This window comes from Oryx dammah, unplaced genomic scaffold, assembly GCF_014754425.2.
Source record: "Oryx dammah isolate SB20612 unplaced genomic scaffold, SCBI_Odam_1.1 HiC_scaffold_9, whole genome shotgun sequence".
In the NCBI taxonomy this organism is placed as follows: Eukaryota; Metazoa; Chordata; class Mammalia; order Artiodactyla; family Bovidae; genus Oryx; species Oryx dammah.
In genome coordinates this window covers 12,615,139-12,842,252 of record NW_024070193.1, presented here as the reverse complement: position 1 = coordinate 12,842,252, position 227,114 = coordinate 12,615,139, and the positions used below count along the sequence as shown (strand labels likewise).

General features: G+C 47.3%; 4 protein-coding genes, 2 long non-coding RNA genes and 1 pseudogene across 13 annotated transcripts in view; 3 read left to right on the top strand and 4 right to left on the bottom strand.

Annotated features, from left to right (window-relative positions):
* The first annotated feature begins 33,721 nt into the window (after positions 1-33,721).
* On the top strand, positions 33,722-75,651 carry DCP1A (decapping mRNA 1A). The gene is made up of 10 exons (XM_040247196.1): positions 33,722-33,876; positions 36,481-36,521; positions 38,811-38,938; positions 54,330-54,396; positions 59,233-59,371; positions 61,262-61,375; positions 66,649-67,398; positions 69,325-69,390; positions 71,146-71,364; positions 71,670-75,651. The coding sequence occupies exons 1-10, from the start codon at positions 33,742-33,744 to the stop codon at positions 71,748-71,750; spliced, it is 1,740 nt and encodes a 579-aa protein (XP_040103130.1). The 5' UTR covers positions 33,722-33,741; the 3' UTR covers positions 71,751-75,651.
* A 10,870-nt stretch (positions 75,652-86,521) lies between these two features.
* TKT (transketolase) lies at positions 86,522-110,501 on the top strand. Of its 3 annotated transcripts, XM_040247194.1 has the most exons (15): positions 86,767-86,801; positions 95,361-95,401; positions 96,429-96,546; positions 97,318-97,431; positions 98,114-98,211; positions 102,280-102,471; positions 103,971-104,089; positions 105,434-105,627; positions 105,928-106,092; positions 107,263-107,419; positions 107,540-107,670; positions 108,249-108,332; positions 108,441-108,534; positions 109,132-109,254; positions 110,211-110,491. In XM_040247194.1, the coding sequence occupies exons 3-15, from the start codon at positions 96,463-96,465 to the stop codon at positions 110,384-110,386; spliced, it is 1,731 nt and encodes a 576-aa protein (XP_040103128.1). In that variant the 5' UTR covers positions 86,767-86,801; positions 95,361-95,401; positions 96,429-96,462; the 3' UTR covers positions 110,387-110,491. The 3 variants fall into 3 exon arrangements, with proteins under 3 accessions (XP_040103127.1, XP_040103128.1, XP_040103129.1); XM_040247193.1 differs by lacking the exon at positions 95,361-95,401 and having other exon boundaries at positions 86,522-86,801; positions 110,211-110,501; XM_040247195.1 differs by lacking the exons at positions 86,767-86,801; positions 95,361-95,401 and adding an exon at positions 96,173-96,190.
* LOC120868390 lies at positions 102,380-109,132 on the bottom strand. Its single transcript, XR_005722210.1, has 2 exons — positions 108,772-109,132; positions 102,380-105,427 (listed from the first exon to the last, which is right to left on the bottom strand). It is a non-coding gene; the product is annotated as an uncharacterized LOC120868390 (long non-coding RNA).
* A 1,263-nt stretch (positions 110,502-111,764) lies between the features above and the next one.
* On the bottom strand, positions 111,765-114,184 carry LOC120868387. Its single transcript, XR_005722209.1, has 3 exons — positions 113,992-114,184; positions 113,307-113,537; positions 111,765-112,407 (listed from the first exon to the last, which is right to left on the bottom strand). It is a non-coding gene; the product is annotated as an uncharacterized LOC120868387 (long non-coding RNA).
* Positions 114,185-123,678: 9,494 nt separating this feature from the next.
* Positions 123,679-125,194, bottom strand: LOC120868386 (annotated as a pseudogene).
* Positions 125,195-126,383: 1,189 nt separating this feature from the next.
* PRKCD (protein kinase C delta) lies at positions 126,384-160,611 on the bottom strand. 2 transcript variants are annotated; one of them, XM_040247192.1, is made up of 19 exons: positions 160,387-160,611; positions 156,834-156,946; positions 142,429-142,562; positions 141,094-141,293; positions 139,749-139,809; positions 139,420-139,582; positions 139,289-139,320; positions 138,088-138,173; positions 137,629-137,758; positions 136,955-137,046; positions 136,182-136,275; positions 135,897-135,994; positions 135,559-135,732; positions 135,168-135,259; positions 134,532-134,594; positions 133,638-133,776; positions 133,299-133,487; positions 132,570-132,698; positions 126,384-130,140 (listed from the first exon to the last, which is right to left on the bottom strand). In XM_040247192.1, exons 3-19 carry the CDS (start codon positions 142,541-142,543, stop codon positions 129,982-129,984), a joined length of 2,016 nt encoding a protein of 671 aa, XP_040103126.1. In that variant the 5' UTR covers positions 142,544-142,562; positions 156,834-156,946; positions 160,387-160,611; the 3' UTR covers positions 126,384-129,981. The 2 variants fall into 2 exon arrangements, with proteins under 2 accessions (XP_040103126.1, XP_040103125.1); XM_040247191.1 differs by having other exon boundaries at positions 136,946-137,046; positions 160,387-160,592.
* A 31,178-nt stretch (positions 160,612-191,789) lies between these two features.
* The window catches only part of RFT1 (RFT1 homolog), a 47,136-nt gene continuing 11,811 nt past the window's right edge, over positions 191,790-227,114 (top strand). For 3 of the 5 annotated variants that reach the window (XR_005722208.1, XR_005722207.1, XR_005722206.1), the window contains exons 1-11: positions 191,790-191,907; positions 195,505-195,590; positions 197,299-197,415; positions 198,557-198,746; positions 199,752-199,853; positions 203,524-203,661; positions 210,420-210,498; positions 214,987-215,037; positions 215,925-216,055; positions 217,161-217,305; positions 223,066-223,171. Coding sequence is in view for 2 of the 5 variants with exons in the window: in XM_040247189.1 (XP_040103123.1) it covers positions 191,845-191,907; positions 195,505-195,590; positions 197,299-197,415; positions 198,557-198,746; positions 199,752-199,853; positions 203,524-203,661; positions 210,420-210,498; positions 214,987-215,037; positions 215,925-216,055; positions 217,161-217,305; positions 223,066-223,171 (1,208 nt within the window). In the remaining 3 variants the exon portion in view is untranslated. Of the gene's footprint in view, positions 191,908-195,504; positions 195,591-195,677; positions 195,904-197,298; positions 197,416-198,556; positions 198,747-199,751; positions 199,854-203,523; positions 203,662-210,419; positions 210,499-214,986; positions 215,038-215,924; positions 216,056-217,160; positions 217,306-223,065; positions 223,172-227,114 lie in introns of those variants that run through there. The other 2 variants (XM_040247189.1, XM_040247190.1) reach the window with 2 other exon arrangements.

Below are 227,114 nucleotides of genomic sequence, written 5' to 3'. Positions count from 1 at the left end.
TGTATATTGTATACAATATATATGTTACACTATACTATATATATATACATATATACTATATATAATATAGTATATTAGATATATTAGATATATAGATAGACATATAGACAGACATATATATAGCATATATATAGCTATATATATAAAATATACAGTAAATGTAGTGTACATATATATATACACACACCATATATTGTGTATATATATACACATATATATGTTACACTATACTATATATAATATAGTATACTAGATGTATAGATAGCTATAGGTAGACATACATAGACTTATAGATATATAGAGATAGACTTTCATGTCGAAAGAGAAGGTAGAGATCCCCAGAGAAGTTCCGTGTCATCGGGTTTTAAAATGTAACGCAAGGCGCAGAGCATCTTAAACGCCTGTGGCTCTTCTGCATCGGCAGGCGGGTTCGGGAAGGGCTCGAGCGCTCTGCTATATTTGATGCGTAACCAACAAGGACCCACTGTGGAGCACAGGGAGGTCTGCTCAGTGTTGGGTGGCATCCCGGATGGGAGGGGGTGGAGACTGGATGCATGTAAACACATGGCTGAGTCCCTTAGCTGTTCGCCTGAAACCACCCCAACACTCTTAATCGACTATACTCCAACACAAAATAAAAAGGTTTTTTTTACAATGTCTGTGGATCTTCACCTTTTGGGGGCACCCCTTTTGAGAATCTGATGAAGGCCACCCATTCGGTCCTGAGACAAAAGCACAGACACACGAACATTGCTTTTAATCCCGGAGAGGCCACAGAATTTCTAACGGCCCTCCGCAGGCCCAGGTTAAAAACCACTGCAATCATGATTCCGCCTTCCGAGTCTTCTACAGCCAGGCATGTCTACGTTTTAATGTGTCACAATATGCTTTTAATTCACTCTAACTTTAAACGTATCAGCCAAACCGTCTCAGCCTTCTGTATATTTATAGATATCTCAGTATAAACTCATCTATCTCAGGCAACCAGAACACTCTAAAATATTTCGTTTCAAATGTTTTAAAAAGTACAGAATTAAATTATAATTTCCATTGAAATATTCAACAATGAAAAAAGCTATTCAAATTAATGTCTGACCTAGATTATACAGTGATACCTTGATGCTCAGTCCTTACACTGAAAACCAAACCAAACAAAAATCTAGGCTTTAATTATGGTAGGGAGGGAAGGGGAATAGAATTCACCACCACATCAACTAATCAGTAACTTCAGAAATAAAATGACCCTCGGGGGCAGAGAAAGTTTACTCTGTTGGCTTTGGGGTAGTAAAAACCACCCCCTGAAGAAAATCCTCCTTCTATCGCCTTTCAAATCCTCCGCTCTAGTTAACTGGGTCCCTCTTCTGAGGGGTCCTAGGACGTCACCCTTCAAAGGCTCAGATTTCTATCAGATGGAATCTGTATATAGCACCATCAATAAATAACGATGAAGAACTGGACCTACGTTTTCTTCACACAGTTAAAAGTACCGGTAATTTTCCTTTTCCACAGCGACCATCCAACTTTCCGGTCTGTAGGCCTCCCCGAACAAGAGCTGTCAACTGCCTAGAGTGTGAAAAGGCTATTTTCAAGCATTCCAAAAACTGACCCTTTTTGCACTGTTTATAAGGCGAGAAAAAGAGGGAAAGAGGGTAGTAACAATAACATCATTTTCTCACCTCTAAGAGCTTCTCTAAGACCCTGACCCAGCACCAACCCCAACTTCATCTCCCACAGAATAAACACTTTCTTAAACACAACTCCAGTCCCTCTTGACTGACTCTCTGAGTGTTCAGGGGAAAAAACAGCACAGAGGCCCCTGCAGACGTGGAAGGCGGTGGCCGAGCTGAGCCAGACTGGCTGCCCGGTAGAAGCAATTCCTCGGAGCCCCACAAAAGGGGCCCCCTTCCCGTGTTAGCAGCAAATGTTAAAACAGGTTGGTTTTACCTTCTGAGGTTTTCAGGGGGTTTGGACTTGGAACCGTTTCTCTGACTGGCAGTATTTTGTCATCTGTGGTTATTGTTCTTATTAATTAAACAGAACCCCTAGAGCTTAAGGACACAGGGCTTATCAGTATGATCCTGATTCAATCTGAAATCACACTTGGCTTTCAAAGGGAAGCTATGTAGCTTGCTAGGGGCTTTCCTGGTGCCTCAGCTGGTAAAGAATCCAACTGCAATGCAGGAGACCTGGGTTTGATCCCTGGGTTGGGGAAATCCCCTGGAGAAGGGCATGACTACCCACTCTAGTATTCTGGCCTGGACATTCCATGGCCTGTATAGTATAAGGGGTCGCAAAGAGCCAGACACGACCGAGTGACCTTCACTTCACGGGGGACCTATGATAATGCAACCCCCTCACCTTTCTTCAATTTCTAAACTTAGAACGAGCTCCCTAACCAGATTCTCCCCTCAAAAGCGACTTTCCCAGTAAGAAGAAACCATTTTTCCCTATTCCGTCTGCCAGCAGAGAGCCAGTTTAACCAGCATGTCTGCCACATCTGACTGCATTACCATTGGATTTTAGAAGGCCATCCAGAAAAATATATGCAAGAAAAATGACTGTAGCTCTGTGCTGGGCTAGCTCCCTGGGAAACTTCTGATTACCTAGCAATATGCACTTGTCCTTGGTTAACAAATGTCTTCGCTTAACACATGTGCCTGGCCTCAGCACTTTTCAGTCCTGAACTCTGCCGCCCCTTAATCCTCTTGACAGCGTGCATGTGTTCCGGGGCTCAGGAGGCATGTGGACGGCAATGTACTGGGAATTGCGACCCCCAGGGTCCCCATTCATTCTCCAAACAGGGAAGAGGGTCTGTGGGCAGCCACCAGTGAGAGGTCAGGCTTAGGTTTCCGAGAAAGCTGTCCATGATTCCAGAGACCAGCACTTTGGCGGAGGTACCCCCTCGTTCACGTGCTGTCAGGAGCCACGCTGCATGTCCCCAACTCAAAAAATAAGCCCATCGTTTGTGGCCTATGAAGCGGGAAGAGAACCCAGTCATTGACTGAGCCCTTCCTATGTCGTAGGCACTATCTTAATTAAATTGCCAACATTTTCTCAATGTGGGCAAATTTCTCAATCTCTACAAGCCTGGGTGGTGGAAAGCATTAACCCTGTTTTTTCAGATGAGAAAACAGACCCAAAGAAGTTCAATGACTTCTCCAGGTGGTGGAGCAAAGCTGGAGTTCTTGTTTGACTTTCTGACTTCAAATGCTCAGATGCGGGGTGTCTTACAGCTACTGGTGAGATACTGCTTTAGTCCAGCAAGCAGGAGAACAGAAGAACATTCTTCCTAAGAGCGGTCCAAGAAATACAACTCAAGAATGTAGCCCCTGCTGACCCCCTGAAACTATCACAACATTGTTACTCAGCTATTACTCCAGTATAAAAGTTAAAAAAAAAAAAGCAACTCCAAAGAGAATTCATATGGTTTTCTATGGAACAAAACACAGAAAAACAAGGGACTTGCCATCCTCTCCCCTCCTCTCAGCCTGTCCTAACCTGCCCACCGCCAGGGCGCAGGCCTGGCCCGCCTCCTCCATCCACCTGGAACACAGCCCTGGGGAGCAGGCCCACTCAGTTGGTGCTTAACCACATCCAGCTTTATGCTGCTACTTTCTTTTAACTATCCCTCTGAACTCCTAGTTGTCTTGGTAAGTAGAGAAATACTAAGAAAAAAAAGTAAGTATATATTGGTGGATGAACGAATAAAGAAAATATGGTATGTATATATACATAAATATAGTAGATTATACACAAATACCCATACAATAGAGTATTTTTCAGCCAGAAGAAAGAAGAACATCTTGCCGTTGGAGACGTGTCTGGAACTTGAGGGCACTACACAAAGTGAAATATCAGACACAGAAAGACAAATATTGTATGATCTCGCTATATGTGGTATCTAAAAAAAATTAAAAGCAAACTTATGGATACAGAAGACAGATTGATGGTTGCCAGAGGCAAGGTGTGCAGGGTGAGATGAGGTGAAGAGCGTCAAAGAGTACAAACTTCCAGTTTTGGGTAGTTTCTCCAGGGGATCTTCCCAACCCAGGGATCAAACCCAGGTCTCCTGCACTGTAGGCAGACGCTTTACCGTCTGAGCCACCACCAGGGAAGCCCACATTCTACTGTGGAAAACTAATAAGAACCTGCTGTATAACAAGGGAAGCTGTAGTCAGTACTCTGTATTGACCTATATGGGGAAAGAACCTAAAACAGAGTGGATACGGGAATTCCCTGGTGGTCCAGTGGGTAGGACTCTGTGCTTTCACTGCTGAGGGCGCAGGCTCAACCCCTGGTCAGTGAACTAATGATTGTGCAAACTGCACAGCACGGCCAGGAGAAAAAGAAAGAAAAGGAAAAAGAGCGGAGATTCGTTCATTTTGCTGCATAGCAGAAAATAGCACAGCATTGTAAATCAACTATACTCCAATAAAAATTAATTTTAAAAACACTCAGGTTTCATTAACCATTTCTTTGGGTCTGCATTTCATTACTGTTCTCTTGTGTCACGTAACAAATAAATGTGCGTGCTTTTCTCCCATCAATCTTCAGCAGTTTAATCTTCAGACCCAGCCCTGGACCCTACAAAGGTTGAGGAAAACTTCTTCCTCCCCTACGGCAAGGAGCCTATTAAAAGATCAAAGTACCAGAACGCGATGCTTTGTCATCATGGCAGAGTTCGGATGTGGTTTATCAGTGTTCTCATCCCGGAACTGTCAGATCAAGATTGTTTGGTCAATTAGTTCTAAACAAAAACAAACTGCTTATTTATTGGAAGAATGCTACTGAGTCCTTACCAGTTTGTTGCTTATATTTTTGGCTTAAAGTTAAAAGTCAAGGGCCTTCCCAGGCAATCCAGTGGTTAAGACTCAGTGTTTCCACTGAAGGGGGTGAGGGTTCGATTCCTGGTCAGGGAATGAAGATCCCACGTGCCATATGGTGTGGCCAAAAAAAAAAATTTTTTTTTCAACAAAAAACAAAGTCAAAAGTCAAGTATTTTAGTGTACATACATCTGATGGCGGTGGTTTTCAAAAAAACTGGATTTGAAAGCTGGATAGAAGATCTGTGTTTTTCCCTCAGCTTTCAAAATGCTCTTTCACCCCATCCGTACCTTGGAGGACAACTGACCCTCCAGCAGAAGGCCTGGCTGCACCACGAGACCGCACGACGAGCAGCTGGCTTCGTTCTGCTCAGGCCTGTGAAATACATGCGTCTCGTACATGAGCGCCTAACTCATACTTCATAAAAGGTCAGTTCTCGTCTGTTTCACGATGTGACTACATTTACCCTCTGCCAGTCGTAAGGATGACATAAACTCTTGGCTTTGCCTCTGAAACCTCTTTGGCATTACCCATCTCCAGTCTGAAGGACAAAAATCCCAAGACTGCTCTTTTTACTTAACGTCAATGATACATTTTCAAAAGACCTTTGCAGCTCACACTAGGAAAGATCTCTGCTATTCCAAACACTTTAAAAATTAGTCAGCTTCTTTTGGGGGAAGAAAAGACTCCTTGCTTATTCTGAGAAGGCATGCCAAAATATGACATTGAGATTATCTGTCAGTTCGGTTCAGCTGATGTATTTCTATCGATTGCAAACTACACGGCTCATTTCTCTGATGCGATATGCCTTTCATCAGATCTCTTGGCGGCTTTCTATAGAAGATGTACCTCAATCCTCAGGGACTCACTAACTAAAAAAAATGGAGATTTTTATTCACACATATTCTATTATAGTATAAACTGTAGATGGGCATTTTTTCCCTCCCAAGCCCTTGTTTTCTGTAGATTTCTTTAAATGCAGGAATCTGTGGAAAGCAGAAAGTGTCTGCACAGTAATGTTTTACCCAATTCATCATATTTCCACTGCCTTTGCTAAACCATGAGGCAGTTTAGCTCAGAATCTATGGAATGGTTGAAAACTGTGAATGTTCTCATGGGTTTCATTTTGAAAAATAAAGGGCCATCAGAGGAAAATAAAGATAGGGGGAAAATATCTCTGAGTAACAAAAACACTTTCTATATGAAAACATCCATCAATGAGAAATAAATGACTTTAAAATATTTACAAATAAAATGCCCCAACTTTCCCCCAAGTCCCTTAAAATTAAGTTACTTCTGTGATGAAGCAGGTCCACCTATATTATTTTCCAGTATTAAATATTATACAAATGCACGTGCTAAAATACTCTTTAAAAGCAACAACAAAGACTTAGAAATGTCTGAAACGTTAAAGGACCATTAATAAATTACTTCTCCAAACTATATATAGCTCTTTTAAGAAGTAACTTTGCCAGCTTTTACTCTGAAAGATTTTACATAAAAATAACAATACAGTATTTTTTGTAGCCAGAAGGATATTTATACTATATGATATTTCTAATATCACTCTTTACTTCACTTCCATTATTTTTTTTTGGCTTCTACTTATCAGCAATCTAAAATAAAAACACAAATATACAGAGTTTACACAAAATGAGATACTATTTGATGATCATATTTTAACATTACCTTTCTACACCATTTGCCTCTGGATTTCCCATAAAAAATCTTTTGCTTTGAAAATCTTCATCTTTGCCAAAACACAGTTTCTAGAGTTTTGAGAAGCTGTCACGCTAATACAATCGCGAAATGAAATGGCACGGAGAAGCTGGGAGATACAGGAGAGTAGGCGTTTTGTTACGCTTCAGGACCAGATCATTGTTTCTAGGAGGTAATCCATAAATTTTTAATTCTTTCAGTGTTCTTGAGCAATGTAAAAAGAACCATTCCTAACCCAGTTCAACCTCTTGTCATAGGTGTAGCAATAATTTTACTGTGCAAGAGAAACTGGTTACCCTGTTATCTTTTGGGTTAATGCTTATTGAACGGCGGAGTATAATTTATGTCTTTCTCTTTGATAATGAACACCGAGTTCCCTTCATGGCTCAGAACAGGTAATATCCCTTAAATTCAAGGCTGTAGACAACATACAGACGAGTGAATGGCTTTTCATCCTGTGACAGTTAATCTTCATTAAATTATAGTGTTTCAGTAATTCAGAGTGATTTTAATGATCCTGTTTGACATCAATGCCTATGTTACAAGTGCACTTCAATGGGAAAAGAATTTCCTAAAACTTCAGCCTTCAGGCTAAATGAGTTCAGGTTTAGAAAAATCATACATGGATCATGTTTATTCTTCCACAAGTCACATAATGAGCAGTATCCACAAGAAAGGTTCTCAATAAATCATATGGCATTTTTGTCTAAGGTAGAACACATTTCAAAAACCCAAAGTGAATTAATATATAAACAGAAAAACTAGAGCATTGAACCCTTAAAGTATGTAACACTATGGTTTTACCTCAAAGTAGGAGTTTATAATGAATATAAGTAATTAATTCCTAAACCTATTTCTGTGCAAATACAAACCATAGAAGTTCAACAAATTTCAGAAAGGAGGGAGCTAAAATTCATAAAGTAAATTAAATTCAGTGTATAAATGATCATATTAAAAGTGCTAAAAAATAAATATTAATGAAATAATAGTAAAACTAAAACAAAAACAAAAACAAGCCTGTAAGAAACCCCAGAAAAGGGTAACAGAAGAGAAGAAATAGAATCTATAAGTTCTATTATCACTGCTTTATACATTTTCATAACTATTTAGAGGGTCAAGAAAAAAACCTTTTACCTTTCAGACTTGACATAGCAATATAGGATTTACTGAAACTTTTCTTACAGCGTTGGCTAAAGAAATAATTCCATTTTCAGGGCAGAAGACCTAATAGTGTTTTGTCCAGAGAAGACATACATATCCAACAGGCACATGAAAATATGCTCAACATTGCTCATTATAAGACCCGTGCAGATCACAGCTACAAAAAAGAATGACTTCACACCAGACCCGATGGGCACAATCAAAAAGTTTAGAAACAATAAATGCTGGATAGAACATGGAGAAAAGGGAACCTACACAAACTCTTGGGTGTCTGAGCGTGTGCATGCGCGATAAGTCTCTCCAGCGCTGTCCGCCTCTTTGGAAACACGTGGGCTGAAGCTTGCCAGGCTCCGCTGTCCACGAGATTTTCCAGGCAAGAATACTGAAGGGGGATGTCACGCCCTCCTTCAGCTCATCCTCTGGGCCAAGGGGTCAAACCCGCATCTCTCATGTCTTCTTCATTGGTAGATAGGTTCTTTATCACTATCGCCACCTGGGAAGGCCCTGTTTAAGCAGCTTCCACGCTTATTCACAAACCCAGAATGCCACTTTCCCTCAGGCTGCCTTTGCCTAGCAAACTGAGTTGTGTCTGAAGCACTGCTGCCGCCGTGTGGACAGATTTTGTAACAACACCTTGAGACCCCTGCCTAAGGGTACTTCACGCAAGCCAGTCGCCCAGGGCTGCAGATGAAATCTACCCTTAGAAATGCTCTGGGGTGAGATTTTCCGGTGATCCACTACTTAGAATCTGCCTGCCAAAGTTGGGAACATGGGTTCGATCCCTTCCCGAGGAGGATCCCTCACGCCTCGGGATGAAAAAGCCCTTAGGCCACAACTACTGATCCCTCAATCTGCAGGAGTTTAAGACCGCCAGCTCGGAGCCAGGGTTAGCCAGCAAAAGAAACCGCTGCAAAGAAAAGCCCAAAGGACCATAGCTCCGCTCTGCGCATCTAGAGAAGGCCGGCGAGCAACAATAAAAACCCATGACCATTACGAATAAAAATAAACAAAAGATCTTCACTAAAAGACTAAAGGACCTGGGATAGTCGTTCACAACAGGAATCAAATCAGGGCCGCCCCTCCACAAGTCAGTTTCAATCGGGACGTATTTTTCCCACCCTGTATGAAAGGAACATAACCAGGAGAAACTGCTTCATGTGGCTGTATGCCGGCAAAGCCATCCTCACATACACCCAGGAATCACTGCACACCACTCCCAACGGCGCGCGTCGGGAAGGCTGCGCACCAGAAATCCTGGAGAGATCTCAAAGGAGAAAAAGAACCTCCGACAATTCCAGAGGGAATGTAAACTACCGCCGCCAGCTTTTCTTTAGAATCACCCCCAGCTTCCTGGGACACCGCTGTCTGCATGGAGGTTTGGCTGGAGTTCAAGTGACTCTTGTGGGTGGAGGGTCACGTGGAAGTGCCAGTGACAAACTTCTGGTGTCTCTGTAAGCACATGCCACCCCTGGGAACACGCCTGGCCCTCAGACTCACGGTGCCTAGGGAGCCTGCCTTGGGATTGGAGAAGTGCTGCCGCCTTGTGGGCACATTCTGTAACTACAACTAGAAACCCTCGCCTAAGGGCACTTCAAAGTGGCTAGTCCCACGGAGCCACAGATAAAATCCACTCTTTTGAAACGGCCTGGAGTGGCCTTTTCCCGGTGATCCACGACTTAAAATCTTCCCGACAAACTTGACGTCCCTTCCCCAGGAGGAACCCACCCACCTTGGGGCAAGAGAGCCCCTGAACCACGACTACGCATCCCTCGCTCCACAACAGCTGAAGCCCGCTGCCAGCCGAGAGCTGGAACTCCGCAGCAAAAGCTGCTGCTGCAATACCAAAGCCCAGAAGGACTGTAGCCCTCTCTGAGCATCTTGAGAAGGGCGGTGTGCACCAAAAAGACCGGGGACAACCAGGAGGAAAAATAAAGAAATCAACTAGAAATCTTTACTAAAAGAAGGACAGCCCTAGGGCAGTCATTCACAACAGGATTCAAAAAAAGGGCCGCCCCTCCACAAGCCAGTTACACTCAGGACATTTCCCCCACCCTCTATGCAAAGGAACGTAACCTGGAAAAACTGCTTCATGAGCCTATATGAGAGCAATGCCATGCACACACACACCCGCCCCAGGAATCAGCACATCACTGCCAGTGGCGCACAGCAGCACGGCTTCACACCAGAATTCCTCGAGAGATCTGCTAGAAAACAGAACCTCCGACACATCTGGGGGGAACGTAAACTACCACAGCGGGATGGAGAACACCATAGACACTTCTCAAACACAGAAGAGTTGAGGGACCAGACAATCAAGCAACCCCACTCCTGCACCAGCATCGGCAGGAAACGATCGTTCAAAAGGCCTCAAGCATTTTGATGCTCACTGCAGCACCCTTCAAAAGAGCCGAGCTGAGGAGGCCACCTAACGTCCATCCAAAGACGAATGAAGAAAGCAGACATGGTACAAAACAGTGAAATAGTGCTCGGGTTTTAAAACAAAAAGATCTCATGACACGCAGAAATAAGGACAGACTCACGGATGGTCCAAAGAGGTGAAGTCAGACAAGACAAGGCTAAAAGGCATCTGCCAGCACCTACCTGGCAAGTCTAAAGTGGACACAAAGGAACCGACAGAATGCCACCCACAGGAAAACACCACTGCTGAGCGAAGGGAAAGGTGCTGCCCACGGCAAAGACAGAGGATGCTATATGCATACAGACGCACCTTAATATGTACATAAACGGGTATATGTACACACTGTCTGCCTGCATATAGGCACAGATATAAAAGCATATAGATACACATGTATCTGTGAAACAGATACTTAACGCCCACTCTTGCTGCTGCTGCTGCTCCTCAGTCACCAGTTCTGTGCACCCTTTCACCGACTCCATGGACTATGGGCCCCCAGGCTCCACTGACCATAAGACGCCCCAGGCAAGAATACCGCTGTGGCTCACCACTTCCCTCAACCGAAGATGTTTCACCCCAGGGATGGAACCCGAATCTCCTGCCTTGCAGATGGATTCTTTACCAAGAGCCACCAGGGAACACTCTGAAATAACCTGTACGGGAGAAGAATTGATGTGTACGTCAGGTGAATGGATTCATGTTGCCGGATGCTGAAAGCAAGCACAACGAACACAGTAAATCATCTATACTCCCAGAGCAATGAAAATCGAATTTTAAAACATGCGGAGAAAATGCCTATTCTACTTTTCAGACCTCAGGACCTCAGCTCTTTTCACATCATGGCAGTCTGATCCGGCTGGATCCCAAGGCTGGACTGTCCTGGGGCTGGTGGAGCTAAGAGATTGCGGCAGCAGTGGGGAACCCCCTAGGACCAGCAGTGCCTCCTGCCCCTGGAAGGCACCCCCATCACCGTGTCCATGCGGGCTGACTTATGGCCAAACTGAGCTCCCTGCACAAGGAGCAGTCGACTGTCTCGACTTAAGGACCCGGGAAAATTGGCCTGGTGTCCAGATTGCCTGGGTTGTGGTTCCTACTTGACGGCTTTTCTTTAGAGTTGCCCCAGTTTCCTGGGGCACCCCTCACGACATGGAGGTTTGGCTGGAGTTCAACTGGCTCTTGCGGGTGGAGGGTCACGTGGAAGTGGCAGTGACAAAATTCTGGTGTCTCTGTAAGCACATGCCACCTGGGAACAGACTCAGTGCCCAGCGAACGTGCCTTGGCAATGGGCAGGTGCTGCCTCCTTGTGGACACGTTCTGTAACTACAACTAGAAACCCCCTGCCTAAGGGCACGGGGAAACAGTGTCAGACTTTATTTTGGGGGGCCCCAAATCACTGCAGATGGTGATGGCAGCCATGAAATTAAAAGACACTTACTCCTTGGAAGGAAAGTTATGACCAACCTACACAGCATATTCAAAAGTAGAGACATTACTTTGCCAACAAAGGTCCATCTAGTCAAGGCTGTGGTTTTTCCAGTAGTCATGTATGGATGTGAGAGTTGGACTGTGAAGAAAGCTGAGCGCCAAAGAATTGATGCTTTTGAACTGTGGTGTTGGAGAAGACTCTTGAGAGTCCCTTGGACTGCAAGGAGATCCAACCAGTCCATTCTAAAGGAAATCAGTCCTGGCTGTTTTTTCGAAGGAATGATGCTAAAGCTGAAAGTCTAATACTTTGGCCACCTCATGCAAAGAGTTGACTCATTGGAAAAGACTCTGATGCTGGGAGGGATTGGGGGCAGGAGGAGAAGGGGATGACAGAGGATGAGATAGCTGGATGGCATCACCGACTCGGTGGACATGGGTTTGGGTGAACTCCTGGAGTTGGTGATGGACAGGGAGGCCTCGTGTGCTGCGATTCTTGGGGTCACAAAGAGTCGGACATGACTGAGCGACTGAACTGAAGGGCACTTCAGACTCGTCAGTCCTACAGGGCCACAGATAAAATCCACTCTTTAGAAACGCCCTGGGGTGGCCTTTTCCCAGTGATCCACTGCTTAGAATCTGCCTGCCAGTAGGAGACACGGGTTCTATTCCTTCTCCAGGAGGATCCCCATGCCTCAAGGCAAGAAGCCCTGGGGCCTCAACTACTGATGCCTCTCTCCCCAGCAGCTGAAGCCCGCTAGCTGAGAGCCAGGACTCAGCAAAAGAAGCCACCGCAATACAAAGCTCAAAAGGACTGTAGCCCAGCTCTGAGCATCTAGAGAAGGGCGGCGTGCACCAAAAAGACCTGGGACAACCAGGAGGAAAAATAAAGAAATCAACTAAAAATCTTTACTAAAAGAAGAAGAGCCCTGGGGTAATCATTCACAACAAGATTCAAAAAAGAGCCACCCCTCCACAAGCCAGTTACAATCAGGGCATTTTCCCCCCACCCTCTATGCAAAGGAGCAAAACTGGAAAAACTGCTTCACGTGGCTGTGTGACAGGAATGCCATCCACACAGACACCCAGGAATCCCTGCACGCCACTGCTAGTGGTGTGTGTCAAGACGGCTACACACCAGAAATCCTGGAGAGGTCTTGGAGAACAAAGAACCTCCGACACATCTCGGGGGAAATGGACACTACCACGCCAGGATGGACAAGACCTCGGACATTTCCTAAACAGAGTATAGATGAAGGCTGCTGTATATGGATACAAGCCGCTATATACACATAGAAAATGTTACAGGCCACACTTTCTTGTTAACTCTAAAATGGACACAAATGTATCAAGGTACCCTACTCAAACAGACTTGCCCCCATACAAAGAAACACTACTGCCTACCAGAGGTAAAGTTTGCGTCCAAAGTAAAGAAGGAGAGTGCTATTTCTAAATACACACTAGTATGTATATATGCAGGAGAAGGCAATGGCACCCCACTCCAGTACTCTTGCCTGGAGAATCCCAGGGATGGGGGAGCCTGGTGGGCTGTTGTCTATGGGGTCGCAGAGAGTCAGACACAACTGAAGTGACTTAGCAGCAGCAGCATATATATATATATATATATATGCATGTTTACGTACATATATTTCTATGTGAGGTATGTGGTAGACGGGCTCCAGGTTGAACATTTACAGTCAGCCAGGCTCCTCTTTGGCTTCCCTAGTGGCCCAGATGGTATAGTATCTGCCCTCAAAGGGGGAGACCTGGGTGTGATCCCTGGGTTGAGAAGATCCCCTGGAGATCCTGGCATGACAACCCACTCCAGTATTCTTGCCTGGAGAATCCCCTTGGACAGAGGAGTCTGGCAGCCACAGTTCCTAAGACCATGAAGTGTCCAACACAACTGAACAGCTAAGCACACACAGCAAGGGCTCCTCTTTGCATTTCCTGAGGCTAGAGATAGGCGGGCTCCTGGTTCTAAATTCACTATCAACCAGCCTCCTCCCAGAAGCCACCACTTCAAGATCCATCTTGGCTCAGGGGTGCATGGGCACACCAGGGGAGGGTCCCAGGTCAGACCAAGTGTGGTAACAGAAACCAGACCACTGGCCTGAAGGGAGACAAAGACCTGGAAGTACTGAGCTATAGAAATGACTCAACAGCCTCTTTACTGAGCTCCTCCTCACTGGTGGGACACACACACACACACATTCTCCACGCATATGCATCTTTGCGTTGCTTCCATCTCAACTAAACAAACTCTTTCTCTATGCGGTCTCCCACTTGTTGTTGGGCTATATCTGTAATGATAAACTTTTTGTACTTGCCTTTACAGCTTTTGTCTCCATGATAAATGCATTTTTAACTGGTGGTAAAGATCGGGGCGGGGGGGGGGGCGGGGGAAGATCCAGGGAAAATTAGCTCCTAGCCTCTAGCCCTTGATGGTTTGGTGGCTAGGATTCCTGGTTTTCATCCAGACTACCCAGATTCTTCCTGGGCATGGAATTAAGATCTCATTTCATGCCTCTGCTCACTGCTACCTGGCCGAGATCATATGTATATATCGATCAGACACACACTCATATATATAAGCATATAAAAATATATGTACCTTTTAAACAGATATTTAAACAAGACCTATTGTTGTCGGTGAGGTTGGTGTTGTTCTTGTTTAGTTACCAAGTCCTGTGGACTCTTCACGACTCCATGGATTTAGCCCCCCAGGCCCCACTGACCATAAGATTTCCCAGGCAAGAATACTGGAGTGGGTTGCCATTTCCCTTGTCAGGGGACATTTCCATTCAAGGATCGAACCAGAATCTCCTGCCTTGCAGATGGATTCTTTACCACTGAGCCACCAAGAAGCTAGTCTAGAACACACTTAATTTGAAATAACACTCTGAAATAACCCGTATGAGAAAGGAAGCTGAGAAGGAACAGATGTATGTATCAGTTTAACAGATTCACGTTGACATACACCAAGAACAAACACAGCACTGTAAATCATCTACACTCTCATACAATATATAAATCAAATTAAAAAATAATGAATGAAATGCCTACTATACTCTTTTCAACCCTCAGGGACCTTGGCTCTTTTCACATCACAGCAGTCTTCAGTCTGAGCAGGCTGGATCCCAAGGCTGGACTGTCCTGGGGCCGGTGGAGCTAAGCGATTGCAGCAGCAGTGGTGAACCCCCTGGGACCAGGAGTGTCTCCTGCCCCTGGAAGCCACCCCCATCACCATGTCCATGCGGGCTTACTTGTGGCCATACTGAGCCCCCTGCGCAAGAGTTGGTGGACTTTCTTGGCTTAGAGAACCTGGAAAACCCATTCCCCGGGTACCAGGTCTCCTGCGGTTGAGATCCCCACATTCAGCTTGCCTTTATAGGAGTCACCCCAGCTACCTGAGACAGCACTCTCTGCATGGAGGTTTGGCTAGAGTTCAAATTACTCTTGCGGGTGAAGGGCAAGTGGGAAGTGGTATAGAGAGACAAACTTCTGGGGTCTTTTCCAGCACATTCCACCCTTGTCTACAACGCCAGAAGACATCCTTCGCTCAGGCTCCTGGTGCCTAGGGAACCTGATACACCGTTGGAGAAGTGCTGCCCCCTTGAGGACATATCCTGTAACTACAACTTGAAACCTCTGCCTAAGGACACTGCGTACTCTGCAGGCCGCCAAAGCAGCAAATAAAACCTACCCAACAGAAATGCCCTTGGTGGGCTTTACTGGTGGTCTAGTGTTTACAGTCTGCTTGCCAATGTAGGAGACACGAGTTCGATCCTTCCCCCAGGACAATTCCACATGCCTGGGGGCAAGTAAGCTCTTGAGCCACAACTACTGATCCCTGGGTCAGCAACAACTGAAGACACCAGCCTAGAGCTGGGGCTTCACAGCAAGAGAAACCACCTCAATGACAAGCCCAAAAGGACCTCAGTCCCTTCTCCACATCTAGAGTAGGTCAGCATGCATCAATGAAGACCAAGGACAACCAGTAATATAAATAAATAAATAAATCTTTAATAAAAGCAAAAGACTCTTCCTCTGTCCATGGAATTCTCCAGGCCAGAATAGTGCAGCGGGTAGCTGTTCTCTTCTCCAGGGGATCTTCCTGACCCAGGATTCAAACCGGGATCTCCTGCATTGCAGGCAGATTCTTTACCAGCTGAGCTACCAGGGAAGCCCAAATAAATAAACAAATCTTTATGAAAAGCAGAAGAGTCCTGGGATAGTCAGTCACAACAGGATTCAAACCAGGGCCAACCCTCCAGAAGCCAGTTTCAATTGGTACATTTTACTCATGCTTTATAAAAAGGAAAGTAACCAGAAAAATCTCCTTGACATCGCTATATCAGAGCAATGCCATCCACGAATACACCTAAAGAATCACTTCACACCAGCCCCAGTGGCCAGCATCAAGAGGGCTATACACCATAAATCTGGAAGAGAACTTGGAGGACGAAGAACCACCCACACATCTGGAGGAGATGTAAATTGCCACAGCCAGGATGGAGAACACCTTGGAGGTTCCTTAAAAACTGAAAAGTTCAGATGCTTCAGCAGCCCCACTCCTAGACTAGCATGGGCAGGAAACGGTCATTCAAAAAGCCTCACGCACCATTCCAGTCACTGCAGCACCCTTCAAAAGAGCCTAGGTGAGGAGGCCACCTAAGGTCCATCCAAAGATGAATGGAGAACGCAGATGTGGTACCGGACCGTAGTGAAATAGAGCTCAGGTTTTAAAGAACAAGGTCTCATGACACACACAGAAAAAAGGATGGACCTACACACAGTCCGAAGAAGTGAAGTCAGACAAGACAAGGCTAAATGTCATCTGCCAGCACCTAACTCGCAAGTCTAAAGAAAGAAAGTCAAGTCACTCAGTCATGTCCGACCCTTTGCGACCCCGTGGACTGTAGCCTACCAGGCTCCTCCACCCATGGAATTCTCCAGGCAAGAATACTAGAGTGGGTTGCCATTTCCTTCTCCAGGGGATCTTTCCAACCCAGGGATCAAACCTGGGTTTTCCACATTGCAGGCAGACGCTTTACCCTCTGAGCCACCAGGGAAGCCCCAGGCAAGTCTAAAATGCACACAAATGAACCAACAGACTGGCACCCATAGAAAAACCATCACTGCTGACCAAAGGGAAAGGTGGTGTCCAGAGTAAAGACAGAAGATGATATGTACAGATACACCCTAATATTTACATAACCCTAATATTTACAATACCCTAATATTTACATAAACGTGTATATGTACACAATGTCCACAAAGATATAAACACAGGTATAAAAACATATAGATATGCATGTATCTATGAAACAGATATTTCACTTCTGCTGTTGTTGGTGATGTTGTTGTTGTTGCCGTTGTCTAGTTACCCAGTTCTGTGCACTCTTTTACTGACTCCATGGACTATAGCCCCCAGGCTCCACCGAACATACACTTCTCAGGATAGAATGTTGCTGTGGGTCGCTGTTTCCCTCAACAGAAGATTTTCATCCTCAGGGATCAAACCTGAATCTCCTGTCTTGCAGATGGATTCTTTACCAAGAATCAGCACAGAACTACTGTGGATTACACTGAATTTAAAATAACACTCTGAAACAACCTATAAGGAAAAAGATTCTGAGAAGAAACGGACGTGGGTATCAGTTGAATAGATTGATGTTGCTGGTCGCCGAAAGCAAACTACTGTAAATCATCTGCACTCCCATAGGAATGAAAATCAAAGTTGAAAAAAAGAAACAAAATGCGGACTAAAATGCCTGCTATCCTCTTTTCAGACCTCGGGATCTCGGCTCTTTTCACATTACAGGCAGCCTGATCCGGCTGGATCCCAAGACTGGACTGGGGCTGGCTGATGGAGCTAAGAGGACGCAGCCGCAGTGGGAACCCACTAGGACGAGGAGTGTCTCCTGCCCCTGGAAGGCACCCCCATCACCATCTCCACGCGGGCTTACCTATGTCTAAACCAAGCCCACTGCAAAAGGAGGGCTCGACTCTCTCGGCTTAAACAGCCAGGAAAATTCCCCTGCTGTCCTGAGTGGTGGTTCCCACTTGCCAGCTTTTCTTTAGAGTTGCCCCACTTTCCTAGGACACCCCTGTCTGCATGGAGGCTTGGCTGGAGTTCAAATTACACTCCCGGGTGAATGGTCAGAAGGAAGTAGTCACGAGAAACTTTTGGTGTCTCTAAGCACATGCTACCACCCTGGAACGGGCCTTGCCCTGTCTCCAAGTGCCTAAGGAACTGGACTCGGGAATGGTGCAGTGCTGCCCTCTTGTGGACATATTCTGAAACTACAACTTGAATACCCAGCCAAGTTCAGTTCAGTTCAGTTCAGTCGCTCAGTCGTGTCCGACTCTTTGCGATCCCATGAATCAGAGCACGCCAGGCCTCCCTGTCCATCACCAACTCCAGGAGTTCACTCAAACTCATGTCCATCGAGTCGGTGATGCCATCCAGCCATCTCATCCTCTGTTGTCCCCTTCTCCTCCTGCCCCCAAATCCCTCCCAGCATCAGAGTCTTTTCCAATGAGTCAACTCTTCGCATGAGGTGGCCAAAGTACTGTAGTTTCAGCTTTAGCATCATTCCTTCCAAAGAACAGCCAGGACTGATCTCCTTTAGAATGGACTGGTTGGATCTCCTTGCAGTCCAAGGGACTCTCAAGAGTCTTCTCCAACACCACAGTTCAAAAGCATCAATTCTTCGGCGCTCAGCTTTCTTCACAGTCCGACTCTCACATCCATACATGATCACAGGAAAAACAATAGCCTTGACTAGACAGACTTTTGTTGGCAAAGTAAAGTCTCTGCTTTTGAATATGCTATCTAGGTTGGTCATAACTTTCCTTCCAAGGAGTAAGTGTCTTTTAATTTCATGGCTGCCATCACCATCTGCAGTGATTTTGGAGCCCCAAAAATAAAGTCTGACACTGTTTCCACTGTTTCCCCATCTATTTCCCATGAAGTGATGGGACCAGATGCCATGATCTTCATTTTCTGAATGTTGAGCTTTAAGCCAGCTTTTTCACTCTCCTCTTTCACTTTCATCAAGAGGCTTTTTAGTTCCTCTTCACTTTCTGCCATTCCAGCCTGTGCTTCTTCCAGCCCAGCGTTTCTCATGATGTACTCTGCGTATAAGTTAAATAAGCAGGGTGACAATATACAGCCTTGATGTACTCCTTTTCCTATTTGGATCCAGTCTGTTGTTCCATGTCCAGTTCTAACTGTTGCTTCCTGACCTGCATAGAGGTTTCTCAAGAGGCAGGTCAGGTGCTCTGGTATTCCCATTTCTTTCAGAATTTTCCACAGTTTGTTGTGATCCACACAGTCAAAGGCTTTGGCATAGTCAATAAAGCAGAAATAGATGTTTTTCTGAAATTCTCTTGCTTTTTCGATGATCCAGCGGATGTTGGCAATTTGATCTCTGGTTCCTCTGCCTTTTCTAAAACCAGCTTGAACATCTGGACGTTCACGGTTCACGTATTGCTGAAGTCTGGCTTGGAGAATTTTGAGCATGACTTTACTAGCGTGTCAGATGAATGCAATTGTGCGGTAGTGGCCCTTCAAACCCAGAGCTACAGAAAAAATCCACCCTTCAGAAACGCCCTGGGGTGACCTTTTCCCAGTGATCCACGACTTAAAATCTGCCTGCCAAAGTAGGAGACAGGGGCTCGATCCCTTCTCCAGAAGGATCCCACACACCTCGAGGCAAGAAGCCCTTGAGCCTCAACTACTAATGCCTCATTCCCCAGCAGCTGAAACCCACCAGCCAAGAGCTAGAACTCTGCAGCAAAAGAAGCCGCTCCACAGCAAAAAGTCAAGCCCCAAAGGACTGTACCCTGGATCTGAGCATCTAGAGAAGGCCAGAGTGCAGCAATGAAGACCCAGGACAACTATGAGGAAAAATAAACAAATAAACTAAAAATCTTTACTAAAAGAAGAAGAGCTCTGGGGTAGATTCAAAACAGGGCCGCCCTCCACAAGCCAGTTGCAATCGGTACAGTTTTTCCCCACCCTGTATGCAAAGCAACGTAACCAGGAAAAACTGCTTCACGTGCCTGTATGACAGCAATGCCATCTGCACACCCACCCAGGAATCACTGCACACCACTCCCAGCGGCACACAGCAAGATGGATTCACCCCAGGATTCCTTGAGAGATCTCGGAGAACAAAGAACCTCCCACACCTCTGGGGGGCGAGTAAACTCCCACAGCCAGGATGGACATCACCACGGACGCTTCTTAAATACAGCAGAGTTGAGGGACCAATCAAGCAACCCCACTCCTGCACCAGCATCGGCAGGAAACGATCATTCAAAAGGCCTCAAGCATTTTGATGCTCACTGCAGCACCCTTCAAAAGAGCAGAGCTGAGGAGGCCACCTTGTCGGGAGCCACGTTAGGCATTAACGACAAATTAGAGGCGTGGCCCTAAACCCCCTCCCTTTGTTCCATAGGCACAGACCCGGAAGGAAGGAGTTAGGCTTTGTGATTCTGACTTGTTTTTTTCCTTTCCTCGGCTGAGTTGACTGAAGAGAATATTAAGGTGCTTATTGTTTTTGAGAGGAGCATGAGAAGGCATAAAGCCTTCTGCAGCTGTGCTCAAAGAATAATTCATAAAGTTAATCACTGACATTTGTTCAAGGACTTTTACAAAAGAGTGTTCCAGGGTGAGCACAGAGGCTGAAGCTTGAGACCATGGGAGGGATTCCTATCTGAGGCCCATTTGTTTATGAGAAAGTGTTTATGGCAAAGAAGTTTGCTGAATTTAGGGCTTAGGAGTAATTAAAATAGAAGCTAAAGATTTAAGGACTGCTGTAATGTTACAATATTCTACTATAGCTTATAGAAATTAGGGACTTTAGAGATATTATTAGCTAGAAGCCCTTTCTAAGACATAGTGAGCTTAGGATACAGGGGCAAACAGGACTTAGAAAGATAAGAAATAAACTGAGGAATGTGGTTTGCAGCCCAGACATTAGCATGAGTTACAGTGTATTCACAAGGACACAGGAGAAGAAGTAGATAAGAGAATCACTGAGGAAGGAACTCCTTTTGAGGGGCTTTGTGATTCTGACTTGTTTTTTTCCTTTCCTCGGCTGAGTTGACTGAAGAGAATATTGATTCTGAAGAGAACAATGATTTTTGGAGAAAAATAAATCTGGGTCAATGGGAACGAAAAATATCAAACCTCTGACCTAATGCTTTTGGAAAAGTATAAAAGAGAATCATAAGCTTGAAATAAACAGGCAGTCCAAGAAAACTGAGAGGCTGCCTCAGTTTCTCTCGCTGACACTGCCCACCCCTTCAGGTTGAATCCCTGGCTGCTGGAGCTGGACTCCGGCACCACCTAAAGTTCATCCAAAGATGAATGGAGAAAGCAGATGTGGCACCAAAACATAGTAAAAATAGTGCTCGGGCTTTAAAAAAGATCTCAGGACACACACAGAAACACGGCTGGACCTACAGATGGTCCAAAGACGCGAAGTCAGACAGACGAGGAAAAATGTTTTCTGACTGCACTTACACATACGTGGCAAATGTAAAATGGAATCCAACGAGTCAAGGTACCACCCCCAAACAGAATCGCACCCACAGAAAAAACACCGTGCTCTGCTGTCCTGTGCTGAGTCACTTCGGTCGTGTCTGACTCTTTGGGACCCGTGGACTGGAGCCCTCCAGGTTCCCCTGTCCATGATATTTTCCAGGCAAGAACACTAAACACTACTCCTTACCAAAGGGAAAGGCGGGGTCAGGATTTAAAGGAGGAGGTTGCTAAGTACAATCTAATATGTACAGGTATATGTATATTACATATATGTCTAAGTATATATACAGATATATATATAAGCATACAGGTATATATGTATCTACAAAACAGCTATTTAACCAAGACCTAATGTTGTTGGTGAGGTGGTGGTGGTGGTTGTTTAGTCACCAAGTCCTGAGGACTCTTTTTGCAGCTCCATGGGTGATAGCCCCCCAGGCTCCTCTGGCTAAAATACTGGAGTAGGTTGCCATTTCCCTCAAAAAGGGATCTTCCCACCCAGGAATCTAACCCACATCTCCTGCCTTGCAGGTGGATTCTTGACCCTGAGCCACCAGAGTACTTCTATAGATCACACTGAATTTGAAATAACACCCTGAAATAACCTATGTGGGCAAAGAATTTGAGAAGGAACAAATGATGTGTCGGTTCAACAGATTCATGTCTGTACACCGAAAACAAACACAGCACTGTAAATCAACTACACTCCCATACGAAAGGCAAATAGAATTCAAATAACAACAGCCAGAAAGAAATGCCTACTATACTCTTTCCAGCCCTTGTGAATCTCGGCCATTTCCACATCACGGCAGCCTGATCGGGCTGGATCCCAAGGCAGGGCTCTCCTGGGGCTGGCTGAGGGAGCTAAGGGGGTACGCCAGCAGCGGGGAACCCCCTAGGACCAGGAGTGCCTCCTGCCCCTGGAAGGCACCCACAGCTCCACGTCCACGCGGGCTTACTTACAGCTAAGTCAAACCCCATTCACAAGGGAGTCGGGGTGGACTCCCTGAGCTTTAAGAGCCTCAAAAAGTTCCCTGGTGTCCGATTCTCCTGGGGTCGTGGTTTCCACTTGCCGACTTTTCCTTAGAGTCACCCCACCTACGTGAGACAACGCTCTCTGCGTGGAGGTTTGGCTGGAGTTCAAATTACACTTGCGGGTGAAGGGTAACGGGGAAGTAGTAATGAGAAACACACTTTTCCTGTCTCTTAGACCACATTCCACCCCGATTTACAACGCCTGGAACACGCCTTACCCTAAGCATAGCGGGTCTAGGGGATCTGAGCTGCTGTTGGAGATGTGCTGCCGCCTTGTGGACACAGCCTCTAACTACAACTTGAAACCCCTGCCTGCTGGCACTTGACACCAGTCCGGCAGGACTGCAAACAAAATCTACCCTCTAGAAATGCCCTGGTTCCAAATTGGGAAAGGAGTACGTCAAGGCTGTATATTGTCACCCTGCTTATTTAACTTATATCCAGAGTACATCATGAGAAACGCTGGGCTGGAAGAAGCACCAGCTGGAATCAAGATTGCCGGGAGAAATATCAATAACCTCAGATATGCAGATGACACCATCCTTATGGCAGAAAGCGAAGAACTAAATAACCTCTTGATAAAAGTGAAAGAGGAGAGTGAAAAAGCTGGCTTAAAACTCGATCTTCAAAAAACTAAGATCATGGCATCTGGTCCCATCACTTCATGGCAAATAGATGGGAAAACAGTAGAAACAGTGAGAGACTTTATTTTGGGGGGCTTCAAAATCACTGCAGATGGTGACTGAAGCCATGAAATTAAAAGACGCTTGCTCCTTGGAAGAAAAGCTATGACAAACCTAGACAGCATATTAAAATGGGGACATAACTTTGCTGACAAAGGTCCATCTAGTCAAGGCTATGGTTTTTCCAATAGTCACGTATGCATGTGAGAGTTGGACCATAAATAAAGCTGAGTGCCAAAGAATTGATGCTTTTGAACTGTGATGTTGGAGAAGACTCCTGAGAGTCCCCTGGACTGCAAGGAGATCCAACCAGTCCATCCTAAAGGAAATTAAGTCCTGGGTGTTCATTGGAAGGACTGATGCTGAAGCTGAAGCTCCAATACTTTGGCCACCTGATGAAAAGAACTGACTCCTTAGAGAAGACCCTGATGCTGGGAAAGATTGAGGGCAGGAGGAGAAGGGGATGACAGAGGATGAGATGGTTGGATGGCATCACCAACTCAATGGACATGAATTTGAGCAAGCTCTGGGAGTTGGCGATGGACAGGGAAGTCTGGTGTGCTGGAGTCCATGGGGTCGCGAAGAGTCGGACACGACTGAATGACTGAACTGAGAATTGCCCTGGGATGGGCTTTAGTGGGAGACCAGTACTTAGAATCTGCCTGCCAATGCAGGAGATTTGGGTGCACCCTCTTCCCCAGGAGGATCCTACATGCCTGGGGGCCAGTAATTCCTTGCCACAACTACTGATCCAGCAACCTAGAGAAAGTGATCACAACTACTGAGCCCTGTCCTGCAGCTACTGAAGCCTGCGTGCCTAGAGCCCATACTCCACAATTAAAGACGCGTCTGCGACGAGAACCCCGCCAGGAAGCGTAACCCCACTCTTGGCAACTAGAGAAAGCCCTAGTGCATCAGGGAAGACCCAGAATCATAAATAAAAATTAATTAATCTTTAAATATTATAGGGAAAAATGGACATATTCTGGGGTAATCACAACAGAATTCAAAAGAAGGTTGCTTTCAAGAAGCCAGTCAATATGTACTTTTTACCCATTCTGTTTACAAAGGAAAGAAACAAAGAAACTGCTCATCCTGACCCCATTAGAGAAATGGAAACCACCACTACTCCCAGGAATAATTTCGCACCAATCCCAATGGCCAGCATCAAAAAGGCTACAAACGATTAATCTGAGAGAGAATCTGGAGAAAAGCGAATCTCCTTTGCATTTGAGGAACATGTAAATTACTACAGTCAGTATGGATAACACGTTGGAGGTTTTTCAAAAAACAAAAAGTAGAGCAACCAGACAACTTCATTTCCGGGCAAGTATCTGCAGAAAATCATATTTGAACGTACACATGCATGTTGACGTTCACTGCAGCACTCTTTTTCACTGCAGCCCTGTATACAACAGCCCAGCCTCTGAGGCATGTACAACGTTCGTAGACAGATGTATGGATACAGAAATTGTTGTACATATATACAATGGCATATTCCTCAGCCCAGAAATGAATGAAATGTGCCATTGCAGCAACATTGGTGGACCCAGAGAAAATCATACAAAGTGAAGTAAGTCAGACACAGAAAGTCAAATATCACGTCATTCACTCTTACATGAAATCTAAAAATGGATACAAATGACACAATTTACTAAATGGAAATAGATTCAGAGACTTCAAAAACAAAGTTATGGGTACCAAGAGAAAGTTTGTGATCTGTAAAAGGCAAAATTTTTAAATTGGGATTGACATATTCACACTATTACTTTTAAAATAGATAAGGAACAAAAACCTATTGTATACCATAGGAAACTACTTTATTAATCTAGTTTATTACATCGTAATCTAAATGGAAAAATCATTTAAAAAAGAATATATGTATAGCTGAATTACTTTGTTGTAATCCTGAAACTGACACAGTATTATAAATCAACTGTGGTCTAATTTTAAATAAAAATTTCTGAAAACCCAAATTCAAATTATAAACAGAAAATAAGAAACAGTTTCCTTTTAGTATGTCAGGTGCAAAAAGACCAAACAGAAACCTAAGAGCTTCCATGGAAACAGCCACAAAGTCAGTGTACCGTTCGTCTTCCAGAGTTTCTCATGACGCAATTACAAATTGTTTGCTTATGGTATAGGGAACATTATTTTTGGTCTTAGCCACTTTGTGACTTTGCAAATTTGTTGCTTATCATCAACTGTAAATGCAGAGCTTTGACTGGAATTCTTTTATAATTTGGGCTTATTTTCAAAGCGTTAAGCCGAGTTCTGGTCAGTCATATGCTTCATTTTAATTTTACTTCAGAAGATTGAACTGTCATTTGTGACTTGTGACTTTCTAAACAACCTGGAGCAGTAATAGAGTTGGGATAGGCTGGACTGGGGTAAGTAAAACTCCTCAAATAACATAATCCCTCCAACCAAACAGAGCCTACTTCTCATTCCTTATAATAGTCTCTCAAGGGCACCCTGGCTGGTGGCCAGCTCTCCTTTGTGTGGCAGTTAGCTTGGCTCCCTTCATCCCGTGTCGCTGCCATCCCTCCTGGCCTCACTGTGACAGCACCCAGTCAGCAGCAGGTGTCAAACAACGGAAAGGGCAAGGTGCTCCTGAGAGCCTTGGCCTGCAGCAGGCACACAGCGCTTCTGCTAATGTTCTTCTGGCCTGAGCTTGGTCATGGAGACAAAGGGAACCCAGAGGAGCTTGGGAAGTGAAGCCTGGCTGCGCCTCCGTCAACGGAAAGGGATAAAGGGATTGTTGATGAACAATCTCTGCCAGAGACAAGTCAACTCATCTTGTGCCTCTGGCTCTTTCATGTGCAAATGAGTAACGATTTGCATCCATATACCAATCTCGAGGGCTTGCGAACGTGTACTGTCGAACCCAAAGGAAAAAAAAGGTGGCAAATATAAAAACAACTTATTCGAGATCTGAGAATGCTGGAGACGCAGACTTGGATAAAACCAAAAGTGTGTTCCTTGGGAAAGAATCAGGCGCTTCTGAAGACAAACGTCATCACATTGTTACCGTTGCCTGGCAAGGACTGTGACTGACTCTGACACAAGTCAGGAAATCTGTCCTTAAGGAAGAATGGATTATTTTAGGGTAAGAGGTGATAAATATCTTGAGTTTCTGGCAGATGCTCTGGATGCTTGCATTAGGACACTAACTGGTCAGAAGTTCAGATTCCATACAGGCTGAGACATGCGTCACTCACACTTCTTCAGCGTCCTGCCTGTTCTGTTTCAGAGAGCTCCCTTAGCAACACTGACTCCATTTTTATTTTCCTTCCACAGTCTACCTAAGAAGCACTTTGATCCAAGGATAAGCACAGTAGCAGTTGATATACTGCCATTGTTTATGACATTCCTATGCTATTGGTAATTTGAAACATAACATTTGGTAAAGTAACAGTAAACAACAGTCCTTCCTACCAAAGAACATTGTCAAGAACACCATGTTAAGTACAATCTTTCCTGGAAATAGAGGGATGAACTATTAATAAATGTTGTTCTAATCCCATGTTGTTTTATTCTCCCTACATTACTCTACATGGGACAGCTATTTTTTTCTTCCTGGTTGAAAATATTATTATTTCTGGTCCAGAACTGATAGACTAAACTAGTGCAACATATCAGAAGTGTAATTATAGAAAGCATCTGTGCGTGTGTGCTCACTCATCTCTGACTCTTGGACTGTGCCTCTAGGCTCCTCTGTCCATGGGATTCTCCAGGCAAGAATACTGGAGTGGGTTGCTATTCCCTTCTCCAGGTAATATTCCCGACCCAGGGACTGAACCTGCGTCTCCTGTATTGCCAGGCAGATTCTTTACCACCGGGCCACCTGAGTACACCACTTAAAATACTTTCATAGGGTAACATTTTAAAATACAGAGGTCTGAGACCTTTCTAGAGAAACTGAAGGAAAGAACTACCGTCCTAATCATCTGGCAAGGGTAATTTAATGAGTGTTATGCTTAATAGTAAGTCCAAAATGTTTCGGATATCAATCATGTAAAATAAATCTCCGTAGTGAAACAGCAACACAAGAAAAGTAAGTTTCATTCATGAGTAAACAGTATAATTTAAAAGTGTGGCTTCAAGTTGATGTGTCTAATGTCTTGATTTACCATGTTTTTGTTTGAATAACTCATTTTTTAATGTAATAACAGTTCAGTTGTTCTTTCTCTTTTTCTTCACTTGATATTGTTTTATTATGTGTCATTATCTCATAGATAGTATTTTCCTTCATTAATAAACCTCACTAATTTATATTTATAAAAAAAAAGTATGCCTGGCAGAAGAGTAGCAAGATGCATGATCCACCTGGAAACCAAGGCTCAGTTCAGTTCAGTTGCTCAATCATGTCTGACTCTTTGCAACCCCAAGGACTGCAGCACACCAGGCTTTCCTGTCCATCACCAACTCCCGGAGCTTTCTCAAACTCATCTACATCAAGTCAGTGATGCCATCCAACCACCTCATCCTCTGTCATCCCCTTCTCCTCCTGCCTTCAATCTTTCCCAGTATCAGGGTCTTTTCTATTGAGTTAGTTCTTCACATCAGCCGGCCAAAGTCTAGAAGATGCTAATTTCAGCTCAGCAAATGAAACATTATATGACCCTGGGAAAATTAGTTAGCTTGGTTTCTCTCCCTAAAAAGGCAAAACAGTAATAAGCATATACTTTGAGAATATTTTTTTAAAATCTGAGGGAGAAGGGGAGAAAGAAAGGAAAAGAGGGAGGCTTAGAGATGGAGAGAAAATGGATAGGGAGAAAGTTGCAAGAGTGAAAAGATGCCAAATGTTTGTCCCGGGCTATAGTAAAAGCAATAGCATAGAGCCTAAGAATCAAAATATATCAGTAGAAGTAAATCAGGCATGATGATTTGTTTAGCACGTACGACAAATATTTTGTTGGATGTAGAGATGAAACAACCATCCCTTCTCTCAGCTCTGTGTGAAAGAAATCATCTTAACAGTCTTAACATTTATGAGGTCTGGCCTCTGTGTCAAAATGTGATAGTAAATAAGGCAGACATGTTTCCTGCTTCACTGAGCTGATGAGACAGACGAAACATACGTGAACAAAATAATTACAACTCAAAGATAAATGCTATGAAGAAAGCTAGGAAACGAGCTATCACAGGGCTATCAGCAAGAAGAATGCTCCAGAAAGTGAGAACAAGGGCAAAGGTCCTGAGGCAGGACTCATTTAGCACCTGCAGGTCAATGAACTGGGATGGAAAAATTGAAAGAGCAATTCACAGGAGATGGAGATAGAATGAAAGCAAGAGAGCAGGCCCAGCGGAGAAAGGCGAAGCCTGGGACTAACAAAGCTACATGACTAGCAGATTTGGAACTAAATCACTGATCTTATGACTTGTACTTTAGTGCTCTTTATCTTAGACTCCATGGTTTATGTTTGATTCTTATGTTTTACTTATTTATTTTGGTTGCACGGGTCTTCCTTTCTGCTAGCAGGCTTTCTCTGGCTGCAGAGAGTGGGGGTTCCTCTCTAGTTGTGGCACATCGGCTGCTCACTGCAGTGGCTTTTCCTGTTGCAGAGCATGAGCTCTAGGCTTGTGAGTTTCAGTAGATGTGGGCTATGGACTCAGTACTTGCAGCTCTCAGGCTGTAGGGCCTGAGCTCAGCAGCCGTGGTGCACAGGCTCAGTTGCTCCATGGCATGAAGAATCTTCCCACAGCAGGGATCGAACCTGTGTCCCCTGCCTTGGCAGCCAGATGCTTATCCACTGCACCACCAGGGAAGTCCTATTTTATTTTTTAAAATGAAAAAAGGTTTATTCAGGGAGATATACACTCCACAGAGTTTGGGCCATCCCAGAAGGTGAAAGGCCCTGAAACAAGGCGTGGTTAGTTTTCATAGGCTGGGTAATTTCATAGGCCAGTGAGTGGGAGGATTACTCCAACTATTTTGGGAAAGAGGTGGAGATTTCCAGGAATTGGGCCACGGCCCACTTATTGGCCTTTTCTGGTCGACCTTGGCCTGTTGTGGTGCCTGTCATGGGTATACTGAGGCTCAAGGTCTAGTGGAAGTCAACACCTCTGCCGACCTAAAGCCCATGATTTAAATGCCAAGTTTTATTTATTTTACCACAAAAACACTCAGAGTGGAAGAGACATGGGTTTTAGGTTTTCATATTTAAAATTAGTTCTATTATAAAAAATTGTTGGAACTTCCTGGTGGTCCAGTGCCTAAGACTCTGAGCTCCCCGTGCAGATGGCCCTTGTTCGATCCCTGGTCTGGAAGGTAGATCCCACATGCCGCAACTAAGACCTGGCACAGTCAAATAAATAAATATAAAATGTGTTCCGTTCATGGAACACAACGCAAAACTAACCAAAGGTTTTCCAGTGCAGAGTGAGACTCCTTTTCACCTCCCCATCCCTCCCACTAGTCTCTTCCATGACCATAAGGGAGCTGGGTTTTAAGACAACATACACTGTATTTATTCCAAGTCTACTCTTTGCCAGGGGCTGTGTTAGGTACTAGAGACCTAATAGCCTAAGGTGTAACCTCTGACCTCTCAAAGCCTATTGCCTGAAACACACAGGAAAGGTCTTCCTGTTTGATTCACAAATGTAAGGTAATGTCAGGCCTCAAAGTAAGCGAGAAAGATTTTCAATTCCAAAATACTCACATTCTCTTTAATATATCTTAATAGCTGTATGGGGCATCAAAGTCAATTAATATAATTGGGGCCATGCAAACATGCATGCATTTTGAAGCAATTTTCTATTCTGAATATGAAAACTCCCTATAATAATTAGGTGTTCTTCACTTGTCTAGTCCTCTTCAATCAAAAATAAAGTTAATAATTAAAAAAGGAAATGTCTTAGATTATTTCAGGAAATCTATGTAAGAAGAAAACTCATTAAGGAGGAATTAGAATGTAATATATAGCATGGTGACTACTATGATTTTGCATTACATATTTAAAAGTAGCTAAGAGAGTGGACCTTGAAAGTGGTTATTAAAAGAAAAAAATGTGTAACTATGAGTGGTGATAGATGTTAACTAGACTATTGTGGTGATTACTGTAATATATACAAATATCAACTCATTATCTTGTAAACCTGAAACTAATATGTCAAATGTATCTAAGTTAAAAAATAAGAATTAAAAAACCTAAATTGTTTCAGGTGTGTCTTTGAATTTTGTACCAAGGGAATGTGTTATTTATTCCAAAATTATGGTTAAAAATTAGGGTACTGATTGTTTAAATGCTCCCTTGACAGTAGGTGGATGGGAAGGGATAGTTAGGGAGTTTGGGATTGACGGGTACACACTGCCATATTTAAAATGGATAACCAACAAGGACCTACTGTATAGCACTACGCTCAATATTCTGTTACAACCTAAATGGGAAAACAATTTGAAAAAGAATAAATGGGCTTCCCTGGTGGCTCAGTGGTAAAGAATTCTCCTGCGAGTTCAGAAGACATGGGTTCAGTCCCTGATCCCAGAATATCTCACGTGCCACGGAACAAGAAGCCCGTGTGTCACAACTACCGAGCCAAGAGGCTGCATCTACTGAAGCTCACACGCCTGGAGCCTGTGCTCCGCAGCAAGAGAAGCCACCGCAACTAGAGAGTAGCTCCCACTCATCGCAACCAGAGAAAGCCCACTTGCAGCATCGAAGACCCAGCACAACCACAATAAATAAATGCTTTGAAAAGAAAAAGGATAGATACATGTATGGGTATAGCTGAATCACTTTGTTGTACACGTTGTTGTCCTGTTGAAACTAACAGGACATTGGTTTTTGTTGGTTTATTTTTTTTTATTTAACTTAAATTTAAATTTTTGGCTGCTCTGGGTCTCTGCTGCAGCGCGTGGGCTTTCTCTAGTTGCAGTGTGCAGGCTTAGTTGCCTGGAGGCATGTGGGATCTTATTTCTGGACAAGGAGTCAAACCTGCATCCCCTGCATTGGAAGGTGGATTTCTAACCACTGAGCAACCAGGGAAGTCCCCTAACACAACACTGTTAATCAACTATACTCCAATATAAAATAAAAAGTTAAGGAAAAGAAAGAAAGAAGGTAGCAGGAGATGCAGGGCTCTCTCTCCAATACGAAGAAAGGCAGGCATAGCATGGAGAAAAGGACCCTGGCGCGGCCTAGTCCCTGGACTCTAACTCCAGATCCCCTGACTAGTGTGGAACAACGAGCCAGTGACGTCTCCACCCAGCTTCAATTAAACAACCATCAAATGAGGATGAGCACATCACTACCATTTAGACTGTGATATGAATGGGTGTCTTTTCCTGTCCTTCCTGATGAACTCATACTTATTCCTGAAACACTAATTCAAACATCATCTCCTCCATCAAGCCTTCCAATACTCTTCTGACAGATGAAGTTACTGGCTCCATCCCCTGGGTGTCAAGTGAGATATCTCTAGCGTTGCCCCTACTTCTTTAAGTTTCTCCCAGAACCAGAAAATTGTCTTAGACTTTGAAGCTTCCCAAGGGACTCAGTGCAGTTCAGTCACTCAGTTGTATCTGACTTTTTGCAACCTCATGGACTGCAGCACCCCAGGCTTCCTTGACCATCACGAACTCCCTAGAGATTACTTAAACTCATGTTCATGGAGTTGGTGATGCCATCCAACCATCTCATCCTCTCATCTCATCCCCTTCTCCTCCTGCCTTCAATCTTTCCCAGGATCAGGGTCTTTTCCAATGAGTCAGTTCTTTGTATCCTAAGCGGATACCTGTTCAAAGCAGGAGGTCAATAAATATTTGCTATGGAGAAGGGCAACCTGACTTCCCTCTTAAGAAATCAGTATGCAGGTCAGGAAGCAACAGTTAGAACTGGACATGGAACAGACTGGTTCCAAATAGGAAAAGGAGTACGTCAAGGCTGTATATTGGCACCCTGTTTGTTTAACTTATATGCAGAGTACATCATGAGAAACACTGGGCTGGAGGAATCACAAGCTGGAACCAAGATTGCCGGGAGACATATCAATAACCTCATATATGCAGATGACACCACCCTTATGGCAGAAAGTGAAGAACTAAGAAGCCTCTTGATGAAAGTGAAAGAGGAGAGGGAAAAAGTTGGCTTAAAGCTCAACATTCAGAAAATGGCATCTGGTCCCATCACTTCATGGCAAATAGATGGGGAAACGGTGGCTGACTTTATTTTTCTGGGCTCCAAAAATCACTGTAGATGATGATTGCAGCCATGAAATTTAAAAATGCTTACTCCTTGGAAGGAAAGTTATGACCAAACTAGACAGCATATTAAAAAGCAGAGACATTCCTTTGTCAGCAAAGGTCTGTCTAGTCAAGGCTATGGTTTTTCCAGTAGTCATGCATCAACGTGAGAGTCGAACTATAAAGAAAGATGAGTGCCGAGGAATTGATACTTTTGAAATGAGAAGTCTCTTGAGAGTCCCTTGGACTACAAGGAGATCCAACCAGTCCATCCTCAAGTAGATCAGCCCTGGGTGTTCATTGGAAGGACTGATGTTGAAGCTGAAACTCCAACACTTTGGCCACCTGTTGCGAAGAGCTGACTCATTTGAAAAGACCCTGACGCTGGAAAAGACTGAGGGCAGGAGGAGAAGGGGAGGACAGAGGATGAAATGGTTGGATGGCATCACGGACTCAATGGACATGAGTTTGGGTAAACTCTGGGAGCTGGTGATGGACAGGGAGGCCTGGCGTGCTGCTGTTCACGGGCGCAGAGTCAGACACGACTGAGCGACTGAACTGACCTGATGGAGAAGGGAATGGCAATCCACTCCAGTATTCTTGCCTGGAGAATGCCATGGACAGATGAGCCTGGTGGGCTACAGTCCATGGGACTGCCAAGAGTCAGACACGGCTGAGCAACTAACAAAAATACTTGCTAAAGAAACAGTAAATGAATATGTTTCCTTGTCTGCATTTGTACACGTAACAAATGATTCTGCCAACAATGGAAAACATGAAGTATCTTTCTGATAACGACCTCGGGATGTAAAATCATAAACAATACAACTATTACAGTCAATAGTTTTTTTCAGTCAAAAAAAATTCAACCTACACCCCGTGCACTGGAAGGGTGGAGTCAACCCCTGGGCCGCCACAGACACCTAGAAAAGGTTTTTTATAACAAATCGGGGGAGGGGAGGGGGAAGGGGCAGGGCTCCCTTTATCTTCCACGCTTTGTTTTACTCTTTAGCTAGTAACTGGCTCTTTTAAAATGCCTTAAAATATTAAGCAGATGTTTGTTAAAAGGATGAGTTACCGTTTTAAAGCTTTAAATGATGCACGGCAAACAAGTTTTCACGGGTTCTTTCCAAAACTGGATAAAGATTTTCGTGGGATTCAGAGGAAGAAAATAAGTTGACAATAAAAGACATTTCTGTGTAATTACAGACAGGGTAGTCTGGCTTTTTCAAAACTTCCTTTATGAAAACACTAATAGATCTGAGATCTGGGGTACTTTCTCCGAGGTTCCCCACCCCCACCCCGTTTCTCCCCGCTTTTCTGTTTTCTAAATCGCCCGTGGAGCCCTGCCTTGACGCAGCTAGGTTTCCAGTCTGCGGCCGCGGGAAACTAATCCGGCAGGAACGGTGATAAAGCTCCAGAGCAGCCTTGTTCCGAGCGCCGGTACCTTTCAGCCCGCGGAAAAGAAGAACCTGCGCCCAGGCCTTTCTGCTCCGCCACGCGGCGGCGGACGCCACCTCGAACCTTAGTCCACTGGGACCTGACGACATCGGAACCCGGCGCCGCGGGCGTGGGTTCAGCGGAGCATAATAGCTGCCGTACCGCCCGGCCGCGAGGCCCGGTGGAGAGGCGGAAATTGAGGGCGCTGACGCAGCTGGGGGAACTTTGCCTCCATGGCACCTTCCTGTCCTCGACTCCGCCCCGCCAGAGAGGCTCGGCTCCGGAATTCAAGATGGAGTCGCTGAGTCGAGCTGGGCAAGAGATGAGCCTAGCGGCCCTGAAGCAACACGACCCCTACATCACCAGCATCGCAGACCTCACGGGCCAGGTCGCACTGTACACCTTCTGCCCCAAGGCCAACCAGTGGGTGAGTGCAGCCAGGCGGCCGAAGTCGCTCTCCCGGCCGCCGCCTCTTAAAGGGGCCGCGCCGACCGACCTGGGTAGGGGGCGATGCGGGAGGCCAGGGTGGCGGAGGCGAGGCCAGGGACTGGAGGAGAGCCTGGCCGGCGCCTGAGAGGTGTCGGCGCCGCTGGGGATTGGGTGAGAGGAGAGAGGGAATTAGGTCCAAACATCCGGGGGGAAAGCTGATAGAGGGGATGGTTGAAGAAGGATTAGTTCCCAGGGGTCCAGTTCGAGGATGTGGGCGACCTGCCTTCTTTGCAGGTGTGTTGGAGGATATGAGACCGATGGAGTCAGAAAGACGCCTGTAAGATTGTCTGAAGCTTTGAGAGTTGTTAGATAAATTATGTATACATAATCTATGAAGTAAACACTCCTCTCCCCCCAACAGATAGATAAAATCAGAACCCCCTTCGCAGAGGTTATTAGGATTGAAAGCTTGAAATCCAGTTAGTTTCAGTTCTTGGAAAGGCGAGAGGGTGGGGATACGTCCCGCATTTATCAAACTACACTGTGTTTCCAGAGTTTGGAAAAGATTTCAAGGCACTTAGGAAAGGGGCTTGCATGTTAATTTTGTTACCTTGAAACCTTTGGACAAGAGACCTCGTGTTTGTTTCAGCTATGCTGCTGGCGATGTCACCTCTGAATACGCGCATCAGACTAAGTACTTTTTGCCTTTTTTTGCACGAGAGAGGTTGCGAAAAGTTACATTAAGTTAGTTCACTGATTTGTTAGCCGGTTTGAAGCTTCGGTTGTTGTTTACATGTCAAAATTTCGAGACTTCCCTGGCGGTCCAGTGGTTAGGACTCCCCGCTTCTACTGCAGGGGGCAAGAGTTCGATCCTTAGTCGGAGAATTAAGATCTAACAAGCCACGCAAGTGGCTAAATAAAATATAAATAAACGTAACATCATTTCCCTTAAAAATATGAATCTTCTTAACTCATTTAGCTATATAGGCTTTATTTTAAAAATAATCTGTAAATGTTTGTTGGATTGAATTAATAAGTGATTCACATTCACGTTTCAATAAGAACTGAAGTCTTTGTACTAATAAAACGGAAAGACTATCATCATAATATATTCTTTACAACATAATGCAGATACATGGGTTATATTTAATCATTAATTTTGTGAAAAATCATTTCGCATTTATAAACAGTTAAATCAGATGCAGAGAGTTTTCAAAGTCATCTTGCTTTACTTTGTATCGTCTTTCCTTCACCTCCTGGAATAGAAGGAGGTATGGCAAGCCACACAGAACAAAATTATAGATTTTTTTTTTTAAGTGTGACTGTTTTATTAGATATTGCTTTAGTTTAAATTGTTTTGGACCATTTTTCTTTTCTTGCTGTACATATACATTTTTGGAGTGTGGATTGCAGACAAATGGTGAATATTTGGGGCATGGGCTTATTACTGACAAGCTTTTATTTCTAGTTTGTCACAGACTTCCAATATTTTGGAATTTTAATTGTGTCATTCTTCTTTAAATACAAGCTGAATGAAATACAAGCTGAAATAACCTGAATTGAAAACTAAGCTGCCATTATTCATTTGTATCATGGCAGTGATTTGTAACGTTACACAATTGTTTATTTGGGTAAATTTTCTTTCATTGTGAAGCAATTGATTACCAATTTATTATATTAATGAAAGTTTGAAAGGCAAGAAATACATAAGGAAAAATTCCGTGATGATGTTTAAGTTGAAATCAAGATGGTAAATATCTTTTAAAGTTCTTTTTTCATCCCACCAAATTCAATTCTATATGACTAACATTTAAGTTTGCTAATAGTTTGCTGATTGCATTAAACTATTTAGATCCTATCTGGGCTGTAAATTGTAGACTAATTTTTTTTTCTTTTTTTAAAAAAACATTTTAACTGTTTAAAACCTAAATACACTCTTGTCACAGCAAATGAAAGATGATGAATTGTACTTTCTTAATCAAAACGTTTAAGCTAAAAAAAAGTTCTAAATTATTTGTAAGAACTATACAAATTATACTAAGTATAATTTCAGTACTCATGATTCTTCAACAAAGTTCTAAGAGTAACAAACTAATTGTGTTTGACGGTAGTTCTTAACTAACTGCAAAATTTGCTACTCATGAAAATATGCCAGAATCTCCCAAATGATGAAACAGTGTCCTGTAAGATAAAATTTCTTTTTTTTCTCCTACTAACTTTGAAAAACTTTAAAGGTGAAGTAATGACTGTATACAGACTTTGGCTTTAAAATTAAGAAATTTGGCTAAAACATTTTAGTTTTAAAAAATGAAAGCTAATTCTAGATTTTTTTCTCCTTTAAATTTTAAAAAAGAAAAGGAAAGTTACTGTAGATACAGGCATGTTGCTGGATAGAACATTGCATATCAATTAACATGCATCAATAGACTAAAAAGGATACAAAAGAAATTCGTAACAGTAGCTTGTGGAGACAGGCTTGACCTGTTCAGAGTAATTAATTTAAAATAAATAAGTTGATCTTAAACATGAAGTACTTCTCCACTGGGACAACTTGGGGTGAGATTATAGGGGAAAAAACTAATTGACTCATTGTCTGTTACAGGAGAAGACCGATATAGAAGGGACCTTATTTGTATATCGAAGGTAAGCTTTTTAAAAATTTATTATTTTTTTAATTTGATGGTGAACATTGTCATGTAGAGTGATTCAGCCCTATTGTATTGTCTTTGGAACTTCCTGCTTGACCCTTCCAAGTATTCATCCATCTCTTGCTGTGAAATCTTAACCAAGTATGTCCCTTCTTTGATAGTTTCTGTGATTCAGAATCAAACAGAACTTATTTAGGAACCTAGCAAATTAGAAAACATTTTGTAGTAATGTAGTAATGTTTCTCCCCATATTAGGAAAACAGAGATATGTAACTGAGAAAAATATAATACAGGAACTAACTATTCTGTGATTACTGAACTAAAAGGTTATCTTCTAAGACTGGTTCTTTCCCCATTCCAGCTACCCAAAAGTTTTGAGTTGTGCACAGTGTCTAGTAATAGGTATTTTTAGTCTGAGAGTCCTTTAGAAAGCCTGGACTACTCTAACTGCACATTTTTAACTTTCAACTTTTCTGAGAATTAATTGTCGTAAACATGATTGGTTTGTGAATTGCAGGTTTGGTTTTGTTTGGCAACTTTCTTGGCCTAAAGGCAATTGACAAGGGTATGTTAGTCATTGGAGTTTCTTGTTTTCCTGGATCCCTCTTAACTCTCGCTCTGATTGAGATAGATCCCTTTTCTTGGTTTTTAAAACTTAGGAAACTCAGCAGGATTACTGATACCTGGTTCTTTTCGTGTGTGTGCGTGTGTGTGTATGTGTGGTAAATTATTTATGGATTGCAACAAGAATTTGTCAAATATTCTTCTAAATTGTCTTGTGTACCTTTGAGATCTTGTCTAAAAAACACTGAGTTTTTTCTTCCTTTTAAGTGCTTTAATGTTACTCTTTCTTTTTGACATTTTGTTCCCTGTTACTCATCTTTCTCCTTTTTTAAAAAAAAGACCTTTACCTTTTACCTGGTAATATTCATTACCAATATAAATCTCTAGAAGCTCTTCAACTGTTATTAGAACCTTGGTACTTGGGAAGCACTTTCCTGGCCTTATTGTAACAGTGTGGATTCATCAATTACAGAAAATGAAAATTAGTTTAGTGACTGACTTGATTTAATAAAATTTATGGAAGCTTCCACTTGTATTGATTCCAATAAAAAGAGACCAGAGAGACTCTATTCGGGAAATGTGAGAACATGTTACGGATGAAATGGATAAATATATACCAGATGTCAGAATGTCCCTTTGGAGAGACCTTAGCATAGGAGAAGCATGGATTTGGAATCAGAAAACCTAAAAGCTGAATCCTGGTTATTATTTGTGTGACTTTGGGTGCAGGCCTGAATCATCCTAAGCTTGTTTCCCAATCTGTAGAATAGAATTCTAAAACCTCTCCCATGTACACAGAGAAATATTTCATATACAAATGAGAAGTACCTAAAGGATTGTGTGCTGGATCACTCTGACATGGGAAACAAAGATGTTTCTTGTAGGATTCGAAACATTTTCTTACTAGCTCAAGTCTTTCCATAGCTCTTCCATTTGATATAAGCAAAATCATTGTGATGGTGGGCAATAATTATTGTAACCAGTCCTGTACCATATTTAAAATAAACAATATTTTTATTGAGCATATATTCACTAAATATCTACTATATGTCTCTCTTGGTACTTACCTGAAAAAAATACAAGAATCCTATTTGCATGGTACAGTTTAGTGGAGAAGGATGATAAATACAAAAAATTGTGATATGGAAAAAGAGAGAGAAGGGTTAGAGTTATTGAGCTTGGTAGCATTAAAAAGGGTAGTTGTATAGCAGGCCTCAGTGAGAATGGGACATTTGATCAGAGGCCTGCGGGAAATGAGATAACTGTAGATTCTGGGCAAGTAGCCCAGACAGAGGTCTTTAGGTAGAAACATACCTAGGTAAGGAGTCCAATGTGGCTGGAGCAGGAAGAACAGGGAAGAGGCACAGGAGTTGAAGTCGGGGGCACATATCACTTAAGGCCTTGGGTGGGTGGCCTTAGTTAGGACCTTGGCCTTTACTCTGAGGGACAGTCCTTGAAAGCTCCTGAGAGGGGGAGGGGTATGATCTGACTTAAATTTTTTGTTTATGATTTTAAGTGCTAATAATATTATATAATGCAATATTCCATTCATTCTTTAAAATGGAACTAAAGTTGGTGATGGACAGGGAGGCCTGGCGTGCTGCGATTCATGGGGTCGCAAAGAGTCGGACACGACTGAGCAACTGAACTGAACTGAAAGAGTAGATAATATTTCAGCAAATTTAATGACTTCTTTTTTTTTTCTTCTATTAAATCTAAGGTCAGCTTCACCTTACCATGGTTTCACCATTGTGAATCGACTGAATATGCACAATCTAGTTGAACCAGTGAATAAAGATTTGGAATTTCAGCTCCATGAACCATTTCTTCTGTATAGAAATGCAAGTTGTGAGTATTTATCTGTTAATTATAGTTTATGTGTTTGCTGCTTAATTGAGTGACTTTAGTTTCTGTCAGCACAGTATGCTTGGAAATTCAGGGTACAATAAAAACTATGGTCTATATTCTTGTGGTTGTAAGTGAGTCTCTTGCTAAGATCAGTGCTTTTGAATTGAACTTCTAAAATTGAAACACTCTTTGTATACAGTAACTTATTATTTTAGTAATAGTTAACTATATTATTGTATATAATTATATTACATTATATTCCTACTATTTGTTATATGAAAATAAATTTCACCCTTTGTTTTTGTTGTAATATGTGTTATTGGCTGCCCATGCCTGGCGTGCTTCGATTCAAGGGGTCGCAAAGTGTCGCACACGGCTGAGGACTGAACTGATGCCACTGAGCAAAAGAACTTAAAGACAGATACTAATATTTCTGTGCACAAAAAAGGACTGTCTTTGCCCTGATTGTGTTATTTTTCAGTCTGTTTATTTAGTTGAGTGCTGGGTACAAGTGCTGGGCCAAGAGCTATTGTACTTTAACGTCAATAGCATAATAACTTTAAGGGTAGACAGGCCATTAAGTCAGCTGAGACTCAGGTGAATGGCGGTTGCTCGGTTGGAGAGAGAGGATTGTAACCCTTTTTGCTGCTTCCTAGTCCAGGGTCCTTTCAGGCATTTTAAGACACGAAAAATGGTTGGGTGTAGTCAGCAAAGCCAGAGTGGCCTTTTTAAGAAGTAAATACTAAAAAGTACACCTGGTTCTTGTATTTCAACATGGGAATGGAGGTATGAGTGTTTGGGAACAGAAGACAGACGATTCGTCTGGCCTTGCTGGTAGCAATGTCAGCCCTGGTTATGCTGGTAAGGGGACTATGCTGCAGCCATCATCTGAGGAGACTGCTAGAGAGGCTTGGCTTCTACCTTAAAACCTAAAAGTATGAATTTCAATTGAGTGCGAGGTAACTAGTATTGGGGGAATGTCTTCAATATAAAATGTTTTTTAAAGAAACTACTAGAAAGTATGCATCTTTTCATTCCCTGAATGAGAAGTGACAAGTCTTTGTTGAAACTAAAAGCCCCAAATTCTTCTCCCTAGCTCACTTTTAAGCAAAATAAAATCTATCTCTTGACTTTTCAGTAAACGATTTGTCCAGATAATTCTCTCTCTTAGTTTAAATGGATGGATTTATTTAAACTATTATTAACAATAAGAATTACTTCAAATAGCTGTTTTCTTTATGCTGACAATTCTGTTAAAAGGGAAAGTCTGCAAAGCAGCACAGGTCCAATTTTTTATTTAAGGAAAATTGGGTTAATTCTGCTTTTTATTACCTGAAAACTTAATCTAGCTATTGCCTCTAATATAAGTTTGATTAATAAAGTAGTCTGCTACTGCTGCTGCCAAGTCGCTTCAGTCATGTCTGACTCTGTGCGACCCCAGAGATGGCAGCCCACCAGGCTCCCCCATCCCTGGGATTCTCCAGGCAAGAACACTGCAGTGGGTTGCCATTTCCTTCTCCAGTGCATGAAAGTGAAAAGTGAAAGTCAAGTTGCTCAGTCGTGTCTCACTCTCAGCGACCCCATGGACTGCAGCCTCCCAGACTCCTCCATCCATGGGATTTTCCAGGCAAGAGTACTGGAGTGGGATGCCATTGCCCTCTCTGAGTAATGTAGAAGGGGAAATTATCAGAGGCCCATGGACTTAATTACCATTTAGCATAAGCCTGAAATGAATTGTATTGAACAAGTAAAGTTACCTATGAAGTTGAAGTATAAGAAAACACAAATAAAAGTAAACCATGATAAACCAAAAAGTTTTTTAAATTAATTTTTATTGGAGTGTAGTTGATTTCTAGTGTTGATTAACCAAAATGTAACCAATCAGAGCCTAAAATATCTGTAAATATTTCTATAGTCCGTGTATGGAAGAAATGAAAGCAAGTTGTAAAGAAAAAAGGCTAATGTTTTATTTTGTGAAAATCTAGCAAATTTCTCATGTGTTACTTGGGATCAGTACTATAAGTTTTACCACACTATAGTGTCATAGATTGATTTGCTGTAATGATAAGACCTTAAATCATCAGAAGTGTTTCTTATGTTAATTAGAATATTCATGAGGGGGACAGTGCTCTAACGCTTTTTATTGTAGAAAGATTTTCAACAAAAGGTTGAAACAAAGGTTTCCTTAGTTAAACCTAAGACTCACTTAACCTAGATCATTCCGCTTCTCCATTAATTGAGGCACTGAATTATTTCTTAAGGGCCTAACAGTTTCTGGTATTGCTAATTAGATATTCAAGAGCACATCAGTTTGTTTTTAGGCCAGAGAAAAGCCTGAAAAGGTCAAGAACAATACTGTGGATATATTAGAAATAAGTCTAGAAGAAGAGCTTGGGGAAAGTATTTAGAGGCCTTTCTGTACTGGGGAGAAGTGACGGGGCAGCATAAGTGGTTCTGAGAGTGTTAAAGCCTCTGCTGAGTATGTTTTATCTCCCTAGTCTTAAAAGTATCAAGTAGTCTTGTCAGGTCAGCAAGCTACTGAATTGTTCAGGGATTTGCTCTTTAAATAAAAAGTTAATTAGTGTCTGATGTGTATACAGGTAATTATACAGCTTCTGTAGCTGTTCTGTCATTTCTCGTGGGAAATACCACCAAGACACCTGACCCATTGCATTCCAGCTACACCCTCAGATCCAGCTTCTTCCTCTTAAATCAGTTTTTAGAATTGATAGAGTATTGAGCTATAACTTTTTCCAGTTCTTACTTTTTTCAGGGGGAGGGGGGCATGCACTGAGTGGCTTATAGGATCTTAGTTCTCCAGTCAAGGACGAAATTCAGACCCACAGCAGTGAGATCACAGGGTCCTAACCACTGGACTGCCAGGAATTCCCTAGTTTTTCTTTAACATCCCACCCCACCATCCCAGGAGAAAGCTGAAAGCTTACAAAGGAAATGCTTGCACCTGCCAGAAGTTTAGCTTTGGTGATTCTCTTGCACCTTTTGGAAATAGTTTATTTTTATACCTTTTGCCAGCCACAAGACCCCAGTAAGGGTTGAGGAGACTGCAGATTCTGTAGTTACTAAGCGAAAATTATATTCCCAGCACCTTATTTCTGATTCCCCACTTAAAGATGAAGAAACAAGCATCCCAGAGAAGTTAAGAAACTTGCTCAAGAGTCAACAAAGTTTATAAGTAACAGGCAGAAGTCAAATCTAGGTCTCTTGAGCTTCAAAACAAATGTTCTTTCTACTTTGCTACAATAGTAAAATAACTTATTTCATCAGTCTGCTCTCTAGAACAGAACTCTGTGATAATGGAAATGCTCTGTATCGATGCTGTCCCGTATAGCAGTCACCAGTCAGCCACATGTGACTGTGGAACACTTAAAATGTGGCTGGTGCAGCCAAGAAAAAACAGATTTTTAAAGTTTATTTAATCAATTTGCATTTAAATAGCCATATGAGACTAGTGGCTACCATATTGGGCATCAGAGTTCTGAAGCATAGATCCATGCAGAAACATACTTGGGCAGCTTTAGATTTGTCTGCCTCTCATTTAATCATTTCTTTTTAAAATTTACAAATGATTTCTAGATGCAAGGGCTGCAGAAGATATCCCTGAGGGTGGGTTTGCCATGGTAACACTCTTTGCTGTGGAATTTAATTTGCAGAGAAGAATTCTATTCTAGGCTTTGCCATTTTCCCAACTGTAACTTTGGATAAATCACTTAAACCACTGATCTGACCTGCTTATCTTAAGAAAGCATCATATATGTAAAGGTAATTTATCAGGCACTTACAAATTAAAATATTACAGACTATTAAGTCTATCTTGGACTTAAACCAAGTGGTCTTATTAGTGAAAGATCTTAAAGACTTTATTATCCAGGTCCCCTAATGAGTTATATATTAGTAGAAGATATCAGCCCATCAACCTAGGGAGATGACAGGCAAGCTTATCTACCTCAGTCTGTGCTATGAACTAGAGGGAAGATTTCCCCCCTAAAAATGGTAGCCAGAGGCCTCTCTCATATTTCAGATTTGAGATTCAAGTTATAATATTCATTTGGTGTAATTTCTTACCCAGGCCAAAAAATTTACATAAAATTGATTCTCACCTATTGAATGCTCTAGAACACTTGGCAAAAGCAAATGCAAAACTCTTTTGGAGAGAATATTCTTAATCAAAATTGCCCCAGGATCTTACTGGTAAGCCTCATGGTCCAAAAATTATAATATATACAAAGACATAACTCACAATCGGTAAAGCATATGGTAAAACAAACAGCCAGCCCTTCCCAGAAATTTTGGTTAATGATATGATCAGTTAGAGACTTTAATGAATAGGAATATCAGATATAGATTATAAAATAAAGTGACAAGTAGATTTAAAAAATAGCTAAGTAAAACTTTTGGGAAATTAAAATTTTAGTTGTTGAAGTAAACTCTCTACCTGATTTAACAGTTAATTTATAAAGACTGCAAAGAGAATTGGGTACCTGGAAGAGACATCTGAGGAAATTATCCAGGATGCAGTCCAAAAAGGGGAAAAATGGAAAATTTGACAGAGAGCAAAGGGTTGGAAAGTCTTAGAAAGTTTAACATATGACAGAGAAGAATTTCAGAATGATAAAATATGTAGAGGGGGAATTTTTTTTTAAGAGGGAGTATTTGAGGAGATTATAACAGAATTTTCCAGAATGCATGAAAGATAAGTCTCGGATTTAGACAATAAAATAAGGCCCAAGCAAAATAAATAGAAATAAACACAGACTTGGACACATGCAAAATAAATACAGACCTGGGTCAAAGGCAAAGACGTAAGCAGCCAAAGCTTCTTGAGATTTATTATTTAGGAAGAGCGTCAGTTAGACTGACAGCATATTTAATTGCAGCTACTGAGTTTGGAAGACAAAGGAATTTTATTTTCAAGTACTAAAGGAAAAAACAATTAACCATCAATTTAGTAATTCAAGAGAGTAAACTAAGACATTTTTCAACAAAAACAGAAGATAACTCCAGCAGACCTTTGTCCTATGCCCTTCCAAAGCAGTACTGTATGGTAGCTATTGAGTCCTTGAATGTGCCTAGTACAACTATGTTTTTAACTAAATAAGTTCCTAATTTAGTTTAGTTAATTCATTTCTACCAGTGCAGCTCTAAAGGCTATAGTTCAGAAAGAAGAAAATTGAACACAGAAGTAATTAGGTTTAAGCAACAGTAAAACAAAATAAGCATTGACTGTATAGAGAAATAAAATGCCTGGCTTGAGTAGAGGTATTAGAAAGGTAAAACAAAAATACCAGACAGCAATAATATAAGATAAAAACTTTCCAAACCAAAAAATTACAAAGACTGAGGTGGGTAAATAAATTGATGACCAGTAGACTTGTAAGTCAAGCTATGTTTTGATCAAAAGATTCAGGGTAATTACTGCAGAACAGAAATAGGATGTCTTAATTTTAAACCAGTACAAATTGAGATAGGAGAAAAGTAAATAGAAACTATGGGAAATAGCCCAGTTCTAATAAAATGGCAGAAATAAATAAACCAGTAACTAAAACAAATGTTAAGTGAACTATACTTGACAGTTAAAAGAGATTCTGAGATTGGATAAAGATACAGAATTTACCAATAATGCTGCTTTCAAAAAGCTTAAAACTCCAAAGCCAGGAAAAGTTGAAAGTAAAAGAATAGGATGATATATGTCAGGTAACTATTAGCCAAACAAGACTGATGTATCTGTGTTGATCACATGTCATAGAATCTGAGGTAGGAAACATCAGGAATAAAAGTTATCCCACAATGACAAAAGAAGTAAATCACCTACAAGAAAAAACAATTCTAAACTGATACGTACCTTGTATTTATCAGCATTACACATCAAATGTTTAAAATCCATAGTTATAGTGGGAAATAGAAACAGACCACCTCAGTAATTGACAGATAAGGCAGATAATTTAGTAAGGCTATGGGATATTTAACCCATACAGTTAAATACCGTTAGACTTGGTCTAATGAACAAAGGAAAAAACCCTGCTTCTAGCACTTCAAGATTTTGCATTTTTTTCAAGTATGTATAGAATTTTTATTAAAATTATCATACATAGGTAGGAATTGCAATAGAGCAGATCAACAAAACAAAAACTCTCCCCTATGACCTGATTGATCCCTATCCTTAGTTGCTATATATATATATATATATACACACACACATATATATATATATAGCAACTACGGATAGGGAATAAGAAACCACTGTAAAGAACTTTCTGCATAGAAGTTTAAAATTTGGATTATATAGATAATTTCCTGGAAGAAAACAGTGTAACAAAACTTAGGAGTAAATGGATTCAATGAAATAATTGGGTCAGTAGTTTTAAAATCTCTTCCATCTCATCTAAAAAGAATGCTGAAAAGAATGTTTTCTCCAGTTCAGTAAGTGGTACTAAAGTAGTCGTCCATATAGCAATGGGCCTCTGAAAAAGTAACTATAGGATCTTCACATTTCTGATCTTACCACAGGAACACTTATCGCCATAGAAAGGAAATGGTGCTTCATATTATCCACTATTTCTTCAAGCATTTGGTGAGCACTGGCTACAAACAACAAAACCTCACTACGTATGTTTCTCTTAGAAGGTGCTTTCCCCCAAGAACAGTGTCGGGTACTTTCATTTTCATTTCTGTGGGTATCTTTCAGGGTTAACATGGTGACCTGGAATTTGTTGTATATATATGTATATGTACTTGCGACTTAATTACGAGATGTCAAGTCTAACATGCACACAGAGTAAAATGATCACTTCTCTTTTGGCTAAAACCACCATCACACATTTGTCTAAGGACAGAATAAAGTTTAATGTGAGGAGAGAGGGGACCTAAAGGCATAGACACCCTGTAACCAGCTTAACAGCAACAGCAGATCACCACACCAGGAACAATTGGAAAAAAAAATCTTATTACAGTTTAATAATTTGAAAGAACTTACCTCCAAAAATCTGTGTGAAGTAGCCCTTTGTTTCTGCTTCACTTGTCACTTTTCCTTTATATCGAGCATCAGTCTCTTGATATAGAGCATTTTTAATTAAAATTAGATCACTAGAAAAAGCAGGGAGATTCATTTCCATGGCGTTGAAAATGTAACTGCCAAATGGTAAGTTTTAGTAGAAGAAATACTGTAGTGTGTACATGTGTTTTCCTTGGTCTCTGCTTGGCCTTTCTCAGTTCAAGGGCAAGAGCAGTAGAGATGCTAGGTGGCTATTGGCATTTGGTGCAAATCTTCAAACTTAAAGCACAATACAGGCAATTTCCTTGCAAGAGTAGTTTTACAGTTTGGCAACTCAAAAACTGTAAGTTCTGCCACCAGGCTAAAAGAAGACTTTATAAACAGTTTCTAAAGTCCACAGCCCATACTTTGTGATCTTTGAATCCAGTGCACACTGCTCCTTACGTAGCCTGAAGAGAGGCAGGCAGTCTTCCCCCATCAGCAGCAGCTGCTGCGGCTGGTATGATTCTGCAATCAGCGTAAGAGGAAGAAATCTTTGGCGCTGCATTCGTCTGGCCTTCTGAACCAAGATAAAGAAAGAGCCTTGCTGTTGTCACATAACGTAGACCGAAGAGGTAAAACACCATGAAAACAGTGACTTGGACTCCAAGGTTGATCTGGTGACGCTGTTGGGTCAGACATATCAAAAATCTTCAATGCTTCCTAGCTGTTGTAGGTCGCTACTTACTGTTCCAGTAGAGCCTCCATCAGGTACCTTCTTGTCGAGTCCGTGAACAGTTGAGACTTTCCAAAGCAGATTCTTTTTATTATGCCCAATTACTGGCTTCCCCCCCAGTAGTGTTTTCAGGTGAAAACAATTTTTATCATTTATTATTATCTTAATTGTAAAGATTTTAATAGTTGACCATGTGTGCTCTATTCATGGCAAGTGCTATGCGGCTATAGTGACGATAAATCCTAAAAGCAGAAGTGGAATCCTAGTGTGACTCACTGTTTTATTCAGGGTTACCCATCATTACAGAGTAAAAAGCTTATAAATAGGAATCATCACTTGTGATATTCTTGGGTTTATTTTCCTAGTCCCCCAAAAAGTTTAGTGGTCATTTCATATGTCTGAATCCTATACTGAAATTACAGTTAAAAGGAACTGTGGAAGCAGTGTTGCTGGCAAATATTTTCGGACTTGATTTAGAGAACGGTACCAAACTTAAAAATAAACTAAAGAGCTTGCAGAATAGCATTTTTAATTTCCTGGAAGAAGTCTTTTAATCGATGTTTACTAAATAGACATAATTTAAATTTTAGAAAATGGGCTATTTTTCTGCCGGGTTAGTGTTCAGTGGTGTTTAAGTCTGTCTACTCTTTGGCCCCCAAAAGTTAAGCTGCTGATCCAACCCAGGTACACTTAGCAGCCTTACTTATAGATTCACACCATTTCCTCACCTGCCTGTTTGCCACCTCCCACACTGTTGTGTTATAATCCCAGGTCCAGCAGTCTTTGGCTCTGTAACTTTTCACTTGTATGTGTGTATTCTAACCTCCACCCCAGAGACTTTCTCTTCTGTCTCTTTCCCAGCCTTAATTGCTGTGGAGCCACCAGGCTTATTCTTATCTTAAAGGAAATGATCTGTCAAAGCATTTGTTTTTTCACTTGTCAGGGCATGCTTATGTATATGTCATCTATTCTATTCTTACAGTCCTTTTGTAATCAGAAGAGTCTTCCTTATTCCAGGGTAAATATTTCTGGTTATGTTCAAAGTACATTTTGTTGTGTTTTTTTCCTGGTCTAGAGGATCTTTGTTGGTGCCATCTTCAGAAATGTTACAGGTCATAAGACCATTGCCAAAAGCTTTATCAAACCCCCTTTTCAGCTTGGCAGCATACTGAGAAAATCTCCAGCCTCCTCAGATCCTTTTAGAAAGTAGGTCAGATCTTACTAATAAATGAATCAAAAAAAAAAACACGTGCATGAAAGTGGTCGCCAGCTCTGTTTTAGTGACATTTTACCAGATTGCTAGAAGTCTCAAGGGATTTTGTAAAGGCTCCAAATTAATTTGGGTTTTCTTGACCTCGTGTGTGTCATACACCACTCCTGATGAGAAGCAGAATGAGGTATAACACCAGATCATAATTGGCTGCTGAATCTTCAAACAGGACTCTCCAGGGAAACAGATGACTTGCCCTTCAGCTTTTGAAAATTTCTCAGCATTAAATAATCCAACAACTTTGATCTTTGTCAGTTGTACTTTTCATATGTTCAGAAGAAGAGGACTGTCATTTGAGAAGCAAGGGAAACAGTTTTGAATATGGTTTTCTGTATTTTGATATTTTTTATGGAAGTACAGTGTAAAGGTATTTAAATGTCCTGTCACACCCCCTAACTCTTCAGGGACAGCGAAACTAACAGCCACCATACGTGGTTGGTGTCCAGTAACTGAGTAGTTTGCTTTCATCTTCAGAAAAGCCACTTAGAAAACACGATGCCATTATTATTTACTATAGCAAAATTATACTGTATTGCCAAATGTCTAAATCCTCTGGGGTATAATTAATCAAGGAAAATTATTTCAGGATGTTTTAGCAAGCAGATGGTTGGCAGAATATGTTGGGCCTTAGAGTATAAGTTCCCTTGAGGGAAGAGTACTTAGCTTTGGTGTGGAGACAAGGTCTTCCATGGTTTTAGCTATCTGGTGAACTTGTCTGTCTTTGCTCACAGTGACGGTGACAGGCTCAGTGGCAGCTCCCGGGGCCTCCTTGCCAGTTGCATGCACTGAGCATCTGATATGTTGGCAGACAGAGCTGATTCCTGGATGCGTGTCTGAACCTCCGCATGTCTGCTTTTGGCAGAATTGAGTGCGACTCTTATCCTTTACCCATTAAGCTATCATTATGGCTTCCTTATCTCTGTTTCTTCTGCAGCATGCCTTTGAAAGTGTTTGACTCTTTTTTGGCAGTTTATTTGATAATGCACAAATGTGGGAAATGTTCATCTTATTTCTAATATAGTGTATTTCTTCAAAGGAAAGAGAGTGGGACTTTAGGTAAAGATTTGTCAGAGTAAGTCGACAGCTCTGGTGGACTTATTTTGATTATTGATATGGAATTCTTTCCTAAGAGTTTGGTTTACAAACCCCTCTGTGAACCTTAAATGCCTCTGCTTAGCCCCCTCAAAATGGTGTGTGTTCCTCTCTGAGCCTGATGTACTGCATATCATCCTTGTGTCCATTAGAGAAAAATTGGTGTCTTTTGTATTTGGTCTCTTGGGTTTTGTGTGTTCTTTAGCCAGGTCAGAAGAGGCATATTAGAGAAAGATGATTGTGTGTAATTGCCATAAATGGAGTCTTTTCAGAGCCCCAATCCAATTTACTAGGGGTCAGCAAAGAGTTTTTAGACTTGAAATCCACAGAAGGCATAACTCATAAATTGGACTTTATCAGAATTAAAACTTGTGCTCTAGAAGGGTCTTATGAAGAGGATGGGGGGAAAAAAGCTATTGACAAAATATTTCCAAACGACATCTGACAAAGAATTGGTTTCTTGAATATATGAAGAATTCTCAACTGAACGGTTTAGAAAACAATCCATTGAGGCAAAAGATATGAATAGACATTGGCTTAAAGAGGATGTATAGATGACAAGCACATGAAAAGACATTCTGTATTATTAGCCATTAGGGAAATGTAAATTAAAACCACCATGAGACACCACTACACACCTGTCAGAATGTGTAAAATTAAAAATAGAACAGCAAATGCTGGCAAGGACGCAGAAAGACTAGATGGCTCATCCATTGTTGGCAGGAGTATAAAACTGGAAAACAGTGTAACAGTTTTTTTTTTTTTTAAACATGCAACTACTATGACTCAGTAACTACTTTTGGACGTTTAACCCAGAAAAATGAAAACTTAGGTTCACAAAAACCTATACACAAACATATGCATAATAGCCCCAAAGTGGAAACCCTGCAGATGACCTTCAGTGGATAAATGGTTAAATAAACTGGTACATCCAGACCAAGAAATACTACTCAGCAAAAAATAGGAGCAAACTTTTGATGCAAGTCACAACTGTAGATGAATATCCAGAGAGTTACATTGAGTCAGAAAAGTCAGTCTCAAGAAGTTGCATCCTCTGTGATTCCATTTGTAATATATTTCTCAAAAAGGCAACATTATACTATGGAAATAAAGAGATCAGTGTTTGCCAGGGGTCAGAGATGGGGGAGGGGTGCCAAGGGGTGTGGCCATAAAAGGGCAACAGGGATCTCTATGGCAATAGAAATGTTCTGTATCTTGATTGTATCCATGTCAATAGTTTGGCTGTAATATGTTGCAGTTTTACAAAATGTTACTATTGGAAAAAATAAACGGCACATAGTGTCTCTGTTTCTTTTTTACAGTATGTATGAAGTTACAATTGTTTCAAAACTGAAAGTTTAATTAAAAAAAAATACAAGCATACCTACCCTTCTTGTGCCAGAGTCATATAAAATGGAATGCAGCCTGGGATAGGGATGAGCCATGCCTGTCCATGTGTTTACTTGGATGTTTTCAGTGTTTCTAGTGTCAGTTCAGTTCAGTCACTCAGTTATGTCCGACTCTTTGTGACCCCATAGACTGCAACATGCCAGGCCTCCCTGTCCATCACCAACTTCCAGAGTTTATTCAAATTCATGTCCATTGAGTTGGTGATGCCATCCAGCCATCTCATCTTCTGTCATCCAGTTCTTCTCCTGCCAATCTTTCCCAGCATCAGGGTCTTTTCCATTGAGTCAGATCTTCGCATCAGGTGACCAAAGTATTGCAGTTTCAGCTTCAACATCAGTCCCTCCAATGAACACTCAGGACTGATCTCCTTTCGAATGGACTTGTTGAATCTCCTTGCAGACCAAGGGACTCTCAAGAGTCTTTTCCAACACCACAGTTCAAAAGCATCGATTCTTTGGCGCTCAGCCTTCTTTATAGTCCAACTCTCACATCCATACACGACTACTGGAAAAACCATAGCCTTGACTAGACAAACCTTTGTTGGCAGAGTAATGTCTCTGCTTTTTAATATGCTGTCTAGGTTGGTTGTAACTTTCCTTCCAAGGAGTAAGCAAGTGTCTTTTAATTTCATGGCTGCAGTCACCATCTGCAGTGATTTTGGAGGCCCCCCAAAATAAAGTCTGCCACTGTTTCCACTGTTTCCCCATCTTTCTGCCGTGAAGTGTTGGGACTGGATGCCGTGATCTAGTTTTCTAAATGTTGAGCTTTAAGCCAACTTTTTCACTCTCCTCTTTCACTTTCATCAAGAGGCTCTTTAAAAAAAAAAGAGGCTCTTTAGTTCTTCTTCACTTTCTGCCATTAGGGTGGTATCATCTGCATAGCTGAGGTTATTGATATTTCTCCTGGCAATCTTGATTCCAGCTTGTGCTTCATCCAGCCTAGCGTTTCTCGTGATGTACTCTGCATATGAGTTAAATAAGCAGGGTGACAGTGTATAGCCTTGACATACTCCTTTTCCTATTTGGAACCAGTCTGTTGTTCCATGTCCAATTCTGACTGTTGCTTCCTGACCTGCATACAGATTTCTCAAGAGGCAGGTCAGGTGGTCTGGTATTCCCATCTCTTTCAGAATTTTCCACAGTTTCAGGTGATCCACACAGTCAAAGGCTTTGGCATAGTCAATAAAGCAGAAATAGATGTTTTTCTGGAACTCTCTTGCTTTTTTGATGATCCATCAGATGTTGGCAATTTGATCTCTGGTTCCTCTGCCTTTTCTAAAACCAGCTTGAACATCTGGAAATTCACAGTTCACGTATTGCTGAAGCCTGGCTTGGAGAATTTTGAGCATTACTTTGCTAGCGTGTGAGATGAGTGCAATTGTGCGGTAGTTTGAGCATTCTTTGGCATTGCCTTTCTTTGGGATTGGAATGAAGACTGACCTTTTCCAGTCCTGTGGCCATTGCTGAGTTTTCCAGATCTGCTGACATACTGAGTGCAGCACTTTCACAGCATCATCTTCTAGGATTTGAAATAGCTCAATTGGAATTCTGTCACCTCACTTGTTCATAGTGATGCAGTCTAAGGCCCACTTGACTTCACATTCCAGGATGTCTGGCTCGAGGTGAGTGATCATACCATCGTGATTATCTTGGTCGTGAAGATCTTTTTGTACAGTTCTTCTGTGTATTCTTGCCACCTCTTCTTAATCTTCTGCTTCTGTTAGGTGCATACCATTTCTGTCCTTTATTGAGCCCATCTTTGCATGAAATATTGCCTTGGTGACTCTGATTTTCTTGAAGAGATCTCTTGTCTTTCCCATTCTGTTGTGTTCCTTTTACTTCTTTGCGCTGATCACTGAGGAAGGCTTTCTTATCTCTCCTTGCTGTTCTTTGGAACTCTGCATTCAAATGGGTATATCTTTCCTTTTCTCCTTTGCTTTTTGCTTCTCATCTTTTCACGGCTATTTGTAAGGCCTCTTCAGAAAGCCATTTTGCTTTTTTGCATTTCTTTTTCTTGGGAATGGTCTTGATCCCTGTCTCCTGTACAATGTCACGAACCTCCATCCATAGTTCATCAGCACTCTGTCTATCAGATCTAGTCCCTTAAATCTCTTTCTCACTTCCACTGTATAAGGGATTTGATTTCGGTTCAGCTTAAGTCTGAATTTGGCAAGAAGGGTCCTCCTTATGCAAGAAGTATTTATATGTAAAACACAGGCTATATAGCCAAAATTGTAGTAACTGTAAATGGAAAGTAACCTTTAAAATTGTATAAAAAAGTAAAAATATATTTGAGAAGTATTTACAGCAGTTTTATATTCTTTATAATAAAGTTCCATCTATCCATCCACCAGGTTTTTCTCTATATTTTTATTGAAGTATACTTGATTTACAGTGTTGTATTAATTTCTGCCATTTGGCAAAGTGAGTCAGTTATACGCATATATGCATTCTTTTCTATATTCTTTTTATATATCCTATTGTTTTTAATATATCCTGGCTTATCTCAGGATATTGAATATAGTGCTATACAATAGGACCTTGTTGTTTATTATTCACCACTATTTTGGGGAGCTTTCTTAGCTGTGATCACCATATTGGGAATAAAAGATTGGAAAAGAAGGAGCTCAGCCTGGTCACATCCATTTCACGTGTGAGTAGAGTTGATCGTAGAAAGTTCTAGGGTGAGTGTTTGTTTTTAAAGCTTCGTTTTACCATAACATGGCATTAATTTTATATTTTTAAATTTTAAGAGACTCAAAGGTTCTGGTGTTTGGTTTTGGAATGTGGTTTAATGCAGTTTTCACTAATTTTTCTCTCCACATTTGACTGTCAATTTGGAAGGCATTTTGCAGTTAGTTATCAAGTGAAGAAAAATAAAACCTAAAAGTTGTAGGTTAAATTTTATTCAGAGACTTTTCTGAGAACTAAGGCCTAGGGGATAGCCTCAGATAACTCTGAAGAATGCTGTGCAGAGATGAGGGAGGAGCCAGGGCATATAGGAGTTTTTGCTGAAAACATGTAGTCACACTTTGAAATATTACTGCTATTCTGTGTGGGAAGATGACTGGGCTCATTGAAATTATTCCTTAGGTAGGCATCTTAGATGGCGGAGCCTGGTGGGCTGCCATCTGTGGAGTCGCCCAGAATCGGACACGACTGAAGCGACTTAGCAGCAGCAGCAGCAGCAGGGCCATAGTATCCAGAGCGCATAGTTTCCTGTCTGTCTGCATCCTGAATTTCTCTTAGCACTCACCGTGGGGGCGCTGCTGACGGCTTGCCAGCAAGGAAGGACAGCGTCCCTTAGTACTGGAATGGTAGACACTGTTCCCTTTCCACATGGTCATTGTTGTTCCTTAGTTTGTCTTGTGTGTCTTAGTCGCAGAGTCGTGTCCGACTCTTCGCGACCCTACGGACTAGCCTGCCAGGCTCCTCTGTCTGTGGAATTTTCCAGGCAGAAATACTGGAATGGGTTGCCATTTCCTATTCCAGGCAGGGAATCTTCCTGACCCAGGGATCGAACACTAGTCTCTTGTGTGTCCTGCACTGCAGGCAGTCTTTACTAATGTGCCACCTGGAAACTCCTAGTTTAATTGGCAGCATTTTTCCCTTGCTAATACATAAAATAATAATGCATCTTATAGTTTAGTGTCATCTTAAGCTCAGTGAGATCTGATAATGATGTCTGAAACCAACTATCTGTATACTTTACCTGGCCCAACTTTATTAATTTATTATTAAACATTTTGTGGGGAGGCTTTTTTTTTTTTTTAGAGGAACTGTTAACAGTTTGAGGGTCTGATGGTAAATTCTGTGACATTTTATGGCAATAATATATTACTGCCATATACTCAAGTACTGAAACCTCATTTCTGCTTATCTTTTTTTTTTTCAAGTGTCAATATACAGTATCTGGTTTTATGACAAGAATGACTGTCACCGCATAGCCAAACTCATGGCCGAGTAAGTATTTATGTCACACCATAGATTTTAATTAGATATATGGCAGATGAAAAAGTAATGTTTCCCCCTTCTCTTTGTTACCAGAGTCCACTAACTCATATATTTTCCCTGATTTCCTTTTATTGTCAAAGTTTTGAAAAAGGCAGAAAAGCTTAAAGAAATCTCAAATTATCAATAATCCTACTACCACCAGTCTCTTTTTACGTGTACCTTGGGTTGATGTGTGTGATTGTTTTTTATTCATTTTTTTATGTTCACTGAAAGAAAAATGCAAAACAAAAAAAGTTATGAGCTAATTTTTATTAAGTGACTATATTAAGGCCTATAGCCTGGGAGGTAGCCTCATCTAATTATTTAAGAGATACTACCTCCAAGAGGAGACTGTCTAGGAGAAATATTTACATAATTGGAATCATCTGAAGACTGCTTTGTTACCAAATTAATCAAACAAAAAAATGGTATTTAGTGTAGTCATATCAGAAAAAAAGAATTTAAAATATGATCCTCAGCAGTAGTAACAAGAATTTTAAAATACTTCTGGAAAAAAAATAAAAGCAAAGACAAGGGAGCTAGAGAAGAGTATGCCAATAAAATGAGGATATGGAAACTTTTTTGCTGAGAAAAACATATAGTCAAGTATCAAAAGATTACTCCTAGTAATAGACATCTCATGATGAAGATTTTAGTGCTTTCCTATATGTGGAAAGATGCAAGAATCTGGGGTCAGTGAAATTATTCCTTGGATATGCATCTTAATTATCTATGGGCCAGTATATCCAGAGCCCAGAATGTTTCCTGTTTTTCTCCATCCTGAGCTCCTCTCACTGCACATTCTGTGGGTAACTGCAGTGACCCATAGGTGTGATCCTTCTTGAACTGGAATGGCAGGCAACACTTTTGTTCTTTACATTTCCAGAAGTAAGATTACATTGTACATCGGCCTTTTCACGTCCACAGCATTTTTCCAGGACATTAAACAGTCTTCTGTAGTATTTATGTCTGCTTTGTATTCTGTTCTGCAGACAGATCATAATTTAACCACAGCCTTGCTGTTAAACATGTGGTTAGAACCGTCCAGCTGCCTCGCTCCAGAGGGTATTCTCTGTGTCCAGACACAGCCTCACCACCGTTTGCAGTGCATCTGACTTCGGTTCTCTCCAGATCTCCACTGTAGCAGGCGGCGCTGTGTTCAGAAACTGATACAGAACTCACACATGCATCCATGGCTACTTCCTTTAAGAGGACTTATTTTTGACACAGATTCCAGGTTTAGAATCCCCAGTCCTCTACTGGGTTATGTCCCAGGAGAGCTCTTATAAATCAGAATCTTGGAATTTGGAAACTAATTTTCATTGAATTGATGTTCTGAGGGATGGTCGTTGTCCTTTCTCAGACTGGCCCACAGAAGCCATCCCTCTGTATTGCTGGTACTGCCATTCTGGTTTCTGGGAATCTAAGACACAGGTGTTAGAGGGCCTGAGGCACTACCACGCCCTGGACAGAGTGCTGCAGTGGGCAGCGAGTTCTGGTGGATTTAAGTTTTCTGTTCAGTTTCTGCCTGCATTTCCTCAGAAATGCTGGCCTCTCTTCCCCCTCCATCAAATAAGAATTCCCTTTGCTCTTCTGCAAAATTTTTACCTACATGTTTGGGAGAAAACAGTTTTTTTCTTTTTCTTTTGTCTAATATTAAACTAAATCCTGTTAAACTATAAATAAATAATTAGGCCCACATCCCATTTCCAGGTATATTTGCATTTTAAAAGAAGTGCGCATGGCTAAGGCTGCATTTTCGTCCAGGACTGCTAACATGTCTCAGTTGGGTTTTTATCTGCTTCCCGCTTTGTTTGCTATAGGTGTGACCCCAAGGACATTGTTCCATGTGAACCTGAGTCATTCATTTGAGAATGCATTAGCTTTCCACAACCAGACTTTTCTTTTTAGAACTTTTCTCTTAAAAAAAAAAGATAAAAGTTACTTTTTTACAAAACCGTTTATTTAACGACCACTATCTGTAGTTTTGAAAGGAACAGCAGAGGCAGTTTTTGGTAACTTTGAAGACAGATTTGTTGATTTTTGGTTATCCTGAAATTGACAGTATTTTTCTTAAATATCTATATTTTGTAGTATGTTAATACATAGACTTTCTCCTGCAGATTGAGAGCTTTGGGGCCCAAATTGAGAGACCCTGGCTCTTTCAGCTCTGACAGTTATTTGCAGGAAACCATTTTGAACTGTATTCTCTATCAGTAGGCGGTATCCATAAAGCAAGACTTCAGATCATAGATAAAGCAGAAGATAAAGCAAGGCTTATCTGAAAATACTGTAGTGAACATAAAAATAGGATGAGGAAGTAGAAACAGGAAGCAGAAAGGGAAAAGAAGGGCATTCAGGTTTCCTTCACTAGAGATGCCCAAAAGAGGGGCATTTGCTTAAACTTTCAGCTTGTTTTACTAGAAGCAGTGGTATTGAAAGTGATTAGCAAATGCCTGCATGAAACTGTTGATAGAGTTTTCAAGTGTCAGGCCTGTTTATGGCTGAAGAGAATACCAAATATGTTCACATTAACTTTGTGATAAATGGCGTTCTGGTCACCAAAGATAAAAAGGTTATCTTTGTCTTTCTTTGCTCAGACTTTACCTGCATACAGCCTCTTTTCGCTACATATTTCAGAATATCATCTCTGTTAGCCAGAGATACAGGTAAAATTCTTTGGGACATATTGTGCATCTAAATAAAAGTGCCTGCCACTGCCCATTCTGTTAAATATAGTTCTTTCTGCCACTGTTTCTGTAGCTGCAGTATAATAATTCTTGAAGTAAAACATTGATTTATTCCAAAAGGTTGTTAATAAGAATTGAGAAGATATATAGGAGAACAAGTAAACTTCTAGACCTGTTCTATAAATAAATCTGGAAATTCTCTTTGATCAGTAGCAAAATTGAAAATTCACTATACTTGGAAAATGTCGCCTCTCCTAAAGAGGAAATTCAGTCTGCCAGAAAGTGTTTTTAACAAAACCTAGTCTGAATGCTTGCCCATACATAGACTATAAAATTTGGAGAACTCATAGAAGTGAGCCCTATTCCCGATCTTACAAATAGTCTTGGGGCATACTTGGGGGTTTGAGAGGAAGGGAGAGGGGCAGGGCTGTTCTTCCCAGAGTGTGATTGGAAGAGGCCTTGGAGTCTAGAGCTGGGTGTGCCTTCCATGCCGCCAGCCAGTTTCTGCTCTCAGCAGTTTTATAAGGTAGTCCTTTGGGTGGATGAACAGTGGTGATTATTAGAAATGTTTTTCTTTTGAATGAAGATCACAAATCCAGTCCAGGTCAGAGAGAGGTGAATACTAGCATGGGTAAGCCAGACAGTGTAGCAGGTGATGGGTAGAAACGGGCTGTGTGACCAGTCCTTGATGGTTGGCGTGGCCTACAACTGAGTATTAAATAATAAGCATTTTTTTGTTTTTGGCTGCATCACTAAGTTTGTGGGATCTTAGTTCCCCCACCAGTGATTGAACCCCAGGCCCTTGGCAGTGAAAGTGTGAGGTTCTAACTACTGGACCACCAGGGACTTCCCAGTTTGGGGAAAGCTTTAAACCCATCCTTGGAGAAGCATAATACATTGTAGCTTGTTAAAAACTCAGAATAATGTTGCTGTTTTTTAAAAAAAAATCTGTGTTTAATATTGTTTAATCCGATGTTTTCAGATAAAAGAACCATCCCACACACACTAATAGGAATTCCTAGGCAGGCTGTTTTAAAGCAGTAAACTGACATTGGGTACCCTGTTCTATGCCTCTTAGTCCATAAAAAAAAAAAAGCCTTTTACTACTGAATTGTTTTATTGCCTGTCATCATCACTGTCTGAGAGTTTTCAAATTAATTCAATTATCAAGTTGTGACTGTGCCTATACTATCCCATGGCAAGTAGGCCTGTTCATTACAGTTGGACTTGAAACCTGAATGGATGTTTAAAAGAAAAAAGATTCGTTATCTTATTCAAATTTGTTACATTAATTTCAAGCTTTAAGAAAAATATAAGAAGCAGTAAAACATTCATGTGCTCACCTGGTAACTTTTAGTTTCTCACATTTTGCTTCAGACTTTAAGATGTGGCAGGGAGAGAGCATGTTCCTAAGAAATTAAACCCCTCAGATAGATTTGCAGACCACAGCCCTTGACTTAGACCTTGACTTTCATGCTTTTTTTAATATATATTTTCAAGTGCAAAATTAGCTTAAGTAACCCTAGTCAAGATAAAGAACATTGCCACAATCACCCTGACCTTAGTTACCCACTTAGTGATTTTTTAAGGAGACAACAAGGAAAATCTTTTGTTTGCTTGTAGAGTTATTGCTGATTCACCAAGATCTTCATTTTCAAGATGCTAAGCTTTTTCCTTGCTGCCCATTATTAATATACCCTCTCCATAGGAGTGGTTCACCTGAACAGCCTTCCTTTGTTTTGGTCGCATTGTCCATTTTCAGATTTACTTTACCAGGTAGTTTGACTGATCCTGAGATAATGTAGGAAAGAGAGAGAAATAAGGTATAATTTAGTAGATTTTAAAAGTATCTACTTCTACCAAATCTGGAAAGGAATTCTGTATTTTTGGCCTTCTAATGGTGAACTGTATTGGTTGGTACTGTTGTGAGTGAGATGGTGAAAGTAGTCAGTCATGTCTTACTGGGATGAGGTAGCTGAGGCTCTGTGTTCTGCATTGTGAGGAAGGTGTTGTTACCATGAGGCAGTCTTCCAGTATCCTTGGAAGATGGACGCCAAAATCTTGGGTCATATTGTGTCAAAAAAGGTCTTTCTAAAACTTGGTTCTTTCCCTCCAGCGTGGTAGAAGAGGAGACACGGCGGTCCCAGCAAGCAGCTCGGGATAAGCAGAGTCCCAGCCAGGCCAACGGCTGCAGTGACCACAGGCCCATCGACATCCTGGAGATGCTAAGCAGAGCCAAGGATGAGTACGAGAGGGTGAGGCTGTGCGCTGAGCAGGAGAACCAGAGCAGGGAGGAGGCCCATGGCGGGTCTGGTGGACTGGGGAGGTCACCTCCAGGGCCAGCGGGAATAAGTAGTTCGGAAAGAAGACCTGTCTTATAGATAGGGAAGGGGATGTTCTTACCTCTGAAAATTCAGAGTGTTCTTTTTCTGTTCCTTAAAAATTACTGTGGGAGAAAAGGATTTTGGAAAATAAAAGGTCCCACTTCCTGGGTAAAGAAATGTATATTAGAACCCATGAGATGTTTAAAGTTATGAAGAATTTACGGATCTGTGAAAATTAATATAGAAAAGGCAATCTCTATAATGAATTCATTGATTCTTAGGAAACTGGATGAAATAAATAAATTTCAAGAACCATTTCTGAGCTTTTAAGTTACCATGTATTACCATAAATTCCCTCCCATACCCTTAATGAGATATGGGTTATCTACATAGATGCCTTCTTCTGTTTTTATAGAGACCTTTCTGTGTTGTGGTAACAGCTAATAAGTTGAGAGCTCTGTGACCCGTTCCCAGTGAGGACGAGATCAAGGTGCCACATAGGACAGAAAGTGCAGCTGCTGCACACTAGAGCAGACACCCCAGGAGGTGGCCCGCCTTCCTCCTCAGGCTGGGAAGCAAGTCCTCTCCAGAGGAAAGAAAGAACTGAAGCCTTGTTCCTGTGTGCAGAGCTGCAAAGGAACTCTAGGTCACATGAGCAGTATAAAAATCAGACATGATTTCTGGTTAATGCACATTGCAAAGGTAGAAAATATGGACAGTGCAGTAATTACTGTTGTAAAGAAAATTCTTCTGGTATGGTATGAAGTAAATAAAATTTATGTGGTTGGATTAAGACTAAACCTTTGGGGATTTAATTAAATCTTTGATATTTCCTTCATAATGTGTTCTTTCTATTTTTGAAGCCATCCATAAATAGGTGGCACTTCCTTAAACAGGAGTATTGTTGCTTGTCAACAGTCGCCTGTCATTTAATCATATGGTGTTAGTCTTAGCAGCGGCCCATGAATTCACTTCTTAGTGTTTGGATGAGCTCTCCTCTGCCTCAGATGGTTCCAGATAGACCCTTTATCTTTAGGTAGAGACTTGGGAGATTGCCAGATTCATCTATGCAACAACTTGGATGACTCTCAAAGGCATTATGCTAAGTTAAGGAAGCCAGCATTCCATTAGATGACAATCTCAAAAAGATGGAACTAGTGCCAGAGAAGAGTCACTGGTTGCCAGGAGTGGAAGAAGGGCACGACTGCATTGGGATAGCACAAGGGAGTTTGGGGAGGTCGGATATCCTGGTTTTGGTAATAGGTACACAAAACTATACATTTCAAAAGTTAATTTTGAAAGTGAAAGAAATGGTAGCCCTCCAGGCTCCTCTGTCCATGGAATTCTCCAGGCAAGAATACTAGAGTGGATTGCCATTTCCTTCTCCAGGGGATATTCCCAACCCAGGGATCCAACCAGGGTCTCCTGCATTACAGGCAGATTCTTTACAATGTGAGCCACCAGGGAAGTCTGGTGATACATTTCAAAAGTTAATTTTACCATATATTAACTTAAAAAAAAGGAAAAAAATATATAATAAAGTGATGCTGTTTTCTTGTCCTTAAAGGGGTTATAAAAATAACAGTTATTATGAACACTATTGTCTAAAATCATGTGCTTAGCTTTCTAGAAATTTTATTGTCCAATTAGTTTCCATATTTACATGCAGGTCCAAAGCAAACATTTGGCATTTGGCGAGGGGGGGGGGGGGGTTATCCTTGACTTTTAAAATGATATTTCTGTTAACAGTAACCTTGAATGCTGTTTTGTAAACCAAATGATAGCAAGTTTTTTCACATGTACTTTTCCTTTTAATTTAAGAATCAGATGGGTGACTCAAATATCTCCAGCCCTGGGCTGCAGCCAAGTACTCAGATCTCCAATCTGGGAAGCACTGAGACGCTAGAAGAGACACCATCTGGGTTGCAAGATAAGGTTTGTACAGCTCAAGCCCTAGCTTTGTCCAAAGTAACCTAACACAGAGTCAGCATTTTGTAAGGGTTTTGATGCGGTACAAGCTTGATCCGTTGATCATCTGTCAGAGCATGTGCGTACAGGCAGGAGCGTGATGTCATCCTCTCATGTCATTTCCCCTGGTCCGGGTAACTGTCTTTCATCCGGGTTTTGCAGTAGCCTCCTATCTGGTTTCCCAGCTTTTGCCCTAGCCACTCCCTCTCCTCTTCTTGACCCAGGGGTCAAAGTAATCCTGGTTAAACCTAAGTTAGACCGTGGCTTTCCTCCAATGGTGTCTCATCTCACTCAAATAAAAGCCAGGGTCACGGCAATAACGCCTAAGGCCCTATCTGATCTGGCCCCCCTACCCCTGGCCTCATCTTCCATCTTTCTGCCTTGTTCCCAGCCTCATAGACTTTTCTACCTTTTCACGGATGTGTCAGACCTGCCCCTGCCTCAGGACAGGCCTTTGCAGTTATAGTCCCCTTTGCAGTTATAGTCCCTACAGCCTGGAAGACTTGCTTCTAGAAGTACCTTGCTCCCATTCTAGTGTCTTCCGTGTAGGTGAGGGCCTTTCACACCATCCTATTTTAAATAACAATCCTTCCCTCCCCCTGTTCTGCTGTGCTTTATTTTCTTGCAGCTATCAGGGTTTGTGGTTTTTTTAACTTTTTTGATTGTCTCCTCCCCACTAGAATCCGAGTATCATAGTGGGCAGGCAGTTTTGCCTGCCTTGTTTGCTGCAGTATCCTTAGCACCCAGCACTATAAATATTTGTTCAATGGAATTGTTCTCTTTGTTTTTATTTCTTTTTATTTTATTATTTATATTTTTATGAAGTAATTCTCTTTAAAACTGATGACTTGGTAAGTGAACAGATATCAAGTAAAAGCCATAGTTTTTTAAGCTTTTTATTTTAAGATAATTACAGATTCATATACAGTTATAAGAAATAATACAGAAAGATCCATGTCCCTTTTGCCTGTTTACTCCATTGATAACAGCTTGAAAACTATAGTACAATAGCACAACCAGAATATTAGCCCAGTATACCCATCTCGTTCACATTTCCTCAGTTGTTTTACTCACAGTCGTTTCTGTGGGTATATGCACGTGTGTGTTTGCGTGCATGCTAAGTTGCTTCAGTCGTATCCAACTCTGTGCAGGCCTATGGACTGTAGCCCTCCAGGCTCCTGTGTCCTTGGGGTTCTCCAGGCAGTGCCCTTCTCCAGGGGACCCTCCCGACCCAGTGATCGAACCCATGTCTCTCATGTCTCCTGCACTGGCAGGCGGGTTCTTTACCACTAGCAGCACCTGGGAAGCCTCATTTGTGTGTGTTTAGTTCCATGCAATTTTATCTCATGTAGAGCTCTGTGTCAAGATAGAAGACTTCATCACCACAAGAATCCTTTGTATTGCCCATTATATATCACACCCTCCTAGCCTTCCTCTGGCATCCCTAACCCCAGCAGTGACTAATATGTCTCCAGCTTTATAACACTGTCATTTCAAGAATTTTCTATAAATGGAATCACACAATATATAACCTTTTGGGAGTATGTTTCTTCACTGAGCATAACTCATTGAAGAGATTCATTGAAATTGTTATGTATATTATAGTTCCGAATCTCACTGCTGAGTAGAATTAACATTTTTAACCATCCACCCGTTAAAGGACGGATGTGTTGTTATCAGTTTGGGGCTGTTGTGAATGACATTTCCATGAATATTTGTATACAGATTTTTGTACACACATTGCCTTTGTTGTTCCTTTGTCCTTTCCGTTACTAAATCGTGTTTGACTCTTTCCAACCCTATGGACTGTAGCCTGCTAGCTCCCCTGTCCATGCAATTTCCCAGGCAAGAATACTAGAGTGGGTTTCCATTTCCTTCTCCAGGGTATCTTCCCGACCTAGGGACTGAACCTGTGTCTCCTGCATTGGAAGGCAGATTCGTTACTGCTGAGACACCAGGGAAGCCCTAAATTTCCTTTACTCTGGGTTAAATGCCCAAGAGTACAAATGTTGGGTAATTTCATAACTGCAAGTTTTAGTTTAGAAATTGCCCTACCATACTGTTTTCCAAGAGGCTATATCATTTTACATTCCTAAGCAATGTATGTATAATGTTTCTAGGGACGCAGGGGGTAAATTACTTAAACCAGATTTTGTATACTACATTTCTTTGCTCCATTTTTACTGTATTTGAATTTAAGATCCTGAAGATCAAACGTATATTAAAAGAGAAAGTGTTATATAAAATTTAATTTTTAAAGAATATGTGTTAAGACAAGTAGCAAGTAGAGGAGCAAATTCCTTCTAGTCTGGCTTATCAGCCATGAATGTCCAGTGAGCTAGTCACTTTCCCTTTCATTTCTGAATCATGGGATTAAGGATTCTGGCAGTACCTGACTCACAGATTTACTGTGAAACCCAAGTGAAAAAATGAACTCAAAAAGACTCCATTTTATAGGCCGAAGTGACAGCATTTTGTAAAATACTGAGAACTGGATATTGTTGAGCCACGTGATTGTCTGAAATTAGCTCAGATCCATAACCAGCCCTGTACACAGAGTAGTACATTGGTTTAGTAACATTGCCATCTAGTGCTGAGGAGCAAATAATGCTGTCAAGCCTTAATATTAATAGTATTAAATTTTATTTCATTTTATTTCAGTTTCATTATTCACTTACTAAAATTTCCTTGGGACAGTTTCCCTAGTTTGTTTTGTTTTTGTGTTTTTTGTTCCTGTGGTTAAGAATAATCACACCTTCTAGTGTGCCCAGGGCACTAATGAGTAGGAAATCTGACATGGACACAGTAAATTCAAACAGAAATATGAAATTCTGTAAACAGCAAGAGCTGTGGGGTAAGAGAAGAACAATGGAAAACCTGATATAGTTTCTTAAAAAAAATTTTTTTTCAGTCCCATACATACTGTCACTCACTGAATTCCATTTCACAAGGGAATGGTCAGATTAAAATTTGATTTAAGTGAGGCATTACTGAACTCAGAATCCAGACTGTAAGTATATTCAGACATGAGTAAAGAATAAAATTTCACCTTTTCTGTGGATGATGGAAGATGAATCCATGAATAAAGCCCAACAACTAAAGGAATGCAGCCAGTTTTTCTTGTCAGAGGCAGAGAAGAATGGAATGGGTCCTGTCCAAACCAGCTCAGAGACAATAAAGCTTTGGGGAGTTTGTGTAAAGACACATGCTCTGCCCCCTCAGCCCCTAGTGACTAATTCAGCCAGTTACATGTTTCCAAAAGTTGGTACAGTCTGACCAGTCACCCGCTCTTAGTTACTCAGGTCTTACTTGCACCTCTCTTTTCCGAAGGATCATATCACCATTCAGTTGATTAGATAACCTGTCATTTGCACGGTGGACATAATGGTGCAGTGGCATAATGGTTAAGAATATGGATTGTCTTGTTAGAACTAGGTTGGCATCTGGTTCTGTTGTACTTGGGCATCATCCATAAATGGCAGTAATAATAGTACTGCCCTCACCGATTAATAGAGGAATGCATGCAAAGTGTAGTACAGGGCCTCCTGTACAGTGAGCGTTCTGTCTTTGATCATTCTTACTGCCTTGTAACCTCATTTCTTCTGCCTTACGTGAGGTACCTCTGAAACCTAATGCTTTACCACACAGCCTATTCCATAAAGTCTAATAATCTGTCTCTGGCCTGGCAGATGTTGCAGGGAGGCAGCGTGGAGAAATTGGAAACTGGCTGCTGCTTTTGCACACTACCAGATGACTTCGTTTTTTAATATGAAGTAGATTTTAAATGAGCAGACGTACCTGTTCTTAAGTTCAAGTATAGAAACATTTCACATGTAAATGTGGATAATTTTAGTTTTTTAAGAGTTTGTTTTTGCTCCACTAGATAGATAAAAATTGCTACCTGGATCATTTTCGAAGCCTAAGGTATATTTCATGGTGAGGTTTCTCCATGTCTGGTTTTTGATTGTTCCTTTTCTTATAACATAGTATTCTTCACTGGAAAAGACTTTTAAATTTCTACAAGATCATTCCAATATGATCTGTGTTTTCTAAAGTAGGTATATCTAAATGTTGGTGTGTGTGTGTACCCATACATATGTATATGTAGAAGAATATGGTGGTTAAGAGCTACGTAATTGGGATTTCCCTGAGGGTCTAGCGGTTGGGAAGGACTCTGCACTTCCACCGCAGAGAGTACTGGTTCAATCCGTGATTGGGAAACTAAGACCCTGCAAGCCGTACAGTGCAGCCAGAAAATAAAATAGATGAAAGGAGTCCTTTGGGCCCAGGTCAGAGCAGGGCCTGGCACCCTCTGCATACCCAGCAAATAAAGGTTAAATGAATTCAGCAATACTGCTTGAAGGGAGGGTGCAAGAAAGCTCACAAGTGGGAACTATGAACATAGCTCCTCTGAATCATTGGAGTGGTATCAGTAAACAAGATCACTAAAATATAAGTAAGTTTAACGCTTTCAGGCTTAAATGCTTTCCTTTTCCTTCAGCATCTGTGATTTGGGAATTGGAAGGTTGCTATTTAAAAACTGGTTAAATTGGGAGGGGCAGTATAGGGGTAGAGAATTAAATGGTACAAACTTATTATGTATAAAATAAATAGGATACAACAATAAATTGTACAGCACAGGGAATATAGCCAATATTTTATAGTAACTTTAAATGAAGTACAGTCTATAAAAATATTGAATCACTATGTTGTATACCTGAAACTAATATAATGTTATATCACCTATATTTTAATTTTTTTTAATAGTTAAATTTATTTTCTGGTATTTGAGGCCTAGTCCTTAAGGTACAATGCCTGCCTTTTAATAAAACAAATATGAACATAAAGGTAGGATTGCTTGATCATCATTTGGTCCTCATATCCTCTTGAATGTGATTTCCCTACCATATGTGACTGGCATGGGGCAAATTAACTTTGAGCAAAGTAATTGCCCCTTTACCTTACATCTGTTTGCGAAGCAAAAAAGGTGAATTCTAAACGATCACCTGAGTCCCTAAAATTTGATTTTTATTACAAATGTAGATATCTCTTCACCACCTTGGGGATACCAGGTGCATTCTTGGCCTTAATCCTGAGGACATCTTCAGCTTGTTCCATTTCCTATTTTCAGACTCCACCTATCCTTGCTTCTGCAAACTGATTTGGTTGATGGAAAAGAAATTTAGTTATGCTGGTTTGCAAGAGTTTTCTCTCATTGGGTGGTTTGATTTGTTTCTCAGTCTGCTCCATCTGGACACAAACATCTGACGGTGGAAGAATTATTTGGAACCTCTTTGTCAAAGGAACAGCCAACAGTTGTGGGTCTGGATTCAGAAGAAGTGGAGAAGCTGCCAGGAGATGCCTCCCAGAAAGAGCCCAACTCATTCCTACCATTTTCCTTTGAGCCTGGAGGGGCCCCCCAGTCGGAAAACCTGGGTGTCCATCCTGCTGCCCACCCCTCAGTCCAGCCCGAAGTCACCCCCCCGGTGCTAATCACTCCTGCTTCCATCACTCAGTCCAGTGAAAAGCAGGCCCCCAGCTATGCCATCCCATTGCACTCTGTGCTGAGTCCTAGTCTACCAGCAGAAGCTTCCACTGGACAGGCTCCCCCCAGCCTACCCCGAAAAACCACCATGATGCAAACAGTGAAGACCACACCTAGGCAGAGGTCTCCACTCCTGAGTCAGCCTGTCCCCGAGCTGAGCCACGCCAGCCTGACTGCCAGCCAGAGCCCATTCAGGGCCCCGCTGAGCGTGACAAACACAACCAGTCCATCTCTCCCAAGTGTTGATCTTCTCCAGAAACTCAGGTTGACCCCGCAGCATGACCAAATACAGACACAGTCACTTGGGAAAGGTGCAGCAGCACCCAGCTTTTCTCCAGCAGCTGGCCAGCTGGCCACCCCTGAGAGCTTCATAGAGCCTTCCCCTAAAGCGACAGCAGCGAGAGCCTCAACCTCCCTGAGCAACATGGTGCTTGCTCCCCTTCAGGTACTGGCAGGGCAGGAGATTGGGTGGCTGTAACCTAGTGGGATGAAACTGGATTTTGATTGAGAGGAGACAGAGTTGTTTAAAGAGACAACCGTTGAGTGTGTAAGGGGCTAGAAGAAAGGAGAGGTGAGAAGCCCTGCAGTGATCAACCAAACCATCAGTAACTGGTGGTATAACTCAGTTCCACTTCCCAAAATAATTTCAGCTGATAAAAGCTGAGAAATTGTATTTTCCTTCCTGGGTGTGCATTTTAGCATGTTTTTTTGTTTGTTTATTTTTGCCTGACACGTCTAGGAGTCCTTATTTGACTCAAGACCATGGATCCAGATTATCCCAAACTTTGCTCCATCCCCTGCTCCCTCAGTACTCTGAGTGCCCGCCTTGTGCCGGGTGCATTAGGGGTGCCGTAAGAGCACCCCACATCTGGAGGTCTGAGGTCAAAGAAAGCTTCCTCGGGAAACTGCCCGTCAGCTGAGATCTGAAGACTCAGTAGAAATTAGCCCCACCTAGAGGTAGGAAGGATGTGTGAAGGCAAGGAAAATAGCAGGTGCAGAAGCCTAGACACGAGAGGGCATTTGTTGAACTTGAGCTGTGGTGTCTGGATCTGTGTGTAAAGAAACATGGGGGAGCAGGTATTGGTGATGAGTAAAACTTTGTAAATAGTGTCAAGGAGTTAGAGGTTTGTTCTGAGGGTCCTGGAGAGTCTTTTAAGTGCATGAGCCAAGGGTGGCATGCTGGGCAAGGAGATGACGGAAGGACGACGACCCATCAGAACGGAGGTCGGGGCAGTCACCTAGGCTTGAGCGGGTGGGGGCCTGTACTGGGCGTGTGGACATGTGGCTTTATTAAGAAGGAGGATGAGTGGGCCTTGGTGGGGTTTGGTTATAGGGGTGAAGAAGGTTTGTCCCTCAGTAACTTAGAAGGTTGGTGAGTTTACAAATGAGGAAATCAGGTCACAGTTGAAGTGACTTGTACAAGATCACAGAACTGAAAGGGGGTAGAGCCTTTCAGAGTTTTAGTCTCATGCCCTTTAATTATTACAATCCCAAGCTCTTGAACATTTTACCAAATAATATTATACTGGCTCTTCTGTATAATAATATTTCTTAGTTAATGGAGTGTTTTTTCATTCCGTTAAAATTCTGTACAGAAAAAGAAACCTAGTGTCCTGGTTACATGATTAAATTGTCATATTTGCTGTTTCTGTCTGCAGTATAGGAGCAGCGAGAATGTTCTGTTTGATAAAACATCCCTGAAATGTGTCTGCTGCCACTATTCCTGTTGTTCTAGAAGTACAACCAGCAGTCGTGAATACCACCCCTCTAGATTTGGCCTCTGGGACAGCACCCTGCTCTCCAGCATGCCTCCTGGCAGAGGAAGCTTACAAACATGTTCTTTCTCATTTATGTGCCATATCGAATTTCAGGACCTGGGACTGCACTGAGTCCTAATGTATTTGCTCTGCTACAGGAAATTCTGTGTCTCCCAGGGAATAGGTGTAGCATTTACTGGAAGTGTGTGGCTCTGTGTGAGACTGTTTAGTGCCACCTGTCAGAGTGTGAACCGCCCTATCAGGAGGCTTCATGCTGTCAGGATCTTGCGTCTCTACAGTCTCAACAGCAAAATATGCTTGGTCTGTCCCCGCTCTTATAAGAGGCCCAGGTTTCAGCTTTTTCTGTAGAGACGTTTTCAAGGCTTTGCACACCCCTTTTCTCTGGTGGAACTGAAGGGGGTTGGGGGCTGTCCTGAAGCTCCTATCCTGCATTGTGACAAATTCTGGTCAGCCACTTCCCTCAGGAATCTAGGAACCAAGTCATGCTTGAACTCCTCCTTACAGCTGCTAACCTAGATTTTTTCCCCAGTAACTAAAAAATCTTTAATGAAAAGTTGCTACATCTGTTCATCTTTTCTGTTTAAACATTGCAGTCTATGCAGCAAAACCAGGATCCTGAAGTTTTTGCCCAGCCTAAGGTGTTATCCAGTGCCATCCCGGTAAGGATCCCCTTTTTCTAAAGAGCATAGTATGTCTTAAGTTCTTCTGCTGAGTGTGAAGTGAAACGTTTCAGCTTTCAAACCCTGGCCCCTCTTAAATGTCCCCTCCCGCTCCCGCAGGCAGAGCTCATTGCTGTGGCCTCTGCAGTCCTCAAGTCATCCGTCCTCAGTGATGTCTTCCCTGAGTGTGTGTATGGGAGGGCAAGGTCGGCCACGGCAGGGGCACTGACTCACTCCCTCTGTGTTGTGAACGGGTGGCTGCTGAGAGCAAGTCAGCCCTGTCCCTACGGATAGGAGACAGTCTTTGCCCTGGGAGAACTGTGGTGTCCCAGTAAACGAGGAAGTGTCACCACCCTGCTCGACGGCTTCCCATTGCCCTGTTGACAGAACCTCCCAGGCCTGCGTGCTCCGCGCCTTGCTGCTTCTCCCCTGCCTCATTTTTTAGAACTTGTCCTCATCCTCCGTTCCCTACCAGCTTTGACAGGCACACTCATCTTTTTCAGTTCCTAAACTTTTAGGTTCCATTTGCCTTTGAGCCTTAACACCTCTCCTGAAACCTAAGATTTTAAACGAAAGCCACCTTCTGACTGCTCTTAGCAGGTCTTCTTTGTAGCTTGTCCTGCTGTGTGGTGATCGGCTTACCACTTCTTGGTGATCTCTCAGCCCGGTGTTGCACCAAAAATAACCACAGATGGCTCAGAACCCAGAAACTGCACTCTCAAAACTACAGACAGCTTTGGTTCTTTGTAAATGAGGAGGGTGACAGATAGGAGGGGAAAATACATATAGTTTTCTTGTTGAGTGTATCAAAATATGAGAATTAGTAAAAAAAAAAAAAAAAAAATGGGCTTCCCTCATAGCTCAGTTGGTAAAGAATCCGCCTACAGTGCGGGAGACCTGGGTTCGATCCCTGGGTTAGAAAGATCCCCTGGAGAGCGAAAGGCTACCCACTCCAGTATTCTGGCCTGGAGAATTCCATGGACTATACAAGTCCGTGGGGTCAAAAAGAGTCGGACATGACTGAGCAACTTTCACTTTCAAAAAAAAAATATTATTACTCTTTTGTGTATTCTGCTGGTTAGCCATTGTTAGCCCAGAAGTATATCTAAATGAAAGAAGGAGGTAAATGTTAGTTTTATGTTTTTAAAATTGTGTCTTTGATGACTATGGTGGCATAATAAATACATTGAACACGACTAAAGAAACTAATGCTTCATATAATTTCATATAACTGATGCTTCATATAATTCTTTTTATTGAATTAAAATTTATGTATAATAAAATACAGATTTCTTAAATTGAGTTTTAATACACGTATATCTCTTGGGTAGTGAGAAGTTATGTAACACTTCCATCACCTCAGAAAGTTCCTTCACACCCTCCTCCAAGCATTTCTGTGTCCCTCATGGAAAAACTTTACATATTCAACTTATCTCAGGACTGTTCTTACTGTGCCTACCCTGCTGTTAGTTATCAGATTCCCCTTCTGTAGTGATGGGGCTTGGCTTCTCATAACAGCTCTAGGCCACCCTTATCATGTAAATGGGCTCCTCATCCTTCAGCTAACAAGCTTCCTAACCAGACATTAAATGCTTAGATGCCACTTCTGACCCTTTATCTTGAACTCTGAATAGTCAGCATTGGGCTCTGCGTCCCAGTCTCCTGCTGCCTGTGCTTGTTATCAGCGCCCCTCCTCTGGGCCTGGCTGCTGGCTCCCACACTCTTCGTTGCAAAATGGCCATTGTTCCCCTGCAGGTGACAGGCCCCCCTCTGGCTCCAGCAACAACCTCGGCAGCGCCCTCAGTCCTGCTGTCCCCCAGTGTTTTCCAGCAGACAGTTACAAGGTCCTCAGACCTTGAGAGGAAAGCCAGCTCCCCTTCTCCTCTCACCGTTGGGATGACAGAAAATCAGAGAAAGCCTTCCATTATCCTCAGCAAGTCTCAGCTCCAGGATACATTAATACATCTAATCAAGGTATGTAAAATATTAGTTTAGTCTTTGGATTTTCATTCTGTAAAAAAATAATTGTATGATTCTTTAAAAAGTCAATTCATAAAATCCAAGGCCAGCTAAGACCAGTGTTTCTCTCTCCCTGTGGGAAAATTCTCGAAGTGGAAAGATAGATCTTTGTGAATTCCAGAATATCCCTCATGATTGTCTCTGGGTGGTGGGATTCTTGGCATAATTAGTTATACAGAGCATGTATATAACTTCTTCCTAAGCTGTTATCATGACAGTAAGCTCTAAGGAGGTAACTGTGACCTGACCATCTGTTCCAGAATGATCCCAGCTTCCTCAGCACACTTCATGAAGTCTACTTACAGGTTCTGACCAAGAACAGAGACAGCCACAACCTATGACTAGAGCAGAGTAATCCTGAAGGCAGGATGTCGACCTCAGAAACAAGCAGGCCTCATCATGGAAACTTCTAAACGGAACATTGAGCTTTGAGAATTCTAAAATTGAGCCTATGAGAAGGAGACTCATTGCTTAAGAATGTTTTCCAAGTGACGTTCTCAGTGATAATGGAGGTTTCACTGTGAAGCATCACCAGCAGACCTTTGTTTTGGGGGGAAAAAAAAAAAGACCATTGTGTTCAGTTGTGTGGGTGTTTTCATCAGCTCTAAACAAGTTTGTGAAATAAGGAATCTGATTTTCAGCTCACTTTCCTATTCAAGGTCTTAGGGAAAAGAGGTCACCAGCCCTGCGGCAGTCAGCCCAGCCCATACCCCTAATTCCCCTCCCGCACTCCCATCTAAAAACTTGAGCCTTGGGCTGGAAGTCAAGTTCTGAACAGAGCAGAAGTCAGCTCTGTGCAAAGTAGCTTCGCGTTTTAAGGGTCAGAGGTTAAGCTGGCAGATGAGGACTGGTTTGTTCAAGTGAAGTGTATTTTATACGAATGCCCCTTTTGGGCCTTAAAAGCTCTGAAGTTTATTAATCTGTTCTGTTTTTAAGTGTGCCCGGTGATGCCACGCAGAGGGCTTCCACTGTGAGGATGTGTTTGAATAGGGCCCTGCCGGCCCTGTGCTGAGGTGGGAGCAGGCGTGGCACACCTTTGAAGTAAAGGCTGGGACTGGTAAGACCCAAATTCTATCAGAAATCTTCACTTTCAGTTAAACTCTCCAGTGGTTTTGAAAATGTTAAGCTTGTGTGTGAATCATAGCCTTATTTTCCTTTTCTGTCTAAACACAGTGAGAAGTCATTGTTAATTGTTTCCCTTAACACTTTGACAAAAGGACCAGTGGACCAATCTGACAAAGCCATTCTGGTTCCATTCCTCAAGTCTACTGAGAATAGTTTTAAAGCTATGCAGAAAAGGGAACTGTTATTCACACTGCCCTTACTTTATTATAGAATATGGAATTAAAAACCAAGTGTGATATTCGGAACTTTACCAATGTATTCTTAGGCTGTGAGTACTTCTGCAGCCCAAAGTCTGAAAATATGTAAAGATGCTTTGTTATGCTGCTATTGATCTGCCATGATTTATATTTATTCTTTTATGGCATGTAATGGTGATTAGTAATATTTTAATGTAGATTTGATTTATTTCAGCAATAGTAATTTTAAGATATTCTTTGAATGAAAGTGTCTTCGTTTCTATGATACAGGTCATTTTGTAGTATTTAACCAATTAAAATGCACTGCTTACTTTTCTGAGCACTATTTAATGATGGGGTAAAAACCCAATTGGCTCAACCAGCTAGCTTAAGGATTAGCTGTGAATAATGCTGACAGATATGATGGTTCCTTGGGAACAATCATTTAAGCTTTAATGGTAACTCAATCATAAATCCATAGGTTTTTTTTCTTTTAGCTGAGATTTTAGAAAATTAATTGTGAATTACATACTTGTTTTAGTTTGCGCTTGTTTTCTGTTCTTTGGTTTTTTTAACATAAAGAATACCTTGATTGGCTTTTGTTAATCTAAACGTGCTTCCTGGGCAACTTTTCTGCTTCCAAATTTAGTGTCTTCTATTATGTCTAAGTATTATTTGTGAATTGTGCAGAAGTCAAGGAAGCTTCTAAGTTCTCATACTCAATTAGGAATTAGGAATAGTTTGTTTTCAAAGATAGTGTGTAAATTCAGCAACCAAAAATTAATTGCTTGCGCATCACCCAGGAAAGAGAAAGTTACAGTAAGGTGTGAAATGTCGCTAACCCCAGGAAATGTTGTCCAGGGCGCAGCCGTGACTGTTCTCCGAAGACAGTTGCCCTGGCAGGCTAGCACGCATCCCAGGTGTAAGTCTCTGTGGGCTTTGGAAAGCGGAAGAATCGAGGGGTTCTTGTTATGATAGACATTTGAGTTGAAATGATGCTTTGAGTAGGGTCAATATTACATGACAGTTGAGAGACAGTCCTGAAGAGGGTCTGTAATCAAATCTGTTCATTTTCACCCTTTAATTCAAGGAATGAATAGGATAGACAGTAGAGAATCTGGGATGAGGTTTCCTTAGTGTGAAAGTAAACTTTTAAGTGCCCAAGTGGTGGAGACTTGAAAAGGGTAAGCCTGTTTCAACTCCCAAATTTATGTATTCAAAGCATTTTGAAAATTCAGAAGCCAGAGGTTCACTGTCATGAGAACCAGGAAGTTCAGGCCAGAATGAGTCAGTAGAGAAGTCGGGCCAAGCCTGAACAGTGGCAGTGGATGACCCTGGGCTGAAAGTCACAGTTCAGTTGCCTTACCCCTCATTCAGACTTCTGTCCAGAACCTCATGCTAGTTTAGGTTGCATGTTTACATTGCTGCAGTAACTTTACTGGAATCTTAAGTTTTAAACCTTAGTTGAGTCCAAATGGACACCAAAACAGAGACGCTTCTTGCTAGGTTTGCAGAACTCCAGGTGCCCTGCACTTAGGTCACTGTGTCTGTCTGTAGAGCCCCTCACCCGAGTGGGCGGCCCTGCTCTTCTTTTCTTGCAGTTACTGTGGTGTCTTTGAGTGGACTCCCACCTCCCCAACAGCCTCGTTCCTTTAAGGCAGAAGCTCCTCCTCATTGTGCGTCTCCCCCCAGGTTGGTAAGGTGTGACTTGGAATCCCATGTTGTCCAGTGACTGTCAGCTCCAGGAGAAGCATTCATGACATCTGCATGTGAATGTGAATGTCCATGGCTTACTTAGGAAGGCTTTTGGGAGCTGGGTTTTGTTAAGAGCCCAAGTTGACCTGGGTACTTCTCTGCCAGAGGAGGCACAGGCTTAGGTGAGAATAGGACCCGATTTTGCATGTCAAGAATTGTTCTTTTTCCACCTGTGTGTTCTTGTAAAAAATCTTAAACCCCATCAGATCTACTAGGTAAATATTTTTAAACCATGCAGCTTTATTACTCTCCTCCCCAAAGAATGTAGTTTGACATTTTTCTCATTTTGGTAGTAGAGGCCGTAACTGCCATTGTATTACTAATAATGCAACATGAAATTGAAGGTGCCTAACTGCTTAAAAAAACAAAATCAGCCATCATACTGTAACTCTGAGCAAAATGAAACACAGAGGAATGAGAGGCGGCACAGGCACGGGTAGGCTCAGTCCGTGTGAGTGAAAACAAGGAGTCACAGGGACGTGTGTCCTGCATTCTTGCTGCACGTTTGCTGCTGCTGAGCACATGTTTCTTTCGTACCTGTCTTTGGTTTTCTTCAGTTGTATTCAAAGGGTCTGCTGGAACCAGTAGCGCCCTGCGTTTTCAGGTGTCTAAAATGTTAAGATCTGAAAGAAGTAAAGCAACTTACACTGAGCTCTTTAGAAGCTGTGCTTGAGAACATTTCCCTGCGTGGGCCGGGGCCTCCAGGAGCCTGTTTTTTTTTCAGCAAGAGAGACATGTGCAATGTTTCACTTGGCTTTGTGTGTGACATCTTCATTTGAAATGCTCTGATGCAATACCGTTCACTTTGAAAGGGGGAAATGCAGAGCTGTGTTTCCCTTTTATCTGTGTGATTCCTTCAGAAACGTGTTTTTAAAATATATGTTCTCAGTGGGTTTTTATTCTGTATTCCTGCCCTGGCCATGTGGCTCTCATGACCTTCAGTGTACCAGAGGTTCATTGCCCTGAATGTGGCCGTGAGAAGCTCTGGGACTGTGGCAAGATTTTTGTTCCATGAGCGCAATGCAGCAGCAGCAACAGTTTTAATGGTATGAATTTTATACCATCTGTGTATGTTTGCAAATATTAAGTTATTACCTGTTTTCAGATGAGCATTTTTCATCCTAAATTTTATATGTTTGCAAATATATTTTTTTAATAAAAGTTCAAAACCAAGTTTTAGCACCTACTCAATTTTAATTGTGTTTTTATTGAACTTAAAGACATAGGAACTTTTGGATGAGTTGCTACACTGTGCTAGAGCTTCCTACTGCTGAGAGGGAGTGGGGTGAGAGAACAAAACAAATGCATTTATTCCTAGAAGGTGTCCCCAGATAGAGGGAACAGGTCTAATCAGGACAAGAAATAGTCTTTTATAGGGGACTTTTATCTTCTGAGTCACTTCTCAGATTCACTCAATTCATGTGCCTGGTGTGTAGGTTGATAAAGAAGGAAAGGGGGAGAGAAGAAAATAAACTGTGATTGTTATGGGAAATAGGGAAAAGGGTAGAAAAGTGTTAATCATGTAAGTCCCTGATAACTGTTCACATTAAGTATTGGGTTGGCCAAAAAGTTCATTTGTGTTTTTCCATAACACCTTACAGAAAAAACCTGAATAAACGTTTTGGCCAACCCAGTACGTTTCCAAATGAAATTCTCCCTAAAATGTTTGCTTTACCTGCCTGCTTTCATAGAGCAGAGCATATGCTTAAACCTTGCTTTATGACTTTTAAACACACACTCAGGCACCATTAATGCATGCTCATTCAACACATAAACATTGCGACTATTTTCTTGATCTTCACAATAACCCATTTTAGAGAGAAGGGAGTTGAAGCCAAGAGTGACAAGGATGTGCCAAAGGCTGCTGCTTATTAAGCCAGCACTGAGTTAAGGACCTGAAGCCATGCAGACTGGAGGGCTGGTCTAGAATTCCTTTCTTGATTCCATTGCCTCCATGATAAATTATTCTAGATTGCTCTTGCTGGGGCTTTTATGTTTGTCAGAGCTACAGGAAGCAGCCTGTCTCTCCTGGATGAGCAGCTGGAAATCCAGCCATGGGGTTTCCTCTAAGGATGAAGCAGGGTTCTTGGAAAGCAGAAGGGAAGAGCAGCAGGAAACAGTCACTAAATCAAGCAAACCCTGGAGCCCAGCCTGCATTCCCTCTTTCAGACAGTGCATTTGAGGGTCTCTGTTATCTGTAATGGGAAGAAGTCAACAGGTTTCTAAAGGGCTTAAATCCATTCAAGATCCTCAACCTCCTAGAGTTTGCTGCCATACTCAACGCAAATAGAGCTCATGACATAAGCCTCCCACCTGGCTGGAGGATGGGGTTTCCACACATCACTTCAGGCAAATAAATACGGATGGCTGCTAAGAGATATGTTATGCCCAACTGGTAGAATGGCTCAGAAGGAGGTGATAATGAAAGCAACATGACAGTCACATCATGTTTCACAAACATTTCTTTCAGTTAAGTTGGAATAAATTTGAAATACACTCCCGTGAGTAATCATAACCAACATTTGTTGTGTGCTGTGTGATTGTGTGCATTATTTGTTAATCTTCCCCACATCCCTGGGAGGAGGAGGCCATTCAAAGTGCAGCCTCCAGAAAGGGCTCAAAACACACCAGCTTCTGTCATCCTGAGAAGGGGAAGAAAGGGTACAGGCTCTGGTTAGACTGATGTCAGCCCGTGCATCTGAACAGAGCTCCAAAACGTGGAGCCGAGAAGGCAGCCACACTCCATAGGAACTGGTGTCTTTGTACCCAGGTCCCTGCCACTCCAAAAAGATGAGACTGGCACTGCTTGAGCCCTGCCAGAGCTCTAGAGACAAGCCACACGCCATTTTCTGTGGAGTTTCTCACAGTGTTGGTAATGGGGCCCTGGCTTCTGAAGCAAGTACAAAATCTGGATCCCTACACATTTTGTGACCCAAACCCCTTTTATTGTTTCTGTATCTGGCATCTGAGTTGATGCTTTCGTTTTGTGGTGCTGGAGAAGACGAGAGTCCCTTGGACTGCAAGGAGATCAGAGCAGTCAATTCTAAAGGAAATCAACCCTGAATATTAATTGCAAGGACTTGATGCTGAAGCTGAAGCTCCAATACTTTGGCCACCTGATGGGAAGAGCCGACTCATTGGAAAAGACCCTGATGCTGGGAAAGATTGAGGCAGGAAGAGAAGGGGACGACAGAGGATGAGATGGTTGGATGGCATCACCGACTGGATGGACATGAGTTTGAGAGATGGTGATCCGGGAGATGGTGAAAGACAGGAAAGCCTGGCATTCTGCAGTCCATGGGGTCACAAAGACTCAGACATGACTGAGCAACTGAACAACAATATCTGAGGTGTCCCTACCCCCAGAGGTTAGCCCTCCAGCCTCTCAGGCTAACATCCTCTCTTGTCCTGCTGACACCCAGAGGCTTCCTTGACTTCCACTTGACCCCTTACCCTGACAGGCCCCCGATGGGAAAGGGGGCTCCAGGAATGGTGCTGGCAACGCCAGTTACCTTGTGGTTTGCACCACGGGCTGCGTGCACCCCAGCAGGCACCTCACCCTATTTTAAATATTTTGTCATTTCACCTTTACCATTTTTAAAAAGTATTTGTTTGCTTAATTTGTTTCTTTGACTGTGCCAGGTCTTGGTTGTGGCATGTGGGATCCAGCTCCCTGACTGGGGATCAAACCCAGGCCCCTTGCTTTGGGAGCACAGATTCCCAGCCACCAGACCACCAGGGAAGTCCCTCACCTTTATACCATTTTGACCCAGAATTCACAGAGAATGTAACCCAGGCCTACATAATTTTTAAATTAATATCTTAATTGTAATACAAAGGAGAAGTTTTAAAGTGATTTGTAATCAGATGTTCTATATTAAATACGTAAATGCTCGGGCATGACTACGCAAATTCTCAGGATGCCCCCAGAAATCGGAGCCCTGGCCTTCATTCTGACACTTCCCCTCCCCCACAAAAGACAGTGGCTCTCCCATAGCGGGCCTGCCCAAGGCCGACACACCTGGGAGCCTTCTCCGCCACCCCTCCACTGCCCGCTCTGTCTCCCTGGGCTCCTGCCCAAAAGGAGACTGAGGAGCTGTTTGCGCTTCAGCCCAAGATGGTGAGGTTATTAACGCCTCCCAGGGACTTTAGCACCCTTAAACTGATGGACCAGTGCAATGGCTGGTGGCTCAACCTCAGAGGAAGTTAAGAGGGAAGATGGGAGAGACACACACATACACACACACAGACCCTATTTATTGGTCCCCATCTGCCCCTCGGGGCTGCAGGTAAGAGCTATTCTGTCTCAAACGCAGTGCTGGACACCACATGCACACACGGCTGTCCTGTCCCCTTAGACTGTGGCTCCGTAGGAAACTGCGAACTGGGGAGCCTCTCTGTACCCACAGTGTGGCACAGAGCAGGGATGCCGGGCGCTGTGGGACAGAGTGACTTTCACCCTCCTGACCACCTGGGGGACGCAGATGAGGGAACTGGCCATTGAGTGATCGGCCAAACACCATCCATCCAAGTTCACCCAGCTAGAGGGCAGCAGAGGCAAGAATTGAAGTAGACTTAGGCCCACCACCTCTCTCTGGGTTTGTGGACCATGGAGAGAGGCTTCGGGTCCCCGGAGAATTTTGGAGCACATTTGGAAGTGACAGCAGCCTTGCTCCCAGTCCCCTTCTGTTATTCCTCACTCACTGGTTTAGTTCTCAGAGGGCTTTCTCAGCCCTAAGCCAGAGAGGGTGAGAAAGTGGGAGAGTGGATTAGAGGCATCCTGCCAAGACACCGGCCAAGCAGGAAAGTCAAGGCCCAGATCTGCAATGATTTTGTTGTCTCAATCCCCATCACCCATGCCAGCTTGACAGGTACAGTTTGGGGCAAATTGGCTGTCGGTGGTCACCTCCCACTTAGAGCCTTCCCTGATCTGCAGCCTCAGGAGGCAATTCTTTGTGTAGATCACAGGGACAGAGCTGCATGGCCCCCACTGACCTATGACCTGTGAGCTGAGAACTGATACAGGATTGTCTTCTCCAAATATCTAGCACAATACCTGCACACAGGCCTTGGCAAATGCAACAAACAAATAAATTCATGAGTGAATCAAAATGTCATTTGAGGCCTCATCAAAGAAGGGAATGGCAACCCACTCCAGTATTCTTGCCTGGAGAATCCCATGGTCAGAGGATCCTGGTAGGCTACAGTCCACGGGGTTGCAAAGAGTGGGACACTACTGAGCGACTTCACTTTCACTTTCTTTCAAAGTCACCAGAAGGAAGGCTGACTAGATGTCGTTGCTAATTCTGAGGGTGGGGTGGGGAGAAAAAAACCATTATGTTGTAATCTGAGTGGTGGAGCCTGGGCACCTCCCCTGGGTGAGGAGCAGCCAACTCGGGCATGGGACTTCCTATAACTGCTGACTGCTCTTCCCAGCCAAGCACTCCTACGGCTTAATGTTTCCTAGGAGGAGCTGTGTGGCTCTGAACAGGGAAATGATCCCTCTCCATGCCTTTCTCCAGAGTCCTCACCTAAAAAACTACCACTTCAGCTATTCAATAACTGCCCAGGAGGAAATCCACTTAATCTCACCACAACAAAACAAAAACGGTCATCTGTAATATCCACTGGTACAAAAGCCACCCCTGCTGCCCAGCTTGCTCAGGCAAACAGGAGCAATGAGAACAAGGCACAAGGTGACATCTCTCCCCACTCCATGCTTCAGGCCAGGCCAGCTGCCCCAGAAGTGCCCCGATTGTCAATAGCACTATCGGAGCCCAGCCTGGCACGGTGCCCCCAGACAGGAGCTGATGGGGGTTGACACCTTGCTCCCAACGCAGGGGAGGTGCCCAGGCTCCGCTACTCAGATTACAAGCTGCAGTGACTAGGCACTTTTCTTTTGTGTGCAAGAAAAGCGGGCCTGGCTTGGCCGGGCTCCAGCCTGGTGCTCACCTGTTAGGAATGGCAGGTGCCTTCAGCCCTGGCCTTTGGTGGTGACTCAGAGGGTCAGCCACCCAATCTTGTCCTGAGATTGGCCAAGGACACACAGTTAAAACCAGAAAAAAAAAAGCCCTCTCTCCTGGAAGCTAGTGCTGCTGCTAAGTCGCTTCAGTTGTGTCTGACTCTGTGCGACCCCGTGGACTGCAGCCTACCAGGCTCCTCCGTCCATGGGATTTTCCAGGCTAGGTGTTCTGAAAGCACACATATTGTTTGTTACAGTGCAAATGCCAAAGCAGTGTCCAACCAAGGGGGGCCAGTGGATAACCTTCCTCTGCCCAGTGATAATCCTGGGGGTGAAAAGCACGTGGACTCTGGAAAAGAATTTAAGATGCACAGTGATGTAAACCAGAGGGGTCATGACCTTGTTTGAAATATTTATATTCATGGAGAAAAAGAAAAAAGACTGGAAGGAAATAACCAAAATGTCGTCCTTGGTAACCTTGGATGGTGGGATTACGGGGGATGAAGTTTTCCTCTTTGTGTATCAGAGTTCAAGCAGAGAAGCAGAAACTGTCTATATTAAGAGATTTGGTACAAGGAATTGAATTGCTCTATGCCAGGGAGGGTGGGGGTGGCTGATCAGGTAAGTCACATATTGCAGGGCAACCTGTCAGGAAGTGCTGGCTAGACCCTTGGGCTCAGGTGGAACTGCCATTGAAGGAGTTTTTCTTCTTCAGCCTTTCAACCAACTGAATCAGATAACCCAAGTTATCTAGAAGAATCTCTTTTACTTAAAATCAACTGACTATGGAATTTAATCACATCTATAAGATATCTTCAGAGCAGCATTTAGGTTAGTGTTTAATTGAATAATTGGGGACTACAGCATAGCTGAATGACATAAAACAGACCGTCGCAATATTTTGGTTATATTCTCCAATTTTCTGCAAGGGACATGTGTCGTTACTTGTATAATTTTTTTAAAAAAAGCAGTAAATGACAAAACCACCATTCGATACCACTTTGCACCTACAAGGCTGATTAAAATAAAAAAGACAAGATAATAACAAGGATTGACAAGAATGTGCAGAAATCAGAACTGGCAGCCATTGCTGGTGAAATTATATAATGGTGCAATCACTTTGGAAAACAGTGTGTTCTGCAGTGTATACCCAAGGATATATATATACCTGGTTCCCTTTCCCCACCACTACCTTCCTATCACGGAGAAGGCAACGGCACCCCACTCCAGTACTCTTGCCTGGAACATCCCATGGACAGAGGAGCCTGGTAGGCTGCAGTCCATGGGGTCGCTGAGGGTCGGGCACGACTGAGCGACTTCACTTTCACTTTTCACTTTCATGCACTGGAAAAGGAAATGGCAACACACTCCAGTGTTCTTGCCTGGAGACTCCCAGGGACCGGGGGAGCCTGGTGAGCTGCCGTCTATGGGGTCTCACAGAGTCGGACACGACTGAAGTGACTTAGCAGCAGCAGCAGCCTTCCTATCATGGGGCGCCCGCCCAGTGCCCACGTCCCAGAGTTTGCATGTGTCCTGGAGAAAACCATCTACAAAAGTCATCTCAGACTTCTCTTGGAGGGTACAGTCTCCAGTCACTCCTACTGCCTACATACCACTACCAGAGAGAGCTTACAGTCCTGTTAAAATGAAGGCAGGTTCCCACCCTTGAATGTGCTTCCCCTAGGCACAGAAAGGGAAAACAAGAATACACCTTTGTTGTAAGAATGAGCCCATTTTACAGATGTGAGGGATCCATCCAAGGCTATGGGGGCCTTGGATTCCCTCCCTCCACCCTCTCCCCCAGGCACAGTCTAAGGCGGATGTACTAAGAGGCAGAAGTACCAGAGTCACAGAACCAGACTTGCTGGGAGCTCTTTGCCAAATATGTATCAAGGGCTTTAGAATGGTTTCCACCCTCTGACTTAGAAGTTTCCTTGTTGAGAACTCCCAGTTCAGAGCTAAGCTGCCAGGACAAGGATTTAGGTACCACATGTTAACTGCAGGGTAATATATCCTGGTGAAAACCTGGAAGCACTCCAAATACCCATCACTAAGGGATGGTTCACAGCTAATCAATATGATGTCTTTGAAGCATTTGAGAATGCTAATGGGAGAATGTAAAAGAAAATGGTAAGTTTTATATGATCTTGACAATATTAAAAAAAAAATAGTAAACACCTATTGAAGGGATGCCCAATTCTACTCTCCAGCCCCTCTCCCTAACCCTTGACCCTCTTCTACGTAACAACTGTAATAAATCAATATTTGTCAAATGAGTGACCAGTGGTTAGGACTCCGAGCGTCCACTGCAGAGGACACGGGTTCGATTCCTGGTTGAGGAACTAAGATCCTACATGCATCATGATGTGGCAAAAAAAAAAATCTCAAATGAACAAATGACTTAACAATTGTCCTCTTTGAGTGGAATTATGTGCAATTTTAGTTTACTTTTAAATTTTCTATACCTTCCAGGTTTTTACAATGAGCATGCTTTCCTTTGTAGGGGGGAAACGTGTTTTAAAAAACAAGAAAAATAACAAAAGTCAAATCAGAAAAGTCAGAGGTTCTGTGAGTTAACTGTGTGAGAGCTCACATTCCTGGGGGCATCATTATCAAAAGAAGCATTTCACCAAAAATGCCTCTGGAAGGAAATCTGGGGCTAAGAGGAGAGATGTGGACTTCCCTGGTGGTCCATTGGCTAAGACTCTTGAGTTCCCAGTGCAGGGGGCCCAGGTTCGATCCCTGGTAGGGAGCTAGATCCACATGCTACAGCTAAGACCCAGAGCAGCCAAATAAATAAATAAAATATATATATATATAAAAGAGGAGAGATGGATTTATTAAAGCTTGGTTCTTCATCAACCTACACTCCTGTTAGAGAGTGTCCGAGAATGGGTCCTCTGCAGGGCGTTAGGGAACACCAGGCTGGATTCACAAACACACACTCACACAGTAATCACCTCAGGCCCCCACGGGCCTTCAGTCCTGGATGTGAATCAAAGTGTCCTGAAGACCCGGACTGGCTTGTTGGCTCCACTGCAAGCTCAGTGCTGGCTTGGGCCCCCAGTGCCAGCCCAGGCCTGCCCCAGGAGCATGCACATAGACCAGAGCTGCCAAAGTGATGCCCAGTGCTGTCACTCAGGAACACAGCTGCTCAGGGCCCGTTCACGCCTCAGTGGTGTCCACTCAGGGGGCATGCAGGAGCACGTCAGGATAGCTCTGCCCTGCCTTTCATGCAGACAGCTGGGCAAGGGCAGGAGGGGCCCCCACTGCTGAGCACCCCCACTGCCTGGAGGTTTGCTCCCAACTCAAAAACATCCAGGGCAATGGCCTGGCTTATGAAACCCAGAAGCAGCTTTACATAATCAGAAGAAATGATGAGAAAAAGCACATTCATAAAAGTGCATCTCCCAGTTGGTAGTTTTTTCAAGACAGAATTTCGTTTTGCTGGATGGGTTTTTTTTTTTTTTTTTTTTTTTGAAGGGGGCCAGATTATAAAAGTCAACAGTGTTCACTAAGTTCCAACCAAAGAAAAATTCATAGAAACCAAATACTCTTGTTGAAGTGAGAAAAATTAACCAGTGGGTTTTTCTGGTACATTTATGGCTGCAGGATAATTATCCAGCTTCCACGGGTGGAAATTATAGCTTTTACCATAAGGTCCCAATTCCTCCAAAGTCCCCTGTGACTTGGAGTGCATCCTCGCAGCCTCTGCTTTGCCCAGGCACACTTATGAACATGCATGTGCATGAGAACACATGCATGCGTGTGCACGCTTTCGTTTATTTTTGACAAAAATAGGATCACACTCTACAGGCTGTTCTGTACCTTGCTTTACTCCATTTACAACATGGCACAGACATCTCCCCACCATCGCTGGTGTTTCAGTGCTTCACTCAGACCCATGGGGCAACCAGCAAGGCACTGGACTCAGGTCTCCCTGGTGTTTTCCTTTGGAGAGTTCGCAGAACACCGAAACAGAACTGCCTGAGGGTCTTCATAGAAATGCAGAGTCCTAGGCCCTGCCCCATAGGGCTTCCCTGGTGGCTCAGTGGTGTTTCAGTCCCTGGGTTGGGAAGATCCCCTGGAGGAGGAAATGCAACCAACCCCAGTATACTGGCCTGGGAAATCCCATGGACAGAGGAACCTGGTGGGCTGGTCCATGGTGTCGTAAAGAGTCAGACTCAACTTAGTGACTAAACAACAGCAAGCAATCCTTCGCCAGAGATTCTGATTCCGAAGGTTAGATATGACCAGGGATTTGTATGTAGAATGACTGCCTCAGGAAGGCACAGAGCATACAAAGGTTTCAAAGCTATGTCCTTTCTTATCAGACTGAGAGCAGAGGCACATGTCTGGTCTCTGATGTGGCATACCCTTGGAACTATCTCACTCTGATCTAGCCTGCAACCCCTGCCAGCTTTGGGGCCAACCTTGGGTGGGCAGGCCTCCGTGGTTTGGGCCAGCAGGAACCAAGGGCCATGGGATGCACTGGGCTTAGGGTCTGGCTCGGCATCTGGGCACCAGGCCAGCAGAGGAACGGCCGAGGAGCAACTGAGGTGGGGTGCAGGACTCACTCACACTCAATCCATTGTCCCTCATGACCCAGAGCTCTGAGTGTGGGTCATACAAAAGACAAGAGGGCACACAGGTGAGCAAGGCCTGGCCTCTTGCCTCCCACAGATCTGATACAGCCTCCTTCTCGGCCACTGATTTAAAGGGATCCCTCTCTCTGTCCTTGATAATGTAAAATGGAGCTTCTTCCTGTACAAGACATAGTAAAGAGTATCCACCTCATGGGCCAAGTGAGGTGGGTGGACTCCACCGACAGAATCTGTGATAACTGTCCCCTTCCTACTCCCACGCTGGGGACCCTCATCCCCCTGGGGCTCAGGGGACCTGGTAAAAGCAGAGGTGAGTGCTCCTGTCCCTACACCCTGTAGGTGCTGAGATCAAACCCAATGATCTCCCTCAGAGTCAGCCGTGTTATCAGGTCCTAATAACTTGTGAGGGGCTTGCCTCTAGTAATTTCTCAGTTAACACTGCTGCTGCTGCTAAGTCACTTCAGTCGTGTCCGACTTTGTGTGACCCCATAGACGGCAGCCCACCAGGCTCCCCCGTCCCTGGGATTCTCCAGGCAAGAACACTGGAGTGGGGTGCCACTTCCTTCTCCAATGCATGAAAGGGAAAAGTGAAAGGGAAGTCACTCAGTCGTGTCTGACTCTTCACGACCCCATGGACTGCAGCCCACCAGGCTCCTCCGTCCATGGGATTTTCCAGGCAAGAGTACTGGAGTGGGGTGCCATTAACACCAGCTGATATTATTATTACTAGTGCTAAGTCACTTCAGTTGTGTCCGACTCTTTGTGACCCAGTGGACAGCAGCCCGCCAGACTCCTCTGTCCATGGGATTCTCCAGGCAAGAATACTGGAGTGGATTGCCATTTCCTGCTTCAAGGGATCTGCCCGACCCAGGTATCGAACCAGCGACATTTTCGTCTTCTGCATTGTCAGGCGGGTACTTTACCCCTAGCCATTACCACTATTATGTAATCTCATTTTCATAGTCCTCATCCCCCTCGAGGCTCAAGCCCTGGGCTCTCTCTCTGGGGCTAGGGCTTGAGGATGGGGCACGTTTGCTAGTACTGAGCCCAGCACCCAACAGCCCTGTGATTTTAATTGACCTTGCCAGTTTCAATTTGCTCATTTTTAAAACGGGATTACCAGTGAAGCCTCCCCTGTCAGTTTCGCTCAGGGCTATGTACGGGGAGGGAGGAGAGCTGTCTGCAGGGAGGGTTCGAATCCACAGGAGAATTCTGGACCGGGCCGAGAACCTGGAGTTATGATCACATTTTTTGTGTGTGTGGTTAATCCCAGCAGGGCAGTGCCGCTTGGCTCAGGAGCCTGGCAGCTCGAAGCGGCCCCGCAGATTTCGGGGGGAAGGAAAGAGGAACCGAGAGGCGAGGCGGGTGGACCGCATCGGGTCGGGTCGCAAAACGCCCAGGCTCGCGGCGGCCTCAGTTTCCCTATCAGCGCTGGAGGGCTGGGGCGGAGCTGCCTGCATGGGTCCGGGGGCGGGGCGGGGCGCCGGGGCGGGGCAACCTGGGGTGATGCCGGCGCCCCGCCCCGCGGGCGGCTCCCGGGACTCTTAACGCGCCCGCGTGCGGCCTCAGGCCTCGGCCGCTGCTTGCAGCTCCGCAGCCGTGCGTCTTAGCTTTCCCGTCTGCGTCCTCTGCCTCGCCACCAGCTCGTTCGCCTGGCCGCGCCATGGAGGCCTACCATAAGCCTGATCAGCAGAAGCTGCAGGCCCTGAAGGACACGGCCAACCGCCTGCGTATCAGCTCCATCCAAGCCACCACGGCGGCCGGATCGGGGTGAGTTGGGACGCTGGGCGGCGGCGCCGGGGTGCGGGCACGTCGGCTCCGTGTGGCGCTGCACAGTGCCACCACGGAGGAGGTGCCGGGGCTGGGGTTGGGGGGCGCGGTCTCACGGTGGAGTGCGCGCCCCGGAGGTTCTGACCGGAGGATCCTACCGGAGGATCCTACCGGAGGATCCGAGCGGAGGATCCTTCCGCCGCGCCGGTCCTCAGCCCGGCTTCCGTCCCCTGGGTCCCGGCTCTCTGCGCGCCTTAGGCCGGCTCGGCCCCTCCTTCCCCTCCGCTCTAAGGCGCAAGAGACGCGGCTCGGCACTGCGGAAACCTCTCGGCCGCGGTGCGCAGAGAGCCACCATTAGCGCGAGAACCAGGCCCTGTGCTTGGGATCGGCACACTCGGCCCCTGGACCCTTTACCCCCTGGTAATTGATAACCTTCCACCCACACGCGAGGAAACCGAGGCTCCGAGTTTGTCAATTGGCCGGTATCGGGCGCAGAGAGAGCTGGAATTTGAACTGGCTCTGCCCGAGACGAGAGCGCCTGTTTTAAGCCCTCATCTTGCTGGGAAGCCTGGGGCCCTGGCCTTGTCCCTACCTCAAACTACCCGTCCTTGTCGCCACCTCACATTCCTGTTAAGAATCAAATTCCTGCCACTTTGCGTTTGGAGCAAGAGTGCTGCCTCTCCTGGGGAGTAAGGGTGAGGAGGGAGGTGGCCACGTGGATGCAGAGCCGTTGCACACCTTGTAAACTGAAGGTCTAAGTGAGATCTCCTCTGGGGCGGGGACAGGAGGAGGGGATGGGGTGGAGGAAGGGAAGTTTGAAAGGCTAAGAGAACCAAGAACCAAGTCTCAGGGCCTTGCGGTGAACATGCAGGGCCAGCCTCCACATGCACTTTCCCCAAGACAGGCCCATCCCCCAACGCTCTTTCCCGCCAGCCCTTGTGGCTCGGAGGCGGAGAAAGGTTGCTGTCCATCTCAGGGAGCATTCTCTGAAGGTGGCCAGTTGCAGGGACAGTAATGATAATCGGTCACTGTGCAGCTGGAGGTGTCCGCTGGGGTACTTAAGAAAGTCAGGCAGTGAGTCACTTCAGAGCCTGTTTCCGCTCCGTAAAATGGGAACAATAGTAGCTCCTACACAACTTGGTGGTTTCCAGGATTCCCGCCATTTAGGGCTTGGGACCAGGCTGCCCAGACAGCATTTCATGATTGGTTCATGAAATAATTTTGAAGTCTGGGTGGGGGATGGTTTCCAGGGACCTTCCCAGATTAAGTCTGTAGAACAAAGACAAGATTCTACCTTCTGGCTAATTTCATACAGGATATATATATATTTTTTAATTGAAGGATAATTGCTTTACAAAATTTTGTTCTCTGTCAAACCTCAACATGAATCAGCCATCAGTTCAGTTGCTCAGTTGTGTCCGACTCTCTGTGACCCCATTACCGTAGCACACCAGGCCTCCCTGTCCATCACTCCTCCCGGAGTCCACCCAAACCCATGTCCATTGAGTCTGTGATGCCATCCAACCATCTCATCCTCTGTCATCCCCTTCTCCCACCCTCAATCCTTCCCAGCATCAGGGTCTTTTCAAATGAGTCAGCCCTTTGCATCAGGTGGCCAAAGTATTAGAGTTTCAGCTTTAACATCAGTCCTTCCAATGAACACCCAGGACTGATCTTCTTTAGGATGGACTGGTTGGATCTCCTTGCAATCCAAAGGACTCTCAAGAGTCTTCTCCAACACCACAGTTCAAAAGCATCAATTCTTTGGTGCTCAGCTTTCTTTATAATCCAACTCTCACATCCATACATGACCACTGGAAAAACCATAGCCTTGACTAGACGGACCTTTGTTGACAAAGCAATGTCTCTGCTTTTTAATCTGCTGTCTAGGTTGGTCATAACTTTCCTTCCAAGGAGTAAGCGTCTTTTAATTTCATGGCTGCAGTCACCATCTGCAGTGCTTTTGGAGCCCAGAAAAATAAAGTCAGCCACTGTTTCCACTGTTTCCCCATCTATTTGCATTGAAGTGATGGGACCAGATGCCATAGGTATACATATATCCCTTCCGGTTTGAATCTCTCTCCCATCTGCCTTCCCATCCCACCTCTCTAGGTTGATACAGAGCCCCTGTTTGAGTTTCCTGAGCTATATAGCAAATTCCCGTTGGCTATCTATTTTACATGTGGTAATGTAAGTTTCCATGTTACTCTTTCCATACATCTCACCCTCTCCTAGGATATGTTTTTAATGAGTAAATCCTAAGCTCCAGTGAGGGGTTCATGTTACCAGGAAGGGACAGGTGGGAAGCACCAGGCCAGAGAATGGAGAGAAACTGGAAAGGGGGAGACCAGGCTCAGTGATGGGCATCTCAGGCAGTTTGAAGCCACTTGGAGAAAAATGAAACAAATATTTACAACTTGAGATGGGGGGCTCCCAAAGGAGAGGCTGTCTAGTGGGACTCCGGCCTGGGTCTTTGTTAGATAGTTAAACTCTGATTTCTACAAGGAAAAGATACTGGATTTGGCAACTGAGTCACAGGCAGGTTTATATTGTAATGCCTGAAGAAGGAACTCACCTAACTCAAAGTGTCCATTTACAAAAAAGAAAACCTGAAAGATACAGTGATTCCTGTGAGTTGTGAACAAGACTAAAAGATTCAGGAAATAAATACTTAGAAAAACATGCCTCAAGACCAAAAAAAAAGGAAGAAATACTTAGAAAACTGAATTTTCAGAAGGAAGTAACATTACTATGTAACCTCTGTCAAAAGAGATTTTGAAAGCCATGTGCCAAGGGTTCTGTGTGAAAAAAAAAAAAAAAAACTAATAAAGGAAGCCTTGAACAGACCTCCAAGATGTTTGTTTTGAGGCAGTTCCTCCTGACAGTGGAAGAGCTCTGCAAAGTGAAGGCGCAGCTTTGAGGCCTTAACGCTGTGCAATCATGGTCAAGGTGACCATCCTGCCAGGCTATCTCCTTCCTAGGGGAGTTTACATCCCCAGTGAGGCAAAGAGCACTTTGACCAAAAGTCTTTGCATGGTCATTGCACGTGCTGGATTGATAGTGGGTCAGTGAGGACCATGGGGTCCTGATATCTTGGTAGCTTTCCCCTTTCTCTGCCATCACTGGGCAAGTGACAGTGAACCTCCCCAGCCTTGGGAAGTGAGGACACTGGCCTCTGTGTCGTGGAGCTGAGGGACGGCCTGCACAGAGGGCTCATTGTGCAGGAGCCAAGGCTGCTCCAGGTCACCTCGCCCTCCCTCCGCATGCCACAGGAGCTGTGGCAGCCGTGGCAAGGGTCCAACTCACCCAGTCTTTAAAAGACGATACTCAGGAACTTCCCTGGTGGTCTAGTGGATAAGACAGAGCTCCCAACGCATGGAACCTGGGCTTGATCCCTTGTCAGGGAACTAGATATCACATGCTGCAAAAAAGACCTGGTGCAGCTCCCCGCACCACCCCCCCTCCCCCGCCAAAAAAAAGAAAGATGACACTCAGTGGCCTTGTCAGAGGGGCCCTGACTGCTAAGGCTCTTGGTGGAGATTTCGTAGTTCTTACCAACCACACTAGACTCACAGTATCCAAACAGTGCTAAGTGTTATCTGAGGACTCCATCGGAGTCAGACCTGAATCTGGAGGCTCAGGCTGAGCTTAGAGGTCCCCAGGGCTCTGACCCACAGTGTTGGGATGGGTACTCAGGAACAGAAGGTCTGGCCAAGCCTGGCTGGTGGGCACAGAGAGACAATCTCACCGTAGCTGTGTGCCGAGTGTCTGTGCCTTTGTTGAAAAGACTGTGTTCCATCTGAGGCCTCAGTTTCCCCATCTCTAAAGAAGTTCATAGCTAGGTGGTTTTCTTTCTTTTTTTTTTTTCCTTTAGCCATAGACTTTATTGTTTGAATATTTGCAATTATTATTCTATACACAAACATTAATTTCTAGAAAACTGTGTATTCCATATTGCTACGTCACTTCACTCTTCATTTTATGTCACATTTCCATCAAGAACTATTTCCCCAAATCACAATCTGCCTGATTGTGTGTTGTTGTTGTTCAGTTGCTAAGTTGTGTACGACTCTGCGATGCCATAGACTAGCCCACCAGGCTTATCTGTCCATGAGATTTTCCAGGCAAGAATGCTGGAGTGGGCTGTAGGTGGTTTTCAAACTGGGTTTCTTGAGAGCGGGGCTGGGGGACCAGAATGAGTGAGCTCTGGGCTCCTGCCACCACCTCTTGTGGGTTTCTTGTCCTGGGGAGAGTCCCTGTGACCCTAAAGTGGCTGAGGGTACATCCTTGCCGCCCAGCTCTGGTGATTAGGGACTTGGTGTGCTCAGAGGGCCCCTGTGGGCCCAGCCTATCTGGGCAGAGAACTGCTGCCCAGGCCTTCTCCGTTTGGTCTGTCTTCACCCCAGTTCAGCCCTGACTGAGGCAAGAACAAGCCTGTTGGGATTACCCCAGCAGCAAGCAGCATGTCCCAACTCCCTGTGAAGACACCTGGCTGGCGTGCAACGACTGTTCTCTGCCTCTGAGCTCAGCAGGGCTGGTGGGAAGTGCTTCCTGAAGCTGAGAACCCGGTGCACCTGGGTAGGGTCTCCTGGCTTCCTGTGAGCTGATGCCACTGTGGCCCCTGGGCCATCTCTCTCTGGCCCCTCCCTGGACGTGGCCTCTGTAGGTAGGTCTGTTCTCACTAGAGCCCAGTCCCACAACATCAGCAACTTCCTTATTGTGCGCATGACCCAGCTGCTTGCCCTGGATGCTGGATCCTTCTGCCGACTCTTCTGCAGTGCTTTTTCCCTGAACAGTGAGGTTAAGTCCACTCCATGAGGTGGGCTTGCAGGAGCTGGTAGCTCGCCCAGCATGTGGGTCTGGCTGACGGGAGCCTGCATTGTTTGACCTTCTTGCTCAGAAGTCAGTTGCACCCATGGCCTGGCTGTAATCTCTAAGGACTGCACAACTGGGTAAGGGAGTGTGGCCTCTCAAGAACTTCCTCATCTGGGCCCTGAGCACCTTCTTCCTTTTAAACACCATCCTTTTACAGCTCTAGTGAGGTATAATTTTCATATCATGGCATTCTTAGTGTGCGATTCAGTGGCTTCTAGTCGATTTAATGTATTGACAGTTATTAATGCAGTAAGTTTTAGTGAACTTACCTCTTCCCATTTTAACTCTTCTGGATATTTCATATAAATGGAGTCGAGTCTGGCTTTTTTCACTTAGCACAATGTTTGGAAGGTCTTTATGTTGTAGCAGGTAGTGAAGGTACTTTGTTTTTATTGCTGGATAGTCAGGTGTTTGGATAAACTACATTTTGTTTATCTATTCATTCTTCACTTACTCTTAGCATTTTGCTTTTCTCCTGGCTCTTCTGATGGTAGATTGCAACCTTGGGCAAGGCACTTACTTCCTTTCTGTGGACCTCAGTGGTCTTATCCTCAAATGAGGAGGTTAGATTTCATATCTGATATTTTTAGAGCTAGGATTTTACTGAGTAGTTGCCATTTTTTATGCACTGTGTCAGGCTCTTTACACACAAAAACCGCCTCATTCAGATTCTGCTATATCTCCATTTTACACGGAGGAAACTGAGGCTCAGAGTTCACACCCCTGGGGTCTTAGAGCCTTGGCACATCATTTATTTGTGCACTGTTTGTGCCAGATGCTCTTCAGGCCCGAGGCTACAACAGTGAAGAGGCTCAATCTGAGGCGTGGAGGCAGTCTTCTCAGGCAAGAGCCACCCCTCATGGTTCCTGGAACAGGAAGAACAAGGATGGCTTCTGAGGTTTGCTTCTGCCTTGGCATCCTAGGATTCTCTCCTGAGTTTTTTTTTTTTTTTTTAACATATGCCTAAAAAAAGAATATAACTGATGTACATATTATAAATAATGAACCTGGTAGTATAGCTTCCACTAGGCCTAAGAACAAGGATATTACAGGGCTTTAGAACCTACTGGGTGTCTTTCCCTCCTCATAGAAGGAGGGTTTCCCCAAGAAAGAGCTATACCCTGAGTTTTGCATTTTATTATTTTCCTTATCGTATAAGTTCATAAACTTTATGGTCTTCCCTGGTAGAGATCTGTCTGCAGTGAGCTTTGTTCACGTGTCATATTTGTGAGATTTTTTATTGAGATTGCTGCATAGTATTCCAGAAATATGTTGTCATGAAATATCTTCTCGATAGACATGAAGGTAGCTTTCAGATCTGATCATTGCACGTTTCGCTGTGAATCTGGTCTTAGAAGTGGAGATGCCGGGCCTTAGGGAATGTGCATTTATAGCTGTTGATTTGGTCTTTTTAACAGTTAAAAGATTACTTAGATTTTCTCTCTCTTCCCGAGTCAGTTTTGGTAAATCATTTTTTCCTAGACATTTTCCTGTTTCCAAATTTATGTGTATCAGGTTGTTTGGAGTATTTTATTATCTGTTCTTATGCCCATCCCTCCACTTCTAATAGTGCCCTTTCCTTTTTCTGGATCCTGCCTTAACAGAAGTTAGCTAAGCCTTTCATCTTTTTTTCTTTTCCGAAGAGCTAACTGTTGGCTTTGATTTTTAAAAATCATACATTTGCTTCGTATTTCATAAATTTCTGTTTTTATCTTTTTACTCTCCTTGAGCTCAGTGCATTTTTTAACTTTTTAGTTTGGATCTTCACTGTTGGGTTTTCAACTCACATTTCTTACTTTTTCCTTCAGGAACTTAGTTTTTTATTCATAACAGATTATTTTTCTTCCTGTTTTGAGCCATGAGAGAGGCTGTGGCCGTGCTCACCTCCCTGGTTTGTTCATTTTTTGAGGTCTGTGTAGGTCAGGGAGAAGGGCCATCATGGCAGCTGGCAGTATTATCTCTTGATAATGGAGCGGAGCCTGGCCAGAGGGATGAGGGATCTTCTCTGCACTTTTTCTGTAGGAAAACCTGTGAGCAGGCGGAAAGTGCTGAATGGAAGGGGGAAGAGAGAAGGGAACATCTGGAAAGTGTGTCTTCCCCTGGGGTGGGTGGAGGGCTTTGAGAGACTTACTTAGGCCCAGCTCCCTCAGCATCACCTTCGTAGACTGAACTAATTGGGAATAAGTAGACAGGTTTTAGAGAAGGCAATGGCAACCCACTCCAGTATTCCTGCCTGGAGAATCCCAGGGACAGGAGAGTTGGGTGGGCTGCTGTCTATGGGGTCGCACAGAGTTAGACACGACTGAAGCGAATTAGCAGCAGCAGCAGACAGGTTTTAGAACAACCTTGTAACTCCCATGCATCACAAAGAGTTGCTTAGCAGATAAAGTTCCCTGCAGCTGCCCACCCTGTCCTTCCCATATCTAGCCAGGACATAGATGTGTCCCGAGCAGTATGGGAGGTAGGGACCCCCCCCAACCACAATTGTCCCCCCAGGGCAGGCTGGAGTTGCTGGGGAAACACAGGTCTTGGGGCCCCAGAGTCTGTACACTGGAGCTCCTCTAGTAAGTTGAGCCTAAAAGTAACTGTCTCCCATGAGTTCGGCAGAGCCCCATCTCAGCCCGCAGCTTGCTTCCCTCCTGCCTGCCCCGTGGTCAGCAGGGGGCCTCAGTCCCAGCCTGCTGATGAGTCGGGGTGCTGTTGAAGACCAGAGTGTGACCTCTGGTCTTCCAGCAGATGGTGGTGGCTGATCGTGACCTGGGCACTTTGAGTTCACTGTCTTAGTTTCTTGACCATGGATGTCCCCACATAGCATCCCATTTACAAGCGAGGAAGCTGAGCCACAGGGGGCTGAAGCACAAGCTGAAGCCACACAGCCGCAGTGGCCCATATCCCCACCGTGGGACACATCTCGGGGAATTCCCTGAAAGCTCTGGGGTAGGGGGGTGGGCAGACGCCTGGACCCTAAGCACCCCTTACTCTGTATGTTTTTATTTGGCAGATATGAAGGTAGGGCCAGCAGTGTGTCCATCATGCAGGCTTTCTTCTTTGCAATCCCATGGACTTAACCTGCCAGGCTCCTCTGTCCATGGAATTCTCCAGGCAAGAGTACTGGAGTGGGTTGCCATTTCCTTCTCCAGGGGATCTTCCTGACCTAGGGATTGAACCCAGGTCTGCTGCATTGTAGGCAGATTCTTTACCAACTGAGCTACTAGGGTAGCCTGGTTAAAATTAAGTACTCTTCAGTTCTGGTTTGTCTTCATGGATGACCTCCCTCCCTCCACATCAGCTTTGCCCAGGCGGGCATGCCTTTGCCATGCCCAGAAGGTGCTTTTGCCAGGCCTTTATCCCTGGAGCCCCTTCCTGGAAACCACTGATGGGCAAGAGGGGCTGAGCCCCGTCCCGTGCCTGCCTTCCATCTCTTGGAGCAGTTTGGCCTGCTGTCCACCCACATCCTTCCCCAACTGTTCTCCTCACAGGATCTTGACTTTTGAAACAGGGTTCCTCGGGGACGAGGCTGCCCTCGGAGGGCGGGGAAGGCAGGTCAGCCTGGCCGGTGTTGACTGGGGTGTCTGTCCATCCCCCCGTGCCCCGCTGAATTCTGTGCTAGGGACAAGGGAAGCTGGGTTCCTGCCAGGCGGGGAAGAGGTTTCTCGTTCACGTTTCCTCACCTCCCTCTTTCAGGTCTAGTGTCTTTCCCCATGACCCAGGAGTTCGTAGACATGGTTAAGTATAAGACAGCTGTGTGCTGGGGATGTGGCTACTAAACCAGCATGGGCAGTTCTGGGTTTCTCTACTAATGTGTCTGCTCTGGGAGTGACTCACCCCTAACCCGTGCGGGGAGCGGGCTGCAGGGAGGAGGGAGGCCCACGTGAACTCGGGATGGTGCATGTGCCCTTGGGTTTGGCAGTGGGCATGTTACAGTGTGGAGGGGGCGGCTGGGAGACACGTGCCCTGAGGCTGACGTTGTAATCAGACTGTGGACCAGAGGGCTTCAGGAATTATAGCATGTCCTGCCAGGAACCCTGGGGGCTAGGAGAAACCTGAACAAATCTCATCTCTAAGATGTACTATCTCTAGCTAAATCCTCTGCCCCGTCGCCATTCAAGTAAGTATGTGGTGAATAGAACAAGAGCCTAATAAAGGCAGCCCCCTTGACCCCACAAGGAAGGACAGGCTTTTGGCTATTGTCAGCCCCATCCCAGCTCTTGTCTCAGGCAGAAGGAATTTTTATTTTTATTTTTTTAGGATTGAATCCTTTGTAGAAGATAAGAGATTGCTTTTGCCTTTTCAGTTCTGTACGAAAGCATGGTTTCTGGTGCTATACCAGCCCTCAGAATGCCCATTAAAAGGCTAGGCTGCTGAGTAGCCCAGTGATGCTCTTGGAGAGCCTAAAGCCCTGGTTGCCAGACTACCCACCCTATGGGTGGAGTCTACTGGAAGTCTCACCCCTGACCGTGGCTATGCGGGGCCCTGGATCCGTAAGGGCCATGGAGGCCAAGTTGCCCTGACAGGTGGGCAGAGTCCTGGGCAGTCCCACTGGGATTCAGCTCAATGGTCCTAGAGGGGCTACCACAGTCTCCTGGGTCTCTCCTCCTCCATGTCTCTGAGGGTGCAAACCCCATGCTGCCCTCCCAGGGCCCAGATCACGTGGCTCCTTGACACTTGCACCCCCAGTGCTCGAGCGTGGTGAGCCCTGAGGCCAGGGGTCTGGGCCGTGACCCACGTGTGCATGTCTCTCCTGGGCCACAGCCACCCCACGTCGTGCTGCAGCGCTGCTGAGATCATGGCTGTCCTCTTCTTCCACACCATGCGCTACAAGGCCCTGGATCCCCGGAACCCTCACAACGACCGCTTTGTTCTCTCCAAGGTAGGAGGCCAGCCCCCCACCCTTTACCTGGGTCTGGGTGGGCCCTGCAACGGCAAGAAGGAAACCTGCCTTCCTGATGTAAGCCCAGCCTTTCGCCACCTTTCCTCACCCCAGGCTCCTCCACTTGCCCCACCCGGCCCGGCCCCCTCTGGCTCTGTCCTGACCCTGCTGGTAAAGTTTAACTAAGAAATAAATGACTGAATTAGTAGGAGAGAATGGAAATGATCTTGGGAGTTCCACTCATGTTTGGTGTTGACTGGCAGGACTGGAGTCCAGGTCTGGGGTACAGCTTGGTGGCTTTTTGCACTCATCTCTGCTGGGCCAATATCCAGGCCATGCTCACTCCCTCAGGAGTGGGGGTACCCTGCAACAGAGTTTGGGATGGGGAGCCACAGCCGCAAGCCATGCCACGAACCCCCCAAATCCACCAGTACCCAGCCCTGGCTCCGTGGCCTCTGGTCACTCGAGGCAGGCATGAGAGCTTAGAAGTCTGTCCAAGTCGGCTCACATGCCAGAACCCAGGGATTAGGGTGACCGGCTGCCTGCTGGGGTTTTGGCCTCCGCAGCCTCACAGCTGTGTTCCCCCTGCACCTGTCCTGGGCTCCGCTCTTCCTTGACTGTGGGAAGCTTGGGCTAGAGAAGGATGAAGGGAGGGGAAGTAGCCTTTGCTTGCTTCCTTCTCTGAAAGGGATATCCTGGCCGGCAGGCTCGGCCAGGCCCCGGCGGGAACAGCTCCTCATCTGACCTCTCCCCATGGACTGTCCCCTGCAGGGCCACGCGGCGCCCATCCTGTATGCCGTCTGGGCTGAAGCTGGCTTCCTGCCGGAGTCAGAGCTGCTGAATCTGAGGAAGGTCAGCTCCGACTTGGACGGGCACCCTGTCCCGGTAAGTGCACCTCACCAGGAGCCCTGCAGGCCTCTGCCTCCATTTCCTGTTTCTCAAGGCTTGTGGGAAGGGGGAAGGGCACCTACTGAGGAACTGAGGATGTCAGAGGGCAGAGGAAGAAGTGGGTGCTTGGGGAACACTGTTTACCCCAAGCTTGTGCTGAAGACTGAGGCCTTTAAAGCCCCAACCTAGGGTGCTCTGAGCTGACTACCAGGAGGGCCTTTCCCCAGCACCAAATACCAGCTTCCCTTCCCTGCTGGGCCTCCTTGGCCATGTAGACACAGCTTGGGAGATGAGGTTCATAGGGGGTGGCAGCAGGATACTGGTGATATCCAAGGAAGGGGCCCAGTGTGTTCCTTAGAGGTTACCATGAAAACTGTCACATCCCATCAGGGCCAGCCACTAGGCTACTCAGTTTTGTCTTGAGTTCTCACACCCACTTCACAAGCTGGGCTCTTCTACAGGTGAGGGAACAGATTCAGTCCATGGCCTGAGGTCACACAGCTCCCTGTGGACTGAGCTGGTATTTGAACCACACCCACAATTACTGCTGCAGGGAGAGTGGGAAATCACACCCCCGGGGTCTGGGTGGGGCGTGGCTGCAAGGCTGTCCTGGCCAGGATCCTGGGAGGCACTTCAAGGAAACATTGCCTGTGGTAACTGAAGCCCTCTGTCATGACAGAAACAAGCTTTCACCGATGTGGCCACTGGCTCCCTGGGCCAGGGCCTTGGAGCCGCTTGTGGGATGGCCTACACAGGCAAATACTTCGACAAAGCCAGGTAATGCTCCCACTCCCCCACGCCACCCACAGGGGTTTGGTGGGTGGTCCTGGGGGCCCAGTTTTACTCTCTGCCCCCAAGCACCTCCCTGCCTGACGGAGACCGAGTAGAAACTGTGTAATTAACTGCATGCATGATGTGAGGCTGGTACCAGGGCTGGCCCCCTTTTAAGATGAAGAAATTGGCTCAGAGGAGTGAAGGGATGTGCCCAGAGTCCCTGGAGAGTGGCCAGCAGGGCCCACTTTGTGTCCAAGGCTGCATGCTCTTTGGCCAGAATGCTCTGACTCATCAGTTTCCTTGTTGCCCTCTTGAGCCCAGCTCCTGAAACCCAGAAGTCTTAGGAGGCCCCATCCCACAATGCCTGACTGGGTGCCACAAACCTAGGCCTGAGCCACTCGGCCTTACCTCAGGAAAAGAGTAGACAGTGTGTTCTGGGGAATTCTGGGCTTCCCTGAGCCCCACCTGTCATCCAAGGAAGCAATGAAGCCTGGAGACATTGGTCTGTAGGGAGTGAGCAGCCTGGTCAGAGCTTTGCTGCTCCAGCACCCACGCAGTTTGGGGGAGATGCCCCTTGAGGCAGGTTTCAACCACAAGGCTGTCCACCGTGGCCTGGAGGGGAGGAGTGTTGGCTACAGGCCGTCAAGATGGTTTCTGCATTCCTTTACCCTGTGGGGCTCTGTACTCTGCTCAGAGCTTTCTAGGGTTTCACCTTGATAAGCCCCATGGGCTGGGTGGTGACATGCGCACAGCTGTCCCTCCACACAGATGAGGAAACAGAGGTAAGATGTTTTCCTTGTGGTAGAGGCAGGATTTTGAACCCAGGGTGTGCATCCAGAGTCCGTATTCAGGGTCCCCAAGGCTGCTCTGAGGTGCCCGAGGGAAGCACAGGAGGGTCAGGGGGCCCTGCGAGTGGGAAGCTTCCCAGAGGAGAGGCCGAGGGAGCTGGCCTGCGGGTGGCAGGTGGCTGCAGGGAGCCTGACTGGAGGCTGCACCTCAGTGAGTACCTACTTTTTCAGGGGAAGCTGCCGAGACAGTTTTCTCCGGCAGATAGACTGGGGCTCTGAGGCTTTCCAGACTCAGGCTGGTGTCATTTGACTACTGCACAGCCTCCCCGGCTGGGCTCCAAGGCCAGGCTCAGCTACACCCAGACGTGATCCACTGTGAAGTGAAGAAAGTCACAAAGAATGGGATGTGTGTTTAAGAGTATTTTATTTGGCACAGAACCAGAGTTGTGAGTTAATTATTCTCTACAGTTGGTTGAAATAATTCCTCGTGAAGGGTCATTTCCTGACCCTTAACATAATGAGAGAAGCCAGTGTAGGGAGAAGGGGTTTAGTGTGGTTCTCGGCAGCCAGGGTTGGCTAAGGCTGAGGGGTCGAGGGAGTGATCAGGCTGTGCCAGCTGCCAGGGCTTCTGATAGAGCAGATCCAGCCTCCAGTCCGGTCAGCAGCCGGGAGCACACATCCAGCTGGCTCTTTTCCATTTCTCCCTCTCTCTCTTTTTTTGGCTGTACTCTGCAGCTTGTGAGATCTTAGTTCCCTGACCAGGCATCAAACCTGGAGCCCCGGGCAGTGAGACGGTGGAGTCCTGACTACTGGCTCACCAGGGAATATCCCCATTTCTTTTTTAAATAATTTTTTTGGGGGATTGGACTTCCCTGGTGGCTCAGACGGTAAAGTGTCTGTCTACAATGCAGGAGACCCAGGTTCGATCCCTGGGTTGGGAAGATACCCTGGAGAAGGATATGGCAATCCACTCCAGTACTATTGCCTGGAAAATCCCATGGACAGAGGAGCCTGGTAGGCTACAGTCCATGGGGTCGCAAAGAGTTGGACACGACTGAGCGACTTCACTTCACTTCACTTCAAAATACCTACTAATCTGAAACACAGGAATGCATGAAAAAGAAATGAAAATTTTCTCTATTCTTAACCCCCCACTGCCATTTCAACCTTAACAACAATGCATTCTATTTCCTCCATGTTATTGTGAGAAGGAACTTACAGATTTATCATCCTAGTATTTATATACTTTCACCTAATGCTTTTTGGGAAAATCTGAACATTTCCTCACGCATCACGCACTGTCAAGAGCTAGTTTTGATGCCCATTCTGTTTCATGGGGATGCTATAACGCGTTTAGACAGTCATTTGTTGTTAGACATTTGAGGTGGTTTCCCAACTCCTGCAACAAATATTGGCCCTCTCATTAGAGTTTCTTCATGGTTGTTCAGGAGTATGGGTATTTGCAACTTCCGCCCCAAATCTAACAGCTTCAGACAATACACAGCCTTAGGGTTAGCCCCAGCTTCTGCAGGGCGCCCTTTTCTTCTTTCCAGTCCAGTGTCTCCCCAGGCTGCCCTTCTGACCTGAATCTGAGGTTGTGCTGTGACTCCACTCTTGGCCCCAGTTCAACTTCCTTGGAAGTGGGTGTGGAGTTGGGAGGGTAGCTGTTCGGCTTCCCTGGAATCCCTTTCTGGAGAAGTCCAGTTCCCTACTGGCCTCTCTGCTCAGCCACATCAGACTGGTCATTTTAGGGAGCAGCTGTGCAGGAGCCCCTGCACCTGGTGGAGGGACCAGTGGCCCGGCCCACTGGAAGCCGCAGAAGGGAAGATACAGGCCTGACATGGCCTGGAGAGGAGGAAGGAACTGTGACCTGGAGGCCTGCAGTGGTGCTGAGTCATGCTGACAGCACTGTGGCTGGCCCCGCCTCTTCTCCAGCTCCTGCGGCCTTGGCCCTCCCTGCAACGGGGAGGCATGGTGGCCCGACCTGCTCAGCAGCAGGCAGGCTGTGTCCTCTCCGACCCATCCAGGCAGCAGCCTCGTTTCCTGGTTTCACACAGTTGACACTGAGCAGGCGAGTGGGGGTCTCCATATCCTGGCGCTCCTTCTGGTACATGCAATCCTAGTCAACAAGGACTGGGCAGTCAGGCCCAGGTTTGAATCCCCACTCGGCTGCCCAGCTGATCTTTAGACAAGTCCCTCAGCCTTTGAGCCTGTTTCCTTATCTATGTGTATTTTTGGGAATAACAACTGCACTTACCTTCTTGTGGGGCTTACCTTCACAAGGGGCTTCCCTTGTGGCTCAGCTGGGAAAGAATGCACCTGCAAAGCGGGAGACCTGGGTTCGATCCCTGGGTTGGGAAGATCCCCTGGAGAAGGGAAAGGCTACCCACTCCAGTATTCTGGCCTGGAGAATTCCATGGATTGTGTACTCCATGGGGTGGCAAAGACTCGGACACGATTGAGCGACTTTCACTTTACCTTCTTGAGAGGGTTACTCAGTGCTAAGCACAGTTAGGGGGTGGGAGGTGGGGTCAGGGTCTCTGAGCTGCTCTCCCTGCCTCCGGCTTCACTCTTGGCTCCACCCTCCCCAGGGAAAGTTCTGTTTCTGGGTAATTTATCCCAACTTCATTGCCCCTTATACTGTGTCATACTGCCTTTGGAAAATCATGGCTTCCTGGATTGAGGGCAGGAGATGGCCCCTGGAGGGGCAGAAAGCCTAAGCCTGGCTCTAGTCTTGGGCAAAAACCAGCCCCAGAACCTTGGGAGAAGCCCATCCTAGGAGGCAGCTGCCCCCAACAGTGATCTTGGCCTTTAAGCCCCTTGCGAGTGCTCCTCTTCACCGGAAGCCTGCCTCTAGAGTGCTGCCTGGTGTGCCTCACAGGTGGCCTCTCCAGCCCACCTCCTCTGAGCAGAAAGGTCTCCTGTCCCTCTGGCCTGCCCAGTGAGTCCCAGGGCTCCCCCAGCAGTCCTGGTTCAAGTTGGGGTAGAGAGAAGCGGATACAGCCCTGTGGTGGGTGGCTCCCACCCAGCGTGAGTAGTTAGCCCCCGTGAACCTCACCGTTTTCTTCACGCCCTAACAACTTCTGATTGGATCTTATTGGCCAGACTGCTGTCTGGAGCTCTTTTCTTGGCAGCCAGTACTACTTTCTGGAGCTCCTGACAGTTTCCATCGCAGCCCTTTCCTCACTGGGTGTGGACTTGGGTTTGGCACAGCTTTGGCATGTCGCAGAGGGAGAGGCCAGGGGCACAGGGACAGCCTCTAACCTGCCCCCCCCATCCACAGCTACCGGGTCTATTGCATGCTGGGAGACGGGGAGCTGTCAGAGGGCTCCGTGTGGGAGGCCATGGCCTTCGCCAGCATCTACAAGCTGGACAACCTTGTCGCCATTCTTGACATCAACCGCCTGGGCCAGAGTGACCCTGCCCCGCTGCAGCACCAGATGGATGTCTACCAGAAGCGCTGCGAGGCCTTTGGGTATGTACGGGGCAATGACCTGAGAACCCTCATAGCAAAGGAGACCTCTATGCCAGAAGCTTTGCACGTGCAGGGGCTGAGCAGGAGGTTAAGCTGTGTTTTTATGCAGCCTCACTTCAGGGTTTAGACTCACGTGGCATGGGGGCTTAAAGGGGCCGCCTTGGCCAGTGCCACGGGTTTATGGGCTGAGACGCAGCTCTGTGTTCCTGTATTTGCACGTTGGTGTGATGGCTCTCAGAGCTTCCACGTGATGTGATCTCATACATCTTCACTTTGTTCTTGGGTGAGGAGGCAGGAGGCACACAGCGTAGACCAGGCTCACTCAGCACATCAGTCCACTGGTCACCTATGGCCAGCCAGCCTGGGGAGGAGGAGTGGGCCCCATCTCCTAGGGAAATGGGAGATAGGATTTCCAGATCTCTCCCCTGGGCTTCGGATGGTTGTGAGTTCAGAGTCACCTGTTACAAAGCAAGGAGGTCTGTCTGGGTGGGTGGCATCCAGAGGGGCCCCCACCTTGATGTCCTGCCCCTGCCCCAGGTACAAGCTGCTCTGCAGTTGGGCTCTGAGGGCCCTGGGCCTCCAAGGCCACCCTTCAGAGATGAACTGATGGCCAGGGAAGGTGGGGGTGGAGTTGCAGTACCCGGTCACATAGATACAGAGGTGTCACCTCTTTTGTGACCTTATAGAGGGAGAAAATGAAGAGAGGAAAGATTTCTCTGGATGAAGGAAGAAACAGAGCCACCAAATGCCTCAGGGACAGACGTCCCCAAAACCACATGGACCTGGGGACTGAGAGAATAACCCTGGCAATGTCCTTGGGTCTGTGTCCATAACCTTGTGACTACGAAACCAGATTCCTTAAGTCCTGGCTCCATCACTTAACTTGCTTTTGTGACCTTGGGCAGGTTGCTCCACCTTCAGTATCTCAGTTTACTTGTCTATAAAATGGGGACAACAACAGGCTTAAGTGGGTTGATAGGTGCTCGGCTCCGTGCTTTACAGAGTGGGTGCTCAGTAAGTGTGAGCTGCCACTTCTATTACTATTAATCCACCAAAAAGAATTCCAGAAAGGATTGGCTGAAAGAGAAAGTTTCCTTCTGGATGTATGACAACATAGCTTGTTTTATACAAGTTTCTAACACTGTGTCCAGCAGCCATGGAGAGGTCAGCTTAAATAAAAATTCATCAAAAATCTAGTAGTAGATTCCAAACTCAGCGCATTGTCCCAAGAGCAGCTTTCAGTAGGAAATGAATAGCTCAGGAATGAAAGACAATAAGTACACTGGGCTTTGCATTACTTAGGAGAGAGGAGGAAGGTCTGTCCAAAGGCAAACAAGAGGAAGTAAAACAATGTGAAAAGAGAAAATTAAACCCAAATTGGAAACAGGCAGGTTTGAGCCATCCCAGCTCCTCCAGGTCCTTTCATGCAGTGGAAGGAGGGCAGGCCTTTCCCTGGGACCCATGGGCCCTTGCCCCTCATGCCCTCTCTCTGTTCCCAGCTGGAATGCTGTCATCGTAGATGGGCACAGCGTGGAGGAACTGTGCAAGGCCTTCGGGCAGGTGAAGAACCAGCCAACAGCCATCATTGCCAAGACCTTCAAGGGCCGAGGCATCACAGGTCTGTACATGAGCCTTCCACCTCCTGCCCTGCCCAGGACTGGCCCTGCAGCTGACTTTAGAGCTTGAGGTTTCGTGGGGTACCACCGAAGAGCCTGCCCCTTGCTTGCTCAGTGGAGTGTACCCAGTCTGGGGAAGGAGGTGCAAGAGACTCGGTGGGCAGGGTGGCTGAGCTGAGATTTAGGACCCTGGTTGGGTGGCTTATGGGGGTCATATATAGGCAGGAGGACTTTGAGAGGCCTCTGGGTAAGGAGAAGGGACACTCCCTGGCTGGCATTCGCAGAGCGACCTTCGCAGCTCCAGCTGTCTGCCCTGAGGCGAAGGGCTGAGGCAGGGAGCCCCAGGAGAGCTTGGGGAGACCTAGATTCTCCCCTCAGAGGTGAGCAGGATACCCCTCATGCAATGGAAAAGGGATTCCAGAGGCTTGTGCAGGTGGGTTGCCCAGGAGGGTCTGGAAGATAGTTCCTGAGCCGGGCCTGAGAGCTCTGCAGGCATTAAGTCCCTCCCTAGCACCCAACCGTGGGTTCCAGACCCTTGTTTGGGGCTAGGATGGCCACTGCCATTGTAAAGAAGGGACGATGGGGCTAGAAGTGGCCAGGAACTTGACTACAGAGTCTGGCATTAAGAGAGCTAACTGCAGACCCTGGGCTGGCTTCACTGTGCATTGTGCCCAGCTGGTCCCCTGCCCACCAGGGGTCACATCCCTCTCTGCCTGCGTGGACTTGGGGCAGTTGAGGACATTTCACTGGAATCTGGGAGAGGTGTACAGCCCTCTGAGCCTCTGGGAGAGGCCTCTTGGATACTGTCACAGCCTCAGTGCTGCTGACACTCACCCTTCAGGTGTTACCACTACAGCTCCTGGGGGTGGCCTGAGTCCTTGGCTCTCCCTGGGCTGTGGTGACATCTGAGGTGACTCAGAGGAGAGGGGTACTGAGCCTCACTGGCCCTCCCACCCAGCAAGGCACCATGGCAGGGGGTGACTTTTGGCAGTGCTGACCCTGCCCTGATCCTTAGCTTCCCTCCCAACTTATTCAACAGAGTGTGATTTCTGCAGCAGACCCCACTCTCTGCAAGCTTGGGGTGGGGAGGTGACACAGAGAACAGGTTGGGCCAGCATGCCAGCAATATTCGTCCACCCATGCATGCCCCCTCCCACTGGGAGCTCCTGGAGGCCTGGGCCGCCACTCAGTAGGGGGCCTGCAGTTGAGCGCTGGTCATCACAGTCCTCTCCTTAACTTCTATGGTGGTGGGCTGCCCTCACATGGAGGCCAGGCCCCCCCATGCTCTTCCTGGTCCCATGGGAGCTGTCCCCTTACCTGTCTGTCCTCTGACGTTGTACCTGTAGGGATAGAAGATAAGGAGTCTTGGCATGGGAAGCCCCTCCCCAAAAATATGGCCGATCAGATCATCCAGGAAATCTACGGTCAGATCCAGAGCAAGAAGAAGATCCTGGCGACCCCACCACAGGAGGACGCCCCCTCAGTGGACATCACCAACATCCGAATGCCCACCCCACCCAGCTACAAAGTTGGGGACAAGGTACCCAGTTGAGCATCCAATTTTCTGGACTGACTAGGCTGAGGTGCAACAGTACTTACTCATTTCCAGAGACTGGGGCCAGGAGAGAGAAAAGAGATTAGTTCAAGCTGAGGAGGAACCCTGAGATATTGCTCCTTGCAGTTCTTTCATGGGGACAGCCAGCTCTGGAGTTATTTACTTTTCTGTGCCTATATTTTGTCCCTTTTCTCCCTGGTGGAAGCTGTGGCCCAGGGGCTGAGCAGGGCTCCAGGCCTCATGCCTCCTAAGGTGCTCAGCCTACCCACTCTTTCCTCCCCACAGATAGCTACCCGCAAGGCCTATGGACAGGCCCTGGCCAAACTGGGCCATGCTAGTGACCGCATCATCGCCCTGGATGGGGACACCAAGAACTCCACCTTCTCAGAACTCTTCAAAAAGGAGCACCCGGACCGTTTCATTGAGTGTTACATTGCTGAGCAGAACATGGTAGGTAGAGCTGGGGTCTGTAGGGTGTGGGGGCAGGGCTGAAGCCCTCCCACTCCCTTGAGCAGCTATATCAGCATGATGGTCCTTGACCCAGCATGGACCCATGACCTCAAGGGACTGGTGGGGGAGGGGTGATGTGACACCCAAAGGCTGGGTGAGTGGAAACAGGGGAGCTGAACAGGGGATGCTGCACACCAGCCAGGCATTCTGGTGGATGGGCTTTCTCTGGGGGTAAAGGGTTCTGCAGATGGAAGGGCAGGCATAGCCAGGAGGCTGGTAGTTTTAGCAAAGGGTGCTGAACTTTCTTATGCACGAGGTTCTGGCCCTTGCCACCCTGCGGGATAGAGATGAGAGTTTGGTGGACCTCTACCATGTGCATGGTTGTATTCACAAGTCCATGTCAGGGAACTGTGGTTGTTAAATAAGGAACAATGTTTTGTCCAGTTTTTTTCAAAATATCCGCTCTTTTCTGCAGAGGAGCCCTGCAGGGCCCTAGGAGCTGGGAGCTTCCGCCCCCTGGTGGCTACTTGGCTCTATTGCACCCAACATTCTTCCTCTTAATACCTGAATTGGAAGTTGTCTCTGGCTTCTGGCCTTGGCAGCTGGAAGATCCAGACTAAACTGGTGGGGTGTGGAGAGAGTAGGGGCTGGGGAGGCCCCAGGTGTGCTGGGGAAGGAGGGCTTATGTCAGCTGGTGGATTTCATAACTGTGGAGCTGGTGCCGATTTGGAACCGATGCCTGCACTCAGTGCTTCTAGGCCAGGATTTGGGCCTGGAGCTTCCGGAGCTTAGGGGTGCAAGGGCTTGTCTTTGGAGAGGCCTTGGGGCAACAGGGAGATAGTGGAGGGGAACTTGCACGGGCCTGGGAGGGATGAACCATCCTTCCCCAGCTGACTAGCTTGCTCTGTGAAAGGCTTTGCTTGCTGCTAAGAAAGTATTCCCCAGGAGAGTGATTTTTTTTAAGAGAACTTTTGAAATGGTTATATCAGTTCAAAGGAGTCTGGAAACAGATGGAGTCCCTAGGTGCACCAAGATCACTTGCACGAAAGGAGAATTAACAGTTACTAGGATGACAAAACACTCCCCCCCCTCCCAGGAGGTGGCCCTGAGAGGTCCTGGGCTTCCTAGCCACCTCTCCCTCGGCGCTGACGCCATCTGCTCCGACCCCAGGTGAGCATCGCTGTGGGCTGTGCCACACGCGACAGGACGGTGCCCTTCTGCAGCACCTTCGCAGCCTTCTTTACACGGGCCTTCGACCAGATTCGCATGGCAGCTATCTCTGAGAGCAACATCAACCTCTGTGGCTCCCACTGCGGTGTGTCCATCGGTGAGTGGAGCTGGGGTGCTTACACCTGTGACGTCCTCAGACTTCTGGAGCAGGGTGTGGGGCCAGGGTGCCATTACATGCATGGGGTCTTACACTGACATATCCTTTGCCACACCCTAGGAGAAGACGGGCCCTCCCAGATGGCCCTGGAAGATCTGGCCATGTTTCGTTCTATCCCCATGTCAACTGTCTTTTATCCAAGTGATGGGGTGGCTACGGAGAAAGCAGTAGAATTAGCAGCCAATACAAAGGTGGGTCACATGACTTCTTTCTTGGGCTGCAGCTAGTCCTTCCTTAGAGAGACAGGAGGGGAGGCCAGCATGCCAGCCCAGAGCTGCTCATTTGCTGCCCCAGAATGGGTATCTCCTGACTTTGCACGGGTGGTGTAGCTTGGATTTAGACTAGGAAAAATGAAATACACACCACCCTTCCTGCTCTGTGGCAGACACTGCTAATTGATCACTGCGCTCTTTGCCCATTTGAGCATCCCAGCAGCTCCTGGGATACTCCAGTCCAGCTCCCTGCCTCCATTCCGGCAGCTGAGGCTTATCTGCCCGTCCTGACCAAGAGCCACCTGCTGTTGACCCGGCAGCCCGCACGTGGTTCTTGTTCCTCTGTCTGAGGACAGGTACCGAGGCACAGCACTTGGGCAGGGGCAGCCCTTCCTGCAAGAGAGTCTACCTGATAGAGACTCTTCTGTCTGGGACTTGCGGCTGGCTCTCATACCAGAGGAGTATTTGGAGAGGCACACGCTGCAGAGGAAAGACTCCTGCCCTTGAGATTAGATGTCCTACATCCTGAAATCCTTCGTTATTCTGTTTCATTCCAGGGTATCTGCTTCATCCGGACCAGCCGCCCAGAAAATGCCATCATCTACAACAACAATGAAGATTTCCAAATCGGACAAGCCAAGGTCAGTTGCAGTTTATGTGCCAGTGAGACCCTGTAGAGTGAAGCTGAGGTCGGGACCCACCGCAGGCCACCAGTTTCTGAGCCTCACTGGCCCCCATGTTGCCCCCAGGTAGTCCTGAAGAACAAGGATGACCAGGTGACTGTGATTGGTGCTGGGGTGACCCTGCACGAGGCTCTGGCAGCTGCTGACCTGCTGAAGAGAGGTGAGGAATGTGGGACCCGCAAAGTCTGAGACGGGGCACTGACTGCAGACCGAGTCTTGGGGGCGAGGAAGAATCTCATCTAATTAAATGAGGAGGATAATAAAAGCCAGACTTGGAGCCCTTATTGTGTGCCCAGCATGCTGACCAGATCAGGAGCCCTGGGGCCTGACCATAGGACTTGAATCTACTTAACTGGCCTCTAAGTATGTTATTCAGCATCACTGTGCCTTACCTTACCTCAGGGCAGACTCTTGGAATGTCCCTCTGGCTTCCTCTTTAGCTTGAAAAGCATCTTTGATGGAGTTTCCTGACAGTCCAAATGCCAACATCCTGCAGCCCAGGGCAGGAGGGAGAGAAGGGGTACTCCTCATCTTCCTGGAGGCCAGTTGCTCCCAAATCAGTCCAGGCAGGCTTCCAGGTGGAGGAGTGGGTGGCGGAGGACATGGCATCACAGGTCAACAGAGGAGGGGGTGAGCTATTATTAGGGGTGGGTAGCTACGTGACAGGCTCCCTCCCAGGGTGCCCATCCAAGGTCCTAAAGGGCAGACCCACAGCACCCAGCTCCTTTGCCTAACCCCTCTTCTTCTCCCCTCACAGAGAAGATCAACATTCGCGTGTTGGACCCTTTCACCATCAAGCCCCTGGATAAGAAGCTCATTCTTGACAGTGCCCGTGCTACCAAGGGCAGGATCCTCACTGTGGAGGACCACTACTATGAAGGTGAGAGAGCTAGGGGCACAGGGCTGGACATCCAGCCCCAGCAGGGTAGCTGCAGCCCAGGAAACCCAGAGCAGCTGGCACCTGGTTCTTACTAGACCTCAGGCTTGGGTTGTGGACCAGTGGACTCAGTGGCTGGAACGGCTCCTTGGATCCCTGCCCAGTCCAGGAAACCTGCAAGGGCTCCAGCCTTGCTAAGAGCGCAGGTTATGTCCCTGAAGTTCTTGAAAGTTAAGGCTGCTGTGGAGAATCAAGCTGGGAAAGCGACACAAATATCAGACTTTATGAGTGTGTGTGTTTGCTTAGTTGCTTCAGATGTGTCCGACTCTGCGAACCCATGGACCGTAGCCCACCAGACTCCTCTGTTGATGGGGTTCTCCAGGCAGGAATACTGGAGTGGGTTGCCATTTCCTCCTTCAGGGGATCTTCCCGTCCTGACCCAGGTATCGAACCTGGGTCTTCTGCATTATAGGCAGATTCTTTACCACTGAGCCACCTGGAGAAGGGAATGGCAATCCACTCCAGTATTGCCTGAAGAATTCAGTGGACAGCGGAGCCTGGCCAGCTGCAGTCGCTGGGGTTGCAAAGAGTCGGACATGACTGAGTGACTAACACACATCTGGGAAGCTTTTATTAGTTCTTCACAAAGCCATCCTCTACAAGCCATTCCTCCCCTGGGGAAGAGATAGGCTTAGACCCTGAAGTCAGGTGCATACGTTCATTGGTTGATGCCCAGAGAATGGTGTTAAAAGTGATTCAGAGGCCACATTTGGGCTTATGGGGAAAAAAAAAGTGGTCTGGTTACAGGCATGGGGCAGGGTGGAGTATATGCCCTTCCCACATTCTTAGGAAAGGGAATAAACTCAGACTGATTTGGGGCTGGGGGTCAATTAGGGGTGATGTGCCCACCACTCACCCTGAGGCTGCATTCCCTTACTCATCTCCTTTCCTTTGTCCAGGTGGCATAGGTGAGGCAGTGGCCTCTGCAGTTGTGGGAGAGCCTGGCGTCACTGTCACCCGCCTGGCGGTCAGCCAGGTGCCAAGAAGCGGGAAACCAGCAGAGCTGCTGAAGATGTTTGGCATTGACAGGGACGCCATCGCGCAGGCTGTGCGGGGCCTGGTGACCAGGGCCTAGGGAGGGCGTGGGGTATGGTGTGGGAGTGAGTTCTACACATTCCTGAGATCCTGGCAAAGGTGCTCAAAAGATGTACTGAGAGGAGTCATAAAATATATGTTTTGAGAAAAATGAATTGGCTCCTGAAATGTTTCTTCTTGGATATGAATGCAGCTGGTGCTGGTTCAGAGGAAGAAGGCTAGAGGGGAAGGTGGGGAGCCTGGTGCACTTGGTTCTGGACCACGACCTGGGGAGGCCCCTCATCTGTCCCCCACCGACAGCGCTGTTGCTGCCTCTAAGGCACCACCTTCCAACCCAGAGGCAGAAACCCTCACCCCTCAGCTGGCTTTACAATCTAAGCCCCGTCAACTCCAGAGAAGCAGAGGGATATAGGCCAGCTTATCTTGCAGAAGAAGGTGCTTCTCAGGTTGGCATCAGAACTGCAAGTGGCAGAAAAAAACAAAAAGCTCTCACCCTGCACCACAGACCAGCTCTCCTCAGTTCCAAGTGTGCAGAAGTCCCTTCAACTTGTGAAAATGCCTTTCCTGTGGGGCTGGGGACTCTTCCTGTCCAGGAGCTTCTGCTCACACTTAGCTATGCAGGCCTGAGCTCCCAGGACCACCGTTGATTTCAACCTTGCTCCCTGGGCTCAGCTGGGCTAGTCCTTGTTGCACTTAGCCACTCTGTCATGCCTGACTCTTTGCAACCTTTTTGGGCTGTAGCTCACTAGGCTACTCTGTCCATGGGGTTTTTCAGGCAAGAATACTGGAGTGGGTTGCCATTTCCTCCTCCAGGGGGTCTTCCCAACCCAGAAATTGAACCCTCATCTCCTTTGTTGCCTGCTTTGCAGGTGGATTCTTTATCTGCTGAGCCATCAGGGAAGTCCTTGCTTATAGCCAAATGTATAGAATCTTATTCTGCCCTAGGACAAACTCATACCAGGGAAACCTTTCCACTGGCAGGGATCCCAGGAAATCCTTAAGAGTCTTTGGGGAGATGAGACACTCGCAGGCATGTCCATTTGTCTGCCTAACAATCTGGACAGTATGCACCAAGTCACACCCACATTCAGCAAGCTGCTGCTCACAGGCACTCAGCCAGGTTTGGCTGGGCCAGGGGCTGTGTGCCTACCTTTGATACCAATTCCAGAGGGTGCCAGGAAGAGCAGGGGTAGAGAAGAGCCCTGGGCCAGGGCTTGTCTGCCTGCTGGTACCGACTAGAGGTGACTAAACACTAGAAGCAGCAAAAGTCAGGGTGAATACCAGGGAGGCTGGCACCAGGCACCATAAGAAGCCCACATGGGCAAAGGGAGGAGGGGAACAGACAGCCCTCTCTTCCTGCCTGCCCAATGGGGTGGGGGAAGAAGATAGTTCTCAGCCAGAACTCTGGATCCTGATGCAACCATGATGCCCCTTTTATTGAATACAAACCACAGAAGAAGAGTAAGGAAATCCATGGCAGTCCGCAAAGCTCAGCCTGGGGACAGGGAGCTAGAAGGGTGGGTGCCACCTGGTGGTCATCCCTGGTATCGTGATGCTTGGAATGGCTCCCCAAGGTAGGGTTGAAAATGGGAGTGGGGCAGGGGTTGTCCCAGGACTGGGGGCAGCAGCCAGTTAGGAAGGGTGAGGAGTGGGGAGTGAAGGTGACATGGCCTAACACCTGCAAGCCAGCGCTTTATGTGTACATATCTATGTAGCACTTGCAAGAGATTATCCCCATCTTTCAGAAGACAACTGAGACTCGAATGAGACACCAGTTACCCCAGCACAGTAAAGGGTAGAGCTGGGATTGGAAGCTACATCTCTCTGACTTCAGAAGCCCCGACATCTGCACCCTACTACCCCTCGGCCCCCCTGGAGAAGGGTCTTGGTTCCTCCTGCAGGACTATGACCATGGGGAATGTGGAGGAAGTAGCCTGAAGCTCAGATTCTGTCATCTGTCAGCAAAGCCACCTGTGGTCCTTGGGGCCTAAGGCCCATGCAGAGAAGTTTCCAGAAGCAAACGATGAGACTTTCCTGGTGGTCCAGTGGTTAAGAATCAGCCTGCCAATGCAAGGGACACAGGTTCAATCCCTGGGCTGAGAAGATCCCACGTGCTCTGGACCCACTCAGCCCATGCACCACAACTACCAAAGCCTGTGTGCCTAGAGTGCATGCTCCGCAACAGGGGAAGACACCACAGCTAGAGAAAGCCCTCTCAGCCAAGAAGACCCTCCACAGCCAAAAATAAAGCAGAAGGAGGGGGACAAATTCATCCACAGGTCACTGACCACCCCCTAACACACACCCAGGGCGAGGGTGGTGGAAACCCAGAGCCCCCATTCTTGACCCAGGTCTCACTGCAAAAAAAAAAAAAAGAGCAACAGAGTTTCCAACACTGGCAAATGTTTTTCCCCAGAAAAGGTCTTTCTGCCTCAGTCCTCAAAATACAAAGGGTGAGTTTATTAGTACATAAGTTGTACACAGCCCATTTTTATGTTGCTTTCAGATCTTAACATGCAATTTTTTTCACATATTTTCACGGGGGGTAGGATGCAGCCAATCAGAGTTTTAACAAAAACATCCTATCCGTATGCGGCACCTTAAATTCAAGACGTTTGCACCTCTGCTCCCCCATGCCCAAAAGACTGAGAAAACCACCACCCAGTTCAGAACTGGATAAGTAGCTTTTTGTTGCTATTGTTTTATACCACTGCTCACTCTCTCTTTTTGGTTGCACCAGGTCTTAACTGAGGCATGTGGGGTCTAGTTCCCTGATCAGGGATTGAACTCCGGCCCCCTGCATTGGCAGCGTGGATTCTTAGCCACTGGACTGCCAGGGAAGTCCCTGGATGAGCAGGTCTATCCCCACAAGAGGTATCGGAGACAAGCCAGGACCTCTACACCTGCACGAACCCAGATCCACTAGGCCAAGGACGAGGACGGTTGAAGTTTAGACTCACCAGGAATTCCATTTTAGCTGATCCCGGGAACACAGACCTCAGCAACTAGCCTGTCTCTCCATCACCTCAGAGGTCCAAGTCACATCACTTTGTGGGAAGCTGGGGCCCATGTGGAGGAGGAGCCTGCACCCCCAGTGACAGGGTCAGGGAGGGGCTGACTCATGGACCAAGACCCTGGGTTGCAGCAATGGTTCCCAGCAGTCACACAGCACTGAGGCTTCAAGATGCATCCTGGGACAAACAGGAAGGTTTTGGGCAATTACTCACCCCTAATCCCTCCCACCCCACCACCCCTGCCCGTGGGCCTGGACAGAATTCTCTCCCAGTAACTCCAGGCCTCACCGACTTTGCTTACTGTGGCTCAGATGCTCAGTCATGTCCAACTCTTTGTGACCCTGTGGACTGTAGCTCACCAGGCTCCTCTGTCCATGGGATTCTCCTGGCAAGAATACTGGAGTGGGGTATCCTCTGCCAGGGGATCTTCCCCACCCAGGGACTGAACCCAGGTCTCTCATTTCTCCCAAACATGCCACCTTTTGCCTTCATCCAGCTCCAGACCTCCGTCATCTCTTCTTTCACAAAGCACAGTCAGTGAGGACGCCTTCTGACCTCAGCCCCCGCCCCCAGCTCATTCTCTACATAGCAACTCAAGGAGAACCTTCTAGAACCTGACACAAGCACTTACTGGTCAAGCACATTGCCTCCGTCACGACTCCCACTGGATGAAGACCAGTCTCTGGCTGAGCCCCTGAATGACCTCCTCCTGCCCTGCTCCAGCCTCACTTCTAACCATCTGCCCCTGGCTCTCCGGCCCCAGCCGCAGCCCAGCTTCTGCCACTTCCGCCATGGGCTCTCCCACTTCCTCTTCTGCCTCCCCGGCCGCACACGCGCGTCCCCACCCCCGGCTGCGTCGCTGCTGGAACAATTAGTGCTGGGGAAAACACGAGGCAGTTTGACAATAGGAAGAAAAGGGGGACCTAAGAGGAGGAAGAGAAAGCTTTGGGCCGGGGGCGGGAGTCAGAAAAGACTTCTGGGAGGAGACGGCACCTAAGCCAAGCCTTCCGGGGGGCAGACTGGGTTCTGACCAGAGCGCGAGTAGCGGGAGGGCACGGACGGGGGCGAGGGCCTCTCAGGAGGATGGCGCAGCCTATTTGGGTGACAGCCCACACCTAGTGTGACTAGAGGGCACACGTTGTGGCGGGGGGGGGGGGGCGGGATTCGGTAGGGGATGTGGGTAGGGGAAGAATGCACCCTTGAATGCTGGCTTCACTAATGTAGATCTCGACTCTGCCTAAGAGGACTTCCAGTTTTACTTTCACAGGAAGAGGAACTTCTTCGTTTCCTTTTCCAACCAATATTTTATTGAATGCTTTCCATGGCCCGGGTCCTGTGCAAAGAATCCAAAGCTGGACTGGACCAAAACTGTGTCCTCCAGACCAGTGATTCCCCAAACTTGGCTAAGGAACAGAATGGGAGATTGCCAAACAAATCAAGTCCTAGGCCCAGAAAATCACCTCTCTGTGACTTTCCTTAGCAAAGACAAGATAGGCTGAAATTCTCATAAAAGAATCCACTAAACCAAGAGAAAGCAAAAAGTATAAGTGCATAGAGTAGTTGAAATACACTTTTTTTCTTTATGGCCACACCTCGTGGCTTGTGGCCTCTTAGCAGTGAAAGCATGGAGTCCTAACCACTGGACTTCCAGGGAATCAGTCCCTTGGAGTATAACATTAATTAGACTTTTCCACAGATTCCGAACCTCCCAAACCAAAAAGGTCATCTTTCTGTTCACACCCCCTTTTACAACAGTCAATCCTAAAGTAAATCAACCCTGAATATGCACTGGAAGGACTGATGCTCAAGCTTCAATACTTTGGCCACCTGATGTGAAGAGTTGACTCATTTTAAAAGACCCTGATGCTGGGAAAGATTGAAGGCAGGAGGAGACGGGGACAACAGAGGATGAGGTGGTTGGATGGCATCACCAACTCAATGGACATGAATTTGAACAAACTCCAGGAGGTGGTGAAGGACAGGGAAGCCTGGTATATTGCAGTCCACAGGGTTGCAAAGACACGACTGAGTGACTGAACAACAGCTGAGAAATCTGCAAGCAAGCCCAAACAACAGTCATAATGTCCAAGTCCACTCACCCTCTTACCTGCCACCTTTGGAGATAATCAAGATATTCTGGTGGTGAAAACTATGTTCCTCCACGTCGTTGCATTATCCGTGCATTCTCTCCCCATCTCTCTTCCCTTCCATGCCCCTCCAGTTTCAAACATAGTAAAGTAACAGAAGGCTGGAGCATGAAGCAGGGGGAGAAATTTTACATTTTAAGCATTTAATATTTTAATCAGCAGTTGCCAGCAAATGACGAATAAGGTGCAGCTTTTCTTAAGTAAATATTTCTAAATTCTCATGCTTTGGAGGGTTACCTAGGAAATAGCCTTTCTTAGATCTCTGGTCGGGAGAAATCCCTCCTGGCCTCTTCTGTATTTCTTCCTTTCATAAAGCAATTATATTTATTACCTTCTCTCATGGTGATTTAATCTAAACTGTGAAATCCTTAAAACCAGGGTAATTTTCTGGCTCATTTTTTTCTCTACATAGCCAGTAGCATGCTGTGTTGTGTACAGGGCAGATGTGACATGAATGGCTGTCCACCAAAGTGGGTAAATGAGAAATGAGTAGCTGGGACTTCCCTTGCAGTACAGGAGGTCCAACGTAGGGGGTGTGGGTTTGATCCCTAGTTGAGGAACTAAGGTCCCACATGCCATGGGATGTGGCTGAATTTTTTTTTTTTAATAAATAAATAGAAATGAATAGCAAAAGAGTACAAGTAACCTGAGAACATTTCATTGAGGCGGTTGAGAAGGGTGCATGCTGATGCATTGCGAATTTCCTGTACTTCATTGTCTACAGAAATAGTTTTCCTGCCTTGGATCCACCCTTATAGCAATAGTGACATTTTTATAAAGCAGAGTTAAATCATGTGACCTTTGGAACTAAGATGGCCTCCATTTGCAATTCTAGAAAATAGTTCACCAAAACTTCATTACTATACCAGGTCATCCATACTGTTGTGCTTGGGATTCACTGAGCTTCTTGGATCTTGTTTTCATCAAGTTTAGAAATTTTTCTGCCATTATTTATTCCAATATTTTTTCTGTACCATCATCTCTTTATATTTCAGAGATTCCACTTAGATACACGTTAGATTGCTTGAAATTGTACCACGACTTACTGGTGCTATTAATTCCACCACCACCCCCCCACCCATCTCCCAGGTTTCATTTTGGATATTTTCTATTGCTATGTCTTCAGGTTTTTAACTGTAATGTCTAATCCGCAGTGAATCCCAGCCAGCATATTTTAAAATCTCAGACATCACTGTGTCATTGGGATCTTTTTAAATATCAAACATATATTCTGCTTACTTTTTTTTTTTTTGAACACGGGCTTTATTTATTAAAGCAGCTTTAGGTTCACAGCAAAACTGAGTGGAAGGGAGAGTTCCTATATACCCCCTGCCCCCCACATGTGCATAGCCTCCTCCGCTATTGACATCCCCGATCAGAGTGGTGCACCTGTCACAACTGATGAGCCTATATTGACGCATCATTATCACCCAAAGTCCTGTTTACATTAAAGTTCACTCTTGATGTTATATATTCAATGAGTTTGAATAAATGTATAGTGAAATATATCAATATATTATTAGTTTTTTACTCATTGCTTTAAAAAATCTGCTGTCCTTTGCCTTTTCATCCTCTAGTTCTTGAAATATGAAAGAGTTATGAGAACTGTTATAGTGTCCTCGTCTGCAAATTCTAATATTTGTGTGGGTCTTGGGTCCGTTTCAGTGGACTGATATTTTTCCTGTTTATTTTCACACCTGGTCATTTTTTATTGGATACCAGACATTGGGGATTTTACCTGATTGGGTGTTGGATGTTTTTTACATTCCCATAAATATTAGTAGGCTTTGTTCTAGGTACCTACTGGGTACTCCACACAATGACCCTGAATCATGAGGATTTCCAGTCTGGCTGCTGGGGAACAGGTACTGTTCCTGACAAGAGAGTTCTGAGGATTGCTCCCTCTCACCCATTCAGATAAGACTTGCCTGTCTTGGAATGTTTCTCACACGCATGTACTGCTGAATACTCCAGGAGAATTTTCTACAAACCTCCAGGCTTTTCTCTCTCATCTCCCAAGGACTACATTGTGAATTCTAGCCACCTTGGCTTCCCTGAACACCCAGTTTCTTCTTCCCAGCTTGGGGACCCCACAGGGCACTCCCTGGGTTCCCCTCCTGGAGCCTCAGCCTGAGGACTGTCTTGAGGCAGTAAAGCTGGGCAACCATGGGACTCACATCCCGTGTTTGACGTCCCTCGGGGAACACTGCCCTTTGTTGCCTCGTGTCCAGAATCTTGACAGCTGTTGTTTCATTGATCTTATCTTGTTTGTGATTTTAGGTTTTGGTTTTTTTCTCCCTGCTCAGGCAGGACAGGAAGGTAAACACAGTCCCTTTTACTTTATCTTGGAAGGATAAAAGCAGAGTTCTACACCATTTATTTGTATGAAGTGTGGTCATTGTATAAGATAGAATGTCACACAACCCTGAAAGGAATGCCTTGACCAGTCACGAGAGACTACATATTGTATGATTCTATTTATATGATGTATCCTGAAATAGGCAAATCTATACAGTCACAAAGTAGATTAGTGGTTGCCAAGAGCTGGGGAAGTGGGAGGCTGATGGCTAAAGGGTATGGGGTTTCTTTTTTGGGTGATGAAAGTGCTCTAAAATCAACTGTGGTAATGATTGTATAACACTATGCGCATACTGAAAACAATTAAATTGTACACTTTGAGTGGAGGAATTATATGGTATATGAATTATATCTCAAAGCTCTCACAAGAAGGAAGGAAATACACTTGAGTTGCAAGGGCTTAGTAAAGGTCAATTTTAAAAGCATGCGTGGGTGGGGGGTTAGAGGGGAAATCTGGGGGCAGAAGGATGCTCTGTGCATGGACTCTATTTATAATGACGTTTAAAAACATGCAAAACAATTGCCTAGGCGATGTTCAGGGTCGCACAGAGTCGGACACGACTGAAGCGACTTAGCAGCAGCAGCAGCATGGTACAGAGAAACGGTCCACACACCAAAACCAGCTGCTGGTTCCCTCTGGAAGAATGCAGAGGAAACGAGGAAGTCAACAGGGGCGATGTGTTTCCCTTTTCTTTAAGAGCTTTCTTAAGAAGAAGCCTTGTCAGATCAATTAGCCCCATTTCCACTGACTGTGCCCCTCCATCCCTGGGCAGGCCCAGCACCCCACTGGGAACACCAGCCCCACAGAGCCCGATTTCCCATCGCTGAGGCAGAAAGACCACCAGAGTTTTAAAAACAACTCTTGAGCTTGTTTTTTGGCTTCCCTTGGGAAAACTCAACTAGCCCATCACTCTTGCCCCTTTTGTGTCTTCCTAAACCTTCCCAAAGCCGCAGAAAAACCTACCGAGCTGGTACAGGTGGACGTCAGCAGAACCTCGGGGGCCCAGTGGGGCCGCTGCTACTCTGTGTCCAGGGTCCTCAGCCCTCTTTCTGCAGCCCATCAAGCCTCCAAACCCTGGCCACGAGTTCTTGCATTAGCTCAGCTACTGCCTCCAGTGAGAAATGCCAGCATCATGATAAGCCCCGCCTGGGGACCTCACACCCGCTGCTACCACACCAGGAGGGGCTTAAACCACTTCATCAAACCCATTCTCTCACTCAAGCCAGTGACCCTGCTTGAGCCCTCACTTTCTATTCAGCCTCACGCACGAACCAGCCCTGCTGGTCCCCCAGTGCAGAGAGACAGACCACTGTGGGCCAGGGCTGGGTGCAGGGCTGTGCTCAAGGGACCCTACCCAGCCTCAGGCCGGGGCTCCCAGAGCCCTGCCCGGCGCCCAGGCCTTTGCCCTGCTAGTTCCTCTGCCTTGGATGGCTTCCCCGAACCCCGCCTGTCGCCTACTCATTCTTTTTAACTTAAAAAAAACTGTGAATCATCACCTCTGTAAAGAAAAGCACAAATGTACAGTGTAAAAAAAATCATGCTAAAGGGACACCTGGGTAACCAGCGGTCAGGTCAAGAAACAGAACACCTACCTGTTCTCTTAAAAAAAATTATGAAACATTTTGAGCGTGAAGTACAGAGAATAAAATAAGCATCTGCAGACCCTCCACTTAGCTCTGTGAACCTCTATTGGTTTTTTTGTACATGCTGCAGATGTTTTTTAGTGAGGTAAAACCTTATAGACAGAGAAGCCCAGTCCTTAGGTAGCCTCTGGAGTCTAGGCCTCCCCCATCTATTTCAGAGGAGCCAGCACCCTGGCCCCTGGGAGTCTGGGTGCTTCACAAAGAAGCTTGTTTTCCTGAGGTCATACAGCTCTGTACTTTCCCGTTTCATCACCCTACACGTATCCTTCCACATTTTCTCTTAACGTGGGCTTGAGGCTCTGTCAGCATTGAAGCTGGCAGCTCTGTCCACTGCGAAAGAGGATGAGCCATACCCACTGCATGAACTCACTTCCATTTCTCCGTTTAGTCTTCTGTGTGGACATTCAGTTGTTTCCAACTTTGCACTTTACAATGTGCCCAGGAAAAATCTTGCCTGTGTGGCCATCAATACTGCGACCAAGACTTTCTCTAGCTACAAGATCTTCAGCAGTCCCCAAGGGTGTCAAGTTGCCTTCTGGAGGAATGAAGCCAATTTCCTTCCCACTCCTTGCTAATAGGGACCCACAGCTTCATATCTCTGCAATACTTTGTATTAGCAGACTTTAAAAGTGTTGCTGGTCCAACAACCGGACCGACTCTTTCTTTGGACCTCAAGATTAAACGTCTCCTTTTCCAGGAGGTCTTCCCAGTTCCGGCTGCCCTCACAGGAAGAGCTGACACCTCCTTTGTACACCCACAGCCCCACCTTCCCTAGTATCATAATTGCTTACAGACCTGCCTTCCCCAGGAAACCACGAACCTGTTCCTCATTTGCACAGATTGCCACCATCCTGCAGAATCCCCGACATACAGTCAGCGCTTACTAAATGCTCACAGAGTGAACTGATAAGTCCAGCCTTCATTTCAGAGTCCTGACCACAAATGTACTAAAGAAGCATCCGGTGCAGGATCTGACCTTAGTGGCTGTTCAAGAAACATCAAACCTGTGTATGTCTGCATCTCGGATGCTATTTGGGGGCCCCCAGGAGACTCTCCAGCTCTGCCTTGGAAACATGCTGGGGAAGGTCATGAGGGTCAAGGGAAAGGTTTTCGTGTGGCCCTGAGATCAAACAAGAGGAGGCAGAGAAGGGTTGCCCTCCAGGCATCGGCCGCTCTTCCTGCTGCTGTGGCAACTTTCAGTGGATTTTTGTGACAGTGGGAATTACTACCTTTCACGCCATTTGGTTTTAGTTTGTGCCAAGAATTGGGGGTATTTGACATTCTAATTTTCTTTTTCATAATTTAAAACCACATGAAACCTACCTGCCACTCATGTCAATTTTAGACTCTCATTTTCCTACTGTAGAGCTGGCTGATGGCCCAAAGTCCAAGGCGAGGGAGGAGGAGATGGGCCTGTTGGAACCCACTCCTGACTCAAAATCCAGGGCTCTTCACTCCACTCCCATCCAGGAAAATTGTGTCCCTTTCCTATAAGATTCCTTGGGCCCAGCCATGCCTTGTACTTATAGCGCTGTTGTGAGGCAGACATGCTTGGAAACATGAAGACGTTCATGGAGTTAAGAACAATATTCTTAGATTTCCTAAGCACTCACTGGGTGCTGGGCTGCATGAAGAGTTTTCCAAGCTTTGGCCTCCTAATAACCCTATAAAACAGGTATGATTATGCACAACGACAGGAGAGAAACTGAGGCTCAGAGAAGCCAAGTAAGGATGGATGGATGCTTGGATGGATGGATGGAGTGGAGGATGGGGCAGGCAGGCATAGAACCAGATCTGACTCCAAGTCTGCGTTTCACGGTTTGTCATCAGCGCCTCCACTTCCTGTCCCACGCTAGGCTGAGTCTGAGTATGGGTCCAATATAAACAGGGGCATTTGCTATCCAGCTATTACAAACTTGAGCCAGGATTTAAAGGCAATCTTTTTTTTTTTTTTCTCCTTTAAAAAAAGCATACCTTGTTTCCAGAGTACTCAAGAACAATTAAGCTAACTAGACCCATTTTTAATGGAATGCAAGCATTTTGTGAAGTGAGTTATTTTTTAACTTGTCACTGATGCAAAATGCATCTAATTCGCTTAATTTTTTCTCAGCTCATGATTTAAACCCAGGAAATGGCTCAGAGAGGTTTTGCCGATACTATTGATCGTGAGTTTCTAATGGGCTGTGGCTGGCTACAGCTGTCTTGCTCTTGAGCCAGGTCTCAACCCTAAGCTGGGGCAGTGGGCCAATGCCACTCACCAGCTGGAGGATATTGATTTCTGAGTTCCTGGGGTTTGGTTACCTGCTGCTGCTAATGCCACAAAGCAGGACTGGCAGCCACCCCTGTTCTTACTTACTCTTTAGTGTGTCCCCGGAGCAGGGGCAAGGGAACTCATTTCAGTCATTCACACCTTAGTAAGGAATAAATTGGGGGAAATGGGATTCTAATTGGGTGATGGATGCTAGGGAATGGGTTTGAGGTTTCGAGACCCTCTTAATGCCAGGGGAATTGTCTAGATGTGTAATCTCCACATCTCTGACTCTCTGCAAAATGGTCCTCAGGCACCTTGTTGCTGGAATATTTCCCCAGAGAGTAACGAGAGTAGGTGGGTTGTAGCACTGAATATGTGTCTAGCACAAAACGAGTTGTCCCTGGGCCTGAGAGCCTGCCTCCCACCAGAGGGCGCTACAGCCACCCCAGCCGCTGCAGGCTCCCTCCCCTGTGCCTGTTTGACCCGCCAACCTTCTGCCTATGGTGGGCGCTCCCACAGGCGTACCAGGGTCCAGCAGTGGAGCATTCCTCACACAGGGGCTGGATGATACTGGTTGGTGACTTTGCCTTCCAGAGTGTGGCCTGCTCACAGCAGTATCTCCCTGCTCCAACAGGATGACTGGGCAAAATGCAGATTTCTGAATCTCAACCAAGTGACTCTCAGTCCTGGTGCCCATTGGATTGTGGGGCGATTTAGCAATACTGATGTGGGGTCCCCTCCAGAGATCACCTAGAACTAGACCCAGAGCGGCCTGGGCATCGTGTTCCAGCGCACAGTCAGGGCTGAGACCTGTTGGTTAGACTCTGGCATAAAGGACGTATCTTATCATGCTGCATTGCATGCTGACTGTGAGGGCCACTGCCATGAAGGGGTTGTGGTTTGCGCAGCCCATTCATCCTTCACTTTTGGGTGCCCTCATAAGCAGGCACATGGAACCACGGAGTGGAATCACTCTGAAGTTATGGTTCTCTTAACTTGCTTGTCTTGATCCCTTTGCCCTGCACCACTTTCCACATCAGGGAAGTATTTAACCACCACCCCACCCCCCTAGCTGTTGAGAGTCTTGCTTGCTTCTGGTTTTCCCCAATTAATCCATGAGGTGGTGGGCATCCTGGTCCATTTCCTAGGGCCTCTGTGTGAGTCTCCTTTGGGTAACTGCTTGGGGAGGGGGACTGCTGACTCATGGGGTGGGTGCATTTTAGGTTTTAACTGAAACTGCCAAGGCATCCTCCTGCAGTCTGGTCAGAAGGCCCAGGGGTTCCAATGTGCAACTGACAGGCTGCTGTCCTAAGCAACTTTCATCCCCTTGAGGGGATGGGGTCACAGGGGCTGCTATTTACTAAGCATCTACTGTGTCTGGAGCCCAGGGGATGCTCTTACAGAAATCATCCTAGTCCACAAGCAGCATCATAGTTACAGGCATAACTTGGCAATATTACAAGTTTGGTTCCAGGACACCAAAATAAAGCATGAGTCACACAGAGTTTTTGGCTTCCCAGTGCATATAAAAGTTGTGTTTATACTGTAGTCTATTAAGTATACAATAGCATTCAGTCTGAAAAAAGTGTACAGGGACTTCCGTGGTGGTCCAGTGGTTAAGACTCCACACTTCTATTACAGGGTGCACGGGTTCGATCCCTTGTTGTGGAAGTAAGATCCCACATACTGTGCTTCAAGGCCAAAAAGTAAAATAATAACAAAATAATTTTAAAATTAAAAAATGTCCATATCTCACTTATATAGTACTTTACTGCTAAAAAATGCTAGCCATCATCTGAGCCTTCAGCAACTCATGATCTTTTTGCTGGTGGAGGGTCTTGCCTTAATGTTGATGGTCGCTGACGGATCAAGGTGTTGGCAGCTTGAAGACTGAGGAAGCCGTGGCAATTTTTTTTTTAAAGCTGACCCCTTTTATTTAGAAACCCTGCACCTCTTTGATCAAGTCACATAGCTTTTCTTCAACTTAAAAAAAATTCTACCTAAAATAGAGTTGTATTTTTTAAATAACAAATATACTGCCAGCTTGTAGAGCTGGGGAACTGGGTGCTGTGTATCAACTTCCATTTTCATTTCTCCCCAAATGCTGCTGCTGCCGCCATTAGTGTTCATATGCTTCCTCTTGCCGAAGCTGGCCGTTCCTTACTTTCAGCATTTATGTATTACCCACTCCATTGCTTCTTGGCCTTTGTTAGCATTTGATGATATCGTACTTGCCATCAGCCCTTCAAGGTAATGGCTCAGACTGACTCCTTTCACAGTAATTATGGCTTCGTGAGTCAAAATAGTTTTTCTGAGTCTTGAGGATGTGGTTTGTATGTAAGTCTCCCATCTATTGAAACCATATTTGTAAGTGAAATATTTGTAGATGTAAATTCCATTGTTTTCTCTACAGGATCCACTACAGAGTATTCTTGCACAGATGTTTTGGTTCTTGCTGCACCAATAATAGATTTCACAATAGAAGGCAGTCCCCACTCTGTGCTGAGAAGTGTATGGCTGTGCAACTTGCCAGAGGGATCTATGTGTCTGTCCAGTACATCAACTCCAACCACACTCAGGTTAAGGGTTTGAAATGCAGCTGTTCTAACAGTTTCCCATGGGTAGTCAAAGTCATGCTCCGAAGTCCAGATCTTCATGGTGCTGGCGGCCAGCATAGTGTCAGGGCGGCACTAGTGGCAATTTCTTACAATAAGACAGCAATGAAGTTTGCTGTATCAAATGACTCTTCCATTTATGAGCAATTTTTCTGTAGTACACAGTGCTGTTTGATAGCATTTTACTCACAGTAGAACTTCTTGCAAACTTGGAAGTCGGTTCTCTCAAGCCCTGCCACTGCTTTATCAACTACATTTACGTAATAGCATTCTAAATCCTTTCAACAATCTTCACAGCGTCCTCACCAGGAGTAGATTGTTTCAAGAAACCAATTTCTTTGCTTGTCCATAAGAAATAATTCCTTGTTCGTTAAAAGTTTTGTCATGAAAGTGCAGCAATTCAGTTACGTGTTCAGGCTCTCCTAGGGCTTCTGTGATTTCCACATCTGCAATGACATCCTCCAGCGGAATCCTGAACCACTCAAAGTCATCCATGAGGGTTGGAATCAAATTCTTCCAAACTCCTGTTCATGTTGATGTTTTGACCCCTTCCCATGGATCACATGGCATCTAGGGTGGTACATCTTTTCCAGCAGGTTTTCCATTTTCAGATCCATCAGACGAATCACTATCTGTGGCAGCTATAGCTTTATGAAAGGTCTTTCTTTTTCTCTTTTACATTGTATTTTGGTTGTGCTGGGTCCTTGTGGCCTAGTTGCAGGGTGCAGGGCCTCCTCCTTCACTGAGGTGCATGGGCTCCCCACTGCAGTCACTTCTCTTGTTGTGGAGCACCGGCTCCAGGTACACGGGCTTCAGTAGTCAGAGCGCACGGACTCAGTAATAATGGCACATGGGCTTAGTTGCTCCACAGCTTGTGGAATCTTCCTGGACCAGGGATTGAACCTGTGTCCCCTGCACTGGCAGGTGGATTCTTATCCTCTGTACCACCAGAGAAGTCCCTGAAAGGTAATTTTTAATAAGATAAGACTTGAAAGTCAAAATTACTCTTTGGTTCATAGGTGGGATGTTGTTTCAGTGGGAATGAAAACAACATCAATCTCATACACACCTATCAGAAGTCTTGAGTGACTAGGTACCTTGTCAATAAGCAGTAATATTTTGAAAGGAATCTTTTTTTCCGAGCAGGTTTCAACAATATGCTTAAAGTGTTCAGTAAACCATGTCATAAACAGATGTGCTATCATCCAAGCTTTATTGTTCCATTTACAAAGCACAGGCAGAGTAGATTTAGCATCATTCTTAAGGGCCCTAGGATTTTTGTAAATGTAAATGAGCCCTGGCTTTGGCTTAAGCTCACCAGCTGCAATAGCCCCTAACAAGAGTCAGCTTGTCCTTTGAAGCTTTGAGGCCAGGCAATGACTTCTCTCTAGCTATGAATGTTCTAGATGGCATTTTCTTCCAAGATAAGGCTGTTTTATCTACAATGAAAATCAGTTGTTTAATGTAGTCACTTTGAGTAATTATCTTGGTTAGCTCTTCTGGATAACTTGCTGCAGCTTCTACAGCAGCACTTGCTACTTCTCCTTGCACTTCTTTGGAGAAAGTTCTTTCCTGAAACCTCGTAAACCAACGTCTGCTAGTTTCAAACTTTTCTTCTGCAGCTTGCTCACCTCTTTCAGCCTTCATATATCTGAAGAGAGGACCTTACTCTGGGTTTCTCTGGCAGCTCAGACGGTAAAGAATCTGCCTGCAATGCAGGAGACCCAAGAATTCCATGGGCAATGGAGCCAGGCAGGCTACAGTCTATGGAGTCCCGAAGAATCGGACATAACTGAGCTACTGACTGTGAAAGTCGCTGTCATGTCCGACTCTTTGCGACCCCATGGACCATACAGTCCATGGAATTCTTCAGGCCAGAATACTGGAGTGGGTAGCCTTTCCCTTCTCCAGGGGATCTTCCCAACCCAGGGATCAAACCCACATCTCCCGCATTGCGGGAGGATTCTTCACCAGCTGAGCCACAAGGGAAGCAACTAACACTTACACCTTTTTTTTCAGGGCCTTACTCTAGATTAGGCTTTGGCGCAAAGGAATGCTATGGGTAGTTTGATGTTCTTTCCGGACCACTAACACTTTCTCCACATCAGCAGTAAGGCTGTTTCACTCTATCATTCATACAGTCATGGGATTAACACTTTGAATTTCCTTCAAGAACTCCTTTACATTCCCAACTTGGCTAACTGGCCAAAGAGGCCTAACTTTCAGCCTGTCTCAGCTTTCCACATGCCTTCCTCACTGAGCTTAATCACTTCTAGCTTTGGATTTAAAGGAATGTGCGACTCTTTCCTTTCACTTGAACATGTAGAAGCCCCTGAAGGGTTGTTAATCGGACTAACTTCAAAATTGTCGTGTCTTGGGACTTTCCTGGTGGTCCAGTAGAGAAGAATCTGCCTTCCGATGCAGAGGACATGGGTTTGATCCCTGGTCACAGAACTAAGATCCCACGTGCCTTGGGGCAACTAAGCCTGCACGCTACAGCTACTGAGCCCGTGCAATGCAAAAAACTATCCTGAGTGTTGCAACTAAGACCCCACGCAGCCAAAAATAAATAATAAATATTTTTTTAAAAGAAAACATGTTAAAAAAGAAAACACAATACTGTTGTGTCTCAGAGAATAGGGAGGCCAAGGAAAGGAAGAGAGATGGGGGAACAGCCAGTCAGTGGAGCAGTCAGAATATACATAGCATTTACGGGTTAAGTTCTTATATGGGTGCAGTTTGCGGTACTGCAAAACAATTACGATAGTAACATCAGAGATCACTGATCACCATGACAGATATAATAATTACCTAAAAATTCGAAACATCCAGAAAATCACCAAAATGTGACACAGAAACACAAAGTTAGCAACTGCCATTGGAGAAACAGCACTGATCGACTTGCTCCATGCATGGCTGCCACAGATTTTATATTTGTAAAGAGCATGATGTCTGCAGAGCACACGAAAGTGAAGCGCAACAAAACACGGTCTGCCTCTATCCCCAATTTACAGTAAAGGGAACTGGAGCTCCAGGAGGCTGTCACATACTGAGGTCACACAACTAGGGACGTGCAGGGTTTGAAACCAGGGGCATGTGACAGCAGAGCCCTGCTCCTGCCCCTGCCCCTGCCCCTGCCCCCAGGACCTCCTGCATCTGTGTTAGTCCGCTTGGCACGAGGGTGAGGCCTGCTACACATTTGAGGTGGCACCGGAGCTTGCTGCTCTGCCAGCAAACCTACTTGGCAAGTGGAGGGCTGTCTGCCTGTTTCCGGACCCCTGATCCCAGTGAAAGTGTGACTCTGGGCCCAGCCACTACAGGCATTTCCTGGGCCACCAGGCAGGCCTGGTACCTACTCAACTCTGGGAACAGGTCTGGAGCTGCACGGCTTTGCAGGCAGTTTTGCAGCATCTCTGTAGCTTGCTCTTCTCCCTCTTAGGCTTCGCCCAGGACCACCAGGTACTCGGCATCAGTCTCCAAGGGCTCCCTCAGAGCCAGGAGCTCCACGAGGCAGCAGGGAGTAATGGTGCCCTTTTACAGATGAGGAACTGAGGCCCACTGAAGAAACTCATGGCAGTTACTGTGTGTGTGGCGGACTAAACACACACTCCCATTCTCCCTGCCACCCTCCACTACCTCTGGCCGAAAAACTACTTATTCCCCCAGCCCACACTGGAGGAAATGAGGTCTGGGTGCATGGCCCCACCTTGGAGCTGCAGAAAGATGGCGAGAGGCTCTGAATTCACACACCAACTGTATTTCTGTTCTAATGGACCAACCCAAGGCTTTCTGGGGCCTGGGCAGCAGAGGTGGGGAACAGGGGTCCCCAGGCTCCTTCTCTGGGCTCTCACGGCCCCAGCGTGCCCCAGCACAGCCCATGTCACCCGGTGTCTCCCCAACCTGACTATCAGCCCAAGGGGACAAAGCCCCACTTCTGGATGCAGAGCAGGGATTCAAGCATTTCCTGAAGAAGATGGCAGGCGGGGAGAGGGGAAGGGGACACTTGGTCTCTCCGGGGAAGGTTCGACACCCCCAGCCCCCTCCCCTGGCCAGGACCAGCCCCCCTCCACATCTGACTCCTCTCCAGCTATGGAAACTTGCACCTCAGCTCAGGAAAATGAACTTGCTGGAAGCCACCTGCTTGGCTGCCAGGGCCAGCCAATCAGGCTCTGGGGGCACCTCACCTACCACCAGAGACGAGAGCTCGGGGGGGCTGGACCTGAAGGGCTGGAGGGCGGACCCTCCCCAAGGCTTGTGCCCAGAGAGAGACAGACAGGAAGAAACAGGAAGCCGAGAGCAGGCAAGAGGTGGTGGGGACAGAGACCTGCAGGCTTGGGGGGCAGCGGCCACCCCCAGTTTCCTGGCTGCACCAGGGCACACTGGGGCAAGGCTCTCAACCTCGACCCGGCCACTCGGCATTTCATCCTTTTTCTCCTACCTTGCTCCCCTCCCTGTCCCCAGGGCTCCTGGGGAATAGATTGTAGAACTCAGACACAGACTCCTCTGTGGCAAGGGCAGGGACAAACTTGAGGAGTTACACTGAATAACTCAGGCCCATTGTACAGATGAGGAAACGGAGATTTTGGATGATTAAGTGACATCTGAAAAGCCACATCTTTTGGCTCCTCTGCGATTTGAATCCACAACTGCCTGAAGTCTGAGCTGTATTTCCTTCCTCTCCCCTCCTCTCCGCCCCAGTCTGGGCTGGCCTCGCCACCTTTGCTCATGTCTTCTGGCCAGGCCTTGCACTGTCCTGCTCTTCCACGCTCGCCCCTCATTCTTCTGAGATGGATTTTCTGTAGCTGGTCCCATCACCCCAAAGAAACAACTGGGGCTCCCTCAGCCATCCAGAAAAGTGTTCTGCTTTTGGCCCCCAGCTCTAGAGCCAGAGGAAACCCATAAATACAAACACATTTGCATGAAAGCCCAGGGGTTCTGCATCTGCAGCTAACAGCTAGGTTTAGCGTCCAAGACAGCTGCCGGAAGCGGGAGCAGCGGCCACCAGCTTCCTGGGACAAATGTGTCCCAACAGCCAGGTCGGTACCACTTGGTGTTTATTTAGACAGACAAATCAAAGCACCTGGTGGTTCAAACAGCTTGTGCTCCTTTTTCTTTTGGAGGGGGGTAGGAGGTTGGAAGGGTGTGTGTCATATATATATATAATATATATATTTTAAAAGATCAACGTATCACCAGTCCTCCACATTTTTTTTCTCTACTGAGCAATATATACAGCCTATATATATATATATATATGTATGTGCATATATATATATAATATATATATATTTCAATAGATAACTACATTCAAGTCATGAAACACAGGATTTACAATTTCCCTCTGAGGGCAGAGGAAAAGCAAATTCACACACAATTCACAGAGGAAGTACCATGAAAGCCCAGCTGGACAGGAGCTGAGGCCCCTCTGGGGGACATGGGGGGCAGGCAGCAGCAGAAATCACGACAACTGCACGGTTGTTTATCGTGGGGGGCAGGCAGGTGCCGATGAAGTGTGGCCCCCACCTGCGCTGCCGGGTCGGCAGGTGGTGCTGGCTGACCCAGGCTCCTGGGCTGGGATGGGCTTTTGGGGCACACGTTCGGGAACCTCAGTTTTCCAGGAGCCTCTCAAATTTGGGGTTCACGAAGGAGAAGCCAGCAAATGCTGTTTGGTCCATGGACTCGATGAGGTTCTTGTCGCTGTAGGAGAGGCGCGGCTTCTCATTCAGGAACTCCTGGTCGAAGTTGCTGTAGTCTCCAGGCGACTTCTGCAAGCAGAGGGTAGGGGTGTGTAAGCAGGACTCAAAGGGCGAAGGTTCCTGGGGTTCCAGGGACCCACCCCTGGGGCCAGAATCCCTGCTGGGCTGGGCCAGGCAGAGCCATCCTTATTGAGAACAGAAAAGGGAGCCTCTCTGCTGGAAGGGGGATGCTGTTACCCAAGGGAGTGAAGGAAACCAGCAGGGGGCCTGGAGGAGGAAACGTGGGCATTTGCCCAAGCAGGCAATACAGCCCTGGGTCAAACCCCTTCCACCATCTGTTTCTGTAGGTCCCATAAGCTCAGATTGGATTTTGCATTTTTAAATGTTTAGGAAAAAAAAACAAAAGGAGAATAAAATTTCATGACATGTGAAAATTAAATGAAATTCAATGGTTCAGCATCCATAAATAAAGTCTTATTAGCACACAACCATGCCTACAAACTGACATGCTGCTATGTCTATGGTTACATCTATGGCCACTTTGAGACTAGCTGGCCTGAAAAGCCCACAGTATTTCCTGTCAGACTGTTCACAGGAAAAATCTGCCGACTCTGCTTTTCAGGGTACAGTGAAAGTGTGATAGAAAGAGGTCTCAAGCTGGTGGCCCTCAGGCCCAACTGAGCTGCAGGTACAACCATTTTGACTAGCCATGAGTTTTAATGGCATTTGAGCCAATTTTCTTTTGGCTGCACCACATGGCTTGTGGGATCTTAGCCTAGCCAGGGATTGAACCTGGCTCCTAGGAAGTGAAAGCTCAGAGTCCTAACCATTGGACTGCCAGGAAATTCCTGAGCCGATATTTAAAATTAGGAAATATGACATCGAAATCAAGTTTTTGGGACTTTCCAAACCATGGGTTCAATTCCTGGTTGGGGAAGTAAGATCCCATGTGTTGTGTGGTGCAGCCAAAAAAAATTAAAAAAAATCCAGGTTCCTGGCTTCTTTGAAAAACTGACAGAGCAGAGCAGTTTGGGCCAGTTTCCTGGCAGGTCTGTTAACTTGGTGCTGAAACCCCTTGGGGCCAGCTCATCACAGTCCCCTACCGCTTCCTTCCGAGAGGATTGCTGCTGATTAGCACATATGCCTGGTGTTGTTTAACATCAGTCCATCCCTCTTTCTATCAAAAGCATGACACTAAATGCAGGCTGTGGGATATTCCTATAGCCTGCTTGCCTGGGAGTAATGTGCCCAGTGCAGGAGGCAGCCAGTTTTAGGTCCCTGGAGTCGGCAGAGTTCTCTGCGGTTTTAAAACACAAACACTGGAGCATGTTACACAGGCTGCTAGGTGGTAACAGCATCCTCAAGGAGCGAGGGGGAGGCAAAGGAGAGAAAGAGGAAGGGAGGGAAGAGCTGTGATCAGAGAAGGGCCTTGGTGTCCGACTTCTGAGAAGTCCAGCCTGCCTCTGCTCTCCTGCTCGCTCCTGGTGGCTTCTCTAGATTCTAGGCTGTTGTGTACAGCAACCTTGCTTTCCCTGGAAAGCATCTGGCACCAGCCTGGCTGGGCCTCCTCAGCCCTGCCCACATCCCATTTCCTCTCAGACCTACTCCAAACTCTGGCTCCTGGCTCCTGCCGACAGACCCTCCTCATGGCAACTGATTGTGTGTGGCCTTGTGACATTTCTCATACTGATGCCTTTTATCATAAATGATCATCGGCATGCAAGTTTCTTATCTCTCTGAGGAGCTGGGGCCCTCCAGTTCTGGGACTGGGTCTCCTACTCTGCTGTGCATGCAGCCCAGCTCAGTGCTCTGCACTCAGAAGGCACTCAGCATTTTCTATATTTATTGCAAAATGGATTGAATGGGTGGATGGATAGATGGAGGGAGGGAGGCCTTAACTCTGATTACCAAAGCATACTCCCCTGCACACAGTGAGTGTTAAAGAATGTATGGTTGGACTTCCCTGGTGGCGCAGTGGATAAAAATCCACCTGCCAGGGCAGGGGACATGGGTTCAATCCCCAGTCTGGAAAGATTCCACAATGCCTCAGAGCAACCAAGCCCAGGCACCACAACTACTGAAGTCTATGTGCCTGGAGCCTGTGCTTCGCAGCAAGAAGCCACCACTACGAAAAGCCCACACACTACAACAAAGAGCAGCCCCCGGTTGCTGCAACTAGAGAAAGCCTGCGTGACGCAATGAAGACTCAGTGTAACCATAAATAAATAAATAAAAGAGAATGCATGGTAAGGGTGCTGGATCCACTGTTACCAAATGTTTGTTGCATGACTGACTGACTGAGGAGAGACCTGAGAACATAAGGGTAGAGACTGTGACTCAGCCTGCCAGAGGGCTGGGAAAGCGGATTCGTCAGAAGGGAGAGGAGGAGAGCATGGAAATGAGGCAGGAGGGAGGAAGGGCAAAGCAGGAGGAGCCCACCCAGGAAGGCAGTAGGGGGCAATGTGGAGTGGCAGCCCCATCGGAGTAGGATTACATACCACTTTGGGCTTGAAGGGTGGTTCCACTGCACGTTTCTCCAGCAGAACCCAGTTGATGGTCTTGAAGAAGGGGTGGATTTTGATGTTCCCTGTCACTCCCAGCCTCTTGCTTACATCCCGTTCAAGCAGCTGCAACCCAGCAAAGGAACCTGGTTAGCACCCAAGGGCTGCAGGAAATGGGTTCCTCAGAAAACCCCCAAGCAGGCCCAGGGGTACCGGGGCCAGTCTGGCTCAGCCCAGCATCACACCCCAGAGCCTCTGGGGTGGAGGAATCCTCTCTTGTCTCTGCTCCCAAGTCTGCATGGATGGGGGCTGCTGGGACTCTCAGAGGGTAGGATTTGTGAGTAAAAGCAGTGGTCATTTACTGAGTGTTTACCGTCTGCCTGGCATAGGCCTGAGCATCACAAATTTATGTTTTCCCCCACCCAGAAGTCTGTGAGAAAGGTTCTCTCCTAGCTTCATTTTGTAGATAAGGAGACAGACTCAGAGTTTAGCCTAGGCTCCGTCTATCTCCTGACCCCAAGCCTGTCACTGCCATGCCAGACTGACTCAGTGCAGGGAACCCAGACAGGAGGTCCTGGGATCGCAGCAGGAGGGTGACTCCCCCGGGTGGGTGAGGACCAGAGCATCAGCGAGGCCGCCATCCCTGAGACAGGGGGCTTCTGGCACTCCTGAGACCTGGTATCTGCCAGCCCCCACCCCAGGCCAGCCCCGCCCAGGGCCTCCCACCTTCTCCAGGATGTCCTTGGACTCCCTGGTGATCCAGCGAGGATAGTACGGTGAGTCCAAACGGATGGACTCGAAGAGTTCGTCCTCATCATCACCATGGAAGGGGGACTGACCAATGAGCATCTCGTAGAGAAGGACTCCGAAGGACCACCAGTCCACGGAGAACGAGTATTTCAGGCCCTGCAGGATCTGGAGCAGACAAAGTGTGGGAGCTGAAGGGGCTCCGGAACACAAGCCCGGTGGGACCTCCTCAGCTCCCCAGTTGCGGCCCAGACATCACAAGTCACGCTCACCCTGTGGAGGCAAGGTGTTGGCCGGTGCAGGGAGGGTGCCACTCACCTCGGGGGCGATGTAGTCAGGGGTGCCGCAGAAGGTGCTGGCCTGTTTGTCCCCGGACATGTTCTCCTTGCACATGCCGAAGTCGGCAATCTTGATGTGGCCGCTGTGGTCCAGCAACACATTGTCCAGCTTGAGGTCCCTGAGGGGAAAGGACAGGAGGAGTCATTAGGGCCCACTCCCCTCCTCCAGGCAGCCCCCTCCCATGTCCCCACTGTCAGTCTAGCACTCTCCCACAGGGAGGGGGGAATGAGGAAGAGGAGGGCAAAGAAGTGCTAAATGTAAGTGCTTCCTGCAAGCTGGCTACTGCATTTGACACACACCATCCTACTTCCCTAGAGTGAGTCTAGGCATGGACAGCATGTTATAATGTGCATCTCACACCACCTTTTAAAGCCTGGACTCTAGTACTCAGTACACACTGTCCCACGGACTGGTTTCCCACTTGACGACATCCCCTGGCATCATCCCACAACAGCACAGAGCCCAGCCTCATCCTTTGGCATGGATACATATTAACGGCAGGATAGGACTGTCATTTGTTGGTGAGAATTTATGAAACCAGTCCCTATGGGTGGAAGTTCAGAGTGCTCAGATAGGGCTTTAGAGGGAGACACCATAGGGAGACAGACACCATACCAGTCAGTGCTGTGCCCCTGACTGGCATGAGTATGCTTGGGGAGTTCCCAGTCCCTGGAGCTGTGCTAGCCTCAGCTAAGGGGCCACAAGGAATTCTAGCAATGGAGTAGGTGGTTTAGGCAAATACCCAACTAAAAGACTGACTCCATGCAGAGAGGGAGCCACAGCTGGACTGGGCCCCATTCAGAGCACTTCAGAGGATAAGCTGTGGTTGGGGCCTCCCCTCCTAAACACCCCCCCATCTCCCAATCCCCGCACCTGTAAATGATCCCCTTCTGGTGCAGAAACTGTAGTCCACAGACTATCTCAGCTGCATAAAACCTGGATGAGACAACACACACACACACATACAGTGTCCTGAGATTTCTGTGAGCAGCCCCTGCTTCTCCCTAGGTCTTCTTCTGTCGCCCCAGGGACAGGAAATGCTATGCATAACTTCACAGACAACCTGGGCCTCATCAAGTGCATCTAGTGTCGGGCAAGTAGGGGCTGGTAGCCAAGACAGGAGAGAAAATTAAGAAGGAAAAAGCTCCAAAGGAGACTATTCTCTGTCGTACGAGTACATGTATTTATACAGGTATGCCTGTGTGCACACACACAGTTTAGCGACGCATGCAGGTTTAAGGAGCCACCCACCTGGGTCCTGCATTGAATAAGATCACCCACCTGGCTGAGGCCCAAGGAGGGGACAGGATCTGGCATATGACCAGGCTGGGTTCCCAGCCACAGCTCACCCACCACCCCTGGCTTCCCACACTGGGTGGGGCTTGGCCCAGGCCACCCCAAGTCTCTCCAACCCCATCTCCAGCCCAGGCTAGCTTCTCCAGGGGGGCGAAGAGAAGGAATGGAAGGCAGGCAGGCAGAGGGCTCTTCCCATCATGGGGCCTCGCGTACGTGGCACGGGATAGCTCGAAGCGGCCTTTGTCCTGGATGTGGTACATCAGGTCGCCCCCATTGAGGAACTCCATCACAAAGAACAGGTGGTCCTGCAGGGGCGGGAGGATGGTGAGCAGAGGGACAGAAAGCGAAGGGAGGCACCCTGACAGGATCACCAGGGGCAGGCCCTAACAGGAAGCAGGGAACAGCTCTGCCCTGAGGGACCTGCAGGGGGAAGAATGGCCCTGCCCTGAGACATCTGAGGATGGGGGATCTCAGCCCTGCCTTCAGGGATCTGAGAAGAAGAAGGGATCCTGTTCTGGCGAGTCTCAACAGGAGATACAGCCCTGACCTGAGCAACTGAGGAGGGCTGTGGGCCAGGGGCACTGACAGTGGGTGGGCCAGGCACCTTGGTCTGGAAGGTGCAGAAGAGGTGGGTGAGAAACGGATGATCCCCGGCGAGCGCCAGCACCCGCTTCTCCACCATGGTGCATTCCACGTCGTCATCGATCAAGACCACGTCTTTCTTGAGAGCCTTGATGGCGAAGAATTCCTTTTTGCCCTTCAGCTCTGCGAGCAGCACCTGATGGATGTAACAGGGGTGCTGAGCAGGGGAGGGCCAGAACCAAGCCCAGGGTGCATGGCCCCACCCAACCGGGAAGCAGACAGAGGGTGGGAGGCAGGTGTCCCCGGGATTCTGGGCTCAGGTGGCTCAGGCGGCCTACCCTGAGGCCATGGGGCCCTCACCTTCCCAAAGCTGCCTTTGCCCAGGACCTTGATGAAGGTGAAGTTGTCAATACTGCACTTGGTGCTGCTCTCCCAGATCTTGCCGTAGGTCCCAGTTTCTGCCGAGACATAGCCGCTTCCGACTCTGGTCTCTGCCTGGAGGCCCAGAGGGTGGCTCTGCCCTGCTGGATCCCTCCCAGCGGAGGGGCCTCCTCTACAGGTGCATTCGACTGTGTGGGGGGACAGGGCCCCATGCTGGTGGGGGGAGGGGAGGGGCTTTCTTGGAAGGCATGGGCATAGCTTTACCTGAAAGATCATCCCCAGAGACTCCTGGCTTCTTCTCAAAATTCTGGTAGATCCCAACAGTGTCTTGGGTCTCTGTTTCCTTCCTTAAAGATCTCTGGAGGAGGGGGTGGGGGTTGGGGGAGGTGCCCGGAGGTCATAGCATGGTCAGAACTCCCAACGCAGAGGGAGGACCCCAACCATCCATAACTCCACCCTCAATACCAACGGGGGACAGCGAGGGGCAGAGCCCAGGACCCCTAGGTGGTGCATGTGCATGTACACATGTGCGAGAGAGGACACACAGAGATACACACACACACACTTCTAGCACAGAGATGCCCTGGAGGTCTGAAAGGCACTGGTTACAACAAAAGTTTTGGAAATTGAATCCTACGCACCCAACCACTTAATAGAACCTTGTTGTTGTTGTTTTCCTTCACTTGTGATAGATTCTACAATTTTGAAGTTTTGTGACATTCTTCAAGCTCCACCCACATACCCAAACACACACACACACACAACACAAACATATAAAGGCTTTAGTTCCAAGAGTTCCAAACTTGCAGTCCTCTAGGTTCACCCTCAGAGCACTGCTTGAATAACTAATATCTTAGGAGAACGAGCCCACCACTTTCTAATGACCATACCTTGAAATGGATCTTCCACAAGTGGGGTCTTAGGTATAAATGCCCCTCACTGCAGCTCACCCCCCAGGAGTGAGCATGAGCCTGGACCGGTCCCAACCCCAAGACCCTCTGTCCAGGCTCCCCACAGTGCCTGCCCACCTGACTAACTTGGTTCAAGGCCTCGGCCAAGAGCTTCTGGTTGATGCCACAGAGGTTGGCCACTTTCATCTGGCACTTGTGATGCACGTTCATGCCACAGTCTGGGTGGGAAGAGAAGCAGCCCATCAGGGCTCTGGCCCAGGCTGGCAGCCGGCAGGGCGGGGAGGGACGGAGGAGAGAGGGGGGCAGGGTCTGCTGGGTTTCCTGCCTTTAGAAAAAGAGGTGTCTGAAACCATCACCACAAATCTTTTCTTACTTAAAAAATGAAGAACAAATGTCTGGGACAAACTAGAGAAGTCCCTTTTCCTCCAGAGGTCTCTTGCTACAGTGAAGCTGGAGGTGGGGGAGAGGGCCAGTGAGGAGCACGTTTTAAGCTGCTGAGACAGGCCCCTCCAACTGAGCACCTTCTGCACCATTCTCCTCAGTGACTGGGGCCAACTCGACTCTAAGCCCCGTTTTATAATTGAAGACATGGAGCTTAGAGCGGTGGGGCCACCTTCTGATGGTCTGATAGCAGTAAAGGGTAGTCGGTTGGGCCAGTGGGGAGGGGCCAGGAGGCCTCACCCATGTGAGATTCCCTAACTGAGGGAGCAATGGCAACCTTAGTTGGTCATGGTTTCCAGTTGGGTGGGGTGGGCCCTCCCCCCCCACCCCCCCCAACCCCTGCCCCCGCCAGCATGCACCTTCACACTTTAATCCCTGCTTCACCAGCCCCCAGAGCAGGCTGCCACAGTGGTCACAGAAGGTGGGGCTCATGTAGTTATAAACCTTGAACCGGTGTGGCATGTCGATGTTGAAACGTTCTTTCTGGAACTGGGATGCAGGGTCACGGGTCAAAGGTCACATGCCAGCTCCAGCCCCTTCCTCACCCCCTAACTCTCCCCCACCCCACACATGGAAGATTTCCCAAGAGGGCCCCATGGGGAATGGGAAATCCAGGGATCCCAGGGGTCAGCCCAGAAGGAAGGATGAAGGAAAATAGGGAGGAAGGGTAACCCAACAGGGAAGGGGTGGGGACAGCTCGGATCCCCCCCCCCCCCCAACTGCCGCCCCGGGCCCAGCCTCACTATGGTGTCCCGGCTGTTGGCTGCAGTGCCTGTACACCCCCCACCCCCTGTACACCCCCCTGGGCCCGGCCTCACTATGGTGTCCCGGCTGTTGGCTGCAGTGCCTGTACACCGGCCGATGATCTTGTCGATGCATTTCTTGTGGATGGCAGCGTTGCATTCTTGAGGAGACACAAGCCCAGGAGGGGACAGGAAGGCCCAAGGAGGGGCAGAGTCTGTGAGCTGGCGCCCGCCGGCCCAGGCCTGCCCTCTACACAAAGCCACCGTTCTCCCCGACCACCCACACCCTCACTCCACAGAGGCCTCGGCGCCCTGGAGGCAGGAGGAGCCTGGGAAGGATGGGGCAAGGAGGACAGGCTGATCTGGGGTGGGGAGGCCCCAGAGAACAGGGAAGGCTCAAGGAGTCTCGGTGGGCAGGGGGTGGGGCGGAAGTGAAGGATGGGGTGGGGAATGGCACTGAGAGGAGGAGGCAGGGGAGTCCTTGTTGTGGCCCAGGACAGCATCCAGCTCCGAAGCTCTCTCACCCTCCAACCCATCCCCCCAACACACACACTGACACACACACTCACAGACGCACCCCTACACAGACACCCTCGGGCACACATGCACAGCAGGGTAGTAAGGACAAGACTTACATAGAATGCTTACAGTGCACCACTCACAGAACACAGCTTTACATATTTTACCCCATTTGGTCTTCACAATGACCCATTTCACAGATGAGGAAACTGAGACACAGAGAAGTTAGTAACTGTGCCTAAGGTCTGACAGCAAGGAAGTGGTGGAGCCGGGGTTCAGACCCAGGCAGGCTGGCTCTGGAGCCTCTGCTCACCACCAGTGGCCCACACCACCTTGTGCACGCACCGTCATGGTGTGCTGGTTATGTGTGTACCCAGATGCACACAGGTCTAAACAGGAGCACATGTGTAGCCAGGGACGCACTGGCAAAGCTCTGATAGCCTCTCTGAAGGGAAAGAGCCCTGATGTGCAGCGCTGGCGGGTTCTGTGTGCGTACTCCACTGGGGCCTCTTTCAGGCCACCAAGGTGACGTCACTCAACGGGAAACTCTGGGAAGAGACACTCCAGCTCTAGCACTCACTGATGCAGTTATCGTCCACACACGCCCACCCGCCTGGAACACCACACACGCAAACACACACACAGGCTTCTTGCAAACACACCATCCCAACACAGGGACACAGACTTTGCTGTGAATGCACGCAGGCACACATGTGTACACACATGCGCACACACACCAGGCCATGGAGACACTTACGCCTGCACTTGTAGCCTTGCTTGTTGAGACCCCTGAAAGGCAAGTGACCAGTCTGGGTGAGTGTGGGGAAGGCCAGGGATGGGGGCCCTCCTTTCCTGCTGCCCCACCCTGGTGGGCACAACCAGTCTCACCAAACAAACTCTCTGCACACGGAGCAGAACGTGGGCTGCCCAAAGAAGGTGGCGATGAACTCGTGGTTCCTGATGTAGTGAATTTTGGCTTGTTTGATAGCTCCACGGCGGTTCATTGTTGGGAACTTGGCCTCGTCTTCACCCCGCATAGACTGCTTGCAATCTGGGGGCCAGTGAGCAGAGAAGTCAACCCTGGCCCTTGGGAGGGGCCTCACCCTTTCAGTCCCTCCCAGGGCAGTCCCAGCCAGACTGCTGATGGAGGCTGCTTCCCTAAACCTCCATTCTGGCCTCTGAACCTCCATCTTTAGCCTAGGTAGGGAGGGGCTTACCTACGTCTTCCAGGAAATACTGCACTGACATCAACACCTTGGCCTGGGGTTGCAAGTCCAGCTGCAGGGGTGAGGGAGAGGGAGTCAATGAGGGCGGGCCTGGGCCAAGCCAGACTCAGAACCCGCCCCCATGGTTGGTCCCTCAAGGCCCAGGGAGTCCTGGCCTCCGGTCGGCCACCTGTCTGCCCAGAGTGGGTAGGGCCCCACCCCTGAGCCCCGCCCCCACCCCTCATCCTGGGGTATTATTACATTTGGGGAAGTGAAAGGATCCAGCCCACACCCAGCTTGGCCACATGGCCCTGGGAACAGAGTGGGAAGGGAAACTCCCCACCCTCAACCCTGGCCACCCCCTTCAGAAGGATCTTAGAATGTAGGTACCCCTCCCCACCGCCCAGACATACATAGGCACACGCATATTGAAATGGGCTGCTGGTCTCTCTCTCTTTGTGGCCAGTCTCCTCACACAGACTGGCTGGTCCTTAGGACAAGACCCTCAGCTTCCCCAGACCCGGGGCCTGGAGCCCGACCGTGTCCACTGGGGTACTGGACAGACACATGAGGTGTCTCTGCCTGATTATTCAAGACTGGGTGCAGCCCCAGGTCAGCCTCCATCCTGGCCAGTTCCCTCACCCCTCACTGGAGGCTGAGCAGAGTCTCCGTGGTCACAGGGTCTTTCCTGGGGGCGGGGGGTGCATCTTGGCTCCAGGAGCCCACATGTAACCCCAGGAGCTAGGGATGCTCTGCCAGCGTGGGTATCCTGCGGTCACAAGGGACACACAGCCACATGTGGGTGCAAAGTCCAGGTTTGGGCAGGTGAGTGGCAGGCTATGATCCTGCTCCCCACCCCTTTGCTGTGGAAGATCGTAACTGGTGTTCCCCAGTGCCTGCCCGGGCCTGGAATATCTGCGAAGATTCCAAACAGAACTAGGAACAATGGGGGCCTCTGGGAAGTGGGGCCTGGGGCCTGGTGTTGGGGCCAGAGCTGCCCTTTTGTACAGCTTGAGATGTTTAACTCTGTACATCCTGCCTTTGCAAAATTAAAAGGGAAAAAAAAATCAGCCACAACAATAGGAGGGCTCTCTAGAGAGCTGCCTGAGGGCCAGGTGCTGCAGTAAGCCCTTCACCTTCAGCTTTTCATTCCTTAGAACAATCGACCCCAAGGTAGGTCTCTTTAGCAGCTTCTCCTTTTACAGATTCAGAAATGGACTCAGAGAAGCTAAGGATTTGATGACTCGCAGGACCAGAATTCAAACCCAGGTTGTTGGTGGCCAGAGCCTGGGGTGCCCTTGGCCATCCTCGTTCCCTTTGCCCACCCACACTGTGTGCCCGTGGCTGCGCCCCTCACCCAGAACTCGGCCTTGCCATTGTTCTTCTTGCAGCGCTCGGCTAGCACTGACACACCGACCGTCACCTCGGACATTGGCTCCTCAGCGGCTCGCATCAGCACTATCTGGATGACGCGGCCCTCGTAGATGTGAGCATCAAACGTGGACTTCCACTCAGGGTACATGGTGGGCTTCTTCTGCACCAGTGTCTTCCCGCGCTCTGCAATGGGCCAGGCAGGTGAGGTCGGGCTAGGGCCCCTCTGTCCCTCCCTCCCTGACCTCCCCATGGCCTTCCTTCCTGTGGAATCTGCCTGCTCTCTCCCAGAGGGCCCAGGTCCCCATGCCTCAGCCCTCACGACTGTGCTCTGCACGCCTCACCATCTCACTCACGATCTGTTCCAGAACAGAGAAACACCAGCCGTTCCCTGAGGGCGCCCCTAGCAGGTTCCACCCTGAGCCTTTGTTCTTGCTACTTCCTTCTCCTGTGACCCTCTTCCTCCAGCCCCTCTTAGATGTCACCTTCCCTTACGCATTCACTCAGTGAACACTGCTGCGGGCTCCCACATGCCAGACAGGATACTGGAGGCAAAGAACATGGTGCCCGTCCTAGAGCCCCAGTCCTAGGCAGAGACATGAATCCATTCCCCCCTCAAGTGAATATTAAATCGTAGCTGTGATAAGACTGAAGAGGGCAATGTCAGTGGGTCTAGACCTACCCATGGTCAGGTGGCCTGCCCCAGCCTAAGAGTCAGGGAAGGCTTCCTAAAGGAAGGGACAGCTCAGCTGAGACCTAAAAGACGACAAGGGTTCAGCAGGCAAGGACAGAAGCAAGCAGGAATGATGTGAGATGTTTGCTTCTTCCAGGAAGCCCTCCCTGACTGCAGCCTGGGATGGTACCTCGTCTGGATTTCCCTATCACAGGATTCACTGTCTGGCTCCCCCACCTGACTGTGAGCCCCATGAGGGCAGAACCTGGTCAGCCTTGGAGCATGGCATTGTCCTCTGTTCCCAGCACAGGGCCTGGCACAGATGGACACATGGAGCTCCTGCAAGGAGCCCATTCTTGGGCAAAACAACGAATGGGGAGGAACCAGAAGCCCTGGGCCCCAGAGAAGGTTCCGTATAGCCAGTGCAGGAGGTCCTATAGGCAAGTGGGTAGTCTCTACCATCCTGCACCGCCAGGTGAGCTGGGCAGGGAGATGAGACAAGGAAGAGAAGGATCCCTCAAAAGTTCTAGGAGAACAAGACACAGTTCCTTCCATTGCCGCCGCCTCCTGGCTCTGAATTCCCTGCCCCACTGGCAATTCCCTGTTGCCAGTGGCTGCAGATGGGTGGGGTCCAGCCTCTAGCCCTACCTGTGCTGAGAGCCTCCTTCATCTTCACAGCACAGAAGGGCTGGCTTGCCTCGTCCACGTCCTTCAGGGAGCCCAGCTCGTAGGAATTGAAGGAGATGCGCAGGAACGGTGCCATGTTGGGGCCTGCAGTGGGGCTGCAGAGACAGAAGACCTGAGGCAGGCAGCAGGCACAGCCTGGGGAGGGTGATCAGGTACCCACTCCCCTCAGAGCTCCCACATGGTGCTTAAAAGGCACTAGTCCTAGTTGCCAACATTAAAATTGAGTTTTACATAAGATGAGATTTGTAACTTCCCTGATGAAACTGGAAGGTGTCACATCAGGCCTCCTGGGCAGTATCTGGCTGGCACCGCCCCCTTGGTTGAGCACCCCTGCCAGTTCACTCTAGTTCAAAGCCCTGCTTTCACTTCTCTCCAAATCCTACCTGGGCCCTGCAGACATGTGAGCCTGTGACTTCCATCTCATTTATTTGGAGAGTCAGTCATTCAATGCCTCCTTTAACAGCCAATGGCTAGGCACCTACTATGTGCAGGTACCTAGTATATGCTGGGCTCCAGCACCTCAGTGGCAGCCAAGATGGGAAGGATTGTACCCCATCCTCCTTGCCCCTTGCAGCCCTCCTTGGCTTTCATAGTTTGTTTTTTGCTCGTAACTACCTAGGCAGACAGGGCTTCCCTGATGGCTCAGTGGTAAAGAATCTACCTATAATGCAGGAAACACAAGTTCGATCCCTGGGTCGGAAAAATCCCCTGGAGAAGGAAATGGCAACCCACTCCAGTATTCTTGCCTGGGAAATCCCATGGACAGAGGAGCCTGGTGAGCTACAGACCAAACCATGGAGTCGCAAAGAATTCAACACAACTTAGCGACCGAGCACAGCACCCAAGTAGACAACCAGGGTCAAGATGATCACCCCACTTTTCCTACAGGAAACTGAAATCCTGAGGATGAAGCAGAACCTAAAGCTGAGATTCTACTAATTAAGTCCCCATTTCATCTGGGACCAGGGTAGTAAAAAGCCCCACCCAGATCGGTATGCCTGACACTTCTGAACCCGAGCCCCTTGGGTTCAGGTGCTTCTCGCCTACCTGGAAAGTTGCCTGTACTCTTAAATTAACTTTTTCCCAAATATAAAACTATTTTAATATTAAATATAATGCTGAATTTGCTTCTTATACCACACACGTTGGCCCCAAACACCCCTATTCCTCACAGTTCCTCAAATCAATGGTCATGACAGGTGACCCTGAGGGTCTTTTGGCTTGTCATCGTGGAGGATGCTCAGCTGTGCAAGCCCACAGGTGCACACGCATATACCTGCCCAGACACTGGCTCCGGGTCCATAGGGGGGATCTCCACCACCATGGTTGCAGGAATGCTCACTCATGTATATCCACATATACACAGCCTTGCTCCATCCTGAACATTAGACGGCACAGAGGCAGACTAAGACACGTACCCCTATCCCCCTGCCACACATGCCTGTCTGCACAGGCAACACCACCTTGGCCCTGGGACGTCTCCCCCAGCTCCTCCACACGGCTGCAGAGCAGCAGCCAGGCCTGCTGGGAGTTCCAAGCCCAGATGAGCTCACAGGAAACACTGACCTCAGCCTGCAGCCCAGCCCAATGGTCCAGCTAGCCCTCTGAAGCCAGCCACTAGAATATAGAAGAGGGACCAGGCAGCACAGACTCCACCATGTCCCTTGCCCGGGCCTGGCTCCTACTTAGAAGGAGTGAGCGTGGGTGTGTGAGCTCACGTCTGAGACCAGCCGCACTGACCACTCAGCAGGCAGGGAGGGAAAGCCATCTGTGGGCTGCTGCCGCCTCCTCCCTGGGCCCCAAGCAGGCATGAGTATGCAAGCTGGTGTTAGGGGAAGGGGGAGGCGTACATGTGGGTGTGACTCCGCGGCCATGGAGATGTGTGTGCCTGTGAGGATGTGTGAGTTCGGTGGGTACACAGTCAGTGTTGCAGTGGACAGTGAGCTGCACAGGCCTGGCTGGGAGTGCATGTCGGAGCCCGGGTGAGGGTCTCAAATTTCTAAGCAAAAGGCTATTGCGCTCATCCTGTCACCCTGTGTGGTCTGGGGTTCCGGAAGGATCAGCATGACCCCTACATATCACACACTTGCCTCACGTCTGCAACCACATTCCAGGGCCTGACCCTCAGCAGACATGGCTCAGCCTCAGGTTTCCCAACAGGATAAACCATCCTGGCAGGGGGACTCTGAGAGTCTCGGTCACCCTCATCCCCCAGATGAGGCACAGTGCTTTGCTGGAGGGCTGCTGCACTGATGAGAACTTGTACAGCCAACACCAACCCCACAAGACTCAGGGTGGGGGCCTCTTGCCACTATCACCCCTTCTTGCTAATAGCATCCCTCTTCCCTCTGTGCACCGTCCTTCACAGCTTACAAAATACACTGACACCCTCACCACATCCAGGTCTCCAGGCTCCTAATAGCCTGGGAAGACAGTCCTGATGACTGACCCTACCTCTCAGAGAGGAAAACTCAAGTCTCCAGGAACGGAGCTGCTCATCCTGAAGTGGCCAATGGGCTCAGCGCCTGCAGGCTGGCTCCTCATCCCTCCCCGCATCCCCGTCTCCCCTCAGGGCCCAGTCCAGGTGGCCCATGGGCTCTGGGTCACCTAGCAGGAGGCAGCCGTCCACAGGACCACCACGGCAGAGACATCAGTCTGCCCCCCAGCTCTGCAGCACTCAGAACAGCTGGTGCGTGCAGTCAGTTAGAAGCCACCGGAGGGAAAACCACAACCACAGTGGGCCCTGCCCTGGCCCCAAACCTGCACAGCCCGACCACAGCGTCATGAGGAAGAGGACCATGGGCTGCCCTGGGGCTACCTGGCAGTAACCTAGGGTGAGGTCACCTAGCCCCAACTACCTAGGACTAAAACTAGAGCACAGACCCCAGCCAGGTTCCCAATACTATCTCCACCCCAACTGCACCGTGTGGATCTCCAGAGGAAGGGAGACACTGTAAGCAGACATCATCTCCCATCGATCGCCATGAGACCCTAAGAGAGGTCTTGGGCCCTGGCACACCAGGACTTCCTGCACAGCGGAGCCAGAGTCGCTCACCTACCTCGCAAAGCCTCTGAACACCGGTGGGATGGCCAGGGGGTGGAGTGATGGCACAAAAACAAGGTGAGCCAACTATTTATAGCCCTTATGCAAATTGGCTCAGGTCCACAGGCCCCAAAGGAAGGCCGCTGGCTCAACCTCATCCCTGCTCTGCAGGCCCCCATAGGCAGCAGGGGTTGGACTCCACATAGGCCTCCATGGGGACCAGCTCCTTGGAGCCAGCCGAAGCCAGCCAGACCCTTCCCGACCACCAGTCTCTACTCTTCTGCTTCTCTAGCCCACAGTAGAGGTAGCCCTGTGAAGCAGAGAGCACTGGACTTGGAGTCAAAGGGCCTGGCTATGAATCAGTGCCCTCACTTAGGAAAAAAAAAGATCATCCTTCCATACAGATGGCTAATAAACACATGAAAAAATGCTCAATATCATGTATTATTCAGTCAGTTCAGTTCAGTCGCTCAGTCATATCTGACTCTGCGACCCCATGAATCGCAGCACGCCAGGCCTCCCTGTCCATCACCAACTCCCGGAGTTCACTCAAACTCAGGTCCATTGAGTCGGTGATGCCATCCAGCCATCTCGTTCTCTGTCGTCCCCTTCTCCTCCTGCCCCCAATCCCTCCCAGCATCAGAGTCTTTTCCAATGAGTCAACTCTTTGCATGAGGTGGCCAAAGTACTAGAGTTTCAGCTTTAGCATCATTCCTTCCAAAGAAAACCCAGGGCTGATCTCCTTCAGAATGGACTGGTTGGATCTCCTTGCAGTCCAAGGGACTCTCAAGAGTCTTCTCCAACACCACAGTTCAAAAGCATCAATTCTTCAGCGCTCAGCTTTCTTCACAGTCCAACTCTCACATCCATACATGACCACTGGGAAAACCAGAGCCTTGACTAGACAAGACTTTTGTTGGCAAAGTAATGTCTCTGCTTTTGAATATGCTATCTAGGTTGGTCATAACTTTCCTTCCAAGGAGTAAGCGTCTTTTCATGGGACGTATTATTACAGAAACGCAAATCAAAACTACAATGAGGTATCACCCCACATTGGTCAGAACGGCCATCATCAAAAAATCTGCAAACAATAAATGCTGGGTAGGGTGTGGAGAAAAGGGAACTCTTACACTGTTGGTGGGAATATAAATTGATAAAATCATTATGGATAACAATATGGAGATTTCTTTAAAAACTAGGAATAAAACTACCAAGTGACCCAACAACCCCACTACTGGGCATGTATCCTGAGAAAACCATCCTAAAAGACACGTGTACCACAATGTTCACTGCAGCACTATTTACAACAGTCAGGACATGGAAGCAACCTAGACGTCCATCAACAGATGAATGGATAAAGAAGTTGTAAACATATAGACAATGGAATATTACTCAGCCATCAGAAGGAATGAATCTGAGTCAGATCTAGGGAGGTGGATGAACCCAGAGCCTGTTAAACAGAGTGTAATACAGAAAGAGAAAAACAAATATCGTACACTAGTGCATATATACGGAATCGAGAAAAATGGTACTGATGAACCTATTTGCACGGCAGCAATAGAGACACAGACACAGAGAACAGACTTGTGGACACAGTGCGGAAAGGAGAGAGGGACGAATTGAGAGAGTTGCGTTGAAATATACACAGTACCACGTGTAAAGTAGATAGCCAGTAGGAATTTGGTATACAACACAGGAAGCTCAACCTGGTGCTCTGTGACAACCAAGAGGGGTGGCCTGGGATGGGATGGGATGAGATGGGAGCTGGGAGGGAGGGTTCAAGAGGCAGGGGACATATGCATGGCTGATTGATGTTGATGTATGGCAGAAACCAATACAACACTGTAAAGTGATTATCCTCCAATTAAGAATTTTTTTAAAAAGATCTAAAAAAAAGATAAATTAGAATTAAAAAAAAAATTCATCCTTCTCTGAGGCCAACACACACCAGATCAAGCTTCTAATGGAATTAATTCACTTTATCCTTGTGTAGATCCCAGAGGTGCATAATTTACTGATGAAGAAACAGCCTCAGAGAGGCTAAGTGATTTGCCCAAGATCACACTGCTAGTAAGTGCTAGAAGAAGGATTTGAATCCAGGCCTATCTGATGTTGCAGCCCACGTTCTTCCTGGTCTGCCATGTCAGGAAGAGGAGATGAAGGGCAAGAGGGGACAAAGGTAGAGACAGATAAATGTGCTGGGAGCAGTGTACAGAGACACATCCGTGAGGATAGAGAAAACAAGAAGGGGGTGAAGGGACCAGAAGATAAGTCTCCTATGCTTGACCACCCAACCCCCTCCGGGCCTTACCTTGGGGAGCCCCTACTACTGTACAAAGAAGGTGGGTACAGACTCCTGAACTGCTACTACTTCTCCCGCCCCAGACACTTGGGCCAGACTCCAGTTCTCAAAACCTGGGGAAGACCTAACTGGATGTCAGCCTCAGGGGAGGAGGGCTTGCTGGCCCTACTCCCCACCCTGCCCTAGACTGCAGCCCACAGGTAAGGAAAGGTGGTACCGTGTCAGGCCAGAGCAGGCAGCCCGCCTCCTCCAGGGCGGTGGAAACCTGCTCCTAGCCAGTCAGGGGCAGTGGGCAAGGCCAACCTCAAGGTGACCAGAGTGACTATGCCAGCCGAAGCTACTGGTGCACAGAGGACGATAGTGCACATTATACATCCCTATGTGTGTATGTGAGAGTGAGTGTGTTTCAGTTAAGTAAAGGGGGCGAATAGGAACACGGCCCAAGGGGCGTTCTCAGGAACAAGGATGAGCTTTCTCATTTTTCTACAACAATCACGTGTAACCATTTTGTTAGAGGTAAAAAATAAAACCCATCAAGCCAAAATACCTCGCAAGGGATGGGCCTTCAGAAACTGACCTGTCCATCTCCTCTTTATACACAGGGGGAAACTGAGGATGGGGTCCTGTCATTAAGATTCCCTGGTCTCTAGATTCAGCTGGTTCCCTTCCATCCTCGTCCTTCCCTGGCATTTGGTTCTGCTTCACAGGCCACAGCGGGGGTGCCTCCTGGACCAAGGACCAAAACAGAGCCGGAGAAGACAGGCCTCGGGCAGACTTCTGGGGGACAGTGTGAGAACATAAAGGGAGGGTCCCTCTCCAAGTCAGCCAGGGGAACAAGAGGAGGCAGGCTGAGGTCAAGCAAAGCAAGGGTGAGCAGGATCAGATGAGGCTCTGGTGAGTCTAGGCTCTGGCTCCCTTGAACGGACCCCTGTGGAATAAGGAATACTCCCTTCCCATGCCACCCTCCCTCCCAACACACACCTGCCCAGCTCGGGGCGGCCCCTGCCACCTACCCACAAAAGGCACCACCTGCTGACAGTCAAGGCAACAGCAAAGCAAAGTGGGGCACCTCTGGGGATGCAAACCCTGCCTGGGGGGAGCTCAAAGTCCAAGCCACATCAGTCCTGAGGGGTGACCGGAGGGAGGAGGACCCAGGAAGTCCAGGTAATGGAAGGGAAGGAACAAGAGGCAGTGTGATGGCAGCAGGGAGCAGGGTTGGCCCCAGTAGGGTTACAACAGGCCGAGGGGGCTGGGCGTGGCAGAAGCTGCCAGGCAGGGCAGGCAGGCAGGCAGGCAGGCGGGCGGGCGGCAGGCAGGCAGGCAGCAGTTCAGCTGGGAGACTGGCTTCCCCAGATGGCCTTCCCAGACGGAAGCAAGTTAAAGAGGCCACAGGGGTTTCACAACCCAGGAAACGGGCTCAGCAAGAAAAGGAGGTGGGGGAGGGAAGGGCTAGCAAAGATCTTCCAAGGGCCTTCCCCTTGTGCCTGTTCCCCCAGCCCCCACATCCTGGGAGGAGGACCAGCCATGGTCTCAGGTCACGGGCAAGGCCCAGAGCAGGAGACATGTTCCCCCTACTCCAGGTCAGGACTAGCACCTTATCCCCCAGCTGAGACTCCAATCACTGTGGACTGTCCTCCTCTTCCCCAGTGACCCTTCCTGACTGTCACCACTCCCAGTCCCTCCCTGTTCCATTCTTCTCGCAGCTCGGAACCTCCTGGAGAAGGCCCACCTCTCAGCCTGGCCCTGGCCTGCTTGCCACCTCAAACCTTACCCCCTGGCTACTCTGTGAACACGTGTCTCCATCTGCAGCTCCCCCATGCTTTTGCACACACTGTTCCCTCAGCCAGAATGTCCCCCTGAATTCCTACGTATCTTACCGATCGCTCTGAAGTCCAGTCCTTTCTTCCCCGCTTTCCAGGAGGTCAGCAGCTCCTCCACCTCACAGGCCCTGGCAGCTTCCCTGGGCAGGTGTCTGGGATTACACTCAGCAGAGGACGTAGGTGTCTGCCTGGAGCTCAGCCTTCCTAGCTCCGGCCACACACCTGACTGTCCTGGGGACACTAAACACCTCCACTGCTGGTCAACCCGGCCCGCGGACAAGAATCAGAGGAGAGGCCAGGGCAACACAACTCAACCTTTTGCCATTGGCGTGCCCTCAGAACCAATGAGAGACCTGGCTCTCCCCCACAGGAAAACCCGTGCCTGGGGACACAAGATTCTGCACATAGCGTGCTGGCTCTAGGGCTCCAACACCCAGCCTGGCCCCAGGTCAGCCTCAGCCCTCCTCAGACCCAGCCAGTGGCACCACAGTGACAGGACACGCCAGGCCCACGGGACAGCCTGACAGAGGACATGCAAACAAACATGTCGTCACAGAGAAGGACGTGATCGCCGCTCGGGCAGTGACGGGGGCTGGGGTGGAATGGGGCCAAAGGGGCCTGTCGGTGGGAGGACGTCAGGAAAGGGCTTCAGCAGGAAAGATGCCCAGTGTGACACAGGGCCACCTAGCCAGAGGGTCTGGAAGGGTTAGAGGGGCAGGTTTTGGGACACTGGCTGTTACTGGCTCATGCTCACCCCTGCCGGCATGTATGGCGCATAGGACCTGTGTGGTACAGGCCTGAATCATTCAGCTGGCCCTAGGATTGGGGAGGCCCTGGGTTCAGCCAGAGGGAGGGCCCCAGGTACCCCTGAGGGAGGAACAAGAGCCCCTTCACAGCCAGAGTGAGAACAAGGGGGACTCTGTGAGGAGCCGGGGTGGGGGGTACGTCTGGGCCTTTCTCGGAATAACGTCACATGTGCACACCCACCAAAGCAAACACACCGTTACATGTGGGGAGCCCTGCTTGCAGCTGAACACACCCTCACCCTCACACAGGCACAACTGTAACCATAGGCACTCACACACTCCTATGACAACTGAGTAGCACAAACACTGAGAAACACACCCCCCTGCAGCAGCTCTCACGTGTTGACAGACATCCAGGCCCACACAGATCACACGGGACATTCACACCCTCATTCACCAGCACAGAGAGATCTGCATACACACAAGGTACACACGGGAATGGAGACACTCCAGGCAGGCAGAGATCAACTCACAAGCCGGGAAGGACCCACACGTGCCTGACGTGCCTGACGTGCCTGACGAGGGGCCGCCACCAGAAAGTCCCAGCGTGGCTTTTTCTACTGCAGCCACTGGGGCCCAGCAGCAGGGGACAGGGGAGGGAAGAGCCGCTGGATATCAGACTCGCTGGGTTTCCCCCGCTGAGGGAGGTGGAGAAAGTCCCTCCCGGTCCCGGGCGAAGTCCAAAGTGCACAGAGGAAGGAGTGGGCCAGTCAGGCTCCTCCCTGGGTAGCCTTCCTCCTTCTAAGAGGGGAGGTCCTTGGAGGCTGGGGTCACAGATGCAGATACAGGCCTGGTGCACAGAAGGAGGGGCCGGTGCTCCTGTGTAGGTGGAGCAGCTGTGCAGGCACCTCATAAAGGCCCTCCAGACTCACTGGGAAGAAACTGACAAGGAGATAGTGGGTAATTCACCCAAAACCATGAACTCAATGGGGTGGTCCCCAGGGCAACAGAGAGGGGACTCTGTTTCCAGCCCCAGAACTGCATGTCTGGCTTTGAGGGAGGCAAGGGCCAGTGCTAGATGGAGGGAATGGCTCCTCTGCCAGCCCCCAGAGACCACTCCCCAGCCCTCTCTCGGTGCACCTCTTCCTAGAGTCCCTATGGTTTTCCTGGTTGTCGACAGTAGCCTTTGTGTTCAGAAGGAGAGATGGCCATCTAAGGCTTTTGCCTCTATCTCTTCCCTGGTGGCTCAGATGGTAAAGAATCCGCCTGCAATGTGGGAGACCTGGGTTCCATCCCTGGGTTGGGAAGATCCCCTGCAGAAGGGCATGGCAACCCACTCCAGTATTCTTGCCTGGAGAATTCCACAGACAGAGGAGCCTGGTAGGCTGCAGTCCATGGGGTCCTAAAGAGTTGGACACAACTGAGCGACTAAGCACAGCAGAGCACCAGGAGGCGAGCAGGGCCCCAAGGATGCCTCCCCACTTTAGTGATGGGGAGCAAGATGGAGGGAGGCAGGACTGTGGTGTGCCATCCCATGGCAGGCACTGAACAGAGGAAGTGGAGAGCAGGGGCTGGGTATGGGCTGGGTTAGGCTGGGCAAGTCTGGTTCAGGTCATGTCTGCCCTGGGCACCCTGTGACCTTGGTCCAGGCACTCTGGCATGGTCTGTGAAGGGCGTGATCGGGGCCTGCCCGGGAGGTGGTGCTGAGTGTGAGAGCTGCGGCGGCATCCTTGTCAGCCCTGGCATCCTCATACCATGTCCTTGCCCCACCTGCCCCACCGCCCCTTTCCAGCTGTCCTATAGTCAGGGGGGCCTCCAAACTTCCTTGGATCAGTGGGAAAGGGGGTTCTCTAGAGCCACACAGCCCTGTGATTCCCTGCTCTGCTGCTCTGAGAAGAGACCAGGCTGGGCAAAGGTAGCTGAGTCCACTAGCAGACCCCAGGCCAGCTACTGTCTCTCAGGACCTCAGTCTCCCTGTCTTGACAATGGATACCTCTCAGCTTTCTCCAGCTCTGACACTGAACGACCCTGCAATTCTCCTTCTGTCTCCCCGCACCGCCCCCTACCCCCACCCCAACCCCGACAACCTGCCCCTAGCGGACATTTGTTCCAGCCTCGGGCCTTGGCGACTGGCTACTCCAGTGCGCCTGTTTACCCAACACAGTCACAGACATGATCCAAAGCTTCTGGGGCTGTTGTGAAAACAGTGGCTCAGCCACCACAAGCCTGCCCTCATGGGCACCTTGGCAGGGACCTTCGAGGGACAGGCATCCCAATCCTATAACCAGGGCTTCTTGGACTTGCCCACTGAAGGCTGCTGAACTCTCTCCTCCCCTCAGTCCTGGCTTTACGTGCTACATCTCGACTCTCAAGTCTCCGCTTTCAGCCCAGACCCTCCTAAACTGTAATATCCCCAACTCCACCATGCTCTGGAAGTGCTCAAATACATCCAAACACCTTCCCCATACAAGTGCCCTGATCTCCTAGCAGCAACAGCACTCAGGTCAGATACCTGGGGGTCGTTTCCACCCTCCCCCTCCGCCCCCCACACACTATCACTTTTGCCTCCTATCTGTCCTGAAATCCTCTCTTCTCTCCATCACCACCCGATCCTAGCACCATCGCCTTCCCCAGGCCTGCACCAGCCTGCTCACTGCCCTCCAGCCTCTGCTCTAACTTCCAAGGTCCCTCTGCCCCAGTGACTAGAGAGATCTCCTAGGATAGTATAGCAGATCCTGTCACCCCTTGTTCAAGGGCCCGGTTTTTCCCAGACCTCTTTCCCTGACCTCCTGGCCATACCTCATCCTGTTCCTCAGCCCCAACCCCAGCAAACCACTTTTGGTCCCCTAAATATCCACATTCCTTTCTGCTCAGGAGCCTCCGAACTCACTGTTTCGTCTTCCTGCTCCTCTCCCAAAACACACACTGGCTCTTTCTCATCATTCAGGTCTCTGATGCATACTCTTGGATCTGCCCATTTCACAGATGGGACAACTGAGCCTTCAAGCAGCCTAGTCCCTAGCTTCAGTACACAACCAGTAAACATCAAGCAAGGATTTGAAGTCAGATCTGTTGATGCCTGCAGAAGTCTTGCTCCTAAACCTTCAGGAGACCCTTACACTCCCAGCCCAGGCCCCTGCCCCTCTACACCCTACAGGCTTCTGGCCTCTGCCTACTACAATGTCATCATTACCACTCAACACCTGAGGCCCCCAGCCCCTTAGCCCTGGCTAGCGAAAGCCAAAGCTCAGCAACCCCGTCACGGGGCTGACCTTCTGCATGTCCCTGGGACAGGCAGGGTCCTGCCACCAGCTGCCACCTGGTGAGGATGTGTGCATGAATGTGTGTGAGGGGATCTCCAGTTCTCCCCACCCCTCCAGGCTCCATCAGCCCCCATGTCCGCCTCCTTCTCCAGCCCAAAGACCGACTTCAAGGGTCCCAAGTGGAGGCAGGCTGGCAGGAGGGCTCAGCAGCCACTCCCACACCAGCAGCCTCAGCTTTTCCAAGCCCTATGTGCCGCAGGAGGCCAGAGCAGGGGAAGGGTCTGGGGGAGGCCTGTGGGGGCAGCAGGCAGCTGTGCCTGCCTTTCCCTTCGCTGCATCCATTTGTCAGATCTGTTTTTCTCCTTTTGAAAGGGAGTGAGGGGGAGAAGAGCAGGAGAGGGCTGGGCCGTTGAGTGGGCACAGCTGCTCCACCCTGGAGTTCTTCTCCTTGGAGGACCCACAACAGATTGAAACAACAGAACGCACCCTGCAGCATTGTCACCCAAGGCAGAATCAAGACCTGGCTTCTCAGTCAGGCTCCACAGCCACTTGGCCCTGTGACAGTGGGCCCGTGCCCAGGCCATCAGCCGATAATAATCCCATCATCAGTACCACTTGCTGTTCTTCAAACAGTTACCATGAACCGGGAGCTGCGTGCTTTATATAACTACAGTTCCTACTTCTTCATGGAGAAGGGAATGACAACCCACTCCAGTATTCTTGCCTGGGAAATCCCATGGACAGAGGAGCCTGGCGGGCTACCATCCATGAGGTTCCAAAGAATCGGACACAACTTGGCAACTAAACCACTGCTACTCAAACATGAACAGTATGCCAGGCACAGTGCTGGCTACTTTGCATACATCATCTGTTGTTTCCAGCACAACCCAGTAAAGGTGGATGCCGTCATGGTCTGAGGTGTCAGAGGGGACACTGAGTCACTGGGAGTCAAAGCCACTTGCCCAGGTCCATTCATACAGCCGCTTAGGGCTGCCTAATCCCAGAGATGCAGCCCTGCATCTCTCACACACAAGGTGTCCTTCCTGTCAGAGCTTGTGCTCTGAGCCTCGGCTTACAGCTTGGAGGAAAGGAGGAGCTGGGGTCATGAGGGCAGAGGGGGACTCCGTGACCTCAGCACCCCCACTCCCCTCCTTGAGTCTCCATCCTGGGCTGGCCGGCCCTGGCCATGGAAAGCCCGATCGGTCGACCTAACACACTGTCCGGACACTGTTCCCCTCGGGGGCCAGGCTGGGGTGGGGCGAGCCGCAGATGGAGAGCTGGTCAGTCCCACTTTAAAACCACTTCCTGGGCAGCCCAGAGGAAGTGGGCCTCCGGAAACACCTCAGACGGTTTCTCCTTGGGCCTGGGCCTTGGAAAGTGCACAGACTGCCTCGGGAGAAGTCCCCAGCCTGCCTCCCAGTCCCCGGGGCCCAGCAACTCCGCGTGTACCAGGCGTGGACACTGCAGGGGACAGACAAGCTGATAGAATCGCCCACCCGCCTGTGAGCACCTTGGGCCCATGACCACAGACAGCCCACTTCCTCCTCTGTGGCGGCGGCCACAAACGGCAGCTGACATGGCTCCTCCCCCGCACTCACCCCGCTCCCCCCGCAACATCCAGCGGTCAGCCTGGGGCCTGGCCCAGGAGGCATAACTGGTAAATGTCTGGGCAAAGCTCACCTCCCAGGGTGGCGCTGTCCCCTGGAGTGCCTGTGGTCACGTTTACACCTCAAACCTCACCCTCAGTGCCAGATGCAGGCTGAGCTGTGACCCTGACCAAGGACTGCCGCCCACCCCCATTCCTGACCCAGAATGGGCAGAGTGTGGTATGTGTGGGCAGGCGTCTGAGTGCACGGATGACTGGGTGAGCGGGTGAGTGTCTGTGTGCGTGTTTGAGCGTGCCTGCGAGTGACTGCATGTGAACACCTGTGTACGTGTGTGCGCATGTGTGGCGCGTGTGCAGGCACTCGCGGGTTTGCGGGTATGGGGGCAGAGTGCGGCTCAGCTTCTGTATCCCTGTGTGTATTTATATGCCTATGCCGGCGAGGTAGGAGACCTCTGAGAGCAGAAAGTAGGCTGGCTTCAAGGTTAATTAATTGGACTTCTTAGGGAATGAGGCTCAGTGGTGGGCAGGAAAGGCCCCCTGACCTCACATAGCAAAGTTCCAGCCAACCAAGGACACATCACCCCCTTCCCACCAAGTTTGAGGAAAGGCTGAGTAAACAGAAGACCCAGCATAGACCCTGCCCTTGTTCAGCCCCCACTCCCACTCCAGGAGCCAGGGCCCTGATGTCCTGCCCTTCCTCCAAGGGGGACCCCAGCCCCAACTGTCTCTTCACCCTCAAGATCTGTAGGTCCCTGAGAGCCAGGAGGGGTGGGACTGAGGGGTTGATCTGGGAGGACTTTTGGGGGAAAGAACATCTTTGCCACCCTCAACAGCCCCCAGTGGCCCCCAGGATCCTGTTCACTAGACTCTGGACACCCAAAGGGTAACTGTCACTTCTGTACTGTAATGCAGGTGGAAGGAGGCAAGTGTGACCCGAAGGAGGGAACTTTGAGCTTTATAAGGCACCTGATAGAGTGCAGCCTTCCCCAGCATTCCACAGAGACTTCCAGCTCACCCTGAATCTGGGGACTGCAGACAGGGATTTCAGGTCTCTCCTCTGGCCCCAGAAAGGCCAGGGAAACAGGGGGAACTGGGGATGTGGAAGAGTTTGGTTGTGCCAAGAGCTGGGAGACCTTGTGTTCAACCCCTAGAAGGCCCAGGGCAAACCTCAATTTCCCTGTGTGATGATGAGAACAGCCTGAGGCAGAGAAAGGGGCCATGGAAAAGCTGGTACATCCACTCTCACTCTGGCTCAAACACTACCTCCTCTCTGACCAACCAGCACAGTGTCACCACTCTTGGCACCCAGTCACTGGTAGGCCCTAGGTCTCTGAGCTTCAAGGCCAAAGCCTTCCCTGGGCCAGAAGCCACTTCCAGGCAGGGAGCCTTCAGGGCCAGAGTGAACTGCTACCTTCCCTGGGTGCCCAGACCCCACACCCAGACTAAGGACTCTGTGTGCGTGCCACTCCCCCACCCCCAACCCCACACCGAATCCAGGCCCAGGGCAGAAGGGGAGAAGCCCAAAGCGGAAGGCCACCCCTGTACACTGTCCATCTGTCCACCTGCCTAAAAGGACCCAGTCTTACCTGAGGCTCCCAGATCCCCGTGGCCTCTAGTCCTGGCTGCCGCGGCCACCACTGCCACACAACCACCACCAGAAGTAGGCCTGTGCCCTCACCTGAGCCAGTTCCCGGCAGACCTGTAAGAGCAAGAGAAAACAGCTGAGCCGGTAGGCGCCACCAAATAGGCTCTCCCCATCTGTCACCCCCAGCACGGCCGACACAGGCCTGGGTCAGCCTCGTCTGGTTCTGAGACCTTGGCCTCTTTGGGCCTGGCTGTCTCTTCTGTGAAGTGGGGTATTGGGGCCATCTTTTCCAGGGCACCAGCTATGTGCCTACTCCATGCTAGGGGTCGGAAGACTGTCTTAGCCCTTGGAGCATTTCCAGGTTACAAACACAGCAAAAAAGCTGTCCCCAATCCTCTTGTCTTCAAGAGCCTGCCCTGTGGGCTTGGAGGCCTACGGTGCAATCAGGTACCACTGCTTTGTGGCCTGTGGCAATTCCATTGAGCCTCAGTTTGTCTCATCTCTGAAGTGGGGAGATGTCTCAAGTGGTTGCGAGGTTCCAATGATGTGGTGTGCCGGCTGCTGTACTGAACTCACTGGAGTGCCAAACGAACAATGACATTTTTCATTCTTTGTTTTGTACCTTCTAGTTCAGGTGATTCTCTCATTACTGTTGTGCCCATTATACAGCTTTAAAAACAGAGGCCCAGAGAGATCCTAGAAGGAAGGAACAGCAAAGGCAGCAGGATACCCCAGGTCTCTTGGCTGAAAGGCCTAAGCACTTTCTCTGCAGGCCAGGCCAGGTCTCCACAAAAGATTCTCCTTCCCAGATGCGAGCCCCTCCTCCCACTGAAGACCCCCATCACCACTCCCTCGGGTCCGAGGCATCCTCGAGCTTTCTCTCTTTGTCTGCACTTTAAGTTATTTCTAATTTTAAACTCCAATTAGCTGTGCCAGCTAAACGGTGTCAGTGCCCTGCGGTCACAACTCCAAATCACCTCCACCAGCACCATTTCTGCTGCTGAGACCTGTGGAGGGTATCATATGGGCTGGCCTCAACAGGGCTGGATGCAGGTAGGGTCTCTGTCAGCCATCTTCCCTCCAACTGGATGGGAGGGGGCAAGAGCTACATCACAGGCAGGAAGTTGGGTTGGGGCTATCTGAGCTTTTAGCAGCTCCAGCTCCCAGGAGAATGGGGACGACACAGTTCGGAGGGGCTTCCCCGGCAGCTCAGTTTTAAAGAATCGACCTGCTAATGCAGGAGACAGGTTCAATCCCTGGGTAGGGGAAGATCTCCTGGCGAAAGAAATGGCAACCCACTCCAGTTTTCTTGCTTGGGAAATCCCATGGACAGAGGAGACTGGCGGGCTACAGTCTATGGGGTCGCAAGAGTCGGACACGACCTAGTGACTAAACAATGATGATGATGACGACAACATATGAGGGGAGGTAAGTATTCACCAAACAAGATTTAGCATCTGCTGAGCTTTCACTATGGACCAAGGCTAGAGGACCTCTGGTCCTCACAACTTTGTCCACTCTGCAGATAAGGAAACCGCCTTAGAGAGGCCTAGTTCCCGGCTCTTGTTCTTAAAAGGCACAGTGAGTATTTGAGCTTAAATCTTTCTTGGGTCAAGCCCAAGGTCTTGCTCACAACACTGTGACCTAGGGTGTCTGTGAACTTGAGTGGAGGAAGGTGAGAGATGGAGGGTTTTCCCCATCTTCCCAGGAGCCAGCACTGGGCTTGAGGGTGTCACATGCACATCCACAACCTCATGACCTCCCACATGTACATACACACGTGCACGCACACACACAAGGGCTCTTACCTTCCCTCCCAGCACTGCCACCCCAGGGCACAGGCAACACACACCTTGTTGCACCTCTTTCTGCTACAGACACCCACGCCCAAGCACTCTCGGTTCCCCACAATCACAGTGACTCCCCAAGCACACATCCGCACAATTTCATATAGTCACAGTGTGAGTCTCCCACCAGTCATTCACTTAGCCTCCACCCCCAGCCAATCTCCTGTCACACGCCAGATCCCTCATACCACCCTACAGCCAAGTACAGCTGTCCAAACACCTCCATATCTCACACACACACACATACACACACAGGCACAACTGCCCTCTATTGGCTTGTCCACCACACCCCAGCTCAGTCCACAGCAGGAACGAGGAAACCCAAGGGACCAGTCACCTCCCTCAGTGACCAGGTCAGCCTGGTCACAGCAGCTCAGTGCAGAGAAGAACATGTAAGTGCGCGCACACACACACACACACACACACACACGAGCCTAGGGGGCTGACACTAACACTGATGGCTGTATGTATTCATGGTCAGTGGGTCACCATGACATACCCAGTGTGCAGCACAGGACCCTCCAGGCACATGGGCACACATCCCAACACATAGAGGGAAGTCTGGTGATAAAAAACATAGTCCATACATAGCTGCAAAGAGCACAAAGAGCTTCAGGACACCCAAACAAACACACACACACACAGGCAAGTCACACATGTTTAAAAGGACACACAGGGGCAAGTCCCAGACCCGGGGACAAAGAACACAAGGAGACACAGATGTACAACATACCTACGTGACAGGTTACAGGCACCTGAGCACAAGAAGACAAGGTCCAGGCGCATAGTGTAGGAGCCAGAAGAGAAAGGAATGTCCCTCTACTCACTCCAAGTCCTTCTCACCGGGTTCAAGTGGGGGGCTCAGTGGGCTCTCCCCTCCCTGACAAGGACAAACAGGGGAGCTGGGGAAGTGGGGCAATTCTATCGCCTGACTCTTCACCTCTCCTCTCCTCCACCCCTTCCCCTCTCCTGGCTGGGCGCCTACAGGGGAAGCATCTGGTTTGAGAAGGGACCACCAGAGGAGGGGGCGCAGGGAACGACAAGGGGGGAATGGTGGAGACTGGAGCCACGCCCAGCCCGGAGACAGATGGGGAGAAAGACACGGAGACTGAAAGAAGAGAGCAAGCGAAGAGAAGGCGCCGCGGCGGCTGGACCGGGCAGGGTCCCAGGGGCGGGAGGCGAGGCCCAGAGGATAGCCTGGTCTCAGCCCCGTGGTAAAAAAAGAGAGGCGGCGGACAGGCAGGGGGCGGCGAGCGTGGGCCCGGGGCGCAGCTCCCAGAGGACAGGATCTAGGGGGTGGCGGGAGGCAGGGTCGGATGGGGTGATGGGGAGCCAGGAGGGCAAAGGGCAGACAGATGGGGACCAGGGAGAGGCGGGAGGAGAACACTGAGGGAGTGGGGACGCATGGACGGACAGAGAGCTCGAGAAATTTGGAACGGACGAGCGGACCCTCAGAAGCGCTGGAGACACGGGTAGAGAGGGGCCGAGAGCAGACGGATGAGAGCCCCTCGGCCCCCAACCGCTGGACAAAGGGCCAGACTGACGGACAGGGTTACGGAGGCACCGGCGGGTCTCGGAGCTCGGCGGGACTTTCGCCGGCCGCAGCTCAGTTTCTTAGTTTCGGAAACGGGAACCGGAGCGGGGAGGGGAAGGGAGGGGCGGCGCGCCCTCGGGGCAGCCCGATCCTACGGCCCGGCTCGCACTCACCTCCGGGCGCAAAGCCAGGCGCCAGGGGTCGCGGTGGCTGGGGTCCGGCTCGCGGCGCGGCTCCCGGGAGCGCTCACGGAGAGGGGTCGGTGCGCGCCAGACCAGGACGGGCCCGGCGGCCGGTGAGTTACCACCCGGGCCTCGGCGCGGCGGGCGAACGCCGGGGGTCGCTCGAGATCCCAGGTCCGCCGCCTCCCGCTCCCGCGCAGCGGCACACGGAAGTGCAAGGGGGCGGGGCGGCGCGACCTCACCCAGGTGCCGGCCCCAGTCTCGGCCCGCCCCCGCCCTGGGCCCGCCCCCTCCGAGGCCCCGCCTCCGTCGGCCGCCCCCGAGGGTCCAGCCGCTCGGCTTCCCCGGGCCCGCCACTCAGTGTCTGGGCCTCTCCGCCGGCCCGAGCACCCCTCGCCCCACCTAGGGCACGAACGGGGCCTCAGAAGGGGCCTCATTTTACTGAGGGCGCGGAGGCCCCGGCGGCGCTTTCCCCACCCTACGCCCCGCACACGGAGCCGGGTAGGCGACGGCGGGGCTTCCCCAGTTCCCAGCGTTGGCGCCCGGGACTCCCTGCCCGCCAGCTGGCCCTCGTCGCCGGGCCTTCGCTTTTCTCTTCCTGTTGGCTGGAGTGCGGACGCGGCCGGGCTCGGTGCCCGCCGCCAGGCCGGCTAGTCCCGGCTCTGTGCCCGGAGACGAATGGGAAGACTCCAGGGCGGGAGGCTCTAGTCGGTCCACCGATGCTGGTCAAGCGATTCTGAAAGCAGCTCCTACCCTGATCCATGAATATTCCTCCCCCCTGCCCCTGCTTTTCAGAGTTCCCCATCGCCTCTGGGAGGCTCCTGAGCTTCCTTTCTAGACTTAGAACTTGATTATCTGGCATAACTCATTCATTCATTCACTGAGTATCCTCTGGGCCTCAAGTTTGGAGAGAAAGGCCCAGGGAATCCATTCCTTTGCCCCCAAATATCAGAAAACCATTCCATAACGATTCCATACTCCAAAGAAATGTCAGTTTCCAGAGGAAAAGAAGAGGGTTCCAGCTCCAGACCTATCCTCCTGGGGGATCACCTAGAGGTCATGCAGACAGTCTGGACAGCTCTTTCCAGCTGAGACCTAAGGGATGAAAATGGGAGACAATCCCTGAGGAGGCCTGAGCTGATCAAGGGGCCCATGGCCAACACAGGCCTTGGCCAGGACATTAGTCTTCTCAAGGAGCGAGTGCTGGCAGCTGTTAGAATGGAATGGGCTTGTGGAGGAAATGGATGGGACATAGTGGCTGAGGAGAAGAGAAGGGCTGGATAGGGCCAGAAGAGCCGCCATGTTGCTCAGGTGGGAGGACCCTAGGTTGGGGAAGATGCGTGGGAAGAAGGGTCCAGACCTTCTGGGTTACAGGGCTGTGGGGATGGTGGGGGGAGGGGTTGTCTAATGACACCTCCAGGGATGCAGAGCCCTGGCCAAGATGTGACTCTGAAACTGTGTGTGTGTGTGGCAGGGGTGTGTCTGAGCTGGAAAGAAGAATACTATTGATACAATGATTTTTCCCACACATGGGGGGGTGGGGATACTAGCTACTCTACATTCCAGAAAGAAGACCTAGTTTGAAAACTGCTTACTGTCTAAGTTCCCAGCTCTGATGCCTGTCCCTTACCCCACTGGGGTTGGCTCTGTCCACCAAGATGGACCCTTCAGGTCACACTGGACCATCATTTAGGAAAGAAATCTTATGCCTTACTGCTTACAACCAATTTTTTGTACACACTGTTCCCTGGGCCTGAATGTCATTTCCCACCCACTCCCAAATCTCTACCTGTCTTGGTTGTGTCCATTCAAATGCCATTTCTTCCTGATGTCCAGCTGTGAATCCATGGGACTTCCTTGAGCTAAAGGACTCTATTCATTAGTGTGTTTTGTGTCCTAGTCCCCACTCCCACCCCATAGCTTAGTTGGGCTTGAGCTGAAGAAAGGGTGAGCAAGATGAGCTTCAGGTGACTTTTGCTCACCTGGAATCAAGTTTCCTCTCTGGCTCCTCCCTCCAGGTCCACAGTGGCCAGCTGAGCCTCTCCCTCACTGTCAACAACAGGCCCAGCTGGTGCCAGGGACCACTGGAAGGAGGGCAATGAGGGCTGCCACTTGGAGATTTCTAGGTCCAGCCACCAGACCTTTTCTCCCACACCCTGAGGTTCACCTTGGAAAATGGAAAAGAAGAATAACGGCCATCACTGACGGAGCTGCCCCAGGGACAGGTCCTGTGCTGGGTACTGGATCTGGGAAACCTGATCAGACCTTAAGACCCTTCACAGTGAAGGCCATTGTTAGTGCCACTTTTGGTGATGAGTAAACTGAGTCTCAAATCCACTTGCCCAAGGAGACACAGCTAGTAAATGGCAGAAGTGAGATTCAAACCAAGGTCTGCCAGGCTCCAAAGTCCATGTTTTATATCAGGGGTTCCCAGTCTCAGCGCTGCTAACCTTTGGGTCAGATCATTCTTTGCTATGGGGGGCTGTTCTCTGCACTGGAGGATGTTTAGAAGAATCCCTGGCCTCTACCCACTAAAAATGTCTCCAAAAAAGGGAATCCTCCTACACTGTTGGTGGAAATGTAAATTGGTGCAGCCACTATGGAAAACAGTATGGAGGCTCCTCAAAGAAAAAAAAAAAAAAACTAAAAGTGAAATAAAGTTGCTATATGACCAAGCAATCTCACTCCTGGGCACATACCCAGATAAAACTATAATGTGAAAAGACACACGCACCCCTATGTTCAGAGCAGTACTATTCAAAATAGCCAAGACATGGAAACAACCTAACTGTCCGCCCACAGATGAATGGACAAAGATGTGGTACTTATGGAATATCGTTGCTGCTTAGTTGCTAAGTCATGTCCAACTCTTTTGCGACCCCAAGGACTATAGCCAGCCCAGCTCTTCTGTCCATGGAATTTCCCAGGCAAGAATACTTGAGTGGGTTACCATTTCCTTTTCCAGGGAAACTTCCCGACCCAGGGATCGAACCCACGTGTCTTGCACTGGCAGGCAGGTTCTTTACCACTGAGCCACCAGGGAAACCCACAGATGGAGTACTACTCAGCCATAAAACAGAATGAAATAATACCACTGCAGCAACATGGAGACGAACCTAGAGATTATCATACTAAGTGAAGTCAGAAAGAGAAAAACAAATACCATATGATACCACTTACACAAGGAAATCTAAAATATGGCAAAAATGAACCTATCTACAAAAGAGAAACAGATTCACAGACATAGAGAACAGATTTGTGGTTGCTGAGGCGGAAGGGAGATAAGGGAAGGATGGATTGGAAGTTTGGGATTAGCGGGTGCAAAGTGTTATATACAGGATGGATAAACAACAAAGTATATAGCACAGGGAACTATATTTGAAGTCCTGTGATAAACCATGATGGAAAATAATATGAAAAAGCATATATATACATAATGTGTATATATATATGTGCATATATATATATATATATATACTGCTGCTGCTACTGCTAAGTCACCTCAGTCGTGTCTGACTCTGTGTGACCCCATAGACGGCAGCCCACCAGGTTCCCCCATCCCTGGGATTCTCCAGGCAAGAACACTGGAGTGGGGTGCCATTTCCTTCTCCAATCCATGAAAGTGAAAAGAGAAAGGGAAGTTGTGCAGTTATGTCCGACTCTTCGTGACCCCACAGACTGCAGCAGACCAGGCTCCCCCGTCCATGGGATTTTCCAGGCAAGAGTACTGGAGTGGGGTGCCATTGCCTTCTCCATATATATATATATATATATATATAGTATAAACTAAATCACTTTGCTGTACAGCAGAAATTAACACAACATTGTAAATCAACTATCCTTCAATAAAATAACATTAAAAAAACTGTCTCCAGACACAGTCAAATGACCCCTAGGGGGCAAAACCACCCTTTGTTGAGAACTAGTTTAGAGCAGGGTTAGTGTTGTAGGAGCAAGGATTTATAAAGTAGACATCAGGAAGCACTTTCCTTGCCCTCAGGATTATGCAGACTCGGGAACTCAGGGGCTGCAAGCATACACTGGCTTCAGCCAACCTTTCTCCCCTGGAGACTCCAAGGGAAGGCAAGACATCCTCAGAGAAGGAAGAGGGGCTGAGGCTGTGCAGGTCACACTGTGGTCAAGGCAGAGACAGGATGCAGGTGGGCTCCCATCTAGAGACAGGCGCTGGGATCTAGGACACAGGGAATCCAGGCCAAGCTGGACTAGAGTGGCTCTGCACGTTGGAGTTGCCCTCTGGTGCCACACTGGATGTGCAAGAGCACGGTCCAGATGAGCTTGCTTCTATGCCCCTACAACCTGAGTGGTACTGACTTTAGTAGGGCCTGCTGAGGCTTGGGAGCAAGCCTGGGGTGTGTCACATGCTAACTGTATGACTCTGAGCGGGTGACCACACCTCTCTGATCCTGAGTTCTCACCTGTGAAATGGGCTGATGACAAACCACCACTTTGGGAGCTAAGTGCTATGTGAGATGATGTGCGTGGAGCCTCAGCCAGGGTGGACACGTGGTGAGGCTCAGCTCACCTTGGCCATGGCACAGGTAAGGTCACTTTGCCGAGGCACAGGCTGTCAGCCTTGGAAGAGTCCTCGATAGTCTGTTATGACATGGGGCATAAAGCCCCAAGCACAGCTGGGTCCACAGCAGCCACCCAGAAGTGGTACTTTCCCTTCTTCCTTCTCTAGGTTTGCAGCCAAGGAAACAGGCCCATCAGCGGCAGCACTGAGCAGCCAGCCACCAGACTCCCACCCCCGGCATCCACCCTGTCTCCCTGAAGGCTCCCGGAGGGTTAGTCCAGAGGAGGGGAAGCCTGACCCCTGCAACTACTACTCCACAGAGGCCACGAACCCTGGAGGCCCTCAGACCCCTCCACAGGAAGTCCAGGACTCAGCCAAGCAACCTGGAAAGGACCTGGACATCCCTCAATCTCTGGGGGCAGACTGTCCACCTGAGCCGGCAGGAAGGGGTCCCTCACTTGAGCCCTGCCAAGAGTTGGTCCTTGATCTAGCCTCTCTGCGCCTGATCCCTCTCTGTTTCTGCTTCTCTGTATCACCATCCCTCTCCCTGAGGCTTTGGCTGCCAGCACCACCCCCATCACACCCAGAGCACTAGGCTGGCCAAGGGAGAATGGGGCTCATGTTTCAGGGTTAAGAAGGCCAGGCTAGCAGAGACGGTGCTCCTGGGCAACTCTCAGGGATGGCAGAACCTGGATGGATACTGCTGGGTCTAGTGCAAGTGAGAAGGGCACTTGGAACATAGTCCAACATGTAGCAGTGCCTCAGGTCACTGAAATGATCGTGGGCCTGGATTTCTGCCTCAGACACTGGGTAGTAAGGGCAGAGGCCTTGAGGGTAATACCAAATGGCAGGAAGTGCCAGATTAGGGGCCCAGAGAGGCCAAGTTTACACCCTATGTTTTAACTGTGCCTCACTTTTCTCAACTGTGGAATGGGCAAGATAACAGTAATACTGGCCTGATGGGTGGCTGAGAAGATGGACAAGATCAAGTTTGTGGGGTACTCTGGGAGCAGAGCTCAATCCATACTGTTGTTAACTGGGAAACAGTTAGTGAGGCCAGCTAATGGTTCACAAGTTCTGTCCTCAATACATCTGTGTTTGGGTGGAACTTCAGAAAAACGTGGAGTAGACAAAGGGAAGGTGCTTTCTGGGAGTTCAGGGCACAGGGCTTTCCTGGGATTCTTACCCCGGTCCTGCTCTGACCACCGCACAGCCCCTGCTCTTCTGGGTCTGCTCTTCCGCCTCCTCTACCCCTCTGCCCACCAAAGGGGCGTGGGTGGGTGTTGATGTTGTCAGGGGCAGTCACAGAGTAATAGATACTCCCTGGCAAGGAGACCCAGAGGAACTCCCAGCTTTCCAGCACCACCCCTACCTCTCCCATCACCCGCACACAGCAGTACCCCCGGCCGCTAAGATCCGCCAGGTCTCACTCTAGGCTCTGACACTTGAGGGGGTGGTAGGGGGCTCCGTCACCCACAGGGCGTGAAGGGCCGCGGGCTCCATCAGCTCCCTGGCTTGCTCACCTGCCTCAGTCTCCCTCCGCAGCGGGGAGCTCACCAAGCCCGGTTTGGCGGGTGGGAAACAGGGACCGCGGGTAGGAGCGGCCCTGAGCTGACAGGGTGCGGAGCGCCCGCCAGGCGCACCCCGACCCCACCCCGACAGTTTCGCCCCCAGCAGCGACCGCCGCGCACACGCCCCCGCAGGCGCGTCTCCCACGCACCAGGCCCCGCCCCGCCTGGCCCCCGGGAGGCCTTTCTCAGCCGCTGGCCTAGGCGGCCGCCTCGTCACGTGACTCGGGCCCGGCTATAAAAGACCCGGCTCTATTCCCGGGTCGGGCCGCCGCCTGGAGGCTGGAGTGGCGCCGCCTTCTGGGCCGAGGCGGCGCCCTCTCGCCCTTAGCTCGGTCCCGGAGAGTCGGAGACTCGGGCACGCCCATTTCATGGATGGCGTAACCGAGGAGAGTGTTGTCCAAGGCACCTCAACCAGCGCCCTGGCTGGGAGGACTGGGGGCTGGATGGGGGATGCCAGACGGGGACGGAGAGTCACGGGAACCTAGAAAATAAATGAATGACACACACTGGCTGTTCTGATGAAAAAATAAAGCAAGTTAAGGAAAACAAAGACAAGTTTACAGAGATAAGTAGAAAGTTGTCGTTATTGCACGGATAATTTCATCTCCTCAGACAGAACTACAACTCCAGCCTGTCACTGCATCTTAAAAATTGTCTCACTGGAAAGCATAATCAGGACAGGCTTCCTGGAGAAGGTGGCTCTGTGGTGGTGGCAGAGCAGTCTGGGGCTCAAGACCCTTTGTTCTTTTTACCTTGGTACCAGGATGAGGGATCCCAGGCTCCTGACCAAGCTTCACCCAGGGGGATTGCCAACAACGCTTGGCAAGGCTGTAAGCAGGGGCAATGAGCAGTGCCTGGAGAGAAGTGGTTAGGCCAGTTGGACCAGCAGAGCCTGAGCAAGGTGCCTGCACAGCCAGCACCTTCCATTCTGACTCCTCCAGGAATCTGAGAGGCACTGGGGTGCCAGGACAGCCCTGCCAACTCACCCACCATCCCCTGCCCCCCGCCCACGCTCCTCCTCAAGGCCACTGCTCAGGTTGTGCTTTGCTCTTAAAATGCCATTCCATTAGGCTCTTAACCATCTAACAAGACCCCATGTAAGAGGTCCTCCTCTAGGTTCCTGTCTCTGAGAAGGGCCTCTGCTTCCTATGAGCTCTGCCCTCACCTCCATCCCACTACTGGCGCAGTCTAGGGTCTTTCCTGGGGGCACTGACCACATGTACAGAGCTCCACAGTAGGAAGAACTCACATGCCACTTCCACACTAACTGGCTGTATGACCTTGAGCAAGTGTCAGCCATCTCTGAGCCTCAGTTTCCTCATTTGTAAAATCCGGAGCCCTTAGGGCTGCTCTGAGGATGGATTGAAGTGTTGGTTGCAGAGGGTCCAGACCTGTGCCCAGCACTGGAAACAGGCAGCTGGGCTGTTCACGTCTGTCTCCCCAGGCTCTGAGCTCCCTAGATAGACATATGCCTCTTTGTCAATGTCCAGCAGCCTGCAGTGGAAAGAGACAGGTTGGCAAGGAGGAGCTTCCCCAGGGAGCTGAGACTCACCCTTAGGCTACTTGCCTACCCTATCACTTTCACATGCCTTGGCCTTGCCTCTGCCTGTAGGCTTCTGCAGGCGCAGGCTGAGGCCATCTTGGCCACAGTGGCTAGGCAGGTGGCCAGGCTATTGGGCAGGCCTTGGACAGCAGGATGGTGAGCTGTTGGGGCTAGAAACACAGCCGGTTCCCAGGCCAGCCCCTCAGGGTCTGTGGGCATCAGGCAGTCATCCCAGGGCAATAGAAGGAGGAGTTCCAGAATAAGGCTGAAATTTCCGGATGGGGGTGACATTTGGGTCAAAGGCTGGGATATATAATTTAAACCCTCAGGTTCAGGCCATGTGGGACCCTTTACACCCTCACTCTAGATAGGAAGGGGGGACATGAAGACTCAGGCTAGCTGTATCCAGGTGCACCAAGTTGCCCCAGGTGGGCACTGGAACAGGGGCCTCGGATCACAGGGAGATCTAAGGAGCCTGCTTGGGACCCTTGCAAAGAAGATGAACTAGACTTTCAACTTCAGGAGGAAGATCTGATGGCTTCAGACGCAGGGGCACCTGGTAGTTAAACCTGGGCCACAGGCTTCTGGGTTCCCCTCCGAGCTCAGCCTTCTCTGCTTGTGTGACAGCTGGGCAGGTGGCTCAGCTTCTCTGAAACATGATGAAGGATGTTAAGCACCAGCTCTCAGTGGCCATGAGGGTTACCTGACCCAGTGAGGGTAAGGAGGAGGCCACAGGCTTCCCTGTCCCATCTCTCCCCACTCCTCAGGTCCGCAGGAGGACCTGCTGAGAGTATGGACAGGTTCCCACAGTCCTACAGTTCTGCCCTGATACTTTCTTCTCTTTATCCCTTGGCCAGGAGCCTCACTCAGGCACCATGGTGAGTCAGTCCCCTGATTGCTGTCTAATTGCCTCCACCTAGATAGGCTAAGTATTCTGAGCCCATCCCACAGATGAGAAAACTGAGGCTCTGGTGCATCCCTGGCCAAGGCCACACAAGGCCAGGGTTGTTGGAAGAGACTGAGGCAGCAGTCCAAGGCCTTGCCTGTCCACATGTCCTATAAAAAGGTTCCTGCCCCTTCTCTAGACAAAGGCTGGATGCTGTGGTGGGAGACAGCTCTGCTGCCCTCCAGTTGGTTCTGAGAGGGGCAGATTCGGGACAATTTCTCAGGAAACTGGAACAGGGGCAGCTGTTTTCTCTGGCCTGTCTGAGCCCAGATGGCAACGGGGACTTTGGCCAGTATCCCCACCAGAGGAAGGGATGGAGTCCAGCATGATTTGGGGGACCGGGCAGCTGTTTTTCTCTGCCTGGCCCAGATGCCAGATGTGAGAGGCCACTTTCTTGGGTGACTGCCCTTCAGGGTTCCCTCTTCCCTTTCATGTGCCTGTGGGGTTCCAGTCCACAGTGCAGCCCAGGCCCGCGAGCCTGAACCTCCCGAAAAGGGACTATCCTTATAGGTGGTTTTAGAAGGCAGTGGCTGAGCTCAGGAGGCCCAAGTCTGAGACCAGGAGTCTCCTGGCCACCGGGGGCTGATTTCTTGCAGTGTGACCTTGGGCAAGTCATCTCCCCTCTATGGTTTCATTTTCCTTATCTCTCACTGGGGTTGTTAATACCCCTCAGAGGCTCAGGGAATGTAGACAGAGGAGGTCTAGCACTGGGCTTAGGTCAGAGTGAGCTCTCAATAGATTACTACTATTTTTGTTATATGATTTAATATTATCAGGATGTGTTTAGGGATGGGAGGGAAAGCTTACATGGCCTGAAGTCCTCTGCATAAAACCTAAGGCTCTGGGACTTCCTTGGTGGTCCACTGGCTAAGAGTCTGCACCTCTAATGCAGGGGGCCCAGGCTCAATTCCTGGTCCTGGAACTGGATCCCACGTGCCACAACTAAAAGTTCCCACATGCCACGGCTAAGACCCAGTGCAGCCAAATAAATAAACAAATTAAAATGAAACTGGTAGTCGCTGAGTTGTGTCCGACTCTCTGTGACCCTGTGGACTGTAGCCTGCCAGGCTTCTCTGTCCACAGAATTCTCCAGGCAAGTATGCTGGAGTGGGTTGCCATTTCCTACTCCAGGGGATCTTCTCAACCCAGAGATCAAACCCGAGTCTCCCACAATGTGGGCAGATTCTTTACCATCTTGAACAAGTAAATACATATATATGTGTGTGTGTGTGTGTGTGTGTGTGTGTGTGTAAAACCTAAGGCTCTTAGAAGCTTAATACAACCATCTCATCTAACTCCCCATTAACTTCCCGTCGTATAGATGGGAGACTAAGGTCCCAAGAGGCCAAGTAACTTGCCTAGGTAACCAGCACAGACTCCAACAGAGCCTGGAATAGAACCTAATTCATTCATTCCCTCCAGCAATCGTTTAGCAAGCACCTACCGTGTGCCTGAGCCTGCACTAGAGCTGAGGAAGCAAGGATGGCTCCACTGCAGCGTGCCCCTGGCCTGGACCAGAAAGGACGAGGAGGAATTCCTTCTCAGACAGTGGTGAGGAGGCAGAAGAGGCACTCACAGCTGGAGCAAAGACAATGTCCAAGACCAATCCTAGGAACATTGAGGTGAGCCTGGAAGGCTGGAAAATGGGATGCCCAGGGGACCCTAGGGGTCAGTGGGGGATTCACATTCTCAGGGGTCTTGGATGCCATGCAAGGGCTGGACCTGCCTTTGGGCCCTGTGCTGAAGATAATGGGAAATGAAGATTTGGGAAAGGCACTTTCCAGACAGAAACTGGAGATAAGAAGATTGAGAAGACTGGCATTCTAGGTAGAGAAAAGGGCAAGGATCTGGAGGCAGGCCCGGCTACAGTAAACACCTTTAAATGAGTGAATAGGTGCAGCATGGCCTTTATCACTCATGCTGCCCTGTGGGTCCAAAACGGTGAGGATCAGAGTACCCTGCCCCGTCTTGCTGATGGCACCTGTAGGGCAGGGTTAGAGACACAGAGCTGATGCAGAGCCCTCCACCCACCCCACACGCCCCACCCCCACTGCTGCCAGGCTGATGACAGCCTACTCCCTGAGCACAAGGTTTGCCCACATGAAAGGGCACACAGGTGTGGATCCAGGGAGACTTCTCTGATCTTTGTCCTTCTGACCTTTGCTCTGTGAGCTTGGAGGTACAGCCCTGAGTGATGAGTTTCTGGGACTCTGAGCAATAGACTCGGGGTGAGAGTGTGGGTGTGTGTATGGGGTTCCTGCACCACCTCAAACACCCTTCCTTTCTTTCACTATTTGTTTTGGAACCTTTGCCTGTGGGTCTCTGGGATCCTTGGTGTCATGGTTCTGGCCTGTGACCTTCTTGGTGCCTGTAGGGTTGGGCTTGTATGTCTTTGTTCTTTCCCTAGCTATAGGGCCACAGCCCCTTGAGCCCATGTCCTCTCCTCCTGACCCCTCCTCATGCCTCCACACACATGACTGCCACCCCATAAGGGTCAGGCACACTGTAGGTGCTTAGTGAAGACTGGCTTTCCCGGGGTGGCACCCCAAGCCCACACAGTGCTCAGCAGCATCTGTTCACCGCCTCTGTTGGCTTCCTCTGGGTCTCCACAGGGCAGTGGGGCCGGGGCAGGAGCCCGTTCCCCAAGGAAGTCAGGGTGGCTGGGGTTGGCCTGAGCCTCTGGTGCTCCCTGTCCTGTACCCCAGCCTTGGAAGCCCCTCTGTGGATCCAGGGACACCCCAGCCCTGTCCTGGGGAGAAAGATACACTAAGTGGGGATGTGCCCAGAAGAATCAGGAGCAGCAGCACATGATGAAGCAGCTCAGGGTAGACCCACCTCTGCTGATGCCTGAGAGTGCCCGTAGTGTTCAGACGCAGGATCCTCTCTGCAACCCCAAGCCTGACTCCTAGAGTCTCCACCTCTTGCTTCTGTAAGATGAGGAAGTTTGGGGTGGGAAGTCACCCTTACTTCCTCCCTCATCACCCTGCAATTGCTGACATGGTTGATTGGACAGGGACGTGTGAGAGGCCTGGAGCGTGGGAAAGCCAGAGGGTGCAAGTGCACACGGCGGTGAGTGGAAGGTCAGGCTCCAGCCAAGCAAGGGCGCGCGACCTCCAGAGACGGCTCAGGCTCAGGCTCCAGATTTGCCCTTGAGGCACCATCATTCCCAGCCACTGCCGCAATGGCCAGCAACTGTCCTCGTAAAACCAAGGCCTGGGTGTCTGAGGGGAGGAGGGAAAGGGGATAGTGGCTAGGAGGACAACGATGGAGAATGTACTTTGGGTCCTCAGCATCCTTCACATTCTGGCTTCACACTGTGTCCAGGAGGCCCTGGAGAGCTCCCCATCAATTCCCCTGGTTCCCCAGAGTAGTCTTTGCCCCTGGGCCTGGGCAGAGGTGGATCTCTGGAGACTGTGGGGATCCTGAACTCTTGGAGCCTGCACTCAGAGGTCAGCCTCCTTGGAAGGGTCTCCTCCCCGAGGAACTCAATCTTCATCTGTGTCTGATAGTGGCCAGCAGGTGTGGGGCTGCCCAAGGTCACTGAATGGGCAGCAACACAAAACTTGGCAATGGTTTCCCCCGCCCAGTGCCTCAGAGCTCTGCTGGAAGGTAATTATAGATGGGATTATAGCCTGGGGTGGCTGACTCTGCCCACAGCCCAGAGCTCAGCGGGCCCAGAGGCCTCGGGACTGCACAGAACCTCTGCCTGGCCCATCAGACTCTGCCCCAGGCCTTCAGGTTCAGGGTATCCCAAGTCCCCAGCCCTCCACCAGCCTTGATGCCTACCAATCTTAGAAGAGGTCCCCCAGGAGTCCAGGTGGAATCAGGACTCTGCAGAGGATACGGTAAACGTGAACTTGGTCTCGGATTAGAATCATAACAGGAACGATAACTCCAACCCTCACATATCAAGTATTCACTACCTACCAGGCCCTGAACTAACCCTTGATGTTTATTAACTCACAATCTTTCCACAAAGCCTTTACGATGTGGGGACCATCGTTAGCCCCATTTTACAGGAGGAGAAACTGAGGCCCACAGAGGCAAAATGACATGCCGATTCTCACACAGCTAGGATGCGGCCAGACTGAGCCTCGCATCCCAGACTACTCTGAATTCCAGGCCAGAGCTCATAGCCACTAGGCCAGGCTACCCCTAAAGTCACAGGAGCAGTTGGGGCCGGGAGCAGTTGGTAACTGGTCTGGGTAAAGTCAGATGAGCAATGGGTGTGGAGGTGTTGGCTGCCAACAGGGCAAGGACACAACACCCCTTCTGGAGGCTTGTTCCCCAGCAGTGAAGGCTTGTGCAGACCTTTCTGTGTGGCCTCACAGGGTAGATGACCAAGGGGTAATGAGAGGCTGAGGGAACCAGGGTAGGCACACACAGGCTGCCCCACCATCAGCTCTCTGGGCCTTGTCCCTTCCCCAGAAACCTGCCCAGGTTCTCCCATCCCAAAGGGAGCATCCTGCCTGGCCCCACCTGCTCTGGCTCCACCAACATTCTTTCTCCACCACCTGGGAAGCTCTGTGAGGGAGGGGCTCATGCAGGAGTTGCATCCGGTACCCTTCTGTGCCCCTGGCATTGCCTCAGGCCCAGTGGGGATGCCTGAGTCTGCTGAACTTCACAGAAGGCTTGGGCCCCACCTCCTGCAGCACAAACAGCCACCCCCTGGGTCCTTGCCAAGATTTATCTCAGGAATTTGCCTCTGGAAACTCTTGGTTCTTGCTGACTGGTGAGGGCAGACCTGTGCCTGGGTTCAGGATCTCAGTTCATATTGCCCAGAAGTTCTCCTGCACATCTAACTTCTCACTTACTGTCTGTCATTCTTTTCTATTCTCTTCTCCTTGTTCCCTTTCTGGCTCTTGCAAACGCAGTAGTTAAGAGTCCCTGGGTTCATATCTCCATCTCCACAAATAACTAAAGCAGAAATGACTTCTGTCCTGACCTTAGTAGTCAACAGTGAACCACAGGACTTCCCTGGTGATCCAGTGGTTAAGACTTTGCTTTTCAATGCAGGGGGTGTGGGTTCGATCCCTGGTTGGAGACCTAAGATCCCACATGCCTTGGGGCCAAAAAAAAAAAATTCAAAATAACAAAGGCTTTAAAAATGGTCCACATTAAAAAATAATCTTAAAAAAAACAGGGAAACTTCAGAACTTTATTGGGTTCCTACTCTGTGCTGAGAGTTGAGAAGAGGCGAAAGGAGGGGCTGACAAATTGTGACATGGGCTACTGTGTCCCCCTTTGTACTGGTGCCGATATTACTAATTGATCACAGCATTTCTGAGCCTGGAGGGACACAGCTCAGAATCCTCAACACAGCTGTAGAGAGCCCTTGGAACCGGCTGGAATCGACACATTAGTTGAAACCCACTTACCCTCCTTCCTTTCTGCAGCCCAGCTCTTGCCAAGGACCGAAGCCAGGGTCAGGCCAGGGCTTCTTGTGCAAAGCTGACCTTGTCCTGTCCCACCTCTCACAGTCTGTGCCCTGATTTCCTTGTCCTCGTTCTCAGCGCCTGACACAGGCTGAGGAGAGAGCAGACAGGATCATCTGTCTTTGCATCTCAGCTTCCTCCGAGGCTGTGATGGCCTGGTTAGGGACTTGGCCCCAGAGCGGTACGGTTCCTTTGGACGGAAGGCATGTGGGCCACTAAGTGTAAGTACCTTCCAAAGCCACCTCCATCAGGGGCCCAAGACCTTCCCTAGAAATACATTTTTTCAGAGATGCTCTGGAGTCCAGAGAGTCCCCTGGCCTGGTCTCCTGCTCCCGAGGTGCTCATTATTGCATTCCTTCCCAGGTTGAGGGAAAGATCCTGACCGCTGCCTTGCCTTTTGTAGCTGTTGACACACGTGGATTAACATTTACTGGATGCCAGAGCCTATGGCAGGGGTCAAGGCCCTCCCAGCAGAAATATGTCCCTGATTCAAAGAGCTTGAGGTCTGCACAAGAAAAAGATGTGTTCCCAGGTAGATAATTGAGAAAGCCTTAGCCTCAGGGCCAGACAGGTGGGAAGTCAATCCCAGCACTGCCACTGGGCCTTGGTTTTCTCCCGTGTAAAATAAGGATGACTGTAACAAGAAACTCAGTAACTCCAATAAGACTTCACAGACTTATTTAAAGATTAAACAAGATAATTTATGCTATTCTTCAACACTGTTTGTTGAGCACCTACTATATGCCAAGCTTTGCCTTTAGCTCCAGAGAAATGATTGCTGTCTTGGAGCTGAGAATCAGAAGGAGAGCAGGCAAGTTACTAGGAAATGACCACCTCCAGGAAACAGAGCTCACATGGGGGAAGCTTAGGTACTATGAGAGCCAGGAGAATGCCTGACTCCACCTGGGAAATCAAAGAAGGCTTCCTGAAGGAGGTGACTCTTGAAGGAGGAGGATGAATTAGCCAGACTTAAGGAGAAAGGTGTTCCAGGCAAAGGGAGCAGCCTGAGCAAAAGTTTAGCAGTGAAGATGGTGCATATGAAAGGGCTCAGCACTGGGCCTCAGCATTTGTTTAAAAAGTGCAAGGCAGGAGAGGGGGCCCAGACAGACTGACCTGGGTGTTGGATATGGGGCAGATGAACTAGGTCGGGTGCATCCAGGGAGCTGCATTATTTACCATCCCATCTATAAAGTATTTACACGGGCTTCCTGATGATTTATGGTGTTTGTTTTCCTGCCTCTGGGCTCCTGGCAGTTAAACCACGTGCCCTGCAGCTCACCGTTGGAAGGAGTCCCAGGGCACCTGCATCAAGCATCTAACTGGGCCAGGAGGAGGGCTCTGTCCAGCAGGCCAGGCCATTCAGCAGCTCCAAGCTCTTCTAATGAGGTGTGAACCCCACAGGCCTCAAGTCCATGCCCCAGAATCCCTGCAGCAGAGCTGGGAATCCAGGGTAGCAAAGGTCTGTGCTGCGGGGAGGGGCAGACCCAGACAGACGATGGCCCAGAGCTCCCTGTCTATGTGCCAGACCACTCTTGCCTTGTCTTCTCCCCTGTAAGAGGGGGTTCATGGTGGTACCGTGTTCGGAGGAGTAGATTGAGGTCACATAGCACAAGGTAGTAGCTCAGGGACAGGAAGCTTGCAACTCTTACATGTTTCTTTAAATGTCTGCGAAGTGTAATATTAGGACAACCTGTCACCTGGAGCACACGTAAGAGAAGAGCACAGCTCTTATAAAGTGATTCAAACGTGTTTTATGCGGGAAGCAGGCACCTTTTAACTTGTTGGGGTTGAGAGCCAAGAGCCTGCGGAAACCTTAGGCTGGGCCTGACCTCAGCCTCCAACGGAAGGCGACTTGCTGTCCTCTCGGCTCAGCACCTATCTCAGAATCCTTCTAAAAATCTTATCACATCTCTCGAACTGGCCCACTTTCCTGTCCATTTCTGGAAAGGAAAAAAAGGAGAAGCCCCAGATAGAGGGAGGGAGGTGGGGCGGAAGCCTCGAGGGGAACCTGGCCCAGGCTGGGTGGTGCCTCCTTCTGCTCTGAGAGGGAACAGCCCTCAGCCACCGAAGGTGAAGCTGGGGTGGGAGGTCTGGCCCCATAGCTGATGGGCTGGCAGGCTCATGAAGATGGGACCACAAGGAGAAGAGGGCACTGGGCTGGGTGCCTCCAACCTGAGACAGCAGGACAGACAAGGCATCAGATGGGCAGGTACAGTGAGGTCAGCAGATTCCTGAAAGCAGCTTCTGGAGAACTGTGATGTGGACGCGGATGAGAAATCAGCCCACACACGCAAGTTCTTCTTCCAGGGCCTGCCTGGACCAACTTGACCAACCTCACCATTGAGCTGATGCCAAACAAAGGCCAGAGAGAATAGGGATCTGCAGGCCATGCAGGATCAGAATGGGAGCAGAACCCGGGGGAATCCATGCCCTCGCTCTAAGAGTCACAGATCCGTGGACTTTCAGAGAGCAAGTGTTCTCAGGAACCGTCAAATCTGACCTCTTGCTGCAGTAGGCAGCAGAATGTGTCCGTCCTGAGCCTGCGTGCATGCTAAGTCACTTCAGTTGTGTCCACCTCTGTGTGACCCCATGGACTGTAGCCCGCCAGGCTCTTCTGTCCATGGGGTTCTCCAGGCAAGAACACTGGCGTGGGTTTTCATGTCTTCCTCCAGGGGATCTTCCCCATCCAGGGAGCAAACCCGCATCTGCTACATATCCTGCATTGCGAGGTGAGTTCTTTACCACTAGCGCCACCTGGGAAGTCCATCCCAAACCTACTTACCTCCTCACCCTTACCCTGCTCTGATGCTTGTCTATGGCGAAGGGGTCAACCTCTTCAGACTGCACTCCTCAAACTTCCGTGGCTTAGTTTACTCATGGAGGGCACAGGGAGAAAGGTGGAGGGAGAAAGGAAGAGAAATGCCTTAGGCAATGTTTCCAGCAGTGGCAGCCTCTCCTCTGTGACCTCCGATCCCTCTGGACAGGCTCTATGTGATTCTAGCTTCTTCTGGATACCCAAGTATCAGTCAGTCACACTTTAGTGAGAATCAGCTGATGAAGTTCCTTAACTTCACTGCATTCCCAGATAGCATTCCACAAAGCAGGGAAAGGCTGGCACAGAGTGAGGGTGAGGAAAGTAGATTCCCCCAAGGGAGAGGGCGCTGAGGAAGCACAGGATGGGTGCCCCAGGAAAGCCCTCTGATCCCGGACAAGTGGCCTTACCTCTCTGGACTTCAGGGTCCAATAGGAAAAGAGAAGCCACTTTAGGTATTTCAGATAGAGGGAGTTGAATGTAGGGAATCCATTACACAGGTGATGGAAAAGTGGAGGAGCTATCAGGGAAAATAACGGCAGCCCAGAGAGTAACACCAGCAGGAAGCCACCATGCTTCCAGGCTAGAGGGACAAAGGAGGATCGAGTGGTGTGCACATGCCACCCCCGGAGATCCCCCACCTCCCAGAGCCAGCAGCCTGGTGGATTTTCCCCACCTTGTTTCTCAACTTGGTGGTTGCAGCAGCAACTTCCCCACTGAGCACATACTTCTGTCCTTTGGCTGCAGCTCTGGGGCACAGCTGTCTGGAAAAACCTGCAGTTTCCTTTACCCAGCTGGTCTGTGAACCCGAGAGCCTAGGCCTGTGCATTGCCCCAGAGTTCCCAGAGAGAGAGTCAGGGGCTGCTGCCCAAACCAGGGACTAGGGCAGAGAGAGCTGAGGACTGAGCCCCTCTGAGCAAGGCCCCAGAAACCGAGGAAGTTGAAATCTCTGCCCTAACTTCTTAACTCCAAACAATACCACTCCCTCAGGGTCTTGAAGCCAGTGCCAACCAAGTTGCCCACAGATCTTTACTGAGCACCTCCTGAGTGCCAGGTACCATTAAGTCACCCTGGTTTTACCTGACTCCAAACCTGTGAGGTGGGTATTATCACATAATCCCATTTTGCAGATGGGGAAATCAAGATTCTAACGGGCTAAGTCACTTGCCCAGGCTCCCTACACTAAGATAGGGCTGCATTATTTTACATCTCTTCCCTCAGAGCCTTGAGGGATAGACGTGGAGGACCCTTGGCATTCACCATTTCAACATGATGGCTTCAAGTGCTTGAGAGTGACCCCAAAAGTTGGGGATTTCTGTAGCATTCTTGAGGCATGAATTTGAACCCTGCATAGGTAAGGCTGGTGATGGGAGGGAGTTACTGACTTTGAAGCAGGCTAAGCATTTCACCATCACCCTGTGTGAAAGCATGAGGGGCTATTAGGCTCTGGAGTCACATTACCCAGCCCACTCCACAGTTGCCTGACCATCAGCCAGTCCCTTTACCTCCTCAGCTATAAGAGGAGATACATAATCCTGACCTAGAAGGGTTCTTTTGAAGATTACAATCACTTATGTAAAAGTTCCAGTGCTCTGGTGCCTAGTAGGGGCTCTTAGGACAGTGAGGCTATCCTGGCTTTTGCAACTGGTAGCATAATTCAGAACCCACTCCAGTGTTCTCGCCTGGAGAATCCCAGGGACAGAGGAGCCTGGTGGGCTGCCGTCTATGGGGCTGCACAGAATCGGACACGACTGAAGCAACTTAGCAGCAGCAGCAGCAGCATAATTCAGGGTTCTGTGGTAAGTTGTGAGGTCCAAATTAGTAGGAGCTCCAAGGGCAGGCAGTGTGATCTGGGAGGCAGGATGTTCAGAAAGGTCCACGTAGGTGAGATTCTTAGGGCAGGCAGACAGGAGGCACTGGGTTGCGTGCTCAGAGCCTCTAGTCTTTGGGGTCACAGAGGCCTGGATGCAAATGGCAGCTCTGCCCCTTCCTTGTACACGTTACTTCAACAGGGCCTCACTTTCCTTGTCTATAAACTAAATGAGACATTAATGCCCATTTCCTAAGGTGTGTTGAAGAGGTTAACTGCAGTAACACACTTGGTATGTGCCTGGCATGGGCGAAGTGCTTAGCAATCATCAGTAGTTAATATTATTTCACATCACGGGTTACTATGACTTTCATGAAGGTTGGAACAGCATTTCAGGGCATGAGTGGAGGTTCCTCCACAGCCCCAGCAGTGATTCCTGGGTCCCAGCTGCCTTGGGCCCACTTGCTTACCAGCTCTGGTCTTCTCTGAGGGAGATTTCTCTAGTCCCTATGGGGAGGAAGTTTTTCTCCATTACTTCTCATCAGAATTGGACTAGGGGAGTGGTGGAAGCCTTCTGGCCTATGGTACTTATGACAGCTCCACCTGTCCCTAGAAGGACACCAAGAAAAGAGGTCTGGAGGGACTTCTCTGGTGGTCCAGGGGCTAAGATGCCACATTCCCCATGCAGGGGCCCAGGTTTGATCCCTGGTCAGGGAACTAGATACCGCATGGTGCAATTAAGACCCAGGGCAGGCAAATACATTATATATATATATATATTTTAAAAACTAAAGAAAATGGGTCTGGAGACCCAGCTATGAGGAACTGGCTCCCGTACCCTGGTGTCAGCTCGAATGTCACTCTGCAGAGCCTCTTCCTGTCACTCTGTTGAAGGAGGCCTCAGGATCGCATCACCCTGCCTTCCTGACTTCAAGGCTCTGATCAGAATCTGGAATTATCTTATCAGCTGGGCTATAGGTTTACAGTCTACATTTCCACACTAGGAGGAAAGCTTCTTGAGGCAGAGTCCTGGTCTGTATCTTAGAGCCCAGTTTGGTGTGTAGCTCTTAACATGTCCTCAGTAAACATTTGCTGGATGAATGAATGGATGATGGCTCAGGAGATGGAAGGCATGTCTTGGTGGGAAGTACAACAAGACCACCAGACAGAGGGGTGAAGGCCGAGTCCATAAGCCCAGCTCTGCCCCAACCAGCTGTGTGACCCTGGGCCTCAGTCTCCCCATATGGACCAGGAAGTCTTTGTGGGGAGGAGCTACAAGTCCCTTCAGTTTCCAACTTCCTGTGTTTCCATGAGGTCCCAGGAGCAGCAACTCTAGGAAGCCTCATGGGCCCTCTGAGAAGCACGGCATCTCCATGATAAATGCAGCTGGTGTATTTTGAAATACATTGTTGATTTGATTGTGTCTGGGCTTTGAGTGACTAAGCACAGAGAATTCTCCCTTCCCTCAGGGCCACCACCATTAGTGAGTGACTCGGAGCACCTCCCCCATGAGCACATGCACACATGCACTCACTATCAAACCTGCTTGTACACACTCACATACACTTGCTCATGTGTGCACACCATACAACACAAGTGAACACACACACGTACTCATACACACATTCTCACTCAGACACACACATGTACACAGATGCTTACTCACACATGCACACATGTACTGGCATAAACACATGCATGCAGTCACATACTTTCACACTCCTACATGCTCACACTCATTTGCACACTCTCACATGCACTTACACTCACACGTAAACTCACAATGCTTATGTATTCAGTCACATGCTTGCACGTGCTTAGACTTCACCTTATATACAAAAGAACTCACAGACATATACTCACACACACACTCACACACATTCACGGATATCCACTCTCATACTCACACATACTCACAATTACTATCACACATGCTCAGTCATACACACATGCCCACACTCATACACATGCTGCTAAGCTACTGTTAAGTCACTTCAGTCGTGTCCGACTCTGTGCAACCCCATGGACTGCAGCCTACCAGGCTCCTCCGTCCATGGGATTTTCCAGGCAAGAGTACTGGAGTGGGTTGTCATTGCCTTCACCATTTGGTTGCACAAGCCCAACCTCCACCCATCTGCAGCTTGCCTCTCCAGACCCGCCCAGGCCTGGCCCCATCTGATGGCTGCTAGCTGTTCTCTCTTTTCCTTCTTGGTTCTATTTATTTTTCTTATCCACAGTGAGCATATTTGGAGAAGGATCTATTTTCACCGTATCTGGAAACATACTTCCCCTCGGCCATGAGCTTGTCAGGTCAGTGAGAAGGCGCCTGGCCGCCATGGCACAGGCTGAGGAGAAACCGGGATGGAGACCAAGAGCCCCAGAGGCCAGACAGCTTCCTAGGACAGTCTGGCTTTCCCTGAGGCTGAGGCCGCTGCCTCTGAAATTCTTTTTGCATAACTGTGAGCTAAGGGTGGCTCCTCCCCATAGCGGCAGCTGTGGCTGGGAGTCTGGCCCACCTCTTTGCTTCTTTCATATGACATGAAGGTGCCCCTCACTCATGACCTCTCTTTTCTAGGAAGGAGTCAAGCATTTGTAGACCATCTTGTCCCTCTCAGTTTTCAGATGACATGAGTTATATCTAGTGAACATTTCCTCTTTCCCAACCTGTGTAAACCCCTTTGCATACCTCATTTCATTTCAGCTTCATAAGGGACTCAAGAGACTGTGCTGTTAGTCTCCCATTTCACAGATGAGAAAACTGAGGCTCAGTTTTCTGTCATGTGCTTTAGGCTTGTCAAGAGACATGCCTAAAGCACACAGCAGTCTGGGCCAGAGCAGGGTCCATTTATTTTCCTATTGTTTAGGCTCCAGAAGCCTCACTGTCCCCAGCACTCTCCCTGCAGAGCTGCTTGGAGATGACCAGGGACCGTGTGGGAGCTCTGGCTGGGTGGTCATGGGTTTAAATTGGGACTCCCTGTGGGTGCTTACCCAGAGGGTGCCTCCTCTGTTGGTGGCCTGGGTGGCTGCCATGCCCAGTCAGCTTCTGACTGCCAAGTATCAATCACACTGGTGTTGAGTGTGGCAGGGCAGCCAATGGACAAGGCAGGCCCCGGAAGGGTGCATGGCACATACAGAGCCTCTGAAACCTAAGGCCCTTGTCCAGCTTGTGCTTCCTTCCCTTCTGGATCAGAGTCCCTTCTGTCACACACAGGCTCCAGTGTGACAGTCCTGGGAGGGGAGCAGGGTAAGCCTTCAGGCCCCAAGCAGAGTCCCTGGCTCTGTATGCCCCTGCCCATCCCAGTAAGGCAGTACACAGTAGGTGCTCAGTAAATGTTAGCTAAAATAAAAAGAATTTTTAAATGGCAAAGGATTTCAAGAGACATGCCTCTAAAAAATATATACAGATGGTCAACAAGCACATGAAAAGTTGCTCAACATCATAAGCCATTAGGGAAATGCAAATCAAAACCACAATGATGTATCACTTTACAACCCAAGAGGATGGCTGTGATCAAAAACATGGACAATCAAATGTATCAGTGAGGATGTGGAGAAATTAGAACCCTCATACACCGCCATTGGAAATGTAAAATGCTACAGCCACCGTGAGAAACAGGTTCACCACAAGACCTCAGGTAACACGTGGTCACCACAAGACCGCAAAAATTCTGTTCCTAGGTACATAACCAATAGAACTGAAAGCATACGTCCACACAACTGTCTGTATACCAATGTTTATAGCAGCATTACTCATAATAACCAAAATGTGGAAACAACTCAAATGTCCATCAACTAATGAATAAACAAAATATAGCATACCCGTAAAAGGGAATATTATTCAACCGTAAAAAGGAATGAAAAATGATACCTGCCACAGCATGGATGACTCTACAAAACATTATTGCTAAGTGAAAGATTCCAGGTGCAAAATACCTCATTCTATATGATTCCACTTATAGGAAATGTCTAGAACAGGCAAATCCAAGGAGACACAAAGTAGATTGGTGGTTGCCAGGAGCTCAGAGGAGTGTCTGCTAATGAATAGAGGGTTTCAGGGTTTCTTTTGGGAGTGATGAGAATGTTCTGGAATGAGATAGTGGTGAAGGTTGGACAATGCCATCCAACCATGAAAATGCTAACATCCACTGAATTGTAAACCTTATTTTTTTATTTTTAATATTATGATGTTTTACTTTATTTCATTATTTTCTTAATTTTTATTGAAATATGTTTCATTTATAATTAAATTGTACACTTTAGAAGGGGTGGATTTTATGTTATAGAATTATGAAAATAAGTTATATTTTAAAATACTCAAATGAGCCTAGCCAAAAAAACCTCAAGATAATCTCTATGGTGGGGAGGATGCTTTTCCAAGGTCACGGGGAGAAATGATGTGAGTGCTGTCAATGCAAATACAATGAAAATGACACTCCTAGCTATTTGTTGAGCATTCTCAGGCTATTCATTATCTCATGTAACTCTCATCATAATGCATGTGGAAGTATTATTATCATCCCCATTTTACAGATGGGAAAACAGAGGCTCAGAGAAATGAACTGTCTTGCCTAAAAGACATATGAATTTAGATCAGTCATCTCCAAATGGTTGAGAAAAATGACTCTATGTGACTTATTTTTTTAAACATTATTATTGTCCATTTTGGTTTTTACATGGCACTTGCACCCTCAATGCAAGAGAAAAAGACAAGAATGCAAGTTGGTGCTACTGCCACCAACAGGCTGTCAGGGCCAAGAAGGGCCTGCTCTGGCTTCCAAGTCCCTTCTGGTCCCCAGGCTCAATCCTTGCCTTTTTCAGGGACAGGTGCTGACAAGCAGCCTTCAAGAAACCCGGCCGGAAAAGCCTTGGGGTAACTCTCCATGCTGGGCTGTTGTTCCAGAGGGCAGGAAACACACCATATGCTCAGGCTAGGGGCCTCCACTGGCACTGGCCCAAATTCTTTGGGGTTTTGGATAAACAAAGACTGCCCCATTTCACCTCTGTGTGACCTTTCTACATGTATAGCCCTGGGTCGCAAGACCCAGGTCCCAGGAATAGCCCCTTCCTACCTAGCATGTGAGAAGCCCTGAGTGTCTGTGCTGGGTCCAGGCCAGGGGCAGGAGGGTGCCCGAGGCATTTCTACCCTGGAGCTTTGTGAATCGCTAAGAAGCAGCTTGCAGAAAATGATAAAGCGGGGGCCTTTGAGGTCTGATAGTCTGAGCTCAATCGCAGCTCTCCTGCCTTTTGGCTGGGTAGCTCTGAGCAAATCACTTTACTTTTGTAAGCCTCAGTTTCTTCATCTGTGTGTTGTTTGTTGCTGTCTTATCTGGCTTTTTTGCGACTCCAAGAACTGTAGTCCCCTAGATTCCTTTGTCTATGGGATTCTCCAGGCAGAAATACTGGAGTTGGTTGCCATTCGCTTCTCCAGGGGATCTTCCCAATCCAGGAAAGAACCCACATCTCCTGCGTTGCAGGCAGATTCCTTACTCTCTGAGCCACCAGAGCAAGTTTCTTTACTTTTCTAAGCCTCAGTTTCTTCATCTGTAAAATGGGGTAATAACTCAGAAGATTACTAAATAACTGTTGTAAGTCCACCATGTAAGATTGTTGAGAAAATTAATTGAGGTGATGCACAAAAAGTGGAGGCCTAACTAAGCAATATTAACCATTAATACACTTATGGGGACCATAGACCCAGAATCAGAAAGTCCAAAGGCTGACTCCCTGAGGTGGCACGTGTACATGTATACCTGCGTGCACGCACACCTTTGTTTCCCCATATGTTCACTGGTTGCCTACAATACACATGATCTAACACTCAAGCTTTCATGTTTGTGCTCACACAGAAACCCACAAGCACGTGTGTATGCATGTGTGTGCACACAGACTTTGTCTGTCTGAGGGCAGATCCTGGCAAATACATCTGCACACATGTACAGATGCACACTCACCTCCTGTCATGCATGTGAACGCATGTGCCTGAATTTGTTTCATTCACAAATGCACGTTCACACCCACGAACTTGCTATTCTCAGTGCCACCAATTTGTGCACTGGTCACAGACCAGTGAGAAAGGACCTCACTGGGTCCCCCAGTGGGCTTGGCAGCCTCCTCCTCTGCATTCTCTGCCTGCTTGTCCCTCTGTCTGACCATGCCTTCTTGCCCTTTAAGGTGCTGCTCAAAACAGGCTCCTGCAGGAATCCTTCCCTTATACCTTATACCTTGGCATAGAGTGGTGGCACTGGAATAGACACCGAGTTGAAATGAAGCAGGCTGATGAGCAGACATTGCAATTTATTCTCTTATCTCTGCACAAATCAAAGCTCACAGGAGCCAACAAAGCCAGGGTCCTGTGGCTGCTCACCCCCAGGCCCTGGGCAGAACTGGGGACCCAGGGGGTGCACTGTGTACCCTTCCTGGTACAAATCTTTCCCAAGCGGGGATGTCCCCAGTGGTCCAGTTGTTAGGACTCCATGCTGCCAACGTTGGGGGTGCAGGTTCGATCCCCGGTCAGGGAAATAAAAAGATCTCGCAGACGTGCAATGTGGTCAAAAGATTTTAAAATTTAAATAAATAAATAAAAGGCAAAAAATATTTCCCCAAGGCCCTCATGCAGGCACTACCTCCAGTCCCTGCTGCCTTGACCACTGAACTGTACCCCAATCCTGAGAGCAAGACTCCTTGTGGGCTGGACGGGCCTGGGAGCCAATCTCAGGACTCAATTTGCTTGCTTTCAGCAGACAGAATTTTCCAGCCCACCAAAGGAGGTAGATTTTCCAAGGTGCCTGGAGATCTGTCCTCAGGCTGTGCTTCCCAGAGCTTGGTCCACTGTATCAGAACCACCGAGATTAATGCATATTTCTAGGCCCACCCTAGACTTTTTGACTCAGAACTGCTGAAATGAAGCCCCAAAACTCAGCACTAACAATAAACACTCTGGTTCAGTCCTGGTTAAGAGTCAGAGAGTCACACATCCCAGTGCAAATTCTGTCACCGCCATTTACCAGCCCTTAGGCAGGTCCTTAACCCTACTGAGCCTTAGTCTTCTGGTCTGTAAAATGGGGATAATAACAGTGTGTACCTTGTGGGGCTGCTGTGAGAGGAAAATGAGATCATGAAAGAGAAATGTGCAGCACAGTGCCTACCTGGGCTCAGCAAACATGGATTATTAGTAATACAGCTGAATCCTCACGCCCAGGGACTTCTGAGTGAGGGACTGATTCTTGAGTTTCTCTTGCAGGGAGGGCCCTGGTGGAGATCCTCTGGGCAGCAGGAAGCCTTGGCAGGGCAAGGCTAGTGGCTGGTATACGGGACCGTGCCCTGATGTCCAGCTTTCACCCAGCTGAGGTCCAGGGCTCCACTTGCTGTATCTTCTGTTCTGGTTCCCCATCCACTGGCCACCTCCCTCTCTGTTCTGATGCCCCAGGAGTCTAACTGGCTTGGCAACAGTCCTGGCACTCCCTCCAGCTTTGTAATAAAATAGCCAGCTCAGGTCAACTTTCCCTGGCAGGGAGGCTACCTGGCACAAAGAGCAAAAAGGAGGGGGGAAGCCTGGGGAAAGCTCCATCAATGACAACTAATTATAGGCTAGTGTTCTTCCAGGGGTCAGTTGTCCCCCAAAACAAGGGACCCCCTAGGAAAGGACTCTTCTTATCACCATTATCATTAATCATTTTGGGCCTTGCCATGAGCTAATAAGTCTCATCTACCCTTAAACATTTTTTTAACTGAATTAAAAAATTATTTTATGTATGCATTCCTTCAATCGGTATTGAAATGTCCACTGCACGTTGGGCACCAGAGTTCAATGCTGATCACCAAGAGTTGCAAACTTTTTCTTTAAAAGGTCATATAGTAAATATCTTCAGTTTTTCAGGCCAAACTACTCTGCTACTGTGGTAGGACAGTAACTATAGACAACAAGTAAACAAATGGGTAGATGTGGTTGTGTTTCTATAAAACTTTATTTGTGGGGAGGGGCAAGATAGGGGTGGAGATTAACAGGTACAAACTACTATGTATAAAATAAATGAGCTAGGACTTCACTGGTGATCCGGTGGGTAAGAATCTGCCTTGCAATGCAGGGGACATGAGTTCGATCCCTTGTTGGGGAACTGAGGTCCCACACCCTTTGGAGCAACTAAGCCTATAGGCTCTGGAGCCCATGTGCCACACGGTGCAATGAGGGCCCTTCATGCTGCAACTAAGACGTGAAACAGCCAAATAAATAAATAAATATTATAAAAATTAATGAGTTTTAAGGACATATGAGAAAACAGGGAATAGAGACAACATTTTATAATTATAAGTGAAATATAACCTTTAAAAATGTGAATCACTATATTGTTCACTTTAAACTCATATAATATTGTATGTCAACTATACCTCAATTAAAAAAATAATTTGAAAACAGTGGAAATGTACAACATCATACCAATTTTCTAATTAAAAAAGAACCTTTATATGTGGACACTGAAATCTGAATTTCATGAAATTTTCATGTGTCATGAAATAGTCTTCTTTTGATTTTTCCTAACCATTTACAATTCTAAAAATTATTCTTAGCTTGCAGGTGGTATAAAATAGGCAATAGCCAACAGGTCTCAGCTCACCAGCCCTGAGCTTAACCCTCTGCACAAGAACTATGGAGTGTGCCAGGCCCCGTTGGTGCCAATACCTTTAACAGAGGGGAGGCCCTTGGAGCAGCTCAGTGCTGAGGCAGGGGAGAACCTCAAGCCCACTGCATCTCAGCCTCTGCAGCTCTCCCAGAGTCCTAGTCTGGAACACCTACCCGATGAGTTGTTGAGAGAATGAAGGGTTACTGCATGCATGCACAGTGCTCCCACGAGCACCTGACATGGAGTTAGTGCTCAGCACTCACTGACTCTCATCATAGTTCTTTCTCTCCCACATGACTGGGCACAGAGCATCTGCTCAGCGCCTCCTTGCTAAATCCTATCCTCTGGAATGAGAGAAAAGGGCCTCTGACTCCCGGCCCAGAAGTCCTCTGGAGTCTGTACCTTGGACTCCTGGGAGACTTTGCACTTTGGACTTACCTTGGAGAATTTCCTCCTTGGCTTCTTTGCCCTCAGTGAAACGATTCCCTAGTCACTCAGCCCACCCAAATGACTAGGGTTAGAGTATGTTGACATGAAGAGCTCTTGGCTGGTTGTGCTCCAAGGAGGAGGTGTGGAGGAGGCAGCTGCTTCGCTGGGGATAAAGGGAGCCAGGGCCTACCTCACCTGCCAGCCTAAGGTCTGAGGGGGTGGGCAGGCAGCCTAGGTCAAGGGCTAGGTTACAAAGTGCTTTACAGGTGCTATCTTAATCTGCTTAGGCTGCTGTAATAGAATAACACAGACTGGGTGGTTTAAACAATAGGAATTTATTTCTTGCAGTTCTGAAGGCTGGGAAGTCTAAGATAAAGTGCTGGCTGGTTCAGTTCTTGGTGAGAGCCCTCTTCCTGCTTTGGACAGCCACCTTCTTGCTGTATCCTCACAGGGCAGGGAGAGAGTTCCTCTCTCTTCTCTTCTTGGAAGGTCACTAACCCCATTCATGAGGGCTCCACTGTCATGACATAATTGCTTATCAAAGGCCACACCTCCAATTACAACCACACTGGAAATTAGGGCTTCAACATATGAATTTGGGGACAACACATTCAATCCACAGAAGATGCTGTTGTACTCACAAACAGTGGAGTCTGGGAGGATAGGTGGTGCCTCAAAGAGGGCATTTTGGGCAGAGATAGCAGCAGAACAAAGGCCAATTAGGGCCTGTAAGGGATCTGAAAGGACAGAGTCTAGAAAGTTTCAGGGAAAGGGCAGTGATAGTGTGAAAGGTGGTTGAAAGGTAAGTTGGGGTCAAATCATCTAGAGCCTAAAAGAGATAGACAGGACTTTTAGGGCCTGCATAGCAGATGATAGCATGGACAGAACAACTAATGACTGTGTTAGGCACTTTACATTTTCTGAAGCACTTCTTCTCTGTTCTCACAACTGGTAGTACGTAGATAAGAGAGGCACGTTTAGGATCTGGAGTCTGGGGTCTGCTCCACCCAGGTAGAAATTGCATATACATGAACAAGTCACTTCACATCTCCAGGTCTCACCTTATTCCCCTCTGATGACAGGGTCCAATTTTCAGCACTTGAGAAAGCATTACACAAAATCACACACGTGAAGATGTTGAATTTAACTTCTGGTCCTCAGTGTTTTCGCTGTAAAACTGGGACAGTCTTGTCCAGTCTGATTTAGGGGACCATGGCTGTGATGTTGTAAGTGAAGGCCAAATTATCAAGACTCTTTTTACGCAGGTCCTTTAATAGTTTGTTCCTTTTGGCACATGAAGCCAGGGAAGGTAGGGTTTCTTGGTTGATGGGCTGGGAGCTTTAGAGAAGGGGCTTTGGCTACTTTAACACCATCTCTTAGTAGGGTCAGAATATTTAATTTATTTCGGACGTGTAGGGATAGCAAACATCCTCTTCCAACAACACAAGAGAAGACTCTACACATGGATATCACCAGATAGTCAACACCGAAATCAGATTGATTATATTCTTTGCAGCCAAAGATGGAGAAGCTCTATACAGTCAGCAAAAACAAGACTGGGAGCTGACTGTGGCTCAGATCATGAACTCCTTATTGCCAAATTCAGACTTGAAGAAAGTAGGGAAAACCACTAGACCATTCAGGTATGGCCTAAATCAAATCCCTTATGATTATACAGTAGAAGTGAGAAATAGGTTTAAGGGACTAGATCTGATAGATAGAGTGCCTGATGAACTATGGACGGAGGTTTGTGACATTGTACAGGAAACAGGGATCAAGACCATCCCCATGGAAAAGAAATGCAAAAAAGCAAAATGGCTGTCTGGGGAGGCCTTACAAATAGCTGTGAAAAGAAGAGAAGCGAAAACCAAAGGAGAAAAGGAAAGATATAAGCATCTGAATGCAGAGTTCCAAAGCATAGCAAGAAGAGATAAGAAAGCCTTCCTCAGCGATCAATACAAAGAAATAGAGGAAAACAACAGAATGTTGTTGTCTAGAACCAGACATCCTGGAATGTGACGTCAAGTGGGCCTCAGAAAGCGTCACTATAAACAAAGCTAGTGGAGGTGATGGAATTCCAGTTGAGCTGTTTCAAATCCTGAAAGATGATGCTGTGAAAGTCCTGCACTCAATATGCCAGCAAATTTAGAAAACTCAGCAGTGGCCACAGGACTGGAAAAGGTCAGTTTTCATTCTGATCCCAAAGAAAGGCAATGCCAAAGAATGCTCAAATTACCACACGATTGCACTCATCTCACACGCTAGTAAAGTAATGCTCAAAATTCTCCAAGCCAGGCTTCAGCAATACGTGAACCGTGAACTTCCAGATGTTCAAGCTGGTTTTAGAAAAGGCAGAGGAACCAGAGATCAAATTACCAACATCTGCTGGATCATGGAAAAAGCAAGAGAGTTCCAGAAAAACATCTATTTCTGCTTTATTGACTATGCCAAAGCCTTTGACTGTGTGGATCACAATAAACTGTGGAAAATTCTGAAAGAGATGGGAATACCAGACCACCTGACCTGCCTCTTGAGAAACCTATATGCAGGTTAGAAAGCAAAAGCTAGAACTGGACATGGAACAACAGACTGGTTCCAAATCAGAAAAGGAGTACGTCAAGGCTGTATATTGTTACCCTGCTTATTTAACTTATATGCAGAGTACATCATGAGAAACGCTGGGCTGGAAGAAGCACAAGCTGGAATCAAGATTGCCGAGAGAAATATCAATAACCTCAGATATGCAGATGACACCACCCTTATGACAGAAAGTGAAGAGGAACTAAAAAGCCTCTTGATGAAAGTGAAAGAGGAGAGTGAAAAAGTTGGCTTAAAGCTCAACATTCAGAAAACGAAGATCATGGCCATCTGGTCCCATCACTTCATGGGAAATAGATGGGGAAACAGTGGAAACAGTGTCAGACTTTATTTTTTTGGGCTCCAAAATCACTGCAGATGGTGACTGCAGCCATGAAATTAAAAAACGCTTACTCCTTGGAAGGAAAGTTATGACCAACCTAGATAGCGTATTCAAAGGCAGACATTACTTTGCCAACAAAGGTCCGTCTAGTCAAGGCTATGGTTTTTCCAGTGGTCATGTATGGATGTGGGAGTTGGACTGTGAAGAAAGCTGAGCGCCGAAGAATTGATGCTTTTGAACTGTGGTGTTGGAGAAGACTCTTCAGAGTCCCATGGACCGCAAGGAGATCCAACCAGTCCATTCTAAAGATCAGTCCTGGGTGTTCATTGGAAGGACTGATGCTAAAGCTGAAACTTCAGTACTGTGGCCACCTCATGCGAAGAGTTGACTCACTGGAAAAGACTCTGATGCTGGGAGGGATTGGGGGCAGGAGGAGAAGGGGACGACAGAGGATGAGATGGCTGGATGGCATCACCGACTCGATGGACCTGAGTTTGAGTGAACTCCGGGAGTTGGTGATAGACAGGGAGGCCTGGCGTGCTACGGTTCATGCGGTCGCAGACAGTCGGACACGACTGAGCGACTGAACTGAACTGAACTGAGGGATAGACACACAAAACACTGATTAGCAGAAACCTGAGCGGTGAGGCGGCGCAACTACACTGATGCAGCCCAACTCCCGCCCCCTTAAAGGGCCAGATCTTCCAGTGCCCCGCCTCCGCCGTACGAAAACTGCCAGTCAGCGAGTGAGTCACTCAGTGACGCCATCTTCTGTCGACGAAGTCGGTTGTCGGCGTCGTTTCCTGATGACAGAGCCCGTGCGCCGAGGCTATGGGCAGCCGGGAGGTGCTGGGCCAGGCGGCTCGGTTGGCCTCCTCAGGTCTGCTCCTTCAGGTACTCTGGGGGGCCGGCCCCAGCCCGTCTTATAGCCGGGATTCACGGGGAGGCCCTCGGGCCCTTGAGAGACCATTCCGGCGTGGACACAGCTAATACGGAGGGGTTTGGCGAGAGGCAGTGGCGCCTGAGAGGGGACACCTGGGCCCAGAGCTGGGAGACTGCAGACAAATCACTTCCCTTTTGAGCATTCTATTTCCCATATGGCAGTAGGGGAGGGATGCCTCGGGTGCTCTAGAATTTCTTTTTATTAAGGCAGTTGTTTTTTTTTTTTTGGTTTGTTTTATTTTTAAATCCATATCTCAAACACCTTTTCTCAAACACTCCTTATCTCAAACACCTTTTTTTTCAAACTTTGACCACCACTGAGTTCAGAGAGACGGTATGGCATAGCTAAGAACAGGGACCTGGGTTCAGACAGGCCTGATTTGGAATCTTGGTTCTATCATGTGCTTGCTGCATGACGGAAGACTCCTCATAAAATGGGAGTAATAACAGTACCTAGGTCATAAAGTTGCTGTGAGGCTGGGTTGGGCCTATATGGATAATTGTTACTTAACACAGTAGTATGTTGACTACATCTTCCTTCCGGCAGCGTGACCGTGGACAAATCACTTACTCTTCTTGGCATCTGTATCATCTGTCAGATGTGGTGCATGCCAGTTGATCCGAATGTTATCGTAAAGATTCTTTTAACCCTAGAACCAGGTCATTCTAAGTCATTTAGCCATAAAGTAAGGTCATTCATGTGTTTCCTTTTTTCTCTGTCTTGCTCTTGAGCCTTTCAACCCTTACTCACAAAAGCCCTGAATCTACTCTCCGCCTTATTTTAGAGAGGCAGCTTTTCTCGTGGAGGTTGAGAGAAAGAATCAGGCAGACCACGTTAGGGCCTTGTCACTTGCCAAGTGCCTGCCTTTGGTGAAAATCTCTTGACTTCTACAGTCATCAATTTCTCATCTTAAATGAGAATGATAATGCAATCTCAATGTCATTAGGCATATTGTAAATACTTACTAAATGTTAGCTGTTTTTATTATGGTGAAAGTGAAGTCGCTCAGTCGTGTCTGACTCTTTGAGACCCTGCGGACTGTAGTCCACCAGGCTCCTCAGTCCATGGGATTCTCCAGGCAAGAATACTGGAGTGGGTTGCCATTTCCTTCTCCAGGGGATCTTCCTGACCCAGGGATCGAACCCAGGTCTCCCACATTGCGGGCAGACGCTTTAACCTCTGAGCCACCTAATACGAACTTTTAAAATGGTCATTGCAGGAATGAAATAGGATGAGCTATGTAAGGCACGTAGAATTCCTTGCACAAATATGCACTTAGTTAGCTATTCATGTAACCCTAAATTAGGTGAATCTCGAGTTACTTGGTTGTATTTCTTTCCTATTTCACCACATTGATAGCTGTTTGAATTCAGTACTTTATCCACAATGTTGATTCTTCAACCTTTGACGATATCTTACTACTGAGGTTGGCTTCATATAAAGAAAACAAGTCATAGCAGAAAAGCCACTAGCCTAGGTGTCTGACGGCCTTAGCCATAAGGTCAAGCTGGGTCATTTGCTTTTCGTGTGGCAAATCCCTTTGCTCTGAGACTTACTTGCTTCCTGTGCATTTACCTGGTTGCTTTTAGGGATCAGCTAATTAACAGGTGGGAAAGGGCTTTTTAGAAAAAACTATCAAGTCCTTTACAAAGTTAAATGAAGACTTTGTTGCTAATAAGGGCCACAATATGGAGCAAATAATGGGGAATGTGAACAACCTCATAGCTTCATTAGCTCAAACCTTAAGCCAATTAGATATGGATATGGCCTGAGACATTAAGTTTATTACCAACAGTAACTTTGAAGTTAACATAAATGTGTTTATGTGTTTATTTTTTTTATCACAGCATGTGGGATCTTAGTTCTCCAACCAAGGATGGAACCCACATCCCTTGCACTGGTAGTGTTGAGTCTTAACCACTGGACCACCAAGGAAGTCTCTGTGTGTGTGTGTTTGTGTGTGTGTGTGTGTGTTTAATAGCCATAATGTTTAGGTTTTTTGGAGTGTTTTAATTCAATCTTGTGTGCTTTCTCAAATTACAATGCAGGCACTTGAGGTACAGTAGTTTTGCAATTACACTCTGTTCTGCAAGAATTTGAGAGAGTATTGCCTGTCTTCACTCTGAGCCAGCCATAGTGAAATTATTAATTCCTTTTATTGTATGCATTTTTCAAAAATGCTTTCACTTCTATGGTGTTGCTTGGTCCTTGTTATCAGCTCTGTGAGACAGGTAGCCTCATTTGACGGGGATGAAAATTGAGGCTTACAAAAATTCGAAAACAAATTTAGCTAAATGGTGAGTTGAGATGCTGAGCTGAGAAAATTTTTTCTGTTAAGAGCTGCATGAATTCGTTTCAGATCTCTAAAACTGAATACAGAATTTGGTGTTTTATGTATGTATCAGCATGTTTCTCAGGAGAAGCTACCGAGCTTTCCTGAGATTTTCAAAAGGTCATCTTGGACTCCATAAAGATTAGCATTGTGATGTCTTGGCTTTGGAGACCTTGCTACTTTGTGACACTTTGGGGACCATGTTAGACTGCAGTCTCCCTTTTGGTCATACCTTTTCCCAGAGATATTCTGTGTGAAATATCACTGTGGTCCATTGGCATACTTCAGTTGAATCTTCCAGATAATAACTGTTCACGTGTAACTCAGAGTGCTTGACACAGAAGTGACCTGTCATTTGCATCATTTGCTCTGGAGTGCCCTTGAATTACACCTGTGGTGCTGTGAGGTTGCAGAGGGGGGTGTCACTTAGTGAGGCTTGCACCCCAGCGATTATCCTCATTTGGCAACCTCATTTAATCACAACCTGTTTTTCTCTGTCTCATGGGAAGAATTCTTTGTTCAGGTGGGTTTTTTTAATTGACAGGCTTGAAAATCTTGGGGCATTTCCTTTTCCAATGGCATTAGCTAGACTGTTTTCCTTTTCCCTCTGTTTTATATTATTGCAGTTGTTTAAAAGATATTTCATCTCCTCTCTGGAAGGTGGCAAATATTCAGTAAATGCATATAGCCTTTTCTGGTTCCTAATTGAAAAAACTAAAGTTCAAAGAGATTCAACATCAGTATCAGATCCTTAGGTATTACTAAGCCCAAAAGAAGGAGACATTAGACTCCATGATTCCTGCTAAGTCTGCTGTATCATGCAGGCTTCCACTTGCTAAGTGTATGCTCTTTCTAAATAGGTTGGAGTGAGGGCCATTGTGAAGCACTAACTAGAATTCCCTTTTTGCCCACTGGAGTGCCTGACTTTGAACCTGAAGAAATTCAGTGATCTGTCACGGCTTCCCTCTTGTTATCAGTAAACTAGGGAGACTTCCAAGCACCTTGGGTTCTTTGATCATTGCGCATGAGTGCCAAGAGACCCCAAGGAAAGATTTCAAAAGCAGTACAGACAGCTTGAACATTTTAGAAAGAATCTCTCCGACAAAGCTTCTGTATGTCATTACATTAAGAAGAGCAGCCATCTTGTGTTCATTTCAGCAAAGTAAACCTTCCCAATATAGTTTATTCTTACATATTTGTCTTCTTTTTTTGGTAGGTATTGTTTCGATTAATTACCTTTGTCTTGAATGCGTTTATTCTTCGCTTCCTATCGAAGGAAATCGTTGGCATAGTAAATGTCAGGTAAGAAGGAGTGTACCCTGGCATTGTCCACAGCTCGCCTCCCTAGTTGGGTTTTCTTCAAACTTTGTACCTGTGTGTTACCCTCAGATTCTAGAAGCTTGGACCTTTACCGGAAGCAGAGTGTTTCAGCAGTGGGCAGAAGAGGAGCGTGCTGGGTTTGGGGGATGAGCAGGCGATGTTGCTTTTAATGGACCCATGGTGTGTTTTCCATTAGCTGCCTCCAAATGCACATTTCTCTGCCAGCTCTTCCGCTGTGCCTGCTCTTAGAACCCAGGAGAGGAGTGGGAGTAATTCACTGCGAACTCCAACTCAGGTATAATCCTGTGTTCTTGTCCTGCTGACAGCAAAGGAAGCAGGAGTTCTGCAGATCGTGAAGATGTGCTTTGTAATTGCAGGGCCAGAGCAGCACCTTCCCTCTCTCCTTAGTGAATTTTATAATTGGAAAGTGGCAGTGGGATGAGAACTGAGTCCTTGTCATCAGATCCTCGGAGGCTCTTAGAAAGCCAGCGTGCTTTGTCTTTTAGACTCTGTTTCCTCTACTCTCCTCCTGTCTGTTCATGGACACCCACACATATTCTGTCTTCACAAATGACACAAAAGTATATGAAGCGATGAGCGTGCTCAGTATAGCTCAGGTTCACAGGTGTGTCTTCACATTCTGGTAAACAAGACAGTATGTTCCAGACAGCATTTTGCATCTATAATAATACTTACTGAACATATGCTCTTGGTGCTGTTCTCGGAGCTTTAATGAAGCTCTCAAACTTTGGTGGGCAGAGGAATCATCTGGTGAGCTCTGTACTAGGTGGGGCTGAGGAGGTGCCCAGGAACTGCACGTTGATAGTTTTTTCAGGTGATTTTGAAGTAGGGGCCATACTTTGAGAAATGCTGTTGTAGAAACAGGAAGGAAGAGGGCCAAGGTCTCTTAGGTTCTCAGATTTTAAAGCAGTTTGGGCCTCGGCCCAGCTGGCCTTCCCCAGATTGCCAGATGCCTGTACTGACAGCCTTTGTCTGGCCTGTCCACCTGCTTAAGGTATGGTTCACTCTCATCTGGGCTGATGCACTGAGTTGCAGGATGGTCCTTGGGCAACCTCAGGTACCTTTGCCCTGCACTGTCCCCACTCTGGCTTCACCCAGGTCACTGCCTGCTGAGGAAAGGGAACCATAGCTACTCTTTGCTAAGGTGCAGGAGGATCCACCTAGGTGCTGCCCTCCAGGAAGGATGGAGACAGGCCCAGCTCATCTGGGTTACAGCAGCCCCAGTCATGGCTGCCAGCCTCATTGCCTGCATTGAGATTTTCCACCCAGGAGAGCCTCAACTTCTTTCACAGGGGCCATTAGGTCACCAGTGTCATGGTGGCCAGGAGGCCCTCTGTGTGGGGTCATATCTTGTCCTTTTTTCCTCCTTATGGTCAGAGCCACACCTCTGCATAGGCACAAAGGCTGCAGCCTGTGGGGGCCGCTGTGGCAGTTTCTCTCCTAGGCGTAACTCTCTGTGGGCACACACTCATATGTCTCTTAGTGGGTTCCTAACTCTGTTACTGTGTGGGTCCAATTAGTTGGGAAAGGGGCTTCTGTAAGAAGCCATTGCTCCTCCACATCACCACCAAGATAACTGAGACTTTTCCTCCTCCCGGTTGCTGGAAAATCCCAGAAGTTGTCTATGAAAAAACTACACGTCATGTTGATTTCTGCTTTTCCTTTGTAGGCTAACACTGCTTTACTCAACCACCATCTTTTTGGCCAGAGAGGCCTTCCGTAGAGCATGTCTGAGCGGGGCCACCCAGCGAGACTGGAGCCAGACTCTCAACCTCCTGTGGCTCACGTGAGTTGTGCTTTGGCCACAGACAGTTTCACGGAGGCAAGTGTAGTAAGTGTGAGAAGTTAAACAGCATTTCTTGCCTAAAGCTGAATAGTCTCCAGCTTGGGTTTTGCAATGGACTTCTGGGCCATTGGCATGGGGCAGGAAGGGGAGGACGTCTGTGTGAAGGATCTTCCCTGGCTGTTTTCTCTCAGGACAGCCAGGAGCCAGGAGGTGGCTTTGGGTGGGGGTTTCTATGCCACGTTTCTAGCCCCATTTCTACCCTCTTCAGCCTCAGAAACAACAGAGGCTGTTTCTGCTGTTTTGATTCCCCACTGAGCCTGTGCCATCTTTTTATTCCTAACCATTTCTCTTTACAGTGTGTTCTGATCTTTTAACAGCCACTTATTATTTTTTGAAAGCCTTTGAAGTGTTTCTTTGTATCTTTCCTCCATTTTGTTTTGTTGATTTCACTTTAGAGCCTTTTAGATTATTCTTGAGGACCAAGTATATCAGCTAAAAATTGTAATGGCTCTTCTGCAGTTTAGATCCTGCCGAGAGGGCTGGTGGTTCCAGTGGTTTCCCAGTCCTTCCCTTGCATAACTCTTTATTACCTCATGGAGGTGACTGTTGTAAGGGCTGGTAGGTGTTTATTTTATTAGAGAATGACTGTTAGCCACCCAGTCATGCTGAAGAGCCTTTTGGTCACACCTGAAGGGATACTGTGCACTGTACTACCAGTTATTTGGAGTATAACGCCAGCTCTATACCATCCTTTAGTCATTCTAAGTGAAAACAGCAGGCACTTCTGGGAGTTATAAGTCAGGGTAACACAGTGGATAGGAGCAGGCTTTGGAGTCAGATCAGGATTGAGTCCTGCTTCTGCCCTTGACTAGCTGTTTAAGACCTTGGCCAAATTACCCAATGCCTGTCAGTCTTGGTTTCTTCATCTTGTAAGTGGGGGTAATGACAGAGTATTATGGTGAGGACTCAGTGAGATAAATGGGGTGAATCATAGTGCCTGGCATGTAGTAAGTGCCTGAATAAGTGGTAGCTGTTTTTATCATGACTATATTTCTTTTTTGTTCATTGTTACTATTTTAATATATATTTAGTTTTATTGTTATATTTAGCATATTAAAAGACATTTTTTTCCCTTTTCTAGAGTCCCTTTGGGTGTGTTTTGGTCCTTGTTCCTGGGCTGGGTCTGGCTACAGTTGCTCGAAGTGCCTGATCCTCACGTTGTCCCCCACTATGGAACTGGAGTGGTGGTGTTTGGCTTCTCAGCAGTGGTGGAACTTCTGGGAGAGCCCTTCTGGGTCTTGGCACAAGCACATATGTTTGTCAAGCTCAAGGTCAGTGTGCTTTCTGCTGTGAATGAGAAATGAGAAGAATAAATGAAAGAGTGGTTTTTAAAAAATGCTTTTATAAGAGAGAATGCTCTTCAAATTTGCATGCAAAATGTATTTGAGAAAAGGTAACACAGTCAGTTTAGTTCATTTACTTGAGATTTGTCAGATGGGCTTGGTTGAAATTTACCTCTGCTGCACTGTTAATGAAGAACGGGTTTGCTAGAGAAGTTACTAGTTTAAATAAGAATTTAAGAGGACCATAGAGGTTTTTCAGATTTTCCTAGTGATTCTATTTAATTGTATAATAATATTAACTTTTCATCTTTTAAAGTGTATTATTTGATACATACAAAACAATTTAGTTTATAGTCTGTAAATCTTAAAGATCCTTGAACCTACTACCCAACCCAAGAAATAGAGCAGTATTTTTTTTTTTAATTAAAAAAATTTTTAACGTAGACCATTTTTAGTTTTGGATAGCCATTCCCTTCTATACGATGTCTTTCCAAGCCACTGATCGAACACAGGTCTCCTGCACTGCAGGCAGATTCTTTACTGTCTGAACTACCACCAGGGAAGTGATACATACAAAACAATATAGTATATAGCATATATATAAATCTTAAAGGTCCATAAATCTACTACCCAACCCAAGAAATAGAGCAGTATTTTGTTTTAATTACAAAAATTTTTAATGTAGACCATTTTTAAAGTCTTTATTGAATTTGTTAAAGTTTTGCTTCTGTTTTATGTGTTTTCTTGGCCAAAAGGCATGTGGGATCTTAGCTCCCCTACTAGGGATCAAACCCTACTACATTGGAAGGTGAAGTCTTAATTACTGAACTGCCAGGGAAGTCTCAAAGTAGAGCATTATAAATACTGTGTCCAACCATATTACCCACCCACCCCTACCACCAGGGTAACCATTATCCCAGATTGTCTGGGATTCCTTTGCCTCTTCAGTTTTAATAATGTCTCTAAAGTGTACCCTTTACTGTGGGTTTGCAGGTGATTGCTGAGAGCCTGTCAGTAATCCTCAAGAGCGTCCTGACAGCCCTTCTTGTGCTGTGGTTGCCTCACTGGGGGCTGTACATTTTCTCTTTGGCCCAGGTAAGAGTTATGACTTCTAACTTTTGTATAATCTGTTTCTCCATCCGTTTTCTACTTCTTGTTCCTGTTACTGTGTGGTTTACATTTGCAGTATTCATGCATGTGGAGAAGGCTGTAAGTTCTAGAAAGATGGTCTTGGCACTGCTTTTCCTCTGGCTGCCATGTCTGCCCACTGTGAGGGGGACATGAAAGCTTGTTCTCATACATGAAAGCTTTAGGTGTTCTGTGGGCAAGCCTGTATCAAACTGATCTTTGATTGTCTGACAGTCTCCTGGAGGAGAAAAAAAAGCAGCAAGGGGGTAGGGTAGGAATCAAATTGCCTGTTATTTTCCCTGAATTTCAATCAGTTGTTTTCAGAATAGCAGGAATCTCTGCCAAGCCTCTTTTAAACTTAGATTGAAATCTCTCCTAATTCAGAGAGCGTGAATCAAGTCATAGAAGGTGTGTTTTCAGTTTTAGCAGTTTTGGCTTCAGTTCTATCCCATTCTCTAGTTCTAATTCATCTTTCTAGTTCTATTAAATATATAACTTATTTTTGTTGTTGTTGTTTTTGTTGTTTAGTCACTAAGTCATATCCCTGACTCTTTGTGACCCCATGGACTGTAGCCTGCCAGGCTCTTCTGTCCATGGAATTTTCCAGTCAAGAATAGTGGAGTGGGTTGCTATTTCCTTCTCCAGGGAATCTTCAGGACCCAGAGATCGAACCCGTATCTCCTGCTTGGCAGGTGGATTCTTTACCACTGAGACACCTGGGAAGCCCCCTATAGCTAGACTATAGGTGCTAATTTAAAAAATGAAACCTAAGATCAAATAGTTATCAGACCATTTCATAGTTGAAACTAATTTGTAATTTTTCTTAATATATTGGAAAGCAAATTAAAATTCTTAGTAATGATTTATGTGAAAATGTTTTCCTATGTCCTGGGCAAAAACTGCAGATATTTTTGTGAAACATAGAAGAGCTAGATTTAAAATTGTAGATTAAGAATGAGAATTGCTTCCTAAGAGCAGCTTGCAACAATTGCATGTTTTATAAATGTTGCTTCTGATTATTTTTGCCACCGTTTATTAGACCTAGAACTGCCATTCTCAATGTTCATCATGTTTGTGCTCTACTCTCCCTAATAGGATTGGAGGGCCATAGAGATGCCCAGTTATTGGTTGACTCTTCTTGGGAAAGGTACTTGCATTATGATTTTCTGATTGTTGTAGCTCCCACCCAGGGTACGTCATGGATCATATCATAGATCAGCTAGGCCAGTTCTGAGTTTGAGTTTTATTGGCATCCTTATCATAAGGCTTGTGGAAGTTCTTCTCTGGGACATTGTCAGTCTCTGTGGGAGAGGTTGAAGAGTTAACAGCATCTCATATCAGCAGGGGAGCCCCACCTATGGCGCTGGGATTCCCCTTTCTCCAGCTTGTCTCCCAGTTCCTCCTGAAGCAGGTCCCTCAACCCTTGGCATCATGACTCAAATAAAAAGAGTCAGTCTAGAATGATAAAGAACTCTCACAATTCAATAACAGAAGACAAACCACCCCAGAAGTGGGTCAAGGACTTGAATAGGTATTTCTCCAAAGATATATAAATAAGCGCATGAAAAGATGCTTAGCATCATTAGTCATTAGGCAGATGTAAATCAAAACCACGATGAGATACTGTTTAGCACCCACTAGGATGGCAGTTATCAAAAAGATAGGAAATAGCAAGTATTGTTGAAAATATGGAGAAATTGGAATACTCATACATTGCTGGTAGAAATGTAATATGGTGCAGCTGCTTTAGAAAACAATTTAGCAGTTCCCCAAAATGTTAAATATAGAACTGCCACATAATCCGGCAATTCTACTCCTAGATATATAACCCAAAAGAATTGAAGACAGGTGATCAAACAAAAATTTGTATACAGATGTTTGTATAATACTATTCACGATAGTCAAAAGGTGGAAGCAACCAAATGTTCGTCAGCTGATGAATGGATAAACAAAATATGGTATATCTATATAATAGAGTATTATTCAGCTGTAAAAATGAAATACTGATATGTGCTATGATGTAAATGAACCTCAAAAGCATTATGCTAAGTGAAAGAAACCAGGCAGTAAAGGCCACCCATTATATGATTCCATTAATATATAATGTTCAGAGTAAGTGAGTCCATAGAGACGGAAAGTAGATTAGTGGTTATCAGGGGATAGAGGAATGGAGAGTGACTGCTTAATGGGCCAAGAATTTCCTTTTAGGGTGATGAAAAATGTTCTGGAATTAGATAGTGGTGGTGGTTATACAACATTGTGAATGTACTAAAAACCACTGCATTTTATGCTGTAAAATGATTAAAATGGTCAACGTTATGTGAATTTTTCCTCAATTAAAAGGAGGGGCAGGGATCCTGTAATTAGGATATTCTGCGAAGAGATTGTTGCTCCTCCCCAGGCTCTGGTCAGTGGGAAGGTGACAGAGGCAGGAACAGGGGTCTGGGAAAGGTGCTTGTTAAAGAGGACATTGGCATTAGATGGTGTGGCTGCCACAACACTCTTTGTGTCTTAAAGGGTTTGAGGCATGAAAGAAGGAGGGTGGGTAGCAGGTCTGTCCTCAGGTGTGGATGGGTTTGGAAAGCAGAGGGCCTACACCTGCTAAATCCAGACTCCTCTTAGTCCTTGATGTGTGCCTTTTTTACACGGTAAGCCTTGGTATTTCCAGATCGAAAGTGGTGCCTGGAGATCCCAGTCCTTCTTGAGCTACTGTGCAATGCTGTTCTCAGGCTGAGAGTGGAGAAGGGAACTTGTAAAAAGGGGCTCTTGGGATACTCCTCCCAACCTGCAGACAAAACCCCAGGCTGCTGCTCCTCACCAGAAGCCACTTTCTGTCTCAGATGGGAAGAGGGAGGAGTTGTGGGGCCTTTTATCACCTCTTCCCTCCCAGTCCTGTGGTAGCTCTTGCCCTGCCCATGCGCTGGGCAGAGAGGAGAGCCAGCAGCTCAATTTTGCTTTTTAATCATAATGTCACAGGTTTCCAGGGTTCGTGGAAAATCCCCAGCCCTGGATGATGGCACATCCCTGGATATTAGCACAGCCAGGACGCATGGATCCTCACGGTGTGCTGTCTAGGTGGGGAAGCCATCCCTTTGGCCAAATACAAATCTTCTCAGAATGTATCTGACGTTGCTGTGTGGTTGCCCTAGTGGATGTCTGTCATGGAAGTTATGTTCTGCCTGCCTGGAAGAGCTATTCTCCCAGTCAGGTGGAGTGTTGTGATGCCTTCCCCAGAGATGCTGCAGTGGAGCTGAGTGTTAGTGACTAGTACTGTTTTCCAGAAGGTGAGTCACTGCTCAGTAGAAAGTACAGTTAATTAAGACAGTTCTATTTCTTGACTGGCCTTTAAGGTCAAATCTATAGGCACATCTTAGTTATGGTGATTGTGGTGGTGATTTAGTTGCTGGGTTTGTAGCCCGCCAGATTCCTCTGTCCACGGGATTTCCCTTTACCAAGCAAGAATCCTGGAGTAGGTTGCCATTTCCTTCTCCAGGAGATTTTCAGGACCCAGGGATTGAACCCTCATCCCCTGCATTGGCAGGTGGATTCTTTACCAGTGAGCCACCCGGAAAACCCCTTCTTAATTATGCTTACATTAAAACAGTGTAATTAAAACTCACTGTTTTCTTTTTCTCAGCTTTTCTATACTACAGTTCTGGTGCTCTGCTATGTTATTTACTTTGCAAAGGTATTGGGCTCCCCAGAATCAGCCAAGCAGCAAGCTCTTCCTGTCTCCAGCATGACAGATCTGTTACCCAGTATGACAAAAAGTAGAGTAAGTAATGTATTTTGTCTCTTATCATTTTAATCACAGATGCTGGTTATCCTTGAGGGAAAGAAATGACAATTTATTGTTTATAGTTACAATAACAAAGATAATTTGATAACTCACGTTTATGAAGTGCCTGTTATGTGCTCAGCCAAGGTTTGTAAATCTTGGCACTAATGACAATTTGTGTTGCATGATTTTTTTTTTTAATTAAAAAAAACTTTTATTGAAATGTAGATAATTTATAATGTGTTAGTTTCAGGTGTACAGTACAATGATTCAGTTATAGATTAATGTATATATGCACATATATATATTTGTGTTGTTTAGTTGCTAAGTCGTATCCAACTCTTTTGTGGCCCCATGGACTGTAGCCAGCCAGGCCCCTCTGTCCCTGGGATTTGGAGTGGGTTGCCATTTCATTCTCCAGGGTGGGCCACATAATTTTTGTTGTGGGGGCTGTGCTTTGCATTGTAGGATGTATAGCGGCGTTCTTGATCTTTACCCACTAGATACCAATAACTACCACCCCTCAGTTGTAACAACCAAAAATATCTCCAGATGCTCCCCTGGGGGGCAAAATTGCCCCCAGATGAGAAACCCTCTGCCGCTCTCTGTGCCAGATGATTTACATACCATGTTTAATGGTTACAGCAACTCTTTGGGGCTGACATTGTTATCTCTCTTTTAGGGAGGAAGAGCTGAGGCTTAGCAGCTAAATACCTGCCCGGGGTGGGAGTCACAGTGAGGCCAGGAGCCAGATAGGCGTGACTTGCAGCAGAGCACAGGCTCTCCCCCTATGCTCGCGCTCTCTGTTCTGCTGCCGTCTCTTGGTTTTTCCCGGGCCTGACGTCTAGCACGGGCAGTCTGGAGGTGCTGACGTAGCCGAAGGCCCCTGCAGGGTTCCTTTGTCTAGTGTCAGGCCACTGTCTCAGGTGATCTGCTTCCCCAGGTAGACAGTTGAGGCTTCCAGAGGCTGATGGGGGGAGGGAGGCATAATCTCTCAACACTTCAACTCTCAACACTTCAACTCTCGGTCCATTTGACTTTTATCTCCCGACTCTTGTGGGGTCAGAGCCAGAGTCTCCAGCCCAGGAGTCACGCCCGTGGTGTTTTCCTGCACTGCATCTGTGCAGTGGCCCTGTGACCTGCTCCGTCTGGGCTGATCCACTTTTCGTTTTTCTCGTACTTGTTTGTTCGCTAGAGGTGGTTCACTGAGTTGAGGTAAGGCTTCAGCTGGGCTTCTCCTTAAAGCTCTTCCATGATTACTTGAAAAATGTAATAAAGTATTCGGAATTCAAGTCTCAGAATGTTAGGAATCTTGTTGTACAACTTTTCAAGAAAAACCAGATATGATGTAACAAAGCCATGTATGTTCTTGTTAGAAGAGAGCTCTCCATTCTGATCTTACCTTTCACCTAAATCAGCATCACAGTTTTTGGATGCCATGGTGCCTTATCTGTAGGCTTAGTGGATCAAGACTCAAGATCTCTTCTCTTACCTGGAGCTCCCTGCCCACAGAGCGCATCTGAGAGTACAGAAAAGTTCCTCTCCTCGAGTATTCCCTAGGACCCACCTGTACCAAGCCTGGCCAGCTTGTTGTATTGGGCCAGTGCCTGTGCCCAGCAGTATTTTCAAGTGCAGCTTTTGGACTGTTAATACAGGCAGAGAGAAAAGAAGAGTCGGACAAGTGTGTACTTAACCCTGTAATGGGCTCAGAACTCTGACCTTCAGTTTCCTTATATATCAAATGGGCATAATGAGTTGTTCAGTTGCTAAGGTGTGTCCAACTCAGTGACCCCATGGACTGCAGCACACTAGGCTCCCCTGTCCTTCACTAAGTAAGAGTACCTCCCTCCTAAGGTGGTTGTGAGAGCCAGATGAGACGGGGCACGTAAGGTGCTTAATGCTGTGGCCTGGCACGAGTGCTTATCTATAAATGACAGCCCACACCGTCACTAGCACCTCACTGCTGCGCTCAGAGCTGGAGTAGCTCTGCTGGAGCATCCAAGCCAGGCAGACACTGTTGACTGCTGAGAGTTCAGTGGCTTCATATGTCCACCTGTCACGAAAGTACCTGTGCTCACATTGTTAGAGGCCTGAGCATGAGAAGGCTGAGTGTACCTTCAATCTGTGGCAGCACTCCTCCTGACAGAGCCCAGCCCCTGCTTGGGTGCTCTCTGGGATACAAACACGTAGGAAGGTGACTGCTTAGCCTTAGGGAGCTTCCTGTGCATTTGGGAGGCAGTAGGTACACATGTGAAGCCTGCAGGACTCTCTCCAGATCTCTGAGTTCTCACTTAAAAAAAAAAATTATTTATTTGACTGTGACAGGTCTTAGTTACAGCATGCAAATTAGTTCCCTGACCAGAGATGGAACCCGGGGCCCCTGCATTGGGAGCATGATGTCTTAGCCACTGGACCTCCAGGAAAGTCCCAAGGGTCCTCACTTTTAAGGTGAGATTATTGGTCTACACGACCCCTGAGGCCCCTGTTAAAGACTTACAGAGTTCTGTGGAAGTATTTGAGCTTTGTCAAAGAATTATTTGTAATAACTGCCATTGACTGCATACTTACTCTGTGCCTGGCCCTAGGCTAAGCACTCGGACTTCTGTCCTTAAACCTCATAGTAACCCTGTGAGGTAAATACTGTTGTCTCCCATTCAGAGGAGTTAGGTGATCCACCCCAAATCACACAGCTGGCTTTGGGCCCACTTCTTTCTAACTTCTGTCTATGGAAAAACCTTAGTCTCTGTGTTTAATCTCTATGCTCTGAATTCGTCCCAAAGGAATTAGCTTATTGCCCAAAGTAATTATTTGTTTTACTTAAAGATTGGGAGGCTCCAGGTAGAGCAATTCATTATTTAAGTTTTTTTTGTTTGTTTGTTTAAAGAAAAGAAGTGAGCTGAATCTGAATGCAGTAGGTGCCTACACCAGCCTAACTTGACTCTCTGGAGCAGCTTTCTGTCCTGGGGGCTCCTTTGTACAAAACTGGTCAAACAAATTACATTTACTGTCAACTTGACCAAATTAGGAGATTTCTTTCCTCCTCTTATAGAATTCCATCTTCTTTAAAGATACTTATTTAGCTTTAAAATAATGACACCTCAAATAATGGCTGCCGTTTACATCTTTTGTACTCTTTGACACTTCTGAGTGATTTAATATGCAAGATCAGCTAGTATTCAGGTAAAGCTGAGGAATTTAACACAGCTATCATGTACTGGGCGGTATCTGTGTTAAGCACTGTACCAGGTACCCTGGGTGGGGTCCCTGCGCTCAGAATTTGCACTGAAGTCCTGAGATACGACTTCCTGTCCCATTTTGTAGGTGAGAAAACTGAGGCTTAGCAAAGTTAAATATCTTGCCCATGGCCTTCATACTCCATAAGTCAGGAGCTGTAGGGAATTCCCTGGCACTCTGGTAGGTAGGACTCAGTTTCCACTGCAGGGGGCATGGGTTCGATCCCTGATTGGGGAACTAAGGTCCTGCAAGTCACTTGGTGAAGTAAAAAAAATAAGTGTCAGGAGCTGTAATTTGAGTTCTAGTCTCTGAGCTCAACTTCAAAACCTGAACCCTGCCACGAGGAGAGAAAAGGTTTAAGATCAGGAGAAGGCAGTGGCAATCATCTGTCACTTTTCAAGTGATGAGGACAGTGGAGGGTGGGCGGAAATGGGAGTGTGGACAAAGCCAGGGCAGTCAACAGCCCTGCAGCAAGCGGGAGAGAGAGGAGTGCCGTGCAGGGTGCGGAGGAGATGGAGGGCAGGGGACAGGACCACGGCCCCTGCGACTCTTGACAGTGTGGCAGAGACGCAGCTGGTTGGACCATTGTACGTCAGAGGGCTTTGGGAAGTGGAAGAGTGACTTAGGGTAAAATACAGTGAGCCCTGAGTTGTGATTCCAGACCTTCTCCAGAGGTACTGCCCATCACCTTTCACCATCTGTACCTCAGTTTCTCCATCAGTACAGGGAGGCAGTGGAATGAATGGTTTGTTGGTCAGGGGATTCTAGAGAAATTCACAGCCGGATAGACCGGCTCAGCTAGATTTTGTGGAAGGGGCCTTTTTTGACCTTTCCAAGTGACAAATCCATTCAGAACAGTAAAATCCCGAAGAATGTACTTCTTTTTCTACCACTTAGCAGATGCCTCTGAGTAGAAACCTAATCTCTGCTCAAACTTCCTGCCTCTCTATCATTAAAGAGCATTTTGCAGTTCGTAAGCAGTGTGGCCATTCCTTCTAAACCATGGGTCCATTTAAGCTGAAGGCATTAGGAGGAAGGAATGTTCAAGCATGAGCTTGCAGATCAGATACACTGTCATGATAGCACTCTCCTAAAGAACTTTTTTTTTTTTTAAGGGCTCAGCCACCCTCCCAAACCAAGTCACACCCTTACGGACCATAAGCCTTGTGGATACACTGTAACTGTTCATTTCCTTTGAAAAGAGCACAGTTACTACTTTGTAGTCCACACACCTCGCCCCTCCAGAGGGCCACCTGGCATGGAGAGGGCAGAGTGTGAGAGAGAGAAGGTGCTGTGCCCTGGCTCCCCGGAAGCCAGCTATGGGCAGGATCAGTGTACGTCATCAGAGGATGATGTGGTCCCCAGTGCCCCCTAGTGGCGTAGGAAGGTCTGGCACTCTGTTCTGGGAAAAGTAAATGTTCAGTTTCCTTCTCAGTTAATTCAGTTCAGTCGTTCAGTCGCTTAGTCCTGTCCAGCTCTTTGCGACCCCATGGACTGCAGCACGCCAGGTTTCCCTGTCCATCACCAGCTCTGGGAGCTTGCTTAAACTCATGCTCATCGAGTTGGTGATGCCATCCAACCATCTCATCCTCTGTCATCCCCTTCTCTTGCCTTTAATCTTTCCTAGCATCGGGGTCTTTTCCAGTGAGTCAGTTCTTCGCATCAGGTGGCCAAAGTATCAGAGTTTCAGCTTTAGCATCAGTCCTTCCAATGAATATTCAGGACTGATTTCTTTCTCATGAGGAAAATTTACCCCTGGACTATAGCTACCCTAGCATTGGCTCCCAGTCCAGTGATGCACTGAAGTCAGTGTGGTTTGGAAGGATTCAAAACTACCTTTCAAATAGGAAAGAAAGGTTCTGAAACCAAGGGGTGAGAAGATTTGAGGACTGGAAATGACCCTTGTTTCAAAGGGTGCTCTAAACTTGCTCTGTTGTAAATGGTAAGCAACAGCCACATGTGGCTGCAGAACATTTGGAATTGAGATGAGCTGTCAGTGCCCTCAATGCACATTGGATTTCAGAGAACTAATATAAAAAATAATATGAAATGCTTCTAGTATTTCTTTTCATGTTGCCATGATAATATTTAGGGTTTAATCAAAGATTTTAAAGTGACTTTTAACAATTTCTTTACTCATCACTGTAGGATGCTAGAAAACTTAAAATTATATTGTGGCATGTATTATGTTTCTACAGAAATACAATGTCCACTACACAGATGGACTTTGGGCCAAGATCGGGGCCCATGTGACTGGGACAGGTTCCATAGCTAAAGTCGACATTTTGGAGAGATGCAGTGGGCTTGCCCTTATGAATCACCCGTTTCCTCCTAAAGAGTCCCCTGAAATCCCACCTTTGAGTTAAGAGTTTAAGTTAATGAGAACTTTTCAAAATGCAGGTACCTTGAGATTAAGAACCTAACACCTAAACCAAGTATTGTGGAATCCTTGGATGCCTTCATGATCGAGGGGCCCCAGAAGGAATTGGGAGGAAGTAGAAACAAAGAAGTCCTGTCCAGCTAGCTGCCCTTCTTCAGATTTTGCAATCAGCTCTCCAACTTCGAGGCTGCCTGTCTGTCTGTTACAGGTTGACCTCTGCCCTTCCTAACCATTTACTTCTTTCTTATCCTCCTTGTCCTTAGGAAATGGGCTGTTTGGGTGCTCCCCCTGAGAGTTTTAGAAGAGGCATATCAGAAGTTTTGTTTTCTCTGTCATACCAATTCTTTGTGGCTTTACTGATCTGGAAGGCCTTACTTTCTTTTGAAATATATGAGCCAAATTCGTATGCTCTGTGTGAAGGGACCCTGAATGGCTAAGTTGGCTAAGTAGAGCACTAAGATGTGGAGTACATTGAGCAGAGTTTGTCTTGCAGCTCGGCATTCTTCAGACATCTTTTAAGGGAAGAGCTGACTGTGACTGTGTATGTTCTATTGGTCAGCTTACTCCCAGGGCAGCAGCAAGGGGACATCACAATTCTTTAGGGGTCTCAGTGAATGAATCTTGGGCAGGCCCCACAGGTAGGCTTTTCCACCTAGAGCTTTTGTCTTCACATTTAGAAATATAAATTCTTTGTCAGTATTTGTTGGATGTTTTCTATGTGCTTAGCAGTAAATGACGGAGAAGGCAATGGCACCCCACTCCATACTCTTGCCTGGAAAATCCCATGGATGGAGCAGCCTGGAGGGCTACAGTCCATGGGGTCGCTAAGAGTCAGACATGACCAAGCGTCTTCACTTTCACTTTTCACTTTCATGCATTGGAGAAGGAAATGGCAACCCACTCCAGTATTCTTGCCTGGAGAATCCCAGGGATGGGGAAGCCTGGTGGGCTGCTGTCTGTGGGGTCGCACAGAGTCGGACACAACTGAAGCAACTTAGCAGCAGCAGCAGCAGTAAATGAAAAATTAGTGGGGACTATCCAAGTTGAGATTTAGAGACCAAACTGAGTTTGCCTCCCATGTAACATTTATTGTATTCTTAGACTTGCAGTACCTAGAATTCTTTTGTTTTGTTTTTTCTAGGCTTTTGTAAATTGGGAAGAGGCTAAATTGACTTGGAGTTTTTTCAAACAGTCTTTCCTGAAACAGATTTTGACAGAAGGTAAGTAAAAGGTTGCTCTGAGCAGTCAGGAAACTGAAGTATCAGTGACGGGGAGCTTCCTGGCTGTCCAGTGGTTAAGACTTCAAGCTTCCATGCAGGGAGCATGTGTTTGATCCCTGGTCAGGAAACTAAGATCCCACATGCCATGTGGCATGGCCAAAAAACAAAAAGACACAAAACCCAAAACAAAAACACACAAAGTATCAGTGAGGGGATTCTACAGAACTGCTGGTTACCTAGATGCAGACCACCTGCTTCCTAGAGCCCCTGGGTCAGAAGACCCTCAGAACTGGGAGGGTTTTAAATAAGGAGAGGAAAACTAGCATTTATTAAGTGCGATGCTTCAGTTGTCTAATTTAAATCTCCCCACAGCCTTGTAAGAAAGATATTGTTCTTTTTATTATGGATGAGGAAACTGAGCATCAGTGAAGTTACATTACTTCTGCAGGGTCCTACAAGAATTAGGGGCAACTTACTTTGAATCTGAGTCTCATTCCAGAATCCCACTTAATAATAATGTAATATTATTACATATATTATATGTAATAATAAATGTATTATAGAAATATTCTATCAATTACAGAAAGTTTAGAAAATACAGAAAGCAATCTATAGTCTCTCTTGCCTGGAAAATTCCATGGATGGAGGAGCCTGGTGGGGTACAGTCCATGGGGTCCCAAAGAGTCAGACATGACTGAGCAACTTCACTTCTATCTATAATCTTATTTTCTGAACATTTTGTACACTTTTTCGAGCTTTTTTTTAAAAAAATAGCTTTTAAAATTAATTACTTTTGGCTGTGCTGGGTCTTTGCTGCTGCTCAGGCTTTTCTCTAGTTGCAGCGCACGGACTTCTTGTGGTGGCTTCTCTTGTTGCAGATCACAGGCTCTAGAGCACAGGCTCGGTACTTGTGGCACACTGACTTAGTTGCCCCACAGCATGTGGGATCTTCACGGATCAGGCATTGAACCCGTGTCTCCCACATTGGCGGACAGATTCTTTATCATTGAGCCACCAGGAAAGCCCCTTGTGACCTTTTTAAGAACCCAGTTTTTCTCATTTGGAATTGAGTTGACCTGTAAGTGCACTCAATACATATTGGATTTCAAAAAATTAGTATTAAAAAATAACATGAAATGCTTCTAGTATTTCTTTTCATGTTGCCATGATAATATTTGGGGTTAAATCAAATATATTTTCTTTAACAACAAGATTCACCAGTGGAATAGTTTGGTCAACCTTCCAACTGCTCAAGACTTTCCAGTTTAACAGTGACAGAACTCTAATGCAGAGGACAAACCAGGAGCTGAAAGTACATCTTATTTTATATATATATATGTATTTATACCCAGCTTTATTTCAAAGAATGAGATTGGAGGCAGCTATAAGCTGCTGAAGGTAGTAGTTTCTCTCTATAAATTTCATGTGTCTGTACATGTATGTATCTATTACTGAACATGTTTTCAAATGTCTTCAGAAACTATTAAAAATAATATAATCCCATTACAAGAATTTTGGAAAAATAGGAAAAAAATTTCCTAAAACTCTAGCGTTCTAATACAAACATCACTGTTACTATCTTGTTTTTTTTTTGTCCACCATTGTCACTTTTCTTCATTATACTTCCAAAGGGAAGCCCTAAGCCTCACTTCCCTCATTTGTGGTTTAAAAGATAGAACCAAGAGGTACCTGAGGGCTCCCCAGCTTTGAGAACACCCGTTTCCAGCCTGAGTCCATAACGTTTCCATCACAAAAGTAAAACTGTTCACAGGAATTCTGGAGGAAGTAAAGGTCAGAAGCCTCAGCGAGCTGAGTGAAGATGCCTTAAACTCTTGAGAGCAAGGGAGCATGCTGTTCACCACTGTCTCCCTGACACCCTGCTAGGCTGGAACGTTGATATGTATTCAGCAAGGTTTGGGTTTTTATAAATATTTATTTGTCTGCGCTGGGTCTTAGCTGTGGCTTGTAGGATCTAGTTCCCTGACCAAGGATCAAACGCAGACTCCCTGCCTTGGGAGGGTAGAGCCTTAGCCACTGGACCACCAGGGAAGTCCACAGCAATTATTTTTTGGTAAAGAAAGGTAGCTATTGTGAAATTGTATATTGTGATAGTTCACATTATTGTTAGAACATACAAAACAATGGAGGGAGTGTGAGGACGGGTAGCTACTTAAAGGCACTTTTTTTTTTATTTCTTTCAAATTTTAAAGGGCAGTTTGAATGAATTTAGGAATGGCCCTGACTTGATTATCTGTACTGCTGTGGCTGGTCATGTGTCCAGTGTCAGGTTGTCAGCCACATGTTCGAGCCTCCCGAGGTGGGCCTGCTTCATGTTCGGTCCATCCTGGCCTGGCTGGCAAAGGGCCCTTAGGAACTTCCTACGGCCTCCCTCTCCATGGCTGTGAAATAAGGAAGGGGCCTGACAAGGACACCTAGATTCTTTTCCTCTGAAAGCTACAGCTCTAAAAAATTTTAAATCATTTATTGTTATAGCAAAAATGTGTGTGTGTGTATACCCGTGTATATATACACACTCGCACACATATATATGCTGTTACCTTCTACCCCCGCATTTCCTGAACACTGGGTGTCATGTGCTGAGAATACACAGATGACTGAGGAACAGGACGTGGCTTCAAGGAGCTCATTCCCTCTGCAGAGACTAAAGCATTTGTGTGGTTAACTCTGATACAGGGGTGTACTTGAAAATGTCACCTCATTCTCCAGACATCTCTTGAGTGCTCTCATTTCCAGGAGCTCTGCTAGGCAACCAGGGGCATGGAGATGACCAAGACATGGTTCCTCAGGGAGCTGACAGAATGTGGGAGGGAGACACCTTTTGTGCCAGAACCCAGGGAGATCCCTGCAGAAAAGCCATTGCAGGTGGTGAGGATACCAACAGCTGGTGAGGATACCAACAGCTGAGCCTGGGAGCACCAGCCCAGCCTGACTCAGAAGAGCTGGAGGAGTGAAAACCTCCATGTAGGGTGCAGCAGAGGATGATAGTGTGATGGTGGGAGGTGGGGCTGAGGCTGGTGAAGGGAGGCTGAAAAGATAGCTTTCAGTTCAGTTCAGTTCAGTCACTCAGTCGTGTCTGACTCTTTGCGACCCCATGAATCACAGCACTCCAGGCCTCCCTGTCCATCACCATCTCCTGGAGTTCACTCAAACTCATTTCCATTGAGTCGGTGATGCCATCCAGCCATCTCATCCTCTGTCATCCCCTTCTCCTCCTGCCCCCAATCCCTCCTAGCATCAGAGTCTTTTCCAGTGAGTCAACTCTTCACATGAGGTGGCCAAAGAATTGAAGTTTCAACTTTAGCATCAGTCCTTCCAGTGAACACCCAGGACTGATTTCCTTTAGAATGGACTGGTTGAATCTCCTAGCAGTCCAAGGGACTCTCAAGAGTCTTCTCCAGCACCACAGTTCAAAAGCATCAATTCTTTGGCGCTCAGCTTTCTTCACAGCCCAACTCTCACATCCATACATGACCACTGGAAAAACCATAGCCTTGACTAGATGGACCTTTGTTGGCAAAGGTCAGCCTATAAAAGGTCCCAAATGCAAAGCCAAGGCACCTGGACTCTTTGCAAACACAGTAGAGCCATTTAAAGAAGTGAAAGAAGAGATGACTTAAGATCTGTATTCGCAAAAGCTGGGATTGTTAGCGATGAGGATGGATTAGAGAAGAGCAGAGATACGGGGGGGCCCATGCTTGGAAGGATCTGTAGAGGTCCCTGCCACCACCCTCCCTAAAACAGGACATTGTAAGGAGGAAAGGATTGGGAGAGGGACTTGAGAGAATATCACATTCTCGTCTCTTAATGCTGCTTTCTTCTTTGAGAAAGTGGTTAGGAGGTGAGAGTTGGCCCTTCAGGGCTGTGGTCTCCTCAGTGCTCCTCCTCCATAGCGGTCAGTGTTTCCCATTCAGGGACAATAAGAGTATTCATGGAAGTGGGGAATAGGGCTCAGGGCTAATGTCTTCATTTTGAAGGCATTAGACTGTCTTAGATTTGAACCATGAACTAGGGCTGCTGAGAATTGCTGGCCTCCTCAGAGTTTTCTTCACTCAGAGAGAAAACTTCTGATGAGTCTGTGCAGTTTATCATGGACTTTTCATTTCACAGAATTTACACTCAGATTGTCTGACCTCCCTGAAAACCTGAGATTATCATTTTTATTATTAACATTTCTGTAACTCTTCACACTTTTAAGAAAATGTATGAGGCTGGTTTTATTGATTTTTGTTGTTTTTAATTGGTTTGTAACTTTGCTATCAATAAAGTCACAAGCACTTTCCAAATTGTTATTATTTTGAGATTATTTTAAATCAACATTAGGACAAGGACCATGTCATTAACCAAGTGTCTAATTTTTCTGCTTTGACAGTATTTACCAACTGGAAGAGACAATACACAACAAGAGAAAAGGAAGCAAGAAAATACTGTGTATTTGAAATGCTAATTATTTTGCTTTTCCATTAACAGGCGAGCGATATGTGATGACATTTTTGAACGTGTTAAATTTTGGGGATCAGGGTAAGATGAAATTCTGTAGTGTTTTAATTAAAGATGAGCTATCTTCACAACACTTTCTAATATTTGCCTCTGTAGTTTGATTCTTTTAAAAATATCTATCTGTTTATTTATTTTTGGCTGCACTGGATCTGTTGCTGCGTGCAGGGGGCTATTCCTGGTTGTGGTGTGCAGGCTTCTCAGTTGGGTGGTTTCTCTTGTTGCAGAGCACAGGCTCTTGCATTACAAGGCAGATTCTTAACCACTGGACCACCAGGGAAGCCCCTGTAGTTTGATACATTTAATGAAAAAACAAGTCTGAAGATTATAAAAAATGAATCCTGAAGACTGAAAATTGTAGGTCTTTATAAATGTATGTCTGACTATTCCTTCCTGTGTGTCTTGGGCAGCAAGTTCTCTGTTGGGATTCCCTACCCTTACCCAGCTTTCTGCAGAGCTCTGGGGCTCATTTTGGGGGTCAGAGGGTGCCAGAGTAACAGGGAGATCATCACAGTCATGAAGATTTGGCCCATGTGTGTGGCTAAATAGGTCTTAATATTTTTTCACATTTATTTTTGAATACTGTCCCTAAGTAGTGGAAATAAAAATAGAAAAAAATCAACTTGGCATTATGACTTTTATAAAAAAAAGTACTAGTGATGCAAATGTTCTGTATCCTGACTGAATTTATGCAGTGATCTTTTGCTGTAGCTTTTCAAGAATTTACTATTTGGGGGGAACTGGGTAAAGGGTATATGGTTCTCCCTTTTATTTCTTACAACCCCATGTGGATCTATAATTATCTCAAAAAGTTTAATCTAAAAAATTATATTAGAAAAAATGTTAATAGTGCTATAAAAATTCAAGTACAAAAACCAATAAGACTGTTATTTCTTTCTTTTGTTTTGTAGGTGTGTATGATATAGTGAATAATCTTGGCTCCCTTGTGGCCAGATTAATTTTCCAGCCAATAGAGGAGAGTTTTTATATATTCTTTGCTAAGGTGCTAGAGAGAGAAAAGGATGCCTCACTTCAGAAGCAGGTAGTCTTGGTTTTCATGTCCCCATCTTCCAAGTGAATTCTCTGTGTGTACAGGATCAACAAGACAGAAATGAGGAGCTGTCTATTTCCCTCTGTTTGATCTGAAATTTTCTTCTAGTTTTCATTCTCCCCTCACATTCTGAATGATGGCAAGATCCTGAGCTCACTTCTCCTTTCCAGCTTCTCCTTTTCCTCCTGACCAGCCCTTTCTTTTCACCCTCTGTCCTCTGTGACCTTTTCTTTGTCCCAGCCCTCTCAGAACTCTATAGCTGTCCCCAGTGCAGCACAGACCCCTTCCTATGGTTTAAGGTTTAAGAATGAGGCTGCCTCCCCCCTCCTCAGATTCTCAAGAACCAAAGCTGAGCTGAAGGATGCAGAGACGGGGCAAGGCTAATTGAGGGCATGGAGAGGAAGACATGGGCCATCTGGTCTCGCTCACCACACCAGTTGTTTAGCTTCTTAAGGACTGTGATGTGCCCAGAGCTCCATTCTGACCCTGAGAAGCTACATAGTCTAGCCAGTAAAAAAAGATGAGATTTTAATCCAGGAGTATTTGCGTGTAGAAACTTCCCTTTTCCTAGAATCATTGAAAATGTCTGACTTAGAATTAAAAGCAAACTAGTTAGCCTCTTATGTGTCTTAGAATATATTTTGCAGACGACAGTTCATGCATAATATCTTTTCAAAATGAACCAATCTGGTTCTTAGTCTGATTTAGGAATGTTTTCTCAGTGTCGATTACAGAAACATCAGAATTTGGACTTGTTTGTCAGGAGAAGCACATGGACAAAGCTAGCTAGTGCTGTAAAAACTTGTCAGTTGAAGAATAAATGTCAGAGGGGAAAGTGTTTCCTAGGCAACATTTGAGACAATTTATCCTAAACAAGTTAAAAACTAACCCTCCCCTGCTTTCTTAAGGAGGCACACTTTGTCTTTTTTCCTCCATTTGTTAATTGAGTAGAAACAAACCCAGGCTGTAGAAAAGCAGCTATGGTTCTCAGCAGTTGAAAGAGTGATCCATGAAACAGGGAAGGGAGAAAGCCACATGGGAGGTTTCTCTCCAGCTCATGATTCATCCCACTTCCTTCCTTCTCCCCTGGCCCCAGGAGGATGTTGCTGTGGCTGCTGCGGTTTTGGAGTCCCTGCTAAAGCTGGCCCTGCTGACCGGCCTGACCATCACTGTTTTCGGCTTTGCCTATTCTCAGCTGGTTTTGGACATCTATGGAGGGGTCATGCTTAGTTCAGGATCAGGTATGCACAGTTTTTTTCCAGATCTGTTCTAATTTCCCAACTGAAGGAGAGGAGTCTTATGAAAGTCAGGTACGGTTGACATGTGTGTCTGTATAGGGAAGATTGCCAGAGGCTGGGGCACCTGAGGTCACACCAGCTCAGGGTGCAGTTGGGGCTTTGGCACCAGGTTGACCAGTCCCCACAACCTCACTTGGGGAAGTTGTTAGGAATCCTTAGCTTTCCTTTCAGGCCTCAAATGTGTTTTGCCAAGTGCTTCCCTGTGCTCCCTGTAGGGTAAGTGAGGAAGGCAGAGAGCAGGCTCTATAATGAGTCTCCGCTTGGTACTAAACACATCTGAAGACAGTAAGTGCCACATAAATCTCACGGCCTGATGCATAAAAGCCTCTGAAGGATAACCCAGAGCCATTTGCAGAGAATGAAATTGATCTCAGCAAATAAAATGGTATATTTAATCCAGTGACTCTTGGGTTTTGAAAGAGAAAAGTATCAAGTGTGTCTAACTTGGAAACACCTGGTGCCCAGGCCACTGAGTGTCTCACAGCATCGCTGGGCCCTGGGGACTTTACCAGTTTCGAGATGCACTGGGTCACGGACTAGCAATCCATTTACAGTGTTTCCTCTTGGGTTGAGCAAAGATGTTTTTAACTCCTCACATCACTAGACAAGATCCTTGAAGACTTTTTTCTAATGCCCTGTCTCAAATGTAAAGGGCCCTTTCAGATGCCATTCTGCAAGATCACTGGCATGCTTTTGTCTCCACTATAATGGGCCCAAACATTTAGTATTAGGAGAAGAAGGGCCGAGTTTCTACCCAAGAACAAAGGTCATTAGGTTTGGACAAACAGCTGCTGTGAAACCAGTGATGTGGTTTGTAGTGCCCTGGGTCAGGCAACTATAGGAAACCGTTAGCAAGTCAGTGCACAGAGAGCAGGACAGGCTATTTCACAGCAGTTCTGCCCCTCTAGAAAGGTAATCACCGAGGAGCAGCCTTTGTAATGCAGCCACAGGACAGTGCCACAAGGAAAGGGCTGTCCCATCAACGTAGTATTCACTTGCCTAAGTCATTAATCATTGAAGATACATCAACAAACCATTGTCATTGTGTGGTCCTTTACTCAAGTGAAATGCTGGTGCCAGTCTTGAGCACTGATGATAGATTTGTCAGCTAAAAGGGTCATTGTTACTTGATAAATGAAGGTAATGAATTATGTCTCTGATGTTTTATGTCCAAGTCATTAATCATCTTAGACTCAATAAGATATTCTCTTGGTCTCATCTTCAGAGAGAGAGAAGAATCTTGAGAATGGTCTGGTTCCTTAGTCTCTGGAAAGGATATCTGGTTTGCTGTAGTCACTGCAGCATCTTTCGGACCCTTGTCTCTTGCCTGGCCCAGGCCTCCGTCAACATCCCTGCCCCAGCAAGGTCTTCCAGCATCTGTCTCCTCATCACCGCTCCCTCTCATTTTGACCAAATTTCTGGCTGTGTGTGCCTTCTGGGAGGGTGAGTGTGTCTCCCCAGGGTGCCTGCTGGCTTTCCTTCCCTGTCTCCACACCACCCCTCTTCTCCTTGCCCTCTTCTCGACTTTCCGGACTAGTGCTGCAAATCCAAATGCCTTTCCTGTGCCAAAGATATTAACACTGCTGCTCTCTGCCCCGATACTCCTCGCCACAGCGTTTTTTTTGTTCCCTTAAATATTCACAAAACATTGCCTTTCTCCAGAAAGTCTTACTGAATCAGAAAAGAATGAGGAACTTTCCATGGCTCAGCCCAACCACTTAGTTTTGAAAGTGGAACTTGCAACGCCGCTGTCCTCAGTTGCCCCAGTTGCATGTTGCTTTTGTCCTTGCCCATGAAGTGGACTCACCTGTGACCAGACCTGCAGTGGCTCCTTTAGAGACCTCCGTGCTGCTTTCCTAAAGTGGGACTTGGCCGCAGCACAGGCAGACTTTTGTGGCGCACTGAGGGTTTGCTTTGCAGTACTTGGGGGGCTCAACCCTGTGTGTAATTAGGGGCTGTGGAAGTGGTCTGAGACTTTGATCAGACGTTTTCCTCATATCTAGCTTTTCCATCCTAAAGGAAAGTATAAACATTCAATGAACTTCCCTGAGACTTCTCACATTCATCTCTTAGGTGCTTCTTTCTTGCCCTTTCTTTTACTTTTTTTTTTGGAGAAAGAAGAGCTTATTATTTGCAGCCAGTAAGGAGAACACTTGCTTTCCTAAAGCAGTGTCTCTTTCACTTTTTAAAAATCTTTTTTTCTTCTCAGGCCCCTAATATTAGTTTCCCAGGGCTGGGATCACAGTGTGTCATGAACTAAGCAGCTTATAAGAACAGAAATTGATCGTCTCACTGTTCTGTTGAAGTCTGAAATCCAGGAGCCAGCAGAGCTCTGCTCGCTGTGGCAGCTCTAGAGGAGGCCTCCTTCCTCACCTCACCCAGCTTCTGGTGTTGGCTGGCAGTCTTTGGCTAGGAAATGCATTACCCCCATCACATGGCTGTCTTCTCCCTGTGTGTCTTCACATCATCTTCCCTCTGTGACTATCTCTGTGCCCAAACTTCTGCTTCTCATAAGGACACCAGTCATAATGGATTAGGGCCCACTCTGATGACCTCATTTTAACTTATTATAAAGATGCTATTTCCAAATAGACCATACTCTTAAGTTATTGGTGATTAGGACTTCACATTACTTTTGTAAAAGTGTTAGTCACTCAGTTGTGTTTGACTCTTTGCGACTCCATGGACTGTAGGCCACCAACCCCTCTGTCCATGGGGATTCTCCAGGCAAGAATGCTGAAGTGGGATGCCATGCCTTTCTCCAGGGGGGAATCTTCCCAACCCAGGGATTGAACCCACGTCTCCTGCATTGCAGGCAGATTCTTTCCCATCACATTACTTTTGGGGGCAATACAATTCAACCCGTACTACCACTCAGCTCAACCCAGAGTTTAAGGTTCCATCTGCAAGTTCCCCAATTCCAACCTCTTTCCCTAAAGTTGACTCAAAACCCTTCTATTCTAATCACTGTTTCATGCCTGCGTTTGTGTTCTCCACCTTGCAAAGCCGTGCGCTGTCCACATGGCGTCAACTTTCAGTTACCAAGTGAGAGGTGCAGGTTGTGAGAGGAGCCCCGCCCCTCTCTGCCAGAGAGAGAAGGACGGAGAGAAGCAGGAAGCACACTGAGCGTAGCGTTGAGCCACTGCAGGGCGGACCCTGGTCCTTGCCTCCCCTGCTGGAGTTGTCCCATGGCTGTGGTAGGGGCCAAGCCACTTCTGCAGCAATTTGGGGGAATGAAATGCAGCCTGACATGATGAAAATGTGGAACCCAAGAGAGGGCCATCAGTGCTACTCTGTTAGTACTTCTTTTGTCTTTGTTGTTTTTTGGTTGTTTGACCCACAATATAGTCTCTGAGGTATGCTGGTTCCCAACTCCACTCTAATCTAGCCATCCTTGACCTGAATGGAGAGGAAAAAACTCAGAAATACTTGGGAAGTTCACAGTCCAGAGGCATGCTCACTAAGACTGAGACCTAATCATAGGACCGTAGAATGCTTCTCCTCACCCATAGCTCAGTATCCCATTCCTAGGCCAATTTAGAACAGTTCTTCTTCTTTTTTTTTTTTTAACATTTTATCTTTTTTACACAATTGTAGGATGCACATTTTATTCAAGTTCCCATAGACTATAAACTGGGAGACCCTGAAACATCCAGGGACAAAACATAGTGCAAAAATTTCAGAGTATAAAGGTATTGAAATCATACAAGAGTCTATTCTCTTATTACTGCAGTTCTTTTTATCCAGTCAGATCAAACCAAACCAAATCAAATCAAATGAATCCAATCAGTCCCATGAAATCAACTCCATTAGACCACCAACATCAGGCAAGCCCCTCCGCCAGTAAGATTACAGCTTGCTAAAGGTTCAGATAATGGGTAGCATTTTTTAGCAATAAATTACTTTAAATTAAGGTAACTGCATTTTTTTAAGACATAATGCTGTTACATAACTAATACAATACAGTATGTTGTCATAACTTTTATATGCACTGAGAAGCCAAAAAAATTCATGTGACCTTTTTTATTAAAATATTTGCTCTATTGCAGTGGTTTGGAACCAAGCATGCAGTGTCTGATTGGTGTGCTGATTCCCAACTCCAGTCTAATCTAGCAATCCTATCTCATCTGAGGGGGGAGGAAAAAACTTGGAAATATTTGTGAAGTTCACAATCCAGAGGCAGAAGCTCCCTGAAGACTGAGACCTAATCATAGGACCACAGGATGCCTCCCCTCCTCAACAGCTCCCTACCATATCACTTCTTTTTGTTATTTTTGATGGCCATGAAACTATTTAGTGTCCCCGTGGCACGGGGACCTTTCATATTAAGCAGCTTTCATAACCATGAATAAGTTTCAGATTCTGAGACTCTGGAACTCCCCTTGGCCTGCCCTTTTCTTTTAGTGGTTTCTTTTTTTTCTTTATTGAGGTCTAATTTACATAAAGTAAAATACTGTACTCTTAAGAGTTTCGACAAATGTCTACACCCTTGTAACCAATATCCAGATTAAGGTACAGAACATTTCCGTTACCCCAGAAAGTTCTCATAGGGCCCTTTCCACCCAGTTGCCCCACTGTACCTCAGAGGCAAGAACTGCTTTGATTTCTTATCACCGTAGGTTAGTATTACTTTTAAGAAGAATTTCGTATAAATGAAATTACACAGTGTAGGCACTTTCACGTTTGGCTTCTTTCCCACAGTATGAAGTTTTTGAGATTCATGCATGTTTTCACATGGATCAATAGTTTTTTTTTTCTCCTTGATTGCTGAGAAGTATTTCTTTGTATGGGTGGCCCATATGTTGTTTATCCTTTCTCCTGTCTATGGTCATTTTGGACTGTTAGGAATAAAGCTAACTACAGATGTTTTTGTACACGTGTTTTTGTGAACATGTGCATTTATTTCCACTGGTTGTATACCCAGGAGTAGAATTTTTGGATTGTAGATTGTGTACATGTTTTTTTTATTAGAAACTGCTTGACTGCCTCTCGGTAATGGCCCTTTTAAAAGAGGGGCTCAGGGAATTCCCATCCTGTAGGTTAGAACTCCACACTTTCACTGCTGACAGCCTGAGTTCAATCCCTGGTCAAGGAACTAAGATCCCACAAGCCACATAGCACGGCAGGAAAAAAAAAAAAAAAAAACAGAGGGGATCAACTCTATTTTAAGGCTCCTGATCTTCTGTTAGCAGATTTTCCCAAAGCTTGTTAGTTAGCTATAGAACCTAATCACTTTGTTTAGAAGAAGATAACCTTATGAACCCTGGTTCTCCCTGCAGAGTTGTGGGTGTTCTATTTCCATAGTGTGCTGCTGCTCCTGAGCCCTGGGCTTCTGCAGGGCTTCTTCAGCTGCGTTTGTCTTCACCTGCAGGGCCGCTAGCGTCTCTAAGTGCTCAGACTAGCAGGCTTCTTCATGCTATTTCAAAAAGTGAAATTTGTTTGCTGGCCAGATTAGCTTTTAGTTGCTAAGCTAGAGATCTGTATATCTCTTCCTAACTGTCCATTTGTTTTTGGCTGTTTATTTTGGTCAGTGCCCTGGAATGCTCAGAGTCCTTCCAGATGGTTAAGACCACACATCTGCCCAGTGACCACACCAGCAGGGCTCATGACCCCTCTGGTGTTTTCTGGCCATCCAGCCGATGTGAGGATGCACGGGGGCCTCCCACTTGGGCTCTGGAATCTCAGCAGGTTGTTTCCCTACAGGTCCTGTCCTACTGCGAGCCTACTGTCTTTACGTCCTCCTACTTGCCATCAATGGAGTGACTGAGTGTTTCACATTTGCTGCCATGAGCAAAGAGGAGGTAGACAGGTAGGTAACCTTCAAGACGTACCTGTAATCATGGCCTTCCACCAAAATGAAGTAGCTTCTTTCTTTTCATTCTGAACATGTATTTACAGAAGACTCTTTTAGAGCCTGGAGTATAGTGCTTTCCTCAGGCACCATTCAGTGAGTCTTCTCCACACTAGGGCTGGGGAGCAGCCACTGTTCCTCGCCTCCCTTTGTCAAGGGAAAAATCTAGGGCCTGAAGGGCTGTGTTAGTCCTGATTGGCAGAGGCAGGCACCAGACAAGACCCCCTCCTCCACCACCTCCTTGCCCAGTGCTCCAGAGGGTTACTCAGGAGCTTCCTCAAGAGTCAGGTCTACATGTATTTCCCTGATGGTCCAGTGGTTAAGAATCCACCTACCAGTGCAGGGGGCACAGGTTTGATCCCTGGTTTGGGAAGATTCCCCATGCCTTGGAGTAACTAAGCCCATGAGCCACAAATACTGAGCCTGAGCCTCCTAGAGCCCATACTCCACAGCAAGAGAAGCCACCACAACGAGAAGCTTTAGCACCACAGCCAGAGACTAGGATGTGAACAGCAACAAAGACCCAACACAGCCAGCAATAAAGAAATAAAATATTTTTTAAAAAAGCAGATTTATGGACAATCTCAGGGCTCTATGACATGTCTCCTCAGAGAAAGATTCAAGTGCACATAGAAAATTTGCCACATTTTCTCCCGTCCATTGACCCTGAGGTTGGGACCTCTGCCCTGAACTTCAAGCAGTAGTTCTTAATACTGGTTATGAGTCAGAATGCCTGATGGAGCTTGTTAGAAATGTAGATTCCTGTCCACTCTACTCCCACCACTCTCTCTCCTATCATACCTACAGAATCAGTAGCCCCTGAGCATGTAAATGTTTTCTTTAAAGCTCCTCAACGATTCTGATGTCAACTTCTGGTATGAGCCTCTGATCCACACCCAGGATCATTCATCTCTTGTGTCCCAAAAGCCAACAGTAGAAAGGTAGTATCTGAAGACATCACTGTAGCATGTAGTTGAGAAGAAGGATAATACTGTTAGCGGCAAAGGAGAGAGAGAAGGAAGAGAGGAGAAGGGGTGGGAGTAGGAAATGGGGCCAGTGGCCCTCATTATCCCTTTGCCCCTTGAGGTCTGGGTCCCATGGGGGTTTCAGGCTGCCTCTGTAGTGCCTTGAGTGCTGTTGAAACCCCTCAGAGGCCTAGTGGAGTACGGGGAGGTGTGCAAGGATACCTCAGAGATGGGGGGAGCCCTTCCTCTCGTTCACAGCAGCCTTTGCTTCGCACTGTGGCCTGTCTCAGGTTTGATGACCTGTGGGCCACACCATAGTTGAGAGCTGGAGTGTAGAGCAGCGGTCCCAGCCCAGACTGCTCAAACTCCCCTCAGAAGTTCTGGCCCTCTCCCACATCAGCTGAACTGAAATTTCGGGGGTTGGGCCAAGGAGTCAGCTCCAAGAGATCGCTGATGATAGCTCTGGCTTGAGGAACCGCTGGCCCAGACCAGCTTTCAGAGTAAAAACTGCGCTCACCACTGTGACCCAGTGCGTATTTAGGTGTGACTGAAACGAAGCTTCCACAGCACCCAGTACCCCAGGCACACGCAGAGCACACTGATGATGGCTTTTAATTCTGTTTCAGTTTTTTAAACTGCCATGTCATGACCCACTAAATTGATTTCCCAGCCCACTTTTAGGTCACAACCCATAGTTTGCAAATGTAGTCTAGACATGGTTTTTACTTCAGACAGTTAAATTTATAGCTATACACTGCTTTGAATCTGTCCTTTTTTTTTTAAGTGGATAAAAAGATCTCTAAGTTTAATTTTGCAAATACTATGTTTTTACTTGAAAGGTGCTTCTAACATGAAATAATTTAAAAATATAATTTAAAACATACTAAATAAGGTACTGAAGTGTGTGGGAAAGAACTCTGGACTAGGAATCTATCTCTTTGAAGGGAATTTTGTTACAATAATTGCAGCATTAATGTTGAAAGGGAGAAACAAGACTAAGCCTGCTTAAAACATTAAAAATATATTATCTTCCAACAAATGATGAGGGAGTACAGACAGTGACTGATTGCTTTGGTTTCTCTTATATTGCATTGAACCAGAGGAAGTAGCTTTTTAAGTTAGTTGTAATGGGACCTGGACAGCATATTAAAATCTGGAAAATGATTTTCATGGTATTAGTCGTCAACATAGAGAAAAGACAGAGCCATATTCTCATCTGAAGTAACTCACTTCCCCTAAGAGTAAAATGTGGTTTTAAGCATGGTCTCCAAGTTTGTATTAAATGTAGTAGCCCCCTTTCTGTCTGGGCCCCTGGCCCCAACTCCCAGTTTTGTTCTGAACACATGGAGCACCTGGGCTCATCACTGACCCCAGCCTTTTTTTCCTTTCTATGAATTTAGCCAGACATAAAACAGTAGTAAGATTTTTTTGTAGTATAATTTAGTAGCTTTCACCTATTTTCCTTATTGAACTACAGGTTAATCAGTGTTTGTTTTTTAATAAAACTAAGGCATTTGGTTGGATGTGAAATATTAGAATGTCCTTTGAGCTACAAGTTCCTTTTCTGTTAATAACCTCATAATCTATATGGAAGATTGGTGGCTTCACATTATGCCCCACTGAAGAATCTTGGTTGTGTTTTGTTAAGGCTGTCTCATTTCATTTTGTTCATTTGACAAATTTTTTTGAGCATCTGTTCTCTAAGAGGCATTGCTTTAAGCTCCAGGAGCACAGCCATGAACAAAACAGACATGATCCCTGCTCTCCTGTAGCTGACAATAAGGGAAACAGACAGCAAACAAGGAAATAGATAAGCAAATTGTGCTCTGTGGAGAACTAAAGCAGGGGTATGTGGTGAGAGGGGGAGCTGTTTTAGATCGGGAGGTCTTTCTGAGAAGGTTTCATTAGGCTGAGGCCTCGATGACCAGGAAGAGTCTGCTATGTATAGATGGGCTAGAACCTTCCATGCAGAGGGGACAGTGATGCAGAGGCCAAGGATTGAGAGCTCCTCTGTCTGACTTGTTGGCCCTTGAGTGCCCTGCATGGAGTTGGACTCCCTAACTGTTGACTGAATGAAGGACAAGTGCCATCTTTTCACCTAGGCACATGAGACCTGCGCCATCCTCTACATGGTTACCTAGGCTACATTGTTATGGCCGTACCTTGATGTTTTCAGCCAGCATCCACTGGGGACACTTCAGTTGCTTACCTTTTGCTAAACTTGATTAAAAATAACTTCCTGTTTATGTGAACCAAACCTTAGAAAATAGTCATTTGTCGCTTACTAATTTCCCATTGATTTACAAAGTGGCATTTTAATTTTATCTTTAAAATTCTTATTTTATCCTGAAGTGGATAATGCCTTTAAGGCTATAGATTTGTGTTGGAAAGTTCAACAGTTGCGGAGCCCTCTTCTAATGAGAAACAGTAGACATCCTCATTTTTAGCGCCTCCCAAGTGGCTACACCGAAGAAGCCACACTGTAACTTGTCCCTGCTAGAGTTTACATGAATTAGCTACCAGTTTCATTCATTGTTTCCCTTCTGCTTGGAGTTGGGTGAACATGACTTTGAAAGTTTATGAACCTGTGGTCTGAAGAACCAAACATTACACAGCATCTTCTTTTTGGAAAATTGGTCAGAGTACTGGCCTACCCTCAGTGGCTTGTTACAAAGTTGGCCATTCTGATTGTTGATTAGCATTAGTGAAGAAGCTTCCTCTGTGAAGATGTGGGCTCTTGTACTTCCATTACTTATTAAAAAGAAACTGTGTCGACTGAGAAACAAATGAATTACTTCTCTGGAATTCTAGATGAAAGCACTGTCCCCTGTTAGAGTATGGGGTGTGTGTGTGTGTGTTCTTGATGCCACACTCTCCGATAATTATGCCTGTGTGTGTGTGTTCTTGATGCCACACTCTCCGATAATTATGCTTGT

Bases quoted from the DNA above. Each gene is read 5' to 3' on its own strand.
- DCP1A (XM_040247196.1), top strand. From the start codon at position 33,742: ATGGAGTCGCTGAGTCGAGCTGGGCAAGAGATGAGCCTAGCGGCCCTG. The intron at 36,522-38,810 runs GTAAGCTTTTTA...ATTAAATCTAAG, and splicing joins ACCTTATTTGTATATCGAAG to GTCAGCTTCACCTTACCATG. The intron at 69,391-71,145 runs GTAAGGATCCCC...GTTCCCCTGCAG, and splicing joins TGTTATCCAGTGCCATCCCG to GTGACAGGCCCCCCTCTGGC.
- TKT (XM_040247193.1), top strand. From the start codon at position 86,695: ATGGAGGCCTACCATAAGCCTGATCAGCAGAAGCTGCAGGCCCTGAAG. The intron at 106,093-107,262 runs GTAGGTAGAGCT...CTCCGACCCCAG, and splicing joins ACATTGCTGAGCAGAACATG to GTGAGCATCGCTGTGGGCTG. The intron at 108,333-108,440 runs GTCAGTTGCAGT...TGTTGCCCCCAG, and splicing joins TCCAAATCGGACAAGCCAAG to GTAGTCCTGAAGAACAAGGA.
- PRKCD (XM_040247191.1), bottom strand. From the start codon at position 142,543: ATGGCACCGTTCCTGCGCATCTCCTTCAATTCCTACGAGCTGGGCTCC. The intron at 141,294-142,428 runs GTAGGGCTAGAG...GGCCCATTGCAG, and splicing joins GAAGGAGGCTCTCAGCACAG to AGCGCGGGAAGACACTGGTG. The intron at 139,583-139,748 runs GTAAGCCCCTCC...ACTGGCCCCCAG, and splicing joins GTATTTCCTGGAAGACGTAG to ATTGCAAGCAGTCTATGCGG.